Source organism: Colias philodice, chromosome 3 (genome assembly GCF_061535455.1).
Source record: "Colias philodice isolate Cphi_HAF_F1 chromosome 3, ilColPhil1 Martin Lab GWU primary, whole genome shotgun sequence".
In the NCBI taxonomy this organism is placed as follows: domain Eukaryota; kingdom Metazoa; phylum Arthropoda; class Insecta; order Lepidoptera; family Pieridae; genus Colias; species Colias philodice.
Window position 1 is genome coordinate 13,410,218 of NC_143088.1, and position 276,720 is coordinate 13,686,937.

At 35.8% G+C, this 276,720-nt stretch overlaps 10 protein-coding genes, 2 long non-coding RNA genes and 1 other non-coding gene across 24 annotated transcripts; 4 read left to right on the forward strand and 9 right to left on the reverse strand.

The window, feature by feature from the left end:
- Window positions 1-21,014: 21,014 nt before the first annotated feature.
- TRNAF-GAA (transfer RNA phenylalanine (anticodon GAA)) lies at window positions 21,015-21,087 on the reverse strand. The gene has a single exon. It is a non-coding gene; the product is annotated as a tRNA-Phe (tRNA).
- Window positions 21,088-47,678: 26,591 nt separating this feature from the next.
- LOC149490094 (uncharacterized) lies at window positions 47,679-49,163 on the reverse strand. Its single transcript, XR_016318384.1, has 2 exons — window positions 47,886-49,163; window positions 47,679-47,829 (listed from the first exon to the last, which is right to left on the reverse strand). It is a non-coding gene; the product is annotated as an uncharacterized LOC149490094 (long non-coding RNA).
- Window positions 49,164-55,354: 6,191 nt separating this feature from the next.
- RpL35A (ribosomal protein L35A) lies at window positions 55,355-59,897 on the reverse strand. Its single transcript, XM_089714915.1, has 4 exons — window positions 59,782-59,897; window positions 59,341-59,564; window positions 56,727-56,957; window positions 55,355-55,414 (listed from the first exon to the last, which is right to left on the reverse strand). The coding sequence occupies exons 2-4, from the start codon at window positions 59,560-59,562 to the stop codon at window positions 55,391-55,393; spliced, it is 477 nt and encodes a 158-aa protein (XP_089571041.1). The 5' UTR covers window positions 59,563-59,564; window positions 59,782-59,897; the 3' UTR covers window positions 55,355-55,390.
- Window positions 59,898-62,287: 2,390 nt separating this feature from the next.
- Window positions 62,288-73,058, forward strand: P58IPK (dnaJ homolog subfamily C member P58IPK). The gene is made up of 11 exons (XM_089714906.1): window positions 62,288-62,488; window positions 62,599-62,712; window positions 63,850-63,944; window positions 64,217-64,321; window positions 68,747-68,947; window positions 69,316-69,441; window positions 69,967-70,191; window positions 70,872-70,989; window positions 71,862-71,994; window positions 72,338-72,467; window positions 72,910-73,058. The coding sequence occupies exons 1-11, from the start codon at window positions 62,410-62,412 to the stop codon at window positions 73,054-73,056; spliced, it is 1,473 nt and encodes a 490-aa protein (XP_089571032.1). The 5' UTR covers window positions 62,288-62,409; the 3' UTR covers window positions 73,057-73,058.
- Window positions 73,059-76,066: 3,008 nt separating this feature from the next.
- Window positions 76,067-83,694, reverse strand: LOC149490097 (uncharacterized). Of its 2 annotated transcripts, none has more exons than XM_089714877.1 (6): window positions 83,544-83,694; window positions 80,299-80,456; window positions 77,982-78,232; window positions 77,373-77,592; window positions 76,837-77,016; window positions 76,067-76,490 (listed from the first exon to the last, which is right to left on the reverse strand). In XM_089714877.1, exons 2-6 carry the CDS (start codon window positions 80,450-80,452, stop codon window positions 76,180-76,182), a joined length of 1,116 nt encoding a protein of 371 aa, XP_089571003.1. In that variant the 5' UTR covers window positions 80,453-80,456; window positions 83,544-83,694; the 3' UTR covers window positions 76,067-76,179. The 2 variants fall into 2 exon arrangements, with proteins under 2 accessions (XP_089571003.1, XP_089571004.1); XM_089714878.1 differs by lacking the exon at window positions 83,544-83,694 and adding an exon at window positions 80,761-80,882.
- A 1,038-nt stretch (window positions 83,695-84,732) lies between these two features.
- On the reverse strand, window positions 84,733-119,211 carry Cad96Cb (protocadherin Fat 4-like Cad96Ca). Of its 2 annotated transcripts, XM_089714879.1 has the most exons (16): window positions 118,915-119,211; window positions 108,886-109,021; window positions 98,113-98,175; window positions 94,656-94,745; window positions 94,385-94,581; window positions 93,415-93,609; window positions 92,994-93,221; window positions 92,393-92,575; window positions 91,926-92,162; window positions 91,294-91,440; window positions 90,642-90,841; window positions 90,000-90,117; window positions 88,904-89,046; window positions 87,828-88,000; window positions 87,105-87,358; window positions 84,733-85,823 (listed from the first exon to the last, which is right to left on the reverse strand). In XM_089714879.1, the coding sequence occupies exons 2-16, from the start codon at window positions 108,941-108,943 to the stop codon at window positions 85,755-85,757; spliced, it is 2,355 nt and encodes a 784-aa protein (XP_089571005.1). In that variant the 5' UTR covers window positions 108,944-109,021; window positions 118,915-119,211; the 3' UTR covers window positions 84,733-85,754. The 2 variants fall into 2 exon arrangements, with proteins under 2 accessions (XP_089571005.1, XP_089571006.1); XM_089714880.1 differs by lacking the exon at window positions 98,113-98,175.
- Window positions 119,212-120,231: 1,020 nt separating this feature from the next.
- Window positions 120,232-128,814, forward strand: LOC149490099 (uncharacterized). Its single transcript, XM_089714881.1, has 10 exons — window positions 120,232-120,965; window positions 121,559-121,687; window positions 122,008-122,228; window positions 122,597-122,719; window positions 122,949-123,049; window positions 123,344-123,543; window positions 124,124-124,246; window positions 124,642-124,784; window positions 126,370-126,447; window positions 128,069-128,814. Exons 1-10 carry the CDS (start codon window positions 120,391-120,393, stop codon window positions 128,146-128,148), a joined length of 1,773 nt encoding a protein of 590 aa, XP_089571007.1. The 5' UTR covers window positions 120,232-120,390; the 3' UTR covers window positions 128,149-128,814.
- A 493-nt stretch (window positions 128,815-129,307) lies between these two features.
- LOC149490100 (thialysine N-epsilon-acetyltransferase) lies at window positions 129,308-130,903 on the forward strand. The gene is made up of 4 exons (XM_089714887.1): window positions 129,308-129,621; window positions 129,696-129,747; window positions 129,837-130,051; window positions 130,435-130,903. Exons 1-4 carry the CDS (start codon window positions 129,538-129,540, stop codon window positions 130,600-130,602), a joined length of 519 nt encoding a protein of 172 aa, XP_089571013.1. The 5' UTR covers window positions 129,308-129,537; the 3' UTR covers window positions 130,603-130,903.
- A 28-nt stretch (window positions 130,904-130,931) lies between these two features.
- Window positions 130,932-178,740, reverse strand: LOC149490101 (uncharacterized). Of its 4 annotated transcripts, none has more exons than XM_089714884.1 (9): window positions 178,652-178,740; window positions 167,564-167,643; window positions 142,707-142,910; window positions 139,148-139,261; window positions 135,614-135,702; window positions 133,488-133,621; window positions 133,009-133,133; window positions 132,401-132,732; window positions 130,932-132,181 (listed from the first exon to the last, which is right to left on the reverse strand). In XM_089714884.1, exons 3-9 carry the CDS (start codon window positions 142,855-142,857, stop codon window positions 132,089-132,091), a joined length of 1,038 nt encoding a protein of 345 aa, XP_089571010.1. In that variant the 5' UTR covers window positions 142,858-142,910; window positions 167,564-167,643; window positions 178,652-178,740; the 3' UTR covers window positions 130,932-132,088. The 4 variants fall into 4 exon arrangements, with proteins under 4 accessions (XP_089571010.1, XP_089571008.1, XP_089571009.1 ...); XM_089714882.1 differs by lacking the exon at window positions 135,614-135,702 and adding an exon at window positions 135,744-135,913; XM_089714883.1 differs by lacking the exons at window positions 135,614-135,702; window positions 167,564-167,643 and adding an exon at window positions 135,744-135,913 and having other exon boundaries at window positions 178,652-178,739.
- Window positions 178,741-205,666: 26,926 nt separating this feature from the next.
- LOC149490102 (uncharacterized) lies at window positions 205,667-214,236 on the reverse strand. Of its 2 annotated transcripts, XM_089715011.1 has the most exons (9): window positions 214,141-214,236; window positions 209,226-210,009; window positions 208,370-208,717; window positions 208,052-208,247; window positions 207,789-207,967; window positions 207,350-207,481; window positions 206,565-206,670; window positions 206,400-206,496; window positions 205,667-206,084 (listed from the first exon to the last, which is right to left on the reverse strand). In XM_089715011.1, exons 2-9 carry the CDS (start codon window positions 209,997-209,999, stop codon window positions 206,039-206,041), a joined length of 1,878 nt encoding a protein of 625 aa, XP_089571137.1. In that variant the 5' UTR covers window positions 210,000-210,009; window positions 214,141-214,236; the 3' UTR covers window positions 205,667-206,038. The 2 variants fall into 2 exon arrangements, with proteins under 2 accessions (XP_089571137.1, XP_089571138.1); XM_089715012.1 differs by lacking the exon at window positions 206,400-206,496 and having other exon boundaries at window positions 205,981-206,084.
- Window positions 214,237-220,543: 6,307 nt separating this feature from the next.
- On the forward strand, window positions 220,544-224,231 carry LOC149490103 (uncharacterized). The gene is made up of 3 exons (XR_016318403.1): window positions 220,544-221,291; window positions 222,174-222,275; window positions 223,511-224,231. It is a non-coding gene; the product is annotated as an uncharacterized LOC149490103 (long non-coding RNA).
- Window positions 224,232-226,432: 2,201 nt separating this feature from the next.
- LOC149490104 (uncharacterized) lies at window positions 226,433-263,360 on the reverse strand. 6 transcript variants are annotated; one of them, XM_089714897.1, is made up of 10 exons: window positions 263,280-263,360; window positions 247,436-247,727; window positions 238,571-238,680; window positions 238,290-238,498; window positions 237,079-237,142; window positions 231,488-231,693; window positions 230,303-230,470; window positions 229,756-229,984; window positions 229,386-229,457; window positions 226,433-228,379 (listed from the first exon to the last, which is right to left on the reverse strand). In XM_089714897.1, exons 1-10 carry the CDS (start codon window positions 263,308-263,310, stop codon window positions 228,123-228,125), a joined length of 1,638 nt encoding a protein of 545 aa, XP_089571023.1. In that variant the 5' UTR covers window positions 263,311-263,360; the 3' UTR covers window positions 226,433-228,122. The 6 variants fall into 6 exon arrangements, with proteins under 6 accessions (XP_089571023.1, XP_089571026.1, XP_089571022.1 ...); XM_089714900.1 differs by lacking the exon at window positions 263,280-263,360 and adding an exon at window positions 261,544-261,648; XM_089714896.1 differs by lacking the exon at window positions 263,280-263,360 and adding an exon at window positions 248,061-248,827 and having other exon boundaries at window positions 231,527-231,693.
- A 6,541-nt stretch (window positions 263,361-269,901) lies between these two features.
- On the reverse strand, window positions 269,902-271,177 carry LOC149490105 (uncharacterized). The gene is made up of 2 exons (XM_089714922.1): window positions 270,447-271,177; window positions 269,902-270,019 (listed from the first exon to the last, which is right to left on the reverse strand). The coding sequence occupies exons 1-2, from the start codon at window positions 270,901-270,903 to the stop codon at window positions 269,964-269,966; spliced, it is 513 nt and encodes a 170-aa protein (XP_089571048.1). The 5' UTR covers window positions 270,904-271,177; the 3' UTR covers window positions 269,902-269,963.
- Between the last annotated feature and the right edge of the window lie 5,543 nt (window positions 271,178-276,720).

The window sequence follows — 276,720 nt, forward strand, 5'->3', positions numbered from 1 at the left end:
AAGAAGAAGAGTCATCGCTCTATGTGAAAAAGTACTGGCTAGTGAAGAAATAGAAAAAAAGTTCTTATAACTTGACATGTTTTGTATGCCTCGTTAGCGCGCTGTAATTTTATTCACCTTTTCAATGCCTTATCACTACTCTTCGAGCCTCCTTGCTCTCGTTATTCGTGAAAAAACTTGATAAATAAATTGAATGAATACAGGGATATGGTATTAATACAAAAATTACATACAAACTTTCCTTTACCTCTCACCAAAACTTTCCAATAAATACTAACAATGTGTTTCCAAATTATTGTTCTTTCTTTTATCGTTTTTGTTTCAAGGACATAAATAAATGTAAAACAGTATATTTTCGCAGATTAATGTCACAAAACGGTTTATGAATTGATTTCTATTGTTTCGAAACAACGGTTTGTAACAAAACCATATTGTTCGGTCTTCAAATATTTGCATACAGTTATTTATAATTCTGCTTAATTCGCTTGTGAATTAATAAAACTAGCTGATGCTTGCGATAATCTGATATAATCAGATATCTACATTGTATTTATTTTAATATTTAAGTTTTAATTGACTACTTTATTTTTTCACTTAAAACATGCTTAAAACCCATAAACAAGTTCAGGTCTGCATTTATATTTGTAGTGTATACCATATTAATATACATATTATGTATAATAATCTACATTTCAGAATCAACATTTATGTGTTGAAAAACAAACAAATACTCAAGAAAATAATATATCAATGTTTAGCCGTGAAAAGCTAAAAGATGGATGAATAATTTGGAAAATCCAAAAGTGCACGCCTCATAATTTTTTTTAATAAATATTTATTAATTATTATTTTTGTTTATTTAATAACAATTAAACCACATCGAATCAGACCCTGAAAAATGAAAGGGTTCTATTCCTGAGCATACTCAAGCGTAAGAGAAAAAAAAAGACTCGATTAGTAAAGTATTTCGGTCGCTATCGTGTTAACAAGAAAAAGGATCCGCACATACAGACACACGGACGTCCAAGACAGAACTTTTTTAAACTGTTTTTTAACTAGTTTAAATAACAAAAATGACATCAAAAATATCATGAACGTTAAAAATAGTGTTTTTTCTTAATATGTGTGTGTATGTATTATCTTACAAGTGCAATGTATGATACATAAAGACATTTTAAGTTTGAAAAATCAGATGTTTTGCGCGAAGTGACAGTAGTACCCACCTCAACGCTTCGCTTATGAGGCGTGCAATATTGAATAAATGTATCGATATAGGGAGGACGAATATACCGACATACATTTCAGCACTTACGTCACAACGTAAACTGAAGTCGTTAATTATTTCGAGGGACATTTCACTATTTATTTTCTGGCTATCGTTAAATTGTTCGAGGAAATGATTTTGTCTTTTGATAAAGGGATGTGTGAGATCGTTATTTAAAATTAGATTTAGGAATGAAATCAATTTGAATTTATTCATAAGTTAATTATGTTCATCGTTCTCATTTAAGGACTAAGGTATATATATGTAGGTATACCTACTAGTACTTTCTGATAGTTTTTTTATTGGTTACCTTTAATATTGTGACCGCCTCCTCGGTGCAGTGGTTGACGCGTGAGCGTAGCACCGAGGGGTCTTGAGTTCGATTCCCGGTGGAGACGAAGAAAAAAAAATGTCTCGGTCTGGTAGGACACAGAAGGCTGATGACCTACTTGTCCCTAAAGGAAATCGATCAGTGAAAGAGATGTAAGATGCATCTGCCCCTTACCCCACTAGGGCACATGGGACTTCACTTTTTTATAATATTGTGATAGCTACGAAAAATAATTTATTTTCGACAATAATCTATTACGCCTAAATAAAAAGTCTGGCGTAATCTCTTGCAGTAACCTTTATTAAATTGAAAGCAAACATAACTTTAGTTAAATAAGTGTCTTCAATTGAAAATTATTAAAGAAAATTTTTCAGGACAATTTTCACACATGGCACGATCTGATCCCATACTAAGCTTTCGCTTGTGTTATGGAAACCAGATGGCTGATAAACATATTTATATAATTTTTAATAAATACTTATATAGGTATAGATAATTAACACCCAGACACAGAGCAAACATCTATGTTCATCACACAAATATTTGCCCCGGGTGGGAATCGAACCCACGACCTCTGGCTTGGAAGGCAGGGCCACTACCAACCAAGCCAACCGGTCAGTCAGTTTAAAAGTATTTAAACATAGCATAAATATGGGTAGCCTATAAAGTATAATACAGTCTCCATGAATAGTGTAAAGGCTTTGTCAGACAGGACGCGTACTTAGCGCGCGTCAGAGCGTTAAGTTGACGCCGCGATATGACGCTAAGATGTGTTCTACTACCATCGTAGAATACCGTCAAACAGAGCGCCGGCGCTAGCAGTACGCAACGCTCTGTCGCGGCGTTAGGACGCTTTAACGTCGGGTGTTGTATTTTTTTACAAATTTTATTTTAGCGTCGGAGTTAATAGGCGTAAAATAATAATAAAATACTGCATAATGACCGAAAATTTGAAAGAATTGGTTAGAAAATATCCATGCTTATATAATACGAAGGATAGTTCATATAAACTATAAAGATATATCAATGAAGGCAAAATTGTGGGCACAAATCGGAGAAGAAATTAATGAAACTGGTAAGTAAAAAATTCTTCCGACTCCGGAGTTAATATCGCTGTACCTTGTTTTGTTCGTAAGTAATAATTATGTAAACAACATGCAGCTTTAATAATATCAATTGCTGTGTCCTAACGCGCGCTAAAGCGTTCTGTTTGACGAAGCCTCGCGCGACGTTAAAACAGGACGCTGTAGCGTTACTACGCAGCGCTAAAATACGCGTCCTATCTGACAAAGCCTTAATGTGTTCTTTAACTACCCAGACATGGTACATTAATCGCTCAAACTCTCAATAACTTGTGTCGTATAAATTGCCTCGTAAAAGAAAATCAATCCATCCTCCGCCCTTCGCCGACGAATCAATTTCCTCTGGAACTCTGCGAAACTATCTCAGTTTTTTCTCTTTTGATTCATTACTTGGATGATGTTGACGGAAGATTTCGTTGATTAATGACTAAAAGAGTTTTTTTATAAATAAAAAGCAACTTATATTTAATTCCCATCCAATCCACACATACGGTTATTTTGTAGTTTTTAAATCCAAGATGGATTTAAAATTTATAAAATAACCAAGTGCAATATTAAATTTGAGTAAATACTACAGTATTTTATAATGTTACCGTATTTTTTTAATTCGCATTCTAGTCAACTCTACTATTACACAGCATTGTATAATAAAACACATTTATTGTGGTTTAATATTTCTTTTTTTTGACAGTAAGCAAGCGTAATAAAACAGAATCGCATAAAAAGGTATATTCAATATCTATAAAGATTGAAGTTTAATTATTTTTAATTTGAATTTGATGATGATGATGGCATCGTCTATACCATGTTGCACAAGGACAGAATTAGGTAATCACCAACCAATAAATGTACTTCATCAATATTCATGTGATTGACATCATGATACGGAACCAAAGCGATTGTGACGTCAATTTTAATGGCTCCTTTTTATAATATAAATAATATAAACAAAGAAAAACGCCGTTATTTAATTGATATTTCGATTGTATTTATAAACTCGTCTGTATAAGGTTGAGAATACTCATATAATACCTATGTATTTTTTTTTCTTATTTCTCTTGTTTTTCTTATTTTCTTGCCTATCAATCTAATGTAATTATTTAATTGTCTTAATGTTAATGTTAATTGTCTTATTAATGTTGTTAAGTGGTTTTAAAGAAAAAGTATCTATTTATTACAATCTACTCTCTACTAGTCCCTATATGTTTCAACGCAACTTATGTTATGAAAGGTCAGTTATTCTCTCTCAGCAATTTATTAAAAAATAATGTAGGTAGGTATTATAATATGTAACATTACGTTGTTAACGTAGATAATCTTTGTTGAACAAGCTGAAATAGGATTTTGTGTCTAATATTAAAAGGATCTAATGTGACAGCCAGATTACAGAATTCTTTGACGAAAACAACCTATTATATTTACTATCAGACTAAAATATTTGTACAGAATATACCTCAAAGCTTTTATAAAAGGATACCTTTATTTCTAACTAGCTGTGCCGCGCGGTTTCACCCGCGTGGTTCCGCTCCTGTTGGTATTAAGACCAAGGCTATACAGGGTGTCCCACTATTGGTATACTAAGCGCGAAAGAACTTGTAGTTTTGCATACACTGATCAGTGATCACGTAAAAAATACTTTAAAAAAAATTACGTCCAAAAATTTTTGCTAAATTTTTCCTGAAAATCCATGTTTTCTTCTCTAGCTTCGCGTAGCCGGCATATACCGCTTCTCTAATATGAGCATTTTATCTATGAAAACATAATCTTAAACGATAGCTCACGTGCTGGTGGCAAAGTTGGGCGGCTCGCTTGTTATGGGTGTACACATAGAGTTTTAAGAATTCATCTATTTGAAAAAAAAATGCGTCTGGAATTTTTTAATTATTTTTTACGTACTCAGCGTATGCAAAACTATAACCTCCTTTGAGCTTAGTATACCAACAGTGGGACACCCTGTATATTCCTCGATAAATGGTCTAACTAACACCGAAAGAATTTTTCAAATCGGACCATTAGTTCCCGACATTAGCATTCAAACAAACAAACAAACTCTTCAGCTTTATAATATTAGTATTTAGTATAGATAAAAACTTGTTCTTCGGTGAATAAAATGATAGACTCTTGTAAGAATATTTTTAAGATTAAAACAAAACTTTGTTAAATAATACCTAATACATAATATTGTAGTAGGTATGCAACTAAAATGTAATCTTATATATAAAATTCTCGTGTCACAATGTTAGTCTGCATACTCCTCCGAAACGGGTGGACCGATTCTCATGAAATTTTCTGTGCATATTGGGTAAGTCTGAGAATCGGCCAACATCTATTTTTCATACGTACCACGGGCGAAGCCGGGGCGGACCGCTAGTAAATAAATATATTTATCATGTATGAAATTATATTTCAATATATCTTATTCCATATTTTATCCTGTTGTTTTAAAAGAAACTAATACAAGTAGAAATCTTTTACGTCTTTTCACGGTCCAAGTATTGCAAAAGATAGTAAACAACAAGGCAAAGCATCGAAGCTCGATGAAGTGGACGACGCCAAATGAAAACACATACATCAACATCAATGTTGTTTTATCCCAAGAATTTATCACAAGAACTAGGATAGTGAGGAAAAGTAGTATAGGAACATTTATTTATGTATGTGTTATTGAAATACCTGGAAACATGAATCGACAATTATTATTAAATTATTCAATTATTTATAAAATAAATAATCTACATATATTTAATTATTTATAAAATAATTAATCTTGTCAGCTATTTAATTTCGTTTGTGAAATTAACTAAGTACATAACCTAAATCTTCCTGTAAAATACCTAGAGCCGCATAATCCTAAGTCTATAATTATTTTCCCCCTTTTTAATGTAATAAAAACTTTATAAAATGCACCAAGTACAGTTTCTGACCTAATTTCAATATTATTTTACAATAGTAATAAAGTACTGCGATAAATAATTGATGTTCTATTACATCATGCCATATTTATCGTGATATTGGGACTTTTCAGAAACTGCAGTTGTAATAACATTTCGCCAATAAAGCATTTGACCGATAGCCGCAGTTAATTCGACTCACGACCTCAGTTGTACCAAGAAACTGCATTCGTTCAGTGACTCACACAATTCCTGAAAACATTCGTTTATTGGAACAGAAAAATAAAGTTAGCAACGTTTCGTTTTTTTTATGAGATATATTGCACATTTTACTTTCCCGTGTACTTTTACAAACAATATGTATGTAGGTACAACCATGCGCAGTTGCTTGCATCGAAAAAGAGTTGGAAATTATACAGGTACATAATATTATAGTCTCTACAATGTTTTGCGGGCAGAATATAACAAAGAATACTATTTTATTGTCATTTAGCGACGACCGCTTTACCACAATATTTCATAAAACTGCAACGAAGATGCGCTACACAATTACACGACCTTCATTATTATAATGCATAACAAATAAGAGAAAATCTTTATAAATCTTCTTATATATAAAAATGAATCGCAAAATGTGTTGGTAAGCGCATAACTCGAGAACGGCTGAACCGATTTCGATAATTCTTTTTTTATTATATTCCTTGAAGTACGAGGATGGTTTTTATGTAGAGAAAACGTAAATATGTACCACGGGCGAAGCCGGGGCGGACCGCTAGTATTTAATAACTCTTTACATAACCTATTAAAAATGAGAATAAATAGAATTATGTATGAAAAAAGTTAGCCAAACTAGTGTAAAAATATACTCTTATAACGTTCTTGACCGGCTTGACCGCTGATAAAGCAGCGATTATCATGAAATGCAGAGACTAGAGACTATTATTGTATTATGCACCAGTATAATTTACAAGGTGAGCTTTGTTAGTGTTGATGATTCAGACTTTCACCAGTTTCCACTATATGGAAACTTATTGATGCAAAATAAATTTAGAATCCAGAACACCCGTCAAAAAAAAGAATTCTATCAGAAAGTCTCATTTCTAAAAAGGTTTTTGAAACAATTTTTTTATTCATTAAAAACCGATTCCTTCGTTACAGATACCAGGTAAAATGAATTATCAAACTCAGAAAACAGTGTCTCATTTACGAAACTTGTGTACATTTTACCACAGATTTTACTAACATTTTTGTCAGTAAACCGGTCAACGTAAAACGAATCCAAAAATACTGCTACAAACTGTATCCACGAGCAAAGCGTATGTTACGTTCATTTACACGCTATTCCAACCAGAACGAATTTTCTGGATGAATATATCGAGTTTCTAGTTAGAGCGGCAAATCGAATCCACTTGCAATTACTTGCGAATGCTTTTGAAGCGACACAACACTCGCTCGGATTACAGTGACGCTGCAGCTGTTATGTTGCACTATTGTGATATATGTAATCAAAATATGTTTTATTCGTATTACTGTAAATTAATTGTATTCAAAATGTTACAGGAAAGCCGTCTGCCCCGGCTATGTCCGTAGCACATACTATTACAGCATTTAAGGATCACGTTAAATATTTTTTGAAATCGGTATAATAGTTTCAGAGCTTAGCGCATTCAGAAAAACAAACAAAATCATCGGCTCCATTTCATTATTACAGATTTTAATATACATAATAGCAGTATATTGCAAACAAACAGACAAGTACAAGCAGTATTATGTATGCTTTGATACCTACAATAAGCAAGCGCACTCAATCAATATCACAGTCCGATGAGTCGGAAGATCTGACGAAAAGACACACAGCTCTCATAAACACACGTTTATATAAATAAATATTTGTAAAATAACATGTTTGAATTTGATGTCCACACGAGTTGGATAAAATGTTGAAAATGAACAAGCATTAGCAATTACATTCATTTTATTAAATTATTTAGGTCATTATAGAAGAAAGAAACATTATTTCTTATGTACCTATCGAATCCACACAGGTATCAAGCGTGTTTTAATAATGACTAAACGTAGTTTTTTTGTTTAATTCATAAGATACCGAGTATTTCGCTTATGAAAGCAAAAGACAATTGTATAAAAAATAGTTTGTTTGTTTCTACAGCTAATCTCCGAGACCGGATGTTATAAGATTTCTATCCATGTGTTTATTTTATTAAAATCCGCCATTATTAAAGTAAAATAGAGTTCCAAGTATATATATTTATTTTCATAAGAGCTAAAGCAAACATTATATCAAGGTATTAGATGATCAGTCATAGTTTAATAAATGGTATCCATCCATCTTTGTTATAAAGTATATTACTCGCAGTCATTGCTTTATTAAAAGTTCTGCTCACTAGATATATTGAATTACGTAGATATTTTTTTATGTTTCATATTTACTCTACAAAGTTCACTAACTATAGTAAGTGAAAACTGCATGTATAGAAATCCCAGAAATATCTGCTGATGAATGAAAAATTGGCTAATTCGTTTTGGAGTTTGCTTGATGCATAGTGCAAACTATATTAATAATATTAGAAAAACACCAATAGTTTAATATCATTACTGTTAACACCTCTTACATCTGCAATGTGACATTACCAACACAATACGATCATGTGGCGCTCACAATATTGTTTCATTATCTGTGTAAACTGACAGCTAGTATATTATCTGCGCTGACAGTGACCTTGGGCGCGTCATTGTGGCGCAGCAGCCGTGACGATAGATCGCATTGTTTTATATTCCATAGCTGCATTGAGCCATTTTAAATAACGACTTTTATGGTGTAGGAGATGGATATGTAAATTACTTGCACTCGGCACGCGTATTTTACAGTTGCATTCCGGTTTTTTCCAGTTTCAAACGTGGCATCCTGTTTACTACAACGTGCTACAACTTTGCTAAAAATACTGGCCAAATATAGAAATATGCCTGAATAATGAATTCGTGACAAAAAAGCTTTTAGCCCATTACAAATCTGTACTGTGTATCCCCGTACAAATCTGTTTTCCATTTGTGATTGTAAATGAATTGGTCTTAGGAATTGGTGAACAAGAGTGAAATGTTATGTCACCAAAAATCAAGGTAGCATTTTCCTAAACTTTTATTTGCATGTGGATTACAATACTAGATTAATTTATCATAATAAGTTTTTTTTTAGATGCGACGCAAATTTTATAAACCTAAATGTTCGAATGATGTAAGCGGCTCATTCGTCATATTGTTCGCTAAATTAGTATGCCAATAGATAATGGGCAATAACATAATTGGTAGTAGTCTTTCAGGATTAGGGTTTTATCCGATATCTAATGGTGGCCATATACGCTACGAGAAATTGTTACGATCAGACTGTACATTTCGAACGGTGCAGTTTATCGTAGCTGGCATACAAGCTATACACGCTACGAGAAATCGTTGCGATCAGACGGTACAAAGCGGGTTCCTGCTCCTGATTTTTTTGAATCAGCGATCTTCTTACGCTCTTTTTTATAAGTAGAGCGAATGTTGTTTATCTTTTTTACAACAGCATCTTTGTCAGCTCTAGGGTCTACTGTTTTCAATTTTTCAACCAGCTTAGTATATGCTGAACGTTTTAAGTCACGATTGTGGTACTCTTTGCCTTTAATATTCCAGAGACAAGGTTCACTGCGATATAACTCAATAAATTCTTCAAGCCATTCTCGATTATGCTGGCCATACACCATACTTCCTATCGTCCATTCGGCATGACGCTACCGATTGGATCAGTTAGAACTGACCATGTGTGGGAGTGGATTGGCATTATTTGGCATGATAGTTATACTTGACGGAACAATCGAATTTCGATTCTTTTGGCTTGATCATGGCGATTGGATCATGTCGATTAGACCGTGTATGGCGGTTTGCGATCGTCACTTCAGTCTGGTCAATTTTCTGGTCATTTTTCGTCCAAGCTGAAGAATAGGCGCTTCGCGCACTTGGTCGATAAATAGGAAAGTATAAGGATGTTTAGATGTCAACGGTTACGGATTTGAATAAGATTTGTTTGGGAGATAGATGAAGTACCAGATTACTTAACACATTGGGTACTTCTCATTAAATAGGTACATATATATAACAACAATCTTCCCGGCATATAATCCTTTTTTTGTTTCATTTTTACGAATAAAACGCCCAAAACGGCTAAAACATCGTCGTCTGTTACCGGTGACGCCATGGCTTCAACTGAACGTTGCTGCCGATTGGACAATTCAAACGTTGTGTGTGTGGTCTCTATGGACAAACTGCAGATTGGATCAAGCTGCAGCGTCATGCCGATTGGACGATAGAAAGTATGGTGTATGGCCAGCATTAGTTTGAGACGCCATGTCGCGTGCGCACGTCTACCCGAATGTCGATCGACGACAAAACTGAACACGAAAACGGAACGAGCGCATACACGTTTCGATCAGTCGGCACAGTTCGTCCGATTCCGATAAATCAATTGAAATTTTTGTATTGTTCCGTTCGACTGTACAGTCTCAAAAAATCGTGCGAAACTGAACAGTTTTATAACATACATGTAGCGATTTATCGGTACCGTTCGAACTGTACAGTCTGATCGTAACGATTTCTCGTAGCGTATATGGCCACCATTAGTCGTAAAATTAAACGTCATATAACAGTTCAAATTTAACTACATACAGGTAAATTAGCTTGGAGAAATTTTTGCATATGTAGTGGTGTGTATATTACTCAGATCTTAGAGCGCGTTTCCACTATATCGTTCTGACTTCTGGCCTATACAAAAATGTTTCGATATCCTAACATTACTATTTAATTTTATACTTATTCCTAGCAACACTTTTGTTTTCAATAAAAACAAGTTTTTATTTGAAAGAAAATGGTTTTGACTTTATAAAAAAAAATATATCATTCAATTTCACGTCCTTGAGCAAACGACAAGGCGACTACCGTGAAACAATAAAATATCGTGTCCATAATAATTTGTTTCATAATTAATATTTGACCATAATAATTACGAAACAAAACAAATAAATAAATCGTCACTTGATAGTGGAAAGTGGAAACACGCACAAAACCAGAATAAACCAGTTTACGCTGTCCGCAGGTGCCACGTGCAGTCGTTTGGTACCGTGAACATAAAGCACACATTTCATTCAAAAATTATAATTATTACGTATAGACCGGGAGATATTGACACAAAATTTCGAGTCATTTGTAACAGGATGGCGGTTCTACAGGGGTCTTAGTACGCAATGACAAAAAGAAATAGTTTGGAAAATCCAAAAGTGCACGCCTCATAATTTTTTTTTAATAAATATTTATTAATTATTATTTTTGTTTATTTAATAACAATTAAACCACATCGAATCAGACCCTGAAAAATAAAAGGGTTCTATTCCTGAGCATACTCAAGCGTAAGAGAAAAAAAAAGACTCGATTAGTAAAGTATTTCGGTCGCTATCGTGTTAACAAGAAAATCCTCCGCACATACAGACACACGGACGTCCAAGACAGAACTTTTTTAAACTGTTTTTTAACTAGTTTAAATAACAAAAATGACATCAAAAATATCATGAATGTTAAAAATAGTGTTTTTTCTTAATATGTGTGTGTATGTATTATCTTACAAGTGCAATGTATGATACATAAAGACATTTTAAGTTTGAAAAATCAGATGTTTTGCGCGAAGTGACAGTAGTACCCACCTCAACGCTTCGCTTATGAGGCGTGCAAAACGATGGTGTGAACACTGGTACCGGCGGCTTAGTCGCGTAGGCGTTAGTCGAACTCGTCGGAAAAATAGCGAAAGTCAAACGATTTGTAACACAAAAATTTTAGAATTTACCGATAGCCCATAAAAAAGAAGTAGGCGGTAGTGTCATGCCATACTTTTCCGGTGTGACTTACAGCCCGCCATACCGACGCGAATGTGTTGATTAAAAAAAAAACAATTCAACCATTTGTACCAGGCTAACTTTTGCACAGGTAACCATCGTCGTGCAGCTATTTACGAAAATCGCCATGCCATACTTTTCGGACGATTCCAAATGGTCGCCATACCGCCGAAAATCTGCAAAAATTTTTTTTTTCGCCAAACTTTTTGTACCAGTATTGCATTTGGATTTTTGGAGAGTATTTGATAAAATGTGACCATTATTATATTTACCATACTTCTAGTAGGGGGAAAAAGTGCTGCCACACTTAAAAAATTAATTTAGTATTAATTTATATAAGTGAAGATTTCCACCACCTAGATCTTTGAAATTTTGTATTTATATTCGTTGAACCTCAAACTTACAGGAAAAATTAGTGCCATACTGTTACTAATCGTTCAAAATACGAATAAAATCTTACAATAAAAAAAAATCTTATACACATTCGCCACCTCCCACAGGTATGGCATTATCACACTTCTATTTATAATCATTCAGGAGTTGTTGAAAAAAAAATTTAGGGTGGTACAAATGGTTCGGCGAAAAAAAAAATTTGCAGATTTTCGGCGGTATGGCGACCATTTGGAATCGTCCGAAAAGTATGGCATGGCGATTTTCGTAAATGGCTGCACGACGATGGTTACCTGTGCAAAAGTTAGCCTGGTACAAATGGTTGAATTGTTTTTTTTTAAATCAACACATTCGCGTCGGTATGGCGGGCTGTAAGTCACACCGGAAAAGTATGGCATGACACTACCGCCTACTTCTTTTTTATGGGCTATCGGTAAATTCTAAAATTTTTGTGTTACAAATTGTTTGACTTCGCTATTTTTCCGACGAGTTCGACTAACGCCTACGTGACTAAGCCGCCGGTACCAGCGTTCACACCATCGTTTTTCTTTTTGTCATTGCGTACTAAGACCCCTGTAGAACCGCCATCCTGTTACAAATGACTCGAAATTTTGTGTCAATATCTCCCGGTCTAGTTAATGTAAAAGTTATACGTATGTTAAATGTGCAAATATTAAAATAAAGTCTCATCTTTTTCAGAGGAGAAACACATATAGTTTAATTTAAAATCCCTTATATATTATATATAAAATAAAAACTAAAAATAAAATGTTGTTTTATTTTATTTGCTGACCATACACTACTACAAACGCAAAAATTTCTCCAAGCTAATTTACCTGTACCTACCTATGCAACAAATGTATCGCAATTATAATTCAAAACATTGTTGATGTTGTGGCTAACCACATCGCTCATAATATCTTCCCGTGTAAGTTTTCATGAACAATTCATACCGAAGCTGTTTCAAAATACGAAAAACCATTTGTCTGGCGAAGCACATTTGACCCATATTCCTCGTACAGAGTAGACAAAGGTATTGTTAAAAATTTAGCTTCAACTACAAACTGTAGATGCATGCTATATGTACTAGTAATACTAACTGTGCCCCGCGGTTTTACCCGCATTAATCCTAACTCTTCCTCGATAAATGGACTAACAGTGAAATAAATGTTCAAATCGGACCCGGGGTTCCCGAGATTAGCGCGTTCAAGCAAACAAACAAAAGAAATCTGGTTTATAATATTAGTATAGATATTATCTGTGCTACATGATACATTGCGTGTTAAACGAATGTATGAAACAATATTAGATAGAGCATATTTTTAGATTCAATCTATTAAAACTATAGACTTTAATGATGTTATGGATTCCTAAACGTTCGTTCAAGGTCAAGGACGCTTTTACTTTAACTAAACGTAATCTGAGTAACAAAATCATGTAAAGAAATTATAGATAGAGTAGCTTTTTCCCATGACCCTTCACGCAATATCGAATTCTATATTTTATGGTCTACGAATGGCAAATCTATCTGTGTTTATAACTTCTTGCAAATCTGTCCTTCTGTTTCAAAGTAAAGGAATCATTATATATTTTAAAATTTACAATCATTATCTTATCTAAAAAGAAGAAATACGAAACATTCTTGCTCACTCCGTTTTCACGTCTTATATTTTACCTGACAATTTAAAAGTGCTTACAAAAGAAACAGTGTGATGACTATAGTAAGCTTTTTATTTAAGTTTAATAAATATACTAAATATACTAGCTAAATAATAACCTACTTCAGAAAATGGAGCAAAATTGTGAACCGAACATGTAAACTCAAACATTCATTCATTATTCAATTAGACTACTATTTAGTAGCACTTTCGAATCGTCATTACATAGTATTTTTAACATTTACCACCGATTCGGAAAGCAGTATCTATGGAGAAGAATCGGCAAGAAACTCCATAGTTGCTCTATTAAAATAATGTCAAAAAATTTACATAATATGTAACTTATAACTAACTACATAATATTTTTTATTTTTTATATATAGGTATTTGTAATAATTAGAAACTCAATATAATGCGAATTATAATAAATAATAAAAAGGATCGTATATTAATATTATGCAAATTTAATAAAATAAACACAAACAAACAGATATCTACGTATTACAGTTAAATTCGAAAATTGCTTAGTTATTTTAGTTACTATACTTTACTTAGTAAAACTTTGTTTTTTGGGCTAGGTTAAACCACGTAAAACACTCCGTTTCCATGGAGATGCCCCAAAACAACAGTAAAAGAGAAATAATTTTCGTAAATGACTTTGATACAATCTTGAATATTTCAACAATAAATATGAATTCAAATAGTTTATTGGAGCTACCGCTTATTATCACTATTTAAATTGTGTATTACAATAACAGGGAAATAATTTTAATTATTAAAATAAATTAAGTCAATAAAAAATTACAATAATAAGATATCTACAGACCTAAGTCTACAGAGTATAGGGAAATTTTGAAAATGGTTAAATGCATATTATAATAATAATGATGTCAGTATATTTGAAAAAATATTTTATAACCTAAAATTTATAATAAAAACGACTCTATAATATTTGGTATGAAAATAATCCACTTAAAAATTAACTCTATTCAACTAATTATCAATAAAGAACTTACCAAAATATATGGACCAAAAAACTTTCATACAAAAGAGTTGTAGGGCGGGCGGGCGGATAGCTCGACGCCCTCGCGGCAACTGAAGCTCTTCGCAGGCTTTCACGGGCTTTAATACAAACTTGCATGAAAGGACGGGGTTAAAGAAACGTTCTATGAAGGCCTTATGAATGAACTTTTTTCAGTCTTACTCATATTTTGAAAACCGCATAGAGCTAATTAGAACAGTATGAGGCAATTCATAGCTTTTATTAAAAGTAAAGTTACTTGGTAAGGCTTTAGAATTAACTATGTCAGTAAATTTATTCTAAAGAATTTGTTGGTTAATTCATGTTTTTATAATATAAAAAGAAAAATAGAGCTGTGTGCAGTTTTTTCATTCAACCATAGTAGTAGTTATTCTCTTTGGTTTTATTTTATACAATTTTAATCTGGCCTATTCTTTTACGTAGTCACAAAGACAGTTTCATATTCTCTGAATCGAAGTTGAATTGTTCAAATGGAAGGCTAGTAAGAAAGGCACTGGGTTTCATCATTGCAGGCATTGTGCATACATTTATACAAAGCGATATTATATTTCATTAAATATGTATTTCTTAGCTTCAATAGAAACTGAACTTTATCATCCATTTCCAACAAACATAGATAAAATTCGATTAGAAATGAAAACCTTTCATCGGATTATTATCGCGTCTACAACTTATTTCGCTCTCTAAATATATATTGATGTTTCAGTCGGAAGTATTGAATGTACATAGTAGGAATAATAAACATCAATACTGTATATATTGAGATATTGAATACGATGGTTGTAGCCAAGATTTAGCGGTCATAAACGCATTTATAGCGATCTTGAAATGTGAAAAATAAATAGAGCCGTCTGCAAATGTATTGAAAAGAAATACTAATACGAAATATGAACTATTTTTGATGTTGGAAAGCACTTCAAAATTTATTTCTGCGTCAGCCTTCATGTTATAAATGAAATAAATTTTAGAATATATTCTCTCTTTTACTGCATTTTTAATTCAGAAAATTCCTATGAAAATGCTGTAGCGTGAAGTTCTGTTTGTGTTCGATTCTGGTCATTTAACAATGTGTTTTATATTCTGAGAAATGTAAATACGGAGAATCGCATGTACAAAAAAAACATGAAAAAGACAAAAAAATGTTTGAATTACCTTGTGTACTATGATTCAAGAGTAGAATATTTTAATGAATTAGATTCTTTGGATTTATCTTCGCTTGCATTAAAACTTATTTATGATACACTCTCCAAATCGGTTATCTATAAAAGCACAAATCAAATATCTACATATATGAAAATACTATTATATGCCACAAAGTTTTAACAATAAAGTTGAAACTTACGAGTCAGCAATTTGGTCTTGGCCGGTCAAAGCTCGAAAATAAGACATACCTAATGGCCGAAACTTTTAAAAGGTAAGGCGAAATCGAATCTAATTAGTTGGGAAGCTTTGTTGGAACAATTTTTCTCGGTGTTATTTTATTGACTTGGTATAGGTATATCTACACTATCTACATCTACACTAACATTATAAAGAGGAAAACTTTGTTTGTTTGTTTGTTTGTTTGATTGTAATGAATAGGCTCATAAACTACTGGACCGATTTTAAAAATTCTTTCACCATTCGAAAGCTACATTATCCACGAGTAACATAGGCTAGGTTTTATCCCGGAAATCCCACGGGAACGGGAAGTATGCGGGTTTTTCTTTGAAAACGCGGGCGAAGCCGCAGGCGGAAAGCTAGTATGTTATATTTTCTTATATTTACCAAATAAGAAGAAAAACACTGCATAGTTTTTAGTAATAATTATGTACAATATTGATATAAAAAATATTATTTAAATATTTTTATAGTAACAATTGAATGTTTGACAGTACGTGTTATTTGTAGAACGTAATTTAAAAAAATCTATAAATGTTTATCTTGCATTAATTATTATAGTTTTCTATTCTTTTGTCGGGAAATTAATTAATTTAATATAATTATTAGATATCGTGTTTTCTTATCAATTGTATAAAATTTGGACAGACATAGCATTAAAATTCATTACGATAACACGCTGAATAAAGTCGACTAAAAATATCCAACCCGTGAAGATCTTATTAAAGTTACAATCGCCCTTCATCGCAATATATACGCAGCAGGGACCAAAGAATCCTTGGAAGGTCGAGTGTCCTCGAAGCAAAGTTTCATCAACTTCGGCACCGCCCATGACCCACATTTTAATGGCGCCTTTATGACTTTTCCGAACATTTGGGGTTAGTTTTGCTTTAATGAGCTTAGATTTTCAGTGAATTTGATTGAGTGTGACCTCCCATTTCATTGTTAACAGTTGGCAGGCAGATTAAGTGGTTTCTTATATACATTGCTAATTATAAAAAGGTAATAAAATATGATGGCTGATTTAGCATATTATTTCCGCAATTCACCACTAGATGTTCTCTTAGATGCTTTCAGTAACGATGTATGTTTGACCAGATGATAATAACAAAAGTGTTGGTCATACCTCATACCTCCGTTATACTTATCCGTAAACAATTCAAATAGTTTACTAAAGGGACATGTAAAACAACAGGGAAAAGGTGAGAAGGAAAAACACATAAAAATAATAGTTATGTTCAGGAAAATCTGACATTTTCTTTACTTAATACATAATAGTTTTAAAAATTGCCGTTAAGAACATGAGTAAATAATGTAAATATTGACTTTTCCAATGACTACAGTTACTTAAAAACCCATTTGCTGCCGTTGAGCAAATTTCCTTTATTTACTTACACTTATGATGCACGTCATGCATGCAACGTTACAATTTTTCAATTTGTTATAAAAATTTTCTTATTAAAACAATTTTGGGATTATTACCAACTGGCTTTATTATGTGCAAACATCCTGGAAATAGTAAAAATTCTCTAAATATGCATCCTGGCCTAACAAAACAGAAAATATAAAACTTCGCCTACTTTCTCACCTCTAAATCTTGAAAACTATTTCTTACCCGCTTCTAATTTCCTCATATGTTTTCCTTACCAATGTATCGTACATTAAAACTACGAGACTGTACTGCGTTACCTTATACAAACACCATTTCCAGTAAGAGTTAATTAAAAGCATCAAAGGTGATTGCTTACGGCACGTGTAGGAACTGCTAAATGGTAACGTATTCGGTTACCCGCAAGCCACAACCCGCCTTGACATTCAATAGCCAGGAGACTCTTTACGCACTGTTGTTTTGAACAGATTGTATCAGTTGCTTTGGTGGTATTGGAGCATCTTCACAATTATATCTCAATGTTTACAAAAAGGTAGTGAATAAAGGTAATAAAGTAAAGGTGAATGTCCCCCGACATTTATACCATTCTATCCAGCATTTGATAGGACATTTGATATGTCCCCACTTTATCTTAGAATAATTAATGTTAAATTTGTATTGTTTCAGAAGCTACGCAAAGAGTGCAGAGAGCAGACGTTCTTATTTTATCCCACTATGGTTTAGAAATATGTAGTTGTAAGAACGTAGAATATTATTTTAAAACATAACGATACCAAAGAAATGCATTATGTAATATGTATTAAGTTTATTTGTATTTCAGATGACGTAATTATTTTCATAATTAACGTGTAGACTGTAGTTAATAGTTATTGTAACATTTTTACATTTAAAAATATTTAATGTAAGGTATAAACACACAACAAGCTATTTATAATTGTTAACAACACGTGGTTTCACGATGTTTTACAAATGAGCAGAAATCGTGAGGAGTACAGAATTAGACGCATTTACTTTGTCGATAATTTCTGCATAATTACTCTATAATGGTTAATCGTGATAACAGTTACATAAGACGATGCAAATTTAAATGACGAAATTAATAAGTTGTTATTTACCCATTTGGTTCTTATGACCATTACCAATTATTTATATTTCTTGTGTTGGTATCCGTTGTAAAGGAAAAAAGGAGCAAACGTAAAAACTTGTATGTCCTATTATAAAACCATTAAATAGCTATGTTATAGGATGCATACGGTGTATAATATAAAAAACGTTTATTAGAAATATACAATTAGCCTTAATATAGATTTAAGTATGAAACGCAAATTTTTCTAAATATTTGTTTTTTACTAGTAGGTAGATTTAGAGTAGAAATTAGAAAATACAATTTTATCACACGTGTATTTAAACTTCAAAACGTTTCCCTACATGTCAATATCGAAACTAGTGACGACCTCCCGCAGTGCGTGAAATTCCTGAAATTGATTGACGCCATAGTCCATATGACAGCTGTAAACATTACTGCAGCACTAACCCTCGGAATGTTTCAGATCTCGGCATTTTCCAGCTTTACGACTGAAATGTTTGTACAAGAGCAAAGTCCAGGCGGAAAATATATATTTAGATATAACTATACGTATAATAAGACATGATTATACAAATTAGGATACAGTGGTTATAATTATGGATATGATCTCTTTGTACTATGTACGTAGTGTGCATTGAAAACCTTGGGAATAAAATAAAGTCCAACTTTTCAATTCCATTCTTGATGTAGTTTCAGGTCGTTGCATCGTCGTATCCTGGGGATCATGACTTCTTCACTTCTTCTTTTAGATTGGGTTCATTTTAAAAACTTCTAAACTATCAAGTTTATAAAATAACGTTGACTTCATATTTTGGTAACCTACGAACAGTCTTTGTTACATTATCTAATTTATGGTCCGAACGTGTACATAGCTTATTTAATAGATATTTGTAAGAGCTAAGCAAGCACAGAGAGAACAAACCAAAATAAATGCCGATGTGCACTCTATAAATGAAGAATATTACCCTGGAAGTTAGCGTTTTAAATCCGCTACAAGGATTTCCTGACCAATTATATTGACAAACCGCTTCAGAGTGCCACAAATTACATAACATACAGCATTATATAAACATATAACATTACACAAGTATTAGTGAGTTATGATGCATCGTCAGTTAATGCCGAGTCAGCTAACGGGAAGTGGTAGCGGAAGGCGGCTATTTGCGCACACGCAACGCGCCGAGATGACGGCTTCTTTGAACTTTACATGTCATATAATCATAACCGCTTCTATTTGGTAATAGGTATCAGTAGAATACATCTATATTTTTATCTAATATGGATGTGTCTACTATATTTATACTAATAACTCAGTCATATTGCTGAAAAGGTTTATTAATCATATTCTTTCAGGAACTACTTATTTGTGTGATTTCATTAAATATTTTTGGAGGCAAAGTCCAGTTTTCATAATTTATAACATAGCCAACGGGAATGTATCGGAAATAATATTCCTTTTGGTTGCAGACAAAATCTCATCAGTAGGATATAGGATAGAAGCTTTATACAACAAGAGACAGACAGACAAAATAGACTTCTTTTTCATAATTAATAATCTTTGGCACCATCAAATTAATTTATCTACATGTAATCTTCTTAAGTTCATTGTTTCCCACACGTGCACTAATTTTTCTCATAACATCTGTGGTTAATTAACAAATAAATATAATGAAGTCACATGTTCAGGTTGTCGTAATGTCAGCTAATTAGTACAAATAATAACCATATCTACGTCATTCATTATTATTACGACTAAATACGGCCAAAATCAAACAATGGAATATATTTGAATAGGAATCAGCATTATTTATAAAAACTTGATGATAATCCTACGTAAAACAACAATTAATTATTTTAAAAGAAACAAAAGAAAGACATTAAATTAATAATTGCTAGATCGCAAAAACTCGTCGTCGTTAAACCGAAAAATAATAGGTAACTTTTACTTCTTTAAATAGTTCCTATTTGATACTAACTATGCTATTTGGTTGGTGTGCCGTGTGACAATTCTAATAATATCATTATATCATACATGCAAATAAGTTTTTGTTACTTATAACAAAATGCATGAACAATTTATAATTAAAAAAATAGGTTGTCTGTAAAGTCGGTTTACTGACAATAGTTGAACGTGACAACGTCCGATTGTGCTTCTTTGTCGCTCGTTCCGCGCTCTCGCTTGCACTTTAAGCCTTACATGGAACGCCTCAGAGCGAGGTAACGCCGCATGAATCATGTTTTTTCGTGCGTGCAGCCGGCTCTATCGAATTATAAGACGTTGTCACGTCAATAAAAGTAATATTGTGAGTCAACTTTATTAAAGAAAAAAAAATATGCTGGGAATAGAGAAAAACAAGGAAAAGAAAAAACTCATCCCTAATATTATGAGGGGGGAGTCCAGTAGAGAGGATATATCAGTGTTCTACGATATTTTGTTTTACCAACATTTTACATTTTTAACTCACACCAAGAATTTTTTTCATGATCTAGGAATATGTATCTACTTATAAATATACCATCACTACGTATATAACTTACATGCACTAAGTTAAAAAAATCAAAAAGGAATTGCCGAAACCCGGGATTGAACCGGGGACCTTTAGATCTTCAGTCTAACGCTCTCCCAACTGAGCTATTTCGGCGATGACAAAAGTACCACAAAACAATATCATATAATTTAAAATAAAATAAAAACTAAATGATGAATAGAATTTAATTTTATATACTTATTAAAATCTAATATTTTATAATTAGACTAGAGAAGATAATTTTTGAAACAAAAAAAAATCGCAGTCGGATGAAACCCATTAGAAAAGGAGGGGAATATGATAAAAATGTAAGGAAAAATAAATTACGGTCAATCCGAGTTCGGGAAGCGGGAGGGGGGAGCTTTTAAGAGAAAAAAATGGTTTCTCTCGATTTCCGACTAAACTACAAGTCCTATAGAAAAAAGTTCAATGGCAAAGTTGTAGGTAATTAAAAGTTCTACAACTTTTGTATTCACAATTTTTTCACATAACCTAAAAATTTAGGTGAAAAATTCAAAAAACCAAGTTTTTTGTCTTTTATTTCTATCTACTTCAAAATTTATTTTTTTTCTACGAAATTTGGTGGAAACTTACTTTATTATGTCCCAAATATACTGTAATTTATTTGATTGAAAATATTTATTTTTTCGCCTTATTTTGAATTAATACCAAAAAAACAACCTAATTTTCAATCGAAAAGTCACCCGTCAAAATATCAGCTTTTTTCAAAAACTTGGGGTGCCTTTTATTCATTGAAATCTCTACTTTCATATGGTGTAAAAAAAATAAACACCACCATAGTAAATGTTCTCAGGAAATGCATACAAACAGTCTGAAAATTAGCTTTTACTAAATCAGGCACACTTCTCGAACTACCTGAAATGTTTTTATCGACATCATTTTGCTTTTGAATATGCTGTTAAATATTAAACTTAGAACAGATAATTATTTTTCTTTTGAAATATTACCGAAAAGCCGATACAAGAGAAGATATAGAGTTCAAGAAGTGTGCCTGATTTAGTAAAAGCTCATTATCACACTGTTTGTATGCATTTCCTGAGAACATTTACTATAGTGGTGTTTATTTTTTTTTACACTATATGAAAGTAGAGATTTCAATGAATAAAAGGCACCCTAAGTTTTTGAAAAAAGCTGATATTTTGACGGGTGACTTTTCGATTGAAAATTAGGTTGTTTTTTTGGTATTAATTCAAAATAAGGCGAAAAAATAAATATTTTCAATCAAATAAATTACAGTGTATTTGGGACATAATAAAGGAAGTTTCCACCAAATTTCGTAGAAAAAAAATAAATTTTGAAGTAGATAGAAATAAAAGACCAAAAACTTGGTTTTTTGAATTTTTCACCTAAATTTTTAGGTTATGTGAAAAAATTGTGAATACAAAAGTTGTAGAACTTTTAATTACCTACAACTTTGCCATTGAACTTTTTTCTATAGGACTTGTAGTTTTGTCGGAAATCGAGAGAAACCATTTTTTTCTCTTAAAAGCTCCCCCCTCCCGCTTCCCGAACTCGGATTGACCGTAATTTATTTTTCCTTACATTTTTATCATATTCCCCTCCTTTTCTAATGGGTTTCATCCGACTGCGATTTTTTTTATCTTTTCATTATTTTCAAAGGCTTCTACCCCAGTCTAAATCTCCAAATACAGTGACGATAAATTTAATAGTAGTTAGGCTATAAACTACTATTAAATTTATCGTCACTGTACATATTTGGAGATTATGGTATTAAAATTTGTTTGCTAAATGTATTTTGCGTTAACCAAAATATTATGTAGAGATAAGATAAGAACGCTAGGTAAATGGATAAATATAAACATTTTTGGTTACAGCAATATTGTTTTTTAGTGCAAAATAAATACATTCTGTTAAAAACAGTAGTTTTTTTCTAAATTCACAACTTGTCATCACTATGTATGATAATAAGTCTGATATAATGATGTTTTTTTTATAGCAAATAAGAGCCAACGGTGAGGAGGCATGTTTTTACATTTTTTGGCAAAAACGTCAACCATCAAAATCATTGTTCAACATTCATACCAACACTTGACAACTATTCTAAAAAATCATAATTCCAAGCATTTGTAAAGGAAAACCCGACGATCGTAAAAACAAAGCATTTATATACAAAACCATTAGGTATATAGAAATAATGATTGACTGGGATTACCCTAACTTCAATTACCTACAGTTTTTGCTCTCCGTGATTGATGACATTCAATTTACATACCACTTACCAAAAGTCAGTGTTTGATTGGATAAGATTTTTCAAGTGGATTGAGTAATTAACATCTCACCAAAAACATTTTCATGTAAAATGTTGCCAAGACGAGTCCATATGACTCGCACTGTCAAAAAGTTATCAGATCTCATGTAGAGCCAAGCTTCTAACACTACACGCCCTAACTCTACAAGGCCTAACTTCACAAACTCTACACCTTAGTCAAAATATGTGGCTTGGCCATTTCGCTATATTCACATCGGCGTAAGGTGAAAAATTAATTCACTGTTCATTACTTTTGTGTTATACAATAGTTCTTGTAGTAACGAACGGCCAAGCCACATATTTTGACTAAGGTGTAGAGTTTGTGAAGTTAGGCCTTGTAGAGTTAGGGCGTGTAGTGTTAGAAGCTTGGCTCTACATGAGATCTGATAACTTTTTGACAGTGCGAGTCATATGGACTCGTCTTGGCAACATTTTACATGAAAATGTTTTTGGTGAGATTTCATTTCTTTTTGTAAGTTGTTTGTAACAATTTTTTATTTTTATTTTTAGCTACTGTGTGGACGTAAGAGGCAGGAGACGTTCGCAACACTTCTATTCATTCATATTTATATGATCTGATCTGAAGTATATGTCTCAATATATGTCGATTAATTTTTTTTTCTTTAACAAGGAGTACCTATACATATATATATATCTAGGGGAACCAAGTTTTAGATTATTAGATTAGACCTCTAGCGTCATCAAAATTTAGTTTAAAATTACAGGTCTCATACAAACTCCCATCCCCTAGTTTAAGGGGTTGGGGGATGAGAGTTACAAGTTTTATAATTTTTTTGTTGTTTGTGTGCTAATACTAGCTTACATACAAAATTTCAGCTTTCTAGGACATTAGGAAATACCTTAAGAATTTTGATGATCATCAGTGAGTCAGTGACGAAATTAGCGTTTTTTAGATATAAATAAAATCTGAAGTATAAAAGCTAATGTAATTAAAACTTAATATGTTCAATAAGTCCGCTATTGACAATATATCCCGAAAATTTTGTTGATCTAGCATAATCCAAACCCAAGTTATGAGGGTTCAAAAAAACGTCGAAGCGCTTCGAGAAAAGGTAGGTAGTGCCCGTGCGCGTAGTCGCTTGGCTCGTCTTGGCGGGGGCACTACCGTGCCCCCAGATACGTGATAATCAATATTCGAGTATTTTCAATATGTGTTAAATAAAGAATTAAAAGAGCGTCATGAGCGAATCAATATTTTGAAACTATTTGCATAGTTTTTTAGAAATTTCAATAAGCGTCTGCTAAGTTTTATTGCGCAGTACAGTAACTATACATAATATATCATTTTTAAGCTTGCAAAGTAGGTATATTACAGAATTTATGTATTTATAAAGGATTTAGGTAATAAGTCAACTCGTTGATATTCTATCTGTTAATTTTAGTGCTAATTATTGTCGAAGTGTAGTTCTAAAATTTGCCATCCTCATCTTAATCAATTAAACACATTAAAACAACAAATAAATCTCAGAACCAAAACATTAAACGCAATAAAAATATTCTTTGAAACCATATTTCGTTAATTGCCGCGACATTTGCGTAGTGCGAAAAACTATTTTAGGAAAAAACATAACAAGAATGGCCTTAGCAAGTTCACTGGCACGCAGTTGACAAGAATAGCAAACGGATGCTCACAATTGGCCGTCATCAGCTCTCATCGATTAAGGGACCCTGGTAAATGCTTCCTGAGCTCTTTGATTACCCTTTGCACTAATTGGAGAGGCAATATGAATCGTAGATCAAGTTCAGGCAAATTGCTGACTTTCCTGAATGTGTAGTAGCTAGGGCATGCACCCGGGTTTACCCGGTTCCGAAAAACCCGGGTAAACCCGGGTTTTTTGATGATCTTGAGAACCGGGTCTGAATAGTATGAAACCCGGTTCTCCCGGTTCCGACGAAAATATTAAAATATAAAGTATTATTTATATTTTGATGCATTATTTTAACAAATTTATTGTATCTGGCAACGTCAGACTCACGTGCATCGCGAATTTTCGTGCCACGCCTCAAGCGTGGCTCCGATTGGTTGTCTAACCTTAGATGCTATAAGTTTCCTACGGTTGTATTGCCAAAAAAAATTAGGCTTCGAAAATGGCAAAAATTAGGCTACAGAAATATTTTTATTAGATTTCTCGTGAATTTGAAAAGCTGTTAATTTTACTGATTCATATAATGATCGAGTCATGTTTTTGTTTTTGGTATCAAGCTGAAATTTATATCGAATACTCAAGTCTTCGGTCCCTTTTAAAAAAACCTACAGCTTTTCATGTTTTTATGTGATACTAGCAGTCCGCCCCGGCTTCGCCCGTGGTACATATGTATTTACGTTTTCTCTACGTAAAAACCATCCTCGTACTTCAAATTATCGAAATCGGTTCAGCCGTTCTCGAGTTATGCGCTTACCAACACATTTTGCGATCCATTTTTATATATAAGAAGAAGAAGAAGAAGAAGAAGAAGATTATGATAATAAGAGCGCCGAGACAACCGTCAAAACGCTAAGAAATAGAATACGCTATCGATACAAATTGACATAAGCGTATGATGTTTTGCCTAAGGATTCGGTCACACTACCAACGTCGACGACGACCACGAACAAAATTTTCATCCAGTCGAAATTAAATAAATTGTGCAAAACACAATAAAAAAAATTTTTTCGAGATCAATGGATAAAAAAATTGGTTTTTCGTAGAAACGGTAGCTCCTAGGAAAAAATGTATAAATTTAACCTTTTTTATAGATAATTTTATGATGTACAATTTTGGTTCCAGGTGATTGTATGATAAACTTACCGTCTCGGCGAAAATCGCAAAAAAAAAACTATTTTTTTATTAATTGACCTCGAATTAATTTTTTTACGAGTACCGTAATGACGGGAGATTTAAATATTTTATTTTGAATAAATTGGCAAGATTTGAATTTTGGTCGTGGTCGTCATCGTCGTTGGTAGTGTGACCGAACCATTACCAAAATATCATAAGCTTATGTCAATAATTAGCGTTAGCAATTTCTATTCCTTGGCGATACTGACGTTTGACTAAGGGCCAAGGTACTTTTATAAGACTGATAAATAAAGAGAAGTATTGAAATTTTGTTTCTTTATTAATTTAATAAAATAAGACACAAGCCGCGTAAAATAAAAGGCCTATCAGGTACTTTTACAGTTACTTTTGTTTAATTTCGTATTTTTTCCGAAGTATTATTTAAAAGAACCGGGTAACCCGGTTCTTCCCGGTTCTGAGCTCGATTTGGAACCGAGTTTCAGAAACTTGGAACCGGATCCGGTTCTGCATGCCCTAGTAGTAGCTATATTTGGACAAACCACGCTCTAACAAGAACAATATGTTTTTGAAATTGATTAGCAGCTAGGTACTGTAAGTTAGAAAGTAATTGCATGTATGTTTAATCATGAGAACATCAATATTTTACTTTTTCACATTAAAACATTAGGATGGAGTGAATGAAATTTTGTCTACATATAGGTAGGATAGGTAGATAGATACCTGTAGACAAATATGGATACCTATATATACCTTGGGCCTAGTCTAGCTGTAGGTAGTTTAAAATCTAAATAATTTGTAACAAATACAAAAAAAATACTGTATAATTATAGCAATTTAGTTATTTACGAATTGCATAAAACGCAAGATGCAAATCTAAAATGAAACGACAATGCACTAATACTCATGTCCTCTATTTAGATGAAACACCTACACTTGAGAATAGCAAAGTCGCAGGATATAGGTAATTGGGGCACTTACTAATCCTAGTGCATCCTTTCCTTGATATGGCTGTAAAATGCTGCTCATATTTTTTCTAGGAAACTTTTTTTACTATGTAAATTACATTGTAGGTATATGAAGAGCCCCAAGAATTCATTCCTAAAAAAAATGCTTAAGTAATATTTACTTAAGTATGATGACATAAATTATAATAAGAACGACCAAGCAAATAGTTTTTCTTATTGAACACTATATTTTGGCTCGTTAAGCCTAATAACAAATTCTGTGTATTTATTACATAGTTATCCTTTGTAAATATACAACCTAAAATATTCTCTTTCAATTGTAACATGTACCTACTTACATCAATTTGTTACAAAAGAAACATTAAAATCGACTGATGTTACAATAAACATGCCAAAATATTGTCGTAATTGCTTTTCCCTCTATATGTAAGTTATGTAAAAACATCTAGATAGGTATTCTGTGAAAGAAGTAAACAAACGATTGCTATCATTCAGAACAATTGACAATTACCTTGTTACGAATTATTATTCCGTCTACGTAAGTAGAGTACATCTATGAGACATTCTAGTTTGCATAAATAAAGATAAAAAGGATCATTAGAAATTCAAAATATCCTATGATAAATCTATAAACAATACAATAATTCTTCTGTTAATCTTTTAATTGCTTCTTTATCAGAACATCCCAGCATCTCTTTCTATAACCATTCAACCTTTTCAAATGTCATAGTTTCAGTACCGTAAACAGTAGATACAAAACATGGAAGTAATACATACATGATACAAAGTAATGGCACTATAAGGTAATATAATAGCGACACGCAGCACAATAGAAGTCATAAACATTTATACCTATCTATAGTCCTATAGTCAGATCTTAGTGTCACACCGTCATCACGTCTACACTGTTTTGACACTATTGTCACTAAATAACTTTGTTGTAAGTGTGGTGTATGACGAATTCTACCTATACACAGTGGGGTTTTGGTAGGTAGAAATCCGACATAACCAACGGCCTCTCCCCCGGAGGTCCCCCGGAAATTTCCCCACTTACAAAAAAAAAGTGTGGTGTATAATAGGAGGTTAAATATTTCAAATTGCCTTTCATTTATCACTTTGACTGCTTGTTTTCAGTAAATAGGTACTAGGCACTTTTTCGACAAGGAACCAAAGGTTCCGCAGTTGTAACGACTAGGTACTGAAAGATGTCTGATGATGATCAACAGAGATTTATGATCGTCTTGTCCATTGACGATTATTGAAACAGATGTATCATCATCTGGATTATTTAAAACATAACAAAAATGTATATCAGGGTCAAATTATATTTGCGTAATAAAATAAACACCATGTAGGTATTGAAACCAATACGACGTAGATATGTCCATCACAATAACGTCCCTTGTTACAATGCCTCTTGTGATTTTCGGGTACCTAGAGGTCTAAATAATATTACAATCAAGATTACACAATCTAGGTACACCTGTCGCATATCTATTATACAGGATAAAAAGCGTGAACAGTAAAACAGTTTAAATTATTTATAAAAAAAAACAGCTGAAAAATGAAACATTACCAAAAAATATTTTAAGCACTAAGTAATTATTTTATTTGCGTTTTGTGAACACATTGCACATAAAAATGTCATATTAATAATTATGCTATAGAATTTAGCAGAACAGTCATGTGGATGAATCGATGGATGTGAGATTAATTAATTAATTATCCTTGCTTAGTTTATTTCTTTCTAAAACCAAATTTCGAATAAAAATATAGAATGAATAATAAGTATGCTTCCTTCATAAAAAAACCCACAATTATTGTTTTCAAGGAAAATAAGGCGCCTCGTTAATACTTTCCAAATAGAATTGAAAGACAAGGAAATTAATTTATTATTTATTTATTTATTTATTTGGAGATCTTACAGAAACAATTAAAGGCGTATACGTAAATTAATGACATAATCAATAATAACATTAACAATTGTTTCCTCTACGTCTCACAGTGAACATAATAGAAAAAGTAAAAGAAAAAAAAACACAATACAATTATTATCTGTTGCAAGGTAGCCAAATATTCAAAACTAATACAGACTTCTGAAATATTAAACCGGGAGAAAAAGCATTAATTTAAGCATGTAGATACTTATTCAAAGTTAAAAGGTTTATACATATAATTGGTTTATTGAACATTTGAAACTATATCGGGAGCATGAAAACAGATCTATTTCATTTAGTTTGTCATTGTGTAAGACACACATTCTGTGAAGTGGCGCGCGTTGTCCTGCGTTGGTTCTGGTATGTTGTATGTGGAAAAGACATTTGGAACGAGTTGGTCGCGAAGGCACACGAAAGGACAAGTCGGCTAGTAAGTTCGGAGAATCAATTTCACCCACACAAATGCTTCTTAAAGTTACAGCATCAGTTACTGAACGTCTGTTGGACAAGGACATCATGTTATATTTTTCTAAGAGTTGATTGTATGAGCATCTGGGAGAGCATAAGCGATAGTTAAGTGTGCGCAGAAACTTCTTCTGTATCATTTCCAATTTATTGATATAGCAATTATAAAATGGATTCCATATAGGAGATACATAATCGAGGTGTGATCTAACTAATGATTGGTAGAGGCAAATAAATGTATCCTTTCGTCTGAAATTCTTAGTAATTCGGGTGATGAAACCCAACATACGGTAAGCTTTATTCAATATGTAGTCAATATGTACGTCCATTGTGAGTTTAGCATCAAGGTAGACGCCTAAATCACGAATAGAAGAGTCGGTATCAAGAATGTGTTCTCCTAGTTTAAATTTTGATGGAATAATATTTATATTTTTAGTAAAACGGACATGTTTGCATTTATTGTAAGATAGGTATAGCTTGTTGTTTTTGCAGTATTCGCCTAACCTATCAAGGTCTTCTTGTATAAGACGAATGTCATTTTTATTTGAAATGGAAGAATATATTTTTAAGTCGTCGGCATATAAAAGAAATTTTGAGTGAATAAAGCAACTGGATATATCATTAATAAATATAGTGAAGAGCAAAGGGCCGAGAATAGATCCTTGAGGAATACCAGATGTTACAACTACTGGAGAAGATGTAAAACCGTTCATTACTACTACCTGGACACGATTTTGTAAATATGAAGAAAACCAACGGAAAAGATTGCCTTTTATGCCATTGTAGGACAATTTTTTTAAAAGCAACAAGTGATCCACTTTGTCAAATGCTTTTTTAAAATCAGTGTAGATGGTTTCTATTTGACACTTCTTATCCAAACCTGTAAAAACATAGTTAGTGAATTCAAGCAGATTTGACAAAGTGGACCTGCCTCTTACAAAGCCATGTTGTTCTGCAATAATAAAATGTTTAAGACTAGAGGATATTCGACCGTGAACCAATCTTTCAAATACTTTTGGAATTGCTGACAGTATAGATATTGGACGATAATTTGCAATATCATTTTTGGACCCAGATTTAAAAATAGGGGTTATAAAAACTTTCTTCCACTTATTCGGAAAAATTCCTGTTTTTAAACAATTATTAAATATTATTTCTAATGGCAAAGATATACTTCCACTTACATTTCTTAAAAATATGGGACTAATATTATCAGGTCCTGAGCCTTTATTAGGATCGATATCCTTTAATGCTTTGTATATTTCAGTCTTATTTAAGTTTATATGATGCAAATTTAGTATACTATTATTGTCTAAGAGTTCAATGGTATTGTATGCTCCAGGGGTAACAGGTTCAAATACAGATTGAAAGTAGTTGGAGAACATTTCGCAAATTACGCTGGGATTACAAGATGAAGTGGTAGCTAATTTCATGATTTTAGGATAACCTGAGTTGGTTTCTTTTAAGTCAGATGTGTATTTCCAGAAATATTTGATGTTATCCTTAAGTGATGATTCAACGTTAGCTATATACTTGGCGTAACAATTCCTAATAAGTAATTTTACTCGCTTTCTAAGCAGATTGAATTCCTGATAGTCTCTTAGTGATTTATAGATTTTCCAACGCGTCCAAACTTTAACTTTCTTTCTTAAAGTAGAAATTAAACCTTTAGAAAACCACACTGGATAACGTTTAGATTTAGTTTTTACTAGGGGTACATGTTCCTCAATAATTTTATATATATAATCATAGAATTGATCAACCGCATCATCAGGAGTGAGACTACTAAGTTCCGATATCCAGTCTATATTCGAGAGATCCTGGTTAATCAAATCATAGTTAGCTTTAAAAAAGTTTCGTTTTGTTTTGGGAGCGCTACACATAAGCTCGAGTTGAGTATCTATTTGCACTATGGTATCTAGGGGTGGATGGTGTGGAACTACGTTAAGCAACGGGTCATCTGCAACACAAACAGAAGTTCCTACAATATTACTTAGAATAAGGTCGAGTATTTTATTATTCTCATTTGAAATAGTGTTATATTGCTTTAAGTTAATTAAGAGTTATATTAGCCACTCAGGCGCCAAATTATTTTTTATAACGCCCGTGCCGTCAAATAATATTATTTTCCTTTACAATTATAATATGTATTTGAAATGAAAAATGAAGATCTAGCAAAGGCTTCTTTGATGTCAAAACGTGAGAGAGATGAATACAATATTGCAGTCGTCTATTTCATCGGTACGTTTATCTTAACTAGTAGGAGCGCGCGGCTTTCCCAATAATTTATGAAACATCCGACTAAACGAATAATATTATAAAGCTGAGGAATTTGTTTGATTAAAAAGGCTAATCTCAGGTACTGAATAATATTTTTGTGTTGGATAATACTTTTTGTCGAGGAAGGCTGTTTTTCAATCCCGATTCAGTCCGTGGGACGCATTTAGTAAGTGTAAATTTTTAAGAAAATGGCCGGAAAATACATAGCTTTATTTATCCACCTATACCTATGACTATGGCCTTTCTTTTAATTCCCAAAGTTCACAATTTACAGACATTCGAGGAAGCTAACTGTTCAGTATGATTATTAGATGCTATAAAGTAAAATGAAGCATAATTGTTGCACGTTCGCGGAAAATGTCAGCACAAAAGATTACATTTTCTATGAATCACTTAAAGTACAATTTTAAAGCATATTTAGATGATTCATGAAGTCAACAATAAGCGACGGATAGGATCTAAGATGTAATCATGTTACCCATATAGCATAAATGTGTTGTATAATGTATTGTCATCTATTATACTTTATTAATAAAATAAATCGCACGGATAGAGACTGCATTAAATTTATAATATGTTTCAGTTATATACTTAACTAAGTAGGTAATATGTTAACAGAATATACTTAACTAAGTAATATGTTTTTATTTTAGCCTGATAAGTTTTTGTATTCTTCTTTGGTCACTTCATTATTTATTTTGTAAATCATTTTTGTTGTTTGTGTCATGTAAATCATAAAATTTAATTAAAAAGTACTTACTCTTCTATTTGTGACGCAGTTCTTGGGTAACGATATAAATTGAAAAAACCCGTAAAACTGCAACTAGGTACCTACATAAATTTAGTTAACATTGATAATGATAACAAATGACCATGTTCTCAAACTTTAAACGTAGATAGGTACCTAAGAAGGTATTAGATAATATTCCTGGTTGTGAGCACTATATCTTAGATCTAATAATAATCAACACTTAGGTAGTGTTGAGGAGCGACGAGCGGCCAGACAACGAGGCGTCCGGCTCGCGTTGAACGCGCGGAACCGGAACTAAACCCGGTAGTCGACGGCGCGCGCGTAGGCGACGGCGGGGGTGCTTCCGTCCCGCAATATCGTTTCCCACGGCTGTTTAGCCACCTATGTTATTATACCATTGTAAATTGTTTAAATAAAGTGAGATTTTGTTGTAAATTTGAGATCAAGTTTGGAGGAATAAAAGCTATCAAGGAAGAAACTGAGTTTTCATCAACCTACATACAGTCCACAATATTCAGTGGTCCATCGAGCACCGGATCAAAAGTACGAGCGAGCTGAAACCCTACTGGAAGAAGAAGCCATCGATATCTACGGGTTAATATCGAAGCATGGTCGTCACACGCAGCCAGGGCGAAGCCGCGGACATGGAAGACCGGGCTATGGAGCAAGTGCGGCAGGAGAGGGCTCGACGCTTAATACTCGACCCTCCGGCCTCACCGTCGGAGTTGAGGACTACCACAGCCACCGAATCGGCTGACGTAGCGCAACCACGGCGGCGATCACCTACGAGGTCCGTCAGATCGGCACGGTCCACGGGGAGCACGGCCACACGAATTAAAATGGCGGAATTAGAGGCGGCGGAAAAACTCGCGGCCATTCACCGCAAGGAGCTCGAGCTTGAAAAAGAGCTCGTAAAGAAGCGTCTTCAAGTCGAGGTGTCGGCAATAGAGGAAGAAAATCTACAAGAAGACACCACCACCGCACAAGATGAACATCAGAAGGTGGACGACTGGCTACAGGCGAACCCCATAAACACACGGGGGGAGCCGAACAAAGACGAAAGACAGCTACGGTTCGGCGTGCAACGAGGGCGATCTCCCACGCCGACTAAGTCCCGAACGGGCATCGAACAGTTAGCAGCGTCGTTAGAGAAAATGGCACGACCGCGGCTGCGCCACGTAGAGCTCCCAATATACGCGGGCGCTATTGAAGAGTGGCTGCCGTTTCGCGCTGCATTCAAAGACACGACAGAAATGTACAACGTCTCAGACGCGGAAAATATTCAACGATTACGCTCGTGTCTGAGAGGCGAAGCAAGAGACGCCGTGGCGGCATTACTACACACCGCGACGTCGCCTGCACTGATAATCCGAACACTCGAACAATGCTTCGGACGGCCGGAGATACTCATCGATAGAGCATTGGACGAATTAAAGAAAATGCCGAGGCCGGGGACATCGGCGAAAGAATTGAATAGCTTCGCCGTTAAGCTACAGAATATAGTCTGCACAATACAAACGATCGACCGCAAAGGATATCTATTTAATCCAATGCTAGCGAGAGAGGTGTTGGACAAGCTAAGTCCACATATTCGATCGCGTTGGTGCGACTATGCGTTCACACAAGAGGGAACGATAGATCCAGAAATCATCGTGCTATCTCGCTTCCTCATGCGAGAGGCAGATCAGGCGCTGCGATACACGTACGCGCCTATGAGCAACGCTACGACAACAACGTCGAAACCTGCGTCACGAAGGAAAACTGCAGTCTTCAATATTGTATCAACAAATGAAGAAAAGAAAGAAAAAACATGTCCGTGTTGTGGGCGTGACCACGAACTCACTGCGTGCCCGCAATACACAAAACTCAGCGTAAACGAGCGATGGGCGCTAGTAAAACAAAAGGGAATTTGTTTTAAATGTGCTACAAGGAAGCACAGACGCAATTTCTGTAAGGCGAAGTTGTGCGGCGTAAACGAATGCCAGCGCTCACACCATTCGTCATTGCATAAGGAAACACCGAGGGAGGAGCCGTCGACACCTGCGGAAGAAACCGTTATGTCAGTTGCGGACCGCGCAACTACACATCGACGCAGCGTGTTACTGAAGATGTGTCCCGTCACCGTGATTGGTCCACGGGGGGAGATCAAAACTCACGCGCTACTGGATGAGGGATCAACTATATCTCTCATAGACGAAGAAATCGCTCGTCAAATCGGCGCAGAGGGCCCCACATTGCCTCTTTGCATACACGGGGCGAACATGGAACAAAATGAGAAAAGCAGCAAATTAGTTTCCATTCAACTAAAAGGAAACAACGAAGACATCACACACACGGTGAAAGCGCGAACGATGAAAAATCTAAAACTTCATCAACAAGCCATACCGAACTCGCTTCTCCGGTATGAACATTTGCGCGATATACCCACCGATGAAGTGTGTTACGAACGAGCGCACGCGGGCCTGCTAATTGGTACAGATCACTGGGAATGCATCGTATCGCGTGAGCTGCGCACGGGCGGTCCCGACGAACCGGCCGCGTCAAGAACACAACTCGGCTGGGTGGTGCACGGAACCGCACCTCAGAGAGCACTTATAAACAAAAATAATGTGCTACACGTTCACGATAGCGAGCATCAACAACAACTCGACGAGCGACTGCACGACATGGTCGCCGAACATTTCAAAATAGAAGCCTTATGCATCGCTAACAAACCACGCATTAGCGACGCCGACGCAAGAGCCACAGAGATAGTTCAACAAACTATAAAACAAATAGAAAATGGTTATGAAGTCGGACTACCGTGGAAAAGAGACAACACTATCATGCCTCTCAGCTACAACAACGCGCTTCGTCGCCTAACAAACATCGAAAGGAAAATGGACGCGTCACCGGAGTTTGCCGACGAGTACACGCGACAAATAAATAATTTATTTGCAAAGGGATACGCGGTACCGTGCGACGGATCGGAAGCAAAAAGCAACGTGTGTTGGTACTTGCCGCATTTTGCCGTTACCAACCCGAACAAGCCCGGCAAACACAGACTCGTGTTCGATGCGGCGGCGAAAAGCTACGGAGTTTGTCTCAACGACGAGTTGTTAGAGGGACCCGACATGTTGCTATCTCTACCGGGCATACTCTTCCGGTTTAGAGAAGGAAGCGTGGCAGTAACAGCGGACGTGCAAGAAATGTTCTTACGAATCAAGATTCGCCCTGAAGATCAGCCTGCACAACAATTTCTGTGGAGAGGTGATAAGCGTGATTCACCACCGCAACAGTACAAGATGACATCGATGATCTTCGGCGCAGCGAGCTCGCCATTCATGGCACACTACGTGCGTAATCATAACGCACAAACCCACGCTAAAAAGTATCCGTTGGCGTGGGAGGCTATCACAAACGGCCATTATATGGACGACATGGTCGTTAGCTACGACAACGTAGAAGAGGCGTGCAGAGCCGTAGAAGAAACAAGAAAAGTACACGCCGTGGCAGGCTTCACATTGCGTGGGTGGAGCGCGAGTAACGAGTGCGTATTGCGAAATATACCGCAAGAGCTGCTCGCCACCGCGCCGACTCAGCTAGGCGGCTCACAACCAACGCCCAAAATACTCGGCCTCATATGGGACGCCGTACGAGACGAATTGGGATTCAATACATCTATGAATCGCGTGCCGGCGGAGGTGCGAGAGCGAGAGCGACCGCCGACAAAGAGGGAAGCACTCAGCGCTGTCATGTCTATCTACGACCCGCTGGGACTTCTAAGCCACTTCACTATACGGGCGAAGATTATACTACAAAGCTTGTGGCGCCTTCAAATATCGTGGGACGAAGCGATACCGGCAGAGGAGGGCGAGTTATTTGCGGATTGGCTTGCACAATTAAAACAAGTCAGCAAGCTACGCCTACGACGGTGCTACGACGCTACGAAGGCGCGGGGCGTCGAGCTACATGTTTTCTGTGACGCGAGCGAACAGGCCTACGCTGCAGTCGCGTATTGGCGTACGCTCAAAGACGACGGCAGCTACAACATCAAATTGATTGCGGCTAAAGCAAAGGTAGCTCCCCGACGCACACAAACCATACCGCGTCTAGAGCTACAAGCGGCGGTTATCGGCGCGAGACTCGCCGATACGATAAAGCGGGAACATCGATACGAGATCGAACGTACGGTCTATTGGACGGACTCCTCAACCGTCGTCCAATGGGTGAGGAACGACGCGAAACGCTACACTCCGTTCGTCGCACACAGGCTCGGTGAGATAGCCGAGCTAACCAACAAGACCGAGTGGCGATGGCTGCCTACGCAGCATAACGTCGCGGACGACGCTACGAGACTTTCCAACGTCGACGTAGACCTACGTAGATGGTTTTACGGACCGGATTTCCTAAACGAAGACGAAGAACGGTGGCCCACCGAACGTGAGGAGTACGAAGAGGACGGCGTGGACGTACTACACATCGACGAGCAGCCTACCTTGTACAACTGGCTGCCGGACCCCGCACGTTTCTCAAAATACGAAACGTTAGTGCGTACTATAGCGCGTGTGTTAACCTTCATAGACGTGCGTATTAAACGCACCGCTACAAAGATGGAGTATCGCCACATTCAAAGCGCAGAGCGAATGCTCATTCAGCGCGCTCAGCACGATAGCTTTGGCGACGATATAAAGAGACTACAGGAAGCGCGCTCAGTCACCAAATCGAGCAAATTATTCAAGTTAGACCCAGTATTAGAAGAAGGAATCGTGCGAGTGAGAGGGCGCATCGACGCGGCTACGGCGCCGGTCGAAACGAAGCGACCGATTATTCTAGACGGCCGACATCGAGTCACACGACTGCTAGTTCTAAAAGAACACTGCGCAGCGGGACACGCAAATAGGGAGCGTGTGACCAACGACCTAAGGCAATTGTATTGGATCATACACTTGCGACCAACAGTACGTGCCGTCGCGAGAAGCTGCGCGTTGTGTCAAGTGCGACGTACGAAACCACAAGTCCCAGCCAAAGGGGACTTGCCTCGCGCACGATTAGATGCATTTCACAGACCTTTCACTAACTGTGGAGTGGATTATTTTGGACCAATGCAAGTGAAAATTGGAAGACGGCGTGAAAAGCGGTGGGGCGCGTTATTTACATGTCTCACGTCACGCGCCGTACACATCGAAATCGTCGCATCGCTGTCTACCGACTCCGCAATCATGGCGCTAAGACGTATGGCGGCGCGTAGAGGCTGGCCGCGTCTCATTTACTCTGACAATGGGACTAACTTCAAAGGCGCCAGTGAAGAATTAAAGAAAGCACACGGCGAGTGGGCAGCGGCACTGAGCGAAGAAGCGTTGCGACACCGCACCGAGTGGCGTTTCATACCGCCGGGCGCGCCGAATCAAGGCGGCGCGTGGGAGCGGCTAGTACGCTCCATCAAGACGGCGCTCGGCGCTACGCTTCACGAGAGGGCCCCCAGCGAGGAATTACTACACACGCTACTTACGGAGGCCGAGTTTTCCGTCAACGCACGACCGTTGACGCATGTGAGCGTCGACCCGCACGACCCGGAGGCGCTTACGCCTAACCATTTCCTGTTGGGCTCATCGGCGGGCCTACCTACGACGACACAATGCGACGTGCAAGACCGGCAGATGTGGCGAGCGAGTCAAGCGCTCGCGAATCATTTCTGGCACCGCTGGGTGAAAGAGTATTTACCCACGCTGGTACCACGCGGCGAGCCACAAAACACAGCAAGGCGCGTACTGGAAGGCGACGTGGTTGTAATCATAGACCACACGTTGCCCCGCAACACATGGCCGATGGGTGTCGTAGTGCGCACTCATGCCGGCCCCGATGGCGCTGTGCGGGTGGCAGAGGTACGAACAAGGAGCGGCGTGTTTAGAAGACCTGTAAGCAAGCTCGTCGTCGTGGCCAAGGAGGCTACGCATGCTACGCCGGGGGGAGAGCTGTTGAGGAGCGACGAGCGGCCAGACAACGAGGCGTCCGGCTCGCGTTGAACGCGCGGAACCGGAACTAAACCCGGTAGTCGACGGCGCGCGCGTAGGCGACGGCGGGGGTGCTTCCGTCCCGCAATATCGTTTCCCACGGCTGTTTAGCCACCTATGTTATTATACCATTGTAAATTGTTTAAATAAAGTGAGATTTTGTTGTAAATTTGAGATCAAGTTTGGAGGAATAAAAGCTATCAAGGAAGAAACTGAGTTTTCATCAACCTACATACAGTCCACAATAGGTAGATTAATTGGTCGTGATGCCTGGCTCTATAATTACTGATCACAACTGCTGAAGCATGTAATACGATAATTTATACCTCTTTAATATAACATAATATAATATTACTTGACGGCGCATACTTTTTTAAAATAAGCGAAAAGATTATACTTGAACATGAAGTGCTATTGCAATCAGTGCAATTTTCGATTAAATTTAATAAATATTAATAACTGATAAAATCAAATAAATATAAAGTAAGTATTTTACTAAATTTTATAAAACAAAAAGTCGACGCAACTTAGGTACATAGCGATCACTTGGTTCGGGCCTACGTGTGTTCATTGATTCACAACTTGCAAGTGACGTTATACAAGACGCTAGTTGCTACACATGGATAACAAGCGCTGGCGCGCCACAAAATCTGGTAAATACCTCAATGGTAGTAATTGATATAATATTATTTTTTCGCCTTTAGCTATCTGCATAGTATAAAAAGAACGCTTGATTGACTATAGGAGAAACCAACGTGCTTCAATCATTAACAAAATAGGTAAACTGCAGGTCTGCAAACTGTAAACTGTCCATACCCAAGCACCACTCAGCAGCTTTCAAGGGTAGCTTTCGATACAATGCCACTAAGTGTTGGAACAACATTCCGCCTCCATTAACCAATTTGACAAATATTAATAATTTTCGTTCCCAATACCGGAAACATATTTTAAAATCCTGTTCCAACCCTTAGTGCATTTGTATCGAATTACACATAAACTTTATTAAATATTTATTTTATTTACCGGTTATAATATAACATAATACTATATACGCATTTACTTTCTGCCTATTTATCATTATAATTATTAACATTGTATACATAATTTCATTTTATTTATTTACATTATATACATAATTACATACCTACTGATATTATATCTACCTATATTACATGTTTTAACTGATGTATTTATTTATTTATTAGTATCTATCTTATTATTGGAAATATATCTCACATAATATACTCATTTTAAATTATCCCTATATACAACTCTAAACTGAAACTCCAATAGTCACTTGGGGTCACTGAAAATCAGTGGTGGTAAGGTATTAATCACCTTGCCATCATAAACTGAGCTGGCTCCATTTGTCAGGTCACTCACTGCCACATTACCAACTGTTTTCTCAGGAATAAGATGCTTTTATTTTTAGAATTTTTCTTTTATTTCCTTTGTTTTTCCTTTGTAAATGTATATCTTTATGTGATTCTGACAATAAATGTGTTTTATTATTATTTTATTATTAAACGAAATATTATACAGGGAGTAATCGTTAAGTGTGCACAGGCGATTTTTCCGTAAGTATTAAAGATAACAAAAAACTTTAAACTGATGTCGAAAGTACATAACCTAATGAGTAAAATGGCCGTAATAAATTTTTAAAAATAAATCGAGAAATATCAAAAAAATTATCTTTAAACCCTCCCATACATTTAAGTATGAAATATGAATATCTATACTAATATTATAAAGAGGAAAAGTTTGTAAGTATGTATGTATGTATGTATGTATGGTTTTCACGCAAAAACTACTGGACCGATTTCAAAAATTCTTTCACCATTAGAAAGCTGCATCTTTACTGAGCAACATAGGCTATATTACATTTTCAAAAAAATTAGAGATCCTTACCAAAAATGCAATAATGTAACCCAAGGTGTAAAAAAATCCTCAATAAAACTTCTGTCATCGCGTGCGCTGCGGAATCTATTGAAGATAGAACAAAAAAATGTTCTACGGTATTATAGAATGGATCAATATCTACAAGAAAGTCCGCAATACCATATGTCCATCTTCAGTAGTTATGTTACTACAACAACTTTTTTACGTTTTCAAAGTAAATAGAAGCGCCGTCAGTAAACCATGTTATCCATACACATATATATTAATCCTTATCCCATTTAATGATGTTTTATTATAGACTGTTTCAATACCAGCAAAATACTTTTTAAATGAAAAGAATTGGATATTCCATTCAAAAGATATAACGAATTTTTAAAAGTGTCAATCTACAGAAAATAGTAGGTATACTGTTCGAGCAGGCCGTAGTGCGGGGTCACGGAGGAATTCTACCAATATGCGTCTTGACGGAACACAGTGGGGTTTTGGTCGGTAGGAATCCGACAAAACCCCCTCCCCCGGAGGCCGTGGGTATCTATGAAAGATTTCCCCACTAAAACAAAAAAAAAGGCCGTAGTGCGGGACGGGGTAAAGGTGATTTTCATGTGATTAAAAATTAAACCTATAGTCCGACCTATAGTAGACTTTTCACTGTAACGATATCGCTATCTATGCGGGTGAAACCGCAGGGCATTGCTAGTCCCTTATAAATTTAATATGAAAGATTTTAGCTTTCTTTTTCTTTTTTTTGGTTTTCTGCTTTAATTACTTCTCAAATTTGAAGTGACATTTTCCACGTTTTTCCGGACATTTTCACGCATTTTCCGGATATTTTCCGGGAAATTTCCGGACATTCCCAGGCATTTCCACGCATTTTCCGGACATTTTCACGCATTTTCCGGGTATTTTCCAGATATTTTCCAGGCATTATCCTGACATAGCCTGTAAATGTCTGGAAAATGTCCGGGAAATCCCCGGGAAATGCTAGGAAAATCACCGGAAAATGCCTGGGAAATAACCGGAAAATGCCTGGAAAATGTCTGGAAAATATCCGGAAAATGCGTGGAAATTTCCGGAAAATCCCTGGAAAATATCCGGAAAATGCGTGAAAATGTCCGGGAGGAGCGTGGAAAATGCCTGGAAAATCCCCGAAAAATGCCAGGGAAATGTCCGGAAAATGTCTAGAAGACATCCGGAAAATCCCCGGACAATGCCTGGGAAATTCCCGGAAAATGCCTGGGAAATGCTCGGAAAAGTCTGGAAAATATCCGGAAAATGCGAGGAAATTTCCGGAAAAACTGTGGAAAATCACTGGTAAATGCCTGGAAAATATCCGGAAAATGTTCAAATATCCGGAAAATGTGAAAATATCCGGAAAATGCCTGGGAAATTCCCAAAAATAACCGGAAAATGCCTGGAAAATATCCGGAAAATGCGTGGAAATTTCCGGAAAATTCCTGGAAAATATCCGGAAAATGCGTGAAAATGTCCGGAAATTATCCGGAAAATGTGTGAAAATGTCCGGGAGGAGCGTGGAAAATGCCTGGAAAATCCCCGAAAAATGCCTGGGAAATGTCCGGAAAATATCTGGAAAACATCCGGAAAATCCCCGGGAAATGCTCGGAAAATCCCCGGTCAATGCCTGGGAAATTCCCGGAAAATAACCGGAAAATGTCTGGGAAATGCTCGGAAAAGTCTGGAAAATATCCGGAAAATTCGTGGAAATTTCCGGAAAAACCGTGCAAAATGCCTGGAAAATATCCGGAAAATGCGTGAAAATGTCCGGAAAATATCCGGAAAATGTGTGAAAATGTCCGGGAGGAGCGTGGAAAATGCCTGGAAAATCCCCTAAAAATGCCAGGGAAATGTCCGGAAATGTCTTGAAAACATCCGGAAAATCCCCGGGAAATGCTTGGAAAATCCCCGGAAAATGCCTGGAAGATCCCCGGAAAATGCCTGAGAAATGTCCGGAAAATGTCTGGGAAATGCGTGGAAAATGCCTGGAAAATCTCTGGAAAATGCCAGGGGAACATCCGGAAAATCCCAGGGAAATGCTCGGCAAAACCCCGGAAAATGCCTGGGAAATTCCCGGAAAATGCCATGGAAATGTCTGGAAAATATCCGGAAAATGCGTGGAAATGTCCGGAAAAGGCGGGAAAATGCCTAGAAAATCCGTGGAATATGCCTGGGTAATGCCTGGAAAATATCTGGAAAATATCTGGAAAATGCGTGAAAATGTCCGAAAAAAGCGTGGGAAAATGCCCGGAAAATGCTCGGAAAATCTCCAGAAAATATCCGGAAAATGCGTGAAAATGTCCGGAAAGAGCGTGGAAAATGCCACTTCGAATTTGCGAAGTAATTAAAGCAGAAAACCAAAAAAGAAAAAAAAAGCTAAAATCTTTCATATTAAATGTATATGGGATATTCATATTTCATACTTAATGTATGGGAGGGTTTACAGATAATCTTTTTGATATTTCTCGATTTATTTTTAAAAATTTATTACGGTCATTTTACTCATTAGGTTAAGTACTTTCGATATCAGTTTAAAGTTTTTTTGTTATCTGTAATACTTACGGAAAAATCGCCTGTGCACACTTAACGATTACACCCTGTATACTTACTGATATTTTCTTTCAGTCCATGCAAACAACGACCATCAGAATCATCAAACATTCTTATATGGTAAATTAACCACCAACAAAATTATTTATGACGACGGCGGTCTTCAAGTATTCTTTAAACGAGCTTTTCCGCCAATAATGTACGTACCTAACACGTGCTAATTTGTCTCCCCGACGACAAAAGAAGTGCTAAATCATAGCAGTAATAACCCATAGTGGCCAGCACGACATAAAATGTGATTTTAATGTAAAATGTTACATCTCACCAACCTCACGTGGCTTCCAACACGTGACGGTATTTTGCGATTCGCACAAAGATTTTAACGAAATAATAGCCGTCCGCCGCTGTTATATAACCGAGAGTTATCAGATTTTATAATTAATGTCATCTTATGAAAGGTTGGGAGGGCTTACATTGTATTATGAATCGGTTGTTTATTAGCATCATTTTACATTTATATAACATTGGCAGACATAACGTAAGTTAATTTTACAACATAGATTCTAGCGCAAAAATGAGGGCCACCCTAATATCGGTTATTATCCTTAGGTGAAAGGCCAGGGGAAGTCGTAGCAGGTTACATAAATATCATAGTTCACTCGAGCACAGCTAATAGCGTGAAGAAACAGACATGGAATATGAAAGCTGCGTAACAGAGCGTTGTGGCGTTAATATGCACTGATGCACGTCACTCCACTACTAATGGGGCCGTTCTGCTCAAATAGTGGGTGTCTGCTCACTGGGGTGTAGTGATAATATACAGGAGCTGTATGATGTATCATACTTTAATCATAACTCGACTCTACTACTTACCACCAGTTTAATAAAGTTGTTATCTATGGTACGTAGATACCTTATCATAGGTAATAACTAATAGGGGATAGGAAGGGAGATATTAGTCATTACATAATATAATTAGTTTAAAACTTTATAATTAAATATAGAATGTGATGCCAAAACTACAAAATCGATAACACTTCGAAACCATAAATAGTTCCATGTTATTTCTAAGTATTATCATAGTAGGTATTATATTATATTTGTTATCTGTGGTATTATTTAACATCATCATTTTCAAATATCATTATTTTACCCGGTATAGCATAGTAACAGATAAATCCAACATTACTTTGTTAATTTTAAATGTTTATCTACAAACAATAAACATCAAGCGCAGCTTAATAAAAACAAACGCTTTAATTTTATTCATGAAATAAACCTACCTACCTACATACCTATATCTGAAATTAAATCGGTTAAGGTGATTGCAACGATCTGTTCCCAGCCAATATCCCGCTAGATGGCGCTGAATTCTACATTTCTAGTTTATTTGAGTTTTTGCGTAATTGGAATAGTCATCAAACCTAGGAATAGTCATGGCGGTTACTGAATATTATATTTTATTGAAATATGTTATATCATTGCCTTAAAATCCACCCAATTCGGTAAAATTATGCGTTTTAACATCTGTCATTGCATACAGGGTCGTTTACACACACAGACGTATACAAAAATGATAAAGATTTAACTCTAGATGGCGTGAATGTAAAGCGCGTCACACACGGTGAAGATACTACCTATAATATTTTATCTAATCTAGTAATATTTTATATTACAGTATCTTAAGGTATCCGGTATCAGCGTTCTGACCATCATTTTTCTTTTTTCGCTGTAGAACCGCCATCCTGTTACAAATGACCCACAAAGGAGAATGACCACGGGTGGTATCGGTAAAATTTTAGTTGTGCCACGTATTCGTTATATTGTTAATTCCTATTTGTATTTATAATGATCATATGTATCAATATTAAGTCTTAATTAAACCGGATAAATTGAAATAATAGTAAAAGTAAAAGTTTTTCTTTTGAAACATGTATGACTACGTATGGAATCGGTAAAATACTAGTTGTGTCACGTGTTCGTGATATTGTTAATTCCTATTTGTATTTATAATGATCATATTTATCACTATTAAGTTGTAATTATACCGAATAAATAGAAATAAAAGTAAAAGTTTTGTTTTGACACATACCTATATCTATCTCTCTTGCAAACGTCATATGTCATAGTTTCTATTTGAAATGTCAAATGAATGTGTTCGACGCATTGTTCGATGTTATTTTGAAATAATGTTTAAATTACGATTTACTTTTCACATTTGTCTTGTAAATTAAAATATTACCTATGTAATAAATGTAAAACTTAACGTTCATCGTTAGTTTAAACTCGATTAAGTAGTTTTTTGAAGTGTTGAATAAAACTATTGTTTTATTTTTATTGTCGCGAACTGCGGCTTATTTACATAAAAACTTTAATCATATCTAAAAGTACTAACATCAAGCTTTAAATTGAGCTATATTTCATCTTGACACAATAAGTTTGATTGCGATACCAAGTGCCATAGTCACTTGGGCAATCTCCTGTGGTTTTCATTTTTCTGTATGGGTAGACAAAACTTCAAAACGCCACCTGCTACGGTTTATATTATTATGAACGATTAGCTTTCCGCCCGCATTTTCAAAAAAAAAACCCGTATAGTTCCCGTTCCCGTGGGGTTTCCGGGATAAAACCTATTCAATGTGTCCAAGTTACGTTCTATATGTGTGCTAAATTTCATTGTAATCGGTTCAGTAGTATTTGCGTGAAACACACACATACACATCCTCACAAACTTTCGCATTAGTAGGAAGTAGGATTGTTATAAAAATAAAAGTTATATTTGTTGGCGTAAACTATTTTATTGTAATTTTGGGAAATAAATAATGTCAAAATTGATTACCTACAATAAAACGCAGTTTTATTTTATTACCTACATTACACTATTGTTTTTTTTTATCAAAACATGTATTTGAAGTAGCAAATATGATATTATGCTGATCCAAGCATTTTCACTCAAAACTAATATCACTAATGATTTGTAAAAGTAAATTATTTCAAAATACATTTCATAACAAGTAAGAATAATTATTCATACAACAACAAATCAAAAACACTATTTACTATGGAAAAAAAACCAGGAAGGTGAAAAACATATTTACGATTTCGATGCACTCGACTTTTAGTAAAATAATAGGTAAAAATATTATTATGGTTTTGATCACAGACATATCTGTGGTTTTGATTTTAGCTACTAGTATCAGAAAGCTGCGTGTTCAATGCACGTCGGGGTCCCACAACTGTGGAGGAAGGAAGGTAGAATACCTCCATCGAATAAGTGAAGTTTCTCGACATACTCGATTTGCCGGCCGGCCTCAATGAAGATTGTCCGAAAGTTGTATATGTGCTCTGTAACGAAAAAATTTCGCTAGCGCGATTCAGAGTGAGGTGTCGTACAATATACCTAATGAAGTTTTTCATCTTTTTATTTTACTGCAAATACAAAATAAAAATTAAACAATGGTAATGTAAATTCTAAACAAACTACTACCAAAATACAATTAGAACAAAAATCATTTGACTTGTTTATTTCACCCAGAGGCCAGAGGCGGCTCGTGACAAAATTGTATAGGTGTTCACTTGAAATAAAACAACGAAAATACAATAGCGTTCGGGATGATTTATTACAAAAAAATGAGCACCACATTTTATAAATGTCTATAACACTAAAAATTACAAAGTACAGGCTATTTCAAAACGAATTCAATGACTAGGTATCAATAATTAGTAAATCACCGAATTTGCATTCGCGAGCGTAGGTATCCATAGTGTTTGTCACTGACGGTCACTGACCTCTATAACTTATAGTTATAGAGGTCAGTGGTGTTTGTTGTGTAAACATGTATGTATTTGAGTAGTTAGTAGCATATTATATTCTGAATTTCTGATCCATGCCTATTCACTCAAAACTAATAACACTAATGATTTGTAACAGTAAATTATTTCAATAGGTAGGTATTTGAACATTTCCCAACAAGACGTAAGAATAATTATTCGTAGGTATACAAGATACAATAACAAATCTAATACACTATTTATTATTTTATTATTTACTAGCGGTCCGCCCCGGCTTCGCCCGTGGTACATGTTTACGTTTTCTCTCCATAAGAAGTAATAGCTAGAGAGCTAGCGCAAAGCTACCTGTATGTATTTGACCAGACCTGGATTTTTGTGTGTTGATTCCCCTATACCTACTATACATGAGATGAGGAGTCACTAAGCCCAGAGTGGTGGACGGGGCGCGCGCTTAGGTAAGACAGGTGGAAATTTTTGGCGAACTTTGAAACCATTTGACCACGTCTGCCATTTTGATATTTGAAAATAGATTATTATTACTATCGGAAAATAACAATGGCAGACCATTATCACGCGGATAACATTCTGGCAGACACTTATGAAAGTGCTGAAAAAAATACAATTTTGAAAGTATTTGACCAGATCTGCCATTCATATATTTTATTTATTAGGGTCTTAAAAACTTATTTTCGAAACGGCAGACATTTTCATTGCGTACAGACTTCAGCAGACAACAAAACTTTACAGACTTCAGCAGTCAACAAGACTTAGCTTCTACATGGTCAGATGTATATATGTATTACGTTCCCTGACCTTACATCAATGATTTACTTTATTAATGTTTTTATGGTCATTTACATTTAATTTTGAAAACTATGGAATAAAATTTATAAATTTGATGATACAAAACTAAATATACATTTGTAAAGAATCTCAAATATAAAGTTGTGTTGCAAATAACAAATCATCATTTAAATATTTAGTTTATTTCTTTATTTAAGAAACAATTAACAATTACAAAACAACATAAAAAAACACGCATGCATTTATTGAAATGTTCATTCATCATCACTATCGTATGGCGTTGTGTGACTCGTCTTCATAATCCATTGAATCGGATTCTGTAAAAGTAAAACGTAAATTATATAATAAAAGAAATGAGTCATTATAAACTTACCTAGTAAGGCAATGCCTTTGATGTCGCACGATGCCGCCGCGCCGCCAGTGTAGGTACTTCTGCTGCTACATGAAAATATGCTAGGGTTGCAACAAATGGGAAATAAAACAATTGTGATTATTACTATTATGATGTAATCATTTATTCATATTATGTACATTCAAAACAATTGCTATTATTAAATCTGATGTAATTATTTTTTCATAAATATATAATTATTATTAATTACATAATATATTGCACTGTGAAATATTTACGTATCACTTTATTTTTGATGTTCTTAATTGTCTTTTATAAAATTTAAGTGACGCATTCGCATTGGGATCAACAATCCGATAAGAAAAGAATGGAGACAACATATACATAGCTTTGATTTCAATTCTACAGATACAAAATATACAATCTATCTAAAATGATACAACGGATGTTTCCTGCGTTTTCTCGTCAAAATACCGAAACAACGTAATTATTGTATAGTAGTTGGGCGTGAAAGTAAAAAAACAAATGAAAAGTGTTTTCCATATGATTATTTATTAAATTTACGCGATTAAGAATAATTTCAACGATACAATTTAGTAACCGAGAATTCAGAGGATTAAAGAAAATACCTGCCTGATCATTTTATCAAACTCTAAAAGAATTATGGTTATTTCGCATCACTCGGTTTATTAGTTTGGTAATAATTATTAAAGGTAGTTACAACCCTAGCCATTGAGTCGAACGGTAGGCAACACAATATCGACTTTGTGCGGGTACATATGGTACATTTCTTCTTGCTGTGAAGCGTAATTATTATTATTAAGATTTTTTAGGCTATTTTGAATCAGCTGTTCTAATTTAATTCTAGAAATTTTTTTAAAAGTATATTATGAGTTTATAAATACCTCAACCAATAGTTATTGTGTCCTATCCTCATTTCTTTATATCTTGGTAGTTAACTAAAGTGTTAAATTTACATAACCTCAACAACAACATTTACACTGCCACTGCACTAAAACTAAACTAACTAGCTCTCTAGCTATAAGAACCATCCTCGTACTTCAAGGGATATAATAAAAAAAGAATTATCGAAATCGGTTCAGCCGTTCTCGAGTTATGCGCTTACCAACACATTTTGCGATTCATTTTTATATTAGACTAGCGGTCCGCCCCGGCTTCGCCCGTGGTACATGTTTACGTTTTCTCTACATAAGAACCATCCTCGTACTTCAGGGAATATAATAAAAAAAGAATTATCGAAATCGGTTCAGCCGTTCTCGAGTTATGCGCTTACCAACACATTTTGCGATTCATTTATATATATATACTAGCGGTCCGCCCCGGCTTCGCCCGTGGTACATAATATTTACGTTTTCTCTACATAAAAACCATCCTCGTACTTCAAGGAATATAATAAAAAAAGAATGATCGAAATCGGTTCAGCCGTTCTCGAGTTATGCGCTTACCAACACATTTTGCGATTCATTTTTATATATAAGAATAAGATTATGTGAAAATAACCAGGAAGGTGAAAAACATATTTACGAAAACATAGTAACATAATATGGCTGTCGCTACAATAATTATATTTCAATTTTATCTTTTTATACCTAGTAGAACTGGCCGACGAATAAAAAAAATCGTATTAGAATAAATACAATAAATTACGGAACAAAAAAAGGATTGTAACTGAATTAGGTAGGTATGTTTGTTTCTGGGCGCACCGTTTTCGACGACGCGACGCGCGACGTAAGCGTATAGGTATAGGTACCTACTTTGCTAAAACAAACTAATAAAATAATTTGGAAAATCCAAAAGTGCACGCCTCATAATTTTTTTTTAATAAATATTTATTAATTATTATTTTTGTTTATTTAATAACAATTAAACCACATCGAATCAGACCCTGAAAAATGAAAGGGTTCTATTCCTGAGCATACTCAAGCGTAAGAGAAAAAAAAAGACTCGATTAGTAAAGTATTTCGGTCGCTATCGTGTTAACAAGAAAAAGGATCCGCACATACAGACACACGGACGTCCAAGACAGAACTTTTTTAAACTGTTTTTTAACTAGTTTAAATAACAAAAATGACATCAAAAATATCATGAACGTTAAAAATAGTGTTTTTTCTTAATATGTGTGTGTATGTATTATCTTACAAGTGCAATGTATGATAGATAAAGACATTTTAAGTTTGAAAAATCAGATGTTTTGCGCGAAGTGACAGTAGTACCCACCTCAACGCTTCGCTTATGAGGCGTGCAATTGTGTGTCTGTCTGAAAATTCGGAAAAGCATATTTTGCAAGTTTGTAATTACTTTGATAGTTTACCGATTTATAATAATTGTAATTGTAATTGTATAATATATAATTTGCAATGTGGTGAAATTTCATAAAAATCACGGGCCAATTTTTTGTTTTGAATCCCACCGAAAATATAATTGCGTTATTAGAATAATTAATTACTATACCTACCCACGATCAATTATTACAATATAGTCTCAAATGCATACTAGAGAAATATTGCAATTTGATTCAATTAAAATGCATAGCATACAAAAATAAATTCACAACACAAGAAATTCCGCGCGCAAATCATAGCGCGTGTCAATGAAATCAAGAATGTTTTATATCAAGCCGACGCGGACGACGACGCGACGCCGAACAAAAGTACCTACGACGGACGACCACGCTTCGAGTTGCCAAACAACATGAGTAATAAATTGTTTACAAAAAAAACAAGTTTTCCATTTTTCTGTATGAGTAGACAGAACTTCAAAACGCCACCTGCTACGGTTTATATTATGAACGATTGTTATAAAAATAAAAGTTATATTTGTTGGTGTAAACTATTTTATTGATCAATAATTTTGGAATTTAAAATTGTCAACATTGATTACAATAAAACGCAGTTTTATTTTATTACACTATTGTTTTTTTTATCAAAACATGTATTTGAAGTACCATATAATATTATGCTGATCCAAGCATTTTCACTCAAAACTTATATCACTAATGATTTGTAAAAGTAAATTATTTCAATATACATTTCATAACCAACATGTAAGAATAATTATTATTATTCCTACCTACAACAACAAACCTAAAACACTATTTACTATGGGAAAATAACCAGGAAGGTGAAAAACATATTATTATTTACGATTTCGACGCACTCGACTTTTAGTAAAATATAGTAGGTAAACATAATATTATGGTTTTGATTTTTGCTACTAATATAAGAAAACTGCGTGTTCAAACTACCTACTTGTTTGTCTGTCTGAAAATTCGGAAGTACTTTGGTAGTTTACCGATTTATAATAATATTGTATATATCGTTGTTTAAAAAATATTCAAACACAATAAAATATGATATACTGATTTATCACTGGTTTCAGTGATGAACTGATGAGTCAATTATAGCCACTATACTTTCGTCATACGTGTGTATGATTGATGTGATTTGCAACGTGGTGATATTTCAGAAAAATCACGGGTCAAATTGTCCCACCGAAAATATAACTGCGTTATAAGAATAACTATACCTACGATAAATTATACATAATACAATATAGTCTCAAATGCATACTAGTGAAATATTTTATTTGAATCAATAAAATAAAAAAATAAATAAAAAATAATAATAATACAAAAATAAATTCACAACACAAGAAAATCCGCGCGCAAATCATAGCGCGTGACAATGAAATCAAGAACTTTCGAGCCGACGCGGACGACGAAGGAGCCTAACAAAAGTACCTACAATCATAGGCGGCTCGTGACAAAATTGTATGGCCGTGTTCACTTGAAATAAAACAACGAAAATAGGTACCTACAATAGCGTTAGCAGTACAAAAAAAATGAGCACCACATTATAAATGTCTATTTATACACTAAAAATTATAGAGTATTTCAAAACGAATTCAATTATTATTTAGCAATAATTAGAAAATCCCCGAATTTGCATTCGTGATCGTATTCATAGTGTTTGTCTACACTAATATTATAAAGAGGAAAACTTTGTTTGTTTGTTTGATTGTAATGAATAGGCTCATAAACTACTGGACATTTTACCAATGTTTGCAAGTTTGTGATTACTTTGATAGTTTACCGATTTATAATAATTGTATACTTATATCATTGTTTAAAAATATTCAAACACAATATGATATAGGTACTGATTTATCACTGGTTTCAGTGATGAACTGATGAGTCAATGTTAGCCACAATACTAATCACTTTCGTCATACATGTGTATGAACTATGATTGATGTGATTTGCAATGTGGTGAAATTTCATAAAAATCACGGGCCAATTTTTTGTTTTGAATCCCACCGAAAATACATATATTACTAATTGCGTTATTAGAATAATTAATTACTATACCCACGATCAATTATTACAATTTACAATATAGTCTCAAATGCATACTAGAGAAACATTGCAATTTGAATCAATTAAAATGCATAGCATACAAAAATAAATTCACAACACAAGAAATTCCGCGCGCAAATCATAGCGCGTGTCAAATGAAATCAAGAATGTAATTTTATATCAAGCCGACGAGCGACGACGCCGAACTAAAGTACCTACAGTACCATTTACCTTCAGTGTACAATACAGTTTACAGACCTACGACGGACGAACAATAATGAGTAATAAATAAAAAAAAAACATAGTTTCTAAGGTCATTAGTTTTATTTTATTTTATTGTTATTTTCTTTGAACGATTGGAAATGAAATTACTCAATTTTTACACAGAACTTTGATTTATTAGAATTATGCTCATTATGCATAAGATAACGAACGCGAATGCACGACATCTAGCGCGTCAATGTCTAAACATCGCCTTTCGTTTAGACATTGACGCGCTAGATCTGTAATAAGTATATAGTCTATGCGCTAGATGTCGTGCTTTATGTCGTGTTTCGCTTGGCAAAAGTCACGCACACTACTGTAGAAGTGTCAAATTTTTCCGGTATTTTACTGTTGTTTTTCTAAGTAAATATTGTAAGTTATTGATTAAAAAGGTCGAACGCGCACACATTTCATTATAGAGAAGTGATAAAATGATTAGTTTTAAAGAAATAGTGTCTGTGTTAAGTGTTTAGAGGTAATCAAAAATGTATGGAGGGACGGTCGGAACATCAACCTTAATAAAGCGATTAAACATCATTATTTATGCAATGATTGTTCAAAACATTACCAAATACGCAGTACCTAAATCATTCAATATTGGCAGTTGCGTGTGTTGATATGATTTTAATGCACGCATATGATTGACCTTACAACAACCTTACCTACAAACATGCAGATGCCAATTGCACTAATGCAGATAATGCAACTGTTTAGATTATCTAGTATGTAAATTCATTTTGCAGTATTAGTAGAAATGTATGCATGTTAACTGTCTAGTGTTTGTTTTTACGTTTTCCCGCATAGACTGCAAAACAGAAGGTTGTCGAGACCTTAAGATATAATGAGTAACGGTCAATTGAATCTTGATGTTGTTTAAGTATATGGTGTTAAAAAATCAATGCCAGATTCCATTGAACAAACAGAACCACGGCTATCGTTTACATCTGGAACAATAATCACAGCAGTCTATTATGTTGTTTAATGCCTCAGCGGGGTAACAAAGCCAGTGATCGATACTACAACCGTGTCACGGTTGGCGACCCACTTTCCTTTTACCCTGGATGTAAGGCATGGGCAATAAATACTTAAATATTTTCATAAATACCATTCGATGTGGTCACGGTCAGTCGGCATGCAATCGGAAACATATTTCTCTGAACGAGGTACAATTAAATTGGGTCACTAATCATTCAAGGCTCTAAACGTTATTAATAATGGACCATTAATATACCTACTGTTATACGCAGACTGACGCAGACCCATGCCTACATGCATGCATGTTTCCACCATTCCACCTTATAATATGTTTCGCCTTGATTCGCTAGAGTCTAGACTAAGACAACTTAAAAAACCGTCAAAAATAGATTTGTAAAGAACAGCGAAAAAAATATAACTTTGAAACTGAATTATATTTCAGTTTCCAGATTTAGGATTTACCCATTTCATTTCTAGTTTATGAAAAGACTCTTTCCTTGTCATAAAATAATATCTTAATAGTACATATTTTAATATTCGCTTTTGTGTTTCAAAGGTTCTCAAGAAGGCAAAATTCTGATTGCATTATTAAGTACCGAGTAGCAGCGCAAGCTGTAGCAAAATATTCTTAAAATGAATTCTCAAAGACGGCGCCGGCACTCAATCTAAACCGCGATAAGACTGGACATGACTGATGATATCTAAACGTGGGGCAACACAAACACTGTTAGACCTCTAAACAAACCACGCAATTCCTTCTAACCGATAAGAACAGGTACTTTGGCCATTCATGTTCGTAATTTAAAATTTTATTTTACCTTGATAATTTATTTTAAAAAATCTATGCGGTATGGATCATACTTCCTGCTTATAACAGAACAACTTAGGAAAACAACACTAATCTAAACTTTTATAGCTACTGGCAATTCTAATCCTGTCACACACTAAAAAGTTATCGAGTTGTGCGTTTCTGATATAAATCTAAATTAATACCTTATTTATAATAACTTGCTGGTTTAGTTACTATTTTTGAGTAAATACTTTAGGAAAATAATTTTACGAATAATACGTTACATAGCTTAGGTAGGTACTTATCAAACAAATGACTTCGGATTACGATTCTGCGCTTAATGGCATAATAAATGAAATAACACCAATTTTGCTCAATCACTGGGAATCATCAGTATCTATTGTTGTAGGGGAAATACCAAATCCAGTTCACAAATTAGAATAAGTAGCTTGCATACCTAAATAGAAAAATAGAAAATTTATAGAATAATGCTGAAGATAAAATTAAGGAAGATAGAATCTAGTATAATTATTTTTCTTTTTAACTAAACCACATTCAAATTGACAACAAATTGGCTGCAGGTGGCTTGTATGGTATATAAAATACTAGCTTTCCGCCCGCGGCTTCGCCCACGTTTTCAGAGAAAAACCCGTTCCCGTAGGATTTCCGGGATAAAACCTATCCTATGGCCTTTCTCGGGTATCAAAATATATCTATACCAAATTTCATGCAAATTGGTTCAGTAGTTCAGGCGTGATTGAGTAACAGACAGACAGACAGAGTTACTTTCGCATTTATAATATTAGTATGGATTGACGGTCTTAACTTACTATATGTAATTAACGTGAGAAAGTAAAAAATATACTTGTTAAACAATTAATACTAATTTTATGCAGCAGACTTATTTTTATAAATTATTCATCATAACATTAAAATCATCCTTTATAATACTGTTTCATCTTATTAACAAATGAAGGTATATTTTTCTTATCCCGGATGTTCGACTTTCCTACCTATCAACAAAATGCTATTCATAATCAATTATTTCATGCTTAAAATTACGATTTCATTGAATAAAACAAAATATTTTGGATTTTATATTTTATTCTTACATTAAGGTGTTTAAATCCTTGATGGATACATCATCTGAAACAAAGAAAACATACAGTTAGTACATTTAAAACATCAAAAGAAAACTTTTAAAATATTGCAATAATATCAGTTGGATTTTATCCACATTCAATTCAGGTTTCAAATGTCTAAGCATCATTTAGAAGAATTGTATATTTAGTATGTACTATGTTATATAGAGAAAATCCTTATTCATATGAAATTTTTCATTAAGCTAACTATTGGACTAGTAAAGATAATTATTCTAACACTGAATAATGAATATATACTGTAAATTTGGATTTATTACTGAAATAGTGGCTAGATTTTGGCACTGGTTCAAATGAAAGTTAAATATCTAAGATGTGTCTATTTCCACAAATCAGTCTCTAGGGAATGATGTTTGATATTAACCAACAAAATTGATTTGTATTTAAGCCACTTCAATATTATTGGGTTGTCTGTCAGAAATTGCTTAAAGCATTAAGACAACCCCCTTTTAGAATGCAATAAATATTAAATTTTCACTGCTTACATAAATTAATATCCACATATCACTTATAAAGTATCTATACAATATGTTATTGATACAATATAACCTCCTCCTTTTTTTTGAAGTCAAACAAAAATTTAAACAAACAATACTGCTGATTTAATAAATTCATTCCCTATGACCTGTTCTCTAAATCTTATCTGAATGTTATACCTAAATTAATTAAGGCATTGACTTTATTTTAGAAAATATAGTAGCTCAATTCCATTCAGAAAGCAGCAAGTAATATAACATACATATTATACATAGACCTCATAGTGAAGTCCCATGTCCCCTAGTGGGGTAAGGGGCAGATGCATTATACATCTGTTTCACTGATCGATTTTCTTTAGGGACAAGTAGGTGATCAGCCTTCTGTGTCCTGCCAGACCGAGACATTTTTTTTTTTTCGTCTCCACCGGGAATCAAACCCAGAACCCCTCGGTGCTACGCTCACGCGTCAACCACTATACCAAGGAGGCGGTCGAGACCTCATAGTGAACTTATTTAAAGTATATAAAAAAGCTAGATACGTTACCCGCTCTCTATTTTGGCAAGAAAAAACTCAGCTAAGTGCCAGAGTTTCACTTAGTCACGCACCATTCAGCATTGTGGCTGGACATTCTTTTTATATTTTAATCGGCAGTTGTTATTATGAAGTACATGAGTGAGACATGTATTATGTCTCGTGCGTGAGAGTGAAAGAAGAGAGAACAACTGTATTGGTGATAATGCGTTAGTAAGTACTGTTTTTTAGTGCAATAATGTTGGCGTATGCCGCGTCTACTAGTATAATAGGTCATTGATTAAACTCACCACACGTATCCTATGTCCCATAGCTTGCGCGGGCAGGTTGGACTTGAAGCGAGCTCGCACACTGCCCGAGTTGCCGTGCAGGCGCGTCACCTTGCCCCAGATAGCACGCAGCTTCGTTTTGATGCCGCGGGGACCTCCGCGGATGGGGGTGCGCTTCTTCGCCTTGTACACATACACGCACTTCTTACCTGCGTAGAAGATCGCATCGTCCCGCGAACGGGCACCTTCAATCTGGAAATTGGCATGGTTGAATGTAGTTTTGTATGTTTTTGGGATTATTTTATGTAATGGGAGGGTAATCAGTAAGATTTTGTCCACATTGGTGTTCAGGTTTCAAATGTCTAAGCATCATTTAGGGCTTGTTAGTTTTAATATTGTTGGTAATGTAACAAAAAGTAATTTACTCAATTTGGTTTTTAATAATAATAATTTATTCATTTATTCAAGCAACCAGGACTCGTTATGTTAGTAAAAATAATACAATTTATATTTTTGTAACTGGAATAATAATATGTTGATATTTTATAACAACAAAACAAATTAAATTCAAATTTCAAAAAACAATACAGAATTAATAAATAAACTTTCCAGGATTTATGTATAGGAATATTGCTATACATCTTAATTCAGACAATCATGTAATCACTCACTCACTATTATTGTCTAAACTTAACTTAAGCAACATAACTTGTTTTGAAAGTGATAATACAGAAATAATGAAATATTTTAGCCTGTTTTAGTTCAACATCGAAAGATTTACATGAACCATTTATTATTGTACCTAGTAATGGTTATCATAAGTAGAACTTTGCAATGTTACTTGGCAGAATTGCGTTATAAGCTACAAATGAAGTTTAATCATAGACTGCTGTTATTTTTATGTATTTTTTATTTATTAAATAATTTAAAACAAGTGATACTTATGAAGTGAGTTTACTTACTTAATAATTAAAATTTAATAATAGTCTTAAAGCTAATAATCCAAGAAATGACCCCAAAAGCGTGCGGAGATTGAGTATAAGCACAAAGTTTATTTTTTAATTAATTATTATTAGACAAACACTAAACAATAACTAAACTAATGCAATGGCAGACTAAATGCTATAAAGTTAATCAATAGTGGTTTAAAGAACAATTGCTAAATATCTCATGATCTATATCAATTTGAGGTTATAATTGGTATTTCTTTAGAAATTTGCGGCACGAATTAAGGGGGGGGAGGGGAGGGAAAGGGAGGGGGGAGGTAAGAGGAGACCCCCTATAAAGTGGGGGGGTGAGGAAACCCCCCCTTCTATTTTTTTTTAATTTTTTTGAGATTATATTTATACTAGCTTACCGCCCGCGGCTTCGCCCGCTTTGACTTAAACCTAATAAATTATATACTAAAACCTTCCTCTTGAATCACTCTATCTATTAAAAAAAACCGCATCAAAATCCGTTGCGTAGTTTGAAAGATTTAAGCATACAAAGGGACATAGGGATAGAGAAAGTGACTTTGTTTTAAGTATACTATGTAGTGATGAAGTTAGAAATATAACGAAGATTATGGGCTTTCTTGACTGCTCCGGCGCTGCAGAACGTGGCGCTTGCCCCCGTGTACCTCGTTGCAGGCATGAGTCTTCACTCGCCTTCGTAGCTTCGGCTTTTTGGTCCAGCCTCAGCCACTCTGGCTCGCTTGACTCTGCCTGCTCCTCAGCACACGCGGGCGCCACGCTCCTCCGCGCCTCCGACTTTTTAAATACACTCTAGTGTATGACAGACAAGTACTACGTGGAATCGGGGTGGACAGATTCGGTTCTGTGATTAACAATTTGTGTGCAATATACTTACATACAATAAAAACATTTTTTTTAAATAATTATTTTTCAAATCTTGTATACATGTTTGATACAATTTACAATGGCAATGAATGGATCCATTTTATTTATTTCCACCCATCGTCTCCACATATTCTATAATATTATCACCGAAGTTTGCTGGGTGGTTATAGTTATCTTTTTTAAAAAATCTTTTTACACCATGCCACTGGGACTCAAATGGGTCAGAGGCAACAAATGGGTTGTCTGGGTCTGAGTGATTAACTTTTTTATGAACATACCCATATTGCCCCAAACAATCATATGCTCGCCAATAACCCGTATGAATTGTTGTCCCCTCAGCAACATGTTTTTGAATGAACTATGGTTTTTAATATGTACATTAAGACATTTGTTATCTCTTTCAAACACAATTCTTGTAGTTTTGTCAATGTAACTCAAACAATTTTGAACATAATCTCAAAAATTAAAAAAAAAAATTCTCTGTAATTACACGTTTCCGCACGAAAAGCCGCTAATGTATGTTTCGGGGCATCATTATCGATCGATAAAAATTAAAATCGCGCCGAAATTCGTGCCGCACGTTTCTAAAGTCAACCCTTATAATTATACATAATATTTGAATTTGAATAATCCTGTAACTTCATAAGCTTCCAATATCCTAGAGAGGTACTGTTAAAGATCTATTCTAACCTATACTTCACAGAAATTTTACTTTATTTTCCATAATAAAACGTTCATAACCCATAATGTTTTTGTTTAATTTTATAAGATCTGTGAAGGACTCATAAACATACCTTTAATAGTGCGGTATTCTCGTGTTGGTTTCTAAGACCACGTTTGTATCCAGTGAACACAGCCTTAGCATACAGTCTGCCGTGACGAGGTTTGGAGGCCTTGCGTACAGGCTTCTGGGATTCTACTGGAGGCGCTGGCGCGGCATCTTTTGGGGCCTTCTCTTTTGGGGCCTTGGTTTTAGGCGCTTTGGCCTTTGGTGCTGTGGACGGCGCGTCAGCCATTCCTTAAAAATATGAACACCTAAATAAGTACACTGACAGTTGCGATAGGTTATGTTGACATCCCAACTTTTAATCTTAATTTATCTTTTTATCTTATATCAATCGTCTGTAATAATAGGATCACAGAAACTGAAATAGGATTGATCTATTCAAATCAAGCTATATTTTTCGATACAATATCTATTTTATTTCAAAATTCACAAATATTTTAACACTAACCGGACACTTGTTTTTGAAGTGAAAGAAAGAAGATGTTGCCAGTTTTTAATATTTGTCTATTTTAGTAGGAAGGCACGTTTGACAAACTACCATATTCACCGATAAAACCCGAGGATAAAACTTTTTTCTATAGTGCAGAGCTTTTGTTTTTAATTTTTAAAAATCGATTTCGAGGCGGTCGAGGCGGAATTCTCTCTTTCTTAAATAGCAATTCCCGATTCCAGTGAGGACGGATAGAATACTATTCATTTTGATTGCATTGTTTAATATTTATTATTTTGCAAGTAACATGGATGATACCAATAGTCCAGTTATAAACTATTCAAGCAATAATAAAAAAAATTGAATGATCTGTTTCGTTCAAAATGTTTAAAGACACAAAATCAGTATCTTGATGAGATTTCTTCTATGACCGGTTTAATTAAATTAATGTTTCTTCTTATTATCAGTATGTGTTTTAATAATCAGAAACAAAAAATTTTGAAGCCTGAAAATCTCTTTGGAGTTTTCTATTAGCGCATCTTTTGTTGAATCACTTATTTTCTTAGTGAATGTGTGGAAATAGTTTTTCGCGATTTCTGACTTTTCTAGTACTCATACCTCAGTTGGTCTTTTAGAGTGTTTTGATCCCCATGAGAAACTGGATCGATTAGCATCAAAAAAAATTTTTTTAAAAACTGCCGATTTCCTTGCTGACCGTACATTTTTTCAAATATCTGTGAATGCAGATTAAAATTTCTCAAGAATTTAAGGATAGTCTCCTAAGAACGTTTTCATGTAGCTACAACGGTTAAGGTACCTGCCCTTCATGCCCCATCTTAACCTTCCACCCTGTATATTACATAAAACAATATTATAAAGATGAAGAGTTTGTTGTTTTTTTTTGCTCGTAAGAGAAAATATTAATAAAAGTATTAAAACTATATTTCCAACCTAAGTTGCCATATGTTGATTTTTTAAATTTGCCGCCTTTTTCCAGTCTCATCTTTCGTTAGCCAGACAATAGTACCCGCGTTGGTGTAAGGCGTTGAAGTTTCACATCTGAGATATGTACTAGGAACACGCGCCTTTTATTTCTTTATAAATTTATATTTATAAAGCATTTGAATACTATAAAATTTAATATGAAATTCAGATTTTACACGAATATTTTGTGCAGTATAAACTAAGATTTGCTATTTCCGCACTGCGGAATAAAATTTTGATCAGTCGTGCAACGGCGCTTTTGAGAAAATCCATCCATTTAAACACGCTTTTATTAGCTACACGTCCTGAATGTTTGTACAATTATATGATATGTGACTGACTCCTTTAGACTCGATTTTGGTCTTATTTTGGCCCACTTTAAATCAAAGAGTACTATAATAATTGCTTTAAATGGACAGATTCAATTCAAACTTTGAATGTACACTTATCAAGGATTGATAAGTCGATAACTATACAATAATTTCATATAAAGAGGGTAAGTTCGTTTTTTATAGTGAAACTTCTTTATGCGCATTGAGAGTAAAATTTCAACGTCGTGTCATGGCAATATCTCAATCGTCACGTCATGGAGTAAGACGTCAGGTGACCGTCACGTCATAGAGTAAGGCGATGATTTTGGTTTCTCTTGAATCTCGCCAAAAAAGTTTCTTTCTCACATGGAAGTTACTTTTTTCACGTGTGCTCTGCGTAGGTATTACCTACGTACAATTCCGATTGCGGAATTTAATACCTACTCGAAATACCGCTTTATCATTGAAAAAAAACAATAATGTCTGATTCCAAACAATTTCATAACAGGTAAAATTGAGTCCTCGGTAGATAACACGCTGCAACGCGGGTCATTTGTGATACCATTCACATGTCACCAAATTGAATTCTCTAATTAATATTATTACGTGTTTGTTTATCGTTATGAATACCATAGCAGTAATTTGGGAACTTCCCAAGATTATGTTACAAAACAATGAACAGTTTCTTTAAAAAGTAAATTGCTTCACTTGAAAATTTTTTGTGAAGAAAAGTTAAAAAAATCGTAACTCGAAAAGTAGGAAAAATCAGTTAGCATACATGGCGAATATTTTGATTGCCCACGATGTGAGGATCCTAAAACCAACCGGTTTTGGACCAACCTATATACCTACTTGAATTTAAAGTTAATTTTTTTTTAAGATAAGGTGGAAGCAAGGGTGGAAGTATACGTAGTTTGGTTCTTCTATAATCTTTATTTTGTACCAAAATTGTATAAATTATCGATTATGGCAATAATCATTATGAGCGTTCCATTTTACTGTTCTTACGTTCCGTTCTGATTTTATTTTTATAAAAATAATTTTGATATAGTGTTTTTTTAAACAATTCATAAAAATAAAATAAGCTTGTTTTACAACTTTAAAAATAAAATTTACAGCCAAATTTTATCTTGGTAATAATAAATATGAAAGAAGAAGACAGCGTCCGTCTTTATTATCTGTTTATTTTCCGTCAGCGGTCAGTGTCTGATTTGGACCAATGAAATCAGACCACGAAAAGTTACGAACTACGAAGGAAAGATGGACTGTGGCTATGTCAAATAATTAGTGTTATTATTACAAGAATTGCTTTAATTTGTGTTAAGGTTGCTCTAATAATTTATACAAAATAATGGACATCTTAGTTAATATTAACTGGAACAAAATCACGCCATGTCTCGTTTTATTACTATCAGATTTAGTGTTAAAGTGTGAGTATGAAATAAATAGACTGTATTTTTAGTTATTTTTAAACTTCTTGGTTGTTTTTAAATACTTTGAATGAAACAGTGCAGTGTTTTTGACGGGAAATTGTTAATAGTTTCAGAGTGCACGTCGACACAAGCTGAAGTAAACAAACATTTGGAATTAGGACGAGATTTTCTAAGTCGTGGTCAGCTTTCTGACGCACTCACACATTATCATGCAGCTGTTGGTAAGTGTAACAGATAACAGTACCTATGCTCTAGAAATATTTAATTTGGTACCTTTAAAAAAATATAATTATTTTATCTCAGTACTTACATACTTTGTAATACCCAAGTTCTTATTTTGAAAATTCAAAATTTTACTCTTGCATGGCAATGAAAAGAAAATAGATTATTTTATTTTAAACTAGCGGTCCGCCCCGGCTTCGCCCGTGGTACATATTTACGTTTTCTCTACATAAGAACCATCCTCGTACTTCAAGGAATATAATAAAAAAAGAATTATCGAAATCGGTTCAGCCGTTCTCGAGTTATGCGCTTACCAACACATTTTGCGATTCATTTTTATATTTTAAATAGATTATCTCATGAAGCACATTATCATAAAACAATAAAATAAGTTTAATTTCTGTATACATAATTCATATTGCTGTATACTTTTTGTCTCCATCTTATCAGCCATAAATTCTTATCATATTTGTTCAATAGTATTCTTATTCCATATGGAAAATAAAAACTTATGATTATAATTATTATTTGCTTTTAGTTTTCATTTGTATATTGCTATAGTTCAAAAACTAGAAAATAAATGACACAAGTTAATTTTCAGTTATTTGTTTTTAAATAACATATTGAATGACAATCTTTTAATGATGTCATAGACTCAAAGAAATTACCCACATATTTTATGCAACTTCTGTACACCCACTCATAATAGTAATGTATTACAAATACTATTTAACATAATGATATATCAACTATATTGGAAAGTATATGTGCGAGTGGTGAAGGTCGTACATTGATTAGTTGTTGATGTATGCAAAAGTTTAATATTTTGGGTGAGAATGATTGCAGTAATAATATTATCTTCAAATTTTGAACATTAATTGCTCTGAAATATTTATTGAAACTGGATTTTTTTCAAACATAAATATAATATCCCACTTAATAAATTAAGATTGTATTATTATGAACATTTATGCTGAATATAAACAATTATTCTATTAAAGCAGTTGTAGCAGTAGAAACTTATAAGTGTGTTCAGAGTAGTAAAATCTTCCATAAATAATAATCAATCTCAAATGAATGTTGTAGAATCAGCAAAAAAGTAAAATGAATATAAAACAATTAATGTCTTGTTTCAGAGGGGGACCCACACAACTACCTCACATATTTTAAGCGCGGTACCGTCTATTATGCACTTGGTAAAGCCAAGTTTGCGTTACAAGACTTTACTAAGGTGAGACATCTTTGAAGTACTTACTTCTTTTTTGTTAGTTTGTAATTAAATTTATTTTCTAATCAAAACAAACTGTTATTTCTCTTTTTTCTCTAAAAAATATTTAAATAGAAGAAGTAAACTGTTTTGTAACACACAAACTATGCTGACGATTTTTAACTGACAATGTGCCTTTTTATGTTTATAAGTTCTTATATTTTATACATTCTATTTATTTTAATTATAAGCTGATAGAGTAAAAACAGAGATTTATAAAAAGGAAATGATTCCAGGTTTTAGAACTAAAGCCAGACTTCACTCAAGCGAGAGTGCATCGGGCGCAGGTATACCTCAAGTTGGCACAATATGTGCAAGCCAAAGATGACTTCCTACAGGTGGTATGTACAGCTTTTTTATTTAGGTTTATTTAAAAAAATATGTAGAATTTGGTTTAATGGCATTCAAATGTTATTAATCATCTCAATAGATGGCGCGCGCTGTGTCCCTTAGACACATAAAACTGAAAGAATAGAATAAATTTGATCGCTCTGGCGGGTCACGAGTGGCTGAGTTGGTCAGGCATCCGCCCCGGAATGGCGCGAAAGGATGCGGGTTCATGCAAAGTATTTTATTTATTTAGATAATGAAATGGAATAACACCCCTAAAACATATTTTTATCATTATTCAGTGTAATATTAGTATTAATACAACCTACAATTGATTATTTTTTTTTCATTGCACTATTTTTTCATCATAATAAAACTAAGTGTTTACAATGAAAATAGAATATACTAGCGACCCGCCCCGGCTTCGCACGGGTGAAATACACTACAGAAAAATTGTGAACGTTGTATATAATAACATAGCGGCCCGCTCCGGCTTCGCACGGGTATAAAATAGATAGCCCGGCTATCGGCCGGCCGGTACCGCCGCAAACGCTACGTCCCGCAATTTTTAAATCTGTAATATCTTCGAAAATATTCACTTAAATCATACGGTGTAAAGGGCCATATAGATCTATATTAAATGAACAATGTATTCAAGGTATTTAATTTGTTAAGGATTAATGCTGTATTGGTTAAAATCGCATCGAAAATTAGCCATTATTTGTCGTAAAAAGTAAATGACAAAAAAAAGTTATTGTGGGTTATCCATAAGAGATAGACATATACCATCGCGGACTTTTCTGTAGACCTTTTCAATTTGTATAATACTTAGTATATTATTTTGATAAAACTCGTAGGGTTCAGCCTGCGTTTGCAATGTAAGCGAAAAAAATGTAATTTTTTACGACATCTCATTAGAAACCTCAAAAATAACAGTACTTCTCCACTATTTAATGGATATTATTATACATATAAACTTTCCTCTTGAATCACTCTATCTATTAACCCGGCGTCATTGAGGTTGGGTCAAAATGACCCGGCTTGTTTATAATTTACAATATCTTTGTAATTACGTGCACGATTGTGCTGTTCTTTGTAGTAGCTGGAGCTAATAATGTACATTAAACGTTTTGGAAGTGAAATCCTTTCGACATCGGGTGTACTGGGAGATACACGCGTGTATTTTCGAAAAAGGTAAATATGACCCATCCTCACAATTGATGTAACAATTTCGCGCCATGGCTAAGTTATCGATTTTTACTGTTGTGTATGATTTCTTGGTGTCTGCAAACATTTATTTTGCTTGTTTCAGTGAATTTAATGTTTTTGTTTGTCCAACAGGTACTTATTATAAAATAGGTACTATAAACGGATAGAATAGAAAATATCACGTATCATGGCGGGTTTAGACTCTTGTTTGACTCAGACTTACCTTATTATGATGATGAAGTAGAAGAAGAGGATCATGTTAGAGTGCAGAGTGTGTTTCAAGCGGAGAAAAGCGAAAACCCGAATTCAATATCTTTTACAATAAAACTAAATATGGGGTTGACGTCGCTGATGATCTTTGCGCCTCATATGATGTGAGTCGTAACTCCAAAAGTTGGCCCCTGACAATTTTTATGCCATGTTGGACACACAGGAATTAATGCGCTTAAAATACGTCGCATAAATAAAAACAAACCAAACGATAAGCGACGTAATTTTTTGAAAAACTTAGGTCTTGCTCTGGTCTTAGAACATTTGAAAATTCGCCAGGAATTGATCGATAGCAATGACAAATGGGCAAAAGAATCAGAGAATTTATTGGTGGATCATCAGAGGAGCCACCTGCAATTCCCGCAAAAGATGTTAAGTGTGCGGTGTGCCCGGATAAAAAATAGTAAAAAAAAACATTTTTGTCAAGCTTGCCCTAAATTTATTTGTCCTGAACGCATTTTGGTTTTCTGTATTGATTTCATTTACAACGAAGATTCTAATTTGCTTTGTTAAAGTTTTTTTCTAATAAATTTAGACTTAAGTTTATAAAAATGCTATTTGTAACCAAAATTACTGGTTATTAGCGTAGTAATGACATGAAAACGTAAGAGGTCTATATTTTGTTCCTATTTTTATGAGTTGATGTCAAAGTTGATTAAAGTGAATAAAACGTTGGTTTATTATTATTATTATTTTATATTATCAAAACCAGAATACCTATAACCTATAATAATAACACAGAAAACTAATTTTCTTAAAAAGTTTAAAAATAACAACTATAAAATATATGGGTAATATTGACCCACCTCAACGTTCGCGTATCTGTTTTCTACCACAATGACGCCGGGTTAAAAAAAACCGCATCAAAATCCGTTGCGTAGTTTCAAAGATTTAAGCGTACAAAGGGACAGGGACAGGGAAAGCGACTTTGTTTTATACTATGTAGTGATTTTCCACTTATAATTTCAATAAACATTTTATTACATTACACTAATGTGTGAAATGTCATTCTCACCGTAACATAGATAACAACAAGTTGATACAGCTGTGAGCTGTGACCAATGTAACAATATTATATTAATTTGTTACATTTTTAGATAACACGCTTGTCAGCCATTTATATACAGTTTGATAAGTTTATTTGAGAGAAAAACTAAAGCAGGTTAATTTTAAATAATTTACTGTAATGAAGTTAATTAAGATTTTAAATGAGTTTTTCAATTTACGATAATTAAGGAATTCAAACATATCCATAATAAATACACTAATTATTAGTATGAAATATTGTTTATTTGCCTATTTGTTACCACTGAATGGATTCGGATGAATTACTTTTTGTAGGATTTGTGGAAACTGAATGAAGTCCTTTTTAGTGTGATATATATGTTTTAGTGTCAAAAGTGACTGACCAAAAAAATTTACTCTTTTATCCTGTGCTGTAATCTGTGGCCATCTTGCTTAGAACATAAAGCAGCATGTTGAACATATTAGTAATTGCAACAAATAAAATATAAAAAAATGTTGAGTTTTTATTAGCAAGAGCATTATTTGAATATTTTTTAACATTGGTGGCAAAATAGCTAGTCAATGAGCGACAAGAAACCTTCTTTTGTAAATGCGACGTGACTTTCATTCATGCGAATAAGGTTGAAATGAAATGAAATGAAATGAAAATTCTTTATTGCTTATAAATAAATACAAATGCAAAAGCACACAACACATAATATAAAGCAAGCAAAAGGCGGCCTTATCGCTAGGCAGCGATCTCTGCCAGGCAACCCTTAAAATATAGGAAAAACACAAAAGCAAAAAGTGGGTGAGCAAAAACAAGGCAATGCGAAAAAGGAAAACTAAATAAAATATTCTATTAAGACACATAATACGTTATATTTAAATACACTATCTAAACATATATAAATAAAAATAAAATATATATATATATATATATAGATATAAACAATATATATAATATATATTATAAATATATATAATAAAAAATACATAAAAAATAAATAAATATCATGATAAAGTACATCAAATAAAATAATTACATAGGTTAATATATTTATAATATAGGTATACTGTATATGTCATAATTATACGTACATATAGGTATAAATATAAGCTGGACACATCTAGTTTAAGTAACAAAATTATATAACTAACGAGACAGCTAAATTAGAACTAAGAAAGAGACATGAAATGATGTTTTACTAAAATTTTAAAAGAATTTAAGTTTTGGGCTCGTCTGACATTTATGGGAAGAGAATTCCACAATTGAACTGCACGAACAGCAAATGAGTTGTGGAAGAACTTAGTATTATGGGCCGGCATAAAAAGCAAGAGATTAGTGGAGGAGCGAAGGTTATATTTTTTTGCTGTTTTTTGACCAGCTAGATCGTAATAATTTTTCAGGGTCACTTTTGTATAGTATTTTGCTCAGAGGTATTTTGTATCTAGTAATTATTATTGATTAAATATCATCAGCTATATTATTTCTGAGTGGCATAGACTGTATATTATTTTTGTTTATATCCTGGGTAAGGTTAAAGTTACACTACGGTTAAACCGCAGCGAATTTTAACCACATTATCCTATGAATGGAAATGGGAATGTCAAACTGATATAAGCGGTTGCACTGATGTCTTTTTGCAGAATTGTAAAGCGAGGAAAATTATAGCAATTGCGCCAAAATTTGTATCGCATAGTACCTATTAATAGTTATATTGAACGCACGCACAGTTTTTTAACCTATTGAGCCCCGAACGGCCCGATCGGTCCACGACACAATAGATTTTTTATTATGTCTGTGATTCCGGGGCCTGAGTTATTAACCGCAATGTGTGCTTCTCGGGCAGTGGTTTTCCATTTTAGGGAAATATCGTAATGCGTTCTTATTGTTAAGTCGGGAGGCCGGTGTAGTCGGGGATGAGTATCGAATTGAATTCCCTTTGCAGACGTATGAGGACCCATATAACGAGGACGCAGCGGTGCAGTACCACCGCATGGACGAGCTGGCGGAGGAGCTGCGGCTGGCGGAGGCCTACTACCGCGGGGCCGACGTGCGCAGCGCCGCCGAGCTCGCCACGCGCCTGCTGGAGGCTTCGCCCTGGTCCGCGCACCTGCGGCAGCTGAGGGCAGAGTGCTATATCGCGATGGTGAGCCCCTTTGATTGGTAGGATGTTGCTATGGCAACTGGGGTAGTAGTAGTTTGAGCGCGTTCGAACTTGTGGTGGAACTATAATGTACAGGGATGACTTTCAAGATGGTGCCGTAAGGCGCTACGTGTAGAGCATTTTTATATTTTATCAAAACCGAATGGTCCTTCGAGTCTACCGTACTTATTACTTTTCCATCGACATTCGAATTGATTTAGATTTCTTTATAAAACTTCATTGTCCCTTCAAATCGTGTTCATACATTTATGTTTTTTTTTTCAAATGACAGCCATTTCCATCTATTTTGAATAATTTAAAAAACCATTCACATTCTTTCTCTCCTATAACTTACATATGATATGTTGCAGAACGACCTGTTCTCCGCAGTGTCGGACATCAGGTCAGTAAACCGCCTGCAGCAGGACTCGACGGCGGGCTACCACCGCCTCGCCACGCTGCTCTACCAGCTCGGACATGTTAACGATGCGCTTAAGGTTCGTATATCACGATATTTTTTGGGTTTTAAGCTATTGCATAGCTTCTATCGCGGGCCTTGAGCGCGGGGACTGAATCGAGAAATTCCGTAACGAAAAACCTCACGCTCCCCACTCCGACGGGCACGGAGGTGTGGCTTGAAGGCATAGCATACTGCTTTACCGCGACAGTCCCCGAGTGACACACGTCTTTTTTATTGTGTATTTTTAATTATCTAAATGATAAGTCTCGTTAGAATTCGATGAAATTGATTAAGACTTAATTTAGTGGAGGAATGCGACAAGTTTTTACTAAATTATATAGATAATTATGTCTTTTAGCTTCCCCCGAGTGACTGGAAATATTATATAAATTCCACTTAAAATGAAAGCAATTAAATTGTAAAAAAATAATTTTGGTACTAATATTGGTGTCAAAGTGTAGATAAATATAAATCAACCAATCTGCTACACAATTTTTTACAAAAAATCCATTCAAATAGCCAACATACACACTTATTTAATACCTTAAAATACCACCCATAGGAGATCCGCGAGTGCCTCAAACTGGACCCAGAACACAAGCAATGCTTCCCACTTTACAAGAAACTCAAAAAAGTGGACAAACTAGTGGAGCAGTGTGAAAGTGCAAGTGCAAACGGGGACTTCGCGGGCTGCGTGCGAGCTGCCAACCAGCTGCTGAAGGCGGAGACTGAAGTGACCTTGGTTGTGTTTGAGGCCAGGAAGTGGCTGTGCACTTGTGCTAATAAGGTACGTGTTTGAGAAAAAAAATGTATGCGTGTACTAGAATACACACGTAAGAAGTGAAACTTCTTTATGACCTTAAAAATGTCACGAGTATGGCGTAACGCAAAAATGTCACGCGTACGGCGTAACGCAAAAATGTCATGCGTACGACGTAACGCAAAAATGTCACGCGTACGGCGTAACGCAAAAATGTCACGCGTACGGCGTAACGCAAAAATGTTACACTAAATTTTTGTCCAACCCCGATACAGAAGTTTCACTTCAAAAATTGAGAAAAAAAATTGTAACTTACGTTTTTTTGAAGTGAAAACTTCTTTAGCGGCGTTGAGCACTTTTTCTGTAATGGGTATAAAATCTTAAACTCGCGTCAGGACACGTGACCTGATCGAAAAAGCGTAAGACGGATACCATTCTAAAACACTAAATTCTACATGCAAGTGACGTCGTATTTGTTAACGCGGCGTAACTATGGCCACCCTGCATCGCCTTAATGCATATTGTATTTCTTCGAACGCAGATTGCAGCGTTGCATTTTTGTTTAGAGATAAGTTTATACTTTATAGTTTTAAGTTCTCATTCTGAATGTAGAGAGCACATATTAAAGACGTGTAAATTAAATCTTGTGTTTTTAAAAAACGTCCTTCGGTCCGTCGAAATTTGAGTAAATAATGAATATATTCCAGGACGAGCAGCACACAGAAGCGCTAGTGCACTGTAACGCGGCGCTCGCCATACAGCGGGACGCGCGGCTGTTGTGCGACAAGGCGGATGTGCTCATCGCGTTAGAGATGTATGAGGATGGTGAGTGATATACATATACAGTGCCACAAACTTAACTGACCCGGTGACAAAAACTGGAAATACTAAAACTACGAACTAAAATCGACATCAGCGACACCGTCACCGGGTCAGTTAAGTTTGTGGCACTATAATAGATATTTTAGTGATCATGTGATCATTGTTTAGTGTTCACGTCTCACTAGGAGGGAAATTTCTTATTTTAATTCTGAAATTATGTCATAAATTTTTACTTGTATTGTTACACTATGACTGCTCAGTTTTTTATGCTAGAGCTGAGCAATGAGATGACGATTATATTTACAGTAATAAATAAATAAAGCTTCTTATTTGATAGGAATAAAGAAAGGTTGGATGGTGAGAATCAATATTTAGTTGATTCATTAAATACGTATTTCCATATGTAACAAATGAAATGTATTAGCAACCGGTATGTCTTCATGTTGACCGCCTCCTTGGTACAGTGGTTGACGCGTGAACGTAGAACCGCCCTCGGTTCGGTGGGCCGAGGGCGGGGACGCTCACGCGTCTCCACCGTGAATAGAACCGAGGACCCCTGTCCTGGGTTCTATTCACGGTGGAGACGAAGAAAAAAAAAGGTCTCGGTCTGGCAGGGCACAGAAGGCTGATTACCTACTTGTCCCTAAAGAAAACCGATCAGTGAAACAGATGTATAATGCATCTGCCCCTTACCCCACTAGGGGACATGGGACTTCACTATGTCTTCATGAATATAATTTCGAACATTTGTAACCTTAATTGTACATAAATGTTGTCGTTTCATTATAGTTTTGTTACCTTTCGACACCAGCAGTGCCCAATATATTTTCCTTCGATCTCCAAACATGCTACAATAATTTAACTTGTATTTGCAGCGGCGCGCACGTTTAGAGAAGCGTTAGAGTTAGAGGAAGGTCTGCAGCGAGCTAAGGAGGGACTGAACAAAGCACAACGCATGCAGAAACTCGCCGAACAGCGGGACTATTATAAGATACTTGGTGTTAAACGGTAATATACACACATAATATGTGCTATTGTATGCTCGTAAATGTATAAGCATATCTATATTTGTGCATAATATTTTATCAACAAATAAAAACGATGCAAAGGAGTTGAATTTTAATAAGAAACAATTACATAATATTATTTTAGCATAATTCGTATGAAAATCTAAAAAAAAACTACTCGAACCAAGCATGAAGTTCGTGACACTAAGTGCTACAATAGTATTTTTATCCTCCTTTTTATAAAAGACGCATTTTAAAGGTACATATTTCCACACTGCACAGATACAGAAAAGCATAAGTAAAATCAATAATCTCCAAATAAATATAAGATATCATGCCACCAGGTCAGCGAGCAAGCAAGAGATCACGAAAGCGTACCGGAAAGCAGCACAAAAGTGGCATCCAGATAACTTCCACGGGGATGATAAGAAAGTTGCAGAGAAAAAGTTCATAGATATAGCCGCTGCTAAGGAGGTGAGTGGTTGCTATTGGTTACTTGTTTTGTGTATTTGATTTAGTATGAGTTATGTTACGAAAATTTTATAAAAATGCTTTTTACTTTCTCGACGCAATTTTATGGTTGGCAACGCACCATACTTACCATCCGGGTTTATATTATATATTTCCATAATATCCGCATTGCCGGTAGTTTGTGTGATCTGCGCGCAACTAGGCTTGTGCACACAATTAGGAAAGAGTTAGTTTATATTTTTACGTCGTTGTGTTAATTTTTTTTTACTAATATAATATGTAGACTTATTTATTATTTATAAATGTCCACTAGTCGTTAAATCTCTTAAAGTACTTTTTCAGTCAATCTCCATAAAGGAAAAGCATTTCAATTGAAAGTTGACGATTACCGTGTAGTTGTTTTTTATTAGAAATAACAATAACGTGTATGTATGTATGTGTGCAGGTGCTGACGGACCCCGAGAAGCGCGCGCAGTTCGACGCGGGCGTGGACCCGCTGGACCCCGAGGGGGGCCGCCAGCCCCCGCACCACAACCCCTTCCACCACTTCCAGCACGGCTCGCCCTTCCAGTTCAAGTTCCACTTCAACTGACCCCCCAACTCAAGTTCCACTTCATCTGGGGCCCATGCAGCTCAAGTTCCACTTTATCTGGGGACTATGCAGCATAAGTTCCACTTCATCTGGGGACTATGCAGCATAAGTTCCACTTCATCTGGGGACTATGCAGCATAAGTTCCACTTCATCTGGGGACTATGCAGCATAAGTTCCACTTCATCTGGGGACTATGCAGCATAAGTTCCACTTCATCTGGGGACTATGCAGCATAAGTTCCACTTCATCTGGGGACTATGCAGCATAAGTTCCACTTCATCTGGGGACTATGCAGCATAAGTTCCACTTCATCTGGGGACTATGCAGCATAAGTTCCACTTCATCTGGGGACTATGCAGCATAAGTTCCACTTCATCTGGGGACTATGCAGCATAAGTTCCACTTCATCTGGGGACTATGCAGCATAAGTTCCACTTCATCTGGGGACTATGCAGCATAAGTTCCACTTCATCTGGGGACTATGCAGCATAAGTTCCACTTCATCTGGGGACTATGCAGCATAAGTTCCACTTCATCTGGGGACTATGCAGCATAAGTTCCACTTCATCTGGGGACTATGCAGCATAAGTTCCACTTCATCTGGGGCCCATGCAGCATAAGTTCCACTTATACTGGTCCAGTTATTCAAGTTCCATTTCATATGAGGAGCATCGAGCACAAGTTCCACTTCAATTAAACATCAATCGGATCGAACAGGACATTACTATCGCGTTCAAATTCGAAAAAAAGCAAATTGCTTGTGATAACATCATATTGATGGTAATTAAATCACTTTTTGATATTATTAAATTGTACATAATTCGTTTATGTCAATATCATCATTTATTGTTGTTAATACTATCACTTTCTGATATCAATGCAATCACTTATCAATGTTTTTACCGTCGTTTTTGATGTTAATACGATCGACCGTCATGTTTACGTCAATACCATCATTTTTTATATTTATTGCCAACAAGAAAACAAATAAAAATCACAATCATCATCATTGTTGAAGGGAACCAAGAAGAATACTTAAATAAACAATGCAAGAAAAAACAATAGATTTAAATAGTAAAGTAATAGTCATATTTATACAAAACTTCGGAGATTTTGTAAGTCCTTAACGCTTTAAGCTCAAGCATAGGAAAATCATACAAAACGTAAATTTCCAATATCATAAATAATATAATAGTAAAAAATAAAACATCACTTGAATGCTTCAAAAAATCAGAAATCACTGTTTTTTTACTAATACGAGTTAAATGCTAACCATATTCATTTTGAATTTATCGCTCATTAAAATTATATAAATAAATTCGAGAAATACTAAGACAATAAAAAGTAACAAAAGTTACTTTAAATACATTATAATAGCTTCCATAAAGACGGTATATCTAGTCCACTACACCTGCTTCTAATTAATATATAGAATCTATTTTTTATATGTCTGTATGAAATTATTTGCAAGCCGAATATTATGTAAATTGTCATATAAATTATTTTAGGCGATATTTTTCAGCTTTTCAGAAGATTAAAATGATGAAATTATTGACAGATAATTAATAAGCAAAAACTGTATCGCCTAAAATAATTTGTGTCGCCAATTCTATAGAAAAAGGGTATATTTATTTATATCAATATAATATTATATTCAATCATTTCATAAAAAATATCCGTATATGTCAAAAAAGGAAAAACCTATAATGATAGTTTCTGATTTTAAGTTTTTCGCGCAATACATTCTCTTAGTACAAAAAAAAGGAAAATAATCATGCATTTTCATAACGCTTTTTGTGATTTATATTTTGTGTAACATTAACACTAATTTTTGAACTCTTCACGGAGCATAATTGGCGGCGCTTTTAACTGCCATTGTTGCCTTTACGAATTCTCCTTACAAATTACGTAAAAATGACTTTTAGGTATAAACCGTTTTATAATACGAAAAGATGAAATTAAAATAATAACGAGAGAGTCATGTCGAGTTGATAGACTGCACTTTGTAGGTTAGTTGCGACGTTTGACACTTCTCGGAGTTGCCATTTCTAACAATAATTGAGGATTGCTTGAGAATAATAATTATTAATTATTAATAATAAAATAATTGGTTCGTTCGTTGCTTGCCAAAAAGCAATACGATAACTTTTATAAAAAATATATGTAAAAATCGATTTTAAAAACTCAAGCCATTCTCAAAGTTCCCGAAGTCCCGAATTGTCCAACAATAATGCCATTTGTTTGTTATTCGCATAATATTTAATTTAGTTTGTAACAAATGGTGTTGTTGTTGAAATGGACGGTCACCAGTCCCGATGTTTATATATTTATTTAAGTTATTTTGTTGTGATTTAACGAAATTGTAAATATATTAGAAATATAAGCGATTACGAATTATGTATGTGTTTTATTTTACATTAGTTCCTCGCAACTTAAATAGTGGAGATATCTAAACGAAAAGAAAAGTTAAGTGTATAGTAGGAATATTGAATTTATTTGGTTAATAAATCTATACCTACTAATATTATAAAGAGGAAAGGTTTGTATGTATGGTTTTCACGCATAAACTACTGGACCCATTTTGATGAAATTTGGCACAGACAATCTTTAGACCCTGAGAAAGAACATAGGCTACCTTTTATTGCGAAATATGTACCACGGGCGAAGCCGGGGCGGACTGCTAGTACTATATAATAATAATACTGTAATATCATAAGGATAGATAATATTTAATTTGTTACGATTATAACGCAAAAACTACTAGATCGATTTAAAATTTAGTTACACTATTACATAGAAAATGTCATCTTTACCACGTACCCACATCATATCTTGTATGGTTTTACATGTTCATTGCCATACATTATTAATTATAGAGTATATATCACATATTATAATATTGATGTATACCATAGACAAATAATTATATTCGTCCATGTGTATACAAAGTTATCAGAGCCCAGAGGGACTTTTTGGATATATGGAGTAAAGGTGCAATAAAACGCAACATAAATTTCAATAATTTATTTATTAAATTATAAACATTAATCTTAAATAAGGTAAATAATATCTGCACATCAGTCTTACAAATATAACATCACGTTAACAACACACTATACTATCTAATCATCCGTACTATCCCATAATAATTTAGCTTTTCTCGTTCTATCTAAATTCAGTTTTCTCGCTGCCCTTTCGATCTCATTGCTCAGTTTGGTTTTATCTTCTTCCTTTTGGCATACATAGCGGTGTTTGAGCGCACAATCCTGTCCTCTATACACGTAGTTGTTAATAGCGGGGTCGTATACAAGGGCCAGACAGCGACCTTCACCAGCGATGGTTGTGGTGTTGGTTGCCGCTTCCACCGGGCGGGCGGAGTGCGACCAGATCCAGAGGAGGCCGGGGTTCAGACCGCCTGTCCAGAAGTCCTTGCCTGGTGGAGATAGTGATATTAGTTGGAAAAATACTTAACGATATATATGAAATGTTTCTATTGGGATCTACTTAAAAAATGATGTTTACAAAATTTTAAAGAAAAGATAGGCGGGCTCCGTTTTTTGCTTTAGACGAGATGTTATTGAATTGTAAAAATTTCTATAAAAATATTAATTTGATAAATAATAATTTATAAGTGGAATGTATAATGTAACTATGTATATGGAATACGAAAAAAGTGTAATCTGATTTATGTATTAGTTTTGCTACGCTGTTATGTGTTTCGCAAATTTACTTTTCTCACGTCATAGTCACATTAGGGCTTAGGCAATATTCAAGCATACCCTTGAGCTGCTTATCAGACAGTATCTTCGACACCATGGCTCTCTTGGCGGCGTGGTCGAGCTCGAGCAGCGCGGCCCGCTGCTGGCGGCAGGCGATACTGGCGCCCTTCCAGTCGGCCGCCTCGCGCGACCACTGGTAGCAGCCCGCGCCCACGCGCGTGTAGTTCGTCATGCACGGCTCTGGGAGATGGGAATTAGATTATATACGAGTTTATTTAAAGACACAAAATTCATGATAGGGACAGTATGAGTGTATGACCTACTGACAACTGTAGTGTCCAGAAGTCGGTAAATAACATAGGAATAAATTAAAAAAGCGTCTTTAAAATGTTTAAAATTAAACTTCTTTCATTTCTAAATGTAAATTCAATTAAGGGAGCATTGCTTTTGTTTTATCGATTTTAAAAATTCTTGCGTGTTTTGTCCTTCTAATTAACACATTATAATAATATTTTTTTATTCCGTAAACACATTCGTTACAATTACACTACTGTGTCAAATTAACTTCCTTCAATAAAACTACACAGCATACTAACCAGGTTTAGCCTCAGCCCCCGCGATCACATAGTGCAAGCTCTCCTCCAGCTTGCGGAGCCGCTTCTCCATGAGGTCGGCGCGGTAGACGAGCTTCTCGATAGCGCTGAGCAGGTACAGGTCGGTCTCCGTCACCTGCTTGCGCGGCGGCTCGTCTACCCGGTCGATGCTGTTGGGGGCCTGCGGGCGGGCGGGGCCTTGTTGCTGCTGCTGCTGTTGTTGCTGGAATATGTTATATTTCTTAGTGTTTTTGCAGCTGTAGATGTGTACTAAACAGCAACATACTAAGAAAATATAAATGATACCGTACCTATATTAATGTAGAGATGCTAAATTTATGTGCAAAATATTTTGCCTAGTGTATCAAAGTTTAAAGTTTGACTTAATAGTTAATTTAATTGGTATCGTGAAGATATTGAATTATCTCATGCAAGAGATGCAATGCTTAATGATTAATAATAAATTTAATAATATGAATATGTAAGCACCTAAATTTCCTTATAATAGGTACCTGATGTAACACACGCTTTAGAATTTAGATAAAAAATTAAGTACTTAAGTATGTTAAATACGTTTTAATATTTAAATAGCTACAAATCTGTGTAACTTACATAGCTCGGTCTAAACTTGTCCTTATAAGGACTGGGCGGCTTATTGACAATTTTCCCGTTGCCGTCCCATTCGTTGTACCCGTGCGGGCCGCTGTAGCCCTGCGGCGGGGCGCTGCCGTAGTGCGCTGGGCCCTGCAGGGGGATCGCCCGGTTGGGGCCCGCGGGGTGCGGCGGCGGCGGGGGCACCAGGGGGCTGTCGATGCGCTCTGTCACGTAGTAGCCCTTGGTGGACGGCAGGGCCATTACACGACCTGATGATACGAAAATATATTATTGAACTGATAGCATTTTTTATTTGCAATGTCCGAATGAACATAGCTACTGTAGTAATAGAACAGTTACAATAAAGAAAAGCATAAATTAAATAAGGTAACGGCACCAGTGGTGGACAAGCATCCAGTAATGGACAAAATAAATATTAAATTTAAATATTAAGACCAAAATTAACGTTATATAATTTGGCAATACTTAAAATAAAAGTTTGGTTCATAAGCTATCAAAATACGACACTTTATCTTATTCGGCCAAAACGTTTGAAGATGGCAGAACGTTATGTTTAGTTGCTGCGACTCGTTTCGAAGAAATCCGTTTTTACTAAGGAAATCCTTAAGGAAGTGAGGACACAATTTTGGTTATAAGAATTTTTGTATAAATGTTAGCAAAATTTGATATTACTTTTATTTAAAGTAGTTAATTGTACGAAATATTACACGATTTAGTATCATGATAGGTTATGTTGTTTAAATAAAATTCTTCAGTGTCCATAACTGGATTTAATTCTATGGATATATCCATTTATGGACATATGTCGAAAATAAACTTTTTTTAAAGGTATTAATTACATGCGCTTTTCTGTATTGTCTTTTCTTTCTGATTAATAATATACCTATCACGACCATTTAAAACAAAGGGTTCCAATATTGTACAACAATTGTCCATGACTGGATTTGCTTTGGTTCCTATAATGGACATTGATATTTTTTGTTAAAATTACACTAATGGGTCCAACAACATAATATCCATCTAAACATGAAGAATATATAATAGAACAATGGGTCATTATGTGCTGTGCGACTCGTTCTCGGCTTCATTCTCTATCACTGCGTAGAGAAGTCGCACACTTATGCGTATTGTAACGCATCTATCATAGAGAGTTCTCTGATGAACTGTTTGGATCGCTGTCTGCTGCTAAATTCCACCATCATATCTATTATTATTTTAAACTGTTGTCAAGGTGGTGTGGATGAAATTTAAGCGTGTGCACACGCGCTTAAATTTCATCCACACCACCTTGACAACAGTTTAAAATAATAATAGTTAAAAAAAACTAAAAAACACGCTTTTTATAGAAAACCGAACTAAAAAATAGAAAATTTTATCAAATTAGTGTATTGTCATCGGTCCTCAATAAATCTACAAAGATTGAACGAAATCTGGCCGTTTAAAGTGGGTCAAAATCGCGCCAAAAGAAGTCGGTTACAAACAAACATACAGATGAAGCTAATATAAAGCGTGTCAAAAGCTTTCTGCTGGCGGATTCAGATTGGCGATTCACTTCACGAGTGTAGCGGAATGCCAGGAAACAGAGAGATATGGCGGAACAGACGAAGAAGTCCCAAAATAAATGGATGGAATGGCAGTACTTTTTTAATTATAGTATTTTTCATCCCTGACTTATTGAGAAAAAAAACCCATATTGGTGTTTCTTAACGGACATAACTCGTATTTAACGATTCTTTTGTCCAATTTTTGCCTAGAAAATAGAAATTAAGACTGTTTTAAATATTATAAGTATGCAAAATAATTAATAAGTACTATTTTTTATAAGTACATCCCCGATTTATTATATTCCAATCATAATTTTCAAGATTCTATTGATAACTATAAGTCTTCTCCAAGTGTAAATAACTGGAGAAACGACATTAGGTACAGTCCATAAATGGGTGTTCATAACTGGATGTTGTCCAAAACTGGGTGTCCATCATTAGATTTTCACTGTCCATCACTGGTGCAAAAAAGTGGTTTTTTAATTTATAAATAACTTCATTATTTATGCACTGTTATCTTTTTTCTAACATTGGTTAGGTTAAACTAACATTGAACTAAAGGTAAAACTTAACAATATCCAATAAAGTTAAAAAACCTACGAGAAATTTGCAAAAAACTTCAATTTTTTCCTTAATCTGTACAAGACTGGTGCCGTTACGTTACCTTTTCGTAACTTGTTATAAATGCGGTTAGACATTTTTGTTCTGTCATACCACAAATTTCGACATAATTGCATTGAGTCAAGAAAATAACTGAAGCGATGGCAAACCTTGTCTCTGCGAGGCGGGTTCTGTAGCCCAATCTTCAAGCAGCGCGCCGAAGGATCCGGTGTCCCATGCTTCACACGTGTCCTCCAAAGTGCTGTTCTCTGAGTTCACGGCGCTTAGCACCGCCAACACGATTAAGGTGTAATGCATCCACATTGTGCTGGAATTCAATAACACTTTAGTATACCTGCTTCGTTGTTACTTTACAATTATTAAATGGTAATGTAGAGTAAAATGAAGAATATAGAATTGCATTCTATAGCTATAGTGGAGTTGATGTGATTTTAAAAGAATAACGACAGAGAATCATGCCGGCTCTTGTGTGTAGAAACTGCTTTCTATACCGTTGGTAAACATGTTACATGGTAAACATGCTTCTAAAGGAAGTCTATTTGAATTACTTAGTTTGAGTTTAGCTGGCGAATTTCCAAAATCAATTCAATAGTGAATAGTTGAATAGAAACCTTTGGTAGTAAGTATCCTATTTAAATCTATACACACGGCCCATCAGTAAATGTAGGACGTTTTAATGCTCTATTAGGACGTTAAAGAATGTGCCTCACGTTTTCAGCATCATATTATGTAAATAAAATGGCAATAGCTCAAACATTTTATCACTTCAGCGAGCCCGCATGGGTTTTACATAATAAATAAAACAAAACATAGCCAATGCTTGACCCACATATTTGTTATTCCACTAACACGCGTCGTTAGCGCATCCAGCATAATGTTATGAAACATTGCACAAATCCGGCTCGTAAACAATAATAAGCTATTGAACTCACGTAGTTCTTATATTAGTCAAGGCCCAAGGGTACAGACTTCTCCACTGTGATAATATAATCGATCATTTAAAATTAAACATTGTTTTGGTTGCATTTATTAAATTTAAAGTGTGGTTTTTTTATAGATATTTTGTTGTTGTTCCAGCATCGCCTGTCTGTAGACTGTAGTACCTACCTGTACATAGGTACTTCCCTAACAGTGAAAAATTTTTTTAAACCGATCCAGTAGTTCCTAAGATTAGCGCGTTCAAACAAACAAACGTTATTAAATATTGTTAATTAACAAAATGCACTCAATGATTAAACTGACGACGTTGTGTATTGGCTGCACACTTTCTCTTCACACTCACGCATAGGTAATTGCTATAATTTTGTCGATGAAATTTCATTTGTCTGATTTTAGTTTTACTCCATCTATTGACTCTTGACGTAGTGCTGTTTTAATTACCTAATCGTAATAAAGCGTATTTGTATTAAGGGGGCGCATAAAGCAAAATAACCAATCTTCTATTAGATGATACCTACGTGTAATATGCAAGACCAAATCTAAAAAATAAAATATATATCAAACTAGATGATATGTTCAACGATTCTGTTTAATCAAAAACATAAAATATTAAAATTGACTCGATAAAAAAAAATCACCAAGTTAGCTCTAATTTTCACACTTTTACGTTTTCTACTTGACCCGGTAATACTTATTATGATTTTTTTTTCATAAACAATTATATTAAAACATTTGCAAGATATTTGTCAGAGCATTTTGTGTAATTACTTTTAGTTTTGGTTTTATCTGCGATAAACCACTTTTATCGTGACAAAATCAAACGTTTATCTCGAGAAAAAAAGAGCGCCAAAAGTGGTTTATCGCAGATAAAACCAAAACTAAAAGTAATTACACAAAATGCTCTGACAAATATCTTGCAAATGTTTTAATATAATTGTTTATGAAAAAAAAAACATAATAAGTATTACCATGTCAAGTAGAAAACGTAAAAGTGTGAAAATTAGAGCTAACTTGGTGATTTTTTTTTATCGAGTAAATTTTAATATTTTATGTTTTTGATTAAACAGAATCGTTGAACATATCATCTAGTTTGATATATATTTTATTTTTTAGATTTGGTCTTGCATATTACACGTATCATCTAATAGAAGATTGGTTATTTTGCTTTATGCGCCCCCTTAATAAAGTGCTGTGCTAATAATTTGGGGATCATTTCCAAATGATTACATCACATACTTTTTTTAAACTTTCACATTTATCTCAAAAGGACTAATGTGTGTGTACTGTAATGTAATTTCTCAAATCTCTAACTATTTCAAAAGTCAAAACCCTTTCTTAAATAAATAGGTAAATCTACTAATAAGCAACCATTACAGAACGATACACTTTAAATGACGCATTGTTTATCATTACATCAGTCACGATAACCGCACAATGTCGCAAATTAGTGAATGAGAAGGTCAGGCGAGGTCAGGGCTCGGTGCTATAGTTACGCAAGGAGAAAGCGCGCCAACATCCGCGAGGCAAGCACGGCCGCGCCGGGTTTCCCCGACGCGACACATGAAAGTTGATTCATAAACCTTTCCATATGTATTAATAACAACTTTTATATCCTTTATTAATATTTGATTATGTAATTTTTTTAATCTTAATCAGGTAGAGACTCGTAGAGCAAATATAATTTTACCTAAATATGGGCCTCCGCAATGCTGCGGTTACCGCAAATAATAGAGTCTCCTAAATTTTGTTGTGTGATTAATTGAAAAAGTGATAATACGTCCTAGTCATTTGGAATTAATATCGAAGGTGATAAGTAATTTCACAACTGTAGAGGAAAAACTGCTCAAAAATGCACAAAATTGTTATACGCACGCATCATGCGGGTGTGGCTATTATTCACCAAACATAAATATTAATATATGCGATGTACTTATGTATGAAACTATACTTTTAAAAATCAATTTATTTCTTAGAATGGATTAAAATGCAAGGAAATTTTCTCTATTTAACATAGTAGAGACAATTTCAGCAAAAATTTAATACAGCTAAATATAAATATAAATCGATTAAATTAAAAATTACATGATAATATATTATAATCCTTATATTTTTTATTTGACTCTCATTCATACATATTATAAAGAGGAAAGGTTTGTATGTATGTATGTATGTATGTATGTATGTATGGTTTTCACGCATAAACTACTGGACCGATTTTGATGAAATTTGGCACAGATTATCTTTAAACCCTGAGAAAGAACATAGGCTACCTTTTATTGCGAAATATGTACCACGGGCGAAGCCGGGGCGGACCGCTAGTAATTTATAAGGTAGGTATAATATGTTCTCTACTGTTTGAAAAATTGGGACTTAATATCATAACTTACTAATAGCATAGACAAATATAACCTAGCTAATAGTTACAATTAACAATAAATTAAAAATTCAAACTCACCTTATATCTCACTATCCACCAGCACAAATTATATAATGTTTACAAACACGTATAGATATAAGACTATTATCAACTTTCTTCGTCGGCGTTGGTTCCTCGACTGCCGCCACGAGCTCTTACTTAACACTCCCCACGACAATATTATGTAAATATTACTTGGTTGATCTTGTACGCGGATGTTTAAGGAATTTCGAATATCACTTAACTTTTTATTTTATTATAAAAATGTTATTGAAATAACGATAAAAGCATAATCCTCATGAACTTTTTGGTGCAGTTATGAACATTGAACAAATGAAAATATAGCAAAAAAACATGGGAGGAGGATATTCCCATAATGGATTATGGAATCCTAATAAAGAAGCGATATCTAATAATATATCTACAAAAAAAATCTATTCAATTGCCTTTGTACACTATATTCACTGTATTCACTATTTTTTTATAAATGACAAGGACGTTAAACCGGGATGTTTATAATGTTCAACAGCCTCTGGGAAATCACTAAATAAACGTGTATCCGGATCACGGCTGGTTTTGGGAATTGTATTGTCAGTTATTTCTCTGTACTAGTTGTTGGCTTGCAGTTCTGAGGAGTGATTATTTTGCTGTTTTGATATTCGTTTGTAGGTATTTTTATAGGTATACTAGCGGTCCGCCCCGGCTTCGCCCGTGGTACATATGAAAAATAGATGTTGGCCGATTCTCAGACTTACCCGATATGCACAGAAAATTTCATGAGAATCGGTCCACCCGTTTCGGAGGAGTATGCAGACTAACATTGTGACACGAGAATTTTATATATATAAAGAAAAGATTATATTACTAACTGAAGTCAAAGTGGCATAAGTGGTCACGGTGCACTTAGACCAAACGAACATAGAGTTAGAGCATTCTTTCGTGTTCTTTTAGTGTAAATGAAATCTCGAATTCAGTTCACTATTAGAACATTGCATAGAATCTTTTCGAACGCACTAAGAACAACGAAAGAATGCTCTGCGCCTGTTTACACTACTAAGTATTTGTCATAGTGGAATTAGAATGAGCATTTCACTCGTTTGATCTAAACGCACCGTCCTAATGTTTTATTTTTAATTTGATAGCATAAATTCAACTTTACTAAGCATCAAACACTACATTTTCATGACCTACGGGATTCAAATTTGGGGGAATAGAAAAAAAAACAACATTTTAACAATAATTTATAACAATTTATTACAAAATCACAATGTACAATATAAATTCTTAACAATATAAAAGTAGAAACATTTGGAGTTAACTTACAATAATTTAATATATTAATAATTCACATTAATTACAAATTAATAAACTTAGCCTATCACCACGTTTCGGAAATCATATTATCTGCTATGTATTAGCTATAAGTTATTATGAAATTATTTCTAGTATATTTGAACACTTTTATATAAATTGTCATACATTAAATTAGTTATTACAGGATTCTTTTGCAAAGTAGAATGTCTTTTAAAACTAAGATAAATTCCAGTTTTGAATAACCAGAATAATGAATAAAAATATTGATCATCTTTGCAATAAAAGGATAAAGATATTGATCATCTTTGTAATAAAAGGGATAATGACATTCATCATTTTTGTAATAAGGTATTTTCTTTATAAGTGATATTTAACTAATTATATTTACATCGTGGAATGTTACAGGATAGAAACAATATATGTAATATGAAATATTTTGATTAATATAATTCTATTGTAACTACGTAACTTATTTCATTCCATAGCTATTATTGGGATAAATATAATACTTTTTTTTAAATAATTAATTCGGTTTATTTTCTGCTCGGTATTCGACTATCCAATACATTAATAAAAACATAATAGTACTGGATTAATTTCTATGCAATACATTGATTCATCTGTTAAAATAAGCAGCTTATTTGTGATGAGATTTTTTGATCCTATGAAAAAATAATGTCAACACGCTTGATAATTTACGACGCTCCTTTCAAAACGGATAAATGATTTAATCATTAATTAAATGATATTAATGGTAATTTGTTGTTGAATAAAGATAGCATACGAAGTGGTGGTACTGAAATATAAGGTTGTGTAACAGTTTGAATAAATAAATAATACAATTGTTATGATTATAACAATACTGAATATTACAAAACATTAATTTTACTAGTTTTAAGTAGTCAAAATGTTAGTTAATGTGTTGTGTGTTATCAGCTAGAAGTATACGGTGAGGTTCATGTGCTCAGCCACTGCGGGGTTGGTTGCTTCCACCGCGGAGCCTTCCTGTAACAACATGGCACTATCAGTATAAAATATTACATTTTAGTTACTACTTTGAAGATGACGTATAGTTTGACACAGTGTATAGACATGATATAAGTAAAAAAGTTTGGGTTGTTATCGCTCTGGTAGTGGTATATCGAAATGTGACTAATTAGCCACATTTTACTTCAGCTGTCTCTTTCATTGTTAATAGTTGACTTATCTACATTTGTAGCGGAGAAAGTCATTGTTTTGCATCTACATGGATTACCGAGTCATACCCGCATGGTAGGAGCGATTAGTACATGTTTGGAAAAGGAGGTAACTAGGGGCTGTATTTAAGTACCAGAAATTTATAATGAAAAAGGCTACTAAGGCATCGAACTGTGGAGGCTACTGCGGTGTCTCTCGGTTGGAGCAACTGGCCGACTCGTGGGGACGTTGCTACTGGCTGCACACGCATGGTCGCCCCCTGTGCAGGGGGGGCAGGGGGGGAACACACCTGAGGGCACCTTGCGTCGTCCCAGCTGAGCTTCTTGACGCGCGCGGGGATGGTGGCGCTGGGCCACGCCACGCCCGAGCGCCTCAGGGGGGGTACACACCTGAGGGCACCTCGCGTCGTCCCAGCTGAGCTTCTTGACGCGCGCGGGGATGGTGGCGCTGGGCCACGCCACGCCCGAGCGCCTCAGGGGGGGTACACACCTGAGGGCACCTCGCGTCGTCCCAGCTGAGCTTCTTGACGCGCGCGGGGATGGTGGCGCTGGGCCACGCCACGCCCGAGCGCCTCAGGGGGGGTACACACCTGAGGGCACCTCGCGTCGTCCCAGCTGAGCTTCTTGACGCGCGCGGGGATGGTGGCGCTGGGCCACGCCACGCCCGAGCGCCTCAGGGGGGGTACACACCTGAGGGCACCTCGCGTCGTCCCAGCTGAGCTTCTTGACGCGCGCGGGGATGGTGGCGCTGGGCCACGCCACGCCCGAGCGCCTCAGGGGGGGTACACACCTGAGGGCACCTCGCGTCGTCCCAGCTGAGCTTCTTGACGCGCGCGGGGATGGTGGCGCTGGGCCACGCCACGCCCGAGCGCCTCAGGGGGGGTACACACCTGAGGGCACCTCGCGTCGTCCCAGCTGAGCTTCTTGACGCGCGCGGGGATGGTGGCGCTGGGCCACGCCACGCCCGAGCGCCTCAGGGGGGGTACACACCTGAGGGCACCTCGCGTCGTCCCAGCTGAGCTTCTTGACGCGCGCGGGGATGGTGGCGCTGGGCCACGCCACGCCCGAGCGCCTCAGGGGGGGTACACACCTGAGGGCACCTCGCGTCGTCCCAGCTGAGCTTCTTGACGCGCGCGGGGATGGTGGCGCTGGGCCACGCCACGCCCGAGCGCCCCGCCGCGCCGCACAGGTGGTCGCTCATCAGCGCGCCCTCGCCCCCGGCACCGGCACTAGCACCGGCACCGGCGCCTGTACCGGGTGTACCCGCAGCTGGTGCCTCTACAGGGAGTGCGGGCGGAGCCGGCGCCACCTTGCTCTTGCTGGGCCGCTGAGATTGGCGACCGTCTGCAACACAAAACATAATATGTATTCTTATAACAATGTCAAATTTAAATTATTGTAAAAAATAGAAAAGATTCGAGCATGAGGCGAGACTCTAACCCGCGTCTTTTCACGCCAATCCGGGGCGGACACTTCACCAACTCAGCCATACGTGACTCACCAGTATGTACGTAAAACCAAAAAAATATTAAATTCAACTATGTATCCTATCTAAAAAACAAATGCAAAATAACTTTTGTAAAAAAGAAGAGAAACTTCTTTATAACCTATAAATAATTTACTATATGCAACTTTACGTCGAATCACGCGTGATAGGGATAAGAAAAAGATGGCGCGCAACGGAAAAATGTCACGCGTAACGAAAATGTTACACTAAATTTTTTTCCAACCCCGATAAAGAAGTTTCACTTCAAAAAAACGAAAACTCGCAAAAAAATTGGTAAACATGACTACACAAAAGGTGTGCACTGACTGGTGGCATCATGTCGGATGTCGAGGCTGGAGGTGGAGTCGAGGATGGTGGAGGCGCCCGCCGACACGCTCTGCAGCGAGCCCGACCCGCCGACCGGCCCGCCGACCGGCCCGCCGACCGCCGTCTTCTGTGACGGCACGCTCGATGCCTCGCCCTTAGGAGCCCGCCGACGACTGCATGAATCAAAATTCATATTATATCACAACAATCCAACAACAACAATCAATCAACAACAAAACAATCTATCCCTGAGCAATAAACTAAGAGTCTACTGCTCTGTAATTAAACCGATTTGGACTTATGGAATCCAGTTGTGGTCATCAGCCAGCAAATCAAATATAAACTGCCTACAAAGAACACAGAATAACATTCTCAGAGTGATATCTGCTGCTCCATGGTACGCCCGCAATACAGAAATCCACGAATATCTGGAAATGCCTACAATCACAGAAGAAGCAAATCGCTTTACAACTAAATACAAAGATCGTTTGACATCCCATCCAAACCCACTATCACACATACTCCTACAGCCTAAAGCTATACAAAGACTGAAGAGAGCCGACGTGCTCCCTAATTAAGACGAACTAAGGCACTGGCCTTAGCTTCGCCCAATCGTCCACACATTTCAACCGATCTGCTTATAGTTTTTTCTGACTGATTGCAGATATGTAACATCAAAAAAAAAAAAAAAATATCACAACAATCAAATTAACTTCAATGCTATAAAGTATAAATACCAATCCTCTTTAAATTCCAACGTTTACTAGTATCATTATGAATGTATCCATCACTAATTTTTAACTCATTGCGTTAAATAAACGCATTGTTTAAGCTAATTATTTTATATCTAAACATTCGAAAAATTAAATACTTTATGAAAGGTCCTTCGAGACTCAACACTATTTTACTTTACAAGTAAAATCAGTTAAAGTTATTTTGAAGATTTAATGGCCTGCTTGCGAAACCTGTAATAACCCAGGCCCCAGAATCACAGACACAATAGAAAATCTATTGTGTCGTGGATCGATCGGGCCGTTCGGGGCTCAATGGGTTAAGCCTAAGTAATGTCAACTCACTTGGCACAAATATACAAGAGCAGCGCGAGCACACACAGCACGAGCAGCACGAGCGCGACCAGGAAGGTGGCGAGCACACCACCAGCACGCACCGCCTCGCTGGTGCGGGCCCCACCCACGTGGACTACCACCGGTACTGAGGACTGGGGACAATTATTATTAATTAAATTATTTCATACTAGATTTCCGCCCGCGGCTTCGCCCGCGTTTTCAAAGAAAAACTCGCATAGTTCCCGTTCCCGTGGGATTTCCGGGATAAAACCTATCCTATGTGTTATTCTAAGTTACCCTCTATATGTGTGCTAAATTTCATTGTAATCGGTTCAGTAGTTTTTACGTGAAAGAGTAACAAACATCCATACATCCATACAAACTTTCGCATTTATAATATTAGTAGGATTTGTTGTTGAGCATGTTCAGAAATGGAATAACACGGAAGTGTATGTAGGTGCTATCTAACCAGCTGTAATGCAATGTATAAGTTTTTTTCTTATTTGTGTGATTTTTAAGTGATTATAACTCGCACTTCATGCTTTTAAAAATATTTTTTTTTCTTATCTTCAAAGTAGTTTGTAGGAATACATTGCGTTTGTTGAATGTCTAACTAGTTATATATTTTCATTTTTTTCTTTTTCGTAATATTCCTTATAGTGTACATAATGTGCTCTGTGTGGAATAAATGCAGTGATTAGAGTAAAGCAGTGCAGTAGTGTAGTTTTATATTTATGTGTGAGAGAATTACAACAGAGTAGTTGTTATGTGGCTATACCTTCCTATTAAAATGTACTCTATGGTGTACAATAATATAATGTCGATATTGAATTGATATGAAATGCATGGGCTTACGGGCCATGCTATGGTCCGTAGTTCCTTGAGTCAGTAGTTCGGTGGGATAGTCTCGGTATTACCATCGACCGCGCAAGATGTGCGCACTGAGTCATTATTTAATATTATTTCACATACCTACCTAATTATAATTAATTATGGAGAGTTATTTAAATTCTCCGACATATATTGTATAGTTTAAATTATGTGTCAGTTAGCGTAGTAGTGCAGTGGTATAATATTGTGTGCACTATGTATTATGTATTGTCACCTGTCGCGGCGGTGCCCCGGAGTCGAGCGCGGTGGCGACGAGATGTACCGCGCTGGTGTTGAGGCGCCGCGCCGCCGCACGCACTGATACCGACCCGCCCGGACCCACCTCGAATAGCCTAAATCACATTTAATTTCATATTTTATTTGAAAAGCGGTATTCCAATAATAATGTACGAATCAATTTTGATCAATGTGTAAGTTTGAGCGTGAATCTATTTTTGTTCTATGCAGTTTGTCAAAAAATGCATAGGTACGTATCATCTAGATTTTTTTTAATATTATTTACTGTTGGTAAAAACAACAAATTCCAGTATTAAATATTGGTACATAAGCTTAAAAATACAACAAATAAAAATTTACACAAAAGCAATAACCTTTTGTGAGTATGACCTATGTCAGTCATATTACCAAATACATTTTCATTCACAATACTACATTGACGATATTGTGATCGTTTTACATTATCACTTTTCCCCATTTTTTCAACCAATACTGATGTTTAATGTTAGCCTAATTGTATTGATTATAAAAATAATACAATATTTTTATAAGTTACGTAAATTCTGCATCCTAACACGGACTATTATTATACTTAGTAAAACCAGTTTCATACTATAAACCGAAAGTGTCAACAACTCACTCAGCATGCAGTCCCCTAAGCGTGACGGTGACATTATCATTGGTGTCCCCATCGTACACGTCGAGCTGTCCCACGGGAACCAGTTCCTCATCACTGCTGACTTGGTCCAGGTCCGCGCGGAACTCGTAGAGCGGGAAGCGGAACCGCGGCTCCCACTCGTTCACGTTGTCCACGGTTATGTTCAGGGATGCTGTGTCGTTCTAAGGATTTGTGCTGGGTTAAATGGTTGGAATACTGGTTATTGAGTGTTGATTATAATACAGGGTGGGCCAAAAATTTTTGTAAATAGCAAAACTTGATTTCTGAAAATCAGTGACAGTTAAGGGCCCGCGGGTGGCGGGAAATTGTGCGTCACTTAATGCAATTTTAATCAAAATGTAGAGCTTCACGGAACAGCAGCGTGCTTTTCGCGTAAAACATATTGACTAAAACAACGATTCCTACGTCTAAGCCTCGTTACATTTAAATACAGATTACAAAACGTTGGTTAAGTACTGATTGCTAGATGGTTACTTTTTGCTCTTTTTCAATGATATCAGGGTCTATGTGGATTGAATATGGATAACTTAAGACTAATTTTGTCGTGTACGTTCGTCTTGTTTTTGTTATCATTTGAACTACACACAGCAGCAGCTCGCTGCAGTGTACATACAGTGTGTCCGTCGGTGACCATAACACGGTAGCGGTAGTGCGGCGCGGTCTCGTAGTCCAACGCAGCGCGCAGCAGCAGCTCGCCCGCTGCGTTGATCGCGAACTGCTGCAGGAACGACCGCTCCGACACGTAGAACTGCAGCGGCGCCTGGAATGTACACATAGTTATAAAAATATAAAACATTAATGGTAAAAGAATAGTAGTAATTTATGTTCATCTAATGTGTCATTATCGAGGCCTCGCAAATGAGCGGTTCTTACAATAGACAATGTTATGTATGTGAGTTAGTTAAAAATTGTAATAAATTATAAGTTCTAGTTTATATAAATTTAAAATCTATTATTTTTGTATTTATTTGTCTACACTAATATTATAAAGAGGAAAACTTTGTTTGTTTGTTTGTTTGATTGTAATGAATAGGCTCATAAACTACTGGACCGATTTAAAAAATTCTCTCACCATTCGAAAGCTACATTATCCATGAATAATATAGGATAGGTTTTATCCCGGAAATTCCACGGGAACGGGAACTATGCGAGTTTTTCTTTGAAACCGCGGGCGGAGCCGCCGGCGGAAAGCTAGTAAGAAATAAAAGGCTTTTTTTATTATATTTCATTGAATGTGTCAGTAACCTGCGTGTGCGGCGTGGTGGTGAGCGTGAGCACGAGCGTGCCGGGCGGCGCGTCCTCCGCCACGCGCGCGCTGTACTCGCCGCGCGTGAACCGCACGCCGCGCGTACTGCCCGCCGCAGCGGGTGTGGTGGGCGGTGCGGCCGCCGCAGTGAGTGCGGTGGGCGCGGTGCGGGGCGCGCGCCGCCGGATCGACACCGTGGCGAGTGCGTAGCGGTCGCTGTTGTCTATCTGCGTCGCCTGGAACGTGATAAGGACGACTTACAATTGCAATACGCACTTTTTTCTACATACACCTGCATCTAAAAAGTCACCACCTTTCAATGATGGTTAATGAAATAAATAACTAAATTAATATAAGTATTTGGCCGTTCGATTCTAGAGTAATAAAGCATAAATATTAAATAAATATTTAATATAATTTAGTTACTCTAAAAATAAATAAAGTTATACATATAAAAATATTTCACCTTAACAACAACAGTAAGCGGCAGAGCATCCAGCGAGTCGTTAGACAGGAATATCTTGCCCGTCTCTCTGTCGACCCGCACAGGCACCGCCGGGGTGCTGAGCGAGTACACGAGCGGCGCGTTGATGCCGCGGTCCTGGTCCTGCGCGGAGATTGGCCCGGGGGAGGTCTCTAGTTCTGTGCCCTGGGATTGGTATTTGGTGAAAAGTTATTGTGAAGTCTAATGGATCATCCATTAGACCTTTTACATTCTTCGAATATAGATATTGCTATAGGACCACTTTTTTAGCCTTGTAATGTATTATTTGTCAATCGGAATGTTTGCCTTCTTTTACATTTTACGATGTACGTGTAAGGGATTTATTTGAAGGGCGTAGGTGTTATGTACATGGTTATTAAAAATGCTATAAGCTACTTAACTCAATTTTATTATGGAAAGCAAACATAATTACATATTTTCAAAAATCCTCTCCATTTCAAACATTTAACAGCAAAGATTGTTTTTGATACATTTAGTATTTTTTCAGTTTTTCTAGATATCGTATGGCATACTGTCTGACTGTATAGGACCAACATTATCAACTATAATCCAGTCAACTCACCGGTTCCACATCATCCCCCAGCACCGCCACATAGTGCGGGTGAGTAAACGCCGGGTTCTGATCATCAGCATCCAACACCTCCACATGTAGTGTTGTATCGGCTGACTTGGGCGGAGTTCCGCCGTCTCTTGCGCGGAGCGTGGCGGTCAGGTTGTGGAACTTCTCGTAGTCGAGGGGCTTCTTGATGATTATGGTGCCGTCTAGCTCGTTCGCGAAGTCGATGTACTCCTGGAAGTCGGAAAAATTGGGAGATTACAAAAAGGAAATAAAAATGGATTTTATACAGTTCTGTTTTATAAATCACCGTGATGTGCCCGAATATGGAAATTATAATTTTCAGATAAAATAATTAGATAATATTATAATAACCTGGCGTACGGCGCGCCCTGCCAGCTGGGGGCAATAAGTCAGTATGACTCACCTTAGCGGGCCCCATGAGCTCGTAGTGCACAGTGGCGTGCGGGCCCGGCTGGTCGGGGTCGCTGGCCCGCGCGAGCGCCACGCGGGCGCCGCGCGCCGCGCTCTCCGCCACGCGCGCGGCGTACGGCGCGCCCTGCCACGCCGGCGGGTTGTCGTTCACGTCCCACACGCGCACTGATACGGGGATCACGAAGCTCTAAAATAATATTTTGCTCATTATTATAGAAGCAGCGGTCAGCAAGTATGTTGCGGGTAGTTTCAAAAGTTACTTTTGTAACTACCCGCAACAGTTGCACAGTGTTCTTTTTCCAATTTAAATAAAAAATATATCAGTTTACGAAAAAAGTGAAATTGGTTAAATTTTTATCAAACATCCCTGATCAACTTTCTAATATCACCTAAAATAAATGTTTAAAGAACTAAAAAATGCGCTTTAATTATCATGAAATTATTCTTTATGTTATTTGTCTGTTTCAAGTACGTTATTTGAATCTAACAGAATCGGTCACATACAAACATACAGATGAAGGGTTAAGCGTGTTAAAAATTAACAATTTATTTGTGAGAGAATCATAACAGAGTAGTTGTTTTGTGGCTATACCTTCCTATAATAATGTTCTCTATGATGTACAACATAATGTCGATATTGAATTGATATGAAATGCATGGGTTTACGGGCCATGCTATGGTTTATATTCCTTGAGTCAGTAGCTCGATGATATAGTCTCGGTACTACCATCGACCGCGCAAGGTGTGCGCACTGAGTCATTATTTAATATTATTTCACATATCTAGTTACCTAATTATAATTAATTATGGAGAGTTATTTAAATTCTCCGACATATTTATGTCAGAAAAATCAAAAAAGGAACTCATTTAACGTTAAGTAGTCACCCCCGACCATTAACACTAGCAACACCAGTGGTGTTACAAGACCTTATATTACACAAAAACACTAGTGATGTACGCACCGGGTCGGCGGTGCGGCGGCGGTCGCAGCGCACGTTGACGTACACGCTGGCGGGCCCGAGCCGCTCCTCGCGGTCGAGCGCGCGCAGCAGCGTGAGGTTCTTGGAGCCCGCCGCGATGCCCACCGCCGCGCCGCGCTCTTGTAGCGACAGAGATATGTCGCCCGTGGAGGATGGGTCGCCGTTCACGCTTAGCGTGCCTAAAAATATTCTAGTTATACACGAGCCTCACTCCATAACATATTGAAAATTATTTTCACAAAAAAGGACTTACCAATAATACTGCCCACAGGCGTGTCCTCGCTAATGAAGAAGCTCTCGACAGCGCCGCCATTCATCAAGTAGCACCGGCTGTCTTGGATTGCTGAAAATTTTTAAATTATCTTAAACTCTCAATTCGATTATCATTAACTCTACAAAGAACGATATTTCAAGATTTGCTCCATTATTATACCTACAGAGAAAAAGGTTTCCCTCGTAAAAAAGAAGTTCAAAACGATACATTTTGGTGTTTGCATATTTCTGAAATACTTCTGTTTTTAGATTGTGACATTTTAAAAACAAAAGCGGGAAATAATAGCTAATTGCACGGATAGTCAGCACTTTACGTAAGCAGGTCACCGATATGCCATCAATGGCCGGGGTTAGACAGCTCTGATTTGGGTTAATCGATTAAAAACTATAATCAATGAATAATTCATTTCAGCGGAAATATAACCTCATCAAATAATACTTTAATAAATAACAACTTTTCATATAATGTCGATTCCTATCTAATAAATGAAGAATATTTAACAAATGGAGTGAGGTAATTTACACTACATAATATAAAAAAAAGACGGGTTGCACTCCGGGAGTGCCGGCAGAAGTGAAAACTTGATTATTAACGTTCAGCATGTTTGATATTTTGGAATGGTATCCGTCTTACGCATGGAATATAAGGGCTAAAAAAATCCGTCTTACGCTTTTTCGATCAGGCCACGTGTCCTGACGCGAGTTTAATAGCGGCAGTACACATTGGGCCAAGGCGTTGGGCCAACGTGTTGGGAAAAAATGAAGGATCCTGTTCACACATTGGTGTACTGATCATTCTGCATTGGCGCTTCAAGGATGGACGTAGTCCGTAGAAGTTCTTGCAGCCGCGGCAATTTATTTATACAGTGCGTTTAATTATTACGTACATGTGCATCAATAACAATGAGTGTACTCTGCCGTCTGCGATGATACCATTTTCCAATCTCTATTGTCCTTTTTTTTATTTCTGTATAAATAAAACATTATTATGTTTAGATTTTTTCAAATGTTCAAAATGTGTACATTTTACACTTAATTTAATTTTAATTACCTATTAAACGAAACTTTCAAGATTATATATAATATTATTATATTAAATTATAATATTATTTATGTAATAAAGCACAATTTGATCAAAACCTTGCTCATTGTATATTGTTATTTAATTTTTAAGAACAAGTAACTTTTTAATACTATTTTACTCATTTTATAAATATATTCATTTTTTTATCGCATTGTATGAAAGTGAGATAAGAAAAACATCTAGAATAATATAATAAATAGAAAATAAAACATCGAATTTATTGAGATTGGTTTTTATTTTTGTGTAGTTCATGCCGTGGATTCCAAATTATTCTTCATGTCGATACAATTCTACGAATTGTAAAACCTCATTGCTTGTCCACATCGGCGCCTCGGGCCTCCATCGCTATCGGAACATGGTTAAACGTAAATTTCAATTGACGCGCAACGATACTGTCTCCGCTGACGCGTAACAACAAACTGAACAAGACACCAACGTGTGAACGCTGTTTGCGGAGCGCGCCAAGATCCTTTGATGTGTGCACAAAAAACCGACAACATTCGGTTGGCCTGCCAATATTGGCGCCAACTAGGCTAATGAAGCCAACATACCGCCAAGTAGCTCTCTACACGTTGGCCCAACCCGTTGGCCCAACACGTTGGCCCCATGTGTACTGCCACCATAAGATTTAATACCCAACGCCGCTAAAGAAGTTTTCACTTCAAAAATAGTTTATGGAATTTCTTCTATTGACTCATTTATAATGTTTTTGTTGAAACAAATCTCTGTACATTAACACGAAATCTCTGATCTCAATGAGTGCAATTTCAGACAATAAACCTACCATCGTACATTATAATTAATTGTAATGTGTCGCTGTGACGAATTAATGCCGATTTAGCGTGCGTGCTCGGATCTGGAGCGTGAAAATGATAATCGTGCAAAAACTACGTGAGACTAATAATTATTGTGGTCGAGCGAGAAATTCGGCTCGCATGTGCTATATTGTGTTGTCGATGAAAACGAAACCGTTTATCAATGATCGATGGAGTATACAGCCTTGCAATATGCTTGCAATGCTATCAAAGTCTAGACCTATTATACCTAATTTCCTATTTAGTATTATTTGCTCACACACATTCTATAAACTAAACGAAATACCTACGCGAAGTATACATTTTTTGTGCAGTAGCAACATGAAATTGATATATGATCTATAAAAAATGATTTAAGCAGTACCTAGCCTTTGATATTATTAATCAGATTGTACTTTAAGCCTTTCTTTTACCCAATAATTTACCGCTGAAATTAGATTTAAATTACAAATGTGATACGCTTATTAAATCAAATTGGAGCGTGAACGAGCGTAAAATATAGATAATGGATGTGGAATGGAGTAGGTATTGTGCTTTCATAGCTTTCCCGTGCTCTATGATTGTGGCTGACCTCTGAATGTGCCTCTGAGGTGATGAGAACTAGCCTGCATTTATTTGGCGTAGCGTGACTCGATTATATAATTTACCTAATGCAATTGTCTGTAAAAACTTGAACAACATTTTAATCCAACCTGATTGTTGTAACGTTGTTATAAAGTTATTATAAATAATCTGTATTATAATCATTAAAATAATATGTTGTAATGCACATTTAGCATATTGTGATTTATTTTCATCAATTTAAAAATAAATTTCTAATTTTATTCGTTGTATTTTACTTCGTATTACACCGTAGTATTTTAAATCTGTCAGGTGAATTATGAAATTATATGATGAATCGCAAAAAATTCCAACTTACTTAAGATCCGCATTATGAAACAGTAAATTGAACATTTTTTGTAAATTTTCTACTTTCTAAGAATTGCAATTTGCTTAAAAATTTCATGCATTCATGGTTCAATGATAATAATAGTACCTATAGTTTACTGTGAAATACGAAATTAAAAGGTAATCTTATAGGAACAATTATCGTGTATAATATTTAATTTATTAATATTAATTAATAATTTACTATTATGGTATTCATCTGATATTTAAATAATAATAATTAATGTTCCATGCTCTATGTAGCCGGGTAGAGCGCCGTTATTTGTATACTATTTGTTTTAATTCAAGTATTGTTCACTGTTATTTTATTTTATGGAAAATAATGAACGAATTCAGAAACTCTTTAACGTTAAAATATACTTTTTTATCCATCGTTTATATTATAATTGTATTATAACGAATAATAATATTTACATAAGTGAGTAGGTAAGTACCTATTTAAGTATTTATATTGTAATGAACGGGAAGCCTCTACATCTATTTTATGGGTATACGTGTCTTTCATAATATCTGTGCTTTCAAAATATTTCACTACAATGAGTTCCTCTAAGCTCGTGCACTCCGTGTTTTGTGAGTCTGTGCCTACTTACGTCTGGAACGGATAGAGAGCGCTATGGCCGCGAGGGGCGGCTCGAGTCTTGGGTCCTCGTCAGCTAGGAAAATTGCAATTTCTTTGCTTTAATGTTGCCCTTATTTTCTTATAATTGTTGCTTTAAGAAAATTATAGTTAAGTACTTTGACATAAAAATGATACCTATTTAATATCGAAATATTTAGTCTAATGTACCTACCATCTGGCAAGTGAAAATATCTAAAGTAAAATAACTGTGGTTTAAATAGAAACATTTTCATGGCAGGTGCGTAGAAACAAGCAGGGGAAGTGAACCGGAAGTCGGTATCGCAATAAATCCCCCGCGTCACTTCCGTTGCATTTCGAATTCAAAATGGCGGAAGAATTTATTTACCCACTCAACTTTTTACTTTGAGTAAAATCTTTAGCTTACCTAACGTATCGTTAATTGATTTTTAAACGACTTTGAGGGAGGCGATGTATTTTGAGGATTTATTTATTTAAAACAGATATTAAATACATTTTACCTAAATTTAAATTATATCTAGAAGATATCTAGTAATTAACCCTATACAGTAGATATGCCTAAAAAATGCTAACCTGTAAAATTACAGTTTTTTCAAACTCAAACTCATACATTTCAAAAAGTTTTATATTGCTTTATAATATTATGTAAATACAAATTATAAATTACATAGGTATTGAATCAAAATCGGATGTTTAGTCAAATCGTCCCAATCCGATTTCCGAATTCACACCCCCACCCCATGCATAACATAATGAATTTCAACATTAGTCGTCGATTCTAATTCGACAGCACTATACTTATGTACTTTCATTATTTCCATTACTGATATTATAATTTAACAAGCCTTTCATGATCCGTTACATTGGCACTTCCGATCCATTTCATCAAAATAATATAAAAGCTCTTACTCATCGTGATTGTACAATATATTGACCAATTTCGTTGAAAGTTACTGTGTAATTTATATCGCCAAGGCCAACCTCTCACGAACTGATTAGTGAACAAAAAATAAATTATTGGGTTTCAATAGAAATGTGATTGTTTTTGAGAAAGATCCGTCTTCAAATCGTAATTTCCAATCAAATGCATAAACATAGAGTATGATGAGTAGATACGTTATTTTGTAAAATGCTACGTTGTTTGAAACATCTAATTTTAACGATCTTCATAATATTTTGATTCGTATGAAACTAGTGATTAAATCATACAACAAAAATTCCCTATTATCTATTACAAGAAATAACTACTGGCCAAAGGCAACAGGTAGGTAAGTGGCGAGTGGTCAGTAGGGTCGTCCGCGGTGATGCGTGCTTCCGCGCACCTCCTACAGCACTCTATATAACAATGTAAATAGATACTGTATCCTCATAATTATAAGGTTGTTTACACTTTGATAAATTCGTAACGGATTTTGTCAATTTATTTCTTAGGGTTCTTCTAAATAACAAAAAAGTGTATTTATTTTTTGAAAGTAAAATTTTATAAGATGCGTATTATAAATAAGATGTTACGAAACTGTAATTGAATGAGAATAATTATAGTAATTAGTAATTATCAGAATATTGTATTACGTAGAGCGTAGATATAGTTTTCTCCAAGTCAGTACATTTATTTTTAAACCTCACATGGAAGAGATTTTATTATAAGGCATTCTAGTTTTAAGTTACCAATTTTATTTTTTAACAATTCACATACTACATAACTGGTTTATTATTTTACTTATAAGTTTTTAATAATTGTTAATTATCACAAAACTTGATTTCCGCCCGCGGCTTCGCTCGCGTTTGCAAAGGAAAACCCGCATAATTCCCGTTCCCGTGGGATTTCCGAGATAAAAATTATCCTACGTGTTAATCCAAGTTATAGTCTATATGTGTGCTAAATTTCATTGTAATCGGTTCAGTAGTTTTTACGTGAAAGAGTAACAAACATCCATACATCCATACATCCTTACAAACTTTCGTCTTTATAATATATATTAGATATTAGATAGATGAAAACTTGATATTTCATAAGCATGAAAATAAGCTAGTAGCTAGAAAAATGCATCCATCTAGTCATCTAGATGCAACAGATGTGTTGGTGTTGTAACGCACCAAACAGAGTGTTACGGGTTGCGGCACGGATGTCTGATTAAAAAGAATATTACGCCACTAATCATTTTAACAGCAGTCATTACGGATCTTGGTGTAATCGTCTTTTATTAATCCGTCAAAATGCTATTACTGCAATTGTTTTTCAATTTTAACGATTAAGAACTTAAGGCTGCAGTCTAGCAAAATTGCGTTTTCAACAAGTTATTTGACAATTTTTTCCCGGCTAATGAAATGATAAACTGAATTTTTTTTTTCTTGTTTATCAATTAGTGTTATATACGCAATGCGCGTGAATTTTTTCACATTTGTAAAGTTACTTTATGTTACCTTAATCAGGCCTTCAAGATAAGTCTCTTTCCCCCAAAGACATTTCGAGCTAAGTTTGTGCACTCACTACGTTGCAACCGATTACAATTTACACAATCTGATCAGCACATTATTATCCTTATATAGTCGTTATTAAAAACTGCTGAATACAATTGCCGAAAAACTTATGATTTTCTTAATTAGAACGTTATAAATTCATTAAATTTCCCATTTTTTGCCTTACAAAATCTATTGATAAATACTGCTAAAACTTATTTTTTCCATTAATTTATTCGAGTTGGTTGAAGAGCAATGAGTATTAATCCTTTAAAAAAATTTTTTTTTGAATTTTGATAATTCTTTAAATATTAAAAAAATATTTAAAATAATTAGGAAAAATCCTAGCGAATTTCTTTAGTCGCGCTCCTTGGGCCGGAGCGTTCTGACGTGTGCTCTACGCTCGATTTTCCTTCATACCGAAGTGAAAGTTGCTCTACTTCATTAAATTTAATATTTTTGTTAATTGATTATTTTTATCTTAGTTTTGTGCAAATATTCGTATTTTTAAACATTTGATTTCGATATGGAAAATAAACGAAAAAAATACGCGTGTAACTACATACTAGAAAAAAAATTATCTTCGAACATAAAGTTAATGAAACCAAATAGATTGCAAAGGTAACAATTTTTTGGCAACAATTTCTTTATTTTACGGGGTGTCAGTAAAGGGATGTATATTTCTTTAAAACTAAAGTAAGCTCATAAATTTTCTTATAATATAATTTTTTTGAAGTTCCAAAAATGTTTATTTTTCGTTTGAGAAATACGAAATATAATATAAACTTGTATTGAGAACTTGAACTTCCCAAGTTCATGCGAGGAAATCCCCATACGGGGAAAATGATTTGTTTACTCCAAAATTGATCCGAGGTTTTTTAATTTTTTCTTCTAGTCATTTTCAACGTAGCGGCATGTTGTTTGATTATTAATTTTGTAACTTAAATACAGGATGTTGGTTTTATATTCTGATCTTACAGACGCGCTGACAAATTTAGTCCGCCATTTCTAGTTTAGTCTACCAACTCTAAGTACCAATATTAAAACGAATGGATTATCATCACATCATCAAAACTCAGATGTAATGGAAGATCACAATAACATAGAAAATTCAGTGGGTGTTGAGAACTAAACAAACAGAAGTAACAGAGACGCGAAGAATAAAAAAAGAGGACGAAAACGATAATTCGTTGATGCTTTCCCTTTTCGACGTATTGTTAGGGTACATCACCAATCTGCAAAAAACAAAACTGATGATTCCCAATTGCTGATTAAAAATGAAAAACAAATAATCGACAACAGTGGTGAAAATTTGCTGATCACAATGAAACATCCTTCAGTAGTAGCAGATTTACTCATTTAAAATGTATCGGTGAACAGCGTAAAGGAGAGGAGGACAGGAAAACATTATGAATGTGGATGGTGGATTGTATACAGGGTGTAATCGATAAGTATGTGCAGGCGATTATGACGTTTTTATTGCAGGTATCAAAAAACTTAAAACTGATATCGAAATTACTTTACCTAATGAGCAAAATGACAATAATAACTTTTTAAAAGTATAACGAGAAATATCTAAAAAATTTACTTTATACACTCCCATATCAAAAAGGGAAAATGGGACTAGTAGAAGTTAAATGTCTAATTCCGGCAAAAGACATGAATGCGGAAGATGCGGTTAAAAATAAAAAAAATAATATTTGAAATACAATGCAAAAAATAACACTTTTGTCATAGATAAGAATCATGACTATTTTTTCCAAATTCAGGGACAACTAAACGTTGCAGAAGCAGAAGTCTGCTCATTTGCTGTTTGGACTGGAGTGAATCATTCGTTAAAAATAGAATATACAGGGTGTCCCACTGTTGGTATACTAAGCTCAAAGGAGGTTATAGTTTTGCATACGCTGAGTACGTAAAAAATACTTATAAAATTCCAGACGCATTTTATTTTCAAATAGATGAATTCTTAAAATCTATGTGTACACCCATAACAAGCAACCCGCACTACTTTGCCACCCGCACGTGAGCTATCGTTTAAGATTATGTTTTCATAGACAAAATGCTCATATAAGAGAAGCGTTATATGCCGGCTGCGCGAAGCTAGAGAAGAGAACATGGATTTTCAGGAAAAATTTAGCAAAAAATTTTTGACGTAATTTTGTTGTTTAAGTATTTTTTACGTGATCAGTGTATGCAAAACTACAAGTTCCTTCGCGCTTAGTATACCAATAGTGGGACACCCTGTATAAAAAAGTATGTAACGTTTAGGCAAAATAAAATGATGGACCATTATCAAGATTTTACATAAATTGCCTACTGTCAGAATTGATTGATTCGAGACTTCAGCATTCGATGCCCATCAAGGACCCATCCTATATCATTCAAGCGATTGAAAAAAAAGAGATAAATCCAGTGCAACCGATAAAGCATCAGAATGCTAGCAAAAGATTTATTAGGTTTATCAATATAAATCTATACATATATTATACATAATATAAATCTATACATATATTATACATAATATAATAAATCTGTAGAAGACGCGAAGACTGACATCCGCGCGGACGGAGTCGCGGGCGGAAGCTAGTCAGAAATAAATATCTTTTGTTTTCATTTGCGTATTTTTCTATTTTATAATTTTTTAACACAAACATTACATTTTTTTTATTATATACAAAATTTGTTTATCCGCTTTATTAGTTAAACTGAACAACTTTCACTAAGAAACTTAGGTCGAAAAAAATGTATAGAGTTATGCATTTTGTATGGAAAGCTTATTTTTTTTATATTTCGTCCAAATTTCTTTGTAAAAGTTGATCAGTTATATAAACATGAAGTTGAAGATATCAATAGAAAGTATTCGCAAATTTTGTGTACTGATAGAAAAAATCACCCGGTGTAATTTTCACGAAAATTGTTTCAAATTGTCATTTTTGGTACTTATTACGAATATTAAATTATACGAATGATTTAATTTTTAAAAATTAAGTGAAGCAACTTTCCCTTAGTACATTTGTATTATTTACATATAGGATGACAGGATGCATTTGTTTGCACTACTAGACCAAGCCCTTAATATGTATATCGATGTGTAAGCATTTATTTTTAGCAAATTGTTTCAATAGTTACCTACTCAACGTATTTTGTTTTAGGTTCTAAAACATTAGTTATCTACTTAGTTCCCGGTAATTTAGTAAAAATCATTTTGATTACGATTATACGTATGTCTAACTCTTACATATTTTCTCTACAGGGCAAGCGCTGGCATTTCTCCGCGAAAATCAGAGCGTGACCTCGCTGACTGCGCCGAGTTTTTGCTTCCTTGTATTTAATATGATTCTTATTACAAAATCTAACATACCACCAGTAAGTTCATCGGAAATATATCTTTCTATAGTTACATACTAATCTCAATCCGCTACTTTAATCGCGAATTGATCTATCAAACAAAAACTACATGGTTATGGGATCACGGAAACAATTCCAACTTATACCACGTATGCTTTTGGTTTTATTACATTAGTAGTTAGGCATATATAAATAAACTGTGAAGACCTTCGTGTTCAGGATGCATTTATAGCAATCGCCAACAATATTAATAGCCATAATTTAGCGAACAATAGACTTTCAAGTTAAATGTAACCTTAGTGTCATTCACAGTGTCATACATCACATCAGCTTAAAGTTGCGTTTTTGTATATAATAGAATCACAGTTCAAAACATAACTTTGTGTGTTCAACATTTATTGTTATTCTTATTATCTTACTCGACTCTACATATTTCGCTTAGGTAAGCTTTAATAAATCACTGAAACACTCACGTTATTTTAATTCATTTTTTTCTGATAAATACGGATGATCTTTGTTATTTTCGTAAATTGACAGAGCGGAATTGAATAGCGATATTTTTGTAATTATTACATACACTTCGTTTATTATTTAAACAACAATTAACAGATTTCGAATCTAATTAGAGCCGTGAGGATGTTGCTGTTACATATCAACTTCACGTTTCAACCTTTGTAGTTTTTAACAGTAATTAACAATTATGTTATTTTACAGATCAACGTAAATTGTACTATGTAATCATTTTTTAATATAACTTCTTACAATATTACAAGCGCGGATCCAGGGGGGGGGTCACGGGGTCATGACCCCCCCCCTGAGCTAGGTCCACGACCTAAGTGGACCACTAATTTAATATTAACTTTTTTAAATTAACAAATTATTAATTAATACTGTTCAACATGATGTTTTTATTGAATTTTGAGACATAAAAGTAATATAGAACAATGAAATCAATTACAAACGGTAACGGAAGAGAATATAACAAAAATTATAGAAAAAGTTTATTAGGGTCGACCTGTGGTCGAAATTAAAGGACAAAAAACAGGTTTTTCGATTTTTTTTAAATCTATAACTGCGGAATAAAGTGTAATGGTAAAGTTGTATGAAATTAATTTTTTTTCTACAACTTTTGCTGTTACACTTTTCACACAAAACCTCAAATATCGAAATATCCCAGTTCGTGGATAAGACATAAAATAGCAATTTTTTTTTAAATGAACAATAGAAAATACAGTCAAATTACAACAAAAAATCGGCCAAATGCGCGTCGGACTCGCGCACCGAGGACTCCGAGCAAACATATTTTTTCGTTATGTTGTATCTTACAATTTTGTTTAAAGGATTTTTTTCTTTATCTGTGCTTGTAAGTGCTTAAGTCGTTGCTTTTAACCAAATTTCAAGACTGTGTTCACGGGAAGTACCTTGTAGGTTTTGATTGATGATTCCTTTGCAAGTATAGTTGCGAATTACAGAATATGCGGCTCTAATGCTTTTTCTTCAGATTGCCTTGACATAAAATTTGAATTAAATAACAGATTTAAGTTATTAAAGACCTGAGTTTTGATGTGAATATCAATTAAATGCATGTATATTTTTATTTAATTTAATTAAATAATTAGGGTTTTCGCAGTTATTACTACATCTGTGCTATAACACGATACTTTTTACTCAATTTCAAGACTGTGTTTACGGGACAGGGTGCTCCTCGCAGGTATTGATTCCCTTGCTAATGTCGAAATCCTACGGTCTACGGTCCCTTGATGCTGTGAAAAATTCAAACGTTTTAGCCAACGCAATCAAAAGATGCAGCTTTAAATGCTGAAATTTTTCGCAAAATTCGACACTCCCTAAGAAATCAAAACCTACAGGGTAGTTCCCGAGTACACAGAGTCATGAAATTTAGTACAATCAAACGTCTTATAACGCAGACTAGCTTCGCCCGCTTTCTCTAAATCCTTATAAATTATATACTATTCCCCTTGAATCACTCTATCTTTAAAAAAAACTGCATCGAAATTCGTTGCGTAGTTTTAAAGATTTAGTCATACATAGGGACATAGGCACAGAGACAACGACTTTGCTTACTAATTGCGAAAAGCATGAATTTTTCCTTAGATTATAATATAAAAAAATATTTTTAAAAATGTTTAACTTAGGTACAACCCTGTTACTCATGAACGCTGTATTAACTGACATGTATTAACTTGATATTCATACCAAAAACTCATCCTTTACGCTATAATAAAATCAAACTTCTATGTCAACGAATCAGAAGATACAGCCGTAAATGCCGAAAAATTTCGCAAATTTCGACATTCGCAAGGGAATCAAAACTCAAAACCTACAGGGTACTTTCCGTAAACTCAGAATCTTGAAATTCGGTACAAAGCAACATCTTATAGTACAGATACAGGAATAATTGCAAAAACATACATTTCATGCTTATCAACATTCGCAAGTGTTGCCAGGAATCAAAACCTAGAGGGTTCTTCCCGTGAACACAGAATCTTGATATTTAATCTTTATTTAATAGAAACTTACGTCTTATAGCACAGATAAAGGAAAAATTGCAAAGAGCATAAATTTAATATTAAAACATATAAAAATGTTTGTACGGAACTCTTGGTTCGCGAATCCGACTCGCACTTGACCAATTTTTTTTTACCAAAATATAGCTTTTGAAAATTGCCCACGTCTATGTGACCCCCCCCTGGCACTAAGGCTGGATCCGCCCTTGCAATATTAAAATGCTTCTCTTATCTCTGTAACGTTGACAAAAATATGACGAAACAGGACGAAGCCATCTCTCAAAATTTATTTAATTAACCCATATTAATGCATAGCTTTCAGCCCTGTTCAAAAATATAATAAGAAATATATCATGTCCAACCGAGGCATCATAAGATTTCCCTGTACCTCGAAGATGAAACACGTACGTGATTATTTCACTGAGAACAGAATCAAATCTCATCCAATACTTATATTTACATGATAGATACATACAATATAACAACAAAAAACAAGTAAAAGTTTTGCGGAAGTAGGTACATTTATCATATTATGGTAATGCGGTGGCCGGTGGGTCACCACTGCCCATTCAACTGTGATCAGCCCCCGCCTTCGCTTTTTATTGTACGCCTCATAAGCAAAGCGTTGAGGTGGGTACTATTGTCACTTCGCGCAAAACATCTGATTTTTCAAACTTAAAATGTCTTTATGTATCATACATTGCACTTGTAAGATAATACATACACACACATATTAAGAAAAAACACTATTTTTAACGTTCATGATATTTTTGATGTCATTTTTGTTATTTAAACTAGTTAAAAAACAGTTTAAAAAAGTTCTGTCTTGGACGTCCGTGTGTCTGTATGTGCGGATCCTTTTTCTTGTTAACACGATAGCGACCGAAATACTTTACTAATCGAGTCTTTTTTTTTCTCTTACGCTTGAGTATGCTCAGGAATAGAACCCTTTCATTTTTCAGGGTCTGATTCGATGTGGTTTAATTGTTATTAAATAAACAAAATTAATAATTAATAAATATTTATTAAAAAAGATTATGAGGCGTGCACTTTTGGATTTTCCAAATTATATTATTATATTTCAAATGTTTGAGTTAATAACCTGGGTTAAAAAATATACCTTACAAGGGAACGATGTTATTGATATGCGTACAAATATCGGAACAGTATTTTTGCAGGATTTTTTGTATAATGCTCTAATTGGACGTCTAGAAAATTGCAATGTGTGTTGTAATTAAACATTTATGTATGTAAATATAAGAGTACAAAAAGCTTCAAAAGAATTATTTCGCCTTTGTTTTTTGAGATTTTTTTAAATAATATGCATGCGGATGTTTTACATTGCAAGCTAATGTTCAGGGAAATAATTAAATTTCAATTTTTATAATTGTGCAGCTACTTATCATGCTCAGTGTTCGTTTATATCTATAGGTACCCAGCAGTCGGTGAATACTGTTTCCTTCTCAAATTATAATAATGAAAGTCTACAAGGATGGATAACTGCTAATCAATCAACCGAAAACTAAAGATCCTTTACAGATTTGTTAAAAAAGAATGTATTTCAAATCATTATCTCATGTTCATTGTACAATATTATCCCGTGTCTATGCTTACTGTAATATTATCACGATTTCTTTAAATTCCTTACTACATTTAAATACAATATTTTCCAATAAATATAAACAGAATTTAATCAGAGTATAATATTTAAATTATTGTTATTAGTTAGTGACCTCGTTGCGGTCGGACAAGTGAACGGCCGAAAACTGGGGCTGGGGGTGTCTTACCTTACAGGATTAACTGGCAAGGAAGGCAGTTAATGCGGAATAGGCGCTTTTAATGTGGCAATTTTTTATTCATAAAATATGGTTTTAAATTTTCTAACTTAATCAAGTATGAATACTCTATATTATGTTTATTTAAAAAATTGTACTAAGTACAGTAAAGTAGTGGTATAAAGTATGTATATGTATGTTTATTAATGTTAAGTTTTTAAGGTAAGAAAGCTGTCGCGTGAACGAGCTTAACAAAGAAAATCTGTCTGTTTACAAAATGTACGGAATCGCGTGCCCGGGCTGTTACAAAAAGTGCTGTGTAGACACGAAACTTTAAATCATGTGTAGGATTGAAATTTTTTTCTATTTTTATCCACTTGCAAAATAACACTATAAATAATTATAAGTAAGCGAATTTTTTACCGTGCTGAATTAACTAAGAAGTTTTTACATTATATTAATAGTAATTAATGAACCCAGAAAAAAATGGTGTTTAAAGAACCTTACGCATATTTTATTGCTGAAGATTTGCCAACTCATTCCATTATAGCCGGCCTAATTTAACCATACATACTCTACTATCATAGTTACTATGTAACAACTACTAAATACCCTGTAAAGTGCAATTTTCATGCAGTGTCTTAAGCTCACCTTGCGAGTACACGGTGGGCGCTGCGACGACGAGCGCCAGGCACAGCAGCGCGCTCATGCTGCCGCTACCGACCGCTCATGGCGTCTGCCCGCCGGCCTGCCGCGCCTGCCGAGCCTGTCTAGTCTAGCACACGCACTGGAATAAATACATATAATATAATCGTGCACACACAACACACACATTCACACACACACACACACACACATACACACATACCTGTTTTGGGTTGAAATTTGCTATTTAATTATAATAACCAATTCCAATTTGTATAGTGTTAAGTACTTTAAGCACTGTTTTCTATTTTTGTCACTTAAGTTGAACTGATAATTGGTGTACCTTGTTATTGGCGTACTTAATTATTAATTTACTATTTATTGTATTATAAGCTGTAAGGTATCTTTTTATAAATAAAATAAATAAAATAAATAAATAGTCAACCTCCTGCTAATAGACATTAAAAACGTTAATGGAGGATGTTTTTGCTGATCTACCAACATATATGCTGATCGCAATATATATTTTTGGTAAAGAAATAGAAACATCTCGATTCTTTTTTTTTACTCAGATACCACGCAAGAGGAACGGCGTATTCCAACGTTTAATTCCTGAACTGAACATTTCTCAATCGTTGGATCGATCTATCGTCCTATCATGGACTAATAAATATATTTATTAGTCCATGGTCCTATCAAGCCCCAAATATAGAGAAAAGCCTATATGTACCATATAGGTACTTATAAAATGATACATTAGGTATAATTATTCACAAAATAAACTTCGTGCGTATCATATAATTCATACATAAATAGAACACCCAGACACTAAAAAATTCTAGTGCCACCACCAAGCCCACACCTCAACAATAGGTGACAATAGTCACTAATCACCATCTCGACACAAAGGTTATAGAGCAACGACTGACCATATTATCGTTCATCCAAAAATATACTTACCGTTTATTTCGGGATACACAATTATTAGCACCGAACCTACTTGAATGACCCAAGGCATTTAAAGAAAAATCTAGAGAAAATGTAGAGATTTCCATTGCATAAAGCCTAGAAAGTTAGTAAATGCTTACAGAGCATAAAATTAGAAAGAAAGAAAGATCATTTATGTGACTCCACAATATTGCAATAAACACAACATACAATTAAAATTAATTTACTAAAATAAACGATTGGAAGAAAATTAAAACTGTAGGTATACCTAATAGGGAAGATAGATAACCTCTACCTGATGGACGATAAGAGCAACATAGATTACGTATGAAATTGAAAGTTACAATGGTCGCATTGTTATATCCAATTACTTAGATACATTTAAATACAAGTCTTAAGCCTAACGACGCTGCAGTTAGAAAGCGGAAAAAATATCAAAATCGCATCGGATTCATTCGTTGGTTTTACTTTCTTTTGAACGCTATTTGCATGTACTTTGTTTGTAGTGTACTTTGAGATTAACTAAATTATGAATGAATTAGGAAAACAAATATCATTCAATAGAAACAATAACGAGGAAGAGGTAGAAAGAAGAATAAATATTGCATGGAAAAAGTTTTGGTCACATAAAGAAATACTAAAAGGAAACTACAGTATGAAGATGAAGAGAACGGTAATGGATACATGTATCTTGCCTAGTCTACTGTATGGTTGTCAAACATGGACCTACACCAATAAAGTTAAGCAAAGAATAAATACAACACAAAGGGCAATGGAGAGAAGTATCTTAAATATAAACATTAGGAACAAAATAAGTAACACAACAATACGCCAAAAAACAAAAATTTTAGATGCACTTACCCACGCCTTGAAGTTTAAGTGGCAATGGGCAGGTCACATTTCGCGCTACACTGACAAAAGGTGGACACTGCTTACTACCAGATGGAAGGGACCAGTATGGGGCAAAAGGAATGTTGGACGTCCATTCAAAAGGTGGTCTGATGATTTTATAGGGGTCGCGGGGAAAAATTGGATTTATAAGGGAAAAGACAGAAATCTTTGGAAGAAAATGGAGGAGGCCTTTACTCAAACGAGATCCATACCTCAACTAAATATACAATAAAACTAACACTTACTAACTAGCATAATAATAAATACTTACTAATAATACTAACACCATTTGAAATGTAAAAATTTGAGTTATGGAATAAAGAAGGCTTTATTATTATTTATTAAGGTACAACAAAGGTGAGTGGGGTAAAATAGAGGTCCTTTTTACTTTCATAATAAATTAGATTATTTTATCTTGGAAAATTTATCTTTTAAATTTTATCTTTTTTAGTAAGAATTATATCATATCAACGCACGCACGTTCCATGCGAGTGGACGCAGCAGCGAAGCGGCGCGGTCACCGCTCCACCGCTGCGGCGAGCGGCGAGCGGCGTCAGGTGCAAATGTAATATTATACAGCGCTCGGGTTACAATCCGCTGGGCCAAGGATTGCAATCGCTCTTACCGTAGGGTTAAACTTAAAGCGATTATAAAGGATTATAATACTGTGTATACTTTTTACTGTGATGACATAAGTGCAAGCCTGGTTTCCTACGACTGCTCCCGATTTTTTGTCATGTAAAGCAATTTATTTTCCACATACACGTTTCGTGTAAAGTGGTAATAGGTTGTCTATATATTAAATTATGAACATGATATTTATTTAAAATTTAAATCTATGAGAGAAAGCTCGGGAAAACAATTTCTTAGCTAATAATTTTGATCCAATTCAGACACAGAACCGCAGGTAATTTTTATTTCTTTAAATGCTTCACACTACCACTAGTACGTGCCTTCGATAGATTTTAAGAGTTATCAAAACCATAATACCTTGGTATTATGTATATCACAGCAATTACAATGATTACCTTATGAATAAAGAAACAATAAATCATTTTATTGGATTACAATCATTAAACTTTTTGCAGCGTGTGCTGATTTCTTGCAAACAATGGAAGTTATGCTGTGAAACATCGGATGTACCTAAGCAACTTGTAAGTTGTATGTCAATATGTCAACGAGAGTCAAGCGCTAATGCATGCATATTGTTGTTGAAGATTACATAGATGTAAATAATAACATAAATTAATATTTAAGAAATGAATTAGTAAGTAATCATTTTCGGCAAAGTGGCATTTTTTCAGATCGGCAAAAAAAATGGCTCGGTGGTTACTGGTTATAAGTATATTTTTTGTTTACAGTTTGTTAATGACATGTCAATAATCATTAACAGGTAAGTATGTTAATGTTGGTCACGGAAGAATTCTACCAATACCCGTGGCCCTCTCGTTGATGCGGCTTGACGGAACACAGTGGGGTTTTGGTCGGTAGGAATCCGACATAACCCACGGCCCCTCCCCCGGAGGCCACTAAAAAAAAGGTTTGTTAATGTTAAGTGTAAAAATTTAAAGTTAACAAATAAATTGAAATGAAATTTTATAGTAAGAAATTGTAATGGAACCTGTTGCTAACTTTATCACCGATTGTGTAACCTAATAACTGACTACTAGGTTACAATCGGTGACACACTATCCATTACATCGCGAAGGTTTTGTCTACAAGCATGCAATAACGTTTAGTCAAAGCTCTTGCCAGCATAGCTCAGTGACGCGTAACGCCAGGCGGCCAGAGTCAGCACCCTCTTGTCACTTGATCCCTCAGGTCCTGCGCACTCAGCCGTGCGGCGGATGCAACCCAACATTTACTGTATGTAGGTACTATGCACTACACACCTTGTGTCCTCAACCACAACAAGACATTTTGTTTAAAGCTTTTCTACACCCTAGTTATTGGATATCTCTACCTGTGTAGGATTTATAAATATGCCTGAATAGTATGAGCTTATTATTAAAGTTTATTCGCAAATTATTATTTGTACGTAAATTTCGTATTACAGTAAAATACATACATATTATACACTGGAAGAATTGAGCTCTCGAAGACCGCAGTTTTTATAATATGGATAGTTGCGAACCATTTTCGTACACGAGGCGAAGATTATTTCATTAGAAATGAAATACAGACCTACTACAATCATAATCTACGGCTACCTACTATAATGTTTTTAGTTTTTTTTAATACATATTTTGCGCAATACGGAAATTATGAATTGCATTATGTATTCCATTCCAATTAAATGAACATATTTTTAATTTACATAATGTTAAAATTCAAATAAAACAAAGTTAAAGTCAATATGGATCGTGTAAGGCGCGCGTGCGGAACTCCGCACAAAAAGTGTTGGAAAGAATAGCCTTTGTTTGCGAGCTCTTACTTCACGTTATCACATGAAAGCTAAACCGTATATTTAAAATATAACATCATAAAACATACGAAATAATTGTATTTACTTGCTGTTCCGTATTTAATCCGTTTTCATGTGTCACGTACGTATTTACATTTTTGGGTTGTGGTCAAACTAATTGGATTTTTAAATGCAAGAAGGCGTTTTACTTTACGAAATTGACTCTAATTGGATTAGTAATACCATACAAATCTTAGCAGTAATCTTTCGTTTAGTAGGGTGTTCCGATGACAAAAATATCGAGTGTGATACGAAACGTTTTCACGAATCATGGTTATGATGAACCGCTAGGCGCCATACAACGATACACAAATGTAGAGCTTCCCGTTGCATCGTTACGCATGGGCCACGCACGTTACCGTATGCTGTGATCTCGCTGTTGAGTAGGTTATGGATCACGCGACATCGCCATTTTAGAGACTAGCTGTGAATTCACGACTATAGGCTGTATGAATTTCATGGCATAGCTGCATAGGTACCTACATATGACTACGTAAAATAACATGTTTTAGATAAAACTCCATCAAAGTAGATACTTTGATGGAGAAAAATGTGAATAATATAAGAGATGAAGATGTAAGTATGCAATCTTCATCTTAAACATCAAACGGATCATCATAGAAGTTAATACGTTCATCATCAGGCAGACGAACGAACCGTTTAAGACGAGTCAAAAAGCTAGTCTCGTGACATTGTAATATGAGATGACAGTAGAGAAGCAGAAAGCGTAAACAATGTATTATGTATAATATACATAGTGGGAATACCTAGTGGGTTCAGAAAAATCAATACGAGCTTTGTAACAATTACAACGGCGCTAAATATTACCTAGAACCATTCTAGCCCACTGCCATAACTAGCACACGATGAAAAGTTAAAAAACTGCCGAGAACGCCTAGCATGCCTTACACGAGAAATAAAATAATTAGCCATATTGCAATTTTAGGGTTGGTAAGTGGTTGGTAACTAGTTATTTTTATTGCAGATTGACGACACCATAAGCATAGTAACTTTTTACTATATATATTATGTATACGTATATAGGTTTAGGGGTAAGAGAACATCAATAAGGTTGTGTTCGATATCTGTTGTCTTGCTTTGTTTTTTTTTTTGCTTCTAGTATCTTGACCTCTGATACTTCATGTTTATGGCAGCCCTGTGTTTACTTTTGTGTGCATCACGTGACCACAACCCGCGTATAATGTAGAAATCAAGAAGGGTTGTTGGCCTCAATTACTGACAATGTCGGCCATTGTACTGGCATAATGCACTACCGCAGGAACAAGTGTTATGCAAATCGCTTCAAAATTAATTGTCTGAAACTGGGCACCCAGTATCAATTGAGACATGGATTAGATACGGTTACAGGTACAATTGTTTTAGAGTTACGCAGCTTTTCTATTGTAGAGAATATTTATATTTCAAGCTACGCTAAGCTCAACTCGACTCTTTTGATGCGATGTTGAAAATTAATGAGATCTAAGACAAATGAAGGAGATATAATTCATGCCGCGTGAAAACGAAAACCTTTCGGATATCACGAAATTGTTTTTAGTGTTCCCCATGTAATTTATATTTACCAGGTACGTATTTCGAAGCATAAAAAACTACCAATCAATAACCGCAATGATTTCAAATTTGTAGTGTCTTTAGTAATTTTCAATTTTATTAAGTATAATTTACTTATATTGACTTCGGTTCTTACTATAAACAAAAACCACTTTTTTGTACCTACGTCAACGATTTCCTTTCGTAGATTTTTTGTATCCCTAACTACCCGCAAACGCAATTTAAATTTAAAACTACATGGACAGTTTTTGGTAAATATATCTTCATAGGTTTTGAGTCAAATGGTAACAAACAAACAAAAAAAAAGTTAGTAAAGTATTCTATTTATTCATAAAAAAGAAAGTTTACATAATTTAAACGTAGGTATTGTTATATGAAAATACTGTTTAGATACTGTAAGTGTTTCGATTTATGATATTAAAAATTAAAATATGGTTTATTAACAGGAAATTAGGAATGATTAATTAAATAAGGTACATAAGGGTTTATTTTAATTATTAAAAAAATGGTATTCTGAAATATTAATTAAAATGTTTGAATGAAATTTTGCACGCCTCATAAGCGAAGCGTTGAGGTGGGTACTACTGTCACTTCGCACAAAACATCTGATTTTTCAAACTTAAAATGTCTTTATGTATCATACATTGCACTTGTAAGATAATACATACACACACATATTAAGAAAAAACACTATTTTTAACGTTCATGATATTTTTGATGTCATTTTTGTTATTTAAACTAGTTAAGAGCCCCTTGTACTGAAAGTTTAGGCATTTTAGGCACTGAGATGGCTCGCGCCCGCGTTGCGCAGGAGCCGGCGCGGCATGAACTCCGGTGACCTATGAAGGCGGGCGATTATGCCACAGTATAAATAAATCAGTAGTTCGATTTTATTTGCTATCGTAGGAATGTTGTTGATAAATAAAACTACTTATCCTATACCATTAAACGAGCAATATTTGCATATTTATATATTTGTTTGTATATATACAGTGTGGAAATTTTCGATGTGCCCTGAATGGAAAGTACTTGAAATACTAGGGATAGCAAATTTTTCTGAAAGGAAACATTCCTTTTTCAAATTTTATTTTATTATTCAAATCGATAGAAACAATATAAAAGATAATTTATTGTTAATTTCTCGTAAAAATTTTTTGGTCTATTTTATACATACATTTAAAGTTTAAAATGAAACTCTCGTTCTGGATACATTAATTTATTTTCTTCTGAAAATATTGGTAATAATAATTAAAAGTAAAACAAATAAAAAAGGCAAAATAATAATTGAATATAAGTATGTAATAAGTAAGTTAGTGTATTCAACCAACTTAAAAAAGTGTGACTATTTTACAACAATTTGAATAATAATCAATTAATGATTTGTATTATTGTATACAATATCGAAGCTTTTTAAGAAATGTATAAAATACTTTTTTATGAATTATTAATTATTATCATACATCATAATATTATGTTACCGGCAATATATTAAACCCTTCTTAGTAAATGTATGTTATTCCGAGAAACGGTCGGAATGAAATAAATTATATTCGTCACATTACCTATGATATCTTTAAATCTGAACTTTTCCTAAGTAGCAAATGTGGGTGGTTTTTGGGCTAGCGATTAACCAATATGAGGTCAAAACTAAAATCCAAGATGGCGCCGACGAAAATTTGAAATGTTTTCGTCATGGGTGTCATTTTCAAAGAGTTGGAGTAGCTATTAATCAATATGAGGTCAAATCTAAAATCCAAAATGGCGCCGACGAAAATTTGATAAAATTTCGTCACAGGTGTCATTTTCATGGTTTTTGGGGTAGCTATAATTAACCAATATGAGGTCAAAACTAAAATCCAAGATGGTGTCGACGAAAATTTTACATCTTTACGGCATGAGTTTCATTTTCAAGGTTTTTGAGACAGCTATGTACAAATCCCCAATGTTACCGTCGATAATTTGGTAAGTATATTTTTCTTACAACCGTTTACATATTTTTCGAGCAGAATTCAGAAACCTTGAAAATGACACCCGTGACGAAAAGATGTAAAATTTTCGTCGGCGCCATCTTGGATTTTAGTTTTGACCTCATATTGGTTAATAGCTACCCCAAAACCCATGAAAATGACACCCATGACGAAAAGATGTAAAATTTTCGACGGCGCCATCTTGGATTATAGTTTTGACCTCATATTCGTTAATAGCTACCCCAAAAACCATGAAAATGACACCCATGACGAAAAGATGTAAGATTTTCGTCGGCGCCATCTTGGATTTTAGTTTTGACCTCATATTCATTAATAGCTACCCCAAAAACCATGAAAATGACGACCATGACGAAAAGATGTAAAATTTTCGTCGGCGCCATCTTGGATTTTAGTTTTGACCTCATATTGGTTAATAGCTACCCCAAAAACCATGAAAATGACACCCATGACGAAAAGATGTAAAATTTTCGTCGGCGCCATCTTGGATTATAGTTTTGACCTCATATTCGTTAATTGCTACCCCAAGAACCATGAAAATGACACCCATGACGAAAAGATGTAAAATTTTCGTCGGCGCCATCTTGGATTTTAGTTTTGACCTCATATTGGTTAATAGCTACCCCAAAAACCATGAAAATGACACCCATGACGAAAAGATGTAAAATTTTCGTCGGCGCCATCTTGGATTATAGTTTTGACCTCATATTCGTTAATTGCTACCCCAAAAACCATGAAAATGACACCCATCACGAAAAAAGTCAAATTTTCGTCGGCGCCATCTTGGATTGTTGTTTCATAAAAATAATATTTGTCATACTCATTGAATACAGATCAACCAACATCATAATAGTCTTTCTACTAGTACTTCAAAACTTTGCCGCTATTCCTATTCAATAACCCATAAAAAAGAGGATCTCAGGCAAGGTAATTTTTAAAACATAATTTTAAATCACTACATAGTATAAAACAAAGTCGCTTTCACTGTCCCTATGTCCCTTTGTACGCTTAAATCTTTGAAACTACGCAACGGATTTTGATGCGGTTTTAATAGTTCTTTCGATTCCCGGTCGAAGAAAATGAATTTTTGAAAATCTTTGAATGCAGTTCTATTTCTTTTTAAAAATAAAGGATATTTGCTATCTCCAGTATTTCTAGTACTTTCACCCAGGGCCCATCGAAAATTTCCACACTGTATTTACAAACAAATATATTAATATGCAAATATTGTTCGTTTAATAGTATAGAATAAGAAGTTAATTTATATTTACAACAATAATCCTAGGATAACTAACAAAATCAAACTACTGATTTATTTATACCGTGACATGCTCGCCGTTTTACTCGCCGCTCGGTTCTAATACGCGAGCGGCGACTGCAACGTGGTCGGGAGCAAAACTAGCACAGGTCCTCCTTCGATGACGTCCGGCTGGACTCTGGCGGCACTGACGTGGTGCGCGCGAGTCGCATTTTACGTATTATATTTTATATAGAAAAAAATAAGGGCTAAATTAAAAATCTATCCAAAAATTTCCCTGTAAAACCTGATTAGTAAATGAAATGTCAAATTTTCATAAACATAGCGTTCCCCTAATTCTCATAAAACTGATTATGCTTTTAAAATCGATGTTACTTCTGATTTTTTTTTGATCGAGTCAAATGTTTAATATTGTGTTTTTATCCAAAAAAGTCACTAGATCAAACGTTTATCTGTGCTATATATTTTTTTAGGATTTTAAATATGATGATTTCTATCCAAAAACCATGATTTAGAAACATACATTTCGGAGCAGGGCCCCTTAAAAAACAGTTTTAAAAAGTTCTTTCTTGGACGTCCGTGTGTCTGTATGTGCGGATCCTTGAGTTTTTCTTGTTAACACGATAGCGACCGAAATACTTTACTAATCGAGTCTTTTTTTTTCTCTTACGCTTGAGTATGCTCAGGAATAGAACCCTTTCATTTTTCAGGGTCTGATTCGATGTGGTTTAATTGTTATTAAATAAACAAAAATAATAATTAATAAATAATTATTAAAAAAAAAATTATGAGGCGTGCACTTTTGGATTTTCCAAATTATTTCAATTTAGTTTAAATAGAAAGTATCATGACAATAACTCAACAAAAACTTTGTTTACTGCAAAATATTAAAGTTTTATAGGATATTTATTAATACTTACATTTATTCATAAAAATGTGCACCAATTAATCCATAAATCCAATACTTAAGAATAACGGGCTAAGTTTTTTCAGTTTTCACAAAACCGCCAAAACGGGATTTAAAAAAGCACAGATAAAAAATAAAAAAGAATTCGACACTATTCTAAATTTAAAAGTAAATAGACTGCACAGTTTAAATACACGTGTAGTGAATTAAAGAGCCGTTCCGTTCGCGTCTATCCAAACCGGTGTCAAAAGACTGCACTAGTCCGTGCCCCGTGGCCGTTGCGTTTCGCTCACTGATTGTCTGCGGATAAGGGGCTGCCGGCTGGGGTGATTCGCCTGGCTGGCCATAGGGGTTTCGTCAGGTTGTCGAAACTCGAACACCTGATCAAGCCTTTTAACGGAGGTTCCCAAATTGGCGGTTTTTGAACATGGATTCCTATAAAATTTGGAAGTGTTATAATTTATAAATTGGGTATTGTGGGATTACTAATTCACGTCATATTATTATGTCACGTACGTACGAAAACTTATGTAGGTAGCAACTAATTACTGACAGGCCCTTCCAGAGATTAATTTTGGAACTATTCTAATAGGAATGCAACATCCAAAATATATATACTCCAGCGCTAATTTATTCATCGATGTACCTAGTTTAAGTACACTATTTAATAATAATATTTTTTTTCAAATAAAGTACCTAGCTTATTAGTGTAAAACATCAACTAAACTTTCTTTTTATGTCCAAATTCGATTTTTAGAAGGAAATAATATCCACAGTCATAAAATATGCTTGGCTCTGCGCTGCAAACACTCAGTCACGATAATGTTTTAGATTGATTTACAATATACTTAAGTGAATGTGAGTACTTAGAGGTAGAATGGTTTAATGCTCTAGAGTCTAAGAGGTAGAAGAGGTAGCCAATAAGTTGAGCTCTATCATCGTACAAAAAATTATCACAATAAGTCCAGTGGAATAAATGTGATTGACCACTGTTTTGGCTTCTATTAAACAAATATTGAACTGAAATTTATTTTTTTAATAAATATTTAATGTACAGAAATAAGACAGAAATGGTTTATAATTTTGATTTTATGTATAAAAAAATATTGTTAGTTGAAATAGTGTATCCTATTAGTGACTACTGTAATTTTACATAAGTTTACCCATTGAAATATCTATTAATATAACGGATATGAAATAAATAAATTACAACTTAATCTTTAAATTACGTTTATAAAATCCATTACCAAGCCATTACACATGTTTTATAATCTGAGCTTAACTATTTATTTCGGTTGGCAAGAATGTATATTTGTGATAGAAAACAGCAACATTTAGTTTAAACGTCAGTCTAAAATACCAAAGCAATTTGTTGAAATGATTTGGTTGTTATTTTTTAGCAAAAGTTATTCTAAATGGTTTTAGGAATATGTTTAAATTCCTACATTTGCTGACATGATTGTTTTAAAGGCTGTATAACTTTTGATTTATGCAAATATCCGTGAAGATGACCGAAGTTGCTGTAGTAAACTTAGAAAAGGAGGATAAGTATTTAGAAAATAATGGTGGTATTGTAAATATAAAGAATGAAGAGGCAATAACAATAAAGCGGGAGCCCGTGGAGTGTGGTGTATGTTTGGAAAGAAGTGTCGACCACACGGACATTAACACGAAAACCAACGCTGGGACTTCCTTGCATGTTTATCTTTCTAAATATACCTCAGTCGATCTCACCAGATCAGAAAGCTCTTCCAAATTAATATGTAAAAACTGTTACGAATTGATAAATATCCTCGAGCAAACGGAAGCAGAGTATTTAAAGCTTAAAGAAAATTTTGAATCTATAATAAGTAAAAATCCCTTGTTTGAGCTACAAGTGTCTAATGTAGAGTTTGTTAAAAATGAATCCTCAGAAGCAGCTCGTAATAATGCAAATAATTCAGATTCAGAAGATGAACCACTATCATTAACAAAGAGAAAACGCAATCAGAAAAGTGTTTCTAGAAAAAATAATGTCGCAGAGACCAATAAAAGAAAAACAAAGCAAAAAGTTAATAAAGACAGGTATACTATCAACCGTTTTATTTTATACTAGCTTTCCGCCCACGGCTTCGCCCGCGTTTTCAAAAGAAAAACCCGTTCCCGTTGGATTTCCGGGATAAAACCTATCCTATGTGTTAATCCAAGTTACCCTCTATATGTGTGCTTAATTTCATTGTAATCGGTTCAGTAGTATTTGCGTGAAAGAGTAACAAACATCCATAAATACAAACTTTCGCCTTTATAATAGTATTAGGATAACTTTTTTGGCTTGAAAATTATAATAACTACAGTTTTGTTAAGTTTAATTTTATCCCAACTATGACAATTTTAATGTTAAATTTGATGGATTGTTAATACATTTTGAAAAATCATCAATTCAACCATTCTTATGTTACTTTATATTAGTATTTTTGTTAAAGTGCTAATGAGGTGGAAATTTTTCAAACTAATTATTGTTTCTAAAAAAAGAATTATGTATGCACCATTCATTTAACTGCATTTTAGATTATTAATTTGAAAATGAAACTAAATATAAATTTTGTAAACAAGTACATTTAAATTAGACCAGTAAGATACATTATTACACCACACAAGTAATCAATATGGTGTTGTAGCTGGAGCTGCAAGGAATGCAATGAGCGTGGAGACACGGGGGGCCAGCAAGGTCTCATCTCACACATGCTGCTCAATCACGTGCAGCTCGCTCCCATACAGGTGGATATTATCAAGAAGGAAGATGACAAGTATGTTTATAATGATTCTTTATTCTTAATCTGCTTGGCGACTTGTTATGTATGTATTTGGTTATGTATTATGCTCACATTTCGTTAACAATACATATTATTTTGTTTTCCTAGTAGTTTCATCAAATGTGAAAAAGATTAACCTATTTTTATGTTCAGAAAGAGGAATAATATGATAAACGCATGAGTGTATTCCAACAGTAGATTGTTTTGTAAAATGAATCTTTGATGTCGATTTTCTTATTCAAAATAGATATTCTACTGTGTAATATCAGTGTAGCTTATGTACATTATTTTATTATACATATTTCAATTTGCAGAACAGAAAGTCCAGAAATTGGTACATTTGAGGATGTATTCAAGGTTGAGTTGGAACCGTTTGACGACGATGGCGACGACTTCATGCCGGACGAGGACATAGAAGACAAGTGTAGCACCAAGCAGCGCGGACGCAAGAAGGGCTCTCTGACCAAACGCAAGCGGAAGCCCAAGGATCAGTGCTATGCGTGTGATAAGTGTGATGCTAAATATACATCTATGGGTATGTTGTTTTGTGTTTAATATTAGTAAATAGTCTATTGTAATGTAACTAATGTATGTATGAGTTTTATATTACATTTATTTCACTATTTTATCAATATTTTTATTGAAATTTCTTTCTGAACTTTGATTCTCTTGCAAATAATGAACAAATATAAAGTAAAACATATGTTATACATATTGAGTATCATATAAATATTATTGGTGTGAAAGAATTTTGTTTATTTTGATGATAATATAATGAATCTATGATTGCATTTAACAATGTTACACTTTAACGTCCAAAAGAATGTGTAAAATTTGTGATTCATATGTGTACGATAAAGTAATAATAATAATTATTGCTATGTGTATTTATGTGTGCTGCAGTGCGACTCGCGCACCACAAGCAGAAGCACGAGGACGACTCGAAGCCGCCGTACATCTGCGAGGTGTGCGGCGCGCACTACAAACACAAGCGCGCCTGCGACATACACGTTGCATTACACAAAGGTGAAACATTTCTTTCAAATCAGTACATGTTATAAAATAAAGTCTTCCGCTGCAGGGGTTAATCTTACAATGTTTCCTATTTTCTTCAATGGATAGCGCGATGAGGAAGGTTTTAGTTAAAGTTTGTTTTAGACATGGCTTGCAAAGACTTATTTAAGAATAAATCAAATTTAAATGTAACATTATCTATGATAATTATTAAGTTTAATAAATTTTGCAATGTTTTCAGGAATAAGTGACTGGAAGTGTGAAGAGTGCAATAAACTGTTCCCGTCGAAAGGCGCACTGCAGAGGCATAACAATATACACACGGGCAAGCTTAATTATCAGGTATTATTTTTATTTTCCTGTCATTTCTATATTATTGGAATTTTATAACCATGTTGAGTAATGTAATACATACTAAGAATTAGAAGTTACCTAAAATGGATCCTAGCGGAACACCAAAGTTAATTGACATACCACATGAACTTTTTCCATTTATTACAACATTTTCTATCCTATTCTGAAGTTTTGAGGCTGTCAGGTCCTGAGCCAAATCTTAATTTCCATAATAATTGTGTTTCCGCAATAATTTGGAATGTGCTACTCAGTCAAACGCTGATCGTAGGTGTTGTGTTGCAGTGCGACCTGTGCGGCAAGTCGTTCATCCACACGTCGTCGTTCAAGATGCACAAGCTGTCGCACTCGGGCGTGAAGCCGCACTCGTGCGACGTGTGCGGGCTGGCGCTCATGACGCGTTCGCACCTCAAGCGGCACAAGCGCGTGCACAGCGGCGAGAAGCGCCACGAGTGCGCCGTCTGCGGCAAGCGCTTCTCCGAGAGGTGCGTATGCACGTGCAGTGCGGGCCCAACACAGCTCCCTGTGGAACTCCAGAGGAAAAGTTTGAGATTACATGGTTTTTAGTCATACTTATTGAATGATTTTTTGTTTATTATTTAAGCAGTCTTAGAAAGCCTCTTAAATCTTAATCATTTACTTTTGATCTATTTACGCTGCAGTTCTGTGTAAAAATTGATGATTAACATTGTCAAATGCGTTGGTTAAATCTTATATATAAAATTCTCGTGTCACAATGTTAGTCTGTATACTCCTCCGAAACGGGTGGACCGATTCTCATGAAATTTTCTGTGCATATCGGGTAAGTCTGAGAATCGGCCAACATCTATTTTTCATATTATGTACCACGGGCGAAGCCGGGGCGGACCGCTAGTATTATATATATTTTTTAAACAATGAAGATTAATGCATAAAATTTTTGATTTTCTGTAAATAACCGAGATCAATTAAATTATGGTAAAAGATTCCTTCGAAATAAATATGCCATAATTGTTTTTGAGGATTTTTAAACCACACTTAAAGTGCGATGTACGAGACATATGTATACATTTATTGTGTGCACAGGTACAACCTGCTGGCGCACAGCAAGTCGCACGCGGGCGGGCCGGCGGGCGGCGGGCCGGCGGAGGCGCCCGAGCGACGCAGGATGTTCCGCTGCACCTTCTGCCAGGAGCGTTTTGAGAGGAGGTATCAACGATTTGATTTTTAAAATACAAGTAAAAATATGTATTTTACTTGTATGATTTTTATTGAAGTGTTGTTGGCTGTTTAAGTGAACTTTTTTTAAATAAGGTTAACTGGTATAAATCGCTGCCTAGCGATAAGGCCAACTTTTGCTGTTCTATGTTAAGTTTTTTGTTTATTTTATGTATTTTTATTCGCAACTAGCAGTCCGCCCCGGCTTCGCCCGTGGTACATATTTACGTTTTCTCTACGTAAGAACCATCCTCGTACTTCAAGGAATATAATAAAAGAAGAATTATCGGAATCGGTTCAGCCGTTCTCGAGTTATGCGCTTACCAACACATTTTGCGATTCATTTTTATATATAAGATAAAGAATATTAATCGACGTGTGTGCAGGTACATGCTGGAGCGGCACGTGTCGTGTGCGCACGGGCGCTCGCTGGAGAGACCCCCGCCCACACCGCGCAACACCATGAGCAAGCTGCTCAAGGCGCAGGCGCAGCGCCGCGCCGCACACGCAGTGCACACAGCTAGGGACAGTGAGTGCACACACACACACACACACATAATAATACGCTCACATATACGAGCGCTCTTACACACGAAAAAGCACGCACACGTAATAAAATATTATAAAAAAGACGGGTTGCACTCCGGGAGTGCCGGCAGAAGTGAAAACTTGATTATTAACGTTCAGCATGTTTGATATTTTGGAATGGTATCCGTCTTGCGCATGGAATATTAGGACTAAAAAAAAATAAAACATCCGTCTTACGCTTTTTCGATCAGGCCACGTGTCCTGACGCGAGTTTAAGATTTTATACCCAACGCCGCTAAAGAAGTTTTCACTTCAAAAACCTCAACACATGTAAACAGATATTTCATGGTGAATCCAATTTTATTTATTTATTTATTTATTTAAGCCTTTATTGCTGATACAAACATACATATAAAACTAAATCTATCTTAAACATTATTATTTAACACATGGGATTTTCCGGTTTGGTGATCAGCGTGTCTTGTGACACATAGGCCTCTTCCAGCCGCTTCCACTCATTCCTATTGTTCGCATATCTGGTCCATACTATTCCACCAATCTTTTTAATATCATCTATCCATCTCTTCACTTGTCTACCTTTCCTTCTTTTTCCATCACGTGGTTGCCATTCTGTTAATATTTGTGTCCATTTCGTTTTACTGTCCCTAGTCATGTGTCCCGTCCATCGCCATTTTAGTTGCCTTATTTTCTTTATTATATTTTCCACCTTGGTTATTGAACTTATTTCTTCCGCTGTTTTACGATCTTTAAGTGTTACGCCTATCATACTTCTCTCCATTGCCCTTTGACATGATCTTAGTTTTAAAAGATGTCTTTGAGTTAGTGCCCATGTTTGGCACCCGTAAGTAAGGCATGGCAAGATACATGAGTTGAACACTTTTCTTTTCGATATTATTGGAAAATATTTACTTTTAAATATTTCTTTTAATGACCAATATTTGTTCCACGCGTAAGACACCCTTCTCTCTATTTCTATCTCTGTCTGGTCCCTAAATGATATTAATTGCCCCAAATATGTATAGCTTTTCGCGTATTCAATTGTTTCACCTTGAATTTCAATCGGTATTTCTTCACTATTAGTCATAACTTTTGTTTTAGTTTTATTCATTGTAAGTCCAACTTCCCTACTCTTATCTTCCAGCTGTTTTAACATATGTTGAAGCGCATTACCATTGTCGGATATTAATACCAAGTCATCCGCAAATCTTAGATGATTAAGTTTTTTCCCATCGATATTTATACCCATATTGTCCCAGTCTAATTGCCTGAATATGTTTTCCAATACGGCCGAAAAAAGTTTTGGGGATAAAGGATCTCCCTGTCTTACTCCTCTAGCTACCGGAAACTCTTCACCAGTTGTTTCTAGTTTAACTTGTGCGTTACTATTCGTGTATACGTTTCTAATTATGCGGATGTATTTCTTTGGCACGCCCTGATGCATTAGTGACTTCCAGAGTGAGTTATGTTTTATTGAGTCGAATGCTTTAGTGTAGTCAAGTGTGAATCCAATAAATATATATAAATAACGCTAATGTTTAAAATATGTTTTTTTTTTCAATTTCCAGATTCAGACACTAAAGACTCACGAAGCCCCGAGACTAGAACATCACCTGTCACCGTTCAGAAGCTGGTGTCACATATATGTATGTTATATGCTCCTTTCTTGATTCTTCACATTATTATTATTATTTGATAACTTACCATTAGTAACCTGTCATTATAAGCGTTAAAAAAAGTTGTAATTTTTTGCAAAGCTTTCACATATTCTCTAAGGGCGCTTGTGCACTACAAGGAATTTTACTGTCCGGCATTCCGATTTTTTACGGTCCGGTGTGGCATGAAAAAACCGATGAATTGCTTGTGCACCTGTCCGTCTTTACTCGGATCAGTGCGATACAGTTCAAGGAAGTATGGCGGTATATTAATGCTATCATAAATGATTGTTTTCGCATTTTACAAGAAACGAGTAAAAATATAGAAGGTGAAATATTATATTACTTCGTTATAATAAACGAAGTAAAGTACGGTAAAGTAGTTACGGTAAAGTTCCGTAAGAGATTTAAAATGCGTGTTTCACTTATTTATTTTAATCGGTGACGAGGAGCTAAATCTATTCCCACTTGAACTTTAACTTACCAATACTTACTTAGATAATAATTATAGGTCAATGTATATAAAATAACAATACCGACTTCTCAAATCTAATTGCCAGCTAAAAGAAAGTAAAACAAGAGCTTGCTTTCACTTGGCATATGTAATAAAAAGAGTAAAATCCAAGCAAGTGGGCACTCGAAAACAATTATACCTACAGCGACTCGTAAACTCAAAAAACCATCCGGAATAGGGAAAAGTAAAATGTCGGACAGTAAAATTACGTATAGTGCACAAGCTAGTATTTAGATTAATTGCGTGCCATACCGGACCGTAAAAAATCGGAATGCCGGACCGTAAAATTCCTTGTAGTGGACAAACGCCCTAAGGGCGCTTGTGCACTACAAGGAATTTTACTGTCCGGCATTCCGATTTTTTACGGTCCGGTGTGGCAGGAAAAAACCGATGAATTGCTTGTGCACCTGTCCGTCTTTACTCGGATCAGTGCGGTACAGTTCAAGGAAGTTTGGCGGTATTATGCTATCATAAATGATTGTTTTTGCATTTTAAAAGAAACGAGTAATAAATATAGAAGGTGAAATATTATATTATGTACTTCGTTATAATAAAAAGTAAAGTTCCGTAAGAGATTTAAAATGCGTGTTTCACTTATTTATTTTAATCGGTGACGAGGAGCTAAACCTATTCCCTCTTGAACTTTAACTTACCAACACTTACTTAGATAATAATTATAGGTCAATGCTTGGTCAATGTATATAAAATAACAATACCGACTTCACAAATCTCATTGCCAACTAAAAGAAAGTAAAACAAGAGCTTGCTTTCAATTGGCATATGCTGTAAAAACAGTAAAATCCAAGCAAGTGGGCATTCGAAAACAATTATACCTACAGCGACTCGTAGACACAAAAAACCATCCGGAATAGGGAAAAGTAAAATGTCGGACAGTAAAATTACGTATAGTGCACAAGCTAGTATATAGATTAATGGCGTGCCATACCGGACCGTAAAAAATCGGAATGCCGGACCGTAAAATTCCTTGTAGTGGACAAACGCCCTAACTGTTGTAATTCAAAGATAAACATGTATTTCACAACTAAGTTTTTGTGAAATTGAAATATACTTTTAACAGCTTATTACTTTATATGACAGCGACATCAACGGATCCAATCAACGCGTGGACCAACGTGTATACTGCAGAGTTTGCGCTGCGGCAGGAGTATTCACAATAATGACATTAACAACTGTAGGACCGCCAACAAAAAGGTTTCAGATGTGTATGGAACAACGATTAAGAGGATTGGACTTTAGGTTATCGAGCAATGGTCGTTATGCAATACTTTATAATATTTCTCTAAATGAGGGTATTCTTTATTTTATATTTTTATTTGTATAAGTTATACCTTATTTTCGGCATTATGTTCCGCAATTAGTTTTTTTATTTGAGGTTACTCATTAATCAATTTTTTTAAAGAAGCTTTTTTTTTTTGTTTTATTAGCACAATAGCAATTAGTTGTCGTAATTAATATTGTCCGTTATATTTACATTGTAATGAATTTTTCCAACAAACAGTACTGTTTTGTTTTTAATTTGTTTTCAATATTTAGTTTTGTATTATTTCATATTATTCCTTGAATGATAATAATTGTAAATATTTTGAGATAGGAACAATATTAGAATTAGTAAAGTTATAAAATAATAGATATGAATTTAAGATCATTAAAATATTCTCAAAGTATACTTATTTTTATACTTAATGTACAGAGATGCACGATTCAGACTGTCCTTTATTTGCTGTAAGATACATTATTATTGTAAATTATGGATCAGATATTAAAATATGTATATTACATAAGTACATCACATATTATATTAAATAAATCATTCACAACTATGATTCTCTTCTTTCATTAAACCTCGATGAACATGACTTAAAATAATTATTGGAATTATGGGAAGCTAACGGCTAACCTACTAACTACACATGAGATGTTTCTTTTTAAACTTCAAAGTCCAAAGAATAGAACTTATGAATAGAAAAAAACGATCACGAGGCGGAATTCGAACTCGTGTTTTTCGCTATAAAAATTTGAAAGTATATATAAATTTATAAAATGTTTAAATCTATAAAAATTTGTAAAATGTTAAATTATCTATACCCTTTCACTTAAAATCAAGAAGCTTATATCTAATACACTGGATATTTCAGTATGAACATAAACTTGTAACAAGAAAATATGACCTCGGATGACGCCTGTATGTTTTTTTATCCCTTTCACACCTAACTAACTACCTACTAGTATGACTGTATGAGTTCACGTAACTTCCTTTGCTACATATCTAACTGTTACGATGAATGTTTCCCCATATTGAGTATAAATTTCATGAATTAAATTTTTGCCGCCAAGGATTTCTTAATTCAATTGTGATTCAATTCAATTTAATCTATGGAAGTACAAGAAAATATTCTTCATTTGACATTCATTGACACTGACAGTTGACATAAGGAAATTCAAAATAATTCAAATTTTGACAGATGTTTGCCGGGAACTGGGAAGTTTAGGTGATAAATTCTGTACATTTTCGATTTTTTTATAGAACTTAGAAGTAATACAATATAATGGCTGAAAAATACAAGGACGGCGATATAACAATACGTGAGGCTAAATATGAGGATATGGAAGCTGTGGCTGAGATGATACAAGTAAAAATATTTACTTTCTGAAATAAGATTATTTTCTTCATAATGTACATATATTTAAGTTTTATCCTGTGTAGGAACTCGCTGACTTCGAGAAAATGCCAGATGGACCGAAACTATCGGTAAAAGGTATAGTTAAATTATATTTAGGTTTATAACCGTATGGAAATTTATATGAAGACTATTTATTTACAATGGAAAATCAAATGCAATTCCAGATCTCCAACGCGATGGCTTCGAATCGAACCCACCAGCATTCCGGTGTTTGGTAGCGGAGGTGGCCAACACCCAAAAGCCCGCGGTCGGATACGCGCTGTACTTCCCCACATACTCCACCTGGCGGGGCCGAGCCATGATGCTGGAAGACCTGTACGTGAGGCCCAGTGAGAGGAAACGGGGAGTCGGGAACAAGCTGTTCAATGCTGTTGCTAAGGTTGGATATACTTTACATTGTTGATAATAATTGTGTTACAGATACGGTTTATATCAGATATTGTTATCTACTGACAATATGCACTATCAGTTAATGTACTACCACAGACTAATAATAATATACTACATATACTTTGATTTATGAACTGACAATATTTTTTTGTTTATAAATAAAAGAATATATTATCTTCCTTTACATCACAATGAATAAATTGCCAAGTATCCTGTGGAATATTTTTGGTTTAGTTATAAATTTCAAATTATGTATTTTGAGTTTTGACGATTCAAGAGCATTTAAAAAAAGATAAATTTATTTCCTTCTCTATATTGACTATATAAATAATAATATATAATATATAATATATAATAAAACAAATATTCCAGCAAGCCTCATCATCTGGCTGCTCTCGCCTAGAGTTCCATGTGCTAGAGTGGAATGACGCTCGTTCGTTCTACGAGCGCAAGGGAGCAGTGAACCTCACTAACACAGAACAGTGGTGTTACTACCGTTTGACCGGGGACGCGCTGCAACAGGCCGCTAGTGAAGCTTAACTTAATACAAGTTATATGGCTATGCTTTGATGTACGATACACAAATATGTTAAGAATAATCTGTATGTTACACAAATTTATCAGAAATATGTTAAAATATGTGAATGGTGAAGCTTTTTATCTTTATTGTTTTTAACCATATGTGTTTTTGGTTAAAATTTTTTTGAGATTTATTAAAATTGGATATTTAAATTATTTAAAAAATGCATTCATTTTAATATTTATGTATCCTAATACTAAAATTTGTCAATAATAACTGTGATTTGTGAATGTGCCTTGAATATAAATTCGACTCATTACTGATACATATTTTTAAATAAAACAAAAAGTGATATTGTGCTCAAATGTATTTCATGTAATTTTGTACATTTACCCAACTTTATATTACATTTCACTTACAAGAGATCGTAAAATACAATTCTGTGATAATTGTTACAAATAAACTGACATAATATGTATCTATTTGTTCGTTTTTATTTTACACTACTATATACATCTCGTAATAAATGCTTTCTAACTAAACCTAATTATTAGCTACTAAAATTGTGCCACTTAAGGAATTGGAAGATATTTGTGAATGCTTGGACCTCTTCAAAAATATCTATAGCACAGTGTTATATCGTATAACTGATGTTTTACACATACAAATCATTTCTTGTTTACCATCAATTAATGATTGAAAATAAAGTGCTAATCGATTTTATTACTAAGCTTATCTACAGCAAATAACAATTAAACATCAATATTTGTTGGTCCATTAGCATTTTTTTAATAGATAAAAATTTATTTCCATAATCAACCATCAATAGACTAGTGTTTAAAAGCAAAGGAACTTGAATAATAAATCATTAAGCAGGGTCTACACTAGCTAACATCGCTCAGTCGTTACGGAGGTATGATCAACAATTAACATACATTAGATACAAAGATTAGACCTTACAATTAGAGCTTATAGACAACTATATAACGACAACAGCTATTCAGTCGAATAATTTTACATATTATACAAAGCTGTGCCTGAACACAATGTTCTGGCAAGATTATTTCAGTAACATACTCATAAGTTAGTACCTAATATTTGTATTACGCGCCAAACATCTTACAAAATATGAAGTAATACGTCTATCTTTTGAATATTGCATTTTCCGTAGGTACATTAGGTAAGTACATAATAAAATTATTCACTTCATTATTGCGATGAAATGGGCAAATTTACACTAACTCGAGTTTCTGTTACTGTCTTCATTTCAAATTAAATTAAAATTAAAAAGTAAGACTATCCTATTCCGGTCAAGGACATAGATGTTTTTTGAAATTTAATTGGGTGTACCAATTAGCCATCAGACTAATTTAGCTTGAATGGATCGACTCGACATAGTCAATAAATATAAACGATGACTTCAGGAATCTTGTCGGCCATGTTCCGATGAGTTCTGTCTAAATCTGTCTACGGTCTAAATGGACTATAACTCAATGGCTGTCGCTGCTACGTGGACGCCATGAGCTTGGCGTGTGCGGTGACGTTGCGTTGGTGCAGGAACCCGCTGCCTTCCTCCTCTTCACCGTTGCCCAGACCGTACTGCAATGAAACAGAATTTAAATAAGTTGAAATTTTAAGTAACAACAACTACCTTACCTACTTATCTAGTTACTGATACTGATACAAAATATGAATTTTTTTAAGTGGAGTATTATAACCAAAATGACCGTTATTGTTGGAACATTGTTAAACGTCCTAATTAAATATTAGCAAATTGCAGGCAACAATAATTTAACTTTAAAGAGGTAAGTGAGTGACCTGCAGCGCGTGCAGGTAGTGCTGCTGCGAGTGGTAGGGCCCGTTGGCGGAGTGCGAGTAGGGCTCGTAGCCGGCGGCCGCGCTGGGCTCGCTCTTGATGTTGAACAGCGACGGCGTGGACAGGAACGCCGTGCTGGACGGGATCGCCAGCGGGTACTGCGCCTGCGCGTGCGCGTGCCCGTGTGCGTGCGCGTGCCCGTGCGTGTGCGGGTGCGCGTGCGTGTGTGCGTGCGGCGACGCGCTGCTCTGCGGCAGCGCCTCGCGCGGGCTCTTCGAGTGAGACATCGACGCTGTCAGCGGCAGCGGCATTTCAGCTATACTCGATTTGCTATCTGTAATTTTAATATTTCGATTTTGGTATACAACTGGAGTTTTAAGTCTTAATTCTTATGAATGATAATAGGTTCTTAGGTATTAGTTAAAAGTTAAATCTTTAAATTCAATATATTTTACGCATGCTAATAAGAAGTCTAAGTATCAATATCGGTATAGCTATCAATAACAAGTTCTATAATAATTATCTTTATCACTTCAAATAACTTAGGTTCAACTTAGGCTTCAGAAATAGTTTTAAGTAACTAATTAACTGAAAATAAATGAATGCTTACCGTCCATGCCGGGTGATCCCTGTCCGTCCTTCTTGGGCGCGTCCTGCGGCGGCTTCGTGCCATTCGCTGACTTCTTGGGCTTTCTCTTCCTGGTTTGAATGCCATCCTTCCTCATCGCTAGCGGCCTGGAAACAGTATTATTATGGTTGAGGTGTGATAAATATAGAAAGATATGAGTTAACTTGATAGAAACATACCTATTTGTGTGAGGATTAGATAGAGTCGCCATAAATGTATTTACCCCAATAGATTTAATGCACCATTTTGTCTGTGATGTTTTCTTACATTCTATTATCTATACTCAAGTAGTCAATCAGAAAATCACGGGTAGGGATTTGCAGATTGAATGTTAGAGAACTTACTTTACGATTTACCTACCCCACTACTGAGTAGGTATAGTGAGTAGTAGACTTTACACTACTAATACTTTACAAATTAGAAAACCCAATTCAATTAAGTATTTATTTGTCTAAACCCACCGATTAATCCCATGCAGCTTGTAGTACAGGCCGCACGCGTTGCACACGGGCTCCCCGTCGTTGTTGCGGCGCCACAGCGTCGTGTTGCGCGAGCCGCAGTTCGTGCAGCACTGCCCGTGCCGCCGTGCTGCTGACTGCAACATACTCTGTTGTTAACGCGATCGGTGGTATAGGAATACACTTGACGGTAGTTTGATTGTTGTGGAGCGGGTAAAAGAGCTTCCCCGTTGCAGTTGTGCGCAGGAGCAATTTGTACCTACGTATGGCGCCTGCACTGTCGAAATACAAAATGTAGGTACCTAAATATTTTTGACAAATCTACATGTAGGGCCAAGAGCTGTGCCAAGAGTATAACTCTACACGTTCTAACTTTACAAGCCCTATAATTTAATAAACTCAAATCTTAGTTAAAATCTTTGTGACTTGCCTGTTTCTCGACCGTATGACCTATGACGATGAAAATTCATTAATTTATTACAAAAGCTTTCATTGTAGGTAATAATTAATGTAGTATCGAAACAGCCAAGTCACATATTTAAATTAAGGTGTAAAGTTTATGAAATTGAAGCATCTACAGTTAGCCGTGTGGAGTTAGAAGCTAGGCTCTACAATTCTACATGAGATCTCGAAAATCATTCTGCATACGGTGTAGATTATATTCAACTATTAATAAGTCGTGAGTACCTACAACCTACATATTATCTAATGACAAAATATTGAGATTGCTGTCTCTAGGTAGAGTCAGCTATTAACTTTCAGCTAGGTAGTTATATACCTATAGCAAAATGCAAATAAACTATATTTTCTACGGTCAAATATTAACGTAACCGAAAATTATTTAAATACTTAGCTCACGAAGCGAATACCACCTCTACCTAGGTACCTACCTACTTCTTATCAATAAATGTAGGCAGATGACATGCCGGTATAGGTAGGTACCTACCTATAGTTACTTAGGTTTTCCTTTGAATTGAAAAATAGTTGACGAATTTTATCATCTAAAGTAGTACTTTACCTAAATAAACATTGAGAACGTTAAACTAGGTTTTTTTGAGACTAGGATCTCATTTAAATGTCTATAATTTAAATAATTTATTTTTTTACAAAAGTAAATAAGGAAACAAATGGTTCGCGATCAACAGATTTTAATACAAAAATAAGTGTTAGGTATTAAGGAAATACATAAAATTATTTACTATTCATGAAGGAAGGTAGGCTCTACTCACTACCTCATAGGTATTATATTAATAATTTCATAACCTAAACCACCTTCAATTATTCTTTCGAATGTCTAAAAATTTTGTCTAAGTTATTATTTATTAGGTACATTGTTAGGTAGGTACCTATATTGCTTGAAACTGTTACGAAAATGATATTATATATAAAAAGATCCTCAAATATGTATTATCTAAAAAGATAAGATATGAATATGAAAAGCAAATTGGAAATTAATTCATCCACACCCATCTGTATAGAAAATATACACATAAACCCAATAGGTATAGCAATTATTATATCGAACCATCACCTAGCTACTAGTTATTATTCTGTGCAGCCATCACCAATTTTCATAACAAGTTAGTTCCGATAAAATTATCAAACACAATGTTACATTTGCGAAAAGTTGTCGATCGATAGGCAAATTATCCGGCTGCTCGTTATACCCATCAGCACGCTACTATCGCAAGCGGGCAGCGGCAAGATGGAGACACGTGTGCGGCGCGCGGTGCGGCGTGCGGCGTGCGGCGTGCGGCGCGGCACCAATGGCGCGCGGCGGGCGGGGTCACGCGCCATTGGCCGCCGCGCGCCGCCGGCCTCCTCTCCTCCGTGCCTCCTTATCGTATTAAGTGATTTATAAAATTTTCATCGGCCGCATAATACATTACGGGCCCGGCGATAAAAATGTATGTGCAGTGTTTCACTAAAGTTATAGGGCGGCCGGTGCATTCCGACGCTATTTAACATTATTGGGGTGACTACGAGGCGAGACGGGTGCGAGCGGGGGGAAGGGGCACGGGCGGAAACAAGGGAGCGGTAGCGTGTATACTAGCTCGGGAAGCGTTAGAGTAAAGAAACGTGCGTGGTGGTGTTAGTTGCATGCACTAGTCTACACGCCACCGACTCACCTTCTTCATGCCTCGCGCCATGCCCTCATTCATCCACCGCTGCACGGAGCCGTCCTTATAGAAGCGCGTGAGCAGCTCGGCGTCGGCACCTGAACAAGACGAGGCGATTAGAGAGGGCGCTGCGACTTACCAGCCTCTTGCTGGGCTTAACGAGCGGGCGGTTAACCCCGTTGATCTTGTGGTACAGGCCGCACGCGTTGCACAGGTAGTGGCCGGTGGAGTCGCGGCGCCACAGCGGCGTGTTGTTGGCGCCGCAGTTGACGCACTCGCGGCCCTCCTCGTACGCCTCCAGCACGCCATCTGCGCTCACCAGTCTGGGTCACGGCTCCGCTGGCTGCTAGCCAACGCGCGACCACTTTGCATAGCCCATACGACTATTGCTTATATTAGTTTCTACCTCTCGAAGGATATCACTCAAACAGAGGTTGGAAATTGATGTGTTATACAATTATTGAAAATTGACTAATGACGTGTTCGTCCTTTCACAACATAAATCTTATAATCTTCGACAATTTAAATAGGTAGCAAAAAAGGGGAGACTGGAGGTAGAATAATATCAAAGTGTTTATCATTGTCACAGATCATATTATATGTCAATCGTAAATCTATTCCTCCGGGACCTCTTTTATTCTTAGAAAAAAACTTGCAACGTGTGTATATTTTAATTAAAGATTATACGCCCTAACGTTTCAAATGAGTTAGCATGCGCTATTAATATCACGATAGCTGTAAACAAAGGTATCGATGTCCATAGAGCCCTATCAGAGTGGTTACAAAGTTGATGCCTTATCGCTTCTTAGAAACGCAAATAGGAACAATAACAGTACAATAGGTAGCGTTATCGCCGACCGCCTGTTTGCTCACCCAAATCCGTCGCAGACGTTATGCTTATCAATAACATTAATTTGATAACGGACTCATTACTGATACCTACTCTTGAGCTAATGGTTTAGATAGATGTTAGCAGTTCCTGTTGTTTTATAAAGAAGCTACAATTGCACTATCCTGACTTGGTAGGTAAGTGTGATTTTAGAAGATCTTTGTCAAATATAAATGTATGTACAGAGAAAATAAATAATTATTTTACTTTTCTATATCGATCTCTATTCAATTCAACCCAGAGCCAAACAATTCGATCTGTCGAAGCTTTTTAAAAGTAAAGTCACAATGTAGAGTCCTTTCAATTTAAAACTAAATTATCTAAATAAAATAAGCGCGATCTATCTATTATAAAAATCTAACTATTCAATGACAAAGCAATAATCTACAAAGACAATAAATACATACCTACAAAACTAAATTGACTGTTTTATGTAGAATTATCCCTTTAGTGTAGAGCAGTAATTCTAAACGATTATTAACAAAACAATAATTGATGAAATCAAGTGCTATAATTAACAGGATTATTCAGTAAATGTGCTGACGTAAAAGATCCCCTATGACGCAAGGACATTGTGTTTGTAACAAACAACGGTTAACTGATTGCGCTATCTGCGCCCGCGCTCTGCGGTTGGGGTTTCACAAGAGCTAATCGAGCCGCTTCGATTATGTTTCCCTGTTTATCGTTATTTCAGCCGTAATAAATAGCTAAATTATAGCAAGCTAACAATTTGTGAACACGGAGTTTGAATAAGAGGCGAATCGAACTGGAATCTATTTTGGTTGTACCTACTTAGACAGAGGGAGAGTTCAATGTAAAGGCATAAAAAAATATATGAATACCTAGGTAATTATGCAACCAAACAGTCAAACTAACTCGAAAATCCCTTTAACATTATTGCTAAAATAAGAGCAATCTATCAAGAGTTCTTGTCAAACTGACTGGAAGGACTTTTAAGGATTACCTATAACTAAATTTAGAACATTATCAGCTTACTGAAGTCAAGCTAAATGCGTTGTCATTGCAACCACAGGACTGATTGTGTCCCTCCGTCCTCTGGCCGTGACGTCATGTCTCTGGGGATGTCCGTTCAATCACGTTTACCCATTTTCTTATAACATTCGATTAAACATAGGTAGGTATGTCATGTTGAATGTACATGGGTATTTTTGGTAATTATATTATGTAACTAAACATTATAATTTTCCTGGAGTTGAAAACAAAGGGATTTTAACGATTAGTGTTGCCAATATAAATTTATAAAGAATAGACACATAAAACTGAACTGAACTGAAGCTCTGGCGGGAAGCATTTGAAGTGTTTTGAAGTAAATAAAAAAGAACAACTATCGCGGGACATTTACGAGTATCCCAGAGTGGTTTCACATCCAATCGTGAGAGATAAAACATCGACATTAAACGATCCACAGATTAAATGAAAATAATAAAAAAAAACTGATAATGTTTTATAAGCTACTTTATAATTTACAATATTGTAGTGTACCTAAGTAAGACATACCTAGGTTACACGCTCAGTCTGGCGTCAGTTCGGTCCATCAGTCTGCTCAGAATGACGGGAGAATTGTTGTCTAACCGGTTGACTGACGGACTGATGGTTCAGAATGACAAAATACCGTAATAATAACCGTGTTTTTCATCCATCATTCTGGCATCAGTCTAAGCCGGATCAAAGTGATGGACTGAACTGACGCCAGACTGAGCGTGTAACCGAAAAAGTTCCATCTTGTCTATGCCTATTTAGTTTTTAATACTCAGGTATTATTCAAAATAAAGTAAGGTAAGTTTGTAGTCGCACTTAGCACGAATAGATTTCATGCTTCTATGAGAAGAGATTTAAACAAGAATGCAAAAAAAATTTAAGTAAACTCACTGTAAATATAAAAAAAAAATGAAATAAATAATCATAATAAAAGACGTGTTTTATTGTAATTTCAAAGTAAATTATATTTTAATTAATCAATTTAAGCTTGAAGTGTAAAATTATTCCAAAAGTTTAAAAGCAAGTTATGTAAAGGTCAATAATTAAATAGGAGCTAGTATTCCTGTTTAAAAATAAGTTATTACGTTCATTACAGTAAGTAGGTGCTAGTAATTATACATCTTTGGGCTTACATATAGCATTATTTGCGAATTAAACTTCCTTAGAATTTGTTCGTGCATCAATTCAAAATAATTAATAGACAAGTATGAACAAAAAAGCAAGGTCGATGGGTAAAGTCTCTACTTCTGTCGTTTTTATTATTTAAAAATATATTTTTATTTAGTTAGGTAATTACTAACTAAACATAACCACTGAATTTAAAAGTGAGTATTTTATCTGTTGTTAATCCGTCATTTTACCTGATGTTAAACGATTAGGTATATAAGCACTTCTGCATAAGTCACAAATACACTGCTGTTCTTACAGAATTTTCCGGAAAAATAGACAATGGAAAAACGTTCTAAGTCGCCTTATAATCAAAACTATGCCTCAATTTCTGTTCAAATCTACCTTGCAAGTTTTCTTCCAAAGAATATGTCCCATTTTCCAATAGTACAAATAAAGCATGTGATCTATGACAGTTTATCATTAAAAACAACTAATAATCATAATATTATAAAATAAAATGTAAACACTTGAAGAGCTGGGCTCACCATAGGCGGGCGGGCGCTGCAGCGCGTCGTAGGGCGCGCACCAGGAGCCCATCACCATGTTCTGGCCGTACAGCCCGCCGGCCACCGACCCCACGCCGCCCACGCTGCCTCCACCTGCAACACAGCTTACATTACCTTCTTAATTCTTATCTATACTACAATTTTATACTATCATTGTTCTGGAAGTGTTACTGAATGTTTGTTATATCATCCAACTTAACTACATATTGTTAAATATATATATATATATATATATCTATTGATCCACAAGTGTATCTGAAGGTAGTGTGTTAATTCTATCGTAATTTCAAAAAGTGAGAAGGTTTATAAATAAGCTCTGAAACTGCTTTATAATTAATAAAGTTTATTCGTAAATGATAAAGGCTCTACTTTTGTTCATATGCCTGCATTTATGTTAATTTTATTTCAGTAGAGCCATTGTTCGAAAAAATCTGCAGTAAGATAAAAATTAATATTCTTACATGTGTAAAAGATAACATGGACAAAAAATTGAGTGTGTTTTATACTCGAAAGTTTGCACGAATGTGAAAACGTTTTTAGATATTTTCAGCTTAGCGCAAAAAACAACATCTGAAATAGCATATGCAGATATGTGATGATCTGGCATAACATGTGGAATCCGTATAGAGAAAGCTTTTATCTGTGTTGTGTATCACGCCAGCGCGGCGTGTTGATATGAGTGCCCAAAATACCATAGCTTCGGGAAATCTGCTGGAAAATAACGCTATAATTATCCTTGTAATATGACTATCAACTACCTACCTACATAAAATAAAACAACGAATCTTTAATGAAACAAATACATTTAGGTATTATATTGTCACTACAATCCAGATTAATAAATAAATCGAATTTATAATCTAACGTTGTAGAGACAGACACCACACACCACAAGACACATTAAATGATCTAATAAAGAAGACGTCATAAATAACCTTTAAAGTTAAAAAAGCTAAAGCGGATTACAAAGTAGGAAAGTTTTAGAATATCTTCTCTTCATTTGATGTGTTGTTCATTTCAGTTGGCATTGTTTCATGATTTTTATAAATCAATCCTTTTTGGTTCTTGCTACCAATACTAATTTAATTTTCCATCTATTGTATAAAAAACGTTCCCCTTGGTTTGTAAATATGGATACCAATCATTTATCAAGTACACAGGTATAGCTCTATTGTAAATATGTATTACTTTATTGACTAAAGTATCGCAATGTTAAACAAACAACTGTTTAATAGTTTTTACATCTAACCTTAAAACTTAATCATGCCGCGGCCGTTATCTCGTTGAGTCAGACATGACTATCGTTGTTTAAAAACAATAATAATTTATTTAATTCATAACCTTTGGTTGATTAGTTTAATAATGTTCAATAAATAGGTTCTATTAGAAGAATATGTACTATGTAGGTAACTAAATGATAAATCAACTAAACAGATGTTAAAATTATCGTTTTCCCCAAGTAATGCACGTGACTTATCATTTTAATATCAATTTATGACTGCATAAATATAAACTAATAAATTAATAATTATAAGTAGGTAGTATTTTTATTTACAACTAGCGGTCCGCCCCGGCTTCGCCCGTGGTACATGTTTATGTTTTCTTTCCATAAGAACCATCCTCATACTTCAAGGAATATAATAAAAAAAGAATTTTCGAAATCGGTTCAGCCGTTCTCGAGTTATGCGCTTACCAACACATTTTGCGATTCATTTTTATATATAAGACTTGTAGAGTAATAAATAAACCTTTATTTAAAAAAAAACTTTGAGAAAATTATATGAGTTTTTCATTATAAATATTTAGATTTTACTATCATAAACAAACCTGCTAGCAAAACAATATTCTGCAAAATGCTCTCCGTCAGCGGGATATCCATGTTCACGCAAAGATGGCGCAAGTGATAAGAGATACGAGCTGATAACAAGCACTATCAAGTGACCAATGGCGAGCCAACACGACCCTTCGGGTAAAGGTCACGGCGCGAACTGACCGCCGACCGGCCGGGAGCGTATCAATCACTTATTCACACTGTCAGCTTTATTGTGGTCCAAGTTACAATCGTTCACGGATATTATCACATCTAGGCGAAAATAATCTACTTCTTGTTTTTAATTTTTCATACAGATTGAGCGAGTTAAAGGGCTTGTGCGCAGAATTTAACAATCTCATTATATCAATAAGTGCGGCACTATCGTCGCTCCTGCATTTTATACCCAATCCATTGTAACGCGTCATTACGCAATGCGTGTTGTATAACATTTGTTTGTTACCTAATTATTGATGCATGTCGATTATTATAAAAAATATTAAAACATTGGGTAGGTAGGTACATTTTGTAACATTTTTTATTATTCGCTGCTCTGCTCTATTTTGCTCTATCAAAATAGAGCTAAAACTAAAAGTAAAGAGCCGACATTAAAATCTCGCAATCGCTCTTAACACGCACCACAACCGTGTTATCCTCGAAACTAAAATTCATCAAAACAGATCGCACAACAGCAGTTTATCCTGAAGGAAAAGTTTATCGTTCGGGGAATGAGTGCAGATACACTGACTCAGCCCTGCGGTTTTGTGTGCGCAAGTGACCGACATTGCGACAATCGCACTACTTATAGAATTATAGATAAGACTCCCCTTAGACACATCTCAGCATGTATCCAAAATATTGGATTTAAAGACTATTTACTATAAATGTGTTGATTTTATTACATATTCGATACATAAATTTTTATTTAATCAATTTATAAACTTCGGTAAAAATGCCATAAAATGATTTTTAAATTATATTGTTGTTGTTTTATCGCAAATTGCAAGGATAATTTTAAATGTAAAGTTTATATTTAAATCAAACGACTGTTCCCATTGCTCATGATTATGTTAATGTGTGAAGCTTCGGTGTGAAGTCTATATTACAATCTTATGTATATTTATATGTCATATAATAAGCATATATTTACACTACAACAATAATTCACTCCTGTTTTTTGACCAACGTCATCAAGAGACATTTTGAACGTTTCCAAAATGTCACTAATTCAGGGAAAATTTTTAAACGTTTTTTTCCACAATGATTATCATCTAAATATGTGAGAACATCTTTTATTAATAGATGTTTATAGAGACCATTTACGCTTAATAGCACAGTTTAATACCCTGTGATGTGAATATTTTTTTAATTATTTTTTTTCCTTCTCCATTATGAAATATTTAGTACAAACACACCTAATTTTTTTCTAAATCATTGGATTTTATAGCTTCCAAATTAGTTTAATTTGCTTATCGTTCGTATTTACTTATAGAAACATTGCATTCGCTGTAGAAGGAGGATGCAGTGAGCGTGATGCCCCTTTTTTATAATGGGGAAATCTTGCGTAGATATCTCCGTCTCCCGGGGATGGAGCCCTGAGTTATGTCGGCTTAAGTTGGTGCTGGCTCCCCTACCATGATGTCTACGTCAAGCGGTATTATTTCAAGCTGCTATAGGTCATCATGTTATAACCTCCCTGGAGGTGTGTCTGGGCAGTGGGAGACGTACCATAAGTGTCGTGGTGCGGCGCGTGGTGCCAGGTCTGGTGCGGCGCGAAGTGCGCGGCGTACTGCTGCAGGCGGCCGTTGCCCACGTAGCCTAGCCCGTAGCCCTCGCCGCAGTCGCCGCTGTACGAGCCGCCGCTGCCGCCGCCGAACATGACTGAGTGTGCTATACACGCTACTGCCACTCACTTGGGCATTGGAGACCGTGCTGCAAGGAAATGTTCACCGTTAGAATGGTTTTGCGATGTGGAATGTAATGCTGTCTTTCAGGTTTACATTTGGTAAGATTGAAGGCATAAGCATTGGTAATTAATATAAACGATAGACGATAGATTTTTTATTGTCAATAGAAAACTCCTATGTAAGTTTTTACGCATAGAGTTTCTGTGATCTGTGTTTTTACGCTATCGTATGTGGATCAACAATGCCCATCAACATGTATCGATACGCCTGAGAGCCCGCAACTCGCTACGTTTTCATTTATCTGCTTAACCACAGAAATTAAATGCTAAATTAAATTCAATAGGCAAATTATGATAAGGTTGAAACAACGAGATAGAGTGGCGTGATGCTTATTAAATTAGAATTGGATTATAGCAACATATCGCAGTTGATAAGCGCGCCGCAGATACGGCACGCGCAGCGAAATACTCACTCCGCGTTTAATTATTACTCGATAATAGCTTTTAACCACTCGCAATACGATATATCTAATAAAAATAAAGAGCATCCGATATGTTAGTCGAGCTGGTCGTTACAGTGACTCACTTACCTAATATCAGTGTATTGAAACAGCAAGTGTTTCGTGTTGTCACGGTATTGACAAACGCGTTACATTTTTACCGGGAACCCGACCGCAACAGTGACGTGCGAGCGTATATCGAAATAGGGCGTTTGTTGATTCTTTAGAAATCATGTATTTAATCATCGTTTGTCCTACTTAGCTTGATAATGCATTATTAAGTTATGTATAATACGAAAGAAATTGTGTTAATAAATATTATAATTAATTACTAAAAGGAAAAAAATACATTACAACTTAGAAACGTTACGTTTATTTCAAATGGTAGCATAATTAAAAAAAATACTAAGTTTTGTACGAATATGAAGTGATTGGTTTATTAGCCAACGAGGATAAAGTGAAGAAATTATCTAAGTAGGTACCTAGGTACCTTATATTACGTATATTGATTATTGACCGATAGAGACATATCGGATAGCTCACGTTTATTTCTGAACGAGTACGAGATTAATGAAAATATATCAATTAATAGCGTATGCATGAGTATAATATAGTCAATACAGCTGTGGCATCAGTAACTATAAATACAACTCAGTCAAGTGATTACTAATTAATAGTTAAATAGGTACTATAATATTACTTGATGACGTGTTACATCAGACGCAACATAAGCCTTGAAAAAAATTAACAATTTGCAGTTTATTTTTAAAGTGTTTCTTAATTTCATAAAAATAAAGAATGCAAATGAAGAATATAAACTATTTTACGAAAAAAATGACCACCAATGAGCCATTAATATATAACTTTATAATCTGCATACTTAAACAACAATATTTCATGTAACGATTGAAGGCAAATCTCTTCCAACACAATTTATAGAGAACAGTTATAATACACAATACAATCTGTATGCATTAGAGTGTGTATCATTAGAAAGCCAGATGTGATAAGATTTTGTCAAAACGTAAGCCCACACGCGCTGCACTGCGGAACTAAAAGCTCACTGCAATAGACGAGCTTTCGAGACAACCACGCAGTTTCTTACAACATTAAGTGTTAATCAAAATAATGTTCATCTCATATTTGCAATTACATATATACTTTTTATCTATATTGTAATTTGATTACATAAACTATGAAAAAATACCTCAAGTGAATAATTTAGACTTTATTGTAGCTTTCAAAAAGCTTTGACATCATCTGCCCTTAAATAATAACATATTCAATTCCGAACACTGAACTACATACATGATACAATATATTTTTCAAACAAAGCAAAAACAACACATAGTCCACGAGCTTGGAATGTCTCGAATGCATTGTTTTATAAATAAATCTGAGAGTATTCTCCCACGTGCCCTCACGCCGCAAGCGACGCCGACAGGCGACACATGTCCGCTAAGCTTTCCAGCGCATCCGTCATCATCCTGTTACATCATTACTCGACAAATATACCCATTAGGTACCTTTTTATGTACCAAAATAGAACAAGAATGCAAAGGGTTACTTTATTGCGGTACTAATTAACTTCCAATGATCTTTTTGTCATGTCGGGGCTTGGAAGTCGAATCGGTTCAAAGATGTTGCACAAAAAACAAATGTCATTTAGACGACCTTTTAAATGTAGGTAAATAATAATATTAAATATATAATTTTAATATGTACAGTGTTTAAAGTAAAATAGAAGAATGTAAAACGCAACAAAATATTTTCTCTCGAATAACCAGAATTGAGAAAGACGCTTTTATTTCTTTTTTATTGCTTTTTAAGTTTCTAAAGGGCGTATAGTTTTTTGCCAAACTGTCAGTGCACAGCATGTGGCGTAGACGGAATTAGTTGCTATTAGCGCAGTCGCTAAAACGTCGCTTTACGAGCGCAAAAAACGCTCACGTTGCGGTGCGATAAGCGAGCTCGCGCTGCAACGCAGCTGACTCGGTGCCTTACTGACGTTTCTCACACCTATACAAGTATTTGCACATTTGCTAAAATCTATTTTTGTCAAGTAGGTGATTTTTTGTCAATCCTACGTATTATTTTTTCCTTCATGTCGCGCAAGTCGCAAAGCCATCGAGTTCAAAACTAAATAAAAAATTGTTTGATGTTAACGACTGATAAAAGTAATCTAAGTAATAAAAATAAACATATTATGAACTTCCACATACTACAAAATACAAAGTTAATCGTACTACTATGTTTTCTATGCGGTTTATGCAATTTTAACTGTCCACTGGGATTTGGCGCCATAGAGCGAGCCAACGCATCAACGGAGTCGCCAAATACAGTTTTAAGTGTAGGTATAATTAGCACCAATCTGGCGACAAGAATAGCATAAAGAAGCTCGATTACATCTCATAACTCAATGCTGCATTCATGCCGGCTCCATTACGCAACCCGCTAAACATAGCGCACGGCAGCAGACACCCCGTGCCAATAATCATAAATCAGGACACCTGACGTCACGGCCGCATTCCCGGGGGTCGCACGTACCCGGCGCGGCACTGGACGTCACCCGTCGACGTGTCAACAGCTTCACGTGATACGGATTTATCGCAGCGAGGCGCCTAGTGGGCGCGGGCCATATGCTTCATTAGCTGATACTTACTTTTTCAGATTCTATTAGACGATATATTATTTGTGTGATAAGATATGGGAGCGAGGATGTGTAGCGGTATATGAACAGATTATTTTCAACTAATAACAGAAAGTCGGAAATTATAACTAATAGATGTCAATTAATGTTAATCATATAAGGAAGAACAGGAGTCATATAACATAGCTTTTCCATTAGAAAAGTTTTCGGTAATATAGGACAAGTTGTATAGAGCACAGATATATCTACAAATTAGGTCCTACTCCAAATTAGGTATTGAATAACATTCGTGAAACATACAGGACCTTTCTATATTATATAGGTTTTTACTTCGGTACACAAATGAAACAAATTGTACCTCAAATGAGTAAATAATAGAGCCCCGTCATATCGACATTGTAATATTGCAGTATCGAACAGAATCTAGTAACGTTGCTAATATATTACTAAAATATGAAGCGATCGCGCGCTATCTCTGCCAAATAAACCGTATAAAATTGGTATAATGTAGCAGTGCCGTGTGCGCTGTGCGAACGTACGGACGGGCTACAGGCACCTACAGGCCACTATGTAGGTGTGGTGTCTGAGCTAGTCTGGATTTATGCACTGCATTAGCGCGGCCGCCATGTTTACGATCATACACAAATTATTGTGCGTTCTCTGCTTTACGACGCCATTGTGTCCCGTTACAAACCACAATTTAAGAGATAGTTCCACAAGCATGCTAATTCGAAACGGCTATGGAAATCATTCGGTGGTTGGTTTTACTGCTCACTCTGATGACTTTAGTAGAAAGGTGATCGTTAAAATATATAAATTATTTTTTTACATGTGATGCACCTTTTACTATCACCAGTTTTATCAAAATCCTTACATATTTATAAAATGTAAGAGTGAACTCGTTTGAAACTCTACATTTAAAATCTTGTGAAATTCTACATTTTCTAGAGATCGTATAGACAAGTCTAATGTTGTCTTTGTCTTATTGTTTTATTTATTTACAACCTTTATTTTTGCTGATGTCTTAATTTCTTACAAAAAATATACGTGCCACTATAAATATTACTCTATGTGAACTAAAAACTGAAATTCTCAAATTATCAACAAGCCATGTAGTTTATAAGTTTATAACCCATCAAATAGTAAAAATAAAACCAGAATAATTCGTCATGACTCGGATGAGTCGGAGCTCGATCGCTCAACCGCTAGCTGAACAAAAGACAGATGTAGCTAGCTGGCTAATGCGTCTGCAGCGATTGATCGGCCGCCGCTCGCCGCTCGCCAGCGCCCCGTCTCCCGGCTGAGTGCGCCGGCGCCGCGCTCAAGTGCCGCGTTGCCGTAGGTCAGCTTACAACTTAACCTTATTCCAGCATTCATGCGTTCTATTCATAAGTACTGAATCGATACGCAGAATTCGAATATAGGAATATCTAAAGTGCTACATTGTCAATTTTTAAATCGATACATTTAAACCATTGGTAGCTATATCTAATTACTTATGTTTTTTTTCATAATGAAAGTCAGGAATCCTTAATTGACATTAAACTAAAAAATCGGACTTTTATTAATTTAATAAGGCTTTTAGAAGCACTTTTGAATCGTCGTAACATAGTTTTACCATGTATCAATAGGTAATGGATCAAAATATGTATAGACAATTTGTGACTTCACACGGCTATGTTATATTTATAACCATTCCATGAAAAATTTCACACTTGAACTACTGTGATATTTTTCATAGAAAAGTAATAAAATCACGTTAAAATTTCACTCATTAAGTATTGACATACATATAAAATCAAGCGATTTAATTAATCTTTTCACTTGTGTTTACGGTTGTGTTACGAAAACTCTTCTAAAAAAAGATTTTTTATCGAGACCTACATAATATTCTAATTTCAAAACACTTGTGTTCTCTTGAAGAAGCAGGTACCTATTGTAATATAAGAAGGCGGTCAAGGGCAATTGTAATTTTGGTTATTCATAATGCAATGCTCTCTCTATGCGCAGAGTTGCTCTACATAAATATGTACCTAACTTAAAATAGCTCATTTTAAATACAATCATTTTTATAAGTGTCTATACAGTTTCGTTTAAACTTTCTCATATTATTGCAACGCAAAAAATGTAAAAATATTATTACAATTTTAGTTTTCATTGAAAGTGCAAGTGCAGGAGCCGTTGCTTTAAGGTCTGGTGGATCAGCGTCACAACACCTTTCAACTTTTATTTGCACAATTTTGACTGAGTATACACTTGGGTTATGTAATTGCTTTTAAATTAACAAGCTACACAAAAAATGTAAGCAAAAAATTTGGTTTCAATAAAACTAACAATTGCGTATTATTTTAAATCTCTATGCAAGAAAAAACGAACACATTATACAGAACTATTATAATAGAAGATCCTCATCCTGCGAGTGGATATAGATAGGATAGGTATTATTTCGGTAATGGTGAAAATTTTGATGAAAGACTCACTTTTCTTGCTGTATGAAGTTACATAAAAGATAAAAATCTTGTTGATCATGCTGAATCTTAAAAAAATATTGCTTTCTAAGTTATAGGACACATACATACAGACACATTCATATCTATAAGATTTGGTAGGAATTTAAAATAAGTTATTCTTTCTTGTATTATATACTAGCGACCCGCCCCGGCTTCGCACGGGTGCAATGCTGATACTAAATACACTACAGAAAAATTATGAACGTTGTATAGGTATAAAAATATAGCGGCCCGCTCCGGCCTCCGGCATCGCACGGGTATAAAATACATAGCCGGGCGGCCGCAAACGCTACGTCCTGCAATTTTTATATCTGTAATATCTTCGAAAATATTCACTTAAATCATACGGTGTAAAGGGCCATATAGATCTATATTAAATGAACAATGTATCCATGGTATTTAATTGGTTAAGGATTAATGCTGTATTGGTTAAAATCGCTTCGAAAATTAGCCATTATTTGTCGTAAAAAGTAAATGACAAAAAAAAGTTATTGTGGGTTATCCATAAGAGATAGACATATACCATCGCGGACTTTTCTGTAGACCTTTTCAATGTGTATAATACTTAGTACATTATTTTGATAAAACTCGTAGGGTTCAGCCTGCGTTTGAAATGTAAGCGGAATAAATGTAATTTTTTACGACATCACATTAGAAACCTCAAAAATAACAGTACTTCTCCACTACTTAATGGATCTTATTATACATATAAACCTTCCTCTTGAATCACTCTATCTATTAAAAAAAACCGCATCAAAATCCGTTGCGTAGTTTCAAAGATTTAAGCGTACAAAGGGACATAGGGACATAGGGACATAGGGACAGGGAAAGCGACTTTGTTTTATACTATGTAGTGATTATTATTTTCTTACAGTAAAATTGCCTTCTGGTAAATTTTGTAGGTATACTTTTATGCATTATTTAGGTACCTACGTAAACTTTAATTAACCTACTTTGTATGATATCCGCGAGGGGGGGGGGGGGGGCGGCTGGTGAGTTGGTGACCTGTACCTCAGACTTCTATTTAGTCTATTTCAGGCACCTGCAGTTTCTCACAACGTTATCCTCTCTTTGTGTAGTATATTAATTGAGTTTTGTAACCTTTTAATGTTGTGAGAACCAAATAAAGATGATTTTATTTATTTATTTATAGGTAATCATTTATCATGTTTCACATTTCACATTTATACAATATATTATTAATGTACTATATTATGGTTTTATACATTTGTTACTTGGCAGCAACATATCAGATTTAGCTTCAAAGACGCAATATTTCCGGAGGGTCTGCACTTGATCGCCAGATACCGCTCTAAGTGCTTTCTGTTGCCTAAAATAGTCTGACATTGGCCTAAAAATTACAATTACTCGTTTGTTAATTAAGTGAAAATGTTTGGTTAACAAATTCGAGTGCTATCAGCAATGGTGATAACCTTATTTTTGAATGTGCAATAAAATTTACGAGTTCACACAAGGCTTACCTCGGGGCTGAAAGATAAAACATTTGTGTGTATATTTTTACAAAAGCAAATTATTCCGACGAATTTATATGAAGTAATTTCTAATACTTATTTGATAACACTACATTTCCTTTTGTGTGTAATGCGCAGAATTTATGAAACCAAACTAACTATACTTTTTAAATCAAGACATAGGTACCTATCGCTATTGTAAGCAGTACCTAAGGAGGACTGGCATTTATAACTCCTTCTTTATTATGTTTTTAAGTAGGAACAGTGTCTCATTTCTACAGTTTTTCTGTATTAATTGGTATAATATTTTGCTCGTGTCACATGGTGGATCAGTAAAGTGCAGGGCCATGTCACTTGATGCACTTGAAGCGGCGGCACCTGTAGCGCACATGCCTCAAGTGTCCCCGGCCCCGGACCTCGGGACTGTGGGAATCTTAAGAGCTAAGTACCGTTATGTTGCTTGCGATGTATTGGAGATCTTTGGCTTCTTTAGTTTTTTGGTATTGATGAAGTTTCAATCAACACGGATACAAATGATTAAAGATGATTTTGTGGGTAGGTATAGTATCTATAGGTAATTGGATAATTGTAGCAGTAAAAACATTTGATTTTGATCAGCATTTGTATAGTACGACATAAAAGAGATGAAATTAATTATTTTGGAACTAATTCGTTTTTCATTACCTGGCAACCCTGAATTGGCAATGTAGCTGTCAAGTTGAAGAAAAATTTGTTGTTTTTTTCGTGAAGTGGAGAATTATTGAGATAAAATTGTTATTTAGAACAAGAAATTTAAATAAAAAGGAGACATCATGAAAAAGGTTAAACGTAGCGGTGTCCGTGATGTGGTGTATAAAGTTTTTATTCGGTGTTTGTCCGAATTTCAAGCTGGAAATTTATTGACTGATTTGGAAAACGTTTACGTTACGTATATTCTGCTGTACGTTTGTACAGCAGAATATACCGGTGAGATTCCATTTATTTTTGCTCAGTACTACGTAAAATAGAATATTCCATTAGTAACGAGTGTTTAATGTATGTATGTATGGCGATTATTACGTTTTCGCAAATTAATTTGAGGTTATTTGTATGTAAACAAAAACTAGTTTTTATAGTGCGACCAGCACAATTTGAGTCAAGAAGTTATATCCAATCCAACCAGCCTCAAATAAAGTACCTAGTTTAGATTTTACTACATAGTATAGTGATATCTGTTTTCATACAGCTATCTATCTATTAATCAATCAAACCATAAGAAAAAAAATCATATTTACTGTATCATATTTACAGATACTGAAGATGCCCCGTACCCTCTTGCCAGTACTTCGAAACAGAGTGATGATCAGTCCTTTGAAGGAGTAGAATATTTAGATTTTGATGAATTATATTAATGTACAAAATTTATCTACAAAAAAAATAAAAATATGTGGTTTTCAAATCGCCTTGTTTTTTTCTACCCGACGGACCCAGAAAGAGGGTAATGTGTTTGAGCTGCATGTATGCTTGTTTGTTTGTATGTTTGATTCTATGTGCGCCTCTGCAGTCTAAACACTTGACCGATTTTTATAAAATAACTAATACCAAATACATTTAAGTAAAATTTGACCTAGGTAGGTCAATTAAAATACTAATGTATTTTTGTCTTAAATTACACTATTGCTACACTGAAACAATTATAACGGTTTAAATCGCGGTATTTATTTTAGATTATATTATATACATTTTTGGATTTTTATTCTATAGTATCAAGATCGCTTGCGTCGCAGTATCAGTGTTGCTATATGAGCGACGGTGGCGCCCTCATTTATTTTCATCTCTTTTGTGTCGCACTGTAATGAAATCGATCATAAAATAACCTTACAACAATAATATGATGGCGCACAAGTGTGTCTTATTGACGGATTACCTATATTCAAACATGTATACCTACGATTCTTAAGCCGAAAAGCAATATAGATGAGTTTGCTTAATAGTTAATACCCTGATATTATGTGATCTTATCAGTGTATCTATAGCGTGTGACGTCACGTTCTCCGTGCTCGTGCGCAGATCTACGGCGATTGCGGGGGAGGGCCGAGGGGCGCGGAGTGCGGGGGTGAGGGCGGCAGTCCCTCACTGATATATAGCCATTGTAATCACTAATCATCGATAGGGGCGGAGGTAACTGTTAAAGTCAATGGCAAAGTAATTGACGTTACTGCGGGCGCATTTGGAAGGTGAAAATTGATGGTGATCATGATATATTGGTAGACATTTATTTGTAGAATGTAGCAGATATTTTCAGTTTGAATTGTAAAAATAGTTCTACTATTTACACAGATTACAAAACAATATACGTTTTGATTGCTAGAAAAGTAGCAAATACTAATTCCTTTAGAGTACCTAGGTACTTACAAACAACTTTATGTACAAATGTTAAATTTCCAGAAAATAGAGCGCAAAATGACCAGCTGGTGATAAATGCCTGATATTCTATCGTGCATTGAACATTGAACATTAATAACCAGGTTCTTAAAACAAAGCTTTACAACTTGAATTGAAAAATGCAAAGATTATTTTTAAGCTATTGCATAGCTTCTATCGTGGGCCTTGAGCGGTGGGACCGAATCGAAAAATTCCGTAACGGAAAAACCTCACGCTCCCCACTCCGACTGGCTCGGAGGTGTGGCTTGAAGGCATGCTATGCAATAGCTTTACCACACGTCTTTTTTTACTTTTTCTTTACCAGCTTCCTTTCTAAAAACAATATAAAAATATGACTAAATTTATATTTCTTCTATTTCCCATTGACAGTATAAGTACATAATGTATGAGAACTCTGAACTTTAAATATATATATATAGGTAGTAGGTACCTAGGTACCTATTATATGTTAAATGCAAGCAATTTATTTGTGAGTAATTTGCAATAATGACTGACATGCAATAAAGTCGTGTGTAATCCTCAAAAACGTTCATAATTTGCTCCGGAGTAAATAAAATAATTCACTTGATGTACGGTTGCCATAAACCGAGAATAATTTACTCGTAAAAAGGCCATAAATCAATTTGACGACGCGTCATAAACTCATAAAGTAATCATTAAAACGAAATTAGCGTTGTGTACACTTGTTGATCGTACATTGCGGTATTTTAACCAGTCTCCCAGCGACAATGTAATACAAACTAGCAGTGTATAGATAAGTGATAGACTAATTAGAGTTTAACATTTGATAAAAATATAATTAACCTTCGTTGCGATTACATTGTGCGATTATTTCGCATCATACATAGAAAGAAATATCGTAAAAGAGCAATGTATGCCACCCCAATTAGTATTTAGACTGAAAATCCATAAAAGGCATTTTTTGTCCGTCGGCGCAGCCACCGTGTAGTTATTTGAGTACTTAAGTAGTACACTTTTATAGCATCTTTATCCGCTAATGGCTTGTTATCCGATGTTATCGCATTAACAATACAATCTTATAAACTATCGTCAGTCAATTTGGAGGAAATGCAAAACTTAATGCGGTTCAAACGTAACTCCACATGTATGCTGATATTGCATTGGCCGATTATATTTATCGTGTCTGGTCGTTGCTCTTGTGTGGGACTCGTAAAATTGTACGAATTATTACATCGTTTGCAATTAAAACCTAGTAGTTAATTTTAATTTTATTCGCATCGCATGCTCTACGTAGCTAAGTAGGTAGGTAGGTATATCTATTATAGACTAGCGGTCCGCCCCGGCTTCGCCCGTGGTACATATTTACGTTTTCTCTACATAAAAACCATCCTCGTACTCCAAGGAATATAATAAAAAAATAATTATCGAAATCGGTTCAGCCGTTCTCGAGTTATGCGCTTACCAACACATTTTGCGATTCATTTTTATATATAAGAAGAAGATATCTAATGGCAAAATTTTGATTTACATGATTCAGTATAAAAATCATGGATTTTGAATTTGACTGTATCCTTACCTACTTTTAGACGCTTTTGAGTTTTGCTTCTTCCGTAAAGAAAATTTAAAAGCACTTCCATGGCTACCGCGGAAACGAAATATCCTTTTGGTTATTTATTAGCAAATATAAGCAATGGATTAAATGACATTAAATATTTAATTATAGAACATATTAATTATCTGTTGAAATATTTGTAAAAATATATTATGTATTTAGTTCAAATTATTTATTTATTATTTAAATATTAAGGCAGGTAGGTATATCTAGAGAAGTTTATTGATATAGCGGATTTTTATATTCTATAGGCAGTATTTTTATAAAAGTAATGGGGAATTTTATGTACCTTTTGATTATTAATAGCAATTTATTAAACTTGTTTTGCCCATTGATTTTATTTTAATCAGCTCTTTAAAAATTATACCTATGCAGCTATGTCACATCGGCTGTTTGGTCTAGGTTCTTAATCTTAGTCTCTCCTATCTACTTAAGTTCTCATAAGCATTGGCTCTATCTAGGTATAGCTACGTACCTACTACGTAGGTAGAGTCAATGCTGACCTATAAGATTACATACTTAGCTCTTACATCTCGATCGATAGTCTTTCTAACTTCATGTTTTTAACGTTTTTAAATCGTTGTCAACATTGTTTTAAAAAAGATCAAACATTGTTTCAGTTATAATAAAATCCCCGCAGCCGAGCAGGCTCGTAATTACGAAGTTCATAAATCAACATCTTTAGTGTCGTACGCGAGATTACGTCCTTGCTTTCAGGTTCCGAGTATATTGCAGTAGGTACACAATAAACTGAATAATAATACGGCTGGCGGCCACAAAAAATAAAACGATATTGTCGTGAGCGCGCCCCGCCCCTCCCCCGCCCCACGCCCCCCCTCACCCGCCCGCGCCCGCCCGCCTCCAATGGCCGCGCGACCGCCTCTACTGTTTTGTAATACACGACATTCAATCATATCGAAATGTCCCCATCGAGTTACGCAATGAAGCCGTGCCTCATTTCATTACGTGTTATCGCACGTTTTATTTTAACAAATTAAATTGAATCACAATTACACATGCTGCAAATTGGCGAGCTATCCGCGATTAGGTACTGACAGTGGCCGAGTTCGGCAATCCACGACAATCATTGAACGTATGCGGTAATGACGCGAATCAATTTGGAAACTTTTTAAAGCTCAGAGCGAGCAGCCCTTGACGTGAGGGAAAGCTTATCTTGTACTTACGTTATTAAAAAGAATATCAATTTCCTAAAAATGTGGACTTTCAATAAAACATGTTTATAAAATGATGAATTTTTCCCCTGTGTCATAAGAAACTCCAAAGAAGATTTTATTAAGAAATCCCTTTTTTGCACGATGATTACCTAACATACCTAAGTCCGCATATTATCTACTATTTTTTTTATATTTAGCAACTTAGGTAGGTACCTAATAGGTATCTGAAAAAATTCAACTGCCCTGCAGGCTGCAAAGCATGCATTAGAAATATGTACCTAGGTACTAAGTAGTAACACAGTATAATATTTGTCAAAAATTTTTAATACCTACCTTCGCAGCAGAGAACACACAATAAACTTGGTAATTACTTGCCTTACCTACTTAGTAGGTATCTACCTATTTATGGTTAACACAAAATGATTGTACCAGCTCTACATTTTAACAGAAAATAAGCAATAGATACCTATAGACTGTAGTTAACACGATTGTTAGAATTTTGTATCCTATTTGATAATTTGGTAAACTCCTATTCTCAAGCTATGAAATTGAATCAAACTAACAATTAAAACTAATAAATTGACCGTTGAATAAAAAACAATACTTTATTCTATGAATAATTCAAAATTTTAGACACGCGTTATGGTAACAATGGACTTCGACACTAACAAGTAAAAAAGTAACTTGTATGTATAATAATTGTAAATATTCGAGCTCTTAAGAGTTATGATAAAGTCGACGGAGAGCGACGGGTCCCCGTTCCGCGAATATGATGTGCGTTGCAAAGGCTGTAGTAGGTACCTACTTACTAGTACATATTATAGTATCTATTACTGTATTAGGTAAATTTATTATCTGTGGCTGTGTTCGGTGTGAAAAGTCGTCAAGAAACACTCAACTTAGGACTAAGTTTCGTGATGTTTGACTAAAAATCACACGACATACATTACACTGTAAACTAGTATCCTGCAGTTAAGTTAATATGATCAAGCAAATCATATAATATATATATACATAGATACCTACGTCTATTTCGTTATTTTTATTGTTATAAATTTTAAAAGCTTGTTTACCCCACATTTTGAAAAACCCAATTTTCTGTAAAATAATGCAATGCGAAATATGGTAGGTACCTACTGTAAAAATCGTATTAGGTATAGGTAATACGTGTCAATTTGAATTTGGAAGGCTTTACCGTATTTCAAATTTTTATGACATATCTATTAAAAATATTCTAGGAATGTAAATGTATAGAATTATAATTTTCGACACTGATTATACATTTAATTAGATTGCTTGATATTTGCATTGAATTTGAATCCTATATAAAAAATATTCGCATTGGATGTCTCTATGTCAGCAACAATTGATATATCCTTGTAAAATATCAGTACAAGCAGCTGTACCTATCTATTAATGTTAATTTAAGAAAACTATCCTATCCATATAAATGAAATCTGTATCTCTCCAAGCACCTTTCTTGTGCAAAAAACGTTAAAGAAATAGTCGAATTGGTAGAGCCGTTCTCGAGTTATACGCTTAGCAACTCATTTGGGCGATAAATTTTTACTGTACCTATTAGATGAAGCTTAATCAAACCATTGAAATACATAATATTATGGTTTTATTAAATAAAATTAACCAACGAAGAAATTAAATGTGGTTTTCAGTGCTTTAAGTTATTTAGTTAGGGTCGACGACGACGAGACCCTCGATACATACCTAACTAAGCATTCTATCTCTACGTACTCTATTAAATGAATTAAACATTAAATCATTTATTATAGCATAATATTATATGTGTAGGAGAAATGTAGAGTTTCTTATTGTAATTAAGAAACTCTACATTTTCTCCTATTGAAAATTTATTAAGATCTGGCCGCTTTCCCTGAGTTGACCCGTAATAAAAATAAAATAAAATAGCCTCTGTCATTCAATAATAATGAAGATTTCTGCTGGTGAAAGAATTTTTCAAATCTGTCAGTTTCGGAGCCTTTGCATTTCAAACAATCACACAGTCAAATCTTTCTTCGTTGTATATATTAGTGTAGAAAATAATTTCGTTTACAGTAGGTTTTAAAAAATTCTATTTATGGATATCTCTATATTATAACATCCATACTAATATTATAAATGTGAAAGTAACTCAGTCTGTCTGTCTGTTACTCAATCACGCCTTAACTACTGAACCAATTTGCATGAAATTTGGTATAGAGATATTTTGATACCCGAGAAAGGACATAGGATAGGTTTTATCCCGGAAATCCTACGGGAACAGGTTTTTCTTTGAAAACCCGGGCGAAGCCGCGGGCGGAAAGCTAGTTATATATAAATGGTTAACTGTTACAATGAAATAGCACTCATTACTTTGACTAATACTATTTTAATCCGGTCAAATTAAACCAATTTATAAGAGAAGCAAAACAATTTTAATGATTTTGAATTGAATTAATGTATCACGGAATGTTTAGATTGACCGGATTATTTCGTCTTAATTGATTTCAATTCTCTAAACCAATATTTCGCTTTAACAAACTAAAGAAATCATCAGGTACCTAAGTAACACTTGTTCATATATTTTATATTTAACGTTGTGAATCCCAAGTGAGGTGTAAGTGTGTTTAGGCAACACGTATTTGCTTTTCAGATAAGTACAGACAATAAATATAAAATTATTCGGGTCGGTCTGCGCCCGCCGCCCGCCGGACTTCGACAACTCCGGAGTTTCATAAATGTCGCTCGAGTCGCCATAAAAAGCACGATTAATACCAAACTGGCCGACGCTAAATTAAAAATGTGCTTTATAATCAAATTTTACTCTGTTTTTTGTTTAAATTATGAAAATTAGCTGTAAACTGGGAGTGGAGTGGAAAATTTATGTGTTCTCTAAATATAAATATTTTGATGATTGCGTTTGATTCGCAAGATCCGTGTTCATAATATTATGTTATATGTAGTAGCTGTAACTTGAAGTGAGTTAATTTAATTAATTTAGTTACGAAACACATGAATCACGACAGCTAACACGACTGTTTTAATGCCAGCTACTTATAAGGATTAATTTAAATTTACGATTCCTTTAATGTAATAAGTATTGTTTATATATTGCTTATGCATTAATATTTAAATTTATGTTGCGATCAAAAAATTCACTCATTATGCAGTTTTGCAACGGTCCCCCCACTCATGACACTCGCCAACAGTAAACAACACGGCTAGGCTCGCTAATAAACACATTAAGGTGAGTGCATCAACAAAGTTGCGGTTAACTATCAAGTATCAAGATTGTCTCGGTAACTAGTTGTCAATCGCGAATCGAATGAATATTCAAACGCATCGAGAACATTGAAGGGCTTGTACGTTTGCTACATAATTACTAGCAGTTAGCGGCCTGCGCTCGTCTGCAAGCTATATTCATTAATGTAAATTGCACACCAAGTTCATATAGATTGTACTGTATACATATTTGCACTCAAATAATGTTAAAAAAAATTACGTTAATTTCAAACAATATTAATTTTCATATTCCACGTTTCAAACGAAATTATGACGTCTGCTTTCAGTAAGATATCATGTTCTTGCATATGTATCTATCTAATTTGATTCAACGCGCGGATTTAGTTTACGGTATAAGTACCTAATTAAGATGTGTTTATTTAATAATAACAAATAGTGTTTCAATTCACTTTAATTTCAGTCTACACATACGTATTACCAACGTCGTAGTGTGTAATAAACATGTAGGTACGTAATTACGCTCGAAACTTCGAAAGAACTGAAATAATCTCTTTAGGTAGGTACCTACAGTAGGTATTACAGATTTGGAGTTGCAGTCGAATAATTTCAATGCCTTTGTTTGTGCTCTACAAAAAATGACTTATGCATAATCGCTTCTTAATGATATTTAAACGAGATCATTTCCATAAACATTAATTTTCCTCATAACTTTCTAAAAATCTCGTAAGGTCCGTTGGTCGCGGGCTCCGTGGAACCTGAGCCCAAACCAAAATCGATCGTCGCTCGAGAGATTAGCTTGATCGGATTATTAGGGTAATTAAAGTCGGATATTGTCCGGGACACTTTCCCATGGCCGGCGTTATCGCGTGGCGCCGGCATTAGTGTCCCGCGCCCTGCTCTCCCGCGCCCCGCGCCCCCGCGCCCTGCGCCCCGCGCCCTCGGCCGGCGCCGCCGCTCTTAAGACGACAAGGGTCACTGTTTTTTTAGTGTCGAAGGTAATTAATTAGAGCTCTAGAGACCGATACGTTTTGCGAGCTTTTAGAACTTTCACTGGGAAGGATATCATTGTGATATAGGTGTATAACGCTGAATTGGTATTCTCATTTCTGGTGTTACGATGTACCTACACAAAAGTATTGATATCGTTTCTATACCTAAATTAAGTAAGTTTTATTAGGTAAGTGTAATGTAGATATAAGATGCTATAAACTTTGCTTACAAATTATTAAAACCTGCATAAATCATTTGGTACATAAGTCAACCTGTGAAAGGGGCCATTCCGGTATTATGAAAGCAGAAAGAGTTATGTAATGTCAGTAAGAATGCTGCATTGTGTCCTATAAAATAACATTATCTGAACGTCTGTAGGTTATTTACGTCTTCGGACGTGTCAAAATTGTAATGCGACCCGAGACAGGAAAGTGTCGGCCCTTCACATAATTCAAACAAAAACTTGAGGCGATACCGCGGGTCGTTAGTTCCAACCTAGCTACCAGCCATTAATAATTTTAGTATTATGAGGTCTACCCGATCCCCTCACACCTGCGCGGCGGACGGCGAGCGAGAGCGGGACGGCAGCTTTTGTTTGTTGGCTATTAATAACACGGGAACAAGATCCACGGAATGGATTAACACATTAGAGGTCCGATGTCGCCGGTATAAAAGCATTCCCGGTGTATGTCGCCGGAAAAAATTCGGTGACAGGCTCTCAGGCGGCCGCAATTAGTAGATGTTGGGCGAGCGCCGCTTTTTAGCCGAACATCTGAATACATTAGCCTCCTCGCCGCCGCTCGCCGCGCTTTGCCGCGCCGCCGCCGCATCCACACACGGACCGATTTATGCACCCAGCCACTTAGTACATCACAATTTACATACGTGATACTTCTGTTCGTGTGTTATGGTACATGACACAACTAGATCATACGTTTATACGCGACTGAATAGAAGTATTCACCTCTGGATGTTATAGAGATTGATTTATTCTTAGGTGAATTAAACAACATTAATTATTAAAGTTAAAAAATAAATCTTACCATGCGATTCAACTGAGCATAGAATCATTTTGACGTCATAGGTGGTGTTAATTTCAAACTTCAAACGAGTCATTAATAATTAATCTAAGTTAAATAATAAAGTTGATGTAAGAGTTAGGCCATTAAAAATTAAAATAAACTGTTTGTGAAATGCAAAAAGGGAATTCGAAGTAGGTACTTAAATCGTGTTTAAATGACTTTTGACACGAAATGGACACGTAAAGGTCAACGTTAATGACCTTAGAATAAGAATCCTTATTCTAAGGTCGAGTAGTGACATTATAATAAGTATCGTCGCAGGGAACACGAGAGACCGTTCATTCATTGATTTTTAATATAAATATAACTTTCTTTGCATCATTCACAAGTTCTCAATAAGAAAAAGTCCAATAAATCGTTGAGAGATAGAGATCGCGTTATCAGACAAGCGATCTCGCGAAAGCCTCCGCCCGTCACGTCAGCTATCTGCGGACATCTAGCGTATCATATAGGTTCATTAAATCCATATTGTAGCTAAGTGTCGGTAAGTGGCCGGTCTCATAGCTGGTCGAATTCATTCGACGATCGATTTAATTGCGGCGGCGAAGGCGAGGGCGCGGGGGCGCGGGCGCCGGGCGCAGGGCGCGGAGGGCGCGGGGGCAGTCGGCGGAACACGGAAAGGCTTTCGAGGCGGCGCTTCTGAAGCGCGCGCCGATCGCACTAGGCCCGTTACACACTGCCGCACTAGATTCGGTTTTGGTTAAAAAATTCGTTTTTAATTAAAATGCGAACGATATATAGGTAGGACGAACTCACAATGTCAATGCAAGCGCATTTTTAAAGTTAGAGTAATGAATGAATGTTGAATACCTACTATTAACATTGCACTGGAATGTTATAGCTGAGTACGTTTAACATACTCATTAGTAGTTTTATTTCATAGTTAAGATTTTGTGTAAAATTTACTTTAATATTCTATTATACATATAGATAGGTATACCTACATATTAATTTCACCTGACTTTTTAAAAGATCATCATGAACATCTAGAATCTAAAGTGTTATACAATATAATATTATGCAATGCAATTAGTGGCATTCCAGGTAATATAGTAATTTGCTTTTACTTAATTTAATAATGTATTTTTTCATATTTTTAATTTCTTTTATATTATATTAATCGTGTTGGTACAATACCATTCCATATTATATCTTAAGCAATTTAATGTATATCTTAAAAATAAAGTAATATAATATTAAAGAATACGTAAGTAATTTAGTTTTTAAATAACACACAAAAATCTAAAATTTTTAGAGTAGGTAGGTACCTATACCTAAGTACCTAGCTTGATATTAAGATAACAGTAAATAGGTTGATATAATATAATATCTTTCATTCATTCATCTTTATTTTATTGAGTAGGTATCAATAACCATTACCAATTATTGATTTTTTTACTCACTTGACCGTAAAACTTATTAAATCGAACTCTTTCTACCTAAGTATGTGTCTTAAAATTAAAGTAAAAGTAAAAAATTATTTATTCTATAAGACACGTACATCAGTCATAATACATACATTACATACATACAATTACTTAAGTATTATTTGAATAATGATTCATTTGAACTGTCTTATTGTACCTATGTATTTATATTTTATACTTATATAGGAGCAAAAAATTAAGGATCTAGATAAAATAAATAAGATGTTATATGTATGTTAAAATAAACAATTGAGGTAAGACCAAACTATTGACTCTATGTGACATGGACGTTAGTTAGTAGTTACTAATGTAAAACTATAGGTACGTCACCCTGACCCACATCAAAGGAACATCAGTTGAGTGATCTTTTCCAACCAAAACGCATCGAACAAACCGTGTATTTAAATCGAAGCCAAGCATTAAGTATATCAATAAAGTGACAGCAAGTATACGAGTGGCGCCAGGCGACAGCGGCCGGCTGTAGCTCCGACATTAACACTCTGATATAATGACGATTTAGAATTTTTGCCAAATTCGAGCACATTTTAGAAGTTACGCAGAAGTGGATTGTCGTGTAGGGCGCATTCATTTGAATAACTCGGCCAGCTCATAATGAAACGCAATTTATAAACAACTTTTATAAATATTTATGCCGCTTACTGGACTCGGAAATTAACAGAAGGTTTGAAGTTACATTCATGTGTTACTTTGAGCATTGCTGGTCCAGTGTTATCTCATTGAATTTTAATTTAAATTATTCGTCATAATGTCTCTGGGCTAGGCCTTCCTTGCTCTTTCTGGTATTGGGAAGCTATATCTCGTTCTAAGAAGAAAATTGAAACGAAATAAGAGCATATAATATTACAAATATGAAATGTATGCAAGATACATCTTGCGTCAATTCGGAAGGTTTATTGTAATTTATTTATTTTATCTTATATTTATTGTGTGCTTTACTGACACACATTTAACTGTTATTTTAATTATGTTTAGAAATTGCTAATTACACTCATAAAATTGCTAATGTAGACAATAAAATAAAATTGAATATAATATAATAATGTTACAAGCTTATTTACTTTATAATTCGTAAATAAAATTAACTGTTTATGAGAGGTTTGAGAGCAACAGCTGCTCGGGAACTCCGGCAGAAATTCGTAATGGTTTTATATGTAATTCTTAACATTCTATTTTTACAAAATACAATTTTCTGTTGCCCATTAATGATAGTTAGACTATATTAGAAATTCTTTCATTATTACTTAATTAAATTTATGTGAAATTGGATTTCAATCAATCTATAGGATTACGGATTAGGTACCTACTGTTTGTTGATATTTAGATAACCAAATCACACACAACAATCTATCAATATCAACACGCGTACAGCATCTCAGAAAACATAATTTTAGACCTGGTTAAGTAATAAAAAATACTTAATTCAATTCAAAAAATTTAAAAAAATCGCGTAAAAACAAGTTGTAGTAAACAATAGAGCCGGTTGTAGAGTTTTAAAACTTTTAATTGAAATAATAATCATTGTTTGCTTGTTCTTATTTATTCATTAATTTTTTATTTCTCTATTTTTAGCTGTCTTGTAGACATTTAACTAGATTTTAAATATTAGGTTTGATGGTGTGTTTGAACAACATCTATTGAAACCATGTAGCAAATAGGTACGGATTTAAAAATTCTTAATTCTTGTACATACAGAGATTGAATGGACCAAAAATATGACAAGTTCATATGAAATAATATCATGCAAAAGTTGTTTAATAAGTCAGTGTGAGTGAGACCTGAGGTTTAGTCGATATTCTCGATAGAATAAACTCGGATCGCGGCTGTCTTTCATTTAATTAACCATATTCGCTTCTCATGTTCAACGTATGATGTAAATCCCTTTGTTTATGGGATAAGTCATGTTCGTTAAATGCTTCAAAATGGCGTACAAGGGATCATGTCAGTCGTGTACCTATTGAATCTCTCGTACATCATCATCATCATCATCATCATCATCATCAGCCCATATACGTTCCCACTGCTGGGACACGGGCCTCCTATGAGGGTACAGGCCATAATCCACCACGCTGGCCAAGTGCGGGTTGGCGGATGACACATGTCGTCGAACTTTTGATTCTTCGACATGTCGGTTTCCTCACGATGTTTTCCTTCACCGTTCGAGCAGTGGTGTTGTTACAACATGCGCAGATAAATTGAAAAATCAATTTATTTCCTGCGCGCTCGCCTGATCTCGAACCCCGGACTTATCGATTCGAAGTCCGAGGTCTCACCACTGAGCCACCACTGCTCCAATCTCTCGTACATTGGGAACGAACTAGTACATTTTGTTTTTTATATTGACTTAGTATCACATGATAAATTCTAATTTATTTAAATTTATGAAACTGTTAAAATACAACAAAAAAACTTGATAATTACCATATTGTAGGGTGATTGCGCTGGTTTTCGTCCAGTTATGGGAGTTGCCAACTTTGTGATGCGAAATAAATATTTTGGAGCACCCTTCCTTAAACATATAATATTTTTATTTAGTCCTTATATAGTCTTCTTTAAGATGATATTAAGTGAAAATAAATCATTTTGATGTATCTTTTTATTTAAATTATTTTCTGCAAAAGTAGGGTATATGCTAGTTTTCGTCCAAAAAAACTGGTTTTCGTCCTAGTGTAAGCTAGTTTTCGACCACCGTGTAGAAAAAGGAGGGTAGGTCAATTATTAAGTTAAAAACCAATTACAGGTAAATATATACTTTTATTTAATCAACATCACAATTTCTCACTACCTTACAGGTTTAGTTTTACTAATAATAATCAATATAACTAGTCAACACTGAGATCTATGTAGCACTTGGCAGTCTTTATATGCGTTAGTGATGACTGTTTAATCATTCGTAATGAAGAAAGGAATGCGTTACTTACAATGTAAATGAATAAAGTAATAATTATAGGACTGAGAAATTACATCAAAACAGAAATATTCATTGTAATACTTTGTTTATCAAATGAAACGTACTATATTAAACACAGCCATAATAATACGTTTTAGCTACTAAAATAAACTATACTATACCTTACTGAACTATGCATTATTGTCTTACTGATCCCTTTATTAAAGATTCTTCAGTGTACCTACGTAGCGTTTTTTTTTCTAGCTTTCTTAGACTCCTTCGAGGCCATCTAAAAACAATAAGATCTTTCTTAGGATACGTTGAGTAAGTAGAATAAAAAAATATTGCATTGGCAAAACAGACCTAGAATAAAAGATGATACTCAAGTGAATGATAATCAAGAAAAATACAGTGTATTATGTCTGACCTACCCCCATTTATGCTACGAATAATTGACTCTACTTCACATAAGGAGAATGATACATGACTGAATGAATGACAATATTAGGTACCTACAGCACTCTGACCCTCACCAATTATTATTTATAAGGAAGATACTGAATAGAAAACTTTTCAATACGTAAAAAAGACGAAAAGTAATGCAAAAGAATAGCTATTTTTAATTTTTGTCCACTCCAATACTCATTCATGGACGAAAACTAAAACGTTTAAAGCTAAATTTCGTTTTCGTCCACTTCTTTAAATATTTTTTTATTTTGGCTGCACTGTCAAAGCAGTGGACGGAAACCAAAAAATCTAAACTAATAGCAATAAAGATCACTTCGGGAGAAACTATTCAGTATTTTAAAGGTCCGATAGAGTAAAAAGAACCTAACAAATATTCACGTAGCTGTTTGAGTTTTCGTCCACTTGGACGAAAACCAAATATTTTGAGAATTTGGTAACCTAGTATCCGTCCACTTAATTTTTCGAAGAATATTATAAAAAAAGTATAATAAACACTTCTAATTGCGTTTAATAGGCTTATATCTAAACATACGTACCAAAAACATTACGTAAACTAGCTAAAACAGTGATTTAACTTACCATGAACTTTTCTCGCCGGCAAATTTTTCTCTCGCGCGATGACATCTGCAAGGCACGGATGGGAAGCGGCCACTTTTACGTTAATTTTTTGAACTCTCTTCTTGTCAAATCAAATTTTCATGTTGATAGTACTGTTGCTTACACATTATGGAACGTAAAAAGTGCAAACTTGCGCGGGAAGGTAGGTTTGTATTCAAGTTTCACGCACGTGATTGTAGCAGGTCAGTCAAATGGACGAAAACCGAAACTGGACGGCAAACCAGCGCAATTACCCTATAACAGCAAAATACTAACGGTGTTTTGTTTACATATTTAAACAACTTAAGTGCATTTTAATATCAACTTATTTCGTAAATCAAGAATCTCCAAGTTCATCACCGAAATATGCAGTAAGTACTTGGGTTTCCAATTCACAGATCAAAGTTCCGTAAAAACTAAAAACCAAGCAAACAACAACATAATATTAATTAGTTATTCATCTCATTGTAGTGTAGCGTTTCAAATAAAAAACAAACCACTAATATGAACGAATCTATGACCTCGAGAAATAACGTTGAGTTCCTTAATGTTATAATTAGCATGGTGATTGGTGACCCTTGGTTGACGACGCGGACAGGCCAAGCGTCACCGCGCCTTCCGCTCGCCGCGCGCAAGAAATGCGAGGTGCGAACATAATATATTATTTAGAATTTTAGACTACTTAATTATTTTATAGCCTCGTTTAATTTTACTTTATGTTACTGTTCAAACGATGAAGCGATTTTTAATGTGGTTTTTGTATGGTGGGGAAGTTTATAAAAATGTTGAGCTGTTCGTTGTTGATTGTGAAGGCTTGAGTTTATTAGCAAGTGTTAATAGGCATATCGTTTTATAAATTATTTAAATAGTTTCAAAGTGAAAGTTCAGTGTACACTGTACCCTGCACAGTGTTCGATAAAATAATGAAATGTAGCAACTTATTGAATTTTGATTCCATGATCTGGTCTGATTTCTGAATGCAGATCTAGAAGATCAGAATAGAAGACTGAGGAAAGAATATAGGAATGAAATAAATAAAAAAAAAGACGGGTTGCACTCCGGGAGTGCCGGCAGAAGTGAAAACTTGATTATTAACGTTGAGCATGTTTGATATTTTGGAATGGTATCCGTCTTACGCTTTTTCGATCAAGTCACGTGTCCTGACGCGAGTTTAAGATTTTATACCCATTACAGAAAAAGTGCTCAACGCCGCTAAAGAAGTTTTCACTTCAAAAAGCTAACCATGCAGACACATGTTGTATGAATAAAGTAGTATAATAAGTGTAATGTTTGCGTGGTGACAATCAGATAAACTCTGCAGCTGCCTTACAAGTAAAGCCTTCGCTTAGCATTACAACATTAGCGAATATCCATCATTTGATGCTTACAGTTCAGAAGTGTGGTCAGTTAAGTGAGCAGTTCTGCCATTTGACACATTTAGGTACCATTTTTATGACAAAGGTCGGTTGAGGAAATCGGTAGAGTAGTAAATAGAATATAGGTATGTACTAATTCTATGATATTTGGAACTAGAAACTTTCTTTTTCGGATGAATTTTATACTGAGTGGTATCATTTAGTATTCAATAAGATAAGATAATTTTGTCTATTCAGATAAATTAGTTTTGTCTATTTATCTTTCCAAAATGATGTTTCATTTTACTTACATTAAGAGATCGGCGAAGAATGTTCAAGCCAATTGCTCCTAGAGCACTTGCAATGAAGGATGTGACGAAACTATTGCGACCTAGAACCAAATATTCTGCTAAAGTGTCATCTAACCAGTAATATTACTGCTAACGGTATACTATCTAGACCTCACATCACAATCAAACAAAATGTAAAAGACCTAAAAAGTGTTATGACGTCATTTCTTTTCATTCAAGCGATAGACACAAATTCAAGCACTCGTTTATTTGTACATTCGAGCATTCGATCCCACTATGAAGAATCCGAAGCCTAAAGGAATTTCATGACATGACTCTACTGAGCATCGAGATTCCTGTGGTGGCATTATGCTAAATACCAAAAGTCATAACGCTCCAAAAGGTTAGAATAATACAAGCCGAGGCTCAGATACAACACAAGTCGCCGTGTCAGCGAGTAGCGCTAACCAGCAATTAATCACAAACCGGATTTGCTTGTCGTTTATTTTGCAACATTTAGCTGACGGAAGAGCCCATTTAATTAGTGACCAAAACGAGACTCGAACGGGACACAAGCGACATTGCACTCGTATGCCAATAACGTGAGAAAGGGAATCGCTCAAAATATAAATATTAAATACCTACTTTCTAAACACAATTTCATCACGATTAACTCGCGATGTCTCCGGAAACATCGATTCCGATCCAATATAAAATAATAATTTATTCATTTACATAACAACCATAAATTGCGGTATTAAAATTTATACAAATTCAGACAGTATGTTTTTGTAGCATTGTGATTTTTTAATAGAGTGTATTTTAAACAGTTACTATTACACAATCTTAAAAATAATTGCGTTATATTGTACCTACTGAGCGTATAGCTGTTTTATGTTTCGATGGGACCTAAGTATATAAATATTCGACCTCCATTAAAACTATCATTCGACGTTACAGCGTGTTGACGACTGACGTCACGCATCTATAATGACGTATGATGATATCGATACCGGGGCGAGGGGATAGGCCGGTCAGTGTCGAATAATGGGCACCTTCGGTTGTGGGCCGTCTGTTGTGACGTCACGGGCTGGCGCATCATTAGGCGCCGGCACGAGCCAACTTGCGCAAAACCCACCCAAAAAACCATTGTACGACTTATTGAGCTATCGCTGACAGGGCCCGGCTAATTGTTGGCGCGAGCGAGACCGACACACGGGATGCCACGGGAGAGAGCAGGACGGCTGGTCCCTAATCCCTATAAATAACTCTACCCTAATGTGCAGGCGCCACGAGTTTTTTCTGAAGTGCGATTAACTCACTCGACGTCTGTCAGGTAAACAAACAAATACATTTTTGTGAATAGTGGTGGTGCAAAATTTCACGTTGTTTTTTTGTCCGTTTGTTACGCAAGTTTGCACTTAACTCTCTATTTTTAGCTTATTCACACTGTAAATGTGATACAAAATGTAATTTTCGCATAAAAATTAGAGAGAGGAAATTTTTATTTTAAGACTTAATTATACATATTATATAAACTAGATGTAGCCTATTTGCCCAGTTTTTAATTATTATTGGTAGTGTAATTATCGTATGTTATTGTCGCAATTATTGAACTAGACTTCGTAATCGCATACTCTCTAACAATTAGACAGATATTAAGTGTATCTAAATGGCTTAAACATTCAAATTATACGCATTTTATCATGTTGTAGGATAAAAAAAGTTGTTGCGAAGATGTGAAAATTTATTTGTTGAGTTCGTTTAATATACAAAATTGTATGTAATGTAATAAGTTACTTTATGCTTTAGAATAGAGGAAATTTATTAACAAACATAGAGCGACCATTTTGCTCTTATTATAGTCGCACTATATCTTCGTAAGTGAGCAAGATAACCCAAAAGTATAGAGAAATTTATTATTTTTTAACTGCATCAAATATCAAGAGTGCACAGTCGCTCTACAGTTACCGAAGTGTCGCCAAGTGTGAGTCCCTGATGGAAATTTTTTGTCCTACTTAAGAGGCGGTGTGGTTGACAAAAACCGATATTAATGTATTCGTATCTGTTACAAGGTGCTTTTTGTTTTAATGTTATTAGTGCTAATGCACTAATACGAGCCTTCATTAATTAATTAAATATTAAAATATTGAATAAGTTTCATATTTGTTTACGATATGATATATTTTATAGTGTAAATTAGAGAAATTAGAGGTCACATGTTGCATAAACCACATTATTTTATTGAAAAAAAAAAAACGTTGAGTCAGGTCACTCTAAATCAAAGAGTGCGAGCGAGCGGCGCGGCGCCTGCGCTTATCTCGAGATCGTATCAAATCTGCCAAAGATCCTGGTGATTACGATTTTTATGGTTTTCCGGTCAGTTCTGGCATTTTTTAAACTGTGAATAAGACATTTTACTATGTGTTAATATAAAAAATTCTTATGCAATGCAATTTTCAATTGTTTCTTGATATTTATTAAGTATTTAATTTTCAAGTACAATATTTATTAGATTAAATGTCAACTCGCTGATAAATAAGATAAATGAGAGTCTTCGATCTTCCTTTCACTACAAATACCGTTTATAGCGGATACAACTAACAATAAATAAAAAATGTGTGGGAATAATTAGTGCTTGACACCTCACGTGAATTAATTATACTAATAAAGGTTGCAATTCGAATTAATCTGAATTTATGGGTCATAATTCCTAATTAGGTATGTTCTATTAATGGAAAAATATCAATTGTTTCGATCGTCATCGATTTCCGGTCAAGTAAATATAGTTAAATTCTATTTATAACAACAAAGGATGTCCTATGTTCTCGATATAAACTTGTCTTTTAATTTTTTTTATTGGATGTGCGGACGTTACGGTCGTTGACCCTTTAATGTAGAGTTTATTTTGTTATGAATATCGATGAAAGCTAATATTTTTAAGAAGCCGCCGAAGGATCAAAAAATTAAAAAGGAAAATGACACAATATGTAGGTATATTCTAACATAAACTATTGTGATACTAAAAACAATAGGAATTATTAAAAAGGAGAGGCATGATGCATGACTGAACTAATGTAGGTAATCTGTAAAATCACTGCAATTAGTGGTGCTATAACTTTTTAGTGACTTTTTGGTTTTTAGGATTTTTTTAAATAATGAATAATGATGTTTAAAATTTTTAAAGATAAAAATACCTATTACACTTTTCCCAAAAAAATTATACGAAAAATTTTATCTTAACCAACGTCATTTCTACATCTACCCACACGTACATTGAAAGACTAATTTCCTTTTATCTTTCAAAACAATCGCACGATCTTGACGAAATCTACACGTTTTGATATTGTGCAAATATCCGGTAAACGGTGTGATTGTGTTTTTATGGAAGTTGGCGACACCACCGATACTCCAGCGATAACATCGGGTCGGGATTAGCGCCGCATTCCGACCCGACGCGTCACATTACGTGCTGACGGGCCTAATAGATTTGTAATGTGATCCCTACTATATAAAACACAAAAAATAACTCTTAAAATTCACCAATAGATAACCGAAAACTAACTGAATATAATATAACCGTAAGTAACATTACAAAAAGTTTAAATTACTTTACAATGCTATTGTTTCAACGTAAACGTAAAAGGGAACAAAAGTAACAATTTACAACTGATGTCTATAAGAGTGACAATAAGAGAGGAAGTGAGTTCCGGTCGGCGCGTTCCTTATCTCACTGATTTAAATATCGCATTCTTAGACGATTGCACAAAAAACTGCAAATCGCTTATTAGCACGATAAGGGCTGGAGTGGCCTTTTTGTGGACGTTATAAATTAACTGGATCTTTGTGTGACATCCAAACGATAGCTGACGTTTGAAATGTAAACTATTGTATACAGTAACAAAGCATAGAAGCTGATTGTTCTTCAGGAGTTTGGTTTCAGAGCTGCAGATTAGATTCCCTCTATTTGCTCACCATCAAGTTCATGCTCATGCTTATGATATTTTAATAACTGATTAAATCTCCATGAAACAAGGAATCATCTTCTCTCCCTCTGTCGTCATCAATGTCGCTTTATCAAATTATTACTCTACATCTTGGAGATATTAAATAATTCTGACGTAAGTTTTCTTAAAAATATTTTCTTCTCTTCTGTTACCTACGACATAACTCATTCGATTGAAGCTCTAACAACTTAATGTAGCAACAGTCGAAAATCTATCCATATAAACGGCTTTAATTGCATTTTACCATTAGCCTCATCATGTGAAATAGAGTAACTGCAAGATTTACGATTGATTGTGCAAGTTTTTGTAACTAAAACAAAAGCGCTGCGTGTCGCTTGAGCCGCGGCAGGTAGTGGCGAGCGTCGCCGGGCGCTGTGACACGTTTATGGGGCCGTAAACTAGTCCCGGCTCCCGGCCGACCTCCTACAAGCATACACTCGTAACTAGCTGGTTGATACTTGATACCACAGACCACTACAGGGACACTATACTTTATATGTGACGTCATGCATTCAGTTTGGACGTGACTAGGTACCTACTATTGGTCAGGTATAGGATATCCATGTTTTAAGCATTTTTATTCCGACATGCATATAGGTAATATAGGTACTTATAGGTTATGTTAAAGTCAAAACTCATTACCAGTCTAGTAGGTTAAAGTGGTGACCACTGAAAAACAGTGAAAAATCTAAGTTACGTCTATGTGCTTACATTCTCATAGCAACGATTGGATATTTTAAAGTGAAACTTTTATTACATCGTCTCAAACTTTTTGGTCTGTGTAGCGCATGTCGCGTGTATCGCGGCTGCCGAGTAGGTATACCTACTCGGCAGCCGCGCTACACAAAGCAGTGTTCGGAACCGTTCGAACAGTTTCACTTTACCGTGGTTTCATAAAACCACACAACATTTTTTATTTTATACATAAGTTAGTTTTGTTACATAACCTTTGTTTTTAAATATTTTGTCTGCTTCCTATACCTACCTAAAGTATTTTTAATATTAAACTTTAGGGTATTTCATTGCGCTGGCAATGGCTAGTTTGGTCACTTGTCGTTAGACGTATATCATGTCGATAAATTTAAATTTAAATCTCTTTCTTTGAACTTTCGACCTCCATTATGGGGCGTTAACAGTTGTCCCAATACTGTTTTATTCATAAATTTCTTTGTATAGCTTCCCACATGAATTTGGTTATATTGCTTTAATTTATATAAGTGAAGATTTCCAATACCTAGATCTTTGGAATTTTGTATTTATATTTGTTGATCCTCAAACTTACAGGAAAAATAAGTGCCATACTGTTACAAATCGTTTGACTTTCGCTATTTTTCCGACGAGTTCGACTAACGCCCACGCGTGACGCGACTAAGCCGCCGCCGGTAGCAGCGTTCACACCATCATTTTTCTTTTTGTCATTGCGTACTAAGACCCCTGTAGAACCGCCATCCTTGTTACAAATGACTCGAAATTTTGTGTCAATATCTCCCGGTCTATTTTGTGCGAAGATAATAAAATGCATACGAAAATGTCACATTTAAACATTTGCAATTTAATTAAGGCTAAAAGATAAATTAAAATACGTAAATTCAGTGTATAGCCAATAATTTTATCAATAAAATAGTAAATTAGTAATTCAGAAAAATATACATAGGTAGTTTTGAAAAATGTAGAGCTATCTATTTTCAGTACGTAATAATATTAAAATTTTCTAAGTAAGAGCTCTATCATGAACCTTATACATTGTTTTCGATATTATTGAATTTATACATAACGCAAACGTGTTGTACTTTTGAGTTACGTTTATAAAATGTAGAGCAAACGCGACAAAAGAATGCTTTTTGTCTCGTTTGCTCTACAGAGCAATGGCTCTACGACGCACCGTTCAACTATAGGTAGGTACTCATAATATACCTAATAACGTTTTCCACATGCCATCCACCACAAGTAACCATTTACTTATTAGCTAAGAACTCATCTAGTAACTATGTGCAAGAGCTTTTGCTATCAGCAAGTGCAATGAGTAAGGCAGTAGCTATGTGCGGTATGCGGCGACCAGCGCCTGGCGCCGAGCCTACCTCGTACCTGCCGTTCCTAAACAATGCCCGCGTTACTGCACTCAGGGGAATGTACTGTAGACTCTCTATTGGCTAAACAGATCGGTAAATGAGACATCATGTTGTGGACACTTATCTCACTTGACTCAGAAACAACTCATATAAGTACCTATAAATGTGATTTGTAAGCCTATGGAAATCTCTTTCGCTTTTATTATGCATAAGTTTTCTTTAGATAGGTATGTGCTTCAAGATATATTGGTATAAAATCAAATCAAGTGCTGTGTGCTAAATTAGCTTAATTAGTACCTAAGTGTAATCCTTGAACTGAATATTATTCTGGAGAAAACTTCGTTGGTAGCTGCCACTTATAAATATCAAATACAGACGTCATTGTTTTAATTACCTAAGCTTTTGAATTAAACATGTATATCATATGTCTAATAATATTATCACGGTAGATATTATGATTAATTTCAATGATACGTTGATTTTGGGATTTTACATCTGTGTGTGTTTTCGTAGAATGAATATTTATTTTTAATATTTGATAATCTTTATGAACGGAATTAAAAGTGAGATGATTAAAAAAATAAAATTATTTTATTAATCAATGTTCATAATTTTTCATTTTTGTCATACGTGCCATAGGTCATTGAATTTGATGTTGTATAATATTTTGGCTATACTTTCCCCGAATGTGCGCACGCGCAGAGCCGCACACAGACTCAGCGAACACACTCACACAGGCGCAGCGGCGCATTACGCAATATTTATCGATATCAGATCGCGATAATGATCTGCCACTCCATTATTTATAACTTGTACTATCAGATTAATCCATTACGCGGCCCGTATAATTCGCCTATAAATTTAATTAATTAGTATATTTTTCTAAACTTAAAAATCGCTTATGATGTGTCATTTCCACCCCCGGTCATTAGAATATGACACTTATTTGTGCATATAATAAGATTGCAATTCGAGACATTCGTCTCGAGTGTCGACAAACCGCGCTATTACTTTCCTGCGACACAATTAAGATATGCGCATAATATATCTATAATGTATTTGAAGAATGCCATTACGCGTCGTATATTGGGTCGTAAGAAATCAATTTATTTACAATAAAACAATATGTTATTTATACACCTGCTTTCTATTTTGTGTCTAGTAATAATTTTGAAATATCTTTATTATGGCTTCGACAGGTCTAATTTGGGTTGTTTTTTTATAATAATGTATAAGTTACCTACCTATGTCTATAGTTCATTGCTGAATGCAGCTATGATTTTATAACAAGCTCATGTACCTACTTAACTTAGCTAGGTAGGTATCTACACTAATATTATAAAGAGGAAAACTTTGTTTGTTTGTTTGTTTGTTTGTTTGTTTGTTTGATTGTAATGAATAGGCTCATAAACTACTGGACCGATTTTAAAAATTCTTTCACCATTCGAAAGCTACATTATCCACGAGTAACATAGGCTAGGTTTTATCCTGGAAATCCCACGGGAACGGGAACTATGCGGGTTTTTCTTTGAAAACGCGGGCGAAGCCGCAGGCGGAAAGCTAGTATATTATATAGTAGATATATATGTATATATCCCTCAGTCCCTCAAAAATGATAATATTTTGCTCGTCATTACGAATGAAACCTATTTCGAGAGCAAATTATAATTTGTAACTAGGTAGGTTAACGAGGACTGAGGACCTACTGTCTACACGTATTATTTCGAATTAAATTGTTAACCTTTATGTTCAAACAAATAATAATAAATTATCAAAGGTCAATAATTGCAATATTGCTATAGGTAATATAAAAGAATAAACTTTTGAATTATTCATATATTTATAAATTGCATTTAATACTTTAAAAGTAAAATAAAAACAAAACAGTTATTCGAAAAATCTGAGCTCGAGACTTGACTTTAGACGATTTAAATGAGCTATGAGAAGATACAAATGTTACATTGGTGTAACAATTTTGCACGCCTCATAAGCGAAGCGTTGAGGTGGGTACTACTGTCACTTCGCGCAAAACATCTGATTTTTCAAACTTAAAATGTCTTTATGTATCATACATTGCACTTGTAAGATAATACATACACACACATATTAAGAAAAAACACTATTTTTAACGTTCATGATATTTTTGATGTCATTTTTGTTATTTAAACTAGTTAAAAAACAGTTTAAAAAACTTCTGTCTTGGACGTCCGTGTGTCTGTATGTGCGGATCCTTTTTCTTGTTAACACGATAGCGACCGAAATACTTTACTAATCGAGTCTTTTTTTTTCTCTTACGCTTGAGTATGCTCAGGAATAGAACCCTTTCATTTTTCAGGGTCTGATTCGATGTGGTTTAATTGTTATTAAATAAACAAAAATAATAATTAATAAATATTTATTAAAAAAAAATTATGAGGCGTGCACTTTTGGATTTTCCAAATTATTTTTTATCATACGACTAGTGTAGGTATCTGTACGATGTTTAATTTTTTCATAGGGCGTATAATTATCTTTATATTATAATAATATACGTAGTTCAATTGAATCATAAAGCAAAATATGTATATTTTACTCGTAATCAAAGATTTTCCTTTGTTAAATTACGAATGGAATATTCTTTACGATTAGGGCTTGTGAAGCGCGGTTAAAATAATATATATGTAGGTATATAAATAGTAAACTACAGCCATAGGCCAAAATTTTTAGTGCTACATACGCATATAAAATTATTTATAGAATATATTTAGTTTGTATCAAATACCTTATTTTAAATTTTCGAACTACACTGCAGCATATCTGAGGCTAACAAATATATCAATAGGATATTGAAGCGCAAGATGGGAAGTTAGATGCATCTTTTGGACGAAAAATTCACATTTAGGTTTATGATTCACTTAGATATCAACGAGTAGGTTGATATCTAAGTGAACGTATAGGTACATATCTATAGAAATTTGCTTGAAAAATATAATTGCACTAGTCCTATAGGTATCTAAATGTAGTTTAGTATACCCACTGCGTGACTGCTCTACAATTAGGTAACCCAAAAATACGAATATTCACATTTGCATTCTCACTTAATTAAATATACCTAATGTGAACTAAAAGAAATAACAATTTGCCGCGGACTAGCCTCGATTGCAGTTGGTCAAATTATGTTTAATTTGGAGCCGATATTTCGATCCCTGCTGAAAACTTGTCCGTGCAAGAAAGTAGAATGATAAAATAATATTTGTGATGGTTGTTCTTGTTTCATGCCATATTCGATGGTGAAGTTTGTTATGAGTTGAATGACATGTATTTAAGAAAATCAGCCCCGTAAGTTGCTGAATGCACGTGAGACTATAATTAATCAGTAGATACTTTTCAAATTCATATAGACTGTTTTTTTATTTAAACTTTAAATTTCTTATTTATCAATGACTATTATAAAGGCGAAAGTTTGTATGTATGTATGGATGTATGGATGTTTGTTACACTTTCACGTAAAAACTAATGAACCGATTACAATGAAATTTAGCACACATATAGAGGATAACTTGGATTAACAAATAGGATAGGTTTTATCCCGGAAATCCCACGGGAACGGGAACTATGCGGGTTTTCCTTTGAAAACGCGGGCGAAGCCGCGGGCGGAAATCTAGTTTATCAATGAAATGAGAACATTATTAAATGTCAGTAGGTACCTATTTCATTTTCAGTAAAATATAGAGTTGTTTCAGAATATAGTTACCTACCTAACGGTAACTACTGTTTAATCTTAGATGCCTTAACTACCAATACCTACTGTTAGATAAGGGAAGAGCAAATTGTTAATACAATTTGCTAATGCACATTATTTATGATTTGAGCGAATTAGAAGCATTCCTATGCAAATATGTAATATATATACTAGGTACCTATAGAGTTTCTTGCCGGTTCTTCTCCATAGATACTGTTTTCCGAATCGGTGGTAAATGTTAAAAATAAGTATGTTATGACGATTCAAAGGTGCTTCTAGAAGACGTCTAATTGAATAAATAAATGTTTGATTTTGAATCGGGCATGATTAAGTTAGGTAGTTGGATACTCTACATTTGTTTCAGTTTTTTCTCTTGCTTTGAATGTAGAGTGCGTTCATCCTTTTCAGGTGGGTTTTTACCTACTGCTGACTTTCAATCAACAAAACAATAATTATTAAATTCAGATGATTAATCTGCCCGTCGCGTCGCGCCGTTACCTTTTTCAATATGGAGCTTAAATGGAAAACGTTGCTTGACCTTTTCATATCTTCAGCCCTTTTTATTGCATGTATAATTGTACCTATTAACTTACTTATTATTATTGTAAGTTATTTACCCGTGTGTGCGCCGTGTATTTTGTCGGCACACACACGCACACTCGCAGCTAATTGGTCGGAAAGTTTTACAAGCCGATGCACATTTTAATTAAATTATTTATTGTTTTCTTGCTTGTGTGTTTGTGTTAGCATATCTTGATGTACTTTATGTGTTTTTAAACGTCGATATATTTATTATTGTGCTTTAAATACGTTGAAGTGAAACTTAAATAAATAAACAAAGCGGTTAGCATTCACTTAATTACCTTAGTTCTTCTACACTTAACTTATAACTTGGTGCAAAAGCTCAGTGGTCTACCTATAATGTAGGTTTAGGTCTTTATGTTTATTTAAGCACTAATACATTTCTTGGTGCAGGGTGAAAGTTCTAGAGTTAAATCTATGCTAATTAGTAATATAAAATGTAGAGTTTACAGCAATATGTTCATTTTGTAAAGCATGTCGATGAAAAATTGAAGGCACATAATATAAATTAATGTCTTTATATTCAGTTCTAATGTAGGTAGGTATAAGCCTTTTCAAATAAGTATGGCATTATTTCGGCACAAATTTTTGTATATACCTAAGTAACATATATTATTATCTTCATATTGTATCTACCTGCCTGCTGGCTCTACATGAAAACGAAAAAACGATCAATCGAGGAGATTTTGGTGTCGTTTATAATTTCACAAAAATACAAATAAAAACTTACATTGATTGGGGCCAAACGTATTGAACACTAAACAAATGTCACAGCACTAAGTGGCACTTCACACAAACAGACGCGTGTGCTCTCCGAGAGGGCCGCGAGCGGACTGGCGCGCGGGCGGGGCCGGCCCAGAGCGGGCGGGCCGGCGGGCGGGCCGGCGGGCAGCAGGCGGGCCGCAAGTCGCCGATTGGCCGGGGCGGGCCCGGGAAAACCGGCTTTTCCGTCGCCCGGAGCGCCCGCGGTGGGTGGAGATTTACGAGAGGGCCCGCGGCCCTAATGGAGCATTGTTTATGGCGGCCGTCTCTAATTAATTGGTACTTGGCTTAAATCAATCGGGACGTTAATTGTGGCCGCTAATACGAGCTACGACGTAGCGCTACGATACCCTATCGACGCGCCGCTGCAGCGCGCTTATTGGCCTTAATAGCCAGTACTGGTCGGGCTTATCGATTGTACGCCGCGGCCGGTCCAATTTATTTTCCTATATTCAGTTCCTATTGACCACTAACTAGTATTATATCGTTCATCACGTTGCGTTCCGAGGGCCTGTGGGTGCCAGAGTCTGGACGTTGACGACTTACCCTTATCTACCTAAGATTTTAATAAAGCTCTTTTTAAGTCAATCAAGTTTTTCAATTAAGTACTATGGAAACACCTTGAAATGATGAATGAATTAATTTTTTTGTAACATATTTAGTTCACAATGGAATTTCAGCTTTAATAGCAGTAAATAGTCGCTATAAAATACATATATAATTAACTACACATTGAAGAGATTAAAGGTGCAGGTGCTATTTTTTATTGATAATTATTAATTAGTCTTATACTTATTACGTGTTATTACGCACGTCGATCATTAACGCCTCTCTACCTACAAAATATCACAAAACCACACAATTGTCTACAATTTAGTTTATTCCCAAAATAACCAATTCATACAAAACAAATCAATAAAATCCGAATAATTCTGTCCCATTACACGGTTAATCAACGGATGAACCAATAATAATGTGTAAACAGTCGCGGGAAGTACGTCGGATCGAATGATACAAGATGAGCCGATAAGATGCGTGTAGATGGGATGATAGCGCTGGACCAATGGTGAGCGGCTACCAGCCACGGGCCACAGCTCTGCCTACCGCATACTAAATAACAATTTTTACAACGAATATAATGGGTTTAGTATTAGTGATTGTTAATTTACTAAAAAAGTTCGAGTTTTGTTAAAACTACTAGCAAGATTTGAGATAAAATAAGAAACATAATGAAACTCCTTCTTTTGACGTGACAACGTCTTAAATTAGGTTGCGACTGGGAGTCACTTATGAAAAAGTGTAACGCTCGGTAACGTTACGATGGGTCACCGAACGAGAGAGAGGCCCGCCGAATGCCTTGCGTCTCTCTCCCACTAAACTATGATCGAGAAAAAGACGTTGTCACGTAAAATCTTCGCCCGTAAAACCGACTTTACAGGCAACCATTTTTTATACAATACCTACACCACACAATACACTTACGTTTGAGTTACGTTAATACAGTTTTGAATGTAGTCATATCTATACATAACAATAAAAATAGCTGCATGTACAACAACCTCTTATAATTTAAATAATAACTAATTTAAAGCCTCCTAGTATAGTGGCAAATAAATGATAGAGAGACATTTGGCGGTATGTAAGTTCCACAAAACATCTAGGTCTGTCTCTGAAGAGTGAAGACTAATCACCTGCTTAGCTATTCAATTAAATCCATTAGTGAAACATATGTGACTACATCTGTCCCCGAACTTGGGTGTGTTAGACAACCTTTAAACTGTAAAACAAGGGAATCAATATTTTTGTGTAATACCACCAAAATAATGAAATCTTGGCTAATTAATTCAGTAATTTTTAATTCCTACATTAATTAGCATCATAAATTAATAGTTATAGCTTATACAGGTCTTCATTGCATTCCCATCGCTTACTATAACTAAATCATGTTTATTAAAAAAATATACCTACCTAATTATCTGTATCCGCTTATAGGGGAGACCGGGTTTGGTTGTCTCACGGGTTGTTTGTCACAGCGGTCTTAACACAAAACTGAACCATCGAATAAGTCTGTTGAACAGCGTGGCAAGAGCGATACAGTGAAAACGCTGTCCCAACTTCGCGTCAGACCGCTCCGATCTGCCGTGAGGGCCTCACACGTGTTTATTGTTTTCGCACAGCAAAAGTAAATTTTTGTGCTGCTGTGTCGAACCTCGTAATTATACGTTCTTGTTTTACAGTAATAATCTTTCAGTTCATTTGATGATGATGAAATGTGTTTTATAATATCGTAGTATAGTTTTTTAGATATTCATTGATCGGAATTTATTTTCAATTTTATTTTCATAAAACGTGTTATGGGGCTCTTTGTCACAAATTTTCGGGGGCTGGTTGTCACCTATAAACCAGCCCCCTGTATGCGAGATGACTTTAATTGCGTTTTGAGGTTGTTTGTTTTAGCCGTAAATTTTCAATCAACACCGGAAAATCACCCTAACAAACCTGCTGGAAGTCCATCTGTCCTTGAGGACTCTATATTGACTCACGATTATTATTGTTTGCTAAAATTGTGATTGATTAATATTCAGACTGAAATAAAGACCGTAGACACGGTTTCATTTGGTTAAGAGTTCTTAATTAAAAATTATTCCGTAAAATTATAAGACCAAAGTGTGACTTTCTATTTATAAATTGCCTGTTATTTAGTACGTGACTACCTACCCTAGGCATTGTGACAACCATGCCTGACCCGGGGTTATAAGTCACATTTTTCTTTAGAGTGAAAATACAAAATATTTCTACAACTGATAATATTACACAAAAATACGTTTATTTATTTTGTAACAGAATAATTACACTATCTTTTGGTATACAAATATCATTCCTAAACAACGTATTTTGGAAGTTACATAAAAAAAGATAAAAATGTGACTTTCATCCCCGCTCTCCCCTACCTAGTTTTAAATAATTGTTAGAATAAGGTTTACTAATTATTTAGAAATACAATACTCATTATCTACCTACTTACATGGCGTGACTACTTATACCTACTACATTACCTACTGATAACAATGACAATACAGTGTATATATCATGACTGAGTTAATAACTTCTCTCATTAATTATCTTATTTTTATATTTATATAATATGTATTTAGTTACAAAGTGGTCTTAAATTGATCTAGAACCAATTAGGTTCTGCACAATGAATTCCTGCTTAAATGGAATTATTGCATTCATTTCATTAATTTCAATTTATATTATCATAAATTAATATCGATCGGTTAAATATAAACCAATTAAATGTATTGTAAATAAGCATTGTATATAATTGTTACAAAAGTGGGCCGTGACAAGCTCCATATTGGGAGTGAAATGTTGCGAAAAGATAATCGAATTAAAAGTTATGCATATTGTACCTTTTAAAATTTGTAAATATTTAAAGAACCGAAATTATATTATTCCATCGCTTTATTCACATTATTGTATAGGTACAGGAGCTTTCCGAAAAGTACAAAAAATAAAATGTAGGAACCGAATTCGCCTCATAAAGATTAGATTCTTATCAAGATAATGCATAATTTAATTCTAATTCGTTTACAATATTCAGAAAAGACAGGTACGTATAGTTTACCTTCTATATCTGAACTAGGTAGGTATATGTGATTAATAGAAGGTAGCAAATATGTAATTACAAAAAAAAATTAACAAGTAACTAGGTGTATTAAGTTTCATACCAGCGTTTATTAAAACATAAATTTTTAATTAATCAAAAGTGTAATAGTATCTACATAACTATCATAACAAATTTCCCTGAAATATCTAAAGTTAACAAATCTATACTTACATACATTCCCTACAGAAAACTCTACGCGTAAATCTGGTAAATTCTAGACTGCAGTACTTCACAGTAAAGTATGAATAATCATAACATATTCCTTGGGATTAGTAAGAGGTTGTAATATTCCGCGAAGTCATTAGGGGTGAGGGGTGAGTAACAGTTCGTATGAAACTGTCTTTGTGCAGTCAGCGACTTAGCAGGTAGCTTCTCCGTAGCTCTGAGCGCACCGTGGGAAACTGTATGTGTATCGTGAAACAATAACATATAATACCAACATAATCTCATTAATGTTTATGCTTTGAATCACAAGCTATTAGCTGGTTTTGTGATTTTCGCACAAATAACAAAAACACAGAACAATTAGTAATGATAAAACGCTGCTCTACTTCGTCTTCGAAGACGAAACAACGAAAACTTTTGCTAGAAAAATAGATCTGTTTAATTCCTATCATACAAAAATATTTAAAAATTTTCGTTTGACTTAAGCAGTTTGACATCAAATCATATGATATCATATATTGATGTAGATACATCTACATAAAATTAGACATTAATGTTCATATCATCATTTGACTTGTTTAGAAATAAAATTGGCGTAAACAACGTGATAAAATTTTGAAAAAACCTTTTTCCTTGAAATATTTATTCAAATGTTCTACAATTTTAAGTTGAATATTAATTGTATGTAGCTAAATACTATTCAAGTTTATAATGTTGAATTATATCATTTAAAATCTAGAAGGTTATTGGAGGATATTATGATGCAATAATGTTGAATAGGACCCTTACACGATTATGAACACATTGTGATTGTACTGCAGAGACACAATCCAACGGACAAGGCTTTTCTATTCTTCACAAAGAGGGTCCCCAAGTCATGCCAAAAAATTTTTTTTTCTTATAGGTCATAATTTAGCATATTGTGTCTACCTATAGCATTTCAAGAATTAGAAGCATTTTTGAGTTTCAAAAAAAGGTAGAGTTGTGAATATTCTTTACAATTTCCGTAAGGTTTTTTTCCCAAATGATTATTTTAATTTTATTGAAATCGTGGAGCCCTTAAGGCTATGACGAATTAAAATTAATCTAGGAAATTAAGTTAATCACAGATCGATTAATAAAATCCGACATAATAATACTTCAAAATAAACAAAAGCAGCTTAAATCATATTCTCAAACCAAAAGCATTCAGTAATGATCGCTAATCCGCTAAGGGGAGTTGATAACGCGAAACAGATGACTTCAGTTTTAAGTTTCAAGCACATATTGCAAGTTATCTCTGTATGATTACTTATTAATTGATTTTTATTACTTATTACTTTAGCCCGTTAAGCTCGGAGCCAACCTCTAAATTATCTCTTTGTTAAGGCTTTTACAAGCACTTTACGATTTTTGAAATATCATTTCGTTGTATGTTTTGTTATGTTTAATATCTGCTAAATATTTGAGCGTTTAATTTTACTTTGTTGAAACCATCTTTTTATTTTAAAGTAGGTACCTATATGGATACATAAATTCTTTTTTTTTGTAGACTGAAGTTGACTTCTACAGCAAGTCGATCTGAGAATGTTATTATTTTCAATCGACATCATTAAAGTAAAACCATGAGTAAAATAGAGTCTTCTATTGCAATAATTTATTGTATTTATCATCAATATAAACATTTTCATAATAAACTAGCGGTCCGCCCCGGCTTCGCCCGTGGTACATATTTACGTTTTCTCTACATAAGAACCATCCTTGTACTTCAAGGAATATAATAAAAAAAGAATTATCGAAATCGGTTCAGCCGTTCTCGAGTTATGCGCTTACCAACACATTTTGCGATTCATTTTTATATATGAGACTAAACAACATGACATATCTACGTAGGTACTATAAATTGCAAAAATAACGAGCTTTTAACCATATTATGCACTAAATAACAAAAAGTCAAACGTTTAAATTACATAGTAGTGTGATAGGCACGTTGACTAGCTTGTCCATTAGGCTGCGCTTGGAACACGCACACCCTCGCAGGGGTGGCTCGCACCCCTCGCGCTGTGTGATTAGCGTCGCTGATCCCTTCGCTACGTGACATTGTGAAGCAAGTCTACAATGATGGGCGTTTACGCAACTAAGTAGTATGGATTCCAGTCAAATTGTTCCGTTATATTGTAATATTTTTATAGCAGGCTGTCAGGCAGGAGCGATGACCAGGAGTGAGGATTATTGACTGGATTTTAAAAATCCTGTAAATGATTCTTAGAACCGATATTTGCAAACATCGTGTGCATGTTTGTGATTTTGATTCATCTTCCAAAAGGGGACTTGATTTTATGAATCATGAACTTTTATAATTTAAAAAAAAAAGGCACCCGTCATCACAGGGTGTTCGCGCCACCTCTGGATTATAGTCCGGAGACATTTTTTGCATTTATTTATTTTTTTGCACGAATAACATTAAAATACAATAAAAATACAATATAAATTTTAAAACAAAATAAAAAATACGGGTATAAATTACTAATAAAATGGCTAAAATACAATAATTGCTTAAAATACTATAAAATTAAAATCAAAATAAATTATTATAAAAATTCAGAAAACTTTTTCAGAGATTCAGAGAACTTTTATAATGGAATCAATAGTCAAAAGTAATATTACCTACTTCAGCCTTTCTTAGTTCGACATTTTTTTTTCTATCCAAAAGACGAACGTTGAGGACATTTCATATTTTATATCTTTACCTCTATCATCAGGATATCTTCAAACACTAATTCAATTCATAATGTGAATACATTTTACATGTAGGTACCTAAACATGCTCCATCATAGACCAAGCTTATCGTTTTCCATCGGGCGAGGTTAGATGCTTTTATATGTATTTTTCAATTAAAATTTCTGAGATTGATTAAAAACATGAATGTATCCAAAGATTATAGAAAGGGATACCTATAAGAAAAACGGGAAAAGCAATTCCAGTGAATAGATCACCCATGTTCTATTATGAATTTAATAATATAGACAAACTGATGTACCCTTGACTTGTGGGAGCTCTGGCAGAGTGTAGGTATAGTTCATAGGCAATGCCGCAATTTCTTAGTTGAAGCACCCATAAAAAATCTACACCTCATTCCTTGAGACATTTTTTATGCTCATTCTCTGTAGCGGTAACTAATTGTTTGTACATAACAGTAGAAGATTTTTTCATGAGAGTGTTCAAGTGCGTAATCCTTTAGTTACAAACGTTCTAAGTACACAAACAAAGCCGGGTCGCAACAATGGAGTCTTATCTGTTATCAGTCTCAATATAACGAGCTCAGCTGAACTGGCGACGTTCCCACGCTTGTTGCCGATTTCATCGAATTTGCCAAATGTTTTGCTTTTCGTTTATTTAAGTACCTAATGCATTTAATGTGGACATTGCAATTTTATGGTAGATTTAAGGTGTCTTGCATCCGAGGCACCTTGCACCTTGCATCTTGATTATGAATCTCTCAAAAATTCAGCATTAATGCTTGTATAGTTATTATGTAGTTTTAATTATTTGAATCAACCTAAGTATTTTGGCACCGGTTCTTCTCATACCTATACCTAATGAAATCATTAAAGTGATTTTCAAAGAAAGTTTAAATTTTTCTGCTTAATATAACAAATATTTCTAGGTAACTATATGGATCGAATATGAACTCTCTACTTTTTCAGTAAAAACATACTTAGTTTTAAAATTAGAGGAAAAGCTTTAAGCTCTCTATAATAACTAAAGGATTATTTAGGAACGAAAAATAATAGACTCATATTGGAGGCTTATTAAATAGGTCTATTACAATTTTTATGATGATTAATGATTATATATAAAAATAAGTGGGTTTTCCTTCCTGACGCTATAACTTCAGAATGCACGAACCGATTTCCACGGTTTTGCATTCGTTGGAAAGGTCTCGGGCTCCGTGAGGTTTATAGCAAAGAAAAGGTGTCACTGGTGGCGAAACGTGATGATTAATTTTGTAAAATTCAAGTGCCAAAGGGACGAGTTTGTCTTTTATGCAACCAAAAATATCTTCATTTACAAATTAAATAAAGAAGCTCTAGAAGGTTTACGTATCTAGTATTAGAGCACTCAAAATCATGTAAATAAACTATACGTAGGTAGGTACTAGGTACTATACATAAGATTTACTTAAAACTATACTTAGTGTATTTGTTTGTGGGGTTACGATATTTAATCATAGGTAGGTACTCTATGTTAAGACCATAATCTTTCTTTAATGACCATATTATAAAGGAACAAAAAATAAGGCTATCAGGAAACTATTTAGTAATCTGTTTAAAAAGTAAACGAATTGTTTCTGCAATTTATGTTAATTCTCATTTACCTTCATTGTACAAAATCCTTGCATTTCTTGCAATTAAAATATGTTTAAAAATAATTGTTTATTGTGCTGACCCACAATACGCGAAGGGGCGGAGTGAGCAACCCACCGCTATTCGTATGTAAATGAGTCGCTCTATGGCGGACTCGCGTGCTCGACCGGCTAAATTGCATAAATTATATAAATTACACTGCTCTAGCCGCACTTACTCCACAAATAAATCATAATTATAATACAACACAATTTATGAACAAACTGCTTCAAATCGACTTTGAATTAGATATGCTTGCTTAAGATTTAAGACACCATTGTGGTAATTTATTGACATTTTACATAAATGCTTTGTTAATTATTATCACTTTAGATTAAATAGTGACTGAGAATGGAAATTCTTATTGGTATAATTCAAAAAGTTGATTGTTGATATTCGTCAATAAGGCAACATTCATGAAAAACTCAAGCTGTAGGTAAGCACGCATTATTTTCAATAAATTCATGAATATTCCTAAACTGATTACAATTTTTTGTTTTGTCCGGGGTGTTTCATGTTAAAATTACATAGAATTAGTTTTAAATGACACATATTTCACCGGTTCATCGAGTGACTAATGAAAGTACATACATACCTACTTTGAAAATAGGCGCTCTACCTAATGGGGATAAAGAGCACAAAAGGTAAAAAAAATATTGATATATTGCATTCAGGTGTTTAATCTATGACTTATGAAGTTTTAACCATTATTTGTGACATTTTAGCAGCAGCAGTCCCGATAATAATTGTTATTTAGATGTTTGTTTACGTCCCTGGAACCATCTGGAACATACAATAGGTCTCACCCCTCGCTCATTGTTATTTACAGTTATTTTTCTTTATGACGCTCTATTATAAGGCATTGCCTGAAATATGGAACTTATTTTACTTGTTCAGGTTCTGCATTAAGTATAGTATTGTAGGTAATTATTTTTTTTAGAAAACGCGAACTAACACACTTATATAGCGTGTAATTTTATAATGCCACTTGAAGAGAAAGTACCCTTAATAGTTAATACTATAGATAGGAAGTTTTACTCAAAGAAAAAGAAAAGTGCATTCAAATAATACCGAAAATTCGCTTACGATGGGTGGGTGAACCGACTAAAATCTAATACCTAGGTACCTACTAGAGATATTTAGATATATATAGAGAAAAGACCTATTATTATTGCACCGATCGATATCAATTATTAGGATAAACCTCTCTCTACTCGCAGATTCAGAGAGCATTAAACGCTACCTAATTTCTTTCATTTCAGCAATAATGGAATATTTTCATAAGTTTTCCATTAACAGCATTAAGATACCACTACTTAGGTTTTCTTAGTGTCTAGTGAAGTCTAGATAAGCTATCACATACCTATTAGCATATCTATAAACAGGATATAATTTTATAGACTTATTTTTTGAAATAAGCTTCATATTTAAATTTATACTTGTTAGCCTGTTTAAGACGTATTTTGGTTACAATTGATATCTATAAATATACATTTGTAACAGGATCACGCGATATTTTTAATCACGTATTGTATCCTACTACGACTCTTATATTATAGGTAATTATTATTGTGAAACTATATTCATTTTGAAAATTAAGCTTTTTGAATTCGTGAATTTTGCGATTGCTCCCTTTTTTAGTGCAATAACCAAAATATTTTTCCAACTCTAACAGACCAATAATATTTTATTACAAAAATATAAAAAACTTATTAATAACAAAATACCTACATTATATTCCCTAGGTAGGTAGGTACCTACTCGACATAACTAGGTGAAGCTTTTATTACAACAGCATGAGCTTCAGTTATAGATAGGCTCAAAAATCTAAGGCATAAAATATAGATACATAATATTTTCTAACAGATTGTATCGTATCAGTCAATATATAGATGGAAATTTCAAGACTGAACTGGCAAATCCACCCCATTAATGAATTTAAAATATCGTGGAAAACCAAATTATCTCACATTTATATTGCCTACTTAGAAATATATCGTTGCATATAAATTAAATTTGAATAAATCTTTATTTTTTAATTATTTAATCTTATCTAAATTAAATTATTTTCATTATTTTTATATATACGAAGATAACATTATCGTTGCAATATGTATCTGAAATGTGCTCTATAATTTATATCCTTATTTTTCCATCAGGCATATAAAATGAATCTGTATATTATATCTAATAAAGTCTACATTTAAAATAAAATTTATTATATTTTGTGAAACTGTTATCAGATGTGAACTGAATAGATTTTACACAAATATATATAGGTAACAAAAAAATAACGACATAGATATATGTGGATATTTTATTATTACCTTCACATTTACAAATAGGATGCCTACCTGTATTACCTATTTGAGTTAATAAATATTTTATGTAACATTCTTCTGACACAACGAGATATACCTATCGTTAATAAGTATACACAATAAATTTGCGATAATAAAGTAATACATAAAAAATAAAAGGTTAAATTGAATATTTATTCATAAAAATAAATAGATATTTCTAAGAAAGGGAATAGCAAAAAACTGAAATTAAGAAGCAAGAGCTACCTAATATGTAAGTTCTTTATACGTACCTAATATTATTAAGCTTGTAAGGATCTTTATTAGTTTTTCTTTGCTATATGATTCAAAAATATGAAATATACTAGCTGTCCCGGCGAACTTTGTACCGCCCTGTCAATGAATGTTGTGTTACCTTTTAGCTGAACTAATTTTAGGCTTTGATGAACGTAATACAATGATACAAAATAAATATATAAATATGGATTGATATTTAATAGTATTTTATTTTATTACTTCAAACACGTCTCAAAGAAAAATGACTGAATTTTAATAATTTGTGCAGCATGGATTAACTCTTTTCATTCTTTAACTGTTATCGACCACGCCATCGTTTCGTTTCACTTTAGTTGTGATAATAATTTTACCATTATCATTGGGCGATCGACGCTGATGCAACCTTCGAGTAACCATCGTTGCCTGTGACGGTCTCTGCCATCAATTTTCGTGGATACCTTTTGGTACACTCACTGTCAACCATGCATGGTGATTGGTGGTTGATGGTGTCACACGGTCCATGAATCATATTCGTGATAACAACGTTATGTCGGTCTAGATCGGTTTCAGGATTAGCAATCCCCGCACACTCATATATTTTATCTGCCTGAATCCTTTCGACTAACCAAATTAAAATGTGTGCATGCTGCAAGCCAGATTGTTGTCATTCGATTGAATACATCCATCATTGAATAATCCCAAAGATGTGTTCCATTAATGTAACTCATCAGTGATCGGATTTTTTGCTTGAAAACACATGTGGTGATGTCGTGCCGATCACTTGATATTTGTCCGGGAAGCAGCAGTTGAATAATTTCCATCCATTTCGGATTACATATAAATGTAATGAATAAATCTGGCCGACCATAATGACGAACATATTATTATGTCATTGCAACTTGCGCCTATTCACTTGGGCTACCTGTGTATGTCGCCGGTAAAATAATCAATAGACCAACATTTTCTGCACCTTCTTCTGTGCTAATTGCATCGCATAAATGGTACATCCATCTTCAAAACGCAATTTAGCTTGTTTATAGCAATTTGATAGCAATATTGTTGACGCAGTCGACGAAATCGCAACAAATAATTGTCAGAATTTTTACATTTTTATAGAATTTTTTTAATAATTAATCGAACTAAACTTCTTGGTTAGTTTCCCCACCAAAAATACCTTATTAATTTCTGAAAACACGCGTAAACACAAACATTTGAGGAATTTTTATGTATCTGCTTTTATTGCACTTTTTAATAATTGATTTTAAAATAAATACAAACAATATTTATTCACCCTTTTTAATTTTTTATTATTTTACACATAATACATTTTTGAACGCATGAATGTCAAACATTATTTTCCGTATTTGACAGGATTGACAACTAATGATTGACATGTACGAAAATCAAAATTTTGGGAAAATATTTATTCGTCTAGTTTTTGTTGTTTTTATGATTTATTCTTCTATTCTGGACGGAGACAAATCCAACGAATCTAAAACCATGAAAATTGGTTCAGTAGAACTCGAGTTATAAGTGTTGGAACATACAGACTTTCTTTTATATATATAGATTTATGAGATTGAAAATGATTTACAAACTGACTTCGCTTTGAATGTGTTCTACATTTTAAATTATTTATACATTCTCTCGCAAGGGATTTTGCATACAAAGTTTTTAAGTATTGCTTATAGTTTGCTGATGGTGTGTGAGAGTACTAACTGCTGACATCTCCCAGGCCCAACCCCGGGAAAACTAAGAGGCTGTAGGCTGGCTACGGCGAGCGGAAAACTCCCATACTCTGCAGGAAGCAGTTACTTTGATAAACTACGACACGTAAAATTATCATTTATTCAGTATTTATTATAACTATGTGCCAAACAACCGACAAACGGAGCAAATAAATATGTACGACATTAACTGCTCTAAATGTTATCAAAAGTAAAAAACACGTTGCACATTAAGCAGCAATTACCCCTGAGTACATTGCATTAGGAGCTAATCATAGCGGCCAGCCTGCGAGCTGCGAACCGTCAGCTGCGCAGTTTGATTTATTGTCGATAGATAACGATACTTTACTATTGACTATTTATTCATTTACTAGCGGTCCGCCCCGGCTTCGCCCGTGGTACATATTTACGTTTTCTCTACATAAGAACCATCCTCGTACTTCAAGGAATATAATAGAAAAGAATTATCGAAATCGGTTCAGCCGTTCACACGTGATGCCGTGACAACGCGAAAGGGGTGCGGACCCGCCGCCTTTATAAAGCTCCCGCCGCGAAGCGCGTCGAACGCGGCAACTGATACACAAAAATAATCCTTATAGCTGCATGATTCTGTAATTCACGCGCGATGACTTATAGCGTATTTCATGTATAACTTTGGTGTTTCTACACCGATTTACATGATTCTTTTACTATAACCTGCCCAGGAGTATGAAGAATAATTGTGCCAAATTTCGTTAAAATCCGTCGTGTAGTTTTTGTTTCTATAACGAATATACAGACAGACAGACAGACAGACAGACAGACAGACAAAAATTTTACTGATTGCATTTTTGGCATCAGTAGCGATCCCTTATCACCCCTTCATAGTTTTTTTTAAAATATATTTCATGTACAGAATTGGCCTCTCTACAGATTTATTATAAGTATAGATGGATTTATTAATAGTTACAACGTGCTTTGGTCGAAACATTGCGGTGCGCGTTGGAGTAATATAGGTAAGTATAAAAGGAAACAAGCCCCAAAAAAGGTGTTTGTATTTCGAATTTCCCAAAGGGATGAAACGACTAGATCGCAGTTTTTCAGTCGCTATTGTGCATCTCATCAATACAGTAGCTCGGAATTCCATAAGATGTTTCGATTTCAATATTTTATACATTATGCTAAAAGGAACTCTACATTCAAGAGATGTTCAGTACCTAGTCGCATTGTCCTTACGTCAGTCGTCACGTATTATGTTTCAGGTGATAGCACATGTCAAATGAAAATTCATACTAATATCACCGTATATATCTGTCAACTGTGCTAATATTAATAAATGCGAAAGCAACTCTGTCTGTCTGTCTGTTACTCAATCACGCCTAAACTACTGAACCAATTTTCATGAAATTTGGTATAGAGATATTTTGATACCCGAGAAAGGACATAGGCTACTTTTTATCCCGGGAAAATGATGTAATCCCGGAAATCCCACGGGAACGGGAACTATGCGGGTTTTTCTTTGACTGCGCGGGCGAAGCCGCGGGCGGAAACCTAGTATAGATAATTATATAAGCACTTCAATAACATAAACCTAGACCTATTCAATGAATTTTTATTATAATTGTGATGGATCCCCTTGTGGAGGTCACCGTAGATCAGATGCGTTCTACGAGGATCGATTTTGTTGACTTTCTGTTACAGACCAAGACTGTTTTATTTTTGTACTTTTGCGATAATATAAGATAAAAATCACAATATTTAAGGAGATCTCACCCGGTCCTTGCTGTGCATGTTAATTATTGTCGTTGAAAATATATAAGAGGATCCCCATGGAAATTATATAGTGTAAAAACATTACCAAATTATATTTTTTTAAAAGCTTAATAGCTAGCTTAAAAGCTCATTTTATTATTATTTTTTTATTATTTAGCCATGGCTGTCTCACTGCTGGGCAAAGGCCTCTCTTCCCTTCTATGAGGGAAGAGGTTTGGACAAATAATAACCCATCGCGCTGGTCCAGTGCGTGTTGATGGGTGCGCAATAAGCCTGCTAACTCGGCCTGTGAACGCCACCGTTGGTGCCCTAAAGACACTCCTCCGCTGCCGCTCTAAGTAGACATCTTGCGCTGATGTGACTTTACCCACTAGACCTTAACGTGATAATATTACCTTGCAGCCCTAGTGAGCTGTTACCCTTGAATAATTCAAGTGTACCTACGACAGTTTTTTGTCTTATCGAGGACAAAAGCTCATAAATATTTGAATTTAAACTTTTTTCGTTTGTTAACTTTCAAATTTAATTTTAATATAGGTAATAATATACTGGATGATATTTAAATTACAAAAAAAATCACAATGCCATGTTACTGAATTTTAGAATTTTTCCTTCTTCTTCTTATCAGCCGTGGGACGTCCACTGCAGCTGGCCAAGGATTTCCAGTATGACCCTTAACCGGCGGCCTGCATCCAGCGGCTCCCCGCCACTCGGACCAGGTCGTCTGTCCATCTTGTGGGAGTCCCACGCTTTGTCTTCCCGTCGTTGTCTTTAATTTTTTCTTAAAATTTATTAATTGTCGATGTACTTCGGTACATATTGTTGAAGTGAAAGAATTTCTCTCAATTATTAAAGTTTCATAGCAATTCGTATAACAATATTGTTTCTATTTTAATTACTTAAAATTTTATGTACCTACATGATAACTCCCGAGAGAACTTATTATAAGGAAATGTTTACAACTATTAAACATGCAATATACGATATATAATTTTTCACTCCAACAGGAAAATGGGTGGTTCAGAGCCTACCACGCTGTAGTATTATTGAAGTGAAACTTCTTTATCGGGGTTGGACAAAAATTTAGTGTAACATTTTTGCGTTACGCCGTACGCGTGACATTTTTGCGTTACGCCGTACGCGTGACATTTTTGCGTTACGCCATACTCGTGACATTTTTAAGGTCATAAAGAAGTTTCACTTCTTACGTGTGGACTCTAGTACATGCATACATTTTTTTAGATATTATTATATATACTATATGGAAGACGAAAATCTATGGAATGTTGTCGCTAACCACAGGAGCTTTTTAATTATTACCATATTTACCTATTATGAAAAAGTAAATTATATAATTATTAACATGATTTTAAAAGAGCAGCTATAGACTTCCTTGTCGGATCTTCTCTGCAGATAAGCTTTCCGGACTGGTGGTAAATGTTTGTGTATTCCTTCGAAAAAACTGATGAAGCGTGTAATTTTAACTTTAAATTTTAAGGACTAATGTTATGTTAATATGTAACTTGTTTCTGAGTGGGCACTTGAACAAGGTGGTAGTTCTGTCAGCAAAGTGTCAAAATTATATAGTTTTTGACGCTTTGCTGACAGGACTTCCTACGTCCCATGGCCCACCGCCCATGGCTATCCATTAAGAAATCCGGCAAGTGTTACACGGCCACAAAAAGTGTGGAATGCAGTAAGCGAGGCATTAGTACGGCGGGATCGCTATCAGCGCTTATCAGCTGGCGCCGGGCATCATTCCCTTTTCACAATCTTCTGCTTTACATCGATTTTATTTTTAAGACAAAGCGGAGTTGGATTCGACGACACTCTGCTGTTTTTTGTGTTATTTGGGACCTGAATCATGGTAAGTGCAGCGCTTTTTGAAGTCTCGCTCGTATTGGCGTTTGTTTGTTTGTCCTCTGGGATCTACTGTTGTCATCGCAGCGGGTACCTACTTGTTAGGTTAGTTTTATTGATTAATTTTCTTTAAAAAGAAATCGTTATGTTAAAGAGATAAAGTAAGTTTTTAAACAGCTATTTTAAGTAAGTATGAAAAGTTTCAATAAAAAATCGGTTTTAATTTCGGTCCATGTTAAGAAAACTCAAACTTTTCTTCTTCAATGAGACTTTTCTAGATTTGCCTAAATAAACATATAAACATAAATAAACCTTACTCTCTTTTAAATTATTTACCGTTACCTAGATGTTAATGTGTTTTTAATAAATAGAAAACCGATGATTCTGTGCTAGGTGCTGTTAGTAAGCTCTAGTATAAGTATAAGATGTTAGAGCTTATCTGTAACACAGCGCACTGTTGTAGCGAATTGTCAAAAGGTCATTAATATAAAGCTTCAAGTTTGAGATTTTATTTTTTCTTTGATATTGAAATACATTAAATTAAATAAAATATTTATATCTCATTTAATTTAATGTATAAAAATAATAAAGCAGGAAAGTAGGTTATATTATAAACTGCCTATAACTAGGCTAGTTATACTACTACGTCACTAAGTTCCATGTTTATGAAATTATGAGTTATCTGGCAATAAAATTAGCATGTTTGTTAATAATTTATTATTTATATCTATCTTGCAATTGCATTACATAATTCAGATCTAAATACCCGCGCTAATGCTAAATGCATTATCGTATTAATGATGATTAATCATTAGAAACTATCGCACCTTTTATCTTACACATACCTACCTATAAGATATTAATTATATTTTTTATTTTAAAAGCAGTTCGTTTATTATTTTTATATTTTATTATTTTTGTATGTTATGCGTTTTGCATTTGTTGGAGATTAGATTTTTATCCTATTCTTATATATATAAATATAAGTACATATTTTATATTTTATTGGTTTATACAATATGAGTACATATTTTATATTTTATTGGTTTAAAGAAGAATTTTTGGCGCTTTGTAATGTTTTCTGCGAGTTTTAAATATGAATGAATTGATGAAACAAACAGAGCAATTGTTACATGGTAGGTACAGAACTTAGGTACCTATAGAAAATATAGCATTTTATAGCATTATTTAACATTTTATACATAGCAACATAACCCTGTAGGAATATTTAATGAAATAAAATATTTGAATTTGAATGCAACATTGTATACAAAATAAATTATTAGAAGGCCCAAGCTCTGGTGATTAAGAGCTGAAAATATTTCGATTTATTGTGCTTGGAGACCAAATAAGGTACAAAGGAAAAAGGAAGAGTCGAGCCGATACACGCCCGGTCCGCCTTTGAACTCCACACTCGAATAGGTACCTAATATGCATTCCAAACATTTTTAAAACATTTCTTTGGCACATTACAGCATTCTATAAAAGAATTTAATAAATATATTTTATTACATATTACATATCCATTCATATCTTTTATTACATCTAAGTTTATTTATTAAAATATTAGCGTATTGATTAAAGCATTATGGTATCTTATTTGTGTACTCCACGAATTATATTTATTTATCACTTTGTCCTTATTTATTATTATTATCCAGTAAAGCAGCTGACATTCTGGATGTCATAAGGGGTCACTGAAAATCAGTGCTGAGGTATTATGCCTCAGGTATCCTGAGTGGCTTCCTTTTTTAGCGCATGCAACCACACATATATTTATGTCTTCTATTACATATTATTTAAAATTTACAATGCTATTTTATGTGTGTGTTGTGTGTGATGGAATAAATGTTTTCTTTCTTTCTTTCAAATAAATAATATCGTTATAAGTGCAAATTATTTTCAATTAAATCATAAAATAAACGTAAATAATATTATATAATAGTATAATTTTTATAATTTAGTTTGCATTGATAAATTTGATTGATATTTAGACAAGATAACTTTTATTAAACCTGCATTTTTAATATCTATGTTATTCCAGTTATCTTTATAGTATGATTTTTTGAACACATTTCTATCACATTTCATGTTAAGAAAATTACGGTTTGTTTAATAAAATATATTTTGACAAAAACTTAACACGTTGTTACCTTAATAAATAGACTTTGAAATGTAATTTTTTATTAAATATTTTAATTTGTAGGAATTTAGTATACCTACTTATTATGTGGCTTATTAGTTATTATCTTACAATGCAATAGGTACCTATATAGACTGTATCTATAATTGGTAGGTATCTAAATTGTTTAACTTAAAAAAAAGAAAAAGCTCTTGCAAATTGTATGTTCACTCTTATCTGACAATTCGATCTTAAAAACGTTAAATTTAGTAAGAGCTATAAGTAGGATATTGACTTGTCTGGCAGATTCATTAGCGTCAATTTGAAACTGCTCTAGTCACTAGTGTCAGTGTAAAGATTGAAGGTTTTTCAGTAGGTACCCTGGCCCAATTTCACAACCAGAGCTATTTCAATTTTTAAGGCACGGTTCTTGTATTTGTACTTTTTGATTCTTAATGATAGTGAGTACCTAATTGTTAAATGGTAAATACACTTGGTGTGTTTCTAAACTGGTCAAACTCCGAACGATTATGTCCAGGCATCAAAACAAACACTATAGACTGAGTGGGAGTCGGAGCGATGACATAATATAAAACAGTTGTAATCTATCGAACGAATGTCGCAACCACCAAAGCCTCATCGAAATCCAATATTTTGTCTAAGCATAGTAACGGCTTGCTTTAATAAATCGAAGCTGCGATAAGTGCGGCTGCTTTGTACCTATTCTATTATTTCGAGATAAAAAAGAAATAAAGCGAACTAAACGCAGGAATGTCGTAGAGTTCGTTTTAGGCAGGCGCCGGCGCCGGCCGCATTAGTGGCGCGCCCGCGACAACGCTTACACATTAGCCCTTCGCGGGCGCCGCGCCCGGCCCGCGCCGACCAACCGCCGCCGTCGCGCGAAACATACTCTACTTACAGCTGCTGGCATAGAGTCCACTTTCCGATGGATGTTCCAATGATTTAGGCCAGTCTGCCTCGTGCAGCGCGCGGTGCAGATCTGTGCGGAGCGTCGTAACTGCGATTCCGATCAGGCCGATCAGATCGCTCCCCGTATCGATATTGGACCGCTTTTCCCGTGCGCTAATCTCGTTGTTGCGTGCGCGCGCTGCGCCGCTCGCCCGCCCACTTATCGTAAGGACAATTTAGTCGATACGTGTGTAAGTATAATATATCAATGCGAGCTAATGAACGTCCGAGTCGGCTCCTACCATCTGCTTATCACTCGGACCCTTCCAACGTTAAGTGTCTGCATTTTTAGGACAAATAATCAGATCATTTGATCATTGAGGTTATAAAATTATTAATTTAACGTTAATCATTATGTTAACCGATGTCGTGATCGTTGAGAACTTCTCCATTCATTTTGAATATTCTCAAAATTCTTGCATAACATTTTTCGATACGTTATTTTTACAATTATTTTATTTTAACGGTCAATCGTTGTTGTTTTCCAGCAAATCATTCTATTATTTATAGAGATTTTTAAACAAATTTTAAAACAAAAATATTATTTCAATATGTAAATATAAAGCCAAAGTGGTAAAATAAAAAAAAATATGGAAAAATATTTGTTTTATTTTATTAACTATTAACCCGTTTCAAGCCATATAAAAAATAACAGATCAGACAATCCGATACCCACTTATTACCTAATGTTAGTGATGAATGAAGACTTACCTTAGTGCTTAACTTAGGTACCTACAAACAATGGAAAATAGAAAAGAGCGTTAGATATAATCTGCAAATTAGATTTTAATAAACACGCTAAAAAAGTGTCTTAATTATTATGAATTGGTGACGCTTAAAAACAAGGGTGTAATTACAAATTTAGTTTGGCTATACCTACAATTTATTAATGTAATTATTAATAAATTTATATGAATTCATGTCGTACCTATACCTACTGTTTGTTCGTTTTTCGGCGAATAATATACCTACGACTCTATCTTTATTCTTACAACAGGCTCTTTTGAATATATGTACATCAAAATTATAATTTACTATGAATATCACAGAATCTTCTTTCCGACCTGCATGTTAAATATTTAATTGAAGTTTGCAGTAACATCGTCACTTTTGATCAGGACTATGGATTAATATTGTGACAATTAGCGACGGCTTAAACATAGGTTCAATCGAATATGTCTCTATCTATGTATGCGATGATTAATGGATAATGTGAAAGTATGGATGTGTTTAAATTTGATTGACCTGGCTGAATGATATATCCAACAGTATCCTTAACATTCTATGAATTGCCTGGCTGATGCCTAACTATTCATAAAAATAAATAAATATAGTTGATAATGAATATGGCACCTATTTAAAAATGCTGTTCGTCAAGTTGAGCAGGTTTCAAATCTAAATTTTGACTAAATTTAAATTACTCAAGTCACGTAGACACAGCTACGCTATTTGGTTGAACAATTTTTACATAAAAATGCAATCAAACTGTGAGAAAACCCAAAATGTTGTAGACTATAATATTAAGTAGTCACTCATACAAATTCATTATGTATGTCACAATGCGCGGACGTCACCGACAAGTGGCAGAGGGGATGTACAATGTACATATTACAAATTTGCAATGTTATTTGGAAAAAAAAATATGTGGAAGTCGACACGAATCGCTTCGGTATGAATTCGGCCAGCTGGCACCGGGAAAGGTACCCCAACCTTACAGGAGATCGACGTCACGCTATATCACTAATAAACAAAATTATCCCTACGGATACGTGATTTACTGTATGTAGAGTCTACACTCTACATACAATAAATCACGGCCGTAGTCCGTCGCTGCGTCAGAGCTTAACATTTCAAGCATACTAAAGTAATTTTCTTATCTACAACATATTAATATTTTCCGTTTCTTATTAATTTCTAACGTAGGTACAATATGTACAGGATGACATAAGCGCGACAGGAAAACCTGTGATTCGTTTGAGCGATACGTCCGTCGCAAGATTGTGTATCGCGAATTAGCGCTTTGGAAATGGTATTTAGATATTCCCGCCGCTTCGTGTTATGTGACTCGTGTCCTATTACTTATCTATCTTATTTACATTTTTATGAAGGCTTTCTACGTGATTTGACTTAATCCTGACAAATCGAATAAAAAAAAATTACGTAAGGTTGAAGAAAAAAGGAGAGCAAAAATTTATATTTAGTATCTACGTATCTTAAAATTAAAAACATAAAGTAATTAAATAAGTAGAGTATTATATTTCATAAACAACTCATAGGTTATAAGGTACAATACAAATAAGTATAATATAAAACTGAGACTATTTTTTAAAAATAAGTTTAAAAAATCAGGTAAGTAGATATCTATAGATGACACGTTGCTTTTACAATCTTCTACAAAAAAGCGACACGGAAAGTTATTTATATTTCAAGGTTGAAACGATATATTTAAGATTGATAAAATAATAGATATGGAATGTTTCGGTCCAGCCCACAGTAGGTAGGTACTTATGTATCTACAATTAAATAATATGTATTATCAAATTCTGTTAAGTGTCGGAATTTAATGGGGTCGCCATATTGCTACATGATTTAATATATTTACGAGATAATTGATATTATAATGCCAATATTTATGCGAACAATTGAGTAGATACATATTAAGAAGTTACCAAGTTTAAAAAAATATTTGAAATTAAGTTTGATTTCTTTATAATTAAATGAATGTCAGTTTATATTTTTATAGTATAATATAAATACGATTAAGTTAATTAAATCCTGTTTTCCATTGGATTCAGGAAACCAGATCGAAGGAGGTAGATAAAAGCAACTTTATTTGAATCATTTTATGTGAAGTTATATAATTTATGTATTACTAACATAGTTTTTAAGATTAATGTATACTAACACAAATATGGATAAATATCTGAAAATAAATATATTATTAATATTATTATAGCTAAGATATTATTTATTTTTATAAGTCATCGTGTTATATAACTGACGATTTTTACGATAAGCTAAATTAATCATCAAAATCAATAAAAAATAGAGCTTTTATGTACAAAGTTCAAAAATTAATAACTTTATTTTTACATTAGGTAGGTAGATAAGTAGGTATATTCGACTTTCCAGCCATGGAAATTCTGATACGTACCTATCTATCTCCTTATTGTAGGGAAATTTATAGCAATTCTTTCGTTTTTCTTCGTTTATAATTTATATCACCCTCTCGGTATGCCATATAACTACAATCCTAAAAAATAATAAATTCATTCATAAAACTTTATAAAACTATAAATGCCTAGTTATGATATGATTAAATAAGTACCTAGTTAATATCTAAAAATGCGATAAAAATTAGATATATTTTATGACTTTTTTATTAGATTATGACTATAATTCTAAGCTATATTTAAACCGAGTATTTAGTATTATCTTTACTCCTGTGTACCTACTGTGTGACGTGCAGAGGAAACTTAATTTCGCTCTATCAACGAGAATATCAATAAATTTAATTGCATCTTTATGGGAAATAAATGTTATCACACAAATTAAAAGGTTTTTCGTAATAAACATTCCGTATTTAGGTTTAAGAGCAGAGACATTCATCAAAATGATTTAACTCACGCCTCAGGAGATTGTATGTCTGTAAAGGCGTGACTCCACTGAAACTTTGTCGCACAAACGCATTATACTAATACATATATTGTTGTTACGTTATTATTATAGGTATACCAGAGTGACGGTTGGAATCTACCTTAAAATATAGACAAGATAATATGGTTTTCTATATATAATGAAAGAAAAAGTAATGTTTTCGTTTTTCAGTTGCGTCCTGCGTCCCACCAATTTTGTACGCAATATACCTACCTACCTAAATAAATTCAGTATTCAGCTCTTTTGTGTGAACTAGTGATGATGATAGAGAAAAATAAACAATAAATCATAATATGGGACGAACGTGATAATACGGAGGTTTACCAATGAAACAAATAACCTAATTGCCTAAGTGGTAAGGGTGCAGCATAAACACAAGACATTTTAAAATAAGTACAATATAATCATGATTTCAGGATGTTTATCACCACGCAGATATTAATAGGAAATTAACAATAGGTACGTATGTGATGTGATAAAGGTAAGTAGGTACCTATATTACTTTTAGAATAATTTTATTTTTACAATACCCGGGCAATGTTGCCTGAAATTATATTAACTGTTTTCATATTATTTCCTTTGATCTTTAGCTTTCATGCTGGTAAGGGATCGATCGATTCCCTGAAAAAAAAATCTCCTTCTCCAGCCAACGGGACTGATAACCAGCGTAATGATATTTACCAGCCTGCCAAGTACCAGCTACTGAAAGCTTCTCGAAGGAACACAGAGAAGTTTAGTCGGTTGTCCTCTGCTCACTGGGCATCTGGAGTCCGACTCTACGCCTCATCAGGTCCTTTATTCTGAGTATGGATAAAGTTATTCTCCTCTGTAAAAGGTCATATGCCTACCTACCAAAAGTTCTTGTTCCTAGAGAGATATCACCAATGATATTTAGGTGCGTAGAGAATAGGTAACTACCTACATTATTATTTATTATGTAGAAAAACTTTATTTTTGACGTAATGGATTGAAACGTACGTAGGTACCTACGTAATGGATTGAATTCAATAAGGTAGGTAGAGAATTATAAAGATACCTACATAGAGTTTAAGCAAAGTAGGTATCTACATACTTTGTTTCTGCTCAAAGGTAGGAACATAAATTATTATGTAGGTAGGTATGTATAGTTGTGAGAGTTAATTCAATTTTATTATGCGGTCGGCTCTACAGCCTCGCGTAAACCCTTAGATGAGATGTATCATTATATCGTCTCCTATCGTTAAACTGACTATAAATGACAATGTAGGAAACTAACATTACCTAGTTACATGTAAAATATAAATACAATGTACTTAGAAATCTTGCCGTATAACATTATAAATTATTATATTGTACATATAGCGACGCGAATTAAGTTTACGAATCATTAGCGCCATCTATTGAAATGTGTGTAAAACTCTATGAAGTTGTATTATCGAATAGCATGTTTTAGTTGTTATGATTAACTATCATTTATATTTAAGAAAGGCTTAATTATTGTTAAAATTACACTAAAGTCAGCAGACATATCGTTTCAAAATGATTATAAGTATATAATATATAGTACTTTACTTTCCTTTTTGTTACAGCGCCATCTATAACTGAAACAAAAACAACTGTAAACAATTTTTGTTTACACATGGAATTCATAGATGGCGCTACAATGACGAAACGTGCTTATTATAATAAAAAATTTAATTGTATACTAGCTAGTCGCCAGGATGTCGCATGTTAATCTATTGTTGAATATATTTTCATACTTACTTCGTAATTAAAGCAAACCTAAAAAAATAAAAATAATCAAAATCTGTGAAGCCGTGTTGAACCTCATTTTTATTAATCATAAAGGTAAATAAGAAAATAATTTGGAAAATCCAAAAGTGCACGCCTCATAATTTTTTTTAATAAATATTTATTAATTATTATTTTTGTTTATTTAATAACAATTAAACCACATCGAATCAGACCCTGAAAAATGAAAGGGTTCTATTCCTGAGCATACTCAAGCGTAAGAGAAAAAAAAAGACTCGATTAGTAAAGTATTTCGGTCGCTATCGTGTTAACAAGAAAAAGGATCCGCACATACAGACACACGGACGTCCAAGACAGAACTTTTTTAAATTGTTTTTTAACTAGTTTAAATAACAAAAATGACATCAAAAATATCATGAACGTTAAAAATAGTGTTTTTTCTTAATATGTGTGTGTATGTATTATCTTACAAGTGCAATGTATGATACATAAAGACATTTTAAGTTTGAAAAATCAGATGTTTTGCGCGAAGTGACAGTAGTACCCACCTCGACGCTTCGCTTATGAGGCGTGCAATATAATATAGATACCAATGAAGATACATACAAGCTTAAAATTTTTCTTATCTACATTTTTAAAAGATAGAGAATAGAGAAGAGATTCCAACTTTTACCTGTAGGCATGACGTATGTATTAGGTTAGGAATTTATATAGGATCTATTCTTATAATGATTAGTCATGACTTTCGATAAAGAAAGGATAGGTATTATGTAGCTATAGTGCATATTTGCATTATCATTATTTTATTACAAAATTTGTTATAGATATACCTACCTACTAATGTTTAGTTATCAGATAGCCTCTGGCTCTAGATCTCTATGAAAGCACATTCAAACAAAAAAGTTGGAGGGGATCTCAATACTCATAATATTATACCTAATAAATTTTTTATCACAATATTTCAAAGACAAAATTTAAAATATGTGTGCTTCTTTTCACAGAAAAAATAAAATTCATTTTTTATAATTTGTAAAAATTTAGTTTAATTAGGTAGGTCTAGGTACCATAAATAGGAAGATGACAATTAAAACTGTTTATATCTAATCAAACAAAACAAAAAGTCGTTGACATTTGAAAAAAAATCTTTTACTTTTAAATTATCTTTTACTTTTATCATAATAGGTACTAGCTTTCCACCCGCAGCTTCGCCCGCGCAGTCAAAGAAAAACCCGCATAGTTCCCGTTCCCGTGGGATTTCCGGGATAAATACTATCCTATTTCCCGGGATAAAAAGTAGTCTATGTCCTTTCTCGGGTATCAAAATATCTCTATACCATATTTCATGCAAATTGGTTCAGTAGTTAAGGCGTGATTGAGTAACAGACAGACAGACAGAGTTACTTTCGCATTTATAATATTAGTATGGATAACCGTACCTAATACCTACGTGTAGGGCCAATACATTATATTATTAGAAAACTGCACATAATATATAACCTTTTAAATAATTACTATCGAAGATAGAAGTAAAACAAATGTGCTATGGCAAGAGATTTATTATAAAACTTTCAATATCTAAATATGTACTATGTGTTAAAAATAATTTATAATTTATTTAACATAAATAAATGCACGTTCAATATTAACTGTCACTCACACGACTCAATCATCCCTCTCGTCTCTCTCCCACTATTATAATTATTATTATAATAAATTCGTCACAAGCTGTTATTCATTATTATTTTATAAATCATTTATTTGTATTATAATTTTTGGCTCTATCGATAAAACAACTTCTTTAATAAATTATTCATTTTGTAATACTACATCCCCTTTAGGTATAAAATCTGTATTCTTATGCCTAAATCTTAATTGTAACTTATCTACAAAGGTATACATACAACTACAATTATTTCAATTTACACAGCGCGGAATGGCCTCGTTTTGTTATTTATTTGATGACTCTCTAAAATGTAATCACTAAACAAACAAAAATAAAAGACTTTATTCGTATTTTAGTCAAATTAGTTTCTGTTAACAAAAATAAATATGTATAAAATATTTTAATAAACAGCGTAATAATACTACTTATAATTAATATCTACATATTCTTGTGATAATCTTTAGCCGTCGCGTTCGTAGGTACGTTTGGTCACAATTTGGTGTAGGATGTTATCTTTGGCTTTTGGGATTAAGATAGTAATGTATTTACATTAAAAAATTACAAATTGCACTGATAGTGACATTATTTACATCGTAGTTACTTAAATACATATTTGGTTTCGTATCTACTGAGCGGTATACTCATATATATATATATATATATATATATATATATATATATATATATATATATATATATATATATATATATATACTTACAGTACCTATATTTACTCTAGTTGTCTTAAAATAAATCAGGTTTAAACAATTCAGAGCTAACAACCGACTTCAGAGTCAAGGAAGAGTTTTTATCTTCATCTTCTTTTATTATTATTTGAGAGATATTTTACTACGTAGCACAAATTGAAATACTTAATTCATCGAAATCGATTCAGAAGAATAAAAATATTATATCAAAATATACGAATTATGTCGGTTATTATTTTACAAGCCTATTTTCGAGAATATTTATACCATTACAAATGATAATATTAATTATTGAGCAATGTTCTTATGAGTGTACACTACAGTGTACAGTGAACCCGCGCAGTTGTCGGGGGCGCGGCTCGAGCGGTTAGGGCGGGCGGTACTGCGGCGCGGCGCGCTCTAGCGCTGGTACCCTGCAAGCAGACACACGTTACGTCGCGACGTGGATCACAACCAGCTATAAACTCGAGTGCTGTAGATAGCGCTATTGTGTGCAAACAGTGCGACACATCACACAGCCAGGCGATCAGTTAGGTAAGCCATTAGTTTGAATCGTGCAGGATATGCTTGAAAATACGTTAATAACTCGTGAATATGTTAATTAATTTTATTATAAGTATAAATTTGAAAATAGATAACGAAGTGGAATTGCTCCAATAGAAAGAGGGGAAACACAGTCAGAGGATAGTTAGCGAGCAGAAGGCGGCAGACGGTCGGGCGGTACTCACATGTCGGGGCGGGCGGGCAGCAGCAGCAGCGGCGCGGCGCCCTCCACGGCGGCGTACAGCGGAGGCAGCACCTTGTGCGAGAGCGAGTGTGCCTCCACTGCGGACACACAGCGCGAGCGGTTAGCGACGGCCACACTCTGGGGGCTCTACGCGACTAGTACCCACCTGACAGCGCGCCGGGCCGCGCCACGCCGCTGTGCCCGCCCATGCTCTTCGGCTTGCGCTTGCGCGTCTGGATGCCGTCCTTCTTCATGCTCAGCGGCCGGTTCACCTGCGGAAAAACATATAAGGAATAAAGAAATTAACAAAAAATATTCTTGTTATCGATTACGAACAGTACTTTAATAGCGACTGGTGTGGATCATTAAGGGGACAGTGTGAGATATTTAAATCAAATGACGACACTTGCTGGGTATGGGATGAGTAAGCAACGCGTAACGCAGGTGTCTCCTGGCCGCCGCGCGCCGGCAGACGGGGAAACTCCTCGTAATCTGCGCCACGCCGGCCTATCATCCTTTAAACAAGCGTATCTATTCACGAGGAGATAATTGATAAAAGATTATTTATCTCATTATGAATATTCGTGGTCGCGATGATAATTCTCTATCAGTCGGTAGCCCCGCGTTTATCTCGCGAGATTAGATGAGACCCTGTGTTTTGATTTTTTATACAGACCCAATATTTGTCGAGGAGTTCCCTGATAACTGACTGCACGCCGATTAGATACCTGCGAACCGCGGTTCATCTAATCGGCCGTAATCGGTGCAATCACAGGTGATACTGACTATCTGTTGCGTTTGTATAATGAGTCTTCGTATCTCTGCCTCCGCTCGACACGCTGATTCATTAGGCTCAGCTGGGCCACTAGATATGTTAGATAAAGCATTGGACGCTGCAGCCCCACGCGGCCGCCGGCTGCACGCGGGGCTGCGCGAGCGGACTGCACTCACGTTGTGCAGCTTGTAGTACAGGCCGCACGCGTTGCACACGGGCTCGCCGTTGTTGTTGCGGCGCCACAGCGTCGTGTTGGAGGTTCTGCAGTTGGCGCACGTCACCCCCACGCGCCTGTTGCCGTTGGTGGGCTGCGGGATACATTTTGACATTATTAATTGGAAAACGGTGCATGTAAATCTGGACTAGGCTCACTAAATACTATGCTCGTGGAGAGAACTTTTAGGATGACTAATGTGTATACGCTTAATCTTTGCCGGTAAGAAGAAAAGGGTTATTAAACAATTATAAAGTTAATTATCACTTAATGCAATGCACTTCAAATGGAATTACGAATAGGTACATATATAATTTTCCTCGTAACATGTTATTAACAATGACCTAGCTCGTAGTCTTATTTTTTTATTTATAACATTCTGTTCAGAATGAGTGTCTCACCAGAGCTTGTTGCGGCTTAGCCTTCTGCCCCTTGAGCGGCGGGCGGTTGACGCCGTTGATGCGCGTGTACAGGCCGCACGCGTTGCACAGGTAGTGGCCGGTGCCGTCGCGCCGCCACAGCGGCGTCGTGGCCGCTGCGCAGTTCACGCACTCCTTCACCTCGCCCATGCCAGCCATACCTGAGTATATATATTTGATGAAAATATTCATATCCTTAGAGGAAAATAACCGAATTAGACTGAGTATTGCACAAAGCTACTGACTGGGGTCGAAGCCGTCGTCGATGGGCAGCAGGTTGTGCGCGGGCCAGGGCTGCGCGGGCGGCGCGTAGCTCTCCACCAGCAGGCCGCCCTCGTAGCCCGACACCGGCACGTACTCCACGCCGCCGCCCTGCCCCAGGTAGTGCTCGCCGCCCACCTTGTACTGCACCGTGTTGCCGTGCGTGTACAGCGTCACTTGCTGTCGTGCAAATTATATTTTCATATATGTAGTATATTTCATATATTCATTATTCAAGTGTCCATTATGACTGTGGTACATATTATTGCTACATAATGTCAGTATTTGAATGGTCGTAATACCTGTTGAGAATTAGGGCTCGGTGGCGTCTCGTAGACCGCCTGCGACTGCGGCACGACGGAGCCGTAGACGACGTGCGCGCGTGCGTTGAGCGAGGAGGAGGACAGCGTGGGGTCGGCGCGGTAGAGCAGCTGCGAGGGCGGCGAGTCCTCGCCCCGCGCACCTGAGCCCGCGCCCGCGCCGTACAGCGTGAGCAGCTCCTTGCCGCCCGCGTACGCGCTGTACCCGCCTGCCGCGTACTGCGGGCTCTGCCCCGCGTACGTGTACCCGCCCTGCACCGACGTCACGGGCTGCAGGCTCGCGTACGTGCTCGGCCGCGGCTCCGTTTCCCCTCGCGTCTCATATTTCACCTAATGTGTTTGAAAACCACAAGAAACTTAATTATGGTAATGGTAAACATATCATATTTGTTATGACTGTGCAGCGTATTCTTTAAAAAGTAGTGCACTTGTAATGAAAATGCACTTTCATTGATAATATTAGGAACGTACGTTTCGCTTATAGTTGCTCTTTTATGTTTTCTAAATCCATACTAATATAAAATATTATAAATGCAAAAGTAACTCTGTCTGTCTGTCTGTTACTCAATCATGCCTAAACTACTGAACCAACTTGAACTTTCATGAAATTTGGCATGGAGATATTTTGATACCCGATAGCGAAGCCGCGGGCGGAAACCTAGTGTTATATAATTGTCACCGTAAGATTACAATCTTACTCGCAAGATTGCAAACCGCCGAAAAATTGTGATGTGTAAATGTTTTTATAATAATTACGGTGATTAATGTTTACAATTTTACGATGACATATATTAATATTAATGTATATTAATAATAAGTCTACGCACTATGCACATACCTGCTGATAGGCGACGCCAACGGCCTGCTGGTTGTTGAGCGAGGTGGTCTGTATCATCTCGAGCGCGGCGGGCTGGTCGGGCAGCACGGTGGCGTACTGACGGCTCTCTTGCGCCTCGCCCGCGTACTGCTGCAGCTGCTCGCTCTTCTCCTTCTGCAGATACGCCTCGTGCGCCTGCTCCTCGCCCTCGCCCTCCTGCGCCACGATCACGTGGTGCGGCGCGCCGTACCGCAGCGCCAGGCTGCGCCCGTACGCCGGCCGCGGCGGAGGGCCGCGCGCGTACTGCGGCTGCAGCCGCTTGTCCAGCTGCGGCGCCGGTGACTGCAGCGAGCGGTACGGCTCCTGCTTGAACGCCAGGTACCGCGCCGTCTCCGCCTCGGCGGCGCGCAGCCGCTCCTCGTCGTAGTGGCTCGTGTTCTGCCGCTCCTCTTCCAGCTTGGCGTTGTACTGCATCTCATGCTCGAGCGGCGGGGGCTCCGGCGGCTCGTCCTTGACGCCTTCGTCGCTCATGTCCGGCGCGTCCGTGATGTGGCCGGCCGTGGTGATGGTCCGCAGGGTGCGGCGGGACGTGATGACCGAGTGCTGCTCCGCGCTCATCTCTCCGCTGGACGCCGACACGGTTATTGTGGACCCTTCCGCGCCAGAGACCGCTATGGACGTGTTAGGGTTACATTCGCTAGTTGCCATCTCCTGTCTCTCCTCGTTCTTAACCAGTTGCAGCGCTTCGTTCGCTTCCTCCTCTCTGTGGTCATTTGTTCTCATCACGTTCTCCATTGTGCTGAATCTAAAACGAGTAAAGCTAAGCCTCAACAAAACATACGGATGATTCGAATAGAGTTCTTTGATCTCGGAAACAGTTTTTTGCCGCGTCTAGGAACAAAAGTGTCAGTTTTGTTTGAGCGGCGAGCAAACATGGCTTTTGACCGGAAAGCGCGAGTTGTCTCGGAAATACAAATAGGGCCCAGCGCGTGCGCCGGCGCCGGCACGCGTCATCTGCACGGTCTAGTTTTGGTTAAATCTAAGATAAAGAAATTCCTCATTCTATGCTAGGCATGTTTGAGAAAATGTTATCAGGAGTGCATTAAAGTAACTGACTATAGTGTGTTATGGTTTTGCGTATGGACATTTACTGACTTGTGTAATTTTAACTCAAAAGAAAATGCTATATCAGGTTAGGTCGTAAAAGTATTAGAAAATGATTCCGCCTTTAGTACAAATATTTGTAAAGAATATCTGAAATACCAAATTTAAGTGCTTGTACAGTATTTGCTGTAAGGTTGAATCATAGGGTTATGATGCAAAAATGAGTAAGTACTACCTATATTTGTTTTGAAAGTACCTACCTAGGTGCGAATATTGGACGTTAAAAGGCTTAGAAATATTCGCGCTAACCACATTCTACATGCAAAAACAATGCATTTTCCAACTAGTGGTCCTTCCTGATTATCTTTGCGTTAAAGAGCTTTGTTCTTAATCCTGTCTTAATAGAAAACCTCCGATTTTTCAATATTAAATATATGTATTTCACTATTTAACAATACACAATTTATGTCTACTTATTACTTTTCCTCATAAGAACATTAATAGCAGATACTATCTATCTGAAATGGTTAGATGGAAACAAATGCACAATAATGAACTCTACGCTACTACATATACACTGCTCTACTCAACTCTACTATCATAAAGGACATGCGACATACGTTGCATGACCACGAACAATAGTATAAAATACCTACTTCATAAATGGCGCAATATCATTACTATATTGTAGCAATATCGATGTGAAATATTATGATGAAAAGGGTTGTTTATTGGCCTATTGGGCAATGTAGTACGGATACACATCTATACATGGAATTCCTATCTATCTTTGAATACGGTTCCTATCACGCATGTACTAGAATAAAATAGTATAAAGATTTTAAATTGTTGCTTCTATAATTGAAGTGCTGAATGTTAAGAGGCCCTCGCCCTCAAAATCAATTTATTTGTTAGAAGAAAAAAAATTAACCAGGGATACATCACACAACTAACGTGAGCCTTAGATTCGTAGAATCTGATTTCTGCATACTTATACTGCTTAAAAAAATTAAGACCAAATGCCTTTTGCCGCATCTTAAATTGCGAAAAAAAAATATTTCAACCAATTTTAATATACAAGGTAATAGTTCAACAATCGTAGGTATTCATGTACCTATCAACGAAAGTCTTGAATAAAACTTTATATAAAGCTCTGCTGTGCGTTATAAAGCTTTCCTCCCGTCAGTCGAGCGCGGAGCGAGCGAGGCGCGGGCGGTCCCGAGGGAGTGTTTGCTCGCGATAAGCGACTGATAAGAGCCGCGGAGCCTCTGCGGGAATCGTTCCTCTGCCTCGTTGTACGGTTTATATCCCCTGACGTTTGCTTAGTGCATCCTAACAGAACACATTTATAGTTTCCTGTTTCGGTGAAATCAAATCCTTCCTCCGATTTATAATAATATTCTTATCCATACGACTAATATACAGCTTTCGTAACCTAGCCGTTCTGTAGTGTGGCAAATCATGAATTAGAACAACCGTTCGCCAAAGAAATAACCAAATTGCGCAGATTGTAATTGAAATCAATTGTGCATGGTTAAAGTGCCCGTCAATTCCATATTCAAATTCATGAAGTGAGCTGCTATATTTACGTGCCATGAACTCGGACTCTACTATTTGTTTTATTCTTTTAATTATTACTTAATATGATTTAATAATTGATAAATAGATGATCATTCATATAATAATAATATTCACTGTTGAGTAATCAATTATTTTCATTAGGCAACTCAGAACTTCTGACACTGATCTTGTATTAACAAATTAATTATTTTCCAAATATAAATTATTTATCAAGTCATGTACCATCACATCACATTGCAAGAACAATAATTACATATATATTGTACCTACTGTATCCTACATTTACTAAGTACACTAAGTACTACATGTAATAAGTATTCATTTCCCATCATTTATAGATTCTGTGCATATAACCTAAAAGCAGACTTTCATCTCAAAATTGTATGAACTAAGGTGAAATATAAATTTATTTTAAGTTAAAATATACCTAATAATTGAATCATGATTTTATTACATTATTAAAATACTGTTTTTGGCAGAGTTGCGTTTTCTTCTTTCAAGCAGTCTCAAAATAATTAACAAATTCATCATCGTATCAATTGAATTACCTTACCTATTCGAATTCATAGTTTTATAACGTTTATAGGTGTAAACATTTTTCTAGACACTTTTAAAATTGTGGTTTAGGTACCTACATTTATACTGATTACCGGTAGAGCTACGCGACGGTAGAGCGCACTTTCGACATGTGTAACGCATTAATTATACTGTCCATGAATCATATAGATTTAAATAATATTATTATAACGTATGCGTTGATATTACTGTTTAAAATAATTTAAGTTTGAAAAGAAAATATAACAGCATTTAAATTCTATAACTTTAAAATACTCTACATTTTATCCGCCTTCGAGCGCGTTGAAGTTTTGTGTATTTCACAATTAAAAAATTATATTATGCATCAAATTTAAAAAACACGGGTGGTTAAAATCTTATATTATCTTGTTAAAAATATGATGAATTATTTTTTATATAAACATTGAATGAGAATAATAGCGTAGGTAGAAAGGAAGCTCATAAACTGTAAATAAGTTTAAAATAATGCACAATAAATGTAATAACAATTCGAGGAAATAGAACTTTCATTTTAGAATAAAAAATAACAAAAAAGATTTGTGCCTTCAGGAAAAAAAACTATTACACTCAACAAAGAAGTGTTAAAATAATAAATTATGAATCTGCTACGCTCCGGTTAGATACTAAATTTATTTTTCATTCGTTGTTGAAAATTTAAAAATTTCTGGTCGGTATAGCTAAATGCTAATGTTCAATTATGTAGGTATACTTATCTACGCCATCTTTAAAAAATATTAAAAATTAAATAAATTAATTAATTAAATAATTTAATTAATTAATTATTATTATTATTATTTTCTTTAAAGATTATTTCATAAACGAATGAAATAATCTTATTTATGTATATTAAAAATTATTCAACCCATGTTATGTTACATGGAAATAGTTTTATCATGCACCTATACCTAGGTGCATTATTATCCTGAAATTTCTTACAATATTTATCTCCTAAATAATTAGAAAATATTCCTATTAAACGGCAATTGATATGATGACGTTTGAAAAGTGCTTCTAGAAGAAGTCTAATTGAATAAATAAATGTTTGAGTTTGAGTTTGAGTTTGATGTTTCTTAAAAAAAAACATTCGTTAAAGGAATGACATAATAAAATAGACAAATACACGGATAACATCATATTATTTGTTGAGTTTAATCCGAGTACCTACCTATTTCGTCATTTATTTGCGGGCGCTTTAAGAAAACCCTTTTTGTCGTCACTCTTCTTATAAGAATCTTTGACACTCAGTAATATCGATACAAAAACATAACAGGTATTAGCTCATTATAGAGAAATACTCTAACTCAAACGGGCATAACTGTAATAATTTAAAAAATTACAACGTCATTTCTTGGATAGACGAAATTCGCGCGGGTAAAATCATTTTGGTGAACTAAGCAGGTAGGTTTACATCCTCCATTTCTCTACAATCCCAATATATTTTTCAGGATGTATATGACATTAAGATCTAAAGTCGTAGGTAGAGCCATGTAGGTACATATAGATATGAAAATACTGACTAATGTCAATCTGTTCACTAATTCATCTAGATTCTAGACAACTCCGAAACCACGTAACCGAACTTGAGTAGCTACAACCCTTTCCTACTGAGATATCACTGCATCTAACGCATTATCTATGAGAAAAGTTTAGCACGATAATGATAGCGAGTACTCACCGTGCGCGATTGTCCTAATTACGATATGGTGTGAGAGCCCGTGCGGTGTGCGGTGTGGGGCTGCGCAGCGGCCGCGCCAGCGTCGCTATCGCTCGGGATCGGCACTGCGAGTGTTATCAGCGCGGCCGGGCGGGGCGGGGCGGGCGCGGAACCCAGGGCGCGGGGGGCGGGGGGGAGACCGTACCCGCCACCCATTGGTCGACGAGATTTTCACAATTTTCTGCCGTCGCTGCCGGTGCTACGGCGCGCACTCCCGCGGCCGCTCCACCATGTTTGTCGACATTGTTCAACTTTTTGAAGCTCGTTTATTTGTTGCTATGTGATGTAGCAAGTAAAAATAGAGCGAGACAGGATCGACTTAGTTGTACCTATTTGCTAAATGGTAATAAAACAAAAGGCAGGATTAGATGTAAAAGCAATATGATGCATTCTCAAAAGCATATCATATCATCATACACATGTTTGAATTATGAATGTTCGGAAGTTGTCTGTGGAGATTTAGTTTACCTCCAAAATGCGGCATCTTTAGCAAGGGACGTACAATTTAAAACGTTGGAAACTAGATAATAACTTTTATTAAAAATGAGTCTTTCTATTGGTTCTTGAGTTTAATACGAAGCTACGAAGCTACGTTCTTATGAAACTAATTTTTTGAACGCATTATGACGATCATTTTATTTAGGTATGTACTTATCGCTGACACATTCAGTTGATTTTATCTTCCATCAAATATAAAAAAATAAAGATGTGGGTATTTTATTAGATTGGCACCTCGCTTCGCTTATCGACAATATCATAGTAAAATTCTTATCTATTAGACCTATATTTATGTGGATAAAGTATAAATTTGTGTTATTGATCTAATAGCTAGCCCTTATAATCGACTCAGGTTCTTAATCTGTTTTTCATAATATGGAAAAGGAATTTAGATTCCTAAATAGATACCTACCTGAGGGCTGAGGTCTGAGGCACTGAAACAGTTAGACCGCAATTATATTATGTAGATAGAGGCTGGACTATTTCTTTTGTGTTCGTTGTACTGGCCTCTGCGATCACACTGAGTGCGCCCTTGTCTGCAGGAATTCTAGGAAATCAATAAAAATTACCTAAGTATCATTTTTGGTTGTTCTATTATATATAAAATGGTTTTCAATAGAACATATTATTTTATATAAGACGTTTAATTAACACGCCAAAACAAATCGATGTTCAGAATTTCAGAGATTATCTTCAGCGATTTTCGATGGCGATGTGTCAGACACAATATGATGATTGACTGCGGGATATCGCCTATCGATACATGTTAAAAAAATATTATGTACACAATTTTTAGTAGTCGATGAAATAATACAAATTATTACTATTGGCTAAATTAAGGTAACCACTGCTCAACCCATACCGACAGGACTGCATATTTCTAATCCAAGTTTAGTATGCAAGTTTTTGTTCAGTATGTTTTTATATAAATGTATTACAATTAAAAATAGTTGCAAGATACATCGGAATTAAGCGATTTGATAATATAGGTAGGTATTTCAATTGAAACATTATCTGAAATTGTATAAAACCTTCGCGAGAAGTAGGTAGCAGCAATCTTATCTAAATTCGTAATTAATTTAGATTTCAACAAGATTAGTAAATATTCTTAATGATGTCTGATTTTATTAATGTCATTCCTACGCATTAAATATGGAAAATAATAACACATCATTGTGTTCATGTACTTAATAGATACCTACTTCATATTTTGTACATAAGCTTTTTCTCTCTTCATATAAATGACTAGAAAAACTTTTACAAAATTGATATCTTCATAATCCAGCCAGTTAATCCTAAGATGCAATTAAAATATTATACAAAAAATTTAAAGAATATAACAAGTTAAGTTGATAACAAAAACAAATACTTATATACCTAGTTTATTATAATGTGTTTTTCCAGTAAAATTCAAACCTGAGAATAATACAATTTTGGTTTTTAAAACAAATAAAAATTCCATGCAAGTAAATGGTCTAAAAGCTGTCTTAATATCTTAGAGACAATAAAAGTAATAAGGCTAGGCTCTACTATTAGGTAAAGGTTCCAAAAAGCCAGAAATAGAGATGGGAAATTTCCATCTGCTGTGTATATTGTGGATGCATGTTGTGGAAAAAACTTTATGAAAACTTATAGAATTGATTCTGTGTCTAAAATGTATTTTATAGTTGTGATTATATAGTAAGCCTGTTGAGGTCCTCGTATTTGTTATTACTCGACTAGACCTTGCTATACTTATATATGACACACACACACACACACACACACAATATAATGGCTTCACGTGATATCAATCGCAAATAACATGTCGGTCGCTAATCGCAGTTTATCCACGAACCGATACGTTAATGTGGAGACAATAATTTTTCGATGTTATCTCCACAATAAAAACTGTAAAAATTGATAAATTTAATGCGCTTATCTAATCGATGGCTTATTCGAGACATCGATCATCGGTCTAATTACTAAATATACACATATATTTATCTACATTTGTGTGTTATAGGTACATACACGAAGGAACCTTATTTAATTTAAATTAAAGCATAATTTGTAACTCTACAAAAGCGAATTAGCAAAGATTGGAGAATTATAGCGACAACAAGATTGCCTCTAAGTTGTAATCTAGAAGAAAAATAATGCAAATAGGTTGTTATTATGTTCCGAATAATAAATACATGAAACACTTGTAAAAGCCTCAAGCTAGGTGCTCAATGTCGAGCGTCGAGGGTACCAATGAAAAAATATATGTATTTAGTTTAATTTTGTGTCTAATCTAATTAATTAGATACAAATAGAAACTCAAACAATTTTTTTAATGAAAGTGAGCCTAACGAGTTGGTCAAAATTGTTCCACTCAACACAGATATGCCACGCATAGTTCAAGACTTATTTACCTATTTAAAAGAAAACGTTTGATAATAAATTACGACTTTTACAAAGTTAAACAGCGCCTTATCAGTCATGATCTTATTGTACCTAAACTATCTTCAATTATGAGTGTTTACAACTGTAATACAAATTTGAATTAACCACAGTTTATTTATTATCCACCTAATAATACACCGGAGTTGTGTCTGTGACGTCACGGTTATGTAACAGTAAACCTTATGCTAGGAGAGCAAGAGAGCAGAGAGAGAAAAGGAGACTGTTTCTTATATGATATCAAATATAATGCATGCATGCATTTACGATTATTAATTATTATTATACCTATCTGACTAGCAAAATACAGAAATTAAACCTTAGTATGGTCTCTTTCAAAGACATAATATGCCAATGTTATCCTAGTCTCGGCTTGGTATACATTTTCGCGGGGAAATTATAAATATTAAATAGTGTCAAGTTTTTGCTGTGCCTATTACTTAATCTTACTCATACATGAGTAAGATTAAGTAATAGGCACATTTTAAAATAATACATTATTTTAAAACCATATTAGGGACTATAAAATTTCATTCAGATTTATCCAATAGTTTGTTTTCGAGTTAGAAACATACAATCTATAGGTACATCCTCACACACTTTCGCATTTACAATATTAGTAGGATTAAGTTACCTAAACCTAGCCTCAAGAACGATCAAAATTGTTGGCATTCCTATTAGGTATGTCTTAAAGTGATTTGGTTTAGGGTGTGATGAAATTTTGCGATGTTTAGTTTGTCAACGATTTCGCGCTGTAGCGATAATGGCAGTGGTTCCAACATTATCAATGATCTAAACGCCTAATTGGATATGGCGTGGATCGATTTTTGATAATATTATGTTTCTTGATTCTCCATAAAGATAGAGTACATAATTATGTAAAGTCATGAGATGTTTATATTTCAGGAAAACAAACAATTGCTGATATTTGTACTGTCGACCATTTCATGGAACACACCATGAACACACACACATCAGAGAACCTACTATGTATATATATTACTAGGTTTCCGCCTTAGGCTTCGCCCGCGCAGTCAAAGAAAAACCCGCATATAGTTCCCGTTCCCGTGGGATTTCCGGGATTGCGTCATTTTCCCGGGATAAAAAGTAGCCTATGTCCTTTCTCGGGTATCAAAATATCTCCATATAACCAAATTTCATGAAAATTAGTTCAGTAGTTTAGGCGTGATTGAGTAACAGACAGACAGACAGAGTTACTTTCGCATTTATAATTTATAATAATTAGTATGGATGTATTATAGTTAACACAAATTAATCATTTCAAAATACAATTAAAGACAAACCTAGAAATTTCTGCTAAGTCAGATGCCGGTACCGGGTACTGTGCCGGTACAAAGTATGTAGTAGTCGTGTTATCTATACAAATAAAAGAAAGGGTGTAATAACTCAAGAACGGCTGAACTAATTTTCTGAAAAGGTAGAGAAGTTGGTCGAGTTGTAGCTTAGAACCAGAAGATGGACATAGCATACATTTAATCCCTAAAGTTTTGCAAAAAAAAATACAACTGGGGCGGAGCTGAGGCCAACAGCTACTTTGATATATTTTTATGCTCCAAAATAATAGAAACCATTTTCATAACAAGTTGAAGATGAAGAGGAGCATCGAAAGCCATCAGCCAAGGTGTATGAAGTGTCGTTATCAGCACTTGTCGCGATACCGCGTGATTCACCGAGATCAGCTCTTATCAGCCTTGTTGTCGCACCTACTCTACGTGAGCCCTGAGCCCTGGTTCGGCTTACGGCGACTCATGTATAGATGACGATCATTCCAGTGTTATATTTATACAGTTTGACCGGCTGTTTGCCACTAGGAATAGCACTATTCGAAAATTACACCTAACCTTAAAAGTGAACCTTATGAGTTTTTTCCTTTGCAGCTAAACCCCACGATTAGATATATAAATATCTAGAGCTAAGTTAATAGTATGTATAAAGTTTTCTCTGATTATCATGAAAAAGCAAACCTAAATCCTAAATTCAATGCAAATTTGCAAAATTATCAAAAATATACTAGATTAGATCGATATTTGTGGGAATGAGCCCGCTATCGGCGGTATCGTGACAGCCGCCTGTCAGCGCCGCCTGTCCGATACTCGCTGATCTTGCATCACCAACATTTTTGTCAAACTCCTTATCGTTGACAGATCTGCGACGAAGACATATTCTTCAGTAATCTTTTCCTAGACAATATTAACAATGTTATTTGTTTTGACATTTGTCATGTTTCTACAGAAGGTATACCTACTCTTCCTGAAAATGTTTTTCTGTGCGACTTTTTGTAATACTTTCAGATGACTGCTCATTTTAATCCAAAATTGTATTGCTTGTGTCGTTTTTTTTTTGGCAAAATGTAACCAAATTTACTTGAATGTTGTAACAATGTGTTATAAATAAGCCAAAATATGATGTCTATTTGAAAACCAAATGCGCAATATGATGAGAGCCTGCAGCAATATAACGTTACTTGCGTAGCGTAATGCCTGCGCAAATAGCTAGTTACGATGTAGGTAGGATCTCGGCACATAACACCTACAGGTTTATTGTATTTGTTATGAAATGGAAAGCTACGAGTGTGGATTATAAATAGCGGAGTCGAGTGCCTTATCTGAATCGTGGATATCGTAATAACTTGTCACGTTGTCATAATATCTTCCTTACTGGCTTTTTCATTTGTGAAAAGGTTTACGTAATTCATATTTATTTATTTCTCAATAATTATGAGCTCGAGTTCTATTAGAATAATAATTACCTAAATATCTTTCTCTAATTTTTTCATACATATGACTCATAAATCGTAATATTATTTTTATCTCTACATCGGATATGATACAATATTAGACTATAAAAACCGCTAAGCCACACCCTACGGCTACGCGATCGAAATATGTTTCTATGAAAGTATCTACGCACTTTGTACTTCACTGTGTCAACACTGAAGGTATTCAGTGACACAGTTAAATGGTGTTGCAATCGTGTGGCCTCTATGTGTGTGGGGGGAGGGGGGCACACACTGTGAGAGTATATTTGGCAACATTTCAGTACAATTCATGGGGTAAACATTCGATGTAACATTCCTGCTTACACGCAAATAATTGAACAGGAAACGAGAAGAATATTTGGAACACTTTAGGGTAACAGATTTAAGTACTCACGCAATAGCAAACAGGTTTTGTATGTTATGATCAGCTGCAGCGTTAGAACACAGGGGAGTATCTATGTACTACGAGTCGCGGGTGCAACGACCTCACCCCCAGCGAACAGGTTGTCTTAGATATGCAAAACGTTATCTCGTTTATCTTAACTAGGCGCTAATGTGGCGGTTATCTTAGAGATTTGATAATCGTATCTAACAGATACATTATCTAGTCCACCAGCTGTAGTGCTCGGCTCGCCGCTGGGCCCGCGCGTCCTGCGGCAGGCGGCGCGGGCTGCGGCCGGCGCGGTGACGTCACAGTGTCCTGGTTGTTGCGCTCTGGGTGTGAGCGATAAGCGGAGCAAACAGCGCCGGCTAGAGCAAATATTTGTCGGGAACGGCGTCGGCCCGCGCCCCCGCGCCCCCGCACTCCGCGCCCCGTGCCCTACGCCCGCGCCCGCTCTATCTGCGGCAGCTGAGATATCACGATACCTATCCCCGATATGGAGTAATTATCAGATAGAAGGTTCACAGATTTGATTACGAGAGCGCGTATCTTCATTACCCACTACACCGCTGCGAGATGCCGCCTGGAGAGCTCCTCTCCGCGGCGCAAGCGAAGCCGCGCGCGAGTGTGTGTATGTGTTGTGTTGTGCGCGGCGGGGGCCGGGGGAGGCGGTAATCCCGCCGATCTGATAACGGCTCAATACGTCCACGGATTATTGATGGGCGCCGCTCGACCTCATCACGATGTTATCAGTTGTTTTTTTCGTCGAATATTTTCCGAGAAAAGCTAATAAAGCGGGTGCAGGTGTGTGCGGGGCGCGGGCTCGCGGGCGGGGGGCGACGCTGATAAGCCGCCATATTGTTTCAGGCCCTCCCCTCCCCGCGCCGCCCCGCGCCACCGCTACAGGCGCTGCGCACGTCCGCACCACGTTTCAGCTCACAAGAGCCTAAGTACTTACCCACTGGATACAGCTATTCTATCACACAACAATAAATTCCATTTTCCGTGTCAGGTACCTGCGATGAGTAGGTATGATTTATGAGACATACCTATACTTACCTACCTACGTATTGCTAATTGCGATGCAGATGTTACAATAGAGAGCAATAATAATTAATTGTGCCATTTACCTAAGTCTTTTTACAGTAGGTAGGTACTATACCTATAATATCTGTACTAAGTTATGATATTCCGTCACTTAGGTATTTTGTTTCTGACGGACTTTGGTTCGCCCTTAATTAATAAATCAAGTAAGTAGTTTACCTAGGCTATACTACAAAACTTGAACAAATCTTGGTGATATTCTTTACAATACTTATTGAGAAATGATGTTCAAACTGAAACATTTCCTTTTTTCAACTTAGACTTCGTTAAGAAGCGCTATTGAATCATCAAAATCTATACTTCAGTAGTAGTTTGAGATTGTTTGTTTGTTTGTTTTAACGCGCTAATCTCAGGAACTACCTACATGTCCGATTTGAAAAATTCTTTCTGTGTTAGATAGCCCATCACGCTAAGACCAACAGGAGCGGAGCCATGCGGGTGAAACCGCGCGGCACAGCTAGCTAGAATAAAACTAATATTGACCACCGGTTATGTTGGCAATCTCTACAAAGGAGAACCAGCGAGTAGGTAATTCTGTAAATATAAATTTATAAAGAATAGAAAAAATTCATCACGAGGCGGGACTCGAACCCGCATCCTTTCGCGCAATGCCATAAAACCAAAAATATAAATTCGAGTAATTCTGTAATTAATTAGAAGGCTCTACGAAATTATATACTTAAAAGTTGTAGAAGAATACAATTCTCATATGTATTTAAATATCTGCCAAAATAATAAACAGCTAACAAATTCACCATAATCTCTAATGAATTCACCACTACAGAACTTATTATTTTACATTTGTAGCTACAAACCAACCTACAAACATTGTCTGATGTTCTGTGGTCTGAATGTTCAAACTTTACGCGGCCGACGGCCACTAAACAGATTATACTTATGCAGCTGCAGGTATGTCCGTCTAAGATGTTACATGACTTTTTCTAATTTATTTTTACACACATATGTATAAGATATAGGTACACGTTTGAAAGTAGGTAAGTCACTAAAGGGATATAAAAGTTATTTACTATTGATATGTTAATAAAACGTATGACTATTGTAGTTCAAATAAAAGTAAATCTCACAATGTCTTCATAATTATAGGCCGGTGTAAATTAACATGTAATTCGCAAAGCATGATGTTGTGCTGCATTTTTGGTATATTGTTTGGATCTGTTAGGGTGATGTAAATCCCAATATGCAACTTCGAAAAAGTTGTGCTCGCTGCGCACGACGCGTAAGGCAAAAGCTAAAGCTGCGAAAATTTAGGACTTTTTTCACTTTTTGCTCTAAAAGACAAAAAGTATGCGTTTCTGACAACTAACATTTCCTACACAAATAAAGCTAATTAAGTTTTCAACAATTTCCTAACCGATCTCTACACCTTATATCAACTAAGGTGTAGAGATCGGTTAGGAAATTGTTGAAAACTTAATTAGCTTTATTCCCCTTATTAATTAGCCCTTCAAAGGTCCGTTATTCCCGAAAATTTGAAATTTTCAGTTTTAATTATTTAATTGGAATATTGCCTACCCTATACACACTTTTACAAAAACGTTAGTTACACATTACAAGTATCAAGTAGGTATGTACAAAATATGATATTGAATGCAACCCTCTTTGAAGTTATTAGTATGAATTGACACTTAAAATACTAAATTCGCTAAAGATCGGTACATCCTCAAAATACTTTGATATTTTCCATAATACTTAAAATTGGAAGTGCACAGAAGACATTAGGTTATAGGTATCACTTAATTTAAAATTTATTCAGATTTGATCAACTTGAGCCTTGACAAAACATATAATCTCAAAAGTCAAAATATTATACTAACTAGGTATTGTATGGGCAAAAAAATGATAAACTAGTTTCCTAGAGGTTTATTGATAATTCTAAAATTAATTAGTATCTATTAGGTAATTATTGTAATGAGAAGTCGAGGAAAATTTAATTATTTATGTATGTTTCCTCTGCAAAATATGAATTTAAAACATAATCGGCGATTTCTTCTCAGACGATGTCAAATTATAATAACAAAATCGTATTGAGTAGGTAGGTAGTTTTATTACCCACCACTCGTGTACGTTGTACCTAAAATGCTACTAATATTAAAGGCCAAAGTTTGTATGTTTATTTGTTACAGGCTACTCCTTCACACAAATCTGCTGGACCCAGCGGCGGCCTTAGGGGGTGGCGAACGGGGCAATCGCCCGGGGCCTCGCTCTTGCAGGGGCCTCGCGCAACAACCCACCCAAGCAAATTTAAAAAAAATGAAAATGTGTGCATGTACTGAGTATGTTCATGCGTGTGTATGAAGGAAACGACGATATTATCTCGGTGCTGAAATACATAATAGAAAACAAATTAACTGAAGTTTACCCCACTATCGAAATAGTCCTGAGAATTATTGCCACCACACCTGTGACAGTTGCGTCTGCTGTAAGGAGTTTTTCGAGGCTTAAAATTATTAAAACATATTTGAGGAATTCAATGACACAAGATCGGCTTTCAGCCCTTGCTATTCTTTCAATCGAAAATGACGTAGCTCATTCGTTGGATTATTGTGCTTTAATTAAAGATTTTAGCCTTAGGAAAAGCCCCAAACATCAATTTTAAAATTTATCATCTCTGTATTTGTTAATTTGGTAAATCTTTCTATGTATAAATCCATACTAATATAATATTATTTAAATGCGAAAGTAACTCTGTCTGTCTGTTACTCAATCACGCCTAAACTACTGAACCAATTTTCATGAAATTTGGTATGGAGATATTTTGATACCCGGGAAAGGACATAGGCTACTTTTTATTGCGAAATATGTACCACGGGCGAAGCCGGGGCGGCTAGCTTTTAGTTACCAATCTATACTAATATTATAAAGAGGAAAGGTTTGTATGTATGTATGTATGGTTTTCACGCATAAACTACTGGACCGATTTTGATGAAATTTGGCACAGATAATCTTTAGACCCTGAGAAAGAACATAGGCTACATTTTATTGCGAAATATCGTGCCTCATACCACGGGCGAAGCCGGGACGGACCGCTAGTATATAATAAAATATTCCCCATAAGACCTTACCTACTTATATCCCTTTTATCTGTTCAGGAGGTTATTCTAAGAAGGCCGACAAAACATACACTTCATTCTATAGTCCAGACTCTAGACCATTCCTACATTAAATGTTAAAAAAGACTAATTGCAATGTAATAAATTTTTTATAATCCCAATTACAATGGTTATACAATATACACATCTATTCGTAAAAAATATCGTACTGACTATAACACTGCCTCTTCTTGGTAAATCCATAAATACCAGATTTGCTAGTCCACTCTAGCGAAGCCGCTAGCTGAAACCTAGTTTACTGTTTAAGGCTTTTACATGCGCTAATAACCTTGAGGATACTTGACGGATCTCAAACCTCTCCCCCTGCACCTTCTTTTTTCCTCGCATTTTGTATTTAAAAAGATACTAATCAGTGAAACAAAAAATCCTCGTCAGGGACTGTTGTGTAACTGATAATTTATTAAACATAAAATTTTCAGAGCTCTAAGTCAGCAGGCTACGAAGTTTATAGAGTATTTGCGGAAAAATCGATGACCACGGCACATTTTTTTTCTAGAAATCTATTAACTTTGGAAAAAAGTCCTCGCGACCATCCTATTTTATATATTTTTTTCGGTATTGTGCTTTATGTTGTACCAGACTTTATAGAGGTTGAACATATAGTCGAAATTGCCGGGTAACGCCTTAAGAACAAAAAACTCTGCGTTGAGGTTCCTTTTTTTTTTTTTTTTTTTTTTTTATAGTGGGGAAATCTTCCAAAGATACCCACGGCCCCCGGGGAAGGAGCCGTGGGTTATGTCGGATTCTTACCGACTAAAACCCCACTGTGTTCCGTCGAGCCGCTTTAATGATGGGGCCGCGGGTATTTGTTGGAATTCTTCGTAGGTACTTATGTTTATTCATTAGGTATCCATTTTGGGCATTTGGACATTATGTAGGTACATACTCATTGGATCTCCTTGGACATTACACTTCAAATTAGGTAGAGGTTACGTAATAAGAATAACTATTAATCTGTGGTAGAGGTAACAGGTACAATTTTTTTAATTATAGCCTTATCCGTAAGATTGTCGTATGTTATTACTTCCCAGAATTTGTTCATTAGACAAAAACAATTAGGTAATACAGGCTGTTATATTTTTTAGTATGTAACCCGAGCGCGAGCGAGTGACGCCGCTTTTTCTTTATCATAACTATTAAACGATGCTAAATAATATCACCATTTTCAATACCAATCTCCGTATCGTAATTCGTACGTATACAGCTATAATAAAAAATAATGCCATTTACACAAGGTATCGTGTTTCAACCGAAAACAAGTGTTGATTTACGGGAATTTTATTTTATCTATCTCTACATTAATTCTTTCCGGGTAATTTTCTTGAATCAATTTTTACCAGTTAATAGTATTAATCTCCATTAAATACTAATATTATAAAACTGAAGAGTTTGTTTGTTTGAAGTTTGAACGCGCTAATCTCGGGAACTAGGTACCTACTGGTCCGATTTGAAAAATTATTTCATTGTTAGATAGCTCATTTATCGAGGAAGGCTATATATCATCACGCTACGACCAACAGGAGTGGAGCCACGGGGGTGAAACCGCGCGGAGCAGCTAGTTATTTATAAAATGATGTGCAGATTAAGGATACTACGTGGTAATCGTGTAATTAATTAAGTAGTTGCGGAACCAAGGCAAAACAAAATATGTTTCGATCGTAAAGCACTCATGCTTCGCATTGAATCGAGCCATAAAAGGGGAACAATATAAATTTATAAAGAAGAAAAAATTCATTCAAGAATTTTTTCTTATAATATCAATAATAATAATATCAATTTCAAGGGGAACAATGTTGGCTACATTTTTATTGGAGTTAGATAGAAGAGATAGAACTCATGGGTAAAAATGGATCATTATCCATTAGTTACATTAGTCATTACAATAATTAAATCTTAAAAATGTATGCACTGGTTTAGTTTAAGAAATAAAACACATTGTATTTGATAATTTCATTTATTAAAAGTGTACTTTATCGCTTATATAATAATATGTACAAAAATATAGGCAAGTCTCCGCCTCTGACACAAGTCGAAGTCAAACCGACGTCGATACAAAAGTATCCACCTCGGGTCCGCGACACAACGTCGGGAACCCGATGTACAACATAGCTAACTCTATAAATCTATAACTTGTCGTTCAATATAAACTTTATAATAGGACATACTCTAATAAATATTATATCTTCTAATTCGGTCTGTAAATATTAGAGAGGTTCAAAGATCTTGTCGCATTAGCACTGGACACAGTTTAGTGTGCGAGATGGCACGGCTCATTTAGATTAAGCGATACAGCGGCATCCACAGGTGTGGACGTGTGACAGACGAACTCCGACAAATGAAAGCTACGTAACTCAAAGGTCTAAAACCACAAAAATATATTAAGTATACTGTTATTGAACGCTCCTGAGCCGAGCTGACGCTGCTCACATTCTGACGGTTATGCGACACGTTTGGAGTGACTTTACTCTCTCCGGTTCTGTTAATATAAATGAGCTGTGTTAGAATTTAATTCAAATACAATACAGTTCTATATATAAGTCTAGAACACAATGCTTCATTATATACATCATCATTATTATGCCATATAACGAAATGAGATGCCAATTATTTAATATAAATAAAGTTTAAATATATCAATAAATTGATTATACGATTAAAATATAATCCTGTATAACTTTGGTCTGTGATAAATACGATTTATTATAGTAATATCAAGTGCAATCACACTAATTATTATTTGCTTAGTAATAGTTCTCGCATTTAACAAACATACTTATTCAAAACAGACAGTCAATGTTGCTATGTGACTGTCAAATAGTACTAGTATTGTAGAAACACGAAAACAGTGTACTAATAGATCTGTGTCGCTAAATTACCTTAGTACATAATGTAAATTGAGCTCGTTCTTTCTTTTCCTTAAATTATTCAGTAATTATAAATATGAATATAAAATTGTACAGGGCCTTAAATAGTAAATTCGCGGAATGCTCTATGAAGTCATGGAGCTCGCTGCGGCGCAGCGGTCTACTATATCTAGCGAACGATTATCGAAACGGCCTCTAAACTATAATATTACCGATAACTTACAATAAGGAATTCATCTTAGGAATGTTTTGCAGTCTCAAATATGTCTCGAACATTTGGTAACAGGAAACGCGGTACTAGCTCGTAAAATATCTAGATTTAACACGAATTTATAACTTAACTAGACAACATCTCGTACCTAATAATTAATTATTTATCTGCCGCTAGCGACGGATCGCGTAGCGAATTATTATTATTATATAGGTCGGGCGAGTCGCGCGCCGCGTGTCAACACAACGAAAGTGCACAACGAATTTGGGCGCGCGACCGCTCCATTTGGTCTACTAGCGACTCTTAAGCTATCCACCAGCTGGCAGCGCATTCGTGCTCATCCATCTACATTCGGTTACAAGGAGAAACTAGATATTACTACTAGAGACTTACGAATAACGACGAACACGAGAAGGTGCCAGGCGGTGAGGACACTTACACTACCATATTAACGAGTGAGATTCTTATGAGACCGCGAGCGGCCGCGGAGATTCCGGTTTGTTCGTCGCGGGGCGGGGGTGTGCGGCGGTGCGGGGGCGAGGGGGGCGGCTCAGCTGCCGAGCGACACGACCGTGGGGCGGTCGGCGTCGGGCGCGTGCGCGTACACGCCGTCCTCGTAGAACTCCTTGTGCGAGTGCGCGTGCGAGTGCGCGGCGTAGTGCGCGTGCGCGTGGCCGTGCGGGTGCGCGTGCCCGTGCGCGTGCGCCGGCGGCGGCTCCTCCAGCTTGACGGGCGCGCCCGGCGGCAGGTAGTAGTTCAGCGACAGCGCCCGCTCCGAGCCCGAGCCCGCGCCCGGGGACGTCTCCACTAGAACGACAAGCGATACCTACATTACAAGAACTGCCAACGAACGTTATGTGTAAACACGGATTTCGCAGTCAAAAAGCACACGCTTTTCATAATTTTTCGGGTCATCATATTCGAAAGTGGAAATTTATTCATTGCAGACGCATTATGATCCACAATCCACATCATAGTACCTATACAACCTCGACATCAACATCGTAGATTACTTACTATTCGATTTCAAATATTGTCTAACGTTTTAATTTTAGATACTCCTACCGAAATCATTAAAACAAATTTGGTCCTACCACAAAACAATTTCAACACAGTCAACTTTAAAGACGGGATCTGTCACTTTAATAGTTGTCTATGTGAAATACGACAAAACAAACCAGAGAACCCGCGCTTAAGAGGAGGCTCCCTAACATAATTTCTGGCACTGAGAGACCGTTTAGACCGCTACGGTGCTCGACACTAACACAGCCATAATAAAGTGTAATAATTGATCTAGACTCTAGAGAAAAAATATCTTGGGATTGGATAGTAAACTATATTCTCTTAACATTTATTTTAGGTTTAGACTTTATCCAAGTAAATTTAAAAAAAAAAAGGTAATAATCCTCAAAAAAAGGCATAATTTTTTAATAAAAAATGAATCGAGCGAAAATGTTACAATTACGTAACTGTCTTGTACATGGAAAGAAAAAGACCGAATAAATCATATATGTATGTACTAAAGTTCCATTTTTATTGTATGTGTGACTGTTTCAGAATATTAATGCAAATTCACATAAAATTTAGGGAGCCTCCTCTTAAAGTTAAACCCTGTCTAAAGATTTTTGTGGTAAGACTGTGTTATGATGTTGATGATGATGTTTAAGCGACTTGTTATTGTTATTTGCTCATTCGATTTGCTAAAAAGTGTGCAGTCACTAGTCTATTACATAAGCGTTAATTCTGGCAAATTAATATTAGATTCGAGCGAAGTCAGGTTTAGCGGCTAAAGCGAAGAGTGCAGTGGCCGTACCTTTCACCTCCCTCCCTTCCTTTAGCCCTTGCTGATGAATCACAGAAGAAATCTGGCTGGTCACGTTCAACCCTACAGTTGGAATTATTATGCTTAGGAAAGTGTGAGTTTTAATGTCAACATTGACACTGATACGTCATATTGACATTGACAAATGATATTCGTCAACTTGACCATCGAACAAGAAGCTGTATCTATGATCTCAGGACTGCTTTAGTATTTGCTTAATCAATGTCTATGCCCACCACAGATGCCTATATTACAGACTACACAAACATCCTCTTACAGAATCGAACTATATAATGAATCCTTCTGTTTCAACACAAAGAAAGAGATCGGATATCCAACAAAATGTATTCAATCTACTCACATGCATTCTCCACTTTAACTGTTGAAGCCATGGAGTGCGGCGTGTGAGCGGAGCGCGCGGCGTGCGCGGTGTGAGCACTGTGAGCGGTGTGAGCGGAGTGAGCGGAGTGAGCGGAGTGAGCGGAGTGAGCGGAGAGCGCCGACAGCGAGGTGTGCGCCGCCGCGTGCGCGATGCTCTTGCTCAGACTCCGGTCAGACTTCTGACTGTTCTTCGGTTTTCTTTTTCGCGTCTGGAAATATCGTTTTTAAATTATCGATATTGAATAAATATGGATGACATCGTTGTATTGTTATTTGCATATTACATTCTTGATACTTTTAACTAACAAGTTTTTTGATAAAATTTAGAGATGCTGTTATTTTATTATTGCTCCATTCTGGGAAGCCAACTATTCTAGGTAACAACAATAATTTAAGTTAAAATTGGAAAACAATCAGATAGAAAAGACCGAAGAGCTCTTTAGTGTCGGAATACAATTCGCGTTATAGTGAAACCGAATAGAGTGCTCGCAAAATGGTAAATAGCAGTAAATTCCCGTTGGACGCACCTGTATGGAATCCTTCTTCATGGCAATGGGGCGGTTGATGTTGTGCAGCTTGTAGTAGAGGCCGCACGCGTTGCACACGTTCTCGCCGTGCGAGTTGCGGCGCCAGAGCGACGTGGTGGTCGTCTGGCAGTTGCTGCACGACACGCCGTGCCGCTTGTTCGTGCCCATCTGTGGGGCGAGCGGTCGGTCAGCGGGGACTTGCGCGCGCAGGGACCACACCGTGCAACGACTTTTTGGAAACTTTTTTTTTTTTCATTTCAAAATATGATTGATTCAAATTAAATTCGTTGAAAACACCACAAAAACAATTTTATTAAACGGAGATTTAGACTAGCTTCAATTCGACTTGAATAAATTTAATTTTTTACTTTGGACTGTTTCATTTATGTGATGTACTAAGCTGTGCACGGTCGGGTGTGTCCTCGCGCGGGCAGAATGAGGTGAGTTAGAAATAAAAGCGTAATGGAAATGTTATGAAGTCTATGAAGATAATTCGTGACCAAAAATTTCATGAACGGTTACTTATGACCGATATATGACTAAAGATCGCAATGATTCATTGTATTGCTGAAATTTAATTGCGTTATATATATTCACTAATTAATATCGATTCCGAAATTGATGGTCGACGTCAAATGATTCGGATGAGTTACCGACATGCTGATAACTTGGAAACTTATAAGCGGTGAAATAGTTAGTTGAGCGGGTGGGACTCGGGATACACAGGAGAGGATAGTATAGAAGTATCGTTGGGGATGAATGTTTCGTTTGATATTGTGAAAACGGACAGGCGCGGAAGGTAGGTGTATCGGAAGAGGACAGAAAGTATAGAGGGTTCGGGATTCACGGCCGCCGACCCTCTCGTAGTTCCGGAAGACCCATGAGTCCCTCCGGCACAGGAGGAACGGCTCGGAGCGCGGGGCGCACGTACCCCTTTCTTCTGTTTGTAGTCGGGGGTGGTGCCGGGCAGCGCGGGCGCGCAGTGCGGCGCGGGGGCGGACAGCGCGGCTCCGACGCCGTTAAACAGGAAGCCCTTGTAGAAATCCGCGCCCGGCGGCGCACCCTCGGCCACTGCAACCAACACAAGTGTCAACGACACGACAGGACGCTCGGCGGGCGCGGATTTCACGCGGGCGAGGGAGGGAGGGGCGGGGCGGGGCGTTAGTCGAGCGGAGAGCTGCGTACGTCGGGGGCGGCAGGGGGCGCCGCGTGCCGCTGACGTACCAGCCGCCGCGGCTGCTTCAGCGGCCGGTTCATGCCGTTCATCTTGTTGTACAGGCCGCATGCGTTGCACAGGTAGTGGCCGGTGCCATCGCGCCGCCACAGCGGCGTGTGGATGGCGCCGCAGTTCACGCACTCGCGCCCCTCCGTGAAAAACTCCGCCATGTCGACTGCGCAACACAACATTAGCTCGCACCTCGCCCGCCTCGCGCCGCGCTCCGCCGAGCGTCAGGCTACCCGCCGAGCGGTCGCCGCGGCGACTCGCTCTCGGTGTACAATAATATATTATTATACAATAACATTACAAGTAAATAAAGGAAAGCCATCTTAATAATATTCTGTAGTGCGATTATTCTCAAGCATGTCCATAGTTAATGACTGTCTTGTCGCAAGTTTGCAAAATATTTGCAAACGGATTGTCGGTAGGTATACAGCGACCTATGCAAACATATTGTAAAAGAGCGCTCGATCAGCAGAAATCGCGATTGTTTATGTATGTGTCGTCGAACCGGGCCTTGACAATGGCCTGTGTGTGTGTGTGTGTGTATGTGTGAGTGTGTGTGTGTCCCACGGCAAGGCCGCGCGTGCTCCATTCATGGCGTACAGCCCGCGGGTCACGAATCGCCGCACCGCACCACGCCGCGCAGCTTGCTCGCCGGACACATTTGCACGAACCGATGTTCTGAGCACGCTACTGCTTAATGCATTTACAAGCTTTTACTCAAATGTATGTTTCCAGGTGGAATTTATCTTCTGTTATAAATAGGTAGAGGTTGAACATAATATCCAAAAGCTTCATGTATTAACAATGCGTGTAAACTTTCACAAGTGTTTAAGAATAGTATTTTTTTAGCCTTGAACTTCAAAAATGCTTTACTTATTAACTTAAATTTCAAGTAAAAGACTCAAAAAAAAACATCCGTCTTACGCTTTTTGAGGCCACGTGTCCTGACGCGAGTTTAAGATTTTATATACCCAACGCCGTTAAAGAAGTTTTCACTTCAAAAAGAACTTAGATTAAAACATATCTACGTACTAGGTAGTAAACGTCATATTGAAAATGATAGTTTATTTATGTTTCAATTAAAAGAAAAAAATAACAAATGAAAATAAATTCAATGTCAGGTCATTGTCGTCATTGTCGCGGGTACAATGTGCTGCGGAAGTGTATTTTGCTGACGAAGCGAACCTCGCGTCTATTGTTTTAATAAGTTACGTCCATTCAACACCGACGATATGAAATGCAACTAATAACTATCTTATATAATAGGAAAGTAAGCAATTTAAAACAACAATATTTAAATTAAGTTAACAACATCTTGATTTCTCTCTATTCGAATCAGAAAGTTTATTATAGTGCATTAGGGGAATTCCGAATGTGGGGTAATTCGGAAAATTGTGAATTCTTCAGAGCATCGTTTTATTGAGAGTATCATGAAGGTATTGTATAAAAATTAACGGGTTTGATGGTAACAGCATTCATATTAGTTAACACTACCTATTGCAATTACCCGTCATCCGGAATATCTGAAATTTAGGTTCTAGAAGTATTGGTAAAACATATTTAAGTACGTTACGAACAAACAAATTTTTGGTAAAAAAGAGTCCATAAAAGGTCCCCATCCGTTGTATTGTGCCTTATTTTGTGTTTAAAATTAGATAAAACTTGACATCGTTAGAAATGTGTTGAGAATTAAAATGTGAAACATGAAGTAAAGAATGAAAAGTACGTACATAGCACAGAAAGTCCGTTAAATACCGTTTATCCGATTACGTTGGCAAGGCAGTCGCCACTCGGCAGTCGAGCGGCGTCACATTCTGGTGTCGGCTTACGGCCATGTTCCGAGAGTACCTACTCGTGTTGTGTTATGTGTAGATGCTGTGACTGCCAGATGCTTCTCGGAACTGGCCATGGGATTGTAAACAATCCGCGCAACAACGGAAATTGTGCTCCAAACTGTATATCTAGCTAGCTATAATACTACCTATTCATAAATTGGCACTAAGATTTATAGGCAGGTGGACGTAATTCACCTACATGGGAGATGACGTAAAATCTACGATTATCGTAATTTTATCCGTTTGTTAACAATGGTGGTTGAGTAAATGATGAACGTTGAATTTATAGTTACTAAATATAGTAAAAAGCAAACATAAAGTACCTACGTAGGTATAATATAATTATATCCAAATGCCTAAAATATATTTCAAAACCCAATTAGTTATCTAAATATCCGAGCAATAACGGTCAGTCCCGGCCGTTTTAACAGACGACTGCATCATTGCAGTCGTCTGTTTGATGTAAAACTAATTATTTTGGTGTAAGCGGAGCCGGCCATGTGCGGCGAGCGGCGTCACTCGCTCGCCTTATCGCGCGACGCGGTTAAACACTCATTATCGTTACACTAATGTTGAGTACGAGTTTTGTAGTGACATCAGTACTCTAGCAGTTAAACTAATACATTGAAAAACAGAAAATAAATTGTTTGTAACGGGGCCGGGGTGACGACAAACGACCGAAATTTCAATGACTTCGTTTCTCATCATATAGTTCTTAGATAGGAACCCAAATGATACACTGTACACTTAGATATGTTGTAAGTACCTTATTTCGAATAATTAATAACAAAATACCGATTTATCAATACAGAAGCTAAGCACTTAATTTACAAATATATGCCATCTTCTGAAGTTACGACTTACGAGTCACCTTTCTCAGAAGTCAGAACCATCAAAACTAAAACCTATCTTATCATATTTTGGCAAACATAAATTCCTATCATAGGTAAAGCGAATGGTTGGCACTTGGTAGGTAAAACAAAAGAAATGTAAAAGTGACGTAAGCATCGGGCGCGCACGCAAGTGTGTCAACGGTCCTGCGCGTGCTCTCTCCGCGATAAGGCTGCGGAAGTGTCGCCGACCCATTAGCTCCCGCCTTACGCCGCGGCCGCGCCGTGCGGTGTGCACCACGCACCTCTACCATACAATATAATATACTCTATGCCTCTAGGGCCTAGGCTCTAACTATACGTAGTATATTATTATTAGTCTGTGCTCTAACATCTCGAACAATAATTATTAACGCAATGCCACGCTCGCCACCATTAACTAGCTTGCGGCCGGCGGTACAACTGTAACCGTACCTTACTCTGAACTAGCTTGGATCCCGCATCCCGCAAAGACAATACACATTTGCACGAACACGACGGTCGCGGTGGAGTTAAAATGTTAGGTACTTAAATAAAGTATGTACTGACGGAACGCTGAAATATGTCAGAAACGATACACTAATACATTATAAGTAATTGCACATGTGTAGTACATTACACGGACTACGTGACCCCGGAGCTACCTACAGAATGCGACACCGTGAGCGTCTCGCCTCACTTCATTCACTACTCTGCAGGGCTTTTGTTTATTCATGTTACTTGATCGTTACACGTTAATTCATTGTTTAATTTAATGATTGTGTACCATTTATAATTTATATTATCAAACAAGAAGACATATCGATTAAACTTTATTTAATATTTTAAATGACAACACCCAAGTGTAAAGAACAAATGAATCACAAAAGACACTCGTATGGCGATGGGCACACATGGCTTGTTGGCTCGCGGCCTGTTTGCGGCGCGTGCCTTATCCGATACCATTTACGGAATGCGATTTTAATGGTCAAAGGACTTCATCGGAAAGACATTTTTTGTCTTCGCCTCGAGCGGGCGCAGCGCCGCGGCCGGCGGACGGCCTGCGCAAACACACCGCGAGCGACCCACAGATATTGTTATTGTATTATCGCGCCTATGTATGTTTTCGTAATGGACACGTATGATCCGTGCGCTTCGATAAAACTCTTTTATTTTTCAATTATAGTCGCGCATTCGAGTACGATTCATTATTTGAGAAATTCTATAATATTGGAATTTAAATAATTGAACTTCGTGACACATTTTCAATACGATGTGCAGTTATTATTTTACCTATTGCACTAAGTGACGGTAGTAAACATTGATAAATGACTAATAATACACATTTTACGGCAAAACAAAGTGTAAACTACGCGTTTTTTGCTTTCCGATGATCAACCGTAAAACAGTTTTTGTGCAATAACCCGCGTAGGTAATATTTCAAAGAAAGGCTATTAATGTTTTATGGGCCACAAAACTATATCCACTTTCGATTTTCGAAGACGGATGACGGTTTAAGAGGCCGGGTGATAAGTGTTGCGAGTCTCCCCCCCCTCCCCCTCCCGCTCGCCCGCACACCGCGCCCCCCATCTCGCCCGCCCCGCTAGTTATCTGGCGCAGATCGACTATCCTAATAAAAATATCGTTCGACTCTTGGGGCTATCGCGATTGACCCCGGCCAAAAATAATAGCTCCGACTTCACAATTATCTCAGGGTTGTCAGTAGATACTTATTCCAACTAAATACATTTAAATTTGAAAGTGTACAACATTATTGTAAAGTTAAATACAATAACCATTTCTTTTTCTAATACTGTTTACGAAAGATAAAACCGTCAAAACAGTCGGAAAAAAATTGACATGTTTATTTGTTTTATCGCTTTTATTTTTTTCGAACCGGAGTCAACCCTACGCGTTATCATCCGCAGCATCCTTCACCGAACATTGTTACGAGCATCTCAATATATCGAGATAACGCTGTGAAATTTTACGCTACCGCCGATAACGGATAAACACATCATCGCGTCGATAACCGATACTTGCTTTTTGTCCTCACTGGATTGTTGAAGCGATGAGCATAGATAATATTGGATATGTATACGCGGACTGAAGAAATGTTTCGACATAATATTTTAGATTTAGATGACGAGATAAATATATCGGAAACGCTGCTTTAATTGCTACCTATAATTCGATTAATATTTAAAAACTTTGAAACTTTAAAAATAATAATGACGACTTATAAGTACTTAGTACATGTTAAATAAAGAGCTCAGAACAATGGATCGAGAGCAAGCCGTGAATCAGAGAGCAAACTCCACCGCGCCGGGTCGCGCCGATCGCGCACCGCTTTACGACTCGGCGACAAACATGCTTTACTGCTAACTATTGTTTCTTTGCACTTATCATATTGTGACGGTAATCAATACATATTTATAAATAATTTCAAAGTTATGGAAATTGATCTGCTAAGATAAAATTTAGATGTAGCTGTTTAATAAACCTATAAATTTTGTATACCTAGTTTACGTAACAATTTTAGGTCGATCATCAAATCCCAATAAAACGAATCGTCTTCGTGCCCATCTAATCGGAATCTCATCAATATGATATTAGATAAAGCCATTAACTAATGACAAACTCGACATGTTAACGATATTAACTATTTATAGCGACATGCTAAATAGCATGTCTAATAATTACATACTTACATCTCAATTTTATCAAGGATCGAAAAAAAAAATTCTATATTTTTCAAGGTATAGGTACTGGTAGTACTCTTATTGGAAAAATATTATAGTTGGTTTTGCTAAATTGAAAGGCTCATGTTAATAATTCAAAGTAGGTTTAATAAGAGGAAGTACTCACTGGCTGAGAGGCTGGCAGCGGCGGACAGCTGCGGCCGGTAGCTGCAGTCCACGCGCCATAGCTCCTGTAATGCATCGAGCGAATATTTGTATCTACTGGCTGAAGTATAGACATAAATACTTCTCAAACAATAAACTAAACTAGGAACAACGCAGAATCCCATGCAAAGATTTCTTACTGTGACTCTGACCTATAACGTATATAAAAAATATTTTAATTGCATCTCACTTTAATTCTCTCAATTTAATTGTATTGAACTTAACACGGATGTCTAATAATATTGTTAGCACACATTAAAGGAGCTAACACAGGTAACCTCTGAAATGTATGATAAGTACCATTACCATTAGTGAAGGAAATGAGCAGAATGTAGACAAGTGAGCTGTCGGGTGAGTCAGGCCGGAGCTCGGCCCGAGCCCGGGTGACGAGGTACCCATTGGCTATTGTTGGCGCTGCTATCAGTTCGAGCTTTTGGGCTATTACGCTTATCTATTCTTTGAAAGTTCTGATAAATTTGTTGCAACTTTCATTCTTACTTAGCTATGAGGTATTTTGCACGGTTTGGGCATTCATTTTTGGAATTTTACTGGATATGATTTGTCCAAAAACATTTTGTACCCATAAAACTAGAGTATAGCGACTGTGTTAGAACGTTATACCTACAACATTCTTATTTATAAAGGCCTATGTTTAGATACCTACTAATCCGTAAACACTGCTCTATGCTATGCCACTGGATGTTTTTACTTTTTGTTGAAACTATGTACCTACTAAGTAATTTCAATTGATAAGTGACGTAGTTGTATGTTCATTAAACTTTTCCATATAATTAAAAGCGAGTATCAAGTGTCGCAATATTGACGGATGGTGGTGGACAGCAACAGTGAGCACGTGCGGCGCTTTCAAAACCCGCAGATAACCTGATTCCGGGTAATTTGAAAACAGACGAACGACAGAGTATGTGCTTAATTTCACAACTGCCCTATTTGTGTACTCCTATACATTGTGGATAAAAACGTTAACGAAATGTACCTCTACATGAACTTTCACACACCACTAACATCCCTCACAAAACGTGTAGGCTGTATCTGCAGAGGGTCGTCGTAACACCGTAGACAGTTGCCTATCTGTCAAAGTCTGCTTATGTATAAGAGCGCGTATAGTGTATACCTAGTTAGTGTGTATAACAGATAATATGTGAAGGGTCTTACTGGTTGCGCGTAGGCGGAGGCGGCGGAGGGCGCGGGAGAGGGCCGCGCGGAGGCGGCGAAGGGCCCGCCGAAGCGCGCGCTGAAGGCCGGCAGCGCGCCGCCCCCCGCGCTCCCTGCGCCCCCGCCCCCCGCACCGCCCTCGCCCTCGCTCTCCGGGTACTCGCTCAGCACGGCGCCCGACCCGCTGCCGCAGTAGCTGGGCGATCCTCCTGCAAGACCAGAAACACGGTAAATAACACGATGATGGCGGCCAAACGCCAGAAGAAAGAAGAATACGCTACCTGTGTTAGTGGTCCAGATCTGCGGCTGCGTGAGGTCGGCGCCGTTGCCGAAGTAGGGCGAGCCGGCCGCGTAGCAGCGCGCGTACTGCTGCCCGCCCTCTCCGCCGCCGCTGACAGACAATACAGAAGGCACTTTAGAATATAATATTCCTCTTAAATCTTAATCGCAAAATTTGACTGTACTTGAGATACCTTATAATATTATTAATAAATAAGAAATAACATACGGTAGGTGAGGCACCTTTCCTTACAGTCCCTATATTTTAAATAATGATATTATAAATGGAAAACTGTATTAAGTATATCAGGTATCTGTATAGTGTATACTGTATACCCAATTTCATCATAATCATCAATTAGTTAAATTAAGTAATGATGATTATGATGTGTATGGGCAGTATGGGTCTACAGATACCTGTAAAAGCTGAGACAGACAGAATTCCTGTCCCGAAAAGGATCGTTCCTTCGTTGATGAAAGATAGATTAAAGTGCAAACAAGGGAGCGGACGAAAATACATATAGTTTACCTACCATATAATTAATTTTAGTGTAAATACTCTACCAATTGCAAAAAAATGCAAAGCTTATTATGTTAGGTAAATAATAAATAAAATAAATAATATTTGACAAGTGCTGAACTTTGGACAGAAATAAAATTAGCGAAACTATTATCAGGACGAATGGTGAGTGGTGCGTCAGCGTGAGTCACAGTGCGGGGCTGTGCCTGCAGCCTGGGTGACTGGTCACCAGTGCAGTCTGCGAAGGAACGCACCATCTCTCTACTTGCATTTTAAACAATACTGCATAAGATGATGATTAATGTTCTGCATATTATGTGAAATAACCTAGGGTTACTTTTCTATCATTTGAATTAAAATCGACAAACTACTAAAAACCTCATACTAACATATTATTACTTACACATACATTACATATTTACACTTTTATTCAATTAAACGATATCGATATGGCTAATTTGAAATGTTAAGTTTGGAAATGGCGGAAACAATAATTCACAAATGTTTTCGACTGGAATTAACATAAGAAGCATTTATAATGTTCATCGATCTGATAACGCTCACATTTACTTATTGCTTACTTGTTTCTCAAAAACATTATTATAATTCTTAAACTTGTTTCTACTTAACCTATTACGTCAATTGATTGTTTTTAATTGCCATATTGTAGGTACCTACTTAGTAAGGTACTCGGGTTCAGACACCCACTTTAGCGGGATATCGAATCTCGATATATTTAGTCAAAAAGGAGTTTTAACGATCTTCTGGAAGTCGTGGCTAAACCTATAACAGCTAGAAACTACAAGTCGGCTGTCGAGTAGGACTAGGTAGATGTGAATATTGCATCGTGCACGGAGCCGTACTCGTAGTAATGTTTAGTGCGCAATTAGTTTCGCATATTTCACAGCAGTCGGCGCAAGTGGGGCGCGGCTAATGGCTCGGAACGTCTTCGGGAGACTTATCGCGCGCCCTCCCCCCCGCACCCCGCATCCCGCGGTCGATGCAATACCACCTGAGCCTCGACCTCCTTGCATGCATTACTGCGACTGTTTTGCCGTTCAAACTTGCTACTTTTCGCTTATTTTATGCTTATTCCCATTTCATTAACTTTGATGCCATCGTCTGGAACAATCAACTTCCATCCTTTGTTTACTTTGGACGGATCATCACGAACTATAATTGCTATCAAAACAGCTGATGACATAATCGTGAATCGTCTCGTCCGTCTTGTACTTCCTGATTGATTGCTGCCGTAGAAGGCTAAGTGACCGCGGTCGCAAAAGGCGCGCGCCATAGCCGGAGCCCCCGGGCGGCGAGCGGCGGACGGCCCTCCGCGCGGGGACGGAGCCTGCGTCGTGTAACGCGAGAACACGGATGTAATAATGTTCAGCCACACTGCCCTACTGCCGAGAGCGTTCACTTCTATTGTTTACACACACCTTTATCGCTACATTCAACCCGAGGTAACGCGGCCGACTGTGAGCCGCATGCTATTTATGCCGAGTAGCTATTAACTTCATAGGTTCGAGAAGAGAAAATATTAGGTCTTTCGATATCGAATGTCACATAAGGAAAACGAATTAAATATTATTAATATACATTATACACACTTGCGAGTGCCACCGAAATGTCACACACCGACGTTGAAATGTTAATCGTCGTGTCTTACAAGGCAAAGTTGTTGGCACGTGGTTGCAATTAAGGGACCCGCATATGTGATGTCGTGTGTAAGATGTGGCCGTCCGGTCGGCAGCTCGTCGCGCCCGCAGCGCGCGGCTGCTGGCCGCACGTGCGCCGCGCCTGACCGCCCGCCGGCCGCACGTGTGCTCCACAGCTCAACCCGTTCACAGAACTGCTCCGGTGTTCCCAATCCCTAAAGACCTAGCCGGGGGTTCCAGTTAGCGAGATTTAAACGCAAACGTCATCGTTATTGCTTCTCATATTTCCGCCCGTCATCAAAACTCGTGTCTACTAAACGTACCTAAACGTCGATAGTGAATTCGAATGAATGACAAACGACTCGTAGAAGATAATTCATAATATTATGCATTCAAAACAAGTTCAAAACGTATGTAAAAAATTGTAAAGTGGCGGGACGAGCGATATTTGCGCAGTCGAAGCTTAATCCCTTTCCTGAGAGCCTATACAAATAAGTCATTTCGAGACACTTAAGTCGTCACTCCACACGACAAAAAATAAACAGTACAAATTTGGGAAGAGGCGAGGGCTCGGGACGTGTAAAATGGCGCGTTAGAGCGCGCTCCGCAAACACGCTAGCGCCTCACCTGCGGCCCGAGCGCCTTTATAAATGCTCGTTTTTATCCTTTATTGTCGACTCTATCTTTGATTATGATTATATTAATAACAAACAAACACTTCATTCTTCAAATATGTAATAATGTTTATTGTTTAGTAATTAATCCCAATAAATATATTTGTTCCGCTGTCATGTGGCAAAATATATTTCCACATCATTAAGTTAATGTTGGTTGTTTTCTAAATAAATATATTTTCCTCCAATTATAGTTTATTTGTGGCTTCAATAATTAAAACAAGGAAAATTATTCCGAATGTTGTTCAATAGGTAATGAGACTATTGAGTATTGTTATGCCGTTAAAATAATATAATCATTAAGTAGATCGATTTATGACTCATAATATGACATATCTGTATAGATACCTAAATGTGTACCTAATATTTTTGGGAACTGCAGTTAAGAATCTTAATTTAATTCTATTTCATAAACGTAAATAATACTTACTTATTTGCAATAACACAAATGACATTATGGTGTTGATTGATGGGATTTGTTTATGACAAAAGCCTCGTTAAACTATTGAAAATAAAACGATCACGGCCCACGGGTAATAGACTACAGGCCCGTGTTGAAAAAATTATGGGTCATTTGACCCACCAGGTGACCTATCTAGAAAATAAATCAAATGACCAAATTTACCCCGGCAACTGTCGAAAAATAAAAATAAATTCCGACTTTGTGGACCACCATTTTTGTACGGCATCTGTGTCATACTATTTCTATACTACTTTTAATCAATTATTCCGCAACGCCGTACAAAAATCATGGAGACAAGGGGAGAAAATCTCTACCTCAACTTTCGAATTCTCATCTGCACTCAGGTGGACAGCTTACAATTAGTGACGTCATAGTGCTGAATCTTATTATTTTATGCTCTTATATCATTCTAGATAGGTCACCTGGTGGGTCAAATGACCCATAATTTTTTCAACACGGGCCTGTAGTCTATAAATACGAAGGGCTCTTGTTTGCAGTATTTATTTCGATATTAGTTTCTCACATTAGTTTGGTTAATTTCCGAGCGAGAGATCGACAAACACACATTGTTTCGCGGCGCGCAAACAAGCGACTTTTTCCGTCCTTCCCGTTTCCTCTCCGGGCCGCCCCGGGCTCGCGGCCCCGCCAGCCGCGCTGTTTGCGCTCCGATCTCAAGGGTCGTTTGCTCAACTACTTAGAATGCTTGCTATAAATTAATGCTCACAAACTCAAACAATCTTGTTTGCAGTCCCGAACTCTCACCTAGTTCCGAAACGAGATCATAAAGCTCTTTTATTTTTTAATACATATCTACATAATAATATAAAAACCTTTACGGTACCTACCTAATTCCTAGTCAAGATAGGTTAGCTCGGCTCGGGTTCTTGTTTACTTAACGCGTAAAGCCTAACTATCGCCTATCCTTGCTTCTAAACACCAATCAGTGGATTTGCTCTTCTAAATAATAGGTCTACAAAATGTACAATTATATTCTTATACAAATATGCATTGAACTAACTTGCGAACTAAATTAGAAAATATTTAGACTGATCGGTTTTTAACTTAACGTATGTGTCATTAAGTATTTGACAATGCGTCCAAAATGGCACATTCTTGAGGAACAATTTGGGGCGGACATGAATCACCGGCGCGGGGGGTTGCCGGTTGCCGCCGGTTGCCGCTGCTTGTGCAAGGCTACGACTTGGCTACAGCACTGTGAGACTTGCAGTCTGCAGATGATAAGATAACAGTAACGTAATGGGGAAATTATTATTTATTACAATTAGGTATATCTTCCTTCTTCTACTTAAGTTAAAACTGTGTGTAAGGAATGGAAGATTTATAATTATAATTAATTCAGGACTTGAAGAATGATTGACGACTGGATGGGGAGCTCTATTTAGGTCTCAATAGACGATGTTTATTGTTTGTAACGCTATAATACAAGAAGATTTTGAAAGTCGTCGTCGTCGTTTCAGCCGTGGGACGTCCACTGCTGGACAAAGGCCTCCCTCAGGGTTTTCCACCACGACCGGTCACCGGAAAGTGAAAGTAGTGAAAGTGAAAGTGCGACCTATTAAATGAATATAATAAAGTACTAGATATAATTCGCTTGACGTAATGTTCGGCCTAACGACTAAGGGCCGATTTTTCAATGCCCAGATAAACAGCTAGATAGACTTTATTCTTCAGTTAACAAAATATTCAATTTTTCAATAGACGAATAGGACTTATCTATCGAATAACTAAGTTATTTGAGGAATAAATCTATTTGCCGCTCCAACGGCCAGATAGCGCGCTATTCGACGGTTAGGCGTTTGAGTCAAATTTGGGATATTTTCGTATGTCATAACATAGAGCGTAGAATTATTAACAATTAAACCTCTTTCTATATAATTATTATCAATTAAAATCATATTGAAATTGATGTTTTTGATAGTACCTACTGATGACCATGCCATTGAAAATTTGCCGAACGATGCCTTTAAGTATGTCGTTTCCATCGTAAAATATTTAAATTGAAACACAAATTTAACCAAACTCTTTACTCGAATCAAAACAACAATCAACAATCATAGAAGACAAGAGCAATACAAGGCAAACTTAAAATGCACTCCTGACGTGAGTCTCAATGACGGTTGTTGACAAATTGCAAGAGTTGACTCTATCCCGCTCTAACCTGACTAATTTAATATGTTTGTTTCGCCACTCCGAGAGCAGAGCTGCCAATATGGAAATATTTGGTCAGATAGTTATTCATCAAATAAATCACGATTGAAAAATAGGCGAGCCGTTATGAGTTAGATAAATAATTGAATAAATCTATTCGAGGGGTAGTTATTAGACTGTTTATCTCGGGATTGAAAAATCGGCCCTAAGTACATTATGTATTGTCAGAGTGCGCACTGCGCATGTGGTGTGGACACTGCTCGCGTGTGCGTCCCGTGCGTGTGCGGCGCTGCGGCTGTGTGCGTGCGCTAATTGCGTCTGCGATAAGGCGCGAGGACGGAGGACAATCCGCCTCCACTCGCCACTCCGACTCCGCCGATATATTACACTATTCCGATCATGTAATGAAACCTAGTAGATACTGCTGATAGAGCACTGAGCACCCAATGTATAGACCCAATATATGTATAAAAGAAGAGAAGGTAAATGTTTTCATGAGCGGATAATGATCTATACTGACTTGTAAGTCACTAAATATTTATTCTTGTAAATTTTGATTGCATTAAAATTCCAGTATTCTTCGTGCTATACAAAATTCAAACATGCGTAGTTAAATAATGATCTGCCAAATTCAACAATTAAAAATATATTCGATAGTCATTAGTCATTACGGAGCCGGCAATACCGTTATTTAGTAGACAAATTAAATTATATGGTTTGTATCAAAACCGCATCATTTTCTCAAATTAATAATTGATTTCATTCAATTAGGTACCTACGTTGACTATACCTAATGCTTTAAACTTATCGTTCTTAGCGAGTAGAGTGATTGAAAAATCTTAATTTTACAACTTATTATTTTTTGCGAGCGGGTCAACCTGATTCTAAAGTGGTATACCACGGAACAGGCAGCGTAAGGAATGTGACAAAAAACATGAAATAGACATGCATTATAGGTGTATGCAAGGCAGTTACAGCTAAATATAATATTTCAGTGATGCAATCGAAGCAAACGTAACCGAAGGTGGCGAAGGATTGCTCAATGAGAGCGAGATAGAACGGAAAAGTACCCGCGAGCACGTGCGCCGCCGCGGAATGCGCGCCGCGCACGTAGCGCCTGCGCTCCGATAACCGCTGCCTCCTGCCTGCTGCCTGCTGCCTGCCCACCTCCAATCCTTTGTATCCTTTCCCAAGCTTGGCATTCGAATCTTTCATGTTCCGCTCTTCGCAGTTCTGCGGCTCTATTTGGACGTAGGTACTGTGGTTCACCCTGGAAATCTTTACAGTCTGGCACCTTCGACGACACCTGTTCAGTATCATGGGAACCGACTGGACAGCTGCAAAGCGATGTCTGGCTGAAGCGCCGATGGCATTGGAGCGCGCGACATCAGCTGGGCTGCGTTAGAAGGCGATAGAGCGGCGGCCTGCGCTAATCTTATCGCTGCAGCGCGTACGCACTATCTGCGAGCCAAAAGTGCAAGCACGATAAGTGCAGACCCGCCGTCTGCGCCGTATCGCTTTATCGCAAGGAATCCCTCCTGCCTATCTAAATTGCTCTTAATTCATTAACTACTGCCCCTGCGATACTACACCGATACTATGCGGACGGTGCGACGAACGGATGCGATTAAGATGCGGTTAACCGTATCGGTTCCATCTATAAATAGGTACCTACATCACGATATTATTGTCCATCGTCTCAGAAAGTCAGAACGCAGTACCTACGAACCCTAACCCTTTAGAACTTAACAATATTTCCCTAATTTGCGTAGAAACCACAGAGAAACAAACTTTATTCTGGATTATTCATCTACCACAAAACCAGATAAGACAATTATGAAAATAAAAGGACATAATTATACAATGTATGTATATTATTGGTAGGTAAGTCAACTTGGAGGTCAACTTTGTCCTCTCGAACTGAGGAAGTTGATTGGTAGTTAGATAAATCCTTAATTTGTTTATTCCAAGAGCAACACTACACTAAACTGAGCAAACAACGAATAGGTCGTTAGTATTGTATTAATTAGTAATATTATATTGTTTGTGGAGACTATTGACAAAACAAGGCTCTAACTAAATATGTAGTATACTTATGGGCATATTTATCGAACTTTGTATAAAATAGAATAATATGAGCATGTATATATAATAATATTATTATTGAACCAGTGGAATGATTATCACCAGCGTCCTGTCTAAGTTGGTTTTATATAAATCTTTGAGAATAAGAAAATATGTACCAGACAAAAAAGTAGGTACGGTAGATTCGACCTTGTGGTATTTTCATCCAATAAAACCGAATCGGAATCTTGAAGAGAATAAACTAAATAGAAGACAAGTATAACGATATTTTCATTAAAAATACTATATCCAAGTTACTAGGAATTGCAGCAATTTTATAAAGAATCAATATGACCTATCTATTCAATAACTTTTTTGTTAGCTTAATCTTCCTCCGAGATATGTGTACAGTGTGGTATGGTTCGGATGTCGAGTGTCGACTAATGCTCCATCGAGTTCAGCCTACCGAACTTAAAGAAACAGATCGCTTATATCCATTTCATCTTAATTAGCATTTTTAGTGCACCTTGGTACTAAAAGCCTTGGTGTTTACCTTTTTGTAATTCTTCGCAGTCATATATACAAGTTACTTATGTTTGAACAAAACTTTGCCATCATCCTTATATTTGACCATGATACAAATAAAAAATTCGTAGTGTAGGGTCACAGGTAGGGTGGTGTAGGTAGGTACCAAATATACGTTGGACCTAAGTTTAGTTACATAATTGAACTAGCTGACCCGTCAGACGCTTCTCTTTTGTTTCTTTTTTTATATGTCTGACGCTTAAGTTTTTCTCTCATAAGACAAAATATTTATCGTAAGTAGTCGGGCCAATTGATGGCCATGGCGCGGCGTGACCAAGGGAAAAAGGATTCATTTTTATATTTACATAATTTATTGAATTATCTAGATACCTAGGTAGGTATAGGTATATGCGAGTGCTTTCTTATCTTTGTTTGTCTTTATGATTTTTGTGTAGATATAGGTACCTACTTTATTAGAATTAGGTAGGTACCTATAAAGATGAATGACAATTATCTAGGTAGGTATTCATTGGACATTGTATTTAAGGTGGCATTGTTATGGTCGTTGATTTGTCATGTCCATAATAATCAATATATTTGTAATTTAATTGCATTTATAGTGTAAATTTTATACCAGTACTTATAATGTAAACAAACAACAGCATTACCTAAACACTCCCTCGAAAGTTGTTTTAAATGAATCGATTGGATTACGGTACCGATATTCGGGACATATTTAAGGTTTTTCAGTGACGTTTAGAGCGTTTCAGTGGAAGTGAATAAAAGCAAGTCACCTGTCGACATGGTGGTGCTCGTGCTGGTAGGGCGGCGGCGGCGTGGGCGAGTAGGTGTCGTAGTGCACGCGGTACTCGTCGCGGCGCTGCGGCGGCGACGGCTCGGGGCTGCGGCGGTAGCCCTCCGCCCCCAGCAGCGCCTCCTCCAGGTGCGCGTAGGTCTGCATCTCGCGCGGGACTGGCGCGGGCCGCAGCTCCTCGTAGCGCTGCGGCGACAGCGCGCCGGGGGCGTAGCCGAACTGCAGGGGGGGCGGGCTCACCCCGCTCGCCGCGCCCGCGCGCTCCTCGCCCTCTGCGGCAGACACTGCGCTCAGCCATTGGGCGCGCGCCGCGCACACAGGCGCGCCGCACACCACAGGGAGCTGGCGGTCACACTATGAATATGCTAGGCGCCGACTGTGACGTACTACGCATACGGCATATCATTGTATGAACTCCAGATTACTAATTGTACATAATAACAACTTATGGTTATAGGTAAATTAAATCCCATCAAAACATCAACAATAGAACACAACTCGGTACACAATCGACTGGTACATAATCAATCGATGTTACGTTATCGCCTACAAGCCTACAAGCATGGGGCGGTATAGTGATTAGTGCCTAATTAATGTAAACTAACCTTTGACGTAGTTATTATTGACTTCAGCTATGAGTTGTTCCAATTCGAAGTGTTCTGCGCGGTGGCAGGCGAGCCACGCTTCGTGCAACATAGTCACAAACACTACAACAATACCTAAACACTCTCGCAGCGGACCGCACGTCTGTCCCGCTCGGTGTCACGGTGACAACTGAGTGCGGTCCCGCACCCGCAGCCCGCAGCTGCGCCGGCGCACGCCTCGCGCATCCCCTCACAGGCCCCGCCCCAGCGCCCCCGGGAACCCGCGATGGGAGGGAACGGGACCGCGACTCGAGTTGAACGACTCATAGCGACCTCCTCATATTGTATTATTTGTAAGGGTTGCTATTTATTACAATAGATATGTGATAGATATTTTGTGTCTATGTGATAACTGATAAGCAATTAAAGTTTAAAGTTGCAAACAAACTATTGGACGCGGCTTACGGAATAAAATAAAATAATACATCGGTGAATAAAAGTAGGTACGGTCTACCTACCTACCTATTATTACGCTAATCTTGTTGGGCATGTGTTAAGATAAGGCGAAAATGTCATTAAACAATTAATAGTGTTGAATGAAAGCCAGGCCAGCGTGTTAGGTGAGTGTAGGGTTGATCAGCTGATAGCGCTGTGTGTAGGTGTGCAGTGCTCAGCAGTGAAGACGAGATAAGCGCGCGCACGTGCTCGCTATCAGCATCTCGCGACCTACGATACGGATCCGACACGATCACGCGACGCCGCGATTCAAGTGCAAGTTGGGACCAATTGGTTGACGACCAAAACCTGACACTGCATGTCTGCACTCTACATAGGTACAGCAATAGGTAGGTATAATACCTAATCAGGTCATATTTACAGACTCAGTTACAATTGATGTTGATGAATTTTTATTAAATTTTGGGCACTTTTTCTGCGTAAATCTAATAAGCCATTAGTAGATACAAACGAGGAATCACATTTTTTTAAATACAAAACCGTCAATGTGAAACGAAATACCTACCTACCTATCACTAAGTTCATTTTTATACCTACACCAATCGAGTTTGAAGAGAAGATTTTTGGTCGCAAGTCGCAACAATTCCTCATATACACGAATAAATAAAAGCCTAAATACCTTTCACTCAGTTAAATCTATACCTAAACAACACACGCACGCTGTCTTGTCTGCTGATAAAAATGCTTTTTTTGTTGAAAAAAGTCAATAAATAACATCAAATAATTATGTCATCGAATGTGTAAAAATCAATAATATTTCTGTGAAACATAAACCGTCGGCCACAAATCACGGGGTCGCCGCTCCGTCTCCCGGGAACCAATAAATTTTATCACGTTAGCGTTAAGGGCGCTGTAAATCGCTTTTTTTGCGCTTCCGAGTAGTTCCGAGTAACCGCGCGATGTTGTGACAGCGCGCCCCGCTGCGAGCGGCCAGGCCCGGCCGCGCTGCTCGGCCAGCGCGCTGCCAGCCCGCGCCCCGCGCTAATCCGCGCGACACGTGTGCCGCACAAAGGGGTAACCTCACGCTGGGCCTGCGCCTGCGCCTTCACTAAGCACGTTGTGTAAGCAAACACACATTGGCCAAACAAAAACAAACTAATTGTTATCACAAACAATCGACGCCCAGCTGATATCTTACAACTTCTTTATCCATCGATTGTAACAAAAACCACAAAACTACAATTACATTAATTGTAAAGAATAGCAACATTTTGACAGCATAGGTAATAAGGATATTTGAAAAAGGGTAGGTAAATACTAAATAATATCATTACATTTTATAATATTTTTAATTTTTAAATGGGAAGTAGGTAGATTATCTTCTGTGATAATCAAGTTTTTGATAGGAAGTAGGATTAGGATCCTATCATATAAGTAGGTAATATTATAATATGCTAGCCAATGCAGAAAATCTAAAATACCTAAGCACCTATTAATTAATACATAACTAATAGGTACATCTTAATAATGTGGAATTTACAAAACATATGTTTGTGTCGACCACAAAACTTGCTAATTATAAATAATATTATGATGGACAGAAGGAAAATACCTACACGCTTATGAAACATAGACTATGTATAATGTATGTTACATACCTATTTGTTTAGAAAAATATTTACTTTATTATACTAGGACCTAGTATAATAAAGTAAATATTTTTCTATACTAGGTATTAGTTCATGTAGGTATCTAGTATTAATCTGTGATTAAGGTATCTATAGTTATAATGTATTTTATGTCAATATTTATTATGTTCTAACTTCTCTATAGGTATCTAAGTCATATGAGTAAATGAGTATAATATTTTTATGATTCAAGGGAAATATTTTTACTCAACACCGCTAATTAGCAGGAACATGATAAGAATAAGGAAATTTTCGGAAATCCATTAAAAATAAGGTCAAAAACAACAATAGTTCTGCCAGCGCTCCCAGGGCTCATTAGTCTGACAAAGCAATACCTACCTACCTACTCAATGCTCGCTGCACCACCAACATAAACAAACACGCATTATTTATTTTAATAATGCTTCTTTAATCACATCCTTAATTTTTTTTTGTTGAAAAACGTCAAGTTACCTAAGTAGGTAGGTAGGTATAAAAAATTTGATCACGTCAAGTAAAAAATATGAGAGTGAGAAATATGAGAGATATGACGCGTTCCGAATAAGGGGCAATACCTAGTCATCAAAACGAAAGTTAATTTGCGAATAACATTTGACAATATGCTGGTTCTTGTACCTAACGCGGTATTAGGTAACAATAGCAAGTTCTAGCTAGAAGCAATGAGAGTACCTACCTAGCTGTACTAGCCACTAGGTACAGGTACACCGTACAAGTGAGAGTCGCGGGCGGCCGGCAGTAAAGTGCGCGCGCGCCGGCCGGCTGGCGAGGTGTTCGCGGAAGGTCGTGGGAACGCCGCGCTTCCGCATTCTGCTGGAACTGGGCCCTACGCTAATTTCAATTTTCAATAAATAACCTTTGCTCGTAGTTAATCGGCGTAAAAAAATACTCGCAAATTTTTGCGAAAACAGAACTTTAAGAAAATAAGCTGTACCTAACAAACTGCATGATAGGCTGAAAAAACGACAATCTTGTCAAACTTTTTGATTCAAAAGATATCATTTTCACCTTAATCCTTATCCATTCGGGCATCTCGAATAGATCTAATTATTAATTATTATCTAAGTGCTTATGAATGCTTGAACATCTATATTCTTAAATTTCTTGTATCCAATCATTCATCTAATGGTGAAAAATATATTTGTGTAGCACATTGTGTGATCGTGAGTCGACAGCGATACGATTATGCAGCTATAATGAGCGGTAACGCGGCGTCAATGGGCTGATGTTATAATTAAAATATGATAGGCTGTACCAATTTTGCTTCATTCAAGATCTTCGGGCTGTACTGTTGTCTGGCGCGGGCGGCTGAGTACGGAGCGGTGTGGGGGCGGGCTGTGGCCGGGCCGCTAGCGGGCGCGCGGGCCCGCACGCTAGGCGGCGCGGTCGGCGCGGTGATGTCACACGCGGCTTAGTAACACCAGCTGCGGCTACTTCCCAGGGTTACGGATTACTACATTCTTCGAAAAACGCGCATTCTTAAATTCTTAAATCGATAGCTACCTATGTGAAAATATCCTCATTAAGGATTATTAATATTTATCCTATATCGACCTTAATGCCCGGTTAGGATAATAACAATTAATTCGATAATACCTAAATACAATCCAATATACCAAACGGGACGTGTCCAAAAGTGACCATAAAAGTTATAGTCATACCTACGTAGGTATAGTCCTACTTACTTATTAGTTATTATCTAGTTATTACTACCTATAAGGTCTAATATTATGTACTAAATAAAACGTTTTGGTTATTGCTAGATACAATTCACGCACAATTACAAATTTCAGTCTTGATAAAAAAACTATAAATATAATATCACTAGATTTCCGCCCGCGGCTTCGCCCGCGTTTTCAAAGGAAAACCCGCATAGTTCCCGTTCCCGTGGGATTTCCGGGATAAAACCTATCCTATGTGTTAATCCAAGTTACCCTCTATATGTGTGCTAAATTTCATTGTAATTGGTTCAGTAGTTTTTACGTGAAAGAGTAACAAACATCCATACATCCATACATCCATACATCCATACATCCATACATCCATACAAACTTTCGCCTTCGCCTTAAGATAATATAATTATACTAGATTTCCGCCCGCGGCTTCGCCCGCGTTTTCAAAGGAAGTTCCCGTTCCCGTGGGATTTCCGGGATAAAACCTATCCTATGTGTTAATCCAAGTTACCCTCTATATGTGTGCTAAATTTCATTGTAATCGGTTCAGTAGTTTTTACGTGAAAGAGTAACAAACATCCATACATCCATACATCCATACATCCAAACAAACTTTCGCCTTTATAATAGTACTAGCGACCCGCCCCGGCTTCGCACGGGTGCAATGCTGATACTAAATATACTACAGAAAAACTGTGAACGTTGTATATAAAAACATAGCGGCCCGCTCCGACTTCGTATAGATAGCCTGGCGGCCGGCCGGTACCGCCGCAAACGCTACGTCCCGCAATTTTTAAATCTGTAATATCTTCGAAAATATTCACTTAAATCATACGATGTAAAGGGCCATATAGATCTATATTAAACGAACAATGTATTCAAGGTATTTAATTGGTTAAGGATTAATGCTGAATTGGTTAAAATCGCATCGAAAATTAGCCATTATTTTTCGTAAAAAGTAAATGACAAAAAAATGTTATTGTGGGTTATCCATAAGAGATAGACATATACCATCGCGGACTTTTCTAAAGACCTTTTCAATGTGTATAATACTTAGTACATTATTTTGATAAAACTCGTAGGGTTCAGCCTGCGTTTGCAATGTAAGCGGAAAAAATGTAATTTTTTACGACATCACTTTAGAAACCTCAAAAATAACAGTACTTCTCCACTATTTAATGGATGTTATTATACATATAAACCTTCCTCTTGAATCACTCTATCTATTAAAAAAAACAGCATCAAAATCCGTTGCGTAGTTTCAAAGATTTAAGCGTACAAAGGGACATAGGGACATAAGGACATAGGGACATAGGGACAGGGAAATCGACTTTGTTTTATACTATGTAGTGATTACGATGTTGACCGCAGGGCGCTAGAGACTAATTCGCTAACTCGGGATGTGAGTTTCATCAGTTTAGTCTAAACTTGCAGCACCCGAATTACAATTTATAATAATTAAGGTATATAAATTAACTTTATTAGATATTAATTAATCAGTATTCTGAAGAAGGTTTTTTGACACTGCTAAAATTTGGCTGAAATGTAGATATGATGTTACGACATACGATACACACAAAATTATTGAAATACGTTTTATATCATCAATAGACAACACACTTGTAACCAGAATTAACTAAGCAATTCCTAATTAATTAAAAAAAAAGACGTCTTAGTAGGTAGGTAGGTACCTACTTATAATACAATGCCTTCAATAAAATCCACATAGTAGGAGTCATAAGCTTTTTTGACTAAGTAAGTAACTCTTTTTGGAAAAAATGTCTTCAAATTAAAAATATCCGACTACAAGGTATCTATGTATAATAGGTATATATATTTTGATCATTAGCTAATTGCCGTGAAACTATTAAGTGCAAAATAATGCGAACGCCGTGTAACACCCGGTTTAGAAAATTCCATAAACTTGACTAAAACAATGTTTCTAAACAAGGCTCAACTAGGTGTTCGAATTTTGCAAAGCATCTACCGTGACTAATAGGTACCAGCCCCCCCAGCACCCTCTCACTGCAGGCGCGATGAATCATAAGTCGGAAGTGAAGCACCCTTATCTGACCGTATCTGATGACTTCATCAGAACATTCTCGTTTTAGTTGGCATTTTAACACACATTGCTAAATGATTTCCTATAGTAAGTCAGGCATTGCATTGACGAACTGATCAACATCTGAATGCTTTATTTAGGAAACTTACCTATATCAATTTTCTCTTCGTATGTTGTCAGCATTCATGCATAAATTCTTTCGTTTTATTTTCGTAATATGTAATAGTCAATAGAAAACATAAATAAACGAGAAGGTAGGATTGTTTGCGGTCGACAGTTCCACACCAGTTAAATATGTTTTAAATTGTTTCTAATTCCAGCTAGTTAACGGTAAAAGATAATTATTATTTTGTGAATAAATTATCGAATTATTATTATTACTTCACAATACTAATTAGTTTGTTTAAAATTTAGTTTACAAAACAAGTCAGGCGATTCTTAATTATTCCAACTTGCTTTAGCTGATTAAATAATAAATTACCTAATTATTAGACAAATAATTAATACCATCATTTTTTTCAATTGAATCTAAAGATTTTTAATCTTATCGAGAATTATAGATTGGATCAATGTGAACTCTCCCAGGTTCCTGCTAGATTGGCCAATGAATGTTATGAGATTCTGCAGTGGAAAGGTCGAGAAACTTCTAACCCGGATGCCTGTCGCCACTCGCCTACGATCTGTGTTACGTTCTAACTTCTAAACAACACTTGGGTATAATTATGTATCTTTTTATTACTTTCATATTATACCTACAACAGTATAAAAACATCTCTCTATGTTTATCATTTATATCAGCAAATAAAATATTTGATTTTATTTGAATGCAAGCCGCTAAGATTTTACAGCCAAGTTCCACCCCAAACTTGCTGATCACGAAAAATTAGGGATCTATAATATTATATCTCTTTAAAGTTTAGAAAAAATTGTAATTTGATCATTTGAAAACTACCTACTCGGCACACGCTCTTTTTTTTTGTTTGTTTACGTATGTTTGTATTAAGTACCTAAATCAAAAATATTGAACCAATTGTAGGTAATGATTTTTTCACTTATCTAGATTCATCATCTATACTTTCAGAAAACTATATTATGTATATAAGGAAGTTACATAGGCCATAATAGGTAAGTATTTTATTTCTTTTTATGAATGGCACAACACAGCCGACTGCCCGGCCTGTGTCCGCGTCAGGGTCGGTGCTCGTTAGACTGCACCACATGTTGCATCTCAGGGTTTACACCGCGATGTTTCGTTCAAATTAATTGCCTATTTTGACAAGCTTCAATTTATTGCTTGAGGAAATTACTTGCAGCCACTGAAGTATAATATGAATGTCATATATTATGCAAACGAATACTTTTGTAGCGGTTTGCGGGTAGGGGCGGAGAGCGGAGGCGGGGGGTGTCGATGTAGATCGGTTAAATAAATAAGATATTAATATTTTGAAGCGCAGGCCGAGGCCGGAGGTCGCGGCTTATCAGCGAGGCGACCCCGCCCCGCACCCCGCGCGCCGCTCACCGTGCCCCGCGCGCCGCACCGTCACAACAACACTCGCCTTGTACTCAACATTAATACGCTTTAATTCCTACTATTTTGTCAGTACGACATAATTTTGGTTTTATTACACAATTCACGACCTATAAAAAGATATCACAATAGGTAATAGACACAATGATAGGTTACCTACTCTCTATTGAGGCGGCGAAAATAATAGCAATGGAAATAATTAGGTAGCTCCCAAATTTTTCAAAAGAGCGAGCGGGGAACTGAATTATTTCAGTTCCCCGCTCGAACCGAGTGCTGAAATCAGTAACGGCGTCTAATGCACATTGCACACATTGCACAGTATCAGGCATCAGCCGAAGCTGGCAGATAATGGTCCCGCAAACAATTGAACGACTCAATCAATGAGAAAGATAAGTTTATACTTATAATTGGCGACGCGCGATAAGCCAGAACATAACATAAATACATGTAGGTACTTATATTGTTTGCGCTGGACCTGCGTGGGCGGCGATATTGTATTCATCATTATTTTCATAAAAAATATCATTCTACCTATTCTGATAATATTTTTATAAGAATAGGTACCCACGTATTTCTACCTAGCTGCGCTTCGCGGTTTCACCCGCGTGGCTCCGCTACTGTTGGTCTCAGCATAATGATATATACCTAGCCTACAGCCTTCCTCGATAAATGATCTATCTAACACTGAAAGAATTTTTCAAATCGGGCCAGTACTTCCTGAGATTAGCGCGTTTTTTTATTTTTTTATTCAGGATTAGGCAAGCGCATTTGACCATCGCTTCGACTGATGGAAAGCGACAAGCGTGGTCTAGTATGGAGCATGCTGACCAAAAAGATGCCTATTCACTGTTCTTTTAAATAAGTCCAGATTATAATTATCGGGATACACGCAGGCCGGAAGATTGTTCCATTCCTTACTGGTAAGTGGCGTAACGCTTAGTATATAGTGCGTATATACCTAGGTGGAATATCAATGACATATGGGTGGAGACCAGCATCGCGTCGACTCGACCGGTGGTAAAAAGGAGAAGCAGGTATCAGGTTGTGCAGTTCTTCAGCACATTCACCATGATAGATCCTGTAGAAGACTGCCAAACTGTCTGAATGCCAGACAAACTGTTTGTTCAAACAAACAAACAAACCCTTCAGCTGTAGGATAATATTAGTATAGATTTAATACAAGCAAATGTAACATTAACAATAGACCGTACTTAGGTATTAACAAAGCTGAAGTGATAGTTTTATTGTTTTTACAAGAGCTGATTTTGGAAACTAATTACTTCTGCAGCTGGACTGAATTTAAAAATTTATTTTCGATTTTGATACCTTCATAGTTCATAAATAGGTCATCTATCTACCTATTTGAAATTTGCACGCCCAAGCAATGGTTATAACTTATAACGTATGATCAATTTGCCATATAATACCTATAGCGTAGTATATTATTATTAGTCTGTGCCTATAGCTAATATAATAATTAATAATTAATAATGATAAAATTTATAATTTCAACTAGATACATTCTTGGAAATAAGTAAATAAAATTTGAATAATTTTTTTATAAATATTATTGATTTTCTAGAACAATCTTGTTTCTTTGTAATAGCAAGTACCTAGAATGTATAGCGACTGGTGAGCACGTATTTTCAGCGAATCGTTGTTGCGGCGTGCGAGCGGCGCGCGGCGGCCTGCGCGGGCGCACGTTCCGTGTTCACTAACTACATCATTTTAATAATAGCCGGAACACAATTTCACTTCAAAGGCTTTATTTTTCTTGATATAATATTTTTGTTTTAGTTTAAGACAGTAAGGAATCTTTAAACGTATTAAAAAAAAACTATTATTAACATTTTTTTGAAGAGAATTTTTCCGCTTTTCAGTTTCATTGGCTTGACACAGTAAACCAAAACTTCAATACGGCTGCGGCCTGACGCAGGTTGGCAAGGCGGTGCGGGGTGTGGGGGTGCGGGGGCGCGGGGTGCGCGGCGAGCGGGGCCGGGTCAGCGCGGGCGCTCCGGGCGAGCTGTTATCGCAGCTCCCCCCCACCGCCCGCTACCGGCCCCGCACCGCCGCGAAGCGTACCGAGCACTACTAGAAAACTTGGAAAATATACTAGGTAAACCACGATTGAAGTCTTTCTCTAATGTTAGCTGCGAAAACGCGCGCTTGCCGACACAAACAGTGCCTGTAGGACCCCGACTACATAATATTCGCATCGCATTTTCAATTCAGGATATTATAGATGGCTTAATTTTTAAACGCAATTTAGCTAATCCTAGGTATTGAAAAGTAAGACGCAAACCCTTCATAACTCTACAACTTAATAATAATTAAGATAGACGAAACAAAAACTAATAAGCACACAACATAAAACTTTCAACATTTTTAAGTAAGAATTATTTTTGGACCATTTAGGTATTTAGGTATTTGTCAATTGGTACCTTAGATCATTATTGGTACCTATCTCGTCATATTGACCAGAAATCAAAATCTTATCCTACTAATCCACACTAATATTATAAATGCGAAAGTAACTCTGTCTGTCTGTCTGTCTGTTACTCAATCACGCCTAAACTGCTTAACCAATTTGCATGAAATTTGGTATGGAGATATTTTGATACCCGAGAAAGGACATAGGCTACCTTTTATTGCGAAATATGTAGTATGTACCACGGGCGAAGCCATATACATATTCCAAAGGTAAGTATGTCAATATACAGATATTAATATACCTAAGTACCTTTTTGAAAAATTTCAGAAAATATATTAACGACCAAAATAATTCGCTTATTTAGCGGTTAGCGCGGAAACTGGACAGCTGTTGTTGGAAATCTAGAGGTCATAAATCTATTGAAAATAATAAAATGAATATAGTGTGTACAAAGATCTTACGTTATCGTAATATTGAAGTCAACAAAAACAAATGAATACGATATATTATTACAGTATTTGGAGCAGAACGGAATATTACCAGACCTGCAATCCGGTTTTAGGAAAAGTCGTGGTACTGTCTCTGCTTTGACTGAAGTTGTCGACAACATTTTGACAGCGCAAGATTCGGGCATGAGCACTGTTATCGTCTTTCTTGATTACAACAGAGCTTTTGACACGATTAACATTCCATTGCTTCTTTCTAAGATGTCGTTTTACGGTTTTGGCAAGGAAACGGTTGGATGGTTCAATAGCTATCTCAGCAATCGCTCTCAGACGGTAGCAATACGCAAGGAGGATGGCTCGGTTGTATATTCTAATCAAAAAAGTGTTACCATAGGAGTCCCACAGGGCTCTATCTTGGGTCCACTTCTTTTTATATTATATACTGCCGATATCACCAAGGAAATAATATATAGCCGATACCATCTTTATGCGGATGATATACAGTTGTATATCTCATTCCATCCGTCTCGAACTCCTGACGCTATTGCTGAACTGAACTCAGACCTGGTGCGCATATCGAAATGGTCGGAGAATAACTCACTTGTTCTTAATCCAGCAAAGACCAAATTCATGGTTTTGGGAACACCGAGGTCGGTCGGAAAAGTCAGTGAATTAAATCCGATATTAAACATTGAAGGTCAAGCTGTAGAGCGGGTCGTCGAAGCTCGAAATCTCGGGATCGTTTTCGATGAGAGTCTCAGGTTTGAAAAACACTTCCAAGCTACTATATCGAATTGCTTCTATAGGTTAAAGCTACTGTATCGCATCAGAAACTACATCACCACACCCTTACGTATAAGGCTCTGTGAGGCACTAATTCTCTCGAAATTTAATTTCGGTGATACCATGTACGGTGCAATATTGCTTGCAAGGACCAAGAATGCAATACAGCGGGTTCAGAAAGCGTGTGCTCGGTTCTGTTGGGACATACCTGCAAGAGATCATGTTACGCCATATCTCATCGAAGCAAAGATGCTCAACATGGAACGACGCAGGCGCCTTCACTTTGCTGTGATGCTTTTTGAGGTGGTGACGTCTCAAATACCAAAATACCTGCACAGGAAGCTTAGATGGGTTGGTGAGAAAAATGGCTCGCATTTTACAAGAGCATCCACTTACATGTTGGCTATGCCAAGATACCACACAACCGCTTTTAGAGGCAGTTTTGTATACAACGCAACTAAGTGTTGGAATAACCTTCCGCCGCCGCTACGTGAGTCGATTTCCAAACACTCTTTTAAGTATAAGTATAAAACACACCTGATTAGCGAATTCGTCGGGAAACATTAGTTGCGTTGTCACTTCACTACATAGTATAAAACAAAGTCGCTTTCTCTGTCCCTATTTCCCTATGTCCCTTTGTACGCTTAAATCTTTGAAACTACGCAACGGATTTTGATGCGGTTTTTTTTAATAGATAGAGTGATTCAAGAGGAAGGTTTATATGTATAATAACATCCATCAAATAGTGGAGAAGTACTGTTATTTTTGAGGTTTCCAATGTGATGTCGTAAAAAATTTCATTTTTTCCACTTACATTGCAAACGCAGGCTGAACCCTACGAGTTTTATCAAAATAATGTACTAAGTATTATACACATTGAAAAGGTCTACAGAAAATTCCGCGGTGGTATATGTCTATCTCTTATGGATAACCCACAATAACTTTTTTTTGTCATTTACTTTTTACGACAAATAATGTCTAATTTTCGAAGCGATTTTAACCAATACAGCATTAATCCTTAACCAATTAAATACCTTGAATACATTGTTCATTTAATATAGATCTATTTGGCCCCTTACACCGTATGATTTAAGTGAATATTTTCGAAGATATTACAGATTTAAAAATGGCGGGACGTAGCGTTTGCGGCGGTACCGGCCGGCCGCCCGGCTATATATTATATTTTATACCCGTGCGAAGCCGGAGCGGGCCGCTATGTTTTTATACATATATAACGTTCACAGTTTTTCTGTAGTGTATTTTAGTATCAGCATTGCACCCGTGCGAAGCCGGGGCGGGTCGCTAGTTGCTAGTATATTATAATATGTAATATAATTTATCATTATTTGTTTATGTTATATAGGTATTGACGTGTATTTCATTAATTTGTAAGTGTTAATATTTTATAAATACAAACACTCATTTATTTAATTAAAATTTTCTACTTTGTTTTATTTTATGTTATATATCTAACTAAATTTTATTATCAGGGACACTTTAGACTGACGCGTCTGTTGTCTGGTTGGGCCCTGAAAACCAGCGCTATGCCAACCATACCGGTGCGGCATAGCATATGCTGAGTGGCCTTACCCTTTAGGTCACCAGTCGCCACACAAATATACATTAGATTTTTAGCTTTTAAGTTTTTTTATCTTGTTATTTTCTATAGTGTTTAAGAGTGCTTTTGTTATTTGTTTTTTTTATGTGGTGGTGGTACTTTGGTGATTCTAATAAATGTATTTTATTCTTATTCTATTCTTAATATTGTATCGCCATAACATTGTAACATTAAAACAAAGCTTGAGTTTTGAATAATTGTAAATGCGAACAAGCTCCGTACTATGCAATAGTTTTGGGTCGTCTTGTAAAACGTTAAATTGTGAACATTTCCCCGAAGTAATGTGTCCATAGAGCACGACGTGTGTTCGTAACGGTTCGAGCGTCACATTAGCATGTGGCGCGTTATCAGCGGCGGGCGGAACTGGAGGGGGCCTTATCGCTGCACCCACAGCTACGTACTCACACGGCATATTTAACTACGGACATTTTACTTTCAGTTAAAAGATTAGCTAAATAGTTAATTTCCAAATCGACAAACGTACCGATCGTCTTCGAGCACACGCTAGCCCGCGGGCCAGGTCCGGGCCGTCCCCGGGTCCTCGGGGCCGCGCTGCGAGCAGCGCGGCGGCGCGCTCGGTGCGGCGAGCGGGCAGCGCGCGCGGCCGCCTACTGCCGTCACCTCACTTTCAGCGATTTTGCTTTATCTAATCGCGGGATGATAAAGCGCTGCGACTCCCGCGTGTCTCACTCGCGCCGCCGGCCGCTCTCGCCGTGCAGCCTGCGGCGCCTGCTGCGCTGCCCGGCCCGCCGAAGGGACGCGCTCGACCCGACCCGCAGCGCAATGAGAAGCGAGAGAAATAAAATAAACATTTTACGTTACCGCAAGCTGCACTTTCCATCGTTCCGATATGTTCACTTTATAGCGCGACGGCAATAAACCTAGTATGTGCGGAGGTCGCGGGGACGGCTTCGTTCGTTGGTAGCGAACAAAGAATGGAGTTCCGTGCGCCCGCGCCGCGACACGTCAACCGCCGCGGCCCGCGGACGTGATACATTGCGATTTATTATTCCCACTTACACATGACATGTTTTGAAATATGTACTTCTTACCATTCGAATTAGTTGTATTTGTTTTATTAAGTAAAAGCCTTCGATTGACTACGATTATCAACACTGTCGAACCTTTAAGCCGAACCGACACATTAACATGCCCTTTGCTTTAGTTAGTTTGGTACTAATTCAACTCGATAAACAAACTAATTTATCGCAAACATGTTCATTGATCTAATTGTAAGATTGGGTTCATTAAAGGATCTTTACATTATTTACCTAATTGTTCAGTACAGGCAGCGCCAGTAATACTGCTGAATTTACATTTATGTTTACATTTTGAATTAGCAACGTGCATTTTTTCAAAATAATGTACGCAATTGTTATGCTCAAATCTCAATGGGTACCTATAACTATATTTAATTCAGAAATAAAGATTATCTTGGCTACAAAGTTTATAATAAAGTGGGTGCTAATAGATTCAAACTCAAACTCAAACATTCATTTATTCAATTAGACTACTATTTAGTAGCACTTTCGAATCGTCATTACATAAGTATTTTTAACATTTACCACCGATTCGGAAAGCAGTATCTATGGAGAAGAATCGGCAAGAAACTCCATAGTTGCTCTTTTAAAATCATGTCAATATTACATAATAATATGTTACTTAGATAACTACATAATATATCATAATATGCCAAAGAACTGTCCTGTGGTTTTTACGCGACAACCCTCCATGGGTCTTTAGTTCTGACTTCTGTGAGTTTCACTTCAAAATCAACATCTTTCGGAAAAGGACTAAAATGCTATTAACCTGGTTTTATGACCTCAGTTCTTATTTCACAGAGAATCTCCCGACGGTATTAATATACACTGTATAGGAAAATGCTGATGGCTGCCATAATAACATTAAGAAAAACAATGCTACGGCGAGGTTATGTCACCCAAAACAACTTGATCGGCGATCAGCTGTTCATTATCTGCGCAGCGATTAGGCCGCACGTCGGATTAGGAAAGCCTGTCGAGCTTTTATTGGCGCTTATTTATAATTTATTTATATTATGTGCAGACCTGGTCTTGTTATGTATGTGTATATAATGTGTACATGTCGAGTGAGTGTGTGTGTGTGTGTCTATGTGCTTGTGGCGGAGCTCGTCGCTATCGGGACAGTTTGGTCGATTTAACTCGCCTCCGAACAGTTTACATTGCTGATAACGGGGGCAAAAGTTCGCCGAGACATTTTTAACGACTAATGTTATTATTAACTTTTGTTCTTGTCGTCAATATTAAACTATAGAAAATTCCAGAAAAAAATAGAATAATATCTTAGTAAAATCCAGTTTCACAACGGGGAGCCGCGTTTAAAGAGGTGGAACTAATATCGAATTTATACACTTAATTTACAGAGAAACTACCCGACCTCACCGTGCAAAAACCATTTACCTAAACAAATCTATAAGCACTCGCGGGCCGTAAAAGTTAGCCGACACTGTAAGTGAGATAATCAACAGTAATTAATGAAATGATCCGGAGCGAGCAAAGGGTGGTGGTCAGCGTACTCACCGAATTGGTACTCGTTCTTGGTAGCAGCCATGCGTGGTGCGGTGCGGCTTTGCGCGCGGGTGTCGCGCGGCGCATCGCGTCGGCGTGAGAGAGGCGCGCGCCGGCCGCCGCGCCCGCGCCGCCGCGCCGCCCGCGCCCCGCGCCGCGCACCGCCCGCCCGCCGCGGCGCTGTGCTCATGTTCATGCATAGCTAATAGTCGAATCTGCTCTAAAAATAAAAATTAATGTATGAGAAGAAAAGAAAGAGCTCATTGGAGGCCCGGGTCCTATTAGTGGGAACATAATATTAATATATTATGATGATGAAAGTTGAAACACACAACAATAACATTATTAAATCAATTCTTGGTTAATAATAAAAAGTAATCCTTAATTCCTTACTATTCCTTAGTAATATTATAAATGCGAAAGTAACTCTGTCTGTCTGTCTGTTACTCAATCACGCCTAAACTGCTGAACCAATTTGCATGAAATTTGGTATGGAGATATTTTGATACCCGAGAAAGGACATAGGCTACCTTTTATTGGGAAATATGTACCACGGGCGAAGCCGGGGCGGACCACTAGTTAAAAATAAATTAAGTGTGGCCCAAAAAGGAAGCCATAGGTACTCAGGACACCGGACACAACAAACAGAACAAACAGAAAACTCACCAACTTTTTTAAAAAAGCTAACGGGTGAATTTTCGATTAGGATTAGGATACTTTTTCGAAATTTGTTGAAAAAATAAAAAATACAACATATTTGTGACATAAAAAGGCAAGTTTTCATAAAATATCGTGAAAAAAAGTGTTCGTAAAAGATGAATATAAAAAGAACCAAGAACTTATTTTCTTGTAAAGTTGTTAATCTGCACAGACTTTTAAGCATTTTAAACCATTATTGCTCTAAGCTAAGGCACAGACCATATATATTTTTTACACGCTTTATATTAGCTTCACCTGTATGTTTGTATGTTTGTAACCGACTTCTTTGGGCGCGATTTTGACCCACTTTAAATGGCCAGATTTCGTTCAAACTTTGTAGATTTATTGAGGACCGATGACAATACACTAATTTGATAAAATTATTCCATTTTTTAGTTCGGTTTCTATAAAAAGCGTGTTTTTTAGTTTTTTAAACTATTATTATTTATTAGTGTTGATTGGTAATCTGTAGCAATAATAACCGCCGGGACCACGAGCCGTATAGGGTTTTAGTTAACTTTTTGGACTAACACAGGAATAATCTGGTTGTAAAAGAATTTCAAACTCCGATAGTAGCACATAGTAGTTTCAGAATTTAAATGGTATCTTCATAGTACATATATATAAAAAAATAAACAATTTCCGTTAATAACAATAATATAATTTATAATAATAGGAACTTTTCAATGGGCCCTGGCGGGAAAGTACTTGAAATACTGAAGATAGGGAATTTTGCTAAAAGGAAACATTCCTTCATTTCTAAAAAGATATATAGAGATAGATAGATAGATTTTCGAAAAAATTCTTACTTCGACCGGGAATCGAACTAACTGAAAAAAAAATGAAATTTATTATTTTATTTTTAAAATCGATTTAGATAATGTTAAAGATAATTAATTCCTAATTTTTCGTAAAAATATTTGCTCTTAGATATAAGATAAAAAATAGAATATCATGGAATTGAACATTTTTTATTGTATCATTAACTCTATGTCAACATAAAGAAAAGTTACTAATTTTAACACTTTTAACTAATAAATTGTTCAAAATGAGACCCCTTATTACAAGTAAAACAAATGAAAAATGCAAAATAATAGGTACCTAATCGAAATTTAATACTGCGGTCTTGCACATCAAACCTGTTTAAAACGTCCTAATTACTATAAAACTTTAATGCAAAAGAAACATCTAAGAAATAAAATATGTGCATTTAATTGACGACGCGGTTGGCGCAGTGGTAAATTAACTGCCTACTGAGCCGACGGTCCCGGGTTCGATCCCCGGTCAGGGCAAATATTTGTGTGATGAACTCAATTATTTGTTCTTACGTCTGGGTGTTATTATCTATATATTATGTATTTATTAAATATTATATTTATCGTCGCCTAGTACCCACAACACAAGCCTTAATTGAGCTTACTGTGGGACTAGGTCGATTTGTGTAATAATGTCCTATAATATAAATAAAAATAAAATAAAATATTATTTATTTATTACCAATTAAATTATTTTCTTACCTTAAATTCATGTCTCTAATAAAAAATATTCAGGTGTTACTTTGAGAAAGTTATAACTGGTTGTTCAGTGTTCACGTGACAGACGGACCATTTTTCGTAGACGTTGATCAAGGCCCATGTACTACCTACTCAATAATAAAAATTGAATATTTTACGGATATAATGGTATAGATAATACTAGTTTAAAGCCTATTTAATATTTATATCGATTTGAATAAAAAAATAACAAATTTTATTTTTTTTAATTTTTAGTTAGTTCGATTCCCGGTCGAAGCAATTGAATTTTCGAAAATCTTTGAATGCAGTTTTATTTCTTTTTAAAAATAACTAGCGACCCACCCCGGCTTCGCACGGGTGCAATGCTGATACTAAATACTAGGGATGTAACGATACCGATACCGATACCGATATATCGGCCGATATATCGGCCGATATATCGGCCAGCCGATATATCGGTATCGCCGATAATAAATCAGCCGATACCGATATTTTTTTATGAAATTCTTTCTTTTCTTTTATGTTTTTGCATTGTATTCATTCATATTGTTTTATTTCTGTTTGTGTAATAGTGTTAAGGAAGAGCGGAACCTACTGACACAAGCATTTTATTTGCTTACTAGGAGTGCTCCAATCACAAATTTGTTTATGTAAAGGAAAGATATAAATAATTTTGAATATTTTTAATTTTTAACGTGATAACGTTTTTAAAATCGTTTTAGTCGGGTGACATGTTCATAAACTTGTGTCACACCAAAACCTCACGAGCGCGATCGCAGGTATAACGAGAGAGAGACGGACCAATCTCCCGTTTCATCTCGAGCGCTGCCACTGCATTATGTTATCACGTAAACATCTCGATCGTAAACCTACTTTACAAACAACCAATTTTTTTGATATCAAATAATTCAAAAACCCGCGCCCAATGAACGATGCGGGAGGCCGCCCGCGCGTGCGCACTTTGTTTTCTGAAAAAACTCTACCAATAGTAAACTTTTATTAGGTACTGATTGTATGTGTATTACTTAAAGTTTAACTGACTTCGTAAAATAATAATCTATACTTATAATAAATCTGTAGAGAGGCCAATTCTGTACATGAAATATGTTTTAAAAAAAAAACTATGAAGGGGTGATAAGGGATCGCTACTGATGCCAAAAATGCAATCAGTAAAATTTTTGTCTGTCTGTCTGTCTGCCTGTCTGTCTGTATATTCGTTATAGAAACAAAAACTACACGACGGATTTTAACCAAATTTGGCACAATTATTCTTCATACTCCTAGGCAGGTTATAGTAAAAGAATCATGTAAATCGGTGTAGAAACACCAAAGTTATACATGAAATACGCTATAAGTCATCGCGCGTGAATACAGAATCATGCCATAAGGATTATTTTTGTGTATCAGTTGCCGCGTTCGACGCGCTTCGCGGCGGGAGCTATAAAAAGGCGGCGGGTCTGCACCCGTTTCGCGTTGTCACGGCATCACGTGTGAACGGCTGAACCGATTTCGATAATTCTTTTCTATTATATTCCTTGAAGTACGAGGATGGTTCTTATGTAGAGAAAACGTAAATATGTACCACGGGCGAAGCCGGGGCGGACCGCTAGTACTAAAATAAATGGTTTTGTTGTTTTTTGATTTGGCATTTTTATTTAAAAGAATACGATTAACAGTTGTCTCTGTTAAATGTTGGTAACTTTTTATGCATAATTCACTATTTATTTTTCTACCAAGCCATCGATATCGGTATCGGTATCGGTATCGCCGATAGGTACATTACTACAAATATCGGTATCGGTATCGTATCGGCAAAATCATGTATCGTTACATCCCTACTAAATACACTACAGAAAAACTGTGAACGTTGTATATAAAAACATAGCGACCCGCACCGGGCGGCCGGCCGGTACCGCCGCAAACGCTACGTCCCTCAATTTTTAAATCTGTAATATCTTCGAAAATATTTACTTAAATCATACGGTGTAAAGAGCCATATATATCTATATTAAATGAAGAATGTATTCAACGTATTTAATTGGTTAAGGATTAATGCTGTATTGGTTAAAATCGCTTCGAAAATTAGCCATTATTAGTCGTAAAAAGTAAATGACAAAAAAAAGTTATTGTGGGTTATCCATAAGAGATAGACATATATACCACCGCGGACTTTTCTGTAGACCTTTTCATTGTGTATAATACTTAGTACATATTTTGATAAAGCTCGTAGGCTTTAGGGTTCAGCCTGCGTTTGCAATGTAAGCGGAAAAAATTTAATTTTTTACGACATCACATTAGAAACCTCAAAAATAACAGTACTTCTCCACTATTTATTGGATGTTATTATGCATATAAACCTTCCTCTTGAATCACTCTATTTATTAAAAAAAACGCATCAAAATCCGTTGCGTAGTTTCAAAGATTTAAGCGTACAAAGGGACATAGGGACATAGGGACAGAGAAAGCGACTTTGTTTTATACTTACTATGTAGTGATAGTGATAGTGAAGGAATGTTTCCCTTCAGAATTTTTTTCTATCTTGAGTATTTCAAGTACTTTCCCTCCAGGGCCCATTGGAAATTTCCTCACTGTATAATGAGTATGTATAAAGCATGGGAAAATTCAAATAATGCTTTGGGGATATTCTGCGACCTTTCTAAGGCTTTCGACTGTGTAGAACATTCCACTCTATTACGGAAACTAAATTTTTATGGTATTAAAGGTTTAGCTCAGGATCTCATAGCTTCATATCTTCAGAACAAGGTACAGACCGTTGTTGTTAATGGAGAGAAATCTTGCGCCTAAAAATTGCGCCGATTAACATTAGTGTTCCGCAGGGAGGATCTTAGGACCGTTTTTGTTTTCTTAGTGTATATTAATGACCCACCCTATTATTTGCAGGATATTATGTGTGAAATAGTACTGTTTGCAGATGACACCTCATTAATATATTAATGTGGATAGACATGACACAAATGTTGACGAAGTAAACTCCGCTCTTTTACGCATATCCAATTAGTTCAATGCTAATAATTTATTATTAAATGCAAAAAAAAATCAAATTGTGTAGAATTGCACGACTCATGATGCGAAGCATCAGAGAGTGCTTTACGATCGAAAAATTTTTTTCGCCTCATTTTTGCAGCTATTCTTATTATTATAGCCTTGTTAGTTCACGGAATCAAGATATTTTGCATACTATTGTCGAGATAATTTAATGGAGATTAATCCCATACTTTTTAAAAATTGATTTACTTCAATAGAATTGGAAAAAAACACCGAAATAGGTCAAAAAATTTTCCTGTCCGTCATGTGTGAAACCTGAAAACACTATAACTTGTGAAAAAATCCATCATCGACGATTGTAGGTCACTGAATGCGAATGATTAATTAATTCAGTGTCGTTTAATTGCAATTAATAAAAAACGAAAACTACAAGACTGTATATCTATATATATGTGGGGATGGTGTAAATAAAAACGCCAAATTAGCCCAATCAGTTTATTTCCCAGACACCGAACAAAAATACATTTTTGTACAATCCTCCATTTCTTTTCGTATCGAGACACCAAGTCAAGTCATAGATAACCATCAATCTACAGAGTAAATAATAGAAAAACACAGACTAAAAATAAAGCTTATTATGAAATACATCTTAATATTTTATCCTATTCCCACACGGTCATCCTGCAGAATCATCTGTCCCAGATGAGTCAACAGTCGCTACCCATGGCTTCATCATATCAGCTAAGCTTGAGCTTCTTTCTCTTTTTATAATTCTTATTATTTTCATCTTGTATATTCTGAATATTTGCTTTCGCCATCCTTCTTAGTTCTTCACGGTCGTTGTAATTTCTATTTATTAATTCCTCAGTCTTAACACAACCAAAATGTCCGTTTTCATGATGTTTTCTTATAATTTCATTTTGCATTTTCTTAGGTTTCTTATTCAATTTCCTGTAATCAACGCACAATCTATAGTTTCCATTCTTCTTTTTTGCAAGCACAATTGGACTAGCATAATCAGACTTACTTGTTTTTATTATTCCTTCATCAAGCCATTCTTTAATCTGTTTGTCAACAATGTTAAGCTCCAAAGGTGACAATCGTCGTGGATTCTGATAAACTGGTACATCATCGGTTAATAATATTTTAAGTTTTACATTTGATTCTTTAGTACATCTTTTGGGGTTATATTCTTTTATAATATTCTCTATTTTATTCTTATATTCTTTGTTTTCAATATTTGTGATATCTTCATTTTCATTCTCTAGCATTGTAAGGTGTAATATTCTTGTTGCAGTGATAGTTCCAGCCTTAAAATTGATTTCTACTTCTTTCAGTACAGGATTTCCTAATATAATGTTGACAGGGATAGCGCCATCATCAACAACATAAAATAAAGTTTCAAAATAACAATCATCAATTTCAATTTTTGCTGTGAAAGATCCTTTTGTATAAATTTCCTTTTCAGCTATTCCAGTTAAAGTCTCTGTGGTTCCTGAACTATAAGATAACAATTTTTCACCTTGAATCTTCCTAAAATAAGACATAATTATCAAATTAGCATCGCTTCCGGTATCAATCAGGGCTTCTACATCAATATTGTTTATTTTCAGCTTCTTAAAAGGTCTCACATCAATATTATTCTTAGTTGACATAATTTCCAAACTCTTCTTTATACTTTTAGAACATTCAGTTGATTTATGGCCAAACAAGTTGCATTTAAAACATTTAATGCCTTTAGTACAATTAGGCGACTCATGATCTAAATCTCCACAATTGAAACATCTCTTTACTCTTAATGTTTTTTGAATTTTCATGCCAATGGACTTTGATACTGAATTACTTTGAATCTTATTAGGTGAATAATATGATTTTTTCTTAATTTCTGAATAAATGTCTAACTTCTTTCTGAATTCTTTAATGTTACAAGCGCCATATAAAATATTTTTGTTGGACTCACTGTCTTTAATACCGTCGATGACATATTCCATCAGGGCTTCATCTTCAACATTCCCAAGTACTGCAAGTTCCTTCATATGTAAAAAATATTGCTGATGAGTCTCATTCATCTTCATCCGGCGTGTTGAAAGTCTCTTGTGAACAGTTGCACTGTTCAACTTCTTACCAAATTCCTCGCGGAGCTCAGACTTAAGTGTATCCCACGTGGTGGTCCCACTTAGTGAACGTAAAAATAGCTTGGCGGTCCCCGTGAGGAGCCGCTTCGAAAATATGAGTTTTTCTAATTCGCCCCATTGCATTAGAGAGGAAACGTCTTCAAATTCTTTTATGAATATTTCGACGCCATAAGCATCATCACCCGAAAATGGCGTCATTGATTTTTCTAAATCAGTAAAGGAAATACGCGGCGATGGTTCACCATAATCATCATCATCTTTTAATAGTCGTTTCGGCGGCATGTTGAATAATGTAAATAATAAGTTTTATATAGTCTTCAAGTCGTAATCGTATAATCATAAGCTTCTTTAAATCTTAGTCTTCTTAGTTCATAATTCGTAAAGTCTTAATCTGGTTTAATCACCGCAATCATAATCTTCCATTGTTTTCTTTATTCCACCATCCCGGACGAGCCCCCAAATTATGTGGGGATGGTGTAAATAAAAACGCCAAATTAGCCCAATCAGTTTATTTCCCAGACACCGAACAAAAATACATTTTTGTACAATCCTCCATTTCTTTTCGTATCGAGACACCAAGTCAAGTCATAGATAACCATCAATCTACAGAGTAAATAATAGAAAAACACAGACTAAAAATAAAGCTTATTATGAAATACATCTTAATATTTTATCCTATTCCCACATATATGTATATAGGTACATATATATTTTTTTCTTTCATAATTAAATGAGCATTATGAGTCGTGCACTTTTGGATTTTCCAAACTTTTTATCCTTCCAAATGTAAAAATGGTGAAAAAGGATATTATTTTAAACGGGTAGGTATTATGCCCTGTGGAATCTACTGTTTTTCTTAGTTTGACACTAGATGAGAAGCTGCAATGGGGGGCCCATGTTGCCACCACCGCTGCTAAGCTCAGTTTATCTGCATATGCAGTTCGAAGAATAGGTAAGGCATCTCACCGATGAATGTTTGGCAAGATTGGTTTGTTTTAGCTACTTTCATAGCATTATGTCCTTTTTTTTTTTTTTTTTTTTTTTTTTTTTTTTTTTTTTTTTATAGTGGGGAAATCTTCCAAAGATACCCACGGCCCCCGGGGAAGGAGCCGTGGGTTATGTCGGATTCTTACCGACTAAAACCCCACTGTGTTCCGTCGAGCCGCTTTAATGATGGGGCCGCGGGTATTTGTTAGAATTCTTCCGCGACCATAGCATTATGTCCTATGGAATTCTGCTATGGGGCAGGGCTGCAGATATAGAAACTATATTTATACATATTACAGAAAAGAGCCATACGCTCTATATATAATTTACGTGCTCTGGACTCACTAAGAGATCTCCTTAAGAATACTGGTATCCTATTACCCTACCCTCACTGTACCATCACAGTATATATTATTTAATAATCTTAATATGTATATATAAATCTCGTGTCACAATGTTTGTCCTCAATGGACTCCTAAACCACTTAACCGATTATAATAAAATTCGCACACCATGTGCAGTTCGATCCAACTTGAGAGATAGGATAGTTTAAACATACGTAGGTACCACGGGCGAAGCCGGGGCGGACAGCTAGTATTATATATGTACACAAAAACGCGGACTTACACACAAGAGTAGGAGATAGACACTGTTATGGCACAAGGAACAGAAATAAAATTGAAATGCCATTTTACAGGTTAGCTAAAGTTCAAAATTCATTAATGGCCCAAGGTATACTTTTTTACAACAGAATTCTTCATAGCATTAAAGAGTTTAGTAGTGCTAAATTTAAAACTTATGTAAAAAAACGTATAAGTTCAGAGAGACTGTTACAACATTAAGGGATATAATATGGGAGATAAAACCCATGGAGGGTTGTAGCGTAAAAACACACAAAAAACACATACAGATCCATTTATTTGGCACCAAAACAAAAATACAGTAAAGATAAAACTAAAACGTTACGTAAAATATTTTAACATTATAATGAATTGTTTCACTTGTTTTCACATTTAGTTACCTAAAAGCAGGCAAAGGGCAAAGGCCGTTCACTTGTACCATTGGTATAGTTCATATCGTTCGTCCGTTCGTTGCAGCCTTTCAGGACGTCCACTGCAGGACATAGGTGATAGCCCGAAGATTTCCATAACGACCGTTCACCAGCGGCTCCCCGCCTGCACTTTGATTAGGTCGCGGTCGGTGCCATTCGAGAACCAATGGTATAAATTCTTTTCTTATTTTTAATTTTATTCATTTCATTTCAGGATAGTTAGATTAAAGATAGCTATATTTAGGTAGTAAAGAATAATTTTTGTTGAGTTTACTACTGGTAAAAAATTGAAGGTTTTTTTTGAGAAATTTGGGTAATTGTTACTTTTAGATAATTTAAATATAAATTTCTTTGCAAACTACCTTTATAAACTTTTTAAGGCGCGTTGAGAGTAAAATTACTTCATCATGGCAATACCGTCACGTCATGGAGTAAGTCGACAATATCTTCAAAAAAAAACCCTCGTAGTACAACGTTTCCTTAGTGGTTTGAGTGAACGTGGGGCGCCACCCAGCGGATGCAGAAGCAACTATTTGTGGACGCTGGCCGTTGGCTGTGATCGGCTGCGGGCTCCGAGCGTTGTCCTAATACGTACTATCACTCATAGATGTCGTTCTGTCGGTAATTGCATAAAATCACAGAACTATTCTCCGTGAGATTTCTTTACCGCCTGTGCGGAAACGTCCATAAGATTAAAGAATAAAGATTCATTCATGGGGATAAAATCCGCGCGGGAAAAAATCCGTTGCGTGCAGTGTGATGCAGTGAGACCGAGACCAGGCGAGCATGCAGGAAATTAAATTTGAATTTTAGCTTTCTAGCTATCACGGTTTATGAGATACAGTGCAGCCTGGAAAAATTATACTTAATTTTTATTTTTTTATTTTATTGACAGTCTCAATTGATCACAAGATACCCAAAACAATTTCAATTAAGAGTTTCCAGTTTCCACACAAGTTTATTTACGTGATTAATTTGAAGGGGGACCATGACCATGACTTTGGCGGGCTATATCTTGAAAATAATACAGCTATTTTTTCAATGCTAATACATAAAATAATTAAGAAAGTGTGTTTGTTTGTCTTATTTCACATTAATTGTCGCGTGTATCGCGGCTGCCGAGTAGGTATACCTACTCGGCAGCCGCGATACACGCGTCACGTGACATGCGCTACACAAAGCAGTGTTCGTTACCGTGGTTTCATAAAACCACACAACATTTTTTTAATTTTTGTGTGTTTTTTTTAGTTGGCAAGAAGCTTCTTTTCATTTCAGTGGGTCTTTTAATTTTAGCCTTAAAAATAAATCTTCAGAGGTTTAAAAATGACCAACGAGCTAATGGCCCATTCACTACAGATCGCTCCTATAATATTTTAACAAAAAAAATGTCGTTAAAATATACATAAATGTATAAGTATGTACCGTAGCCGTAGTTGGCGGACCGAGGGTTCTGTGTGAACTGTGAAGCTTCAATTATATTACGTAATTATTGATATTGGTATATCGGTTCTAGAAACCGGGAGTTTGGCCGTTCGTTGATAGTGGGCAGTGCGGCGTGTGCGGAGCGGCGGCGGCGGGCGCAGGCGCGGCGCGCGGGCTCGCCGGCGGCGGCAGCGGGCGGCACTCGGCAGCCCGCCGCCACCGCAGCTGCCGCGGCGCGCCCGCTGCCGGCCGCGTGCGTTGAGCCGCCGGCCCGCGAGCGACCGCGTCGCCGACCCGATGCGTCGCGCGCCTCTGCGCTGCCGTGTGCCGCTCCTGCCAGGTACCCCGTCCGGACCTCGCCTCTGTCCGGCGCCGATATTTACAACGTGTTGCTTGACCTCATTTCGTGTTCGAGTTTCCAACTTCCCCTACAGTACTCTTTTCATCTAGGAGAGGCATTTTGAATTTTACTATTTATTTGTGACTAAAATATTTATTTATTACAATACTTGGCTTCATTTTTTGAACAACATTGAAAATATAAACTAGGTAAGTAGTTAAGTACCTACTCGTCAAAAAAATCGAAACACTAGTTTTTATTGTTTTATGTATTTTATATATTGTATATCCTATAATGTGGTCTTTATGAATTTTATGAAAGCATGTATGACTGTTATGTTCTTATGTACCTAACATATAAAATAAAATAATATTTGAACTTAATTAGAATTTTGAACAAAACCATGACAAAACCTCATACTATCTTCTTCTTATATATAAAAATGAATCGCAAAATGTGTTGGTAAGCGCATAACTCGAGAACGGCTGAACCGATTTCGATAATTCTTTTTTTATTATATTCCTTGAAGTACGAGAATGGTTCTTATGTAGAGAAAACGTAAACAAACGTAATGTACCACGGGCGAAGCCGGGGCGGACCGCTAGTTCATTATAAAATGACGTTTAACATTAATTATTTTTAAACATGCACATTTTTCAGATAATCCTTTAAATCAAAATTCAAAACATGAACTTTGAGGTGTTTCGATTTGTTTGATGTGAAGTATATATTTGCTTGCAGCTCCTATTGTTGTTATTGTAGGTACTACAACGTAACGATGCTCTTGCAAGTAACTTCACGTTAGGTGTAGACTGTAGAATATTATCAGTGACGGCCGACGGGAGTTAAGGATAGACGGTCCGCTACAGGATATACTTTATTGAAGACTAGCTTCCGCCCGCGACTCCGTCCGCGCGGAAAAATTAAGAAAAATTAAGATTTTTTTTCTACGTATTTTTCCGGGATAAAAAGTATCCTATTTTATGCCCAGGATAATAAGGTATAATTATACCAAGTTTCATCGTAATCGAACCGTTAGTTTTCACGTGATGCCTGAACATACAGACAGACAGACAGACAGACAAAAATTTTTTTAATCACATATTTGGGCTTGGTATCGATCCAGTAACACCCCCTGCTATTTATTTTTTCAATATTTTCAATGTACATAATTGACCCTTCTACAGATTTATTATATATGTATAGAATTTTTTTTTTCTACGTATTTTCCGGGATAAAAAGTATCCTATTTTATGCCCAGGATAATAAGGTATAATTATACCAAGTTTCATCGAAATCGAACCGTTAGTTTTCACGTGATGCCTGAACATACAGACAGACAGACAGACAGACAGACAGACAAAAATTTTTTTAATCACATATTTGGGCTTGGTATCGATCCAGTAACACCCCCTGCTATTTATTTTTTCAATATTTTCAATGTACAGAATTGACCCTTCTACAGATTTATTATATATGTATAGATATGCCGGAGCACGAGCCGATGCTGTAGATTAAATCGTTAAGTTTTTATTAGGTACAGTGAGGAAGTTTTCTTATGGACCCTTGTGGGAAAGTACATGGGATACTAGAGATAGTTAATTTGGCCGAAAGGAAACATTCCTTTAGTTTTCACTGCATTCGAAGATTTTCGAAAATTCATACGACCGGGTAAAGAACTAATGAAATTATTTTCTTTCCTAAAATTTGTTTCATTAATAAAAGATCTTCGAGTGTTACTTTGAGTCTGTTGAGTCTGTTTGTAGTGAGTTTTCCTGGTCGATCAAGTGAAGTTGATATTTTTTCAAAAATCACAAAGTTAAATATAAATCGAAAACCGTTAACTTTCGGATATCTTAATACTATTATAAAGGCGAAAGTTTGTAAGTATGGATGTATGAATGTATGGATGTTTGTTACTCTTTCACGTAAAAACTACTGAACCGATTACAATGAAATTTAGCACACATATAGAGGGTAACTTGGATTAACACATAGGATAGGTTTTATCCCGGAAATCCCACGGGAACGGGAACTATGCTTTTCTTTGAAAACGCGGGCGAAGCCGCGGGCGGAAATGTACATAATATATATAAATTTGTTGCATTTGAGCTCCCCGATCTATTCTTGACGGGAATACGTCCAGTTACAAGTAACCCTGTATAGCCAAAAATAATTTTTTGATCAAATGATGTTAAATTTTATAATAATATGTATGTGTAGATTGAAATCTTTTAGTACCTAGATATGGAATGATCTTCCAATTAATTGTAATGAGACTTAATTTTACTATGGATTT

What these genes read in the sequence shown, in the direction of transcription:
- RpL35A (XM_089714915.1), bottom strand. Translation starts at nt 59,562, where the DNA reads ATGGCTGACGCGCCGTCCACAGCACCAAAGGCCAAAGCGCCTAAAACC. An exon ending in AGAATACCGCACTATTAAAG is followed by an intron (nt 56,958 to 59,340) that starts GTATGTTTATGA and finishes GCCAATTTCCAG; the next exon opens with ATTGAAGGTGCCCGTTCGCG. An exon ending in TGGGACATAGGATACGTGTG is followed by an intron (nt 55,415 to 56,726) that starts GTGAGTTTAATC and finishes TCTTTGTTTCAG; the next exon opens with ATGATGTATCCATCAAGGAT.
- P58IPK (XM_089714906.1), top strand. Translation starts at nt 62,410, where the DNA reads ATGGACATCTTAGTTAATATTAACTGGAACAAAATCACGCCATGTCTC. An exon ending in ACATTATCATGCAGCTGTTG is followed by an intron (nt 62,713 to 63,849) that starts GTAAGTGTAACA and finishes GTCTTGTTTCAG; the next exon opens with AGGGGGACCCACACAACTAC. An exon ending in ATGTTAACGATGCGCTTAAG is followed by an intron (nt 69,442 to 69,966) that starts GTTCGTATATCA and finishes TACCACCCATAG; the next exon opens with GAGATCCGCGAGTGCCTCAA.
- LOC149490097 (XM_089714877.1), bottom strand. Translation starts at nt 80,452, where the DNA reads ATGTGGATGCATTACACCTTAATCGTGTTGGCGGTGCTAAGCGCCGTG. An exon ending in ACAAGTTTAGACCGAGCTAT is followed by an intron (nt 77,593 to 77,981) that starts GTAAGTTACACA and finishes AACATATTCCAG; the next exon opens with CAACAACAGCAGCAGCAGCA. An exon ending in GTCTGATAAGCAGCTCAAGG is followed by an intron (nt 76,491 to 76,836) that starts GTATGCTTGAAT and finishes TATCTCCACCAG; the next exon opens with GCAAGGACTTCTGGACAGGC.
- Cad96Cb (XM_089714879.1), bottom strand. Translation starts at nt 108,943, where the DNA reads ATGAGCGCGCTGCTGTGCCTGGCGCTCGTCGTCGCAGCGCCCACCGTG. An exon ending in GCTCTCTATCCGTTCCAGAC is followed by an intron (nt 94,746 to 98,112) that starts GTAAGTAGGCAC and finishes AAAAATTTTCAG; the next exon opens with CAATCCAAGACAGCCGGTGC. An exon ending in GCCGCCGCACCGCCGACCCG is followed by an intron (nt 93,610 to 94,384) that starts GTGCGTACATCA and finishes ATATTATTTTAG; the next exon opens with AGCTTCGTGATCCCCGTATC.
- LOC149490099 (XM_089714881.1), top strand. Translation starts at nt 120,391, where the DNA reads ATGCAAATATCCGTGAAGATGACCGAAGTTGCTGTAGTAAACTTAGAA. An exon ending in ACACGTTGCATTACACAAAG is followed by an intron (nt 122,720 to 122,948) that starts GTGAAACATTTC and finishes CAATGTTTTCAG; the next exon opens with GAATAAGTGACTGGAAGTGT. An exon ending in GAAGCTGGTGTCACATATAT is followed by an intron (nt 126,448 to 128,068) that starts GTATGTTATATG and finishes TTTATATGACAG; the next exon opens with CGACATCAACGGATCCAATC.
- LOC149490100 (XM_089714887.1), top strand. Translation starts at nt 129,538, where the DNA reads ATGGCTGAAAAATACAAGGACGGCGATATAACAATACGTGAGGCTAAA. An exon ending in CTGTGGCTGAGATGATACAA is followed by an intron (nt 129,622 to 129,695) that starts GTAAAAATATTT and finishes TATCCTGTGTAG; the next exon opens with GAACTCGCTGACTTCGAGAA. An exon ending in TGTTCAATGCTGTTGCTAAG is followed by an intron (nt 130,052 to 130,434) that starts GTTGGATATACT and finishes CAAATATTCCAG; the next exon opens with CAAGCCTCATCATCTGGCTG.
- LOC149490101 (XM_089714882.1), bottom strand. Translation starts at nt 142,857, where the DNA reads ATGTTCGGCGGCGGCAGCGGCGGCTCGTACAGCGGCGACTGCGGCGAG. An exon ending in GCAGCGCCCGCCCGCCTATG is followed by an intron (nt 135,914 to 139,147) that starts GTGAGCCCAGCT and finishes TGGTGAGCGCAG; the next exon opens with ATGGCGTGCTGGAGGCGTAC. An exon ending in ACTACCTGCACGCGCTGCAG is followed by an intron (nt 132,182 to 132,400) that starts GTCACTCACTTA and finishes GTTTCATTGCAG; the next exon opens with TACGGTCTGGGCAACGGTGA.
- LOC149490102 (XM_089715011.1), bottom strand. Translation starts at nt 209,999, where the DNA reads ATGGAGAACGTGATGAGAACAAATGACCACAGAGAGGAGGAAGCGAAC. An exon ending in CTAAGCCGCAACAAGCTCTG is followed by an intron (nt 207,482 to 207,788) that starts GTGAGACACTCA and finishes TGTATCCCGCAG; the next exon opens with CCCACCAACGGCAACAGGCG. An exon ending in GCGGCCCGGCGCGCTGTCAG is followed by an intron (nt 206,497 to 206,564) that starts GTGGGTACTAGT and finishes GTGTGTCCGCAG; the next exon opens with TGGAGGCACACTCGCTCTCG.
- LOC149490104 (XM_089714895.1), bottom strand. Translation starts at nt 248,151, where the DNA reads ATGTTGCACGAAGCGTGGCTCGCCTGCCACCGCGCAGAACACTTCGAA. An exon ending in CCTCCGCCTACGCGCAACCA is followed by an intron (nt 237,143 to 238,289) that starts GTAAGACCCTTC and finishes GATGCATTACAG; the next exon opens with GAGCTATGGCGCGTGGACTG. An exon ending in CGCTGCCAGCCTCTCAGCCA is followed by an intron (nt 231,694 to 237,078) that starts GTGAGTACTTCC and finishes TGTGTTGCGCAG; the next exon opens with TCGACATGGCGGAGTTTTTC.
- LOC149490105 (XM_089714922.1), bottom strand. Translation starts at nt 270,903, where the DNA reads ATGCCGCCGAAACGACTATTAAAAGATGATGATGATTATGGTGAACCA. An exon ending in CATCGACGGTATTAAAGACA is followed by an intron (nt 270,020 to 270,446) that starts GTGAGTCCAACA and finishes GTCTTATTTTAG; the next exon opens with GAAGATTCAAGGTGAAAAAT.